Consider the following 279,231-nt stretch of genomic DNA (forward strand, 5'->3'; position numbering starts at 1 on the left):
CCAGTGTCATTTTTCCTTCTTGTGGCCCCTCTTGTCCTGAGTCCTTGTGTTGCCTAGATTGAGTACCCACAGTTATCTGTCAGGGGCAGTGTGCAATATCTGTATTTCTCTATCTCTCCTCTCCCTCTTGGGAGGGCTGTGGCTCCCAGGGATCTGCCTCCCTCCTCAGAGGTGGCTTGAATAATTAGTTGGGAGCAAAAGGAGCTCCAGAGTATCTTGCACAGTCAGGTGAGTTTGTTAAGCTGTGGTGTGGGGGCAGGACTCCTAATGGGAAGATGGCCAATGGCAATACAGAGGTTTCCTACTGTTTGGGCTTGGGTGCCCAACTTTTGGGTACCCTAAGTTCCTGAAAGCCTTCCTGTGGCCCCAAATTCACACATCCTCCCTGCCCTTCTCAGTGCATCCCTGTCCCAACACGTGGCAGTCCACATAACCCAGGAGAGCTCCAGGGGCCTTGTCTGTTCTGTTGTTCTGTGATCCTGCAGCAGCTCCGGTATTTCCTACAGGAGCAAAGAGGGATGAGGCCCTGGCCGGTTGGCTCAGCGGTAGAGCGTCGGCCTAGCGTGCGGAGGACCCGGGTTCGATTCCCGGCCAGGGCACACAGGAGAAGCGCCCATTTGCTTCTCCATCCCTCTGCCGCGCCTTCCTCTCTGTCTCTCTCTTCCCCTCCCGCAGCCAAGGCTCCACTGGAGCAAAGATGGCCCAGGCGCTGGGGTTGGCTCTGTGGCCTCTGCCTCAGGCGCTAGAGTGGCTCTGGTCACAACATGGCGATGCCCAGGATGGGCAGAGCATCGCCCCCTGGTGGGCAGAGCGTCGCCCCTGGTGGGCGTGCCGGGTGGATCCCGGTCGGGCGCATGCGGGAGTCTGTCTGACTATCTCTCCCTGTTTCCAGCTTCAGAAAAATGCAAAAAAAAAAAAAAAAAAAAAGAGGGATGAGAAAGAACAAAAGGGGTGACAGGAAAGCCTTTCTGAATAATCAGGCCATCGAGGCTGTTGTGAATGCCAGATAATGACAGCAGACTGGACAGAACTAAGTTTCTTTAAGGCCCAGCTTTGATGCCATCTCCTCCGGGAAGCTCTCTCCAGCAATCCCATCAGAAACTGACAGAGCACACAGCAGGACACTCTGCTGTGGGATTTTGCCTGGTGGTAGGATGAGCTTGGGTGTTAGCCTCAGAAAGACTCTCAGCTCTGTTGCCACTAAAAGCTGTGTGCCCAGGGCAAGTGCCTTCACTGTTCAAAGCCTGGCTTCCTTGTCTGGAAAGTGAGGCAGATACCTTGGCACACTGTCAGGAAGATTAAAGAGGGGACTCTATGTAAATCCCCTAACACAGGGCCCTTCCCTCACCCATAATGTCCTCCCTTCCCCTGTAGTGTGGCAATCCTACTCTACCTAACACACAAGTATAAGGTCCCTGACCACTGGTACCCACAGGACCTGCAGGCTCGTGCCCGTGTGGATGAGTACCTGGCATGGCAGCACACAACCCTGCGGCGAAACTGCCTCCGGGCCCTGTGGCATAAGGTGAGGCCCAGAGAGGGGGGTAGTGAGGGCATTACCCCCAAAGAGGCTCAGGTACCATCTCATTCTTCTTTCCAGTTTGGATAGTTTCTATTGACCCGACTTTGATTTCACTAATTCTTTCTTCTGTTGTGCTTAGTTTGTTGTTAAGCCCATCCAATACATTCTTTATTTGAGATACATAGTTTTTCATTTTTTTAAATTTCATTTGGTTTTTTCTTTTTAGAGTTTCCATTGCTCTGCTGAAATTCACCATCTGCTCACTTGTTTGGGCCATCTTCTAAATTCTTTTTTTTTTTTTTTACAGAGACAGAGAGAGTCAGAGAGAGGGATAGACAGAGACAGACAGACAGGAACGGAGAGAGATGAGAAGCATCAATCATCAGTTTTTCGTTGCAACGCCTTAGTTGTTCATTGATTGCTTTCTCATATGTGCCTTGACCATGGGGCTACAGCAGACCGAGTAACCCCTTGCTCGAGCCATCGACCTTGGGTCCAAACTGGTGAGCTTTGCTCAAACCAGATGAGCCCGTGCTCAAGCTGGCGACCTTGGGATCTTGAACCTGGGTCTTCCGCATCCCAGTCTGACGCTCTATCCACTGCGCCACTGCCTGGTCAGGCTCTTCTAAATTCTTAAACACATTTATAATAGTTATTTAAGTCTTTGCCAGCTAATTTCAACACCTGGGTTCTCTGTGGGTGTGTTTCTATTAGTTCTTTTTTACCTGTTTGATTATGGGTCACATTTTCCCCTTTCTCTGTATATTTTTATAATTTATTTTAATTTATAATTATATGCCAGATATTATGTATTAGAGTAGAGATGTTGAAGTACATAATAAGTACTCCTAGAATTCAGGAAGCCTGAGTGGAGGTTAATCTCAATCTCCTACAGCTAATCAGGAGTTGGGCTGGGTTGCAGCTTGTTTTAGTTTATCTCTGGTTTTAGGTATCTTCAGGATGAGATCAGATTCCATGATTGCGGCCCTGGCCGGTTGGCTCAGCGGTAGAGCGTCGGCCTGGCGTGCGGGGGACCTGGGTTCGATTCCCGGCCAGGGCACATAGGAGAAGCACCCACTTGCTTCTCTACCCCCTCCTCCCCTCCTTCCTCTCTGTCTCTCTCTTCCCCTCCCGCAGCCGAGGCTCCATTGGAGCAAAGATGGCCCGGGCGCTGGGGATGGCTCCTTGGCCTCTGCCCCAGGCGCTAGAGTGGCTCTGGTCGTGGCAGAGCAACGCCCCGGAGGGGCAGAGCATCGCCCCCTGGTGGGCAGAGCTTCGCCCCTGGTGGGCGTGCCGGGTGGATCCTGGTTGGGCGCATGTGGGAGTCTGTCTGACTGTCTCTCCCCGTTTCCAGCTTCAGAAAAAAAAAAAATACAGATTCCATGATTGCTCCAGTAGGGATTTCAAATCTAAGTACCAACTACAATGATGGCATCTCTCTACTTTTCAGTCCTACCCTCAATTACCCACATGGCTTCTTAGTTAGAAAAATCCTATGCCAATAGCAAGTTTGAATCCTGCCTGCTTAGTCCCCAGCGATAAAAGTGGTTTATCTAGGAAGGGCTCATGACCCTTTGGAATTTAGTTCATTTAGTTCAGTGCTACATAATGGAAGAATAAGGTGAGTCACATATGTAGTTTTAAAATTTTCTAGTAGAGGCCCTGGCCGGTTGGCTCAGCGGTAGAGCGTCGGCCTAGCGTGCGGAGGACCCGGGTTTGATTCCTGGCCAGGGCACACAGGAGAAGCGCCCATGTGCTTCTCCACCCCTCCGCCGCGCTTTCCTCTCTGTCTCTCTCTTCCCCTCCCGCAGCCAAGGCTCCATTGGAGCAAAGATGGCCCGGGCGCTGGGGATGGCTCTGTGGCCTCTTCCTCAGGCGCTAGAGTGGCTCTGGTCGCAACATGGCGACGCCCAGGATGGGCAGAGCATCGCCCCCTGGTGGGCAGAGCGTCGCCCCTGGTGGGCGTGCTGGGTGGATCCCGGTCGGGCGCATGCGGGAGTCTGTCTGACTGTCTCTCCCTGTTTCCAGCTTCAGAAAAGTAAAAAAAAAAAAAAAATTTTCTAGTAGAGACATTTAAAAAATAAAAAGAGCCTGACCTGCGATGGCACAGTGGATACGTTGTTGACCTGGAATGCTGAAGTCACTGGTTCGAAATCCTGGGCTTGTCTGGTCGAGGCACATACGAGAAGCAACTACTATAAGTTGATGCTTCCCATTCCCCCCTTTCTCTTTCTCCTTTCTAAAAATAATAAATAAGAGCTTAAAAAAAGATAAAAAGAAACAGGTGAAATGAATATATTTTACTTATAGGCACATGAAAAGATGCTCAGCATTTTACCAGTTATCAAGGAAATGAAAATTAGAACTACAATGAGATGCTACTTCATAACCATTAGGATGGCATGTGTGTGTATATCCATATATATATGAAAATAATAAGTGTTGGTGAGGATGTGAGGAATTTGGAACTCTTCTGCACTGTCTATAGAAATGTAAAATGATGCAGTTGTGGAAAACAATATGGCAGATCCTCAAAAAAAAAAATTAAAAGTTCATGCCTGACTTGCGGTGGTGCATGCAGTGGATAAGGTGTCAACCTGGAATACTGAGGTTGCCAGTTTGAAAACATTCGCTTGCCTGGTCAAGGCACATACTTGAGAAGCAACTGCTGTAAGTTGATGCTTTGCGCTCCTACCCCCTTTCTCTCTTTCAAATCAATAACAAACAAACAAACAAACAAACAAACAAAAAACCAGCCCTAGTTGATTGGCTCAGTGGATAGAGCCTTGGCTCGGAGTATGGATGTCCCAGGTTTGATTCCCAGTCAGGGCACACAAAAGAAGCGACCATCTGCTTCTCTCCCTCTCCCTCTTGTCTCTCTCTTCCCCTCCCGTAGCCAGTGGCTAGATTGGTTCAGGCATCAGCCCTCGGCGCTGAGGATAGCTTGGTTGGTCCAAGTGCATCAGCTTCAGGTGCTTAAAATAGCTTGGTTGATTCGAGCATTGGCCCCAGACAGAGGGTGCCAGGTGGATCCCGGTCTGGGTACATGCAGGAGTCTGTCTCACACTATCTTCCCTCCTCTTACTTAAAAAAAAAAAATGATATTGACACAGAGCCTGTGCACCCTTCTTGAAGGAGCAACTTCTCCCCACATCAGCCTTAGATGTTGAACAGGTAGCAATGGCGACCCCATGTGGCCAGCTCCCTTTACTTTAAAAAGAAGCTGGAAATCTGAACTTTGATGTGAAATATCTCCATTTTAAAATGTCAACAGCTGATCCATTATTTTTAAAAACTCTGTAGCCAAAGGAATGTCATCCCAGCACTAGCCTCCAGGCTGCCATTATGTGACCCCTGATCCTACCACGTTGTATGGTATGAGCCAGGGTTTGTGTATAGCCCTAGTCCTGTTTACCTTTCCTGAATCCTGAATCACAGGCTCCCCCAAGCAACTTTACTGCTGTCAAAATTAAACTCAGCATGAAGCCCCCTCCCATGCTTCTTATTCAGTCTGTCTCCCTGATAGCTGTCAAGCCTGAGGCTGCTGATGGCTTCCCCCTAAAACACCCTCCTCCCTAAATCCTGGACACCTTTCTCCCTTGACTCTCCTCCTTATACCCTCATAGTGTACTGGGTCAGAAGACGTTGGTTCTACACTTGGCTGGTGTTTTCTTGGCTGTGCCATCTCTGGAAACTGTCCCTTTCTGGGCCTATCTTATTATATACAATATGAGTCGTGTCCAGTTATCCCTATATGATAGATGAGGAAATTGAGGCTCAAGGGGTTTATGGATTTTGCTCTCGGTCACGCAGTTTATAAGTGACAGACTGGAAACGTTAAAAGCCCGTTGTCTTAATTACATATACTGTAAGAGGGACTGATTTTTTTGTGAGGAGGAGATTATAAATTAGATAGTTTCTAAGCTATCCCCCTTCCCTCTACCAAAGTTTGGGTTTCCTTTGAGTCATTCTTAAAGGGGTTTGAGTCCTTCAGAAGCCTCTGAGGCTCAGCCAGTCAGAGCTCATGGAAGCAAGAGTAGTTCAGAAAAAGGGTCCTTTGGAAATTTCCCTGCAATCCTACTCAGGACTTGGAAGAAAGATGTATGGAACCAGGAAGCAGCTCAAAGGCTGGGGGGTGGAGGTGCTTGCCTTCTTGCCCCCAACGCTGGACATGAAACCATGCTGAAGCCACTTTCCTGCCCACCTACTAGACAATGTTCCTTGTTTTCCTGGGCGAGGCAGTATCTCCTGAAATGCTGGCAGCCACACTGGCAGAATTGGATGTGACCCTGCAGATACTTGAAGATAAGTTCCTTCAGAACAAGGCCTTTCTCGTGGGGCCCCACATTTCCCTGGCTGACCTGGTGGCCATCACGGAGCTGATGCATGTGAGTGCTGTGGGCAGGGTGGGCCCACAAAGCAGGGTGGGTTGCTGAAATCCTGCTCATGCTGCCCCTTGTGGCCATGGGACTGTGCTTATTTGTGGTAACTTCTTCTGGATCTATGTGGTCCTCAAACCATGCAGATGCTGTTGTCATCCATCCTCCCCTATCTTGTCCTGTTCTCTTTTCCTTACAGCCCGTGGGTGCTGGCTGCCAAATCTTTGAAGGCCGACCCAAGCTGGCTGCATGGCGCCAGCGTGTGGAGGCAGCAGTGGGAGCAGACCTCTTCCAGGAGGCCCATGAGATCATCCTGAAGGCCAAGAACTTTTCACTTGCAGACCCTTCTGTAAAGCAGAAGGTGATGCCTAAGGTGCGGGCTATGATCCATTGAAGCTTCACCCGTGCTCTGCCCGTGGCAGTTCACAAAGCACCTTCATTGCAATGTCTCATGGGAGGCAGACCCAGAGTGCAGGAGTGACTTGCCCAGGTCCCATTGCTCCTCAGGCCAGATCCCTACCCCTGCCCAATCTTCCACAGCTGCCTGGAAGCCATGCTGAGAAGGGCACACCCAGACCTTGTCTCCTTTATTCATTACATTTAGTTTGTTTTTGTGAAATAAATCTGGGCTTAGCCTGAACCTCTACTTCTAAATCTGTTGTGTGATTTATTTGACCTTCCTTCTGCCCTGGCCTTGGTCTTGGTCTCTATCCAAAAGATAACCCCCTTCTCTAGGTTCTATCGGTTAGTTTCCCCCTAATGATTGCCAAAGGAGACATTAACAACAGTTCTCTAGCCTTCTGATTCTTGGAGAAAGTGATTTATGAGACAGCATAGGGGTCAGAAGGCATCCCCCAGTTGGCTGGGCTGGCCTTCCAAGACATGCCCCCTTGGCACCAAATACTCTAAGTCATGAGTCCTGCATCTGTTCTGGGGAATTGGTGAGAGGAAGGGAAAATCCGAACAGCAGCCCTCTTGGTTGTTACCTGTTCAAAGTTCGTGTTCCTGATGTTTTGAAGGCCAAAACTCAAAATGTCAGAGTTCAGATGGAGTAAGAAAAGGTGCCAACTGAGAAGGTGGGAGTCTCAGTGGTTCTTTGAATTCATCTTACCAAAGTACAGAACTCAGGCTTCTTTTATGCCAAGAAAAGGGGAAATGGGAGAGGCTGTCTCAAACCTCAAACAGAATTCCTCTAATAATAAGAATGTCTATATGGAAGATTGAGCAGAAGCCATTAGCCTGAAGGCCATGGAAACAAAGCAGGCTTGAACAAGATGGAGTCAAAGAGAGACCGAGCATTTCACTGTTTCATGGTCAGGACTCAGAGCCTTAGGAGCCATGCCTTGGATTGGCAAACCATGAACAGGAGTGGTGTGCTCAGATTGTTTTAGAATAAAATTCTGGCTGCTGATGGGGGTTGGACTGGAGCGCAGCCAGGTAGGAAGCAGGGATATTGCTGTAATCCAGTCAAAGGTGACTTGAGGAGAGCAAACCCCTGAAGGGGGTGGGGAATATGCTCCTCCCAGCCTGGAGAGGGCTGCAGAACTAGGCCAGGAAGGTACTCTCCTAGGAGGATAGGGTTTTCTTAAATGGGGAGAATGGGGGGGGGCACAGGGAGGCTAAGGTAGTCTCAGGTTTTCCAGTAACATCCTCTTGTCAGTGGCTTTCTCTAAATCTTGAGTTTGGGGGCAGAGTCTTCTTAACCCAGCACACTTTCTTAGAGAATGGGGCATTATAGCCCTAGGAGCTCCAGGGCCACAGTTGAAGGGAGTTGTCCCCGCTGAACAAGTAGGGAAGTTCTAGGCCCCCGGTGCAAACCTCTAGATGAGTCCCACTGGGCTTCTGCTTCCAGGGAGGGATTAACTGAAGTGTAATGAATATGGTTCCAGGGATTGGGGAGGAGCAGCTAATTCTTTCTTGGAATGTTCATTAGGCCTCTGCAGACAGCAAGTCCAGACACCCTTCCCAGCCTCCACCCTGGACACTGGGCACCAGGCCTAGGGGAGGCTGCTGCCCCTCCTTTCTCCTCCTCCATTGGTGTTCTCAGGGACTCCAATTTCCTTCCTTTCTCAACCTTTTACCAGAATGGCAGAGGCGGCCTAAATTCACTGAGGATGTGTGCTGAGAGCCCTTGGTATCCCATTTCCCATTCCCATTCCCTCTGTCCCACTTGACAAAGTGAACACTGAGATCCAGAGAAGGGGTGTGAACTGGCTGAGAGAATGCGCTCAGAGTACCAGGTCTCCCTTTGCCACCCCACCAAGAAAGAGCCTCGCAGCCAGAGCCCAAAAAAGAGAAGGAGGGAGATCTGCAACGCTGCTGATTGGTTCAAAGTTCTCCGGAGCTATCCAATAGGAGGGGAGGGCGTGATCGGGGCTCGGGCTGGGGTATGCGCGCGTCTGTAGGCTCGGGCGTCTGGAGACTGGGCGGTTCCTCCGCCGTTCCAGTTACGGTCATGATCCTTGGGTCTGCTCATCACTGCCTCCGCTCCCCTTCGGTCTGCCTGCCACCCGCATCATGGGCCTAGAGCTCTACCTGGACCTGTTGTCCCAGCCCTGCCGCGCCGTCTACATCTTCGCCAAGAAGAACGACATCCCCTTCGAGCTGCGCACCGTTGAGCTGCTCAAAGGTGAGCCCCCGCAGGCAGCCCTTTGGGGGTCTGGATCGCCTGAGTGCAAGACCGACCCCTCCCACCGGTGCCGCTTCACTGTCGGGCTGCGAGTACAGACAGATAGGAAGACAGACTCTCCAACGTGGAAACGTAGCATCCGTTTTCAGTTGTGTATTTTTAAAAAGTGTCGACCTTTGCCAAGTGAAAACTAAGCATTCTTTAAAATAGAGGTTAAGGGGGAGCGAGACAGATAGAGATTGTTAGGGTTTGGGGTGAGGATGGGGAAGTGGAGTGAGTGCCCCAGTATCTTCACATAGCCACTTAGGAGAACAAGGAAACTGCCTCCTCATTTACTAGTAGGAGTACTGCCATCTCTGAATTTCTGCATCTGCTGGGAGGAGAAGGTTGTTCCATCTAGATCTGGTTTCTTCTTTACTATTACCTACCCCTGCCTAGGTCCTCTCCATATTTACAGAATCTGGTAAGGGAGGCAGGACTATAACTGGATAATAGAGCAAGCTCCAGATCCAGAGCCCCTTAGGCAGGCCAGGAGGGAGGCCCCTGCCTGGCTGAGCCTGCCCACCTTCTGTCTTTGGTGCCCCCAGACTGGGCCTCCAGCTGCTACGCTGTCACCTTGCTCTGTCTTTCCAGCCCTCCCTGAGGTGGGGGTTGGGCATACAGGATGTTTGTGGAGGGAAACTGGGCAGGGGTAATTTTGTCCACTCAGTAGAAGGGCAAAGAGGCCCACAGTGAGCCCATGGCTAGACTGGAGCCTGATTCCACTGAGGTTGTCTGATTCCATGCACAGTAACTGGTATACCCTTAGCACTGGCTGGGGCTGGGGAGGTAGGTAGAATTGAGTCAAACATGGGAACCCCCTTTGGGGAAGGAGCCTTGAAGGTTTGGCACAGGAAAGAAAGAATAACTGAGCTGCTGGAGGCTGAGTGGCTGAATGGAGCAGGAGTTCCTAGTGAGACCAAGGATGGGCTGAGGGCTAGAGACAGGTATGGCTGGAGCTCTGGGGTGTGGACCAGTCTCTCAGCCAGCATAAGAAGACAGATTGCAGGAGGTGAGCTGTAGTGTCTGACATGGATTGAACTGGCTGGCTCTATGTATGTACAGAATAGCTTCAAGAAATCACCTTTTTCTCAGGCACAAGTTAGAATGCTGCTTGGCCCAGGTTTCAAGGGGATGGAAACAGGAATGGTGCCCCACCTGGATAGGGGCCTCAGAAAGGTCCTGGATGCTGAGTGGAGAAACACAGAGACCTTGGGGGGCTCAGGGTTCTCCTCACTGCCCCACTGGTCTCTTTCACAGGCCAGCACCACAGCGATGCCTTTGCCCAGGTGAACCCCCTGAGGAAGGTGCCAGCCTTGAAGGATGGGGATTTCACCTTGGCTGAGAGGTAATGGTGGGTCCCTGGACTGCTACATGGCCATGTGGGGATGGCCTGGATCATCAGTCAGTCATCAGTGTGTTCACTGTTGATGGCCTGGATCCTGGCTTATGTACCCTGAGCAACTGTGCTAGCCCCAGGGTGGAGAGTGCTGGAAGTGGGCAGAGGTGCCAGGGCTGGGAGGGCCATCTGGTGTTGCTCCTGTCATATTTATGCTTTGGCTGTGTTGGGGAATGGTAATCCAGTACCTCCAGATACATCCTTCAGTATCCATGCTTGGTCCCCCCATTTTTGTAGAAGCTTTCTCTGAGAATCCCCCCTTCTGAAATCCCATAACATTTTATTTTTGACTTGGTACCCTTACTTCAGATTGTAGGATGACTCAGTGTAGAGCTGTGTGACTCTGGGAAGTCACCTAACTTCTTTGACCCTCACATTTCTACTCTGCATGGTGGATGGAGATAGTGAAATGTGCCACCTACAGGAGTTGGTGAAAAACATGCCAGGAGAAGGGGCCTGTCCTACCCAGGGGTTGGCCCCTGTGGAGTAGCTGAAAAGTGACTGGGACATCTCATTCATTCCTGCCATGCCTTCCAGTGTGGCCATCCTGCTGTATCTTAGCCGAAAGTATAAGGCCCCCGACCACTGGTATCCGCAGGACCTGCAGGCTCGCGCCCGTGTGGATGAGTACTTGGCATGGCAGCACACAGCTCTGCGGAGTAGCTGCACTCGAGCCATGTGGCAAAAGGTGAGCCCTGGGGGTTGGTGAGGGGAGGGACCCTTCCCAGGATGCTCAGGGGGCTGTGATTTCTGTTTAAAACATTCTGTCCAGACCTGAAACCTTAGAACACTAAATTCTAGAGTGCCAGAGACAACAGCCAACTTGTTTCTCAGGGGGAAAACTGAGGCAGAGCCAGGGAGTGACTATCCAATGTGCCTTAATTACAGAACTGCTAGAAATTAATTCTATGCCCCTTTCCAGGCTGCCTGGGAATATTGCCTTTTGGGGGAGAAAAAAATCTCACTGTGCTTACACACATACTTTCCAGATAGAGAGGTGTTATGTGAAAAAAGTCAAACTAGGAAAAAATGAGGAGACATTTCAATAAAGATCAGGTTTCTGGGTATGCAAGGATTTTTAAGTCTAAGATCAGTGGAAGACTTAAAAGAAAAGCCCAGTTGACTTGACCCATAGAATGAAATTTTGTGCAAGGACAAAAAGGATTAAATTGAAAACAAGCAAAGAACTGGGGAAGATCTTGGCAAAGATATGTTAGAAAGAAGTAACATTATTTATTTATTTTTTACAGAGACAGAGAGTGAGTCAGAGAGAGGGATAGACAGGGACAGACAGACAGGAACAGAGAGAGATGAGAAGCATCAGTCATTAGTTTTTCATTGCGCGTTGCAACACCTTAGTTGTTCATTGATTGCTTTCTCATATGTGCCTTGGCCACGGGCCTTCAGCAGACCGAGTAACCCCTTGCTGGAGCCAGCGACCTTGGGTTCAAGCTGGTGGGCTTTTCCTCAAACCAGATGAGCCCGCACTCAAGCTGGCGACCTCAGGGTCTTGAACCCGGGTCCTCTGCATCCCAGTCGGACGCTCTTTCCACTGCGCCACTGCCTGGTCAGGCAGAAGTAACATTTTTAATATTTAAGATACTCTTAGAAATCCATCAGACAGACACAGGAGGAAAATAGGCAAAGCAAGCCAGCAGGGATTTAATGGAAAGAGAAAAATGGTTCATAAATGGATGGAAACATGTTTAACTTCAGTAAAACTCAAGCAAATGTATATTAAAACAGCACATGTGTACCATATTTACTCATCAAGTGTTTTTGAAATGTGTACCCTGAGTAATTATTTGTAGAGTGCTGGTACACAGTGGGTGCCTTTTGTATGTGAGGGAATGTGAAATGAGCAGGCTTATACTCTGCTGCAGGCAGGGTAGCACGGTTTTTTTGTTTTTCTTTTTGCATTTTTCTGAAGCTGGAAACAGGGAAAGACAGACTCCCGCATGCGCCCGACCGGGATCCACCCGGCACGCCCACCATGGGGCTACGCTCTGCCCACCAGGGGGCGATGCTCTGCCCATCCTGGGCATTGCCATGTTGCGACCAGAGGCCTGAGGCAGAGGCCACAGAGCCATCCCCAGCGCCCGGGCCATCTTTGCTCCAATGGAGCCTTGGCTGCGGGAGGGGAAGAGAGAGACAGAGAGGAAGGCGCGGCGGAGGGGTGGAGAAGCAAATGGGCGCTTCTCCTGTGTGCCCTGGCTGGGAATCGAACCCGGGTCCTCCGCACGCTAGGCCGACGCTCTACCGCTGAACCAACCGGCCAGGGCGGTAGCACGGTTTTGAAGGGCCATTTGGCAAAAGGTAGGTTTCCGTTGCCTTAAAAGTATCCTCATTGTGCTGGGGGAGGAGTCCCCTCAAGCTGGTGGGGGCAGACCTGGTGCATTTGAGTGCAGAGTGGAGAGAAGTCAAGTAGAGTGAGTGTAGACCTTTGCTCCTCAAAAGTGTGGTGGTCCACAGACCAGGAGCGTCAGCATAACCTGGGAGCTTGTTGGAAACACAGTCTCAGGCACCATCCAAACACACTGATTAGGAATGTGCACTTGAACCATATTCCACAGGGATCACCAGTACATTCCCATTTGAGAAGTCTAGGTGTGGTAGGAGGTGGAACGTGGGGGAGGATGGCAGCTACACTGGTGAGGGCCTGGTGGTGAGGCCTTTGTGGTGAGGGCAGTGGGAGCCATGGAAGGCTTTATGCAGGGAAAAGATATGGGCAGACTGAGATTGCAGAAAGGTCCTCCTGGCAGCTCTGTGTGAGGACCCAGGGAGAGGCGGAGGTTGTCCTTGTGTGAGTAGGAGATGAGGCCTGGACAGTTGGTGGCAATGGGTGGAAAGGGGTAGGCAGGAGCAAGGAGAAATCTGAAGAACTGATAATTAGATAAATTAGATGAGGAGAGAAACCAGGTTTGGCTTTGAGCAGAAACTCAGCCCTCTCCTGCCTGCCCACCCACCAGATGATGTGCCCTGTGATCTTGGGTGAACAGGTGGCACCCGAGACATTGGCATCTACTTTGGCCGAGCTTGACTGGTGCCTGCAGCTACTTGAGGACAAGTTCCTAAAGGATGAAGACTTCCTAGCTGGTCCCCACATCTCGATGGCTGACTTGGTGGCCATTACAGAGCTGATGCATGTGAGTGCCATTAGGTGGGGTGGCCCATTAGGGATTGGGGTGTCCTGGGAGGGAGCCAATGTACTAGTTCATGTTGCCCTTTCTAGCTGTGGCACCCTAGGTCAATCAATTCCTCCTCTGTGCTTCAGTGTCCTCATCTGTAAAATGGGATTTTAAAACCCCACCTTGCAGGGATATTAAGGAGCTTCTCAAATGTCTCCTGGGAGAGAACCCCTAGCCTCTCACACATGGGGCAGAGGACAGAAAATCCACCTGAGGGATCCCTAAACCATGTCATGTTTTTTGTGTTCAACCATGGCCAGCCCCTCCACCTGGCTCCCTCTTCCCATAGCCTGTCAGTGCCGGCTGCCAGGTCTTTGAAAGCCGACCCAAGCTGGCCGCCTGGCGCCAGCGCGTGGAGGCTGCGGTGGGGAAGGACCTCTTCCAGGAGGCCCACGAAGTTGTCATGAAGGCCAAGGACCTGCCTCCAGCAGACACTGCCATGAAAGAGAAGCTGAAGCCCTTGATACAGGTTTTGTTGCATTGAGTAGGGACGGGGCTTGCAGCAGATGATGGAGACTGTTGTCAAAATAAAGAGACAAGGCCCTGGCCGGTTGGCTGAGTGGTAGAGCGTCGGCCTGGCGTGCAGGAGTCCTGGGTTCGATTCCCGGCCAGGGCACATAGGAGAAGCGCCCATCTGCTTCTCCCCCCCTACCCCCCTCCTTCCTCTCTGTCTCTCTCTTCCCCTCCCGCAGCCAAGGCTCCATTGGAGGAAAGATGGCCCGGGCGCTGAGGATGGCTCTGTGGCCTCTGCCTCAGGTGCTAGAATGGCTCTGGTTGCAACAGAGCAACGGCCCAGAAGGGCAGAGCACCGCCCCCTGGTGGGCATGCCGGGTGGATCCTGGTCGGGTGCATGCAGGAGTCTGTCTGACTGCATCCCAATTTCCAACTTCGGAAAAATATACACACACACACACACACACAAATAATAATAAAAAAAATAAAGAGACAAAGCTGCCTCTTTCCCTGGCCGTGAGAAAAGACACCCTGCAACAGTCTTTGGTTCCCAAGTCCCTCCATACATCAGGCCTGTGTTTCTTCTTTTGTCTGTTTCCTTATTCCACTCTTGCCCCTTCCACTCCAACTTTCACTTGACCTCTGGAAAGCACTTTAGTAAATACATATTTGACCCTGTCCTTTCTCTGTTTGAAACTTTTTGCCTCTCTGCCTTGAGGTCAGTCAGGTCATTGAACTTTGCATCCAGGCTTTGCCCTTACACCTCCAGGCTTCCCCCTGCTGCTGGTTGCACACAGTAACCCATCATTTTCCAGGCTCCCTCTCCAAGCCTTAGCCTATTGGCCTTGGCTCATGTTGATTCTTCTGTTTACAGGACTCTTCCTCACCTTCTTTGCCTGGTACTCCCCTTAGGCTCCCTCCCCCATCTTTTGGCACTTGTCACCATGTTACTTTTCCAGGAAGACAATTTGACCTCTCCAGCCCAGTCTCTCCAGTCCTAGTGCTTGCTTCCTTTTTTCCTGGCAGGAAATTGATTCCATGCACCCTGGGCTGAGCACATGTCAGAGATTGGAGTTGACTCTGAAGAGATGTCAGAGGACTGGCCTCTTTCCTGGGTCTCTGGAGTGATGCTTTCACCCACTGTGGAATATAGGCTAGTGCATGAACCTCCTTGAAGGGAGGGAAGTCCCAGGTTATTTCCTGGTCCTCGAGGTGTTGCTGAGAGGCCTTGCTCCCCCAGGCCTACTTGTAACCCTGATCACAGTCCACCTGGTGGGCGTGCCGGGTGGATCCTGGTCGGGCGCATGCGGGAGTCTGTCTGACTGTCTCTCCACGTTTCCAGCTTCAGAAAAATACCAAAAAAAAAAAAAAAAAAAAAAAAAAAAAAGATAAAAGGTACTGTAAACATTGCTGGTTATTCTGGGACCTGGCTACCATCCCCTGGTGGGCAGTTCTTACTCTGAGGCCAAGTTGCTGTAGGCACAAGAGGACACCAAGTCAGATGTCTGGGCCAAGCAGGGATTCAGCGAATCTGAGCATCGCTGCCCAATCCCACATGTAACCCACACGTGATACTAGGTCTCCTGATCAAGAGTGCAGATTTGCATATCGAACATGAAGTTGCCTAAATTTGAAGTGGTGGCAACTCATTAAAATTTTTAGAAATTCTCTGTGACGATGTAACGGTATTAGGGGGGATCATAGGGAAAGCCCCTACAGGTATGTGTGTGTTTGGGGGTGTTCAGACCTGTGTTTAAATGCATTAGGCAGCCTGACTAGGCGGTGGCGCAGAGGATAGAGCGTCGGACTGGGATGCGGAGGACCCAGGTTCGAGATCCCGAGGTCTCCAGTTTGAGCAAAAAGCTCACCAGCTTGACCCCGGGTCGCTGGCTGGAGCAAGGGGTTACTCAGTCTGCTGAAGGCCCATGGTCAAGGCACATTTGAGAAGGCAACAAAAATGATGATTGATGCTTCTCATCTCTTTCCGTTCCTGTCTGTCTGTTTCTATCTATCACTCTCTCGGTCTCTGTAAAAAAAATAAAATAAATGCGTTAGGCAGGAGAAGATCGCGGCGCTTTGGAAAGCCACACGAGACGGAAAACCGCGGCCAGTGTGGCGGGGGCGGGGCGGGGCGGGGCGGGGGCGCGGGGGGCCTCCCATGGTTCTGCCAATGCCTACTTGCGAGAGAGGGTTACACCTGGCTAGCAGGCAATATGTCTTCCGGAAATTTGTGCCAGATCCCACGAAGGTTGTCAGCTGAGGCCGGTGCAGCCTAGGTAGCCAATCGGGAGGCGCTGTGTGCCTGCAGAGCCAATGAAGAGCCCGGTTTCCGTGGCGCCCCGCCCTGTTCCCCAGTCCGGAGTCTTGGGTACACCGTCTGGTTTCTGCAGTTTCTCCGAGGCTGCAGCTCGCACGCCTACCCACCCGACATGCCGTTCGTTGAGCTGGACACAAATTTGCCCGCTGGCCGCGTGCCTGCGGGGCTGGAGAAGCGGCTTTGCGCAGCCACTGCCGCCATCCTGGGCAAACCCGAGAACGTGAGCGTGGGCCGGGGAGCAGCGGGCTGGGCGTTTGATGGACCAGGGGTCGGGCTCTTTCCACTCTCCGACTTCCCCACGGTGACCCTGACCCCCCTTCCCAGGGACACTCACCAAGCTTTGACCTCTCGCGGTCCCATCCCCCGTGTCTGCTCAGTATCGTCTTCCCCAGCCATGACTCCGACGTGACCTCCCAGGACCCCGTCCCATACCCCTAGCCCTGACTCCGTGTGGCCCGCGTGTCTCCGTGTCTCCAATTCCGTGCTTCCCTGTCCTCAGCACCAGTCTGGCTTGCACTGACTTCAGGCGAAACTTTTTTGTGCCCTTCAGCGCGTGAACGTGACGGTGCGGTCCGGCCTTGCCATGGTGGTTGATGGCTCGGCCGAGCCCGGTGTGCAGCTTATAGTCTCTTCCATCGGTGTGGTGGGCACGGCGGAGGACAACCGTGGCCATAGCTCCCGTTTCTTCGAGTTCCTCACTAAAGAGCTGCAACTGAGCCAAGACCGGTGCGTAGGGGTAGGAAGAGGACACTCTTGGGAATGCTACGAGACCGGGGGACATAATTTCAAGTCAGGGCCCCTCCTAAGGGAAAAAAGTAAATTCCTCACTTTACTCTAGAAATGTCTAGTGTTCTGGGGGAGGGCCCCTGGTGGTGGGTTCACCTTTAGAGTTTTAGCAGAATTGAATGAAATTCTGGCCGAGTGTAGTTCTGGGTGAGCAAGGCTGATGTATAACCACCATCACGCCCTTGACATTCCCACTGCCCTGTTGGAGGGAGAACACTAATGGAGTGAGGCAGGCTTGCAAAATACCTGGTAGGCTAAGGCAGGCTGGTCTGGGAGCTCATGGTGCCTAAGGGTCTTGCAATACGAGGTGTTGGCCACATAGCTAATGACATCTTTTTCTCTGTCCCCCTAAGGATTGTTATCCGCTTTTTCCCCATCGAGCCCTGGCAGATTGGGAAGAAAGGGACGGTCATGACTTTTTTGTGATTGACACGGAGTACATCCAGGACATCTGTGAGCTGGCCACCTCTTCCAAAGAGGTCTCCTGGCAGAGGGCCTGGTAGATACCATCTTCTGGCACTCTCACATGCTGACATGCCTGTGACTTCACAATCCTCTTCTTCATGCTAAATAAATGAAGAGAGCTTCATCTTTCAAACATGACTTTTTTATCCCACCAAGGCATTCTGGTCCACCCTGGGCAGTGGGGTTGGTTTATGAGGTGGGGACCTTAGGGAACCTGGAAGATGGGATAGTTCCTGTCTTCAGGGTTTCTGTTTCATGTATTTAGGCTATTCAAATTGGAAGATGGAGGGCTCAGCCTGGAGGCCCAGTTCTACATGCCCATGTGCAGGCTGCTGGGGGGTAGGGGGTGTTGACAGCCTGGGGCTTCCTGTAGACTGTTGACCAGATGTTCCTGTCTTTATTCTGGGCTGGCCTAGGTAGTTCCCTGCCTATAGACTGTTGTGCCTGGCAGGGAAGACAGGCATTCCCAAACTCCCATCTTCTCACATGAGTCTTGCTCAGAATTCTCTAGCTGTCTGTGTACCTTGTACAACCTATATCCCAGAATGGCAAACTTAGAAAGTGTCTGCCATTAGAAACTGAATGAATGGGATCTCCTCCCCTCCCCTAATACCATATCATGCTTTCACATTTTAGAGCATAAACACAGTACAGACAACTGTTTCCAGACACAGTTAAACATTTGATCACCCTTGTCTTTCATGCACCAGTAAAATATCAAATTCAGATTTTCAGTCTCACTATTTAATATAGTCAGTTTCCATAGGGACATGTCTCCCTGCTGTGTTTGAACCAGACCTCTGCTAAGGACTCATTAAAAGGTAGAGCTTGGGCCCTGTCAGTGGCACAGTGGATAAAGCCTTGACCCAAAGAACTGGGGTTGTTGACTTGATCCCAAGGGTGCAATCAATACATGCACAACTAAGTTGATGCTTCTCTCCCTTCCCTTCTCTCCTCCCCCCTTTCCTCTCTCTCATGGAGTTCCTTCCCCTGGCAACCTATCCCAACTGTTTCTGGACTCATTCTTCTGCCAAGATAGGTGTCTTGCTTCCCATATTAATGAATGGGAGGGATCCAGGCCTAACCCTTGCCAGAACCATAAGGCAACAACAGCCTCCTATCTGGTCTTTCCACCTTAAACTCTTACCACCACTCTAGTGAGTGATGTCATCTGTTTGCTGTGGGACTGGCCCCTCTCCCTTCTCCAGCATTATCTCTCCACACTGAAACTGAGCTTTGCCCCATAGTAATACTGTGCTGCCTGTGGCTCGTGCTTGGCTGCACTGTTTCTCACCTCCAAACCCTTGCCACACAGCTCCCTACTGCTTGGGCCACCCTTCCCATCTTTTTTCAACTCATTCCAGATCATCTGTCAAGGTACAATTTAGGGGTGGGAGCTACATCCAAGCCTGCATGTTATCCATTGAAACCATCTATTTATGCTTCAGCTCACTGCCCCCTCCCAAGGCTAGATAAGTCAGAGAGACAGACTCCCACATGCGCCCCTACTGGGATCCACCTGGCAACTGCCCCCCCCACATGGGGCCGCTGCTCCATTGTTTGGCAACTGAGCTATTCTAGTGCCTGAGGTGAGGCCATGGAGCCACCCTCAGTGTCCAGGGCCAACTAGCTCATTCCAGCCATAGCGGGAGGGGAAGAATAAGGGGGAAAGGTAGATGGTCGTTTCTCCTGTGTGCCCTGACCAGGAATCGAACCCGGAAATTCTACACACCAGGCCAACACCCTACCTCTGAGCCAACGGGCCAGGGCCTATATATACTCTCAAGATCAATGTAGGTGAAGCATTTATTATTGTAACTCCTGGCATATCTAAAGGTTTACTGTACTGAACTGACTGAATTCTTCATTTTACTGTCTTTGAGGTTAAAGAGAAAGCCGTAACATTCAACCACAGTGTGAAACTGTTTCCTAAACTGCTTAGCTCCCAAGAGAGTAACCTCTCTCAGGCAGAGAATTTGTTAGAAATCTTTCCACACTGGACCCACTGTTGGGCTTTGAAATTGTCACTCCCTCCTTGGACATTCATTTGCCGGGTCTTGGTTTCTTTCTTTCTTTTCTGTTTCAATAGTTGATTGTTTTGGGGGCTTCCAATTCTTTTCAGAAGAGATGAGGTACAGGTAATATGAAAGAGAATATTGTTGTTCCTCTGGTTCTCTCTGAAGTGTTCCCCAACTTTCCGTTGCCTTCAGAGCACCTGCCAGGTAGTAACAATAACACCTGAGATCATTTAGCGACTGCTGGGGGGCAGGCACCGAGCTCAGCGCTTCCCAAGTATTACAAGTTGTGGAGCCCAAAGTCCGACTGCGAGCTGGCGCTCCAAGCCTCAGAAAAGCGAGGACTGAAGCCAAAATCCAGGATCGGTCACCACTAAGCGCCAACCCATTCCGAGCGGTTCCGAAGGTCGCCCGCTTCATTCTAGCTAGCAGGTCGGCAGCCGAGCGGCGCGTGCGCCCTCGTTGATTGGCTGGCGAAGCCGGCACTGGAGCCAATGGGAGCTCGCCTTGTTGTCAGGCGCGCAGCCGGCTGTAGCGGGGGGGTCTGGAGAACTGGCAGTTGCCGTGGAGACGCCTGGTGAATTCTTGGGCCGCGGGTTTAGAGGCGGCCCTCAGGGTTGAGGAGCGGGTCTGCTAAACTGGGGGCGGGACCGAGGCTGGTGCGGACGCAGTCGGTAAAGCAGAAGCGGGTGAAAGGGAGAGACGAGGTCGGGCTTTCCGGGTGCCCCACGGACCATTCTACGTCTCTTGCCGCCGCCCTGGGGTACCTAGAACGAGCTCCGGCCTCGGGAGTGGTTCACAGTAACAACGGCAAGAGCCACCATTGATTCGCCGTCTGCCAGGTGCAAAGCCTCGACCGGCGTCCTTTCACTTCACCTTCATTGCAGCCCCGCGAGGTGAGTGCTATTACCACCATTTACAGGGGTAAGGGAAACAGACCGAGAGGTGCAGTGAGTTGTTCAAAGTCACTCACCCAACCAGTGGGTCAGCTCGACTCCAGACTGAAAATTTTGACTACAGTGCCACCCTGGAGGAGGCGGACCAGGCTAGTTGAACTTACTTACTCTCTTAGGTGTCTGCACAAGTGGTTTTGGGAGCCACTTACCTCTTTGGGGCCAGGATTACTAAAGGTTGTAACCCAGATGGTGGGATTCCGTGCAGCTAAGGTTCCATGCCTTCTGTGTGCTTCATAACTGGTTTGAATTAAAATATCCTTAGAATGGTTTCGTTTGAGGTTGGCAAACTTTTATTGTAAATGTAAAACTATTTATATCAATCTAAATAGGTTTGCCTATCCTGGACATTTCATGTAAATGGAAACATACACGTGCTAGTCTGTGACTGGCTTCTTTTACTTAGCGTAACGTTTTCCTGGTTCATACAGGTTGTTAGTTCATACTTTTTATTGCTGAATAATATTCCATTGTTTGGGTATACCACATTTTATTTAGCCATTGATGGACATTTGGTTTGTTTCCATTTTTAGGTTATTATGAATAATGTTGCTGCGTGCATGCCCTTATTAATTTTTTACAGTGGCATATTACTTCCTCTTGTGGATGTACCATAGTTTATTTACCCACTCAAATATCTATGGCCATTTAGGTTGCTTGCAGTGTCTTGCAATTACAAACCGCTGTGATGAATGACCCTGTGTGTATGTAATTTCATATTGTTGGAGGTACATCTTCAGGGCAGATTCCTAGAAGTGGAATTGCTAGGTTGAAAGACAGATGGGTTTGTAATTGCCATGTTCCCCTCCAGAGGGATTATACCAAGTAGGATTCCCACCAGGAATGGATGAGAACATTGCCTGTTTCTCCATAGCCTCACCAACAGAGTGTGCTGTCATACCTTACAATTTTTGCCAGTGTGATGGGTGAGAAATGTTATCTCAGTACTGTTAAATTTTTATTTCTCAGCCCTGGCCAGTTAGCTCAGTCAGTTAAAGCATTGTCCGGAAACACCAAGGCTGGGTTGGATACCAGGTCAGGGCACATATGGGAAGCACCAGTGAATGCATAACTAAGTGGAACAACAAATGAATACATCTTTCTCTCCCTGCCTTCTTCCCTCTCTCCCCCCACATCTCTCCCTGCCACTCCCCTCCTGTTCTCTCTCTGTTCCCCTTCCATTCTGTCTCTAAAATCAATAAAAAAAAATAATTATTTTGTCTCTAATTATTTGTGAGTTTGAATTTTTTTTTTAAGTGAGAGGAGGGGAGATGGTGAGACAGACTCCCACATGCACCCCGACCCCAATCCACCTGGCCACCCCTGTCTGGGGCCGATGCTCAAATCATCTAAGTCAGGGGTCCCCAAACTACGGCCCGCATGCAGCCCCCTGAGGCCATTTATCCGGCCCCTGCCGCACTTCCAGAAGGGGCACCTCTTTCATTGGTGGTCAGTGAGAGGAGCATAGTTCCCATTGAAATACTGGTCAGTTTGTTGATTTAAATTTACTTGGTCTTTCTTTTAAATATTGTATTTGTTCCCGTTTTGTTTTTTTACTTTAAAATAAGATATATGCAGTGTGCATAGGGATTTGTTCATAGTTTTTTTTATAGTCCGGCCCTCCAACGGTCTGAGGGACAGTGAACTGGCCCCTGTGTAAAAAGTTTGGGGACCCCTGATCTAAGCTATCCTCAGTGCCTGCGGTCGACACTCTGACCAACCGAGCAACCCTCAGCGCCTGGAGCCGATGCTCGAACCAATCGAGCCGCTGGCTGTAAGAGGTGAAGGGGGAAAGGAGAGAGAAAGAGAAGTAGATGGTCGCTTCTCATGTGTGCCCTGACCAGGGATTGAACCAGAAACGTTTGCACGCTGGGCTGATGCTCTATTCACTGACCCAATCAGCCAAGGCCTCTGAACTTTATTTTTATGTTTGAAAGCTAGTTGTATGTCTTTTTTGAATTGTCTGTTCATATATATTCCCCATTTTTCTATCAGGCTTTTGTCCTCAGGGTTATTGAAAAATTGTGGTAAAGTATACTTTACATGAAATGTACCATTTTAACTATTTTTAAGTGTACAGTTCCGTGACATTAAGTACATCCATACTGTTGTGCAGTCATCACCACCATCCATCTCTAGAATGTTTTATCTTCCCAAACTAAAATTCTGTCTCATTAAAATTAACTTCCCATTATTCCCTCTCCCAGCCCTGGCAGCCACCATTCTACTTTCTATCTCTATGAATTTGCCTAATATAGGTACCTCATATGAATGGAATCATGTATTATCTGTCCTTTTGTGACTGGCTTATTTTATGTAGCATAATGTATGTTTTATCCATGTTGTAGCATGTGGCAGAATGTCTTTCCTTTTTAAGGCTGGATAATATTCCACTGTATGTATACACCACATTTTATTTATCCATTTATCTGTCAATGGACACTTGGGTTGCTTTCACCTTTTGACAGAGACTTTATTGGGAATAGCATTTTGTACCTTGCAAACACATTGAACTTTCTTTATTGGAAACTCTTTTATTATTTTTTGTTTTTGACAGACAGAGAGAGTCAGAGAGAGGGACAGATAGGGACAGACAGATAGGAAGAGAGATGAGAAGCATCAGTTCTTCGTTGCAGCTGCTTAGTTGTTCAGTGATTGCTTTTTCGTATATGCCTTGACCTGGGGCAGGGGGTATAGCAGAGTGAGTGACCTCTTGCTCAAGCCAGCGACCTTGGGCTCAAGCCAGTGACCATGGGGTCATGTGTATGACCACATTCAAGCCAATGACCCGTTACTTAAACTGGTGAGCCCATGCTCAAGCTGGCGACCTTAGGGTTTCAAACCTGGGTCCTTTGCATCCCAGTCTGATGCTCTATCCACTGGCCACCACATGGTCAGGCGGAAACTCTTATTCTATTGATTTGTTATCTGTAGGTTTTTTTAAATTGTGGTAAAATATACATAACAAAATTTCCTATTTTAACTATTTTAAGTTTATACAGTCAGTAGCATTAAGTGCATTTACATTATTGTGCAGCCATCACCACCATCTTCTCCAGAACTCTTTTCATTTTGCAAAACTAAACTCTTTCCCCATTAAACAATAGTTCCCTATTCCCCTCCCTCAGTCCCTGGTAACCACCTTTCCATTTCCATCTTTATGAATTTGCCTATTCTAAATACCTCATATAAATGGAATCATATAATATTTGTCTTTTTCTCTCTTTCTTTTTTTTTCTTTTACAGAGACAGAGAGAGAGTCAGGGATAGATAGGGACAGATAGACAGGGACGGAGAGAGATGAGAAGCATTAATCATCAGTTTTTCGTTGCGACACCTTAGTTGTTCATTGATTGCTTTCTCATATGTGCCTTGACTGTGGGCCTTCAGCAGGCCGAGTAACCCCTTGCTCGAGCCAGTGACCTTGGGTCCAAGCTGGTGAGCTTTGCTCAAACCAGGTGAGCCCGCGCTCAAACTGGTGACCTTGGGGGTCTCGAACCTGGGTCCTTGGCGTCCCAGTCTGACACTCTATCCACTGCGCCACTGCCTGGTCAGGCACAATATTTGTCTTTTTGTGACTGGCTTATTTCACTTAGCATAATATAAGTTTTACCAATGTTGTAGCATGAGTCAGAATGTCCTTTTTAAGTCTGAATAATATTCCATTATCGGAATACCATAATTTGTTTATTCTTTCATCTGTCTATGGATACTTGGGTTGCTTCTACTTTTTTTTTTTTTTTTCTGAAGCTGGAAATGGGGAGAGATAGTCAGACAGACTCCCGCATGCGCCCGACTGGGATCCACCCGGCACGCCCGCCAGGGGGCGATGCTCTGCCCCTCCGGGGTGTCGCTCTGTCGTGACCAGAGCCACTCTAGCTCCTGGGGCAGAGGCCAAGGAGCCATCCCCAGTGCCCGGGCCATCTTTGTTCCAGTGGAGCCTCGCTGCAGGAGGGGAAGAGAGAGACAGAGAGGAAGGAGAGGGGGAGGGGTGGAGAAGCAGATGGGTGCTTCTCCTGTGTGCCCTGGCGGGGAATCGAATCCGGGACTTCTGCACGCCAGGCCGACGCTCTACCACTGAGCCAACCGGCCAGGGGCTGCTTCTACTTTTTGACTCTTGTAAATAATGCTACCAAGAGCATGGGTGTGCAGATATCTTTTTGAGATTCTGCTTTCAATTTTGGGTATTATACACAGAAGTGGAATTACTGGGTCATATGGTAACTTGATGTTTAATTTTTTGAGGAACCACCATATTGTTTTCCACAGCAGCAATGCACAGAGTTCTGGTTTCTCTCTGTCCTTGCCAACACTTATTCTCTCTCTCTCTTTGTTAATAATAGCTAGATGCAGGGTTTTAATGCTATAGTTTCTACTTTTCTCTTATTATTTTTCACATTGTATTGTGTCACTGTGTCCATCATGGCATACCTTATGGTGAAACAGTTTTCAGACTTAATCAACAGCATTCGTTTTCTGAGTTTGAACCTAGGAGATAAAATAGCTATCAGCCTAGGAGAGGTTTGAGTCTTCCTGGTCTGTGAAAAAGGCTGCACTTCCTTTTTTGTAAGACCTTGGAGAGCTCAGCACCCATTGTGAAATCCCATGCTAGAAGTCATTGCTGTAAGCAGTGTTGGCAACAGTAGTGGGCATTTTATTTTATGGAAGTGGAGCATGTGTTCAGTCTGTCTGCTAACGTCCGTTCCCACTGCCTGTTGGGTCCTTCCAGGGCCTCTGCCAGCCTCTCAGATGGGACTTTTCTGGCTCCTCCTATCCTCCCTGGCTTGTTTATTGGTGCCCTCTCCTATCCAGCTCCTCAAGTAAGAATCACTGCTGCTCTTCCCAGCCTCCCAGGTGTCCAGTACTGTGAGTCTACCTCCTGGAATGTGTCCCCTCTATCCCTACTGCCACTGCTCCTCCAGGTTCCTAGCATCTCTGTTTAATAACAGCTTTATTGAGACATAATTTACATACCATGCAGTTCACATGCGTCAGATGTAGTTTTTAGTGTAGTCACAGAGAGTGTAATCATTACCACAGTTTTAGAACATTTTCATTATCCCAGAAAGAAACCTCATACCCACTAGTAGTCACTACCCATTTGCCCCTCTCCCCCACTCTCTACTCTCTGTTTCTATATATTTGCCTATTCTGGACATTTCATATAAATTAGACAATATGTGGCTTTTATGACTTGACTTCTTTCATTTAGTGTAAGGTTTTTTTTTTTTTTTTTTTCTTTTCATTTTTCTGAAGCTGGAAATAGGGAGAGACAGTCAGACAGACTCCCGCATGCGCCCGACCGGGATCCACCCGGCACGCCCACCAGGGGAGAAGCTCTGCCCACCAGGGGGCGATGCTCTGCCCATCCTGGGCGTCGCCATGTTGCGACCAGAGCCACTCTAGCGCCTGGGGCAGAGGCCACAGAGCCATCCCCAGCGCCCGGGCCATCTTTGCTCCTATGGAGCCTTGGCTGCGGGAGGGGACGAGAGAGACAGAGAGAAAAGCGCGGCGGAGGGGTGGAGAAGCAAATGGGCGCTTCTCCTGTGTGCCCTGGCCGGGAATCGAACCCGGGTCCTCCGCACGCTAGGTCAACGCTCTACCGCTGAGCCAACCGGCCAGGGCCTAGTGTAAGGTTTTCACAGTTCATCCATGTTGTAGTGTGAATCAGTCAGTTTAGTCTATTTTATGTTGAATGATAATCTATTGTATGGACGTACTTACATTTTATTTATTCACTCATCGTTTGATAGACATTTGGGATTTTCCACTTTTCAGCTGTTACGAATAATGCTGCTGTGAACACAGTGAACAAGTTTTAGTGTGGACATTTTTATTTTTCTTGTGTAGATACCAAATAGTGGAATTTCTGTCTGACATTTTGAGGAACCACTAGACGGATTTCCACAGTGGCTACACCACTTCATATTCCCATCTGGTGTATGAGGTTCTGATTTCTCCACATCTTCACCAATTCTGTCATTTTTGCAGATTTCAAACTTGTCTGTCAGCACTAATTTTTTTTCTTTATACAATATTTCTAAAGATGGTATATTCCTCCTGAAAACTCACAGTGGTTCCCCTATTCTCTACTACGGAATGAAGTTTTGGTTCCCTGGCACAGCACCCTCCCATCTTCCACACCCACCCCTGTTCTCAGGCCCCTTGTTGGCCCCTGTTTGTCTGCCACCCCGCTCTCCCTGCCTCTGCTTCACCGCAGTCCACTGCTGTGCTGTCCCTTTCTGGAGGCTGAAGCAAGGGCTTACTCTACTCCCTTACCTTTCTTGATCCCTTCTAATGAATTGTTCTTCTCCACCCTTAGATGTTGCTTTGCTTCTCTTTATTTTATGCAACTTTTGAAAAAAATAATTGTTTATAGATCCATTGTGTCTGCTGAGCAGTAAACCCTGGGGACAGGAGTTTGTCTCACTCTTCTGTGTCATGACACCTGGTGCCTTGCCTTGCAAGGGCACATGCTTAAGCTGAGGGACTGAAGGGCTCCCTGTGTGACAGACCACACAGCTGTCCCCAGTCAGTCACTCACCAACCTATGTGGCTAGAGCTGGGGAGGCCCATGGGTTTGGAGACTGGTTCCTGGTGGACCCCTGGCATTGTGACATTCTTCGCTCTTCATGGACCCTCCCTTGGTCTGTCTGTGTCCTCTCTAGGAGACTTGTGGACTGGTGCAGCCTCCACAGGAGATGGGAAGCTGTGCTGAGCGGTAGTGCTGAAGCTCTCGAGTATGGTAAGGACTGATGCTTGCCTATTTTGCTGATGTCACTGTTCTGTTACTTAACTCCTGGGGTGAGGGGCATTTTCCTGAGAGGACCCTGAAGACTCTCACTATGGGTAGCCTTCCTCCTGCCTGTTGGCACAACTTGACCTGTTGAAGTGGCTTGCAGGGCCTTGTCATGGTTGCTAGAAAGAGACAAAGTTAACTCATTTTGTTGGAATCTGTTATTCCACTTCCTGAGTCTTCCTCTATGTTGGGTCATTGCTGGGTAGCTCTAGCCTCTGTTCCTTTTGCAGTGGACAGTACCCAGGACATGCTCCCGGAATGGATTGGTATGATCTTCCCAGACATGTTCTGGTCCTTCCGTTACTAAACTCAAGGGGTTTGCCGCTTGGGGTGCTCTGTCCAAGAACAATGTTGTTCCAAGGTGGTTTTATTACTTGCAGCAAGTAAAGGACACAGGATTAATAGCTGAAGCTGTCTCATGAAGGGAGGCTTAGTCATTGCTTATATACACTATTTGGTCAGTTACTTGTTAATTTATTCTTTGCAGTTTGCTATATTATCAGTTGAGTTCCTGTCAAGCTCATCCTGTTTACTTCTGGTCTGCAAAATACTGTATTGCATTTAACATTTATCAGGGAATGGCCCAGACCTTGAGACCCTTTTAGTTAGTCCTATCTAACACTTTTTTTTTTACTAGATCATTTATTATTCATTCCCTATATTCTGAGAAGGCCACAGTTGTTCAAGGCAGAATAGACTATGGAGCAGAGTTGTATTAATTGTGTGTTGTTGAAGAGACAAGTGACATCTCATCTAAAAGCAAATCTTTTCTTTCCTCAAACCTCTGTTTCTAGATTCGAATTGCAGCTTTAAATGCCAGCTCCACGGTTGAGGATGATCATGAAGGAAGCTTTAAAAGTCACAAAACCCAGACGAAGGAGGCCCAGGTATATAATCCATGGTTTTCATCTGCAGGTAGACCTTGCTTCTCATTTCTATAAATGGCATCTCATTTTAAATGCATTCAGTTATATTTTTAATGAAATTTAAAGGATGAGATCGTGGGAGGTTGGAGTATTAGGATTGTTTCCACTACAGAGGGTACAGCTGACAGTTAACAGGGCCCTGACTACAGCCCCCATTATATACATTTTTCACTTAAAAAAGGCAAAGTTTTTACTGCATGAAAACTTACCCCATCTTTGTTTGCAGGAAGCAGAGGCTTTTGCCTTGTACCACAAGGCCCTGGATCTGCAAAAACATGACCAGTTTGAGGAGTCTGCCAAGGCCTATCATGAGCTGCTGGAGGCACGCCTGTTGCGAGAGGTGAGGCACCAGCAGGCCCTGAGGTAGGCCCTGGAGCCAGGTGACCTTGGACGTGTTATTTCCCCTGTCTGCCCTTAAGCTTCCCCACGTGTAGAGTGTGTCCCTCATTGGGTTGTTGTGAGGGTTGAGTGAATCCAGTGAAGCCTGGAGAATGGTTCTTGGTGTGTAGTAAGAGCTCTGGAAGTGTCAGCTGTCACTGTTACTTCATCTTCACAACTACTCTGCCAAGTGGGTGGTGGCTATTATCCCCATTTTGTAGTTTTGGAAACAGGCTTGTGAGGTGTTGATGGCTCAGAGCTACTCAACAACTAAAACTTTAGAGCTAGGATTATAGTTCATGGTTTTCTGATTCCTGTGTGCTACCTGTGGGTGGTAGATTTTGGCAAAATGCCATTGTTTTGATAGCCCTGAGCTCAGGGAATCTGTGTAGGTGTGCAATGGGGCTTTTGAAAAATGTAGTTAGAGGGGTTGGGAGACCAATACAGGTGCAGGCTGAGTGAGCAGAGCCACACTGAAGACATGGACATGATATAGAGGGGCAGGCAGGGCAGGACCTGGATCTGGCATGAGGACCATGCTGGTGGTGAGGTGAATTAGCTTGAATGAGTTAGCTGGGTCATGGAAATGTTATCAGGAGGTTTGAGAATTGTTCTCAATCTTAAATTGATTTAGGATGATGATGTTTATTTCATTAAGAGGAAAGGTTTTTACCTGGAGTCTATTCTAAGTGAAATAAGCCAGACAGAGAAAGAAAAATATCATATGACTTCACTCATATGAGGAATCCATTGAACAATGAGAACTGAGGAATAGAAGAGAGGCAGAGAAAGTGTCAAAGAGTCCAGAGGGAAAGGGGAAGAGAAGGGGGGATCAAAGAAGGGAAAGACATTGGTAAAAGTCTATAAACATGACACATGACACAGAGAGATAGAGGGCGGGATAGTAAATTATGGAGGAAAGGGGGAGTGTAGTGGGGGGAGGGGGAAAGGGGGGTATCAAGAAGAACAAGGGGGAGGGAGAGAAATGTATTCGGGGGTACACTTGTAACTAGGTAAACACAACAAATTAAAATCAATTAAAAAAAAGAGGAAAGGTTTTTGTTTTCAAGTACTCAAACACCAAACACAGAAATGATGTGTAGTAAGGAAGCAGACAGACTCCATCCATAGGCATTTTGGGGACCACCTAGTCCTTCAGTTGGGTAGAGTCTCCTATAGTCCCAGGAAGACAGACACTGGTGTCTCAAGCATAGCTTGTCAAGATTCTTTGGGACTAGTTTACTGTCTTGGAATTAGGGCTGTAGGAATTGTGACCCACCCCTCCCCTATTAGTAGGAAATGAGTGAGGGCCCAGAGAGGGAAAATGATTTTTATTCCACTTTTACTGAGCACCAGCTATGGGCCAGGTGCCGGGCACGTTTTAGGAGTGTGTCTTTCCTGTCAGGCCACAGTGAGTGGGCCTTGGAAACATGAGCGGGTAGAGCACAGCACTGAGCTGGCAGTCTAAGAACATAGCTGATTCTGGGTGCTGGCCCAGCACTTGACAGAGGCCAGGCATCGGGCCTTTGACTGAAGGGCACTGGCTGTGTGTCAGTCTTGTAGTTGTAGCTGTGTCCATCTCTTTTTTTTTTGGCAGAGACAGAGAGAGGGACAGACAGATAGGAAGGGAGAGAGATGAGAAACATCAATTCTTCGTTGCGGTTCCTTAGTTGTTCATTGATTGATTTCTCATATGTGCCTTGACCACTGGGGCTACAGCAGACCAAGTGACCCCTTGCTCGAGCCAGAGACCTTGGGCTCAAACTGGTGAGCCTTGCTCAAACCAGATGAGCCTGCACTCAAGCTGATGACCTCAGGGTCTCGAACCTGGGTCCTTTCGCATCCCAGTTCGACGCTCTATCTAATACGCCACTGCCTGGTCAGGCGGAAATTACTTCTTTGTGCCAGTCACAAAAATTACCATAATTTCTAACATACAAAATATTTTCTGTATTAGAATTATTTTACTCTGTGTCCTGTGGTTAGAACAATGGTTTTTCTAATTGGTGGTTTCTTAGAAATGATAATGTTTTCTAAGAGTTATCATAGCTTTAAAAAATTTTTTTTATTTATTGATTTTAGAGGGAGAGGAAAGGAGAGAGAGACAGAAATATTGATCTGTTCCTGTATGTGCACTGACTGGGGATTGAACTGGCAACTTTTGCATTTCAGGATGACACTACCCAACTGAGCCTCTTCAGTCAGGGTTATCATAACTTTTTTTAAAAAGCACGTTAACAATCTTTATACTCTTTGAGGGGGGAGGAGGGTCGGGATGACTTCCCAGCATAAGGCCTGGCCAAGCCGCCCTGACTGCAGCCGAGCATTGCCTTTGTTCCAGTAATAGCTGCATTACTGCCGACTGACCTTATAATCCTGTGCACCTTGTAAAAGTTATGATTTTGAATTGCTGCTTTTAATAACGTTATATTAAAGTTTTAATTAATGAAAAAAAACAATCTTTATACTCTTTGGGCTCACTTTCACTTTTGATATTTAGGGAAGGAGTTATTGTCCTTATATTACAGAGCTCCTTGGGACACTAACTTTGTAGTTAAATCAACTTGTCCATGGTCAAGTGGCAAGTTAGAAGGTCTAGGACTCAGCCTCCTAACTCCTGTTCCAGTGCCCTTCCTACTGAAGGATGTAGGATGTGTAGGGATGTTGGCTGCCTAGGCACTTGCTGCCTGCGTAAAGTTCCAGGCCCTGCCTGCTGTACCCAGGCGGTCTCCTCACACTCTGTTCCCCATCTTCTAACCTGATGTCTGGCTTACTTGATGCCATGTCACCCTCGGGCATAGCGGGAGTGATGGGAGGGTTCTTTCTGTGTTTTTGGTGCCCAGACTACCTGCAAACTGCCTCACGGTTGTCTGACCTTTCTTGTCTGTGTGCCCCAAGCTTGAGGGGTCCTCTAAGAACTGTGGTGCAACGCTTTTATCTTCCAATGGAGGATGTCACCAGAGTGGTCCAACGGCCTGCAGCCAGAGGCCAGCCTGGGAGCCAGGTGTCCTGCTGACTCTCTGCTGAGGTTCAGTACCTAATGTCACGTCTGCTCTTCTGTTTGTTTTTTCACAGGCAGTTTCATCTGGTGATGAGAAAGAAGGGTTGAAACACCCTGGGCTGATGCTGAAATATTCTACATATAAGAACCTGGCCCAGCTGGCAGCCCAGCGAGAGGAGCTGGAGACAGCCATGGAGTTCTACTTGGAGGTACAGCTTTGGCAGTGCTCAGTTCCCTGGTATTTTTGAAAGGTCTTGGTGGAAGGAGTGAGGTTGAGGTCTTATTGGCTGGAAAGAATTTGTAGTGGTACATCATCAAGCTGTAGTCCCCAAGGCTCTGGTCTGTAAGTGTTAACAGTGAGTTCAGAGAGGCCTGGAGAGCAGGGGCCTATGTGTGCATTCTTTCTGTGCCACTTAGGGCACTTGTACTATAGGTGAATAGTCAACATCAGTATAATGGGAATAATAACAAAAGATGTTGGTGCCTGACATGTGGTGGCACAGTGGATAAGATGTCAACCTAGAATGCTAAAGTTTTGAAACCCTGGGCTTGCCTGATTAAGGCATATATCAGAAGCAACTACTATTAGCTGATGCTTCCTGCTCCTCTTGTTTCTCTCTTTCAAAAAATCAATAAATAAAATCTTTAAAAAAATCATTGTGAAAATTAAATGAATTGGTATGTGTGCTAGTGCAAAGAACAGAGCCTGGCACCTGACATCCTGTACCTATTCATAATAGTAATGCCATTATTTCTATAATACTGTCACCATCTCTGTAGGCACCTCTGAAGTGCCAGACACTGAGCTACCTACTTTTTATGCACCTGCTGACCCTCTCATTATCTTGCAAGGAAGGTGTCTTTATTCTCATTTTAGTGGTGAGGATACTGAGGCTCAGGATCGTGCTGCTGGTCCAAGCAGCGGCAGAAATGTGAACCGAGTCTACCTCCAGAATTCAATCTTTTTAGAATTCCGCAGGACTCTTGTATCTTATTTTAATTCTACTTCTTTCATTTTCACTTCTGTCTATACTTGAGAAACACAGATGTTTAGATTGACAGAATATATCAAGAAAATGTTCTGAATGAGGTAAACTGGTTCTTGTAACTTTTATTTGCCACTTTCCTGGATAGTTTGAGTGACTGGGACAGTGTTGTGTCCCTCCTGTCATCATAGGCAGGCTCAGTGAGAGAGCTGACTGAGTGTGTATGTGTCCTCTGCTGCTTCCAGGCGGTCATGCTGGACTCCACGGATGTCAACCTTTGGTATAAAATCGGACACGTGGCCCTGAGGCTCATCCGGGTTCCGTTGGCTCGCCATGCTTTTGAGGAAGGGCTGCGGTGCAATCCTGACCATTGGCCCTGCTTGGACAACCTCATCACTGTCCTGTATACCCTCAGCGATTATACAAGTGAGTAAGGCTTTGATGCTTTCTTCCTTGTGCTTGTATTTTTGGGACAGAGGAGGGATGGTGGCTGGGATAAGCTAGAAACCAAGGTTAACACTGAAGGTCTTTTTGTCTGACTGTCAGGAAGAATGGAGATGTTTTTATATCCCTTCTTTATTCTGCTTGTCTTTCTTACTCAATTGAGATTTATTGAGTATGTTATAATAGTAAGTAGCATGAGAGGTTTTCCCTTTGGTTATCTCATTTCATCCCAGCATTGTGCTAGGACCTGTATCTTTTTTTTTTAAGTGAGAGGAGCGAAGGCAGAGAGACAGATTCTCACATGCTCCCCATCCACGATCCACCCAGCAAGCCCACTACAGGATGATGCTCTGCCCATCTGGTGCCGTTGCTCAATAACTGAGTCATTTTTTCAGAGCCTGAGGCAAAGGCCACAGAGCCATCCTCAGTGCCTGAGGCCAACTCGCTTGAACCAATGGAGTCGTGGCTGTGGGAGGGTAAGAGAGAGAGAAAGGGGATGGAGAGGGGTGGAGAAGCAGATGGTCGCCTCTCCTGTGTGCCCTGACTAGGAATTGAACCGCGACATCTGCACACTGGTCTGATGATCTACCAGTGAGCCAACTGGCCAGGGCCAGAACCTGTATCTTTAACTTGCTGACTGATGGCTTAACAACCGCAACTTGATTTTTTCTGGTGCCAGGGAGCTCACTACCTCTTGAAGCTGCCTGTTCCTTTGCAAAGCAGCAGTGCTACTGGGAAGATTGCTATTAGAGCCCCAGTCTGCCTTCCAGATGGTTCAGCTTCCTGGTCTCGTCCTTGCCCTCTGCTCTTGGCCTTGCCTTCTGCTCTGCAGTGAACATCTCTGCCTGTTAAACGGGCTGGTCCAGAGACAGGTACAGATCAAGTGTTCTGGCCTTGGGGGTTTTGGTCCTTCCATGGAGGTCAGCCTTCTCAGTGAATGCTCTGAGGCCAGAGTAGAGGGTGGGTCTCTGAGCCCAGGAGTGCTCTGAGCCCAGGAGCACTCTGAGCAGGGCTGACCACGTTTGCTGCAGGCTGGTCCCAGCAGAGCCCAATTATGTTTTTGATGACAGACATGCTGACCAGCGTTTGTTATCACTTCCAACATTTATGCCTGGAAAGCTGCCTTACAGAGTTTTCCTTTTCCTTTTTAAGGAAATGTCAAATAGCACTAGGATGGAGTTTGTTGAGAAGCATGGGCCTGCTCACCTGTTCCCACCTTCAGTTCTTGTTCTCTGCAACCACTTTATAAATCTTTTTGAGATAAAATATACACACAGTGAAGTGCACACCTGAGTTCCATCAGTTTATACAGTCATGGTGCACTTTTGACTGGTCACAGGACAGCAACAAAAGACGATAGAAATGTGAAATCTGCACCAAATAAAAGGAAAATCCTCCCAGTTTCTGTAGGATGATGTGGCAGCATATGTGCATGCGCAGATGATGATGTAACACCGTGTATACAGCGGAACAGCCCACGGCCATGCCAGTCGAGATGTGGACGGTACAGAGGAAAGTTCAGTGTGTTCTGTGGCTTGCTAAATTTGAATTTGTGACCAAAGTACAATGTGAATATTGGCGCATTTATAACGAAGTGCCACCACATAGGAATAACATTACTCGGTGGGATAAGCAGTTGAAGGAAACTGGCAGTTTGGTGGAGAAACCCCGTTCTGATAGGCCATCAGTCAGTGACAAGTCTGTAGAGGCTATACGGGATAGCTACCGAAGGAGCCCTAAAAAATCTGTGCGTGAGCCCACATCGAACTGCACTGAATAGGTATGAAACTGGGAGAGTTTTCCTTTTATTTGGTGCAGATTTCACATTTCTATTGTCTTTTGTTGCTTTCCTGTGACCTGTCAGAAGTGCACCATGACTTTAGGGACACACTGTATATATGAATACGTCAAGTTGTAAAACATATGCGGAGCCCTAGAAGCAGGCTGCTTTGGGTCTGTTTCCAGTCATTACTAGCCACTGAGGTGACCTGATTTCTCCCTTTTCACCAGAGATGAGCTCTGCTTATTGTTGAACTTCCTCTAGGGGGCGTCAGATGGCAACAGGTACTCTTTTCAACCTGGCTCCCTATGCGGTGGTTGTCCTGTCTGAGAGTGCCCCTAGGTAGGGTGTGGTGTTCACTAGGCTTTTTTATTATTGCTGTATATGTAGCCTATTATGTGCATTCACAGTTTGAGTGTCTGTGCTTGGACATTTGGATTATATCCAGATTTGGGTTTTTGCGTAAAGCTGCTGTGAACGTTCTTGTATACTTCCTTTGGTGGACATAGGTACTTGTTCTGTTCGTTGCTCAAGTTTTCACTCCTACCAGAAGAATATATTATTCCCTGTGGAACATTGTTTTGACTCTAGCAGTTTCTTCTTCCAGAGCCCTTTAATCTCCTCTGGGTGCTCTTCCTGCAGCTGGAGTCATTAGTGGTCAGCCTTTTGTCCCTGGCAACTTGGTTTAGTTCTTTGCATGCCGTCTCATTTTAGAAGTTTTGCTTGGTCAACTTAGGTCCTGCGGGAAAAATAGGTTTAAGAGACTGACCTGATGCATATATCTGTGAGAGCCCTGGTAGATTTGACACTCATCTAAGCCCCAAAGGGAAAGCAGCATGTTTAATTGACTCCCAGTGGCATTTATACATTTGAGGTGAGCAGGCAGGGGTGCTTGGGGTTAATGCCTACTGACCACTTCTTGTTGCCTTGAGACTTCTTAGGCCTTCCCTCTGCAGCTCATTTGGTTAGCTTTATTGCAGCTAAAATGCTTTCTGGGAACTGGCATCATTCAGATGCCCAGTGCCTCCATGGTTTTCTCTCTGGAAGTCACTAAAGGCCATCCCCTAGTCCTTCTGTGTTCCCGGAGAAGCCATGTCTTTGTGTACAAATGGAGTTGCACTGTGACTGATCCCCTGACTCTTCCCCAAGCTATCTTATGGCCTTCTTGTTGGTCAGTAAGTATACCCATCAACCCATCTGTGCAGTTGCTTCTCAGCAACTCAGTGTATGGATTGGGGAAACCTTCCTTAACCAGGTTTCCATGGTGGGGCACTGAGTGATTTCCTGCTGTTGAAGGCCGTTTTGCATTTAGCCAATAGCTAATCATTGTGGGCCTGTAAGTTTTTCTACAGCAATTCCTAGAAGTAGGATTGCTGGGTCAATTATGTGTAAGGCTGGTAGTTCTTCAGAAAGATCGTACAGTCTGCCCTGCCCTACAGTGGTTGGATTGCCCTCTCTGCTGTGGGTAAATTATTTTCAGAAATCTTTCCTGATTGAATCAGTTAAACTGGGATCTTGTTATTGTTTACTGAGCATTTCTTTGATTCTAGAGCAGGAGTATTTTCTGGATATTAACTGGCAAGGTTAGAGCTTCAGAACGCACACTCAGAAGTCAACTGTTTCTTCCCCTGCAGCATGTCTGTACTTCATCTGCAAAGCTTTGGAGAAGGATTGCCGGTACAGCAAAGGGCTGGTTCTCAAGGAGAAGATATTTGAGGAGCAGCCTTGTCTCCGGAAAGACTCCCTCCGAATGTTCCTTAAATGGTAGGTCCTGCCTCTTTCCTGCCTGGGTCTGCACCCTCTTGCTTCCTTCCCGAGTAGCTGGTGAATATCAGGAAGTGTATATACTTGGTTCTCTCACGTCCTGACCTCCTGGAGGATGAGCCCTTGCACTTCATCCCCTTCATCATCATCTGGTGAAATGGCTTTGACCTGCCTTATGTATTACTCAGCTGTGTGCCTAATCTCAGTGCTGCTGCCTTGACTGGCTGCTGCCCTCTTTCCCCACTGCCCTGTCGGCTTTTGGTGATTGTCAGCTCTTCTCTGGCTGCTTGCAGCAGCCTGATGTCCACCATGTCTCCTCCACATTTGCTCTTCCCCTTTTCAGGGTTTTCCTTCCAGTACTGCCCAAGTTCATTGTCCCACACACACTTCTGATTCTGTGCCATCCCTGCCTTGCCTCCAGGACAATGTACCCATAGCACTGTCCAGGAGCACTGTGCAGTTCTGCTTCTTCCTCCCCCATGAGGAGAACTGTCTCAGGTCCACCCCATTGTGCTCTGTCTTGCCCTGGTACCTGGCCCCCACTTCGCCCTTACCTGGAATGCCATGTTTCCACCTTTCCACGTGTCATGCCATTGCACCTCCTTCATGTGCCAGCTCTCAGGCCACCTCTCAGCAACTTTCCGAGCCCTGGCTGCCTTCCTTCCCTAGCGCTCCAGCTGAAACAACTCCTTCACCCTCTGGTGTTTCCTTGGCTCCTGGAACTCAGCTGGTGTGTGTGTGTGTGTGGGAGTATTTATCTCAGTATGTCCCATGTTAGACTGTCTCTTGTTCACATCTGTCCTGAGGGGACTGATCTTTGGAGCAAGTGGCTCTGTGGTGGAACTTTGATGGGAGGCATCAGGACACTGGGCAGGAGTGCAGGTACTATTGGGCCACCTCTGGCAGAGATGGGCCTGTTGAAGGGGATTTGAGGCCTCAGAGCCCCACCCTTCTGTAGTTTAGAAACACCATAGACTTTGCTGAGCTTGGCTGGTCTGATGATGTTTTGTTGTGATGGGCAGGATGGTCTAGGTAAATTCTTTAAAAGTTTTCTATAAATAGAGAGCAAGATTTTCTTTTCCCGTGGCTTTTCTGACTTACTCTGATACTGTTAATACATACGAAAACACTTTGCTCAATATTGAATTGCAAAAGGAACAAAGGGTATTAGTCATTTCTAGAGTATGTGGGTATTAAGAATGCTAATTACTGCCCTTCCAAGGCCAGACTCAAGTGGTATTTTATTTGTTGGAAGAATTAATGTAAATTAAAGGGTATTAATTTAACTGCATCCCTGTCTGTAAAATTTCAGCTTGGCTCTGATTTGTAACATTGTAATTTCTCTGTCTTACACACTATGCTCTTAGTGACATGTCAATCCATGATGTGTCGGTGAGTGCAGCTGAGACACAGGCCATCATAGATGAGGCCCTGGGGCTGCGGAAGAAGAGGCAGGCCCTGACCATGCGGGAGAAGGAGCCGGACCTGAAGCTGGTGCAGCCCATCCCCTTTTTCACGTAGGTTGTCTGGGTCTCTGGAGATGCTGGGTTGGCAGGTGGGTCATGTACAAGAGTGTGAAACTGATGCTAGGCTGGTGGTGTGGGTAGGAGTTGGGTGCACATTGATGTCTGAGGAGTGTGGCCTACTTTTAGACCACTAAGAAACAGCCAGGCCTCTCCCAAGTGGGCCCAGTCTTTGTCCTTCTTTGCTGTTGCTGTTCTTGACCCCAGCCATCTGCCACATTCCTATAAGCCCCCTCTCAGTTGCCTCCCCCAGGTGGGAAGAGGAAACTCACATTTGTCAAACACTTGACAGGAGGAAATCAGATTCAGAACAGTTAAATTGTGAATGGAGAGCCTAGAGTTGATTGTAGGTCTGGGTTTGCTGGCTCTCAAGCCCATGCTTGTCCTCCAGGGCCCTTGTGAGTGACACAGTGTATGAACCCCACCCCCAGCCTGGGTAGGACAAGCTGGTATTGGCCGCCCAATAGAATTGGGGTAATTTAGCCCCATAGTGAGATCTAGTGTGCAGTTTTTTTTATTTATCTTTTGGTAAGAGGAGGGGAGATAGTGAGGCAGACTCTTGCATGCACCCCAACCAGGATCCACCTGGCCACTCTGTTGGCCAGTGCTCGAGTACCCAGCTGTTTTTATCTCCTGAGGCTGACTCTTGGACCAACCGAGCCCAGGGCCATGCTTGAACTAATTGAGCCACTGGCTACAGGAGGGGAAGGGGGAGGGGGGGAGGGGAGAAACAGATGATCACTTTGCCTATGTGCCCTGACCAGGATCGAACCCAGGACGTCCATTCGCTGGACTGACGCTGTATCCACTGAGCCACCAGCCAAGGCCTAGTTTCTGTATTTAAAATTCTGACATCGAATCTTGAATCTTTAAATTTAGCATGCCTCGATAGCAACGTTCCTTCCCCCCCCTCCCCCGCCAATACTCAGAGGCTTTGTCACCTAGTGGTCCATAGCTCCTGTCCTGGATCAGACAGACCTGGGTCCAATCCCGGCACCCCTAGCTGGGTGGCCCTAAAGATGTTACATGCCACTCCCTGAAAATGGGGGAGGGCCACATCCCTTTCTTACAGGGTTGTGGTGACAATTAAATAGAACACCTAGTGGTGGCTAGCACAGAGATGGCACTTAGTACACAGAAAGGGCTGGCTCTGATCCATATTATTACTTCTGCTTGTCTGTTCCTGCATGTTGAGTTTCCTAGGAATATCTTCCCACACAGGTGCTGAGATGGTTAGGGAGAGAGGACTGTTCTTTGAGATGCTCTTGGATTCTGGTCAGGTAATCTTCCCCTTATTTCAATAGCTGGGTCAGGACACCATCTCATCTTGAGTGTTGGCTCCCCGACCAAGAGGGTTGGGGGTTTTGGAAGGGCCCTGGGTGCCTCCTTGTTAAAATGAGGGAGCAGAAGTCCTGAAGGAATGATGCTCTGAAGGATTGTGATGATGTCACTGGAAAAGAGAAGTTGTGAACTACTGTCCCAACGGCCCTCTGGGGTGCAGGGTGAAGGCCAAATGGAAGCATGAGGGGGATGGATTGGGCTGAAGGAGGTTATGCTTGTTACTAAAGTATAGGATTGGATTATTAAAAGAAGATTCTCTGGGAGCAAAAGGTGCGAGGCTTTAAAATAACCACTGTCTCTTCCAGGACTTGGCAGTTTTCCAGTAAAGAATCAGATGATAAATGCTTTAGACTTTGGGCAAGGTACCATCTTTGTTGTGTGTGTGTGTTTTAACAACACTTTAAAAATGTGAAAATCTCCTGACCAGGCAGTGGCGCAGTGGATAAAGCGTCGGACTCAGATGCTGAGGACCCGGGTTCGAAATCCCAGGGTCGCCGGCTTGAGCATGGGCTCATTCGGCTTGAGTGCAGGCTCACCAGCTTGAGCATGGGGCCGCTGGCTTGAGCGTGGGATCATAGATATGACCCCATGGTCACTGGCTTTAACCCAAAGGTCGTTGGCTTGAAGCCCAAGGTCTCTTGTTTAAGCCCAAGGTTGCTGGCTTGAGCAAGGGGTCACTCACTCTGCTCTAGTCCCCCAGTCAAGGCACATACGAGAAAGCAATCAATGAATAACTAAGGTGCCGCAATTAAGAATTGATGTTTCTCATCTCTTTCCCTTCCTGTCTGTCCCTGTCTGTTTTTATTTCTCTCTCTCTCTCTCTCTCTCTCTCTCTCTCTCTCTCTCACACACACACACACACACACAGTGAAAACCATTCTTAGCTGTATAAAAGGGACTGGGGGCCACAGTTTGCTGCCCCCTGGTCTATTCAATGCCTATGAGGCCTGAGTGAGGCCCAAGTGAATGAAATTGTGTCTTTAAGGCATCCAGCACAACAGCTGAGGAGTAGATTCTTCCCTGTCTGACTGTAACTCTTACTGAAGGCAGGAGAAGAATGGTAAGAAATCCCTAATATTCCTTGGAGCCTCCATTCTGGATTTTGAAGCACCATCCTTTTCATTTCTTCTACAGTATTTACTGGATGCCAGCTTCATGTTGGGCGCTGTGCTCTGTGCTGTGGGCTCAACATGGGGGGCTCCCAGGGGTAGTCAGTCATCAAAAGGAGCACATGCCCGAGCGGATGGGCACCCTGATGAGAGAAGTATAGCACTGGTGGAGTCCACACTGTTTTGGGGGCTGAGAAAGCTTAGGTGCCAGAGTAGGAGCCTGACAGAGGAGTGGACACTGACCAGAAAGGGCTTGGGGCCTGGTGAGAGCATTGTTTCTGGGCAGAAGGAAACTTATTTGAATTTCCTGTAGTATCCTGAGTGCGGTTTTGTTTGCAGAACTGAAAGAAAGCTAGCATAGTGGGTGTGGGGGCATGTTGTGAGATGAGATGGGGGCAGTTGGGTGGGCCAGGCTGAGGATTTGGTTTTAGCCTTAGAGCATGAGAAGAAGCCATTTGGGGGTGATTAATGGATGGACATATCATGCCATACCAACATATAACATAACATATACATAGCACAACACATACCACAACAGAAAACACAATAGACAGCACACAACATAACACACTATACCACAACATAATATGTCACACACAACAGAAAACATACCACATCATACTACAGCACACAATAAAACACAATGGTCTTAGTTTGCCAGGCAGCAACCATGGCCCACATGGGACTTACTAAGATGCTGCTCCCAAGAGACCCTGCCTGGGGACCCATTTAGTTCCTTTAGAACACATCCTTGTTAGCAGCCCTTCTCTTGCTCCCCTAAGAAAAAAACTAGATTAGTGACAGCAGAGAACCGTTACAGATATTTTAAAGATTTGACCTGTAGGGAGGAGCTTTTCAAGAGAGTCAGAGATTTTTCTGCTTGTCTGGTTAAGTCTGGAGGTGGCTGAGGCTGAGATGCTCCAGGGCTTCTGCCCTGGCTCCAGCTGCTCCACCTCAGCTGCGGTAGATGCAGGATTTTGTCAGTAAGGCAACGACAAAACTATGACATCCCCTCGTGGGGATGGCAGTCCTGGGCCAGCTGGCCCTGTGTTCAGAGCACCCTGTGATGGGGTGCTGACCAACTGTTGTGACTGTTTCCTTGCAGCTGGAAGTGCCTTGGAGAGAGTTTGCTGGCCATGTACAACCACCTCACTACCTGCGAGCCCCCACGGCCCAGCCTTGGCAAGAGGATTGACCTGTCTGACTACCAGGACCCCAGCCAGCCCCTGGTGTCCTCTGTGGTGGTGGCGCCTGTCAGCATGATCCAGCCAAGTCCTGTCAGTGCCAGCCCATCCGTGACCGTGGCAGAGCCTGTGCTTTCCTACTCCCCTCTGGCCACAGCCAGCTTCCCGCTGCACAGTCCCAGCCTGCTGGAGACAGGTGTCCCCATGGGTGAGCAGGCCTCTTGGGGTTGGCTTCTGGGGAGACCCAGGTTGCTGGACTGGGCAGGAATGAGTTTTGAGCTGGCCTAGTCCCCAGAGGAACAGGTCCTGTGATTCTCTTGGTCTGAGGTGTAAGCAAGAGCCCCTGGACCAGCAGTGGAGCCTCTTGGCCTGCTCCTGGGGCTGCTGCTCCTCAGGCCTTTGATCCCTAGGTGCCGCTTCAGTAATGAAGCCTACTCAGGGAGGAGTCAGGGCTCAGGGATGCAGCTCCTTCGGACCACTCAACACTTGCTGGCTGATAAGTCTTGGTGTAAAGATTATTCTTCCTGCTTGTGATAAGTGAGCTGGCAGGTCCATCTGCTGGTTCTGCTCAGTTGTTGGCCATACGCCATAGCACTCAGCACTGCTATGTCTGAGTTTTTTGGCCTTAAAAAATAACAAAGTTCTCACCACATGTGGTAGCATATTTTTTTTTTTTTTTTTTTTTTTTTTTTTCATTTTTCCGAAGCTGGAAACAGGGAGAGACAGTCAGACTGACAGACTCCCGCATGCGCCCGACCGGGATCCACCCGGCACGCCCACCATGGGGCGATGCTCTGCCCATCCTGGGCGTCGCCATGTTGCGACCAGAGCCACTCTAGCACCTGGGGCAGCGGCCAAGGAGCCATTCCCAGTGCCCGGGCCATCTTTGCTCCAATGGAGCCTTGGCTGTGGGAGGGGAAGAGAGAGACAGAGAGGAAAGCGCGGCGGAGGGGTGGAGAAGCAAATGGGCGCTTCTCCTGTGTGCCCTGGCCGGGAATCGAACCCGGGTCCTCCGCACGCTAGGCCGACGCTCTACCGCTGAGCCAACCGGCCAGGGCGGTAGCATATTTTTAATTGGTTTTATTATTATCATTAGAGTTGTAAAAAATTTCAGACAAAAACTCCCCAAGCTTTGCCCTGGCCGGTTGGCTCAGTGGTAGAGCGTCGGCCTGGTGTGCGGAAGTCCTGGGTTCGATTCCCGGCCAGGGAACACAGGAGAAGTGCCCATCTGCTTCTCCACCCCTTCCCCTCTCCTTCCTCTCTGTCTCTCTCTTCCCCTCCCGCAGCCAAGGCTCCATTGGAGCAAATCTGGCCTGGGCACTGGGGATGGTTCCTTGGCCTCTGCCTCAGGTGCTAGACTGGCTCTGGTCGCAACAGAGCAGCGCCCCGGATGGGCAGAGCATCGCCCCCTGTTGGGCATGCCAGGTGGATCCCGGTCAGGCACATGCGGGAGTCTGTCTGACTGCCTCCCCATTTCCAGCTTCAGAAAAACAACAACAACAACAACAACAAAAAACTCCCCAAGCTTTTTGATTTTCTGTGTCACTGAAAAATATCTGGCAGTTAAGTTTCTGAATGAACACATAAGCAATTTTTACTAATTTTTTAACTTAATCATACATGACTGTCCTCTGCTGTCTGTATAATTCATTTGATTCTTTAACCACATCACTTCTTTAGAATGGGGAGAGGTCACTGTTGCTACTCTAACCCATCCCAGGTTCATCCATGTGGCCACAGAGGTTCTTGCAGCCATCCAGCATGAAGGGCAGGGGACTGGGGATGTTTGACTTTGAGACCCTGGAGTTTTGTAGCCAATGAAAAGTAGTCTTGAGATCTGGCTGTGGACTCTGGATTCGAGAAAGGTGTGATGGTTACGCAGTTTGAAATTAACTTTACTCAGGATACTGGAGATTTATTGAATGTCAAAGAAGATAAAGATTAAACATGCTGGCAGAGATTGAAAGAGGGCACTGACATGCCTTGTGCTGTATTTTTGTACCTCCACCCCTTGAATGATTTCAATTTGCACTCTTTGTGAAGGCGAATTTTCTGGGGGAGATAAAGCCAAGAAGGGAGTAAAGCGGAAGAAAATTTTGGAAGAGAATGGGGAGACAGCAAAGCGGCGGTCTGCCCGAGTCCGAAACACCAAGTGCAAAAAGGAAGAGAAAGTAGACTTCCAGGAGCTTCTGATGAAGTTCTTGCCATCCAGGTATAGTGCACACTCTTCTGATTTGCAGATGCACAAACTTCCAGCGTGTACCACCAATGTTTCTCATTCCATCACCACCCTCTCTGGGCACCTCCTTTGTTTTCTCATCACTTCTGTGCAAATGACTGAAGCACAGATCTCTCTGGATTGGGATCTTGGGTGTTTCTTGCCTCTGAACTATGTGAGGTCAGGAACAATGATTTGTGCATCTTTTGGAAGATCAGGCACTTCCCGAGCCCTCAGGAGATAGTGGATTCCGGAGTTGGAGGCGACAGACGTCCACATGCACACACACTCATGTCCCTGTGCTCTCATACCCACTTTGGGGAGGCCTGGGCTGCTGTTCCTTGGATGCAGATACCAGGAAGCCCCCAGAAGGGGCACACCTGCTTTCAGGGATAGTCTTTGTCTGGTTTCTCCAAGCTCAGCAGTATTTTCTCACATCTGAGAAGGTAGGGACGGGCTGGTAAATCCTTCCTTGGTTTTCCTAGCTCAGAGTTCCTCTGAGAAGCCTGCAGGAGAACGGGCTAGGTTTCTGGAGCTGGGATTCCTGAGCCACAGTGCTTCTTCCACAGATTTTCACCAGCTCTCCTGCTTTTTGTATATGCTTTCTTGCCTCTGTCAGAGGCTCCAGGGCCCTTGATTCCAGGGTGTGTGGTGTCGAAGAGTGGGCTTGATGTTCCCCTCCTCACACCCTTAGTTGAATGGAGAAAACAATCCAGTTTCTGCTGGTCCGCCATCTTTCTACCTTCTAATGTTTGGTGGTCACAGTTCTTGTCTTGTGGGGCTTTCTCCCCCATCCCCTGTGTCTTTGTGAGTTTATGCCTTTTTATTTCTTCATGGGTCACTGGAGTGGGGTTTGGGAAGTAACTGTGTGTATTCAGTGTGCATCTTTACCAGGAGTCCTCAGCTGGGGTTTTGGCTCATGACAGTTTATTTCAGTGATGGCAACATCCAAGTGGAAGAGGCAGAGCTTCTTGGAGGACTGGGTTCTGGACTCTGCTGCTCACTTATTCTAGTTTTCTTCTGCCTAGTACAGACTTCATTTTGTTAATAATAAACATTTAGGTTTCCTAATATGTGGTGTGGCTTTTGTGATTTTGGTGTATTCATACAGGCTAAGAAAACTGGACCCTGAGGAGGAAGATGACCCCTTCAATAACTATGAGGTTCAGTCAGAAGCCAAACTGGAAAGCTTCCCAAGCATTGGATCTCATAGACTGTCATTTGACTCGGCCACATTCATGGAATCTGGTAGGAATTGAGCAATGTGATCATTCAATGTGGGGAATTTTATTTTTTAACTTTATTGATTTTAGAGAGAAGAAGAGAGACAGAAACATCTACTTGTTTCTGAATGTGAGAAATTCTCCCTCTTGTTATCTGGAACCTGCTTAGGTTTTATTCTGGGAGAATGGTTCTGAGTATGTTATAAAATGTGGTCAAGAGGCTGCCTGGATTTGTGTTAGGCCTGAGATCCGTGGCCAACTTGGAGGTCTGCTGAAATGTCCATGCTCATACTTGACTGTGCTCTCTGAAGGACATGTGCTTCAGGTCAAACCCAGGGGCATTTATTTGCAAGTCAAATGTATCTGATACAACAACTGTTGAGTGCATGAGTGTGCCAAACACCATGCTTTGTATTTTTTGTGCACAATCTCACTCAGTGCACATGGCAGCACTTTAATACCCATCTTAGACTGGGAGACTCAGAGAGGCTTGCTCACAGCCAGTGAGGGCTGGAGCCAGGATTGGGACCTGGCAGCCTGACCTCAGCACCACCATGTGGTAGGAGGACATGGGCTCTTCTGCTCTCACCCAGGCCTGCCGTCGCTCTATTCTCTTCCAAAGAAAATGAGAGACCCTGGCGCAGAAGGTTTTTTATTCAAGTTGGATTGTTTCTCCCTCCCCATGCAGAGAGGCAGGATGTGCACACATTCCTGCTGGAGAACTTGACCAATGGGGGCATCCTGGAGCTGATGATGCGCTACCTGAAGGGCATGGGCCACAAGTTCCTGCTGAGGTGGCCCCCGGGCCTGGCAGAGGTTGTGCTCAGCATCTACCACAGCTGGAGGAGGCACAGCACCAGCCTGCCCAACCCACTACTGAGGGACTGCAGCAACAAGCACATCAAGGTTAGGCGGGTGGAGGGCTCTCGAGAGCCAGTGTCAGACTGGGACCAGGGGATGGGCACAGGGACCTTCTAGGGGTGAGGGGCTGCTACTGTGTTGAGCCTGCTTAGCTGCATCCACTTCTAGGCTTAGAACCTGGGCCCCTGGAGGGTTTGAAGCAGGAAAACATGGAACGTGCTTTGTACCTAGAGAGATCTCTGGTGGCTGAGTGGAGGATACCCTTAGGGTTGGGAGTGGGCACAGGGTCCATGGCGGTGGCAGTGGGATGGGGGCTGTGGGAGCAGAGCTGACAGATGAACTGAACGTGGAGTTGGGGTGGACTTCTAAGGCTGGCTACAGGATGGTTTACTGAGATGGAGGAGAGCCAGCAGAGATGCTGGGCAGAGTGAGAATTTGGCTATGTTTGAGGTTCCAGAGATTATTACCGATTTTTAAGCAGGAGAGAAGCAAGTGCAGAGGCAAAGTAGGTTTGCTTAGGGGAGTGGTGGGGGCCTCCAGCAATAGGGATCTGAGCCATGCTCAGCCCACCTGCCCATAGCTCTCTGCTCCCCAGGCTCCTCTACTCGGTGATTCCCAGGGCTCAAAGTACCCGAGGTGCTCTGGTCCCCTTTTCCCAGTGAGAACAAGGCTGAATGCTGAGGAGGGAACACTGGGAGATTTCAGGGCTGGCCCCGGTATTTCTGGCTGGGTTCACTGAAGGTGAAAAAGCTTGGGGTTGGCAGGTGCTTAGGGCCTGTGGGTCAGTGTTCCTTGGTCATATAGCCTCCACTGAGACACCTCAGAAACTGCCTCCTGGCACTTTCAGCCTGCTGAGCCTGTTCCCGGGGGAAAATGTGAAGTGGCAGGAAAAGCTGAGGCTTTGGTCTCCAAACAGGTTGGTCATTTCCCAGCTTTGCTGGCACTTGGACAGCGCCTCATAACCGCCGCGCCTCTGCTTCATCGTGTGCCCTGGCAGCAGTGCGCTGGCCCTGGTACTTCTAAGGGTTGAGTGCTTTAGTGGGAATGCGTGTCTTGTCTGGTACTCTGCGGTCCCGCAGGACTGAAGACTGGTCTCTGGGCTCCTCCCAAGTGTTGTCACAGTGTAGATCCATATGCTTCTTTTTATGTCCTGACAAGTAGCCACTGGTTATCATTTATTAAATGGGAAGTAGGTAGAGGTGATATTTTTATCAAAGTAAATTTTAATTTTGCTCCATTCCTGACACATCATCATCATTATTATTATTATTATTATTATTAAGTGAGAGGTGGGGAGGCAAGGAGGCAGAGAGACAGACCCCGCATGCACCCCGACTGGGATCCACCTGGCAAGCCTACTAGGGAGTGGTGCTCTGCCCATCTGGGGTCTCTGCTCTGTTGCTGCGAACAGAGCTATTTCATTGCCTGAGGTGAGGCCATGGAGCCATCCTCAGAGCCCAGGGTCAGATTCCTTGAACCATTTGAGCCATGGCTGCAGGAAGGGGAGAGGGAGAGAGAGAGAGAGAGAAGAGGGAAGGGTGGAGAAACAGGTGATTGCTTCTCCTGTGTGCCCTGATCAGGAATTGAACCCGGGACTTCCACACACTGGGCTCAGCTCTACCGCTGAGCCAACCAGCTAGGGCCTTCATCCCTGACCCTTTGATAACAGTTTGTGACTCCTGACCTTTTGGTGTCTGTCATGCAGGACATGATGCTGATGTCTCTCTCCTGCATGGAGCTCCAGCTGGACCAGTGGCTGTTGACCAAGGGCAGAAGCTCTGCAGGTAGAAGGCATTTTGTTTTCTGTGGCAGGGGTAACTTTCTGAACGCTCAGCAGTTAAGAAGAAGAAGGCATGGGGAGGCTAAGTCATGGAATTCCTACTTGATTCTGCAGTGGGCGTATTTCCTGGGTCAGCTTGTCAGTCCTGGAAAAATCCAGGGTCTCAAAGAGAAGTTCCTTGGCAATTCTAGAAGTGGTTAGCAGCAGCTGATCCCCAGAGGGAGCCACCTACCTTGCTTTTCTGTTACTTAAGATTGAAGGAAGTGGGATCTTAGTTTTCTCAAGTTTTCATGTGACAATTTATGTGTCCCAATATAATTTTCCTATATAGGGAGCTGAGGGCAGTCTCTGGGAGCAGAAGGGCATCTGGACCCTGCACATGAATTTGACTCTTTCTGGCCTGTTTTCAGTGTCTCCTCGGAACTGTCCTGCCGGTGTGGTGAATGGCAGGTTTGGGCCTGATTTCCCAGGAACTCACTTCCTGGGTGACCTCCTGCAACTGTCATTTGCCTCGTCCCAGCGGGACCTGTTTGAGGATGGCTGGCTGGAATTTGTGGTCCGTGTGTATTGGTTGAAGGCTCGGTTCCTGGCGCTACAGGTTTGTTCTGTGATTGGCTGCTTGGGGAGCATGTCTTGGCACCCAATAGGGATGGAGGAGAGCGGGATGCCTTGTTGAGGATGTGTGTGTGCGTGTCACCTGCCTGAGCACTGGGCTCAGCTCAGGGAAGTGGGACATGGTGGGGAATTTTCAGCATCTCAGAAACCCCAGCATGGCCCTCAGTCTATAAAGCACAGCAGCACAACAGAGCTCTGAAAGGGGTCTCTCGTGCCCCCTATAGAATCCTCACTTGAGATTTCCTTGGGGTCTTACCCTTTGCTGTGTTTTCCTGAGAAAGCCTGAGCGAATATACGAATTGCCGCAGAGCTCTTTAAAAGGGAATTAACCACCTATCTTATATTAATCCTTGGAAAGCTTCCCTTTGGGGCCTGGTGTGGAAGGCCGGGTGGACTGCTGTTATCCAGCCCCTTCGCACATGTTGATATCTGGTGCTCTGTGGTGGAACGAGTAAGAGTACCATAGTCAGTTCTGGAATTAGGACAGGCCTGGCTTTTAATACTGGCTCTGCCATTTATCATCGTGATTCACGAACAAGATATTCAGCCTTGCCTAAGTGTCTTCAGTGCCCTCACCTATAACATGGGGTTAATGAAGCCTCCTCTCAGAGTATGGTGTAAATTCATTTATCTGTTTGTTCATGCATCCAACCAACAAATTGTTACTGAGCCCCATACAAACTATGTGTCAGGCTCCTTTTCAGGGAGTAGAGCAGTACTTGGATAAAATTGCCCTCATTGTGTCTGCATTCTAGTGGGATCAGGAAGATGAGTCACCTGGCGCAGCAGAGTGAGTTCCCTTCCTTCTGCCCCTGTCCCTTGACTGCTTTTACTTTGACCAGGGAGACATGGAGCAGGCCCTGGAGAACTATGACATCTGCACAGAAATGCTCCAGAGCTCCACTGCCATCCAGGCAGAGGCAGGGGCTGAGCAAAGAGACATTGTCATCCGACTCCCCAACCTCCACAATGACTCAGTCGTTTCCCTGGAGGAGGTGAGTGGGAATTTTCTTAATGGTTTTTTGATCAAGAAAACACTGTTAGACCAGGCCCCAGCTGTGTCTGAGGACCAGGAGAGCAGCCCACATGCTAAGTAGGGCTTCTTCCTCCCTGGGGAGGATGAGGGGGTCTAGGCAAGGCAGCTCTGGTGCATAAGGACACTTGGACTTATAGGCATACCCCTAATAGTAAGCTTGTCCGGGTGACGGGGGGCATGGTGGAGCTTTTTGCTGGCATGATTTAGAGTGATTACTGCTGAGCTCTCTGGGCTGTGCATGGCAGCAGTCTCTGGAATGAGAGGAAACTCCAGCAGAAGCTGGTCTTGCTGTGGGGTTGGGTCAGCATGCGTGGTATGTATGGTAGGCTGTCAGGTTCCAGTCCTGTTCTCACTGTGCAGCTTCAGGCCCTGTGCAGTTCCACATCTGTGACATGTCCACATTAGCTGGAAAAGGCCTTCACGCTCTTGCAGAGTTACTTCAGGGCCAGGCAAAGTGCTGTGCCCCTGCTGCCTATATCCCAGGGCCACAGCAGGCCTCCTGTGAGGAAAGGGTTTGTGTGTTAATAGCACAGGCCAGCCTCTGGCCTGGGGCTTGCTGAGACTGGCAGCCTGATGCCCCATGGTCCATGAGTCTGGTTCGTTGAACTCTGTGAGACTGTCCAATTATTTTGGCGGACAGTTTTCTGAACCTCTCTGCTTCTGGGTAGTCTTTTTTTTTTTTTATTGTTGTTGTTATATTTATTTTTGAAGAATTGAATACCTTGACCTTAATAGAAGTACTTTTCTTTTTTTTTCATTTTTCTGAAGCTGGAAACAGGGAGAGACAGTCAAACAGACTCCCGCATGCGCCCGACCGGGATCCACCCGGCTCGCCCACTAGGGGCGACGCTCTGCCCACCAGGGGGCGATGCTCTGCCCATCCTGGGCGTCGCCATGTTGCGACCAGAGCCACTCTAGCGCCTGAGGCAGAGGCCACAGAGCCATCCCCAGCGCCCGGGCCATCTTTGCTCCAATGGAGCCTTGGCTGCGGGAGGGGAAGAGAGAGACAGAGAGGGAAAGCGCGGCGGAGGGGTGGAGAAGCAAATGGGCGCTTCTCCTGTGTGCCCTGGCCGGGAATCAAACCCGGGTCCTCCGCACGCTAGGCCGACGCTCTACCGCTGAGCCAACCGGCCAGGGCAATAGAAGTACTTTTCATAAAGTATTTGCCTAATGCCCTGGCCGGTTGGCTCAGTGGTAGAGCATTGGCCCGGCATGCAGGAGTCTTGGGTTCGATTCCCGGCCAGGGCACACAGGAGAAGCGCCCATCTGCTTCTGCACTCCTCCCCCTTTCCTTCCTCTCTGTCTCTCTCTTTTTTTCCCACAGCCAAGGCTCCATTGGAGCAAAAGTTGACCCATGCACTGAGGATGGCTCTGTGGCCTCTGCTTCAGGTGCTAGAATGGCTCTGGTTACAACAGAGCGACGCCCCAGATGAGCAGAGCATCGCCCCCTGGTGGGCATGCTGGGTGGATCCCGGTCGGGCGCATGCGGGAGTCTGACTGCCTCCCTGTTTCCAACTTCAGGAAAATATAAAACAAACAAACAAACAAACAAAGAAACAACAACAAAAGTATTCGCCTAATGTCAATGCTGATACATTAAAGGGAAGTCTAATTTTGAGTCTGGTAAATGCAGACTGGCTGGATTCAGGGAGCCTGTGAGGGGTTTGTCATCGAGCAGCAATTCTGGGTTTTTTCCAGATCGATAAGAACCTGAAGTCACTGGAGCGGTGCCAGTCCCTGGAAGAGATTCAACGATTGTATGAGGCTGGCGACTATGAGGCTGTCGTGCACCTGCTCCACCCCACCTTGTGCACCAGTGGGTTTGACCGGGCCAAACACCTGGAATTTATGACATCCATTCCTGAGAGGCCAGCACAGCTGCTGCTGCTGCAGGTGCGTGCTGCTGTGTCCCCTCACCTACTTGTACCTTCTTTGTTTGGTGTGGGTTTATTCCCTGGAGGCTTTGAGGTGGTCCTTGAGAGCCTAGAAGAGAAAAGTGGGAGTAAAAACCACTAACTCAGCCCCAAGGAAGATGCCAGTCAGAAGACATGGGAGAAAGCTGGAACTTCGGAGTGCACGTTCTAGGGTTGTACATGCCTCAAGATGAGCCCACACTTAATTCGGGACTTTTTCATGGCAGAGGAGGAGAAAGAATAGTCAGGATGTTAGCTATCCATCCAATCCACCTGTTTGTTCCTTTGCCAGTCTTTTTATAAATTACTTTTAAAATTATTGAGTAGATTCAAAAATGGATAAAATATCTGTATACTATAAAGAATCAAGATAAAATAAATACCCATGTATGATCATATACTTGAAGGAAAGGAATACCAGTGTGATGTTTGAAGTCCGTGTGTCCTCTCGGCTTTCTCCATGCCTGTGCTCTTCAGAAAGTAAACACTTACTGAGAGCTCCAGGTACCAGGATCTTCTGGGTGCTGGACATTTACTCAGCCTCTCTGTGCCTCAGTTCCTCAGCTCTGGGATGGGAATCATCATTGTCCTTACCTCAGAGGCCTGTTGAGGGGATTTTAAGAGTTAGTGCCTATTGGCACCATGCCTGGAATGTAGCAAGTGCCATATGGGTGCCAGCTATTGCCACCATCCACAGGAAGCATTGAGTCATTTGCAGAGACTGACATGTAAGATGATAAAAATGATGTGCTTAGTATTGCATTGGGTGGTCTAGTGTCCTGTCCATTATGGTTCACACACTAACCATGTTATATTTATTATCTTACTGAGTCCTTCCCCTTCAGTTTGGAAAGAGAGCCTAGTCTTCTCTCAGGTTTTTTGCTCAGGTTACATGAGACATTATAGTTACTAACTTTATTGAACTGGGAAATAGTTAAGAGGTGCAATGGTGGAAATGAATGGAAGCATCTCTGCTCTGGTGAAAGGGGAGGAAAAGATTGGTTCTGGAAAGTCAATGAGGGAGGCAGAGAGGAGAGGCAGGAAGGAGGGTCTGGCTATGGAAGGCAGAGGAAGTTAGGTGGCCCAAGCTGAGGTCAAAGGATGAGATTTGTCTGACCTCAGTTACCATGGCAGGTAGGGGAAGGGTTCAGCATGGCTGTGTGTGGGAGGGACAGCTGGGTATACCCAGGGAGGCCTTTGGGTGGGGACGAAGGAAGAGACCAGTCCTCTCTGCCTTTTGTATGATGGCCCCAGTGGCTCAGGTGTTGTCTTGCTCCTGTAGTCTAACACTACTGGGTATGGCAGATACCCTGCAGATTGGGGAGCTGCTGTTTGGACAGGCACTGAGCAACACTATGGGCTGAGGCCAGACCTGGACCACGTGCCATGGAAGCTTCTGCTTTTTGCAAATAAGTGACTCCTGGATTTTGCTCAATTTCCTATTGGGGGGTTCTTATTGATCTGGAGTGCTTTTTACATATTAAAGATGTTAATCTTTTTCTCATCAGTGTTGCAAATACTTTATCCAGTTTATTTGCTTTTTAATTACAGTTTTTATTATCTTTTTTGACATACAGAAGTTTTGAATTATGTTGTCGAATCTTTTGATGTTTTCAGATGTTCGTGATTTTGTTTATTATGCTTAAACAGCCTTTCCAAGACGAAAATATTCATCCACTCATTCCACACACATGGATTGAGTTCCTACAGTGTACCTGGCCCTGGACAGGAGAGAAGCTGCCTCTAAGGGAACTGATATTCTACAAGGGAGGCAGACAAGAAACATGTCAGCAGATATACAGAAACCCTTGCCTTTGTTTTCTTCCAGAATGTCAGTGTTTCATATTTTGCATTTAGATTGCTTCATTGAGCTGTTATTGGGGGGACCTCTGCCTTGGAATCCTACTCTACTGAGTGTAATGGCTGTTTCTCCACCTTTTGTATTCTTCAGAATAATTGTATAGTTTTCTTATAGTTGAGCTAATTTCTAGTCCTTAGTATTTTTGGTTGCTATTTTGAGCAGGACCTTCCTGTTGGTCATTATTTTTCCTAATAGTACATTTCTGGTTTATAGGAACCCTATCGATTTTGCATGTTTATTTTGCATCTAGCCACTTTACTGATAGTGGTAATTTGGTCTCATTTGTTGGCAGTTCTCCTGCCTTTTAGCTCTTTCTGGCCTTGAACACTGGGAATTATATCACATTAGAGTGCTGCTGGCAGGTCCTTCTCCTATCTTTGACTTTCATGGCAACTCTGGCTGTAGTTTAAGGTCAATAGTCTTTATCCTGCTAGAAAATAGACCTCTGCCCCTTGCACGTTTGGCATTTGATCAGGAGGTGTCGGCTCAGGCCTTGGGGGCTCCACATCTGTACTTGGTAGTCTCCTTCACACTTCAGTGGCCTCCTGCTAGAGTGCTTGTTTTCTCTATAAAGAAGCATAGGCCTTGTGCCCCTGGAAGTTAGGGCTTTTAAATTGGGGGTGGTTTTGATCCATGCTCAGATGTTATAGCACATACCAAGGGCAGTTTTGGATGTTTCTGTATGCACACCTGTCGGTGTCACCTCAGTGTGTGGCAGCTGCACGTGTTGAAGCAGGGAGGAGCCACTGCTGGGCCTCAGCTGCAGCGAGGTCAGAGCCCAGCAGGGCGCCAGGCAGCAGGTGCTTCCTGTGGCTACAACAGGCTGCCCGCCAGATATGTGAATTCACAGCCAGGCTGAGTTTCTCCACAGCCAGCACGGTAATGAAGGAGGCTGATACCCGAGGGGTTTAAATGGGTTTGTTCTAGAGCAAAAGGAAAGGGAGTGTGACAAAAAGCGATGGCTCCCAAGGAGAAGATTTTAAAATAGTAGTCTGAGTGCAGTGTGGTATACCAAGAGCTCCTTCATATCAGGACACTGTGCTGACTACGTTATGGATATCATCCCTTTTTTTTAAAAGACTTTATTCGCTTTTTAGAGAGGAGAGAGAGAGAGAGAGAAAGAGAGAGAGAGAGAAGAGAGAAGGGGGGGAGGAGCAGGAAGCATCAACTCCTATATGTGCTTTGATCAGGCAAGCCCAGGTTTCAAACCGGCAACCTCAGCGTTCCAGGTCAGCACTTTATCCCATTGCGCCACTACAGGTCAGGCTGGATATCCTCTCTTTTTTTTTTTTTTTTTTTTTCATTTTTCATTTTTCTGAAGCTGGAAACAGGGAGAGACAGTCAGACAGACTCCCGCATGCGCCCGACTGGGATCCACCCGGCACGCCCACCAGGGGGCGACGCTCTGCCCACCAGGGGGCGATGCTCTGCCCATCCTGGGCGTCGCCATGTTGCGACCCTCCTGGGTGTCGCCATATTGCGACCAGAGCCACTCTAGCGCCTGGGGCAGAGGCCACAGAGCCATCCCCAGCGCCCGGGCCATCTTTTGCTCCAATGGAGCCTTGGCTGCGGGAGGGGAAGAGAGAGACAGAGAGGAAGGCGCGGCGGAGGGGTGGAGAAGCAAATGGGCGCTTCTCCTATGTGCCCTGGCCGGGAATCGAACCCGGGTCCTCCGCACGCTAGGCCGACGCTCTACCGCTGAGCCAACCGGCCAGGGCCTGGATATCATCTCTTTTAACATGTATAGCACCTCCTGAGAGGTGGTGAGATGGCTGGGGCCCAGAGGGGCTCAGTACCTTGTTTCATCTGGCACCTAGTTTCAGCACTGCCTGGCCAGTGCCCCTGCCCTGGTCTTGGCTCAGGCTCTCCTCTGCTACACATTCTATCCCAGTGCCCCCCCGCTCCTGCCCCGGGACTCTCCAGGCCATGGTGCTGGATGAGCACATGACTGGGTGGCCTGGGGCACAGTGAGAGCTAACAGAGGTAATGGAGTCACAGCCTCCTTTTGGCTGCTTGTTGGCTCTGTGGCCTTATCCAGTGTCCCAGCTTTATAAATGAGGAAACTGAGGCACAGATCAGAAAGATTTCCTTTCTGAAATCTCCCTGGCTGGTGGCCTGCCATGCTGTGATTGTACATAGGTCACCATGTGCCCTTGCAGATGCCCCAAGGCTCTGTATGCTTCCCCTTTCCTAGAGACTAGTTCTTGTGTGTTTGTCCCTGGCAACCTGACCTTCAGTCCTAAGGACCAGGTGTGGTGAGTGTTGTCATAGCCCTCTCACAGCCCTCCTCCTGTGCTCAGGACTCCTTGCTCCGGCTGAAGGACCACCGGCAGTGTTTTGAGTGCTCTGATGTGGCTCTGAATGAGGCAGTCCAACAGATGGTGAATGTGAACGAGGCTGCAGCCAAGGAGGAGTGGGTGGCCACAGTGACCCAGCTGCTGCTGGGCATCGAGCAGGCACTCTCGGCAGACAGCAGTGGCAGTATCCTGAAGGAATCAGCCTCATCCACTGGCCTCATCCGGCTCACCAACAACCTCATCCAGGTAACCCCTGCTCCTTCCTGCCCTGCCTTGCTGCAGCAGGTGTGGCTGTCTTGTGTCACCCTTCTTCAGATTTCACCAGCTTTTATTGTGAGTTAGGTACTCCAAGTGGATACGTTGACTTCTCTGGCTGAAGAAAGGCGGGTACCTAGGTCGTGAGTGGCTGTGAACTGGCTGCAGACTTCCCTGGGACTGCTAGAGTCTGGGGGTTAGAGACTGTGTGGCACTCGGCCCCACAGGGTTCTTCTTTTTTTTTTTTTTTCATTTTTCCGAAGCTGGAAACGGGAGGCAGTCAGACAGACTCCCGCATGCGCCCGACTGGGATCCACCCGGCATGCCCACCAGGGGGCGATGCTCTGCCCCTCCGGGGCGCCGCTCTGTTGCATCCAGAGCCATCCTAGCGCCTGAGGCAGAGGCCACAGAGCCATCCTCAGCGCCTGGGCCATCTTTGCTGCAATGGAGCCTCGGCTGCTGGAGGGGAAGAGAGAGACAGAGAGGAAGGTGGAGGGAGGGGTGGAGAAGCAGATGGGCACTTCTCCTGTGTGCCCTGGCCGGGAGTCAAACCCAGGACTCCTGCATGCCAGGCCGACGCTCTACCACTGAGCCAACCGGCCAGGGCTTCCACAGGGTTCTTCTAGACCACCCATCCAGAGGGGGGAAGCAAGATCAGAGCAGGAGGCCCTGGCCTGTGTACAGTGGGCCAAGGCAGAGCTGGAGCTGGAAATCCAGTCTCCTGTTTCCTGCTGGGCTCTCCACCACCCCTGTTGTCCTGGCACCTGTAGCTGAGGGGTGGTTGCAGCACTTTGCATTGTCCAGGCAGGCTTCGTGACAGGGAAACTTCCTCTGAGCCACTTTTGGCTCTCCCTGACAGTTTCCACTCAGGTTGTCAGCAAGCTCTGCCATATTCTTGTCCTTAACATTCCCATTCTTCATTTCTCCTTTTATCTTCACTGCACTGCTGTAGCCAGACCACCGCCATCTCTTGCTTGAACTGTGGCAGCATGCTCCCCACAACCCTCCCTGCCTCCTCTATCCTTCTAGTCCAGCCACCACGCTGCCACAGGTACCTTTCCACATGGAAATATGAATGTGCTCCTCCCTCACTTCACTCTTCACACTCCCTCCAGGGAGCCTGTTACCCAAGTGCACTGATCTACCGACCTCCCCTCCCACCCTCTTTTGTTTTCTTGGCTACCTCTGGGGCCTCTGCCTGCACGCCTCTCCTCTGCCCCCTCTCCCTGCCCTCTCTGGGGTTGGGCACACCACAGTGCGCTTACGTGGAAACCTTCTCTCAAGGGCTCTCCTTTATCTGTCCCCACCCTCCTCTGCAGAGCCCACTACAGCCCTCAATTGCTTTTGTTGCAGCAACCACACTGAGCCATGGCTCTTGTGTGGCTTGTCTCTGGCTCTGTTTCCCTGGGCCATCAACTCCCTCAGCAGTGAGGAGTCTGGCACAGGGCCCAGCACACAGTAGGAACTGCACATGGCATAAAAGAAGATGGTCAGGGCTGGCTCCTTGAAAGCCTGGGCACAGCTCTGTTGTTGGGGTCTGTGGCCCTATTTGATGTCCTGACGGGCTGCTGCTGTGCCAGTGTTACCACATTAAAACAGTGGGGGTGGGCCCCATTCCCCCACCCCTGCTGCTCTGAGTACTCATCCAGGGCTGGGGGGAGGTGGCCCTGCGGTGACATCCCTGTCCCCATAGATCATTGACTGCAGCATGGCTGTACAAGAGGAGCCCAAGGAGCCCCATGTCTCCTCAGTGCTGCCCTGGATCATTCTGCATCGGATTATCTGGCAAGAAGAGGACACCTTCCACTCCCTGTGCCACCAGCAGCAGCTTCAGAACCCAGCAGATGAAGGTGGTGGGAAGTGGGTCTGGGTGGGATGGGCCTTGACCTCTGTCAGTGGGCATGTGAAGTATTTCATGTCTGGTGCTCGTGGCAGTTCAGAGGGAATGGGTGAGTGCTTATGAGGGGCTCCTGTCCCTTCCTCTGCCCTTAGTGGGAGAACAGAGGGAAGATGATAAGCTGACAAAATCCTGGGAAATATTAATATCCTCATTTGTAGAGAATGGGCTGGTAGGGAGGACCCTCCATCCTTCCTGGGCCTGGCAGAGGCAGGAAGGGCTGCTGGCTCCTACCATCTTCCAGTGACTAAATGAGGTTAGGGGAAGGGACCCAGGACAACACACACTTCTGGCCGGGTGGTGAAGGGCCTGGTGTAGGACATTGTCACATACTGAGTTCTCTGGAAGCAGACACTGAGATGGTTTATTAGGAATCATTACTTGTGAAAGGAAGGGGGCGGAAGCAGGATGGGGCAAAGGGAGAAGTCCAACTGTGATGCAGGCCTGACAAAGACGTGGCCCAGAACAGGGAGCTCTGGAGCAGGATGTGCCCGTCCACCAGGTTAGACGGAAGTAGCCAGACCTTTATATTCCCATTTTGCTCAGTCACTGAATGTGGGCTCCCGCAGGAAGTTTGTAACCTTGGTGAGGGGAATCTCTGCAGCTGTAGCAGATCCTGAAGGAACTGACAGCTGAGAGGTATCTGGAGCTCAGAAAAGAAAACAAAACCTAAGTCCTCCAACAATGACTACATGCAGCCCTAGCCATGCAGTCTCCTTTCTTCTACCTCTGTAGACACAGGCTATGGAAAAGTGGATTGAGAACAACCTGCTTTACAATTATAGCTTTAAGGAAAGGTATTATATTATGTGGGATAGTGCCCCAAGAAATTTATTCATGGTGTATTAGAGCAGTTATACCACCTTCGTTGACTATATAAATGGGATAGGAAGAAATGACATGGTAAGTATTCTAACATTGAAGCCCACTCCTCACCCCATATAGGGGACAAGAAGGAATGAAAGCATATACCATGCTGCAAACAGATGAGCTTAGTCGGGAAGAAAACATACCAAGAGGCAGTGGCCCTGTAAATGATTTGCATGAAAATGATTTATGTAAAATTTGAACTGAAAAAATGGAATGAAAAGGAAAATTGCAGAAGGGAAACCACTACTAAATCTCACCATAAACTAATAAATGAGCCTCATTATTTTGTCCCATAAACTGCTTTTTCAGTTCAGAACTCTAAAAAATATATATATTTTTAAATCTTTATTCTTTATTTTTTATTTTTTATTATTATTAATTTTGAGAGAGGAAAGAGAGAGAGAAGGGGGGAGGGAGGAGCAGGAATAAATCTTTATTCTTAAAGCAGATCCCTAACCAGGATTTATCTTTTTTATTATTATTATTAAATTTAATACAGTGACATTGATAAATCAGGGTACATATGTTGAGAGAAAACATCTCCAGATTATTTTGACATTTGATTGTGCTGTATGCCCCTCTCCCAAAGTCAAATTGTCTTCTGTCACCTTCTATCTGGTTTTCTTTGTGCCCCTCCCCTCCCCCACCCCCTCTCTCCTTTCTCGCCCCATTCCCCCTCGCCCCACCCCCCACCCCCATTGCCATCACATTCTTGTTCATGTCTCTGAGTCTCATTTTTATGTCTCATCTATGTATGGATTCATATAGTTCTTAGTTTTCTTCTGATTTAGTTATTTCACTCCGTATAATGTTACCAAGGTCCATCCATGTTATTGTAAATGATCTGATGTAATCATTTCTTATGGCTGAGTAGTATTCCATAGTATATATGTACCAAAGCTTTTTAATCCACTCATCCTCTGACAGACACTTGGGCTGTTTCCAGATCTTCGCTATTGTGAACAATGCTGCCACAAACATGCGGGTGCATTTCTCCTTTTGGAGCCATTCTATGGTGTTCTTGGGGTATATTCCTAAAAGTGGGATAGCTGGGTCAAAAGGCAGTTTGATTTTCAGGTTTTTTTTTTTTTGTTTTTTTTAAATTTATTTTAGAGAGGAGAGAGAGTGAGACAGAGAGAGACAGAGAGAGAGAGAGAAAGGGGGGAGGAGCAGGAAACATCAACTCCCATATGTGCCTTGACCGGGCAAGCCCAGGATTTCGAACCAGCGACCTCAACATTCCAGGTTGACGCTTTATCCACTGCGCCACCAGATTTTCAGTTTTTTGAGGAATCTCCATACTGTTTTCCACAGTGGCTGCACCAGTCTGCATTCCCACCAGCAGTGCAGGAGGGTTCCCTTTTCTCCACATCCTTGCCAGCACTTATTCTGTGTTGTTTTGTTGATGAGCGCCATTCTGACTGGTGTGAGGTGGTATCTCATTGTGGTTTTAATTTGCATTTCTCTAATGATTAGTGATGTTGAGCATTTTTTCATATGCCTATTGGCCATCTGTATGTCCTCTTTGGAGAAGTGTCTATTCATCTCTTTTGCCCATTTTTGGATTGGGTTGTTTGTCTTCCTGGTGTTGAGTTTTACAAGTTCTTTATAAATTTTGGTTATTAACCCCTTATCAGACGTATTGTCAAATATGTTCTCCCATTGTGTAATTTGTCTTTTTATTCTGTTCTTATTGTCTTTAGCTATGCAAAAGCTTTTTAGTTTGATATAGTCCCTTTTGTTTATCCTGTCTTTTATTTCACTTCCCGTGGAGATAAATCACCAAATATATTGCTCCAAGAGATGTCGGAGAGCTTACTGCCTATGTTTTCTTCTAAGATGCTTATGGTTTCACGGCCTACATTTAAGACTTTTATCCATTTTGAGTTTATTTTTGTGAGTGGTGTAAGCTGGTGATCTAGTTTCATTTTTTTTGCAGGTAGCTGTCCAATTTTCCCAACACCATTTGTTAAAGAGGTTGTCTTTACTCCATTGTATTTCTTTACTTCCTTTATCAAATATCAGTTGTCCATAGAGCTGTGGGTTTATTTCTGGGTTCTCTGTTCTGTTCCATTGATCTATATGCCTGTTCTTATGCCAGTACCAGGCTGTTTTGAGAACAATGGCCTTGTAGTATAACTTGATATCAGGAAGTGTGATACCTCCCACTTTATTCTTCTTTTTTAAGATTGCAGAGGCTATTCGTGTTCTTTTTTGGTTCCATATAAATTTTTGGAATATGTGATCTATATCTTTGAAGTATGTCCTTGGTATTTTAATTGGTATTGCATTGAATTTATAGATTGCTTTTTTTTATTAATAAATTTTTATTTTAATGGGGTGACATCAATAAATCAGGGTACATATATTCAAAGAAAACATTTCCAGGTTATCTTGTCATTTAGTTCTGTTGCATACCCATCACTCAAAGAGAGATCGTCCTCTGTCACCCTCTATCCAGTTTTCATTGTACCCCTCCCCCTCCCCCTCTCCCTCCTTCCCTCCCCCCACCCCCCGAAACCACCACACTCCTGTCCATGTCTCTTAGTCTCGCTTTTATGTCCCACCAATGTATGGAATCCTGCAGTTCTTGTTTTTTTCTGATTCACTTATTTCTCTCCGCATAATGTTATCAAGATTCCACATTCTGCTGTAAGTGATCCAATGTCATCATTTCTTCTAGCTGAATAGTATACCATGGTGTATATGTGCCCCATCTTCATTATCCAGTCTTCTATTTTTTTTACAGTGATTAAATGCCTTTAAGCAAACTCTTGGCCAATACAGCAAGAATCCATAAAAGAGTAGTGTCCTTAACATGTTCACCAAGTCCAAGTTGGCCCCATCACCATGCCAAATCCCTGAAAAATGCAACCCAACCACAGTTCAGTCTGTTAGGAGCTGTCACAGGGAGCAGGAATCCAGGAAAAGTCCACATCCAGGAAAAGTCCGCATGGCATTGGAATTGTGGTCACCATTCTATACTTTGCAGCTCATGTCTAAGTCCCAATGACCGCTGCTTCTAGCTGGTAATGATTCAGGTAGACTGGAAAAGCCATTTGCAGCATGCATGGATATGGAGCTTCTGTTCTCCTCTGCCTGGAGAGATGAGAGCAGGTTGCTTTTCCCTGGAGCTCTGCAACTGTGTCATGGTAAAGAGAACCTTGGGATACACTAAGCTGGGTGGCAAAGGTAGATTCATAATAGAAGTTGGCACCATTTGTTAAAGAGGTTGTCTTTACTCCATTGTATTTCTTTACCTCCTTTGTCAAATATCAGTTGTCCATAGAACTGTGGGTTTATTTCTGGGTTCTCTGTTCTGTTCCATCGATCTATATATGCCTGTTTTTATGCCAGTACCAGGCTGTTTTGAGAACAATGGCCTTGTAGTATAACTTGATATCAGGAAGTGTGATACCTTCCACTTTATTCTTCTTTTTTAAGATTGCTGAGGCTATTCGTGTTCTTTTTTGGTTCCATATAAATTTTTGGAATATGTGGTCTATATCTTTGAAGTATGTCATTGATATTTTAATTGGTATTGCATTGAATTTATAGATCGCTTTGGGTAATATAGACATTTTAATGATGTTTATTCTTCCTAACCATGAGCATGGTATATGCTTCCACTTGTTTGTATCTTCCTTGATTTCTTTTTTTTTAATTTTTTAATTTATTAATTTTTTTTTAGAGAGGAGAGAGAAAGGGAGAGAGAGAGACAGAGAGGGAGAGCAAGAGGAGAGAGAGACAGAGAGAGAAGGTGGGGAGGAGCTGGAAGCATCAACTCCAATATGTGCCTTGACCAGGCAAGCCCAGGGTTTCGAACCGGTGACCTCAGCATTTCCTCAGGTCGACGCTTTATCCACTGTGCCACCACAGGTCAGTTCCTTGATTTCTTTTATCAATGCTTTGTAATTTTCCGAGTACAAGTCTTTAGTCTCCTTGGTTAAGTTTACTCCTAGGTACTTTATTTTTTTGGTTGTAATAGTGAAGGGGATTGTTTCCTTAATTTCTCTTTCTGACTGTCCATTGTTGGCGTATAAAAATGCCTCTGATTTCTGAGTATTGATTTTATATCCTGCCACTTTGCTGAATTCACTTATCAGGTCCAGTAGTTTTTTGACTGAGACTTTAGGGTTTTCTATATACAATATCATATCATCTGCAAATAATGATAGTTTTACTTCTTCTTTTCCAACTTGAATGCCTTTTATTTCTTCTTCTTGTCTGATTGCTGTGGCTAGGACTTCCAGGACTATGTTAAATAAGAGTGGTGAAAGGGGGCACCCCTGCCTTGTTCCTGATCTTAAGGGTATTGCTTTTAATTTTTTCCCATTGAGTATGATGTTGGCTGTGGGTTTCTCATAGATGGCTTTTATCATGTTGAGGTATGTTCCCTGTATTCCCACTTTGCTGAGAGTTTGATCATGAATGGGTGCTGGATTTTATCAAATGCTTTTTCTGCATCTATTGAAATTATCATATGGTTTTTCTCCTTTTTGTTTATGTGATGAATCACATTGATTGATTTACAAATATTGTACCAGCCTTGCCTCCCCAGAATAAATCCCACTTGATCATGGTGTATGATTTTGTCCATATATTGTTGGATCCGGTTTGCTAATATTTTGTTGAGGATTTTAGCATCTATATTCATCAGAGATATTGGCCTATAATTTTCTTTCTTTGTGTTGTCTTTGCCTGGTTTTGGAATCAGAATTATGCTCACCTCATAAAAGAAGCTTGGAAGTCTTCCTTCCTCTTGAATTTTTGAAATAATTTGAGAAGGATAGGAGTTAGTTCTTCTTTGAATATTTGGTAGAATTCAGTTGTGAAGCCATCAGGCCCCGGACTTTTCTTTGTTGAGAGTTTTTTGATAATTGTTTCGATCTCATTTGGTGTAATCGGTCTGTTTAGATTTTCTGATTCTTCAAGATTCATTTTTGGAAGATTGTATGTTTCAAGGAATTTGTCCATTTCATCTAGGTTGTCTAGTTTTTTCGCTTACGGTTTTTCATAGTATTTTCTTACAGTATTTTGTATTTCTGTTGTGTCAGTTGTTATTTCTCCACTCTCATTTCTAATTTTATTTATTTGAGTCCTCTCTCTCTTTTTCTTGGTGATTCTAGTTAAAGGTTCATCAATCTTGTTTACCTTTTCAAAGAACCAGCTCCTAGTTTCATTGATCCTCTGTATTGTTTCTTTAGCCTCTATGTCATTTATTTCTGCTATGATCTTTATTATTTCCTTCCTTCTACTACATTTGGGCTTTACTTGCTGTTCTTTTTTTAATTCTTTTAGATGTAGGGTTAAGTTGTTTATTTGAGCTTTTTCTGGCTTCTTAAAGTGTGCCTGTAGTGCTATGAACTTCCCTCTCAGTACTGCTTTTGCTGTGTCCCATAAATTTTGACTTGTTTTATGCTCATTGTCATTCGTTTCTAGGATTTTTTTTATTTCTTCTTTGATCTCATTCTTAATCCATTTGTTATTTAACAACCTGGTATTTAGTTTCCATGTGTTTGAGAATTTTTGAGCTTTTCTGTTGTGGTTCATTTCTAGTTTCATGCCGTTGTATCGGAGAAAGTGCTTGATATGATTTCAATCTTCTTAAATTTGTTGAGATCACTTTTTTGCCCTAACATGTGGTCTGTCCTAGAGAATGTACCATGAGCACTTGAAAAGAATGTATATTCTGCTGCTTTAGGGTGAAAGGTTCTGAAGATATCTATTAAATCGAGTTGATCTAGTGTGTCCAATAAGTCTGCTGTTTCTTTGTTAATTTTCTTTCTTGAGGATCTATCTAGTGATGTTAGTGGGGTATTGAAATCCCCTACTATTGTAGTATTGCTGTTGATCTCGCCTTTTAAATCCATCAAAGTCTGCTTTATATATTTGGGTGCTCCTATATTAGGTGCATAGACATTTATAATAGTTATATGTTCCTGTTGGATTACTCCCTTTATCATATGTAGTGGTCTTCTTTATCTCTTACTATATCCTTTGTTTTAAAGTCCAATTTGTCTGATATAAGTATTGCTACCCCAGCTTTTTTTTCATTTCCATTTGCATGAAATGTTTTTGTCCATCCTTTTACCTTCAATCTATGTGTATCTTTTGTTCTAAGGTGTGTCTCTCGTAGACAGCATATGTACAGGTCCTGTTTTCTTATCCACGCAGCTATCCTATGTCTTTTGATTGGATCATTTAATCCATTTACATTTAAGGTTATTATTGATATGTTGTTGTTTATTGCCTTTTTATTCTTTAAAGCTGTATTCCTTTTTTGCTATATTCTTTTCCCACTTTGATCTGTTTACAACAGGCCCCTTAACATTTCCTGCAGCATTGGTTTGGTTGTAATGAATTCCTTGAGTTGTTTTTTATCTGGGAAGCTTTTTATTTCTCCTTCTATTTTAAACGATAGCCTTGCTGGATAAAGTAGTCTTGGTTGTAGGTTCTTGTTCTGCATTACTTTGAATATTTCTTACCATTCCCTTCTGGCCTCAAGTGTTTCTGTTGAGAAGTTGGATGTCATCCTTATGGGGGCTCCTTTAGGTGATAGCTTTTTTTTCTCTTGCAGCTTTTAATATTTTCTCTTTATCGCTTAGCTTTGGTATTTTAATTATGATGTGTCTTGGTGTAGGTTTCTTTGGATTTCTCTTTAATGGAATCCTCTGTGCTTCTTGAACTTGTGAGCATTTCTCCTGCATTATTTTAGGGAAGTTTTCAGCTATGATATGATTGAACAAAGTCTCTATCCCTTGTTCTTTTTCTTCTTCTTCAGGAACCCCTATGATGCGGATGTTATTTCTCTTCATGTTGTCACAGAGCTCTCTTAAGAGTTTCCTCAGACTTTTTGAATCTCTTTTCTTTTTCCTTCTCTACTTTCATGCCTTCATTCCATTTGTCCTCCAACTCGCTGATTCGATCCTCAGCTTTATCTATCCTGTTTTTAATTCCTTCCATTGTGGTCTTTATTTCTGATATTGTATTTGTCATCTCCGACTGATTCTTTTTTATACTTGCTATTTCTTTATTTAGGTGTTCATAATGACCATCCATTGTTGTTCTAAGATCCCTAAGCATCCTTACAGTCATTATTTTGAACTCCGCATCTGGAAGTTTGATTATTTCCATATCATGCAGTTCATCCCCTGTAGATTTCTCTTGTGGTTTCATTTGGATTGCATTTTTTTGTCTTCTCATTATGTCTGTGTTTGGATGTTTTGTTTGTAGAGTTGGTTGAGTCTAGGCTTGATGTTATCTGCCTCCAGTTTTCAGTTGTGTTATTTCTAGGTCTTCTTGGGTTGGTATCAGTTGTAATACACTTTCGGATTTGGGCAGCTTAAAGTCTTGATTTGTTTGTTTTCTTAACAGGTGATAGTCTTGTTTACTGATCTCAGCAGGGGGCTTCCTTGAAACTGTATCCAGGAATCAGATGGGTATAACTTGAGACTCTGAAGGCCTCTTCCACCAACTAATCTCTCGGGGCAGGGTGTTTTCTCAACTTCAGTAGGGGGAAGTGTATCTCAGATCTCCATGGAGACCTGAGTTACTGCCCCTCCTCCCCACTTCTTGTTTTCAGTTGTGTCTTGTGCTGATTGGAGCTGGAGAGATGTCTGGAGATCTCTGATCCGGAAGCAATTCAGTACTGTTTTGTGGGGAAGGATCAGTCCCTCCCCCAGCTACGGCTGCCTCCAGCATGGATGAGTCAGCTTTTTTTTTTAGGTCGTCTCCTGCATTCCTTAGCCCCTCACAGTCTGTCCCTCTCTCTTTCCTTTCCACTTGGGAGATATGCTGATCTTTTCAACACACCTCGCTCCCTGGTCCCCAGGCAAGTGGCTGTGAGCAGTATTTTCTGCTCTTTTCCCTGGGGTGAGATCCCCTCTGTGCTCTCAGCCTCACCCCCCCCCCCCGTTTCTATAAGCAGGGGAGATTCAGGCGCCCACTACCAGGTTTGTTGTGGCTTCTTCTTTGCTCCTTGTTTTTTGAGAGCTGTTCTTGTAGTCCAGAGTTGGTTTTTCATGCTGATTTTTCCTAAATTGATTTGTATTCCAGTTTGGTGGTGAGAGCTGGGTGTCTGTACGTCTGCCTACTCTGCTGTCATCTTCAGGTCTCCAACCAGGATTTATCTTTTTTTTTTTTTTTTTTGTATTTTTCTGAAGCTGGAAACAGGGAGAGACAGTCAGACAGACTCCCGCATGCGCCTGACCGGGATCCACCTGGCACGCCCACCAGGGGCGATGCTCTGCCCACCAGGGGGCGATGCTCTGCCCCTCCGGGGCGTCGCTCTGCCGCGACCAGAGTCACTCTAGCGCCTGGGGCAGAGGCCAAGGAGCCATCCCCAGCGCCCGGGCCATCTTTGCTCCAATGGAGCCTTGGCTGCGGGAGGGGAAGAGAGAGACAAAGAGGAAGGAGGGGGTGGGGGTGGAGAAGCAAATGGGCGCTTCTCCTATGTGCCCTGGCTGGGAATCGAACCCGGGTCCCCTGCACGCCAGGCCGATGCTCTACCGCTGAGCCAACCGGCCAGGGCCCAGGATTTATCTTGATGTAGATTATTGTATATCAGTTTTTCTTGGTATTTACCATACACTTTGCATCTGAAGATTTAGTTTTTATTACAATTCAGAGAAATTTTTCCATATGAACACTGGGTTGGTTGCTTTTCCTGCTTCATTGTTGAAGTCTTGCCATCAGAGCACCATTTGTTCTCACACTGGACTATCTTTGTTTTCCATACTTGTCATCTCATCTTCTGTCCTATGTTCTTAGCTCTTCATCACATCCCCTCGTTTCAGTTTCAGCCATATTCATTCTGTTCCTTGCTGGGTTTTGTTTGTTTGTTTGTTTGTTTGTTTTTGTATTTTTCTGAAGCTGGAAACAGGGAGAGACAGTCAGACAGACTCCCGCATGCGCCCGACCGGGATCCACCCGGCTCGCCCACCAGGGGCGACGCTCTGCCCACCAGGGGGCGATGCTCTGCCCCTCTGGGGCATCGCTCTGCCGCGACCAGAGCCACCCTAGTGCCTGGGGCAGAGGCCAAGGAGCCATCCCCAGCGCCCGGGCCATCTTTTGCTCCAATGGAGCCTTGGCTGCGGGAGGGGAAGAGAGAGACAGAGAGGAAGGAGGGGGTGGGGTGGAGAAGCAAATGGGCGCTTCTCCTATGTGCCCTGGCCGGGAATCGAACCCGGGTCCCCCGCACGCCAGGCTGACACTCTACCGCTGAGCCAACCGGCCAGGGCCCCCTTGCTGTTTTGATTTATTAGTTTAGGAAAGGTATTATATTATGTGGGATAGTGCTCCAGGAAATTCATTCATGGTGTATCAGAGCAGTTACACTACCTTAGCTGACTATATAAATGGGATGCAAAGTGTATGATACATACCAAGGAAAACTGATATACAGTAATCTACATTAAGATAAATCCTAGTTGCCTGACCAGGCAGTGGCGCAGTGGATAGAGCGTCAGACTGGGATGCGGAGGACCCAGGTTTGAAACCCTGAGGTCGTCAGCTTGAGCGCGGGCTCATCTGGTTTGAGCAAAAGCTCACCAGCTTGGACCCAAGGTCGCTGGCTTGAGCAAGGGGTTACTCGGTCTGCTGTGGCCCCACAGTCAAGGCACATATGAGAAAACAATCAATGAACAACTAAGGTGCCACAACGAAAAACTAATGATTGATGCTTCTCATCTCTCTCCGTTCCTGTCTGTCTGTCCCTATCTATACTTCTCTCTGACTCTCTCTCTGTTTTGTTTTGGGGTTTTTTTGCATTTTTCTGAAGTTGGAAACGGGGAGGCAGTCAGACAGACTCCCGCATGCACCTGACCGGGATCCACCCGGCATGCCCACCAGGGGGCGATGCTCTGTCCATCTGGGGCGTCACTCTGTTGTAACCAGAGCCATTCTAGTGCCTGAGGTAGAGGCCATAGAGCCATCCTTAGCACCTGGGCCAACTTTGCTCCAGTGGAGCCTTGGCTGCGGGAGGGGAAGAGAGAGACAGAGAGGAAGGAGAGGGGGAGGGGTGCAGAAGCAGATGGGCGCTTCTCCTGTGTGCCCTGGCCGGGAATCAAACCCAGGACTCCTGCACGCCAGGCCGATGCTCTACCACTGAGCCAACCGGCCAGGGCCTCTCTCTGTCACTGTAAAAAAAAAAAAAAAAAGATAAATCCTAGTTAAGGATCTACTTTAAGAATAAAGATTTTTCAAAAAAATATATTTTTTAGCTTTCTGAACTGAAAAAGCAGTTTATGGGACAAAAAAATGAGGTTCATTTCAGGTTTCTCCATAGCAGTGTTCAGGGCAGTTGGGATGTTATCTGTCTGTTTACACAGTTCTCAAGGAAAGTGTGACTTATAGTGAGTGGTAACACACATTTATAAATGGATTCCAGCTCCTATGAGTGCTTCTTAACATTACTGGAGGATGAAATGAAGTCAGTAAACCAACACGAATCTGACTGAAAAGCTATGGGAAGGAGCTTGTGATGAGTACCAGAAAGCAATGGGGTAATTAAGGCTGCAGAACAGAATAAATGTTATAAACCTTGAAACACTGAGAATAATATGCATAACAAAATTGAGAGATGAGGGGGAAGAAGAAAGTGTTACAAAGCTATCACTCATTTTGTGGGATAGTCATTTGATGCTGTTGAAATGGAAACTAAGACCCATAAATAACCTAAAGGCTTAAACTTAATGATTTTCTGACATTTAAAAAAAATTTTTATGTATTGATTTTAGTGAGGAAGGGAGAGAGAGAGAGAAATGGGAACATTGATACGTTCCTATATGCGCCCTGACCAGGATCGAACCAGCAACCTTTGCGCTTCAGGCCAGTGCTCTAACCAACCATGCTATCTGGCCAAGGCCGATTTTCTGAAATTTTTATTTATTTTTATTTTTATTTTTTCAGAGACAGAGAGAGAGTCAGAGAGAGGGATAGACAGGGACAGAGAGATGAGAAGCATCAAACATTAGTTTTTCATTGCGCATTGCAACACCTTAGTTGTTCATTGATTGCTTTCTCATATGTGCCTTGACTGCGGGCCTTCAGCAGACCGAGTAACCCCTTGCTGGAGCCAGCGACCTTGGGTCCAAGCTGGTGAGCTTTTTGCTCAAACCAGATTGAGCCCGTGCTCAAGCTGGCGACCTCGGGGTCTTGAACCTGGGTCCTCGGCATCTCAGTCCAATGCTCTATCCACTGCGCCACCGCCTGGTCAGGCTTCTGACTTTTTTAAGCCAGTGCTTTTCATATCTTTTTGACTTGACTAACAGTAAAAAGAACAAAACAAGTTTCATGAAAGAATCCTTATTTTACTGGGTGTGATTCCCTCTAGTATTTTCTATTCTAACATATTCTATTCTAATCCTCTTTAAAGATGCTGGTTACTAGCTCACTTGTAACTAACAACTCTGGGTTATGGCTGTGCATTTAAAAAATATTGAGGAATCTTTGAAGAAACTAGTAATAGTTCTAATGGTGAACAAACATTTAACTGAAATTTGATAGTTCTTTTTTTCTTTTGTAATATTCAAGAACACCTAAAGATAAGAATTTTTTATTTGGCTTTGGCTGGGTAACTCAGTTGATTAGAGCGTTGTCCCAAAATACGTACCAAGGTTGCGCATTTGACCCTGGTTAGGGCACATACAAGAAATAACCAATGAATGCATAAGTAAGTGGAACAACAAATCAATGCTTCTTTCTTCCTTCTTCTCTCTTTAAGATCAGTAAAAAAATTAATAAATATTTTTGATTTAAGAAATGGTGTAAGTAACATAGGTTTTATTGTTATAAATTATCTCTTTCAAAATGTCTCATATATGCACAGAAAGATGTTTGCCAAATGTCTGCTTAGTAGATGAAACATTTCTTTATACTTTCCTGAATGATTTGAATTGCTCAGTAAAGCCAGTCAAGTCATTACTTACTTTACTGGGTGTGATTCCTATTTTAAAATACAAAAAGATAAAAAAGGAAAGGAAGAAAAATTTGTAGCTACTTTGGTAACAAAAGCAAAGCCCACAAAGGAGAGACTTTGCCTGCAGCTCCCTTACAGGTCCCTGTGCTAACTCAGTGTTGATCTGGTCTTTCTCCAGTGATGGCTGAGACACCCATGCTTCCGTCTTCCCTCATGCTGCTCAACACAGCCCACGAGTATTTGGGGAGGAGGTCCTGGTGCTGCAATTCAGATGGGGCTCTGCTGCGATTCTACGTAAGTGCTGCTGGGGTTTGTTTGGCCTGTCCCTGCAGTGGGGCCTACTGTGCTGCTTTGACTTGTTGTGCAGATGTGACTACTCAAAGTTGCTCGAAAGTCTGAACTTGGTATCCTGTGCCCCTGAGGCTCCAGGCGCTCTGGACCTGGCTTTGAACTGTAGGCAGACTTAGATCCACTAATCTCTACTGAGTCTATGTGTTAGGCACAGGGCCAGGCCTTTAATAGTAACTTTAAAAGCAAATACTGCTTTCACCACCTATTGAGTCCTGTTTGCCAAGTACCACTCATCATGCCAGGTAGTAGTTGCTCAATCAATAGCTATTGCATTCATTTAGTCAGTAACGACATGTTTAGTGAGTAAAAATTGACTTCCTCTCCCTTGCCAGATGTGATTGATAGCTTACTGGCAAAAGCAGCATGATCCCCATCCCCAAATCTTACTGTTGAGTTTTAGGCCAAGCAGCACTCAGACAAATTACAGAGCACAGGAGGGGCTTCTAACCCAGTCTATAATGTCTGTTAATAAATGGTTTAGTGGAACATAGCCACACCCATGTTTATATATTAATATTAAGTAGGGCTATTTTTGCAATACAATAGCAGGTTGATTAGCTCTATATGGTCTATATGGTCTGGGAAGCCTAAAATATTTACTGTCTGGCCCTTTAAGAAAAGGTTTGCCACCCTCTACTTTCTACCCTTTCAGTGAGCATACCCACTGCCCAGCTGCCATCTCCCTCCCCAGTCCTCCAGATCCTCCTTCACTGCCCTCTGCTTTCCTCATGGCTCTCATCACCTTCTAGCATGCCATATAATTTATTATGTTTATTGTATGTTTTTTCTCCATTGAGATGTAACTGCCACAAAGGTAGGGATTTTTGTTAGATTTGTTCATTGTTGGATCCAAGTATCTAGCATAGCACGTAGCCCATCATAGGTGCTTAATAAGTATGGGTTGAATGAATAAGACTAAGAATATGTATAGAGCTCTTGTATGCGTAAAGCATTTGTAGGAGGACCTGGAGACTTGCACAGGAGACCTGTCTGGCTAGCTCAGGGTCCTTGAGCTGGTTAGTGTTTGAGGCAGGTTCCAACCCCAGCTTCAGAAGCCTGAGTATCTTCCCTACCCTGTGAGCTTCAAGAGCCTCTGGGGTGCTCACTCTGGGTCAGCTTCATGCTCTAGGACCATTTTTGGAGAAATTGTGCTAGGCTGAGTCTCTAATGCTGCCCAGGACTCCCTTCTTCTGCCTTCCCTCTCCCAAACAGAGAGTGTAGAGGCACAGTTTACTTTCACAGGGTTGCCTCCACAAGGTCGGCTCCGCAAGGCAGTCACCCTTGTGCTGATTCAGGGGCACGTCAAGGATGAGCTAGCACCATTGCAAACTGGCATCCAGTAGAAGTGGCACTGAGAGGAAAGAGCAGACAGATAATGGGATGGTCCTACTGGTTTTTCTTAGTCTGTGTTTTTTTTTGGATGGAACATGAATTTTAGCTGCCAGGATCTGCCACTTGAATTCGGGGGAATAGAAGGGATATGAGCAATGCTGTATTTCATTTTATAGTTCCAAATTTTCCTGCCTAAGGTCCAGCCTTTAGATTCCTCTGACTCCTGCAGCAACTTCACCTTTGTGGATACTGCCCCTGCTTGTTAACTGTACCCTCTCTGCTCAGGGCCTGACCATCCCAGTGCCATCTGCCTGCCCCACTCTTCCCCAGGACCTGCACACCTGGCTCATCCTTCCTGCCGCGCAGGTCTCAGCTCAGAAGCCACCTTCTCAAAGAGGTCTTCCCTAGCCCCACCACTCTCTGTCCGCTAGACTGTTGGACAGTCTTGCTATTTGTTCCTGTATCATCTGCCCCTCCCCCAGCAGATGGCATTCTGGAGATCAGGGACCTTTTCTGTTTTGCTGTCTCAAGTATCCCTATGCCAGTAGGGTTTCCCTATGCCCTGAGCAGTGCTTGGCATAGATTATTATCCAGTTTATGTTTATTGAATGAATGAATGAACATAAAGACATTCATTCACTGACCCAGAAGCACTCATCATTCTGGCCACTGTAGAACTTAAAAAGGTGAATACTTTATCACTGCCTCCTTTTGTGGCCACAGATTCCTGGTCTGCAGGGAAAGGACTGTGTCTTGAGAATGCTTTGTGGCCAACATAGAGAGACTTTTGTGTGTATTGTTTTCCTGCATAGAGTGACAATCTTGAGGGGAAATCCTCTTGGATCTCATATTTTCTTGAGTTATATTTCTTTCCATATGTTGTGTTTGGATTGTTGAATGCTTATCCATTCATCCACATTCAACCCAAATGGCTCCTCTCCTGTGGAGCCTTTACTAACTTCTGGGCAGCCCCTCTTATGCTGTGTCCTGTGTATCCCTCCCCAGATTGTGCACACATTAACCATCTGCAGTATGTGCTGTCATTTTATCTTCTAATAGAAACAAAAACAAAGTTAATTAACATGCTCTTCATTACCCTCCTTTCCTAACTTTCTTGAAATGGTATTTATCTTTTTGGTCGTGTTTTTGTATCTAACTACTACATACTGTATATTAGGTAATAGTATATAATTGCATGGTTTAAATTTTACATACAAAGCCTGACCTGTGGTGGCGCAGTGGGTAAAACGTCGACCTGGAACCCTGAGGTTGCCGGTTCGAAACCCCGGGCTTACCTGGTCAAGGCACATATGGGAGTTGATGCTTCCTGCTCCTCCTCTGTTCTCTCTATCTCTTTCCTCTCTCTCTCTCTCTCCTCTCTCTCTAATAATAAAAATGAATAAATAAAATTAAAAAAAGAAAAGAAAAGCTCTTTTAAAAAAAATTTTACATACAAAACATCATATAGCATATAACCTCTTGCAGCTTTTTTTTTTTTTTTTTTTTACAGGGACAGAGAGTCAGAGAGTGGATAGATAGGGATAGACAGACAGGAATGGAGAGAGATGAGAAGCATCAATCATCAGTTTTTCGTTGCAACATCTTAGTTGTTCATTGATTGCTTTCTCATATGTGCCTTGACCGCGGGCCTTCAGCAGACCGAGTAACCCCTTGCTCGAGCCAGCGACCTTGGGTCCAAGGTGGTGAGCTTTTTTTTTTTTTGCTCAAGCCAGATAAGCCCGCGCTTAAGCTGGGAACCTCGGGGTCTTGAACCTGGGTTGTTTGCATCCCAGTCCGATGCTATATCCACTGTGTCACCACCTGGTCAGGCTTGCAGCTTATTTTTATTAATCAGTTTACTGAGATACTTTCACATTGATACGAGAAAGTCTGGCTCATTCATTTTAATTGTTTTATAGAATCCTATTGTGTGAGTATACCAAAATTTTAAACTTTTTATTATGGTAAATTCCAAACATATATAAGTGTGTGTGTGTGTGTGTGTGTATTTTTTTCTTTTTCTTTTCCAAATGAGAGGAGGGAAGATAGAGAGACAGATTCCTGCATGTACCCTGACCTGGATCCACCCAGCAATCCCCATCTGGGGCTGATGCTCTGCCCAGCTGGGGCCATGCTCACAACTGAGCTATTTTTAGCACCTGAGGTGGAGGCTCCAGGGAGCCATTCTCAGCGCCTAGGGCCAGTGTGCTTGAACCAATCAAGCCACAGCTACAGTAGAATAAGGGAGGGAGAGAGAGAGAGAGAAAAGGGAGGGGGAGGGGTGAATAAGCAGATAGTTGCTTCTCCTGTGTGCCCTGACTGGAAATCAAACCCAGGACATCTACACGCTGTGCTGATACTCTACCACTGAGCCAACCAGCCAGGGCCAGTGTTTACTCTTCTAATATATGCATTAAATTTATAATTGTTCCCAAAGTACATTTTTAGCTATGCCATAATTTTGACATTTGGTATTTGCTATTTTTATATAATTGATTTTTAATTTTATTGAATTATGTTCTGAGGATGGGGTCTGTATCATATCTAATCTTTGGTATTTGTTGAGACTTACTTTTTGTCTAGTTTTGGTCAAAACCTCATGGATGCTTGAAAAAAAATGTGTATTTTCTAATAGTTGGGCATAACAATAGCTATTAGGCCCTGGCCTGTTAGCTCGGTTGGTTAGAGCATTGTCCTGAAGCACAGAGGTTGCCAGTTCAATCCCTGGTCAGGGCACATACAGGAACAGCTTGATGTCCCTGTCTCTATCCCTCCCTCCTTTCCTTTCTCGTTAAAAAGTCAATAAAAAAAAAAGGGAAGAGCCTGACCAGGCGATGGCGCAGTGGATAGAGCATTGGATGGGATGTGGAGGACCCAGGTTCGAGACCTCAAGGTCACCAGCTTGAGCGTGGGCTCATCTGGTTTGAGCAAAGCTCACCAGCTTGGACCCAAGGTCGCTGGCTTGAGCAAGGGGTCACTCAGTCTGCTGAAAGCCCATGGTCAAGGCACATATGAGAAAGCAATCAATGAACAGCTAAGGTGTCGCAATGAAAAACTAATGATTGATGCTTCTCATCTCTCTCCATTCCTGTCTTTCTCTGTCTTTATCTATCCCTCTCTTTGACTCTTTCTCTGTCTCTGTAAAAAAAAAAAAGAAACAATACCTATTAGATCTGCTATTCATAAATATCAATTTTTAACTGTGTTGTTCACATCCTTTGTAATCCTCACTAATGTTTTAAGAGAGATTCCCTCAGCCCTAATGGGATTTGTCATCTACATTATAACTGTTTAACTGTCCTCCATTGGAATCTGAGCAAGGACTATGTTACACTGTGCTTAGGAAGATGCTCAGTAAATATTTGGGGAGCAAATGAATGGCTAACTAAACAAGTAGAAATTCTCAGAGGGCATTTAATATCTTCTAGCAGCTGGTAGAAGTTGACTGGGTGTGCTGAAAGGAAGGCCGCTTAGCAAGCTCCTTAATAGGGCACTGCTGGAGCGGGCCCAGAATGGCTCTTACAAGTGTGACAGCCTTTCCAGAAAATAGGCCTCAGACATGGCCTCCTCAGGTTAACAGTTGATAAGAGTAGCGGTCACCCTGGAGCCCTGCTGTGCCAGGGAGGTTTTGGGCTTTCTCCTCAAGCGTCTCTCCCCGCCCACCCACTGTAGGTACGAGTTCTCCAGAAGGAGCTTGCTGTATCCACCTCTGAAGACACACACCCCTACAAGGAGGAGCTGGAGACAGCTTTAGAGCAGTGCTTCTACTGCCTATACAGCTTCCCCAGCAAAAAGAGCAAGGCCAGGTACCTAGAGGAGCACTCAGCCCAGCAGGTAAGGCCCCACACCAGGCACACTGCCCCTAACCCTGCCAGGAAGAGTTGAACTCTGGGAAGCAAGTGCTGTGAGCACTCTTGGAGGATGTCATTTGCTGACATACAGCTCTGAAATTCCAGGTTGGAGTTGTATTAGGGGGACGAGAGGATATCCTGACATCTGATCCTTGTAAAAAGTTGCTTTATAAGTGGTGACTCATCATTCAAGAATGCAGCATGGCAATTTCTAATAGATTTTCTTTTAACAATTTGGATAAAACAAATAATTCCTTAGAGGTTTTTTGTTTTTTGTTTTGGGTTTCAGAGCACTATTGGGATTGTTATGACTTAGCAATACTGTCAGTTATTTCCTGGTCTTATGAATTCCATACCCTGACTGTAAGCCCCTTGGGCAGGGCCACTGTTGTGGCCTCTGCACAGAGTGTGGACCCACCCTATCCCAGAGGAAGTACTTGGTCAGTATTTGTAAACCAAATGACCAATGGGGTGACTAAGGCAAAGAGAGGGTCAGTGGCCCATGGTCCTCACCCTCTGGCTTGTCCACCTGGATTCACAAAGTTCAGTTTCCAGCTTTCTTAAAGACCAGGCTTATACTGGTTCACTTTTCTGCTCTTCAGACCCTTGGGTTTAGGGATTTCAACAGTGGGCATGCAGATTTTTCAAAGTGTATTAGATTTGTTTTAGGCCCTTTAATACTGTATATTGCAACCTAATTTCAGCACTGCGTTTCCTTAGAAGAACTTTCCCTTTGTGCTTTACCCTGACTCCACTGTGATTGGCCTTCTGTCTTTTTCAAGGTTGACCTTATATGGGAAGATGCTCTGTTCATGTTTGAGTATTTTAAACCCAAGACCCTTCCTGAATTTGATAGCTACAAGACCAGCACTGTTTCTGCTGACTTGGCTAACCTCCTTAAGAGAATTGCCACCATTGTGCCCCGCACAGAGAGGCCGGCGCTGAGCCTGGATAAAGTCTCCGCGTACATTGAGGGGACCTCAGCTGAGGTAGGGGCTGTCTTATCACCTTCTCCTCCAGCGCTTTGCTTATGTGCCTTGGCCCTGCTCCAGAAGTTAGGGCCATGAGAAACGAGGGTCTATCCTGTGCTGACATGAATGGTCCTGGGTTCGAAGAATTACTGGTCACATCTGAGTTCTTGGCTCTACCTTCCCTTATCCTTGCCCTCTCACCTGCCAGGTACCCTGCCTCCCAGAAGGAGCTGACCCCTCTCCTCCAGTGGTGAATGAGCTTTACTACCTGCTGGCTGATTACCATTTTAAAAACAAGGAGCAATCCAAGGCCATCAAGTTCTACATGCATGACATCTGCATCTGTCCTGACAGGTGAGTGGCTGGCCACTGAGGCTTGTGATCTTGGTGTGAGGCCAGACTGGTGGGGTGGCCACAGTGACTGCAGCTCAATAAGCTCTTACCTGCCTGAGGAGGAGGCCAGGGAATGAGGAATGACGAGGTGGCTTAGATTTTACAGTTATTAGGAAAGGCTCTCCATAAAAAGAAAAACAATGGGGAAAGCTTTTTTTCTGGAAGATCCCTGGGATGGGCTTTGGGATCAGAGACGGTATGAGGTGTCCATCTGGGTCCTGACCTGCAGACAGGGATGTGCAGTCTGGCTTCATCCTGTGGGCTGTGTGCTGTCCACTTTCCTAGCTCCTGCACTGGGAAGTTGTCCAATGCGTACTCCTGCTTATTCTAGTGTAGTGTCTTTAATTATGGTTAGTTTCTCACATGTGGAGTGGGGGAGTAATAGAAACACTAAAGTAGTTTTCTTTTTTTGCTGTGGCACGGTGCATTGTTGGCAGTAGCGATGGCCGCAGTAGTAAATGTAGAAGAACCCACTGTGTGTCAGGCTCGTGCTTTCTTCCCATTGTGCCCTAGTTGCTTTTTATCAAAATGTAGTGATTGGCCTGCTTGTCCTGAAGTCCCTGCTAAACTCATAAAGTCTGATTTTCTTGATTGAGCTGGCATATTTTATCATGGCTGTCACACCTAGGAGGTAAACCTTGGGTCAAGGTCAAAAGGAGGCCACTCTCTGTGTGACTCACATCTGAAGGATCCAGAGTAGCATCTGTAGACAGTCTTCTTGGAAGTAGCCAGGGTGCCAGCCCATGGTGGTTGTCCCCAAACCATGGGTAAACCACCTTTCTACCTGTCAGAATCCACCTGGCCATGGGGAAAAGGGACTGGTATCTGAGTGTTGAAGCCATTTTTCAGGACTTGTATAGCCTGTGGGAAAGATTGTGACTACATTTTGTTTGCTCAGCCTGTGGTTTCCTTCAGGTAGGGAGCCATGTGCTGGTGGCCTTCTCTGCTCCCAGGTTGCTCTGAATGGGGTTAGAATAGACCAACACTCAGGCTGGCAGAATGCTCACTATGTGAAAGAGTGAGGGGTCTTCTCCTCTGCATTGCTGCCTCCGTGTCTGAAAAGTGTGGGTGATCACACCCATCTGTCTATGGGGAGATGAGAGACTGCTGTGGCACCTCTCATATGACAGTCCCTTTATCAGCAACGTGAGGGTAACAATGGCTCACAACTGGGCCTTCCTCCAGCCTGCACAGCTTCAGGGGATATGAACTCATCAGGCCCAGCCCACCAAGAGCCCTGCCAGAGAAGGTTGGGTGTCCTGTGAGCACCTGGTCCTGGGCTTTAGCCCTTACAGGTACACGCCAGGGGAGATGAGCTCAGTCTCATCTTCTGCACTAGCCAGAATAGAAGTTTGGCAATAGAATTTTGGCAATAGAAGTTTACTCACACTTCTCTAAATCTGCTGAAACTGCTGGGTATAGATGAAGCCCACAGCAGACATCTGAGTGGATAGTGGAATATTCTGGCTTCAGTGTGTCTTGGGTGGTTCCTGTGGGAACACAGTCTGAGAATGCTAGTGAGGTTTTTTTTTTAAGATGTTATTTATTGATTTTTGAGAGAGGGGAGAGAGAGAGAAAGGGGGGGATGAGCAGGAAGCATAAACTGGTAGTTGCTTCTTGTATGTACCTTGACTGGACAAGCCAGGGATTCAGAACAGCAACAGGGACCCCAGCATTCCAGGTCCATGCTCTATCTACTGTGCCACCACAGGTCAGGCAACTCCACTGATTTTAGAACGCACCATTATTTTGTGCCAGTAATTTTTTTAAATTGATAACTAAACTGATTTCAGAGCTACTGAAAGGTACTTCTTTTTAAAAAAGATTTTATTTATCCATTTTTATTTTTATTTTTTGTATTTTTCCAAAGTTAGAAGCAGGGAGACGGTCCTGCTGAAGCCATTCTAGCAGCTGAGGCAGAGACCACGGAGCTATCCTCAGCGCCTGGGCCAACTTTGCTTCAATGGAGCCTCTGCTGCGGGAGGGGAAGAGAGAGATAGAGAGGAAGTAGAGGGGGAGGGGTGGAGAAGCAGATGGGCGCATCTCCTGTGTGCCCTGGCCAGGAATCGGACCTGGGACTTCCACACACCAGGCCGATGCTCCACCACTGAGCCAACTGGCCAGGGCCTACTAGTGAGGTTTTTTGTTTGTTTGTTTGTTTTTCAACTCGTGTTCACCATTCCTTCTCTTGTTGAGCTATAAGTGGCCCAACTTGGCCAAGCATTTTGTTGAGTGGCATTTGGGAAGGGGAAGGCTGGGAATAGTCTCCAGTATAGTTCATCCTCACTACCAAATAAACAACTCTGAGCCCAGTGCCAGGACCACACCTGACCTGCATAAGAGCCCAGCACATGGGCTCTGGACACTTCCTCCTCAAACCTGTCACCACCCCTCAGTGTCCCAATGTCCCCTTAGGTCAGCACTCTCTGAGTGTTGGCTTTGCACTTCTGCTAGAATCAGAGGCCCACATCAGAACAAGGCTCTTGGTAGTACCCAGAGGAGCATTTTAAGTTTTTGTGGCAATGTGTCTGTGTTCTCGGTTACTTGTATTTGTTAAAGGAGATAGCAATTTTCACTTTGGTATTCTCGCAGGCACAGGGGCGCATGCCCTGATGAGGGTAAAGGGAGTGGCTGAAAGAGTTCTGGAAATTGGGAAGAAACTCCCCAGTGTGACAGAAGCTGGCCTGGTAGACAGTTCCTAACTGAATTCCCAGCATCTGAAGGGGCAGTTGACATACCTACCCCCTTGCTCCCTTCCCCAGGGTGGGGGAAGGGAGAGCTGGGGAGACTTGGTAGCCTTGGATCCCCAAGCTTCTGAGGAGAAAGAGTACACTCAACACCACCCACATGAAGGGTAAGGCCTGCGTTTTTGCTGCCATTAAGCCTTTAAGTCTCCTTTGCTCACACTTGCTCATCTTTGGCCGCCTGAAGTGCAGCAAGAGTACATGTGAGCTTCACAAGTTTCTTCTGTCCTTACCACATCTTGGGGACTGTCAGTTCTGGAAGCCAGTTAGCCAGTTTTAAAATTAGTTTTGCAATGGGTTAAGAATTATTGACATGTGATTGCTACCTTTTCTGTTTTCTGTACTAGCTCTTAGAAAATTCCAAACTCTTTCAAGTGCCCAGAAATCATCTTGGTATTGGTGTCTCTGACCATTCACCCTTTCAGAGAGGTTCTGCATTCTCAACATCAGTTTCTTTTATGTGATTTCTGAATGGTAGGCTCAGCCATCATGTGGTCCACTCACACTCCATCTTGCTGCTGGGAACTACACTGGAGAGGGTCCAGAGGGAGAATGGGATAGAAGCTGGGTGGCTGTGGTCTCAGGGGTCCTGGCTGTCCTGTGCTTTTGGTCAGGGCATGTACTGACAGCAGGCTCTGCCAGTGCAGGTTAGTTAAGGTTATAGCTGAATGGGAGCTTTTCTGTCACCTGGGGCCATTATTTCAATGCCTTATAGAACATCACTTTTCCTTACCATCAGAAACATTCTGTGGGTAACCCCTCAAAGCAGGGGAGCGAAGTCCAGGAGCCTATTCGTGTTGAACACAATTTGGGCTCCAGTTGGTACTGATTCTCTTAGAGCAGTTACTGAGTGTCTGTAAGATGCTGATGAACTTAAAATACATGTCTTGTGGTGCCCCAACTGCTCTTCTTTTAAGGTAGGTCTTTTAAGCCATATTTCACAGGTTAGGAACTGAGGCTCAGAGACACAATTGGTCAGGTCATAGTCGTGAAGTTAGTGAACACTGCCCTGGTTTGGGAGGTGAGCTCCCAGGGTGGCTGTCTGCCTTGCCTGCCATGCTGTTGTGTTTGCAGTGCTATAAGGGCAACAGTGTGTTTACAGGAGCTTTTGTCATGACCACAGGTTCGATTCCTGGGCAGGCATGGCCCTGGCCCGGGCCAGTCGCATTCAGGACAAGCTGAATTCCAATGAGCTGAAGAGTGATGGGCCTATCTGGAAGCATGCCACGCCTGTCCTAAACTGCTTCCGGCGGGCCCTGGATATTGACAGCTCCAACCTGTCCCTGTGGATTGAGTATGGCACCATGTCCTATGCCTTGCACTCCTTTGCCTCTCGCCAGCTGAAGCAGTGGAGAGGTGAGCTACCCTCCGAGCTTGTGCAGCAGGTAAGGAGGAGCACTGTGGAAGGGCGGCTATTCCGCTGTCTGACCAGAGTGCCCTTGGGTCAGCAAAGTTCTGTCCTAGCCATTCTTTGCTCTTGTCCTTACAGCCATGCTGGGAGCTCATGGTTGATTCTCCCTGTAAATCTCAAGCCTTGGTCAGGGCTGCATGGCCCCTGGTCTTTGGACACCCAGTCTGGTCTGGGAAAATTCAGGGCCAGCATTTTTAATTTTTTAAAATTTTTTGTGACAGAGTCAGACAGAGGGGACAGATAGGGACAGCCAGCCAGGAAGGGAGAGAGATGAGAAGCATCAATTCTTCGATGGGGCACCGTAGTTGTTCATTGATTGTTTTCTCATATGTACCTTGACTGGGGGACTACAGCAGACTGAGTAACCCCTTGCTCGAGCCAGCGACCTTAGGCTCAAGCCGGTGAGCCTTGCTCAAACCAGATGAACCCGTGCTCAAGCTGGCGACCTTGGGGTCTTGAACCTGGGTCCTCCACATCCCATTCCGATGCTCTATCCACTGCGCCACTGCCTGGTCGTGCAGGGCCAGCTTTGTGTTCTGAGGGAAGACTTGACATTCTTGTGGTTTTGGCTGTAATTGGGCTGACCATTCCTTTTTTGTGGCAATATTTTGACAGTCAACATTCCCTGAGACCCTGTGACTGGTTGGCCCTAGGCCGGGCACCCTGGCCCCGAGAAGAATGAGGTGCCACAGAGTGTGTACCTCTTGCTCTGAGGATGGAGAGTGGTGTGAGGGTGTCTAGCAGAGCTTCTGGAACAGGGCTGACCTTCAGTGGCTGTTCCTTTTTTTCCTGTTTAAGGTGTTCTGACTGCCACATCTACCAAAGATAGGGACAGTGGCAGTGTGTCCTTGAGGTGAGGCTCTGCCTCTTGGTAGGGATTAGATGGTGCCAAGTGGGAGGCCTTTCACAGTCACCCTTTCTTAGTAGGTGACCATATGAGCCCCAGCAGGAGAGCTGGGTGGGTAGAGGGCTAGTGACTTGGTCAAAGTCACACAGCTACAGAGCAGTCAGAATAGAAGGACTCCAGCCTTACCTGTGGTGGCACAGTGGATAAAGCATCAACCTGGAAATGCTGAGGTCGCTGGTTCGAAACTCTGGGCTTGCCTGGTCAAGGCACATATGGGAGTTGATGCTTCCAGCCCCTGCCCCCCTTTTCTCTTTCTGTCCTCTCTCTCTGTCTCTCCCTCTCCTCTCTAAAATGAATTAAAAAAAAAAAAAAGAATAGAAGGACTCCATATAAATGACTACCTTTTACTTACACAGATTTGTTGCAGAATCCCACTTGGGCAGGTTTATGATGTAGTCACTTGGGTTCTGCCATGTTCTGGACCTATGCCGTGATGCTTTCTACCGTATTTCACCTAGTGCTGGTTTCTTGATTCCTAGGTGGTAATATTCTTTCCCCAGAAATGCCTGGCAGAGTACTAGAGGTAGCACTAGGCTCCTTTGTGTTGGTCCCAGGGCCATTGCTACAGGAGAGTCACAGACATAAGCATCCACTGGACAGATGTTCATAGGGCAGCCTCCCCGTGCACAGTGGAGCAGAGGCACTGCTCTCCCAGCTATGAGCAGCACCCTTACCAGAGCTGAGTGTCCAAAGCCTCTCCCTTCCTCTGGCCCTTGAGATGAGATGAGAAGAGGCTGCAGCCTCCCTGCCATCAAGCCAGGACCATGAAGATATGAAGCTAAGACCTACGGTGCTTGGAACAACTGCCTCTGTGCCCCAAATAGGCAGTATTCACTCTTGGGATGAAGGGGTGTGGGTGCACTGATAGCTGACAGCCTGCATGAATAGCACCCAGGATGCTGGCCTGGAGTCTCATACAGGGACTGGAAAAGTGGTTCTCTGAGTTGGAAAACCTCTTAGAAGCTGGCTTCTTCTCTTAACCGTTTCCACTGATAGTGCCTGAGAAGGTGGCTGAAGGTGCTTCTATAGACGCAGAGGCTCCAAGTGAGCAAGGCTTGGATGGGGTTCAGGAATCTGCCCTTTTTTAAGCACACTAGATCCCTGGAAGGGTGTGGAGAAAGGTTGGGAAATCCTATTGGACCCCAGGGGTGTGTACATCCTCTCTAGTGCTGTGGAGCATGGCACCGGGCGTCCCCCACTCCAGGCTCTGTGGAACTGGGTGCTGGATACACGCCCCCCCCCCCGCACTGTGGAGCTGGGTGCTGGATACACGCCCCCCCCCCCCCCCGCACTGTGGAGCTGGGTGCGCCCACCCCACCCCTGCACTGTGGAGCTGGGTGCTGTGTACACGCCCCCCCCCCCCCCCGCACTGTGGAGCCAGGTGCGCCCCCCCCCCCCCGCACTGTGGAGCTGGGTGCTGGGTACACCCCCCGGCACTGGAGCTGGGTGCCGGGTGCGCCCCCCCAGGCACTGTGGAGCTGGGAGCTGGGTGCAGGGTGCGCCCCCCCAGGCACTGTGGAGCTGGGTGCTGGGTGCGCCCCACCCCCCACCCCCAGGCACTGTGCGCTGTGGAGCTGGATGCTGGTTGCACATCTTCTTCAGCTCTGCTTGCCCTCCTCCCCCCAGTGAGAGGGTGAGAGAACAAGGAGCTCGCTGCCTGCAGTGGAGGCTCTTCTCAGAATGTCAGCTCTGCTTACAGTCTGGCCTCCTCAGACTGATGTGGTGGAGCTACTGATGGCGTGGTCCTGCTGGCAGTGAAGGCTGGCAGCCCCTACAGCCCCCAGCACTATGCTGTCTTCCTTTCTGAGGCCCAGAGCCTCGCTGCAGCCACATGGTTATAGTTGGGACCTTTAGAAAGGAGTCGTTGAGTACTTCATAAACACATAAATACATACTGATGGGGAAGGTAGAAAAAAGAACATGGAGTTGGATGAGGTGACTGGCTTCAGTCCAGCTTTGTGACTTACTTAATGTGGGCTTCTGAGGAATCCCCAGGAATCTCTCCACACTGTTCCCAGCTGTGAAATGGTGATGGCACTTCTGTGTCTCAGGGCTGTTGAGAGGATACCAATTTGCAAAGAAGGCAGCAGGCTTCCTGCAGGTTAAGGCATGATCCTGTGCAGTTCTGGTTGTGCGCCTAAGGCTGGCCTGGTCTCATGGTGTCGTTACAGATGGAGGGCCGGCGTGATAGCATGCTGGAGACAGCCAGGCACTGTTTCACGTCAGCAGCCCACTGCGAGGGTGACGGTGATGAGGAGGAGTGGCTCATCCACTACATGCTGGGCAAGGTGGCTGAGAAGCAGCAGCAGCCGCCCACCGTTTACCTGCTGCACTACAGGCAGGCTGGCCACTACCTGCATGAGGAGGCGGCCCACTACCCCAAGAAGATCCACTACCACAACCCACCTGAGCTGGCCATGGAGGCCCTGGAGGTGACACCGTGCTGGCCCCGGGTGGGGAAGCAGGGCAGGGGCAGGCTGCTCTCTTTGTCTCCCTGTGGATGGGGCAAGCAGTCCCAGTAACTCCCCTGCAATCTACTGGAAATTTCTTTGTGTTTAGCAGCTTTGTGCAGAATTAAATTAAAGCAGCCTGTTCTCTCTCTTTCTAAGGGGTGCTTATCATCCTTTCTGGGAGAATGAAATGAGTGTTTTGTTCTTACCTCCCAAGGAGAAAATGGTCTTTTCCCATTAGCATACACAGGTTCTGAGAAAACCTGGCTTGCTCACACAGGACAGTGCAGCATTCACTCCCTGCAGCCTGGTAGGAGGGGGCAGGCACCCATGTTCTCCAGGTGCAAATGAGACATCTGAGGTCTCGCTTGGTAGGACTGAGCCAGGGGAGCAGCCTGTTCTCTTGACCCCAGATTTGGGGTCTTCTATTTTTACCAAAAAACAGAGAGCACTTGTTTACTGCTTGGATTTGCTGTTTTCTAGACCATTTTACATGATGCTCTTACTCATGCTTACGACAGTCCTGTGAGGTGGGTTGGGTGGCTGTGACCAGCACATTCTGTAGGGAGGAAGCTGAGGACACATGTGCAGGTCCAGATATGCTTGGCCTGGCTCAGGACTCTCCACTTCCCGAGGCCCAGAGCATCTTAGCTTTGCCCTTTCTGAGGCTTCAAGCCCAACCTCACCACCAGGTCTCATATGCCCAGCTATTTGGAGTTTGGGGCAGAATCTGCTTGCTTATGTCTCTTCTGCCTTTATGTATCTTTTTCTGATTATAAAATTAACACATAATTCATGGTTAAAAAATATATAAGAATCAAACAGTTCAGAAGTGTTTAAAACAAAAAGTTAAAGTCCCCAGTGATTCTAGTCCCCCACACCCTAGTTATATTTATGTACTGTTTGGCATATCCTTAGCTTTCTAGAATTTGTTCCTATTAACATATAGATACATTATCATTTTGCAACTTGCCTTTTTCACTGGACAAGATGTAGTAGAAGGAGTTGTGGGCTTCCTTCCATGTCCTGTGCCCCCTAGTCTGGCTGGGCATCTGTGTATTTGCCTGGCCTCTTCTTCTGGGTTTGGACTTCTCTTCCACTTCTTCCTTGACAAGGTACAGGCTGAACACATATCAGGGAGCACTCAACTGAGTACAGTTGACTCTTGAACAGGGTTTAAGGGCACTGGCTGCCCACTGCAATAGAAGATTCCACCTAAACTGAGAGTTGGCCTTCCACATGCTTGGATTCCGAACCACTAGTTGACCTTTGAACAGTGCAGGTTCGAACTGTGCAGGTGAGTTGAAAAAAATATCCACATATACGTGGATATTTCAACATGCATTGTTCAAGGATCAACTATATTTCCAAGGGTCATTTAACATTGAATCAAATATGTCTCATTGCCCTAAAAGGTTTTACTGATCTATAAACTTTTGTTTCCTCAACCTAGTTTGTATCCTCTTTTTAATATTTGATAATCTTGTGAACAAAAAAAGTCTCATTTTAAAAAATATGCTTTAGCCCTGGCCGGTTGGCTCAGCGGTAGAGCGTCGGCCTAGCGTGCGGAGGACCCGGGTTCGATTCCCGGCCAGGGCACACAGGAGAAGCGCCCATTTGCTTCTCCACCCCTCCGCCGCGCTTTCCTCTCTGTCTCTCTCTTCCCCTCCCGCAGCCAGGGCTCCATTGGAGCAGAGATGGCCCGGGCGCTGGGCATGGCTCTGTGGCCTCTGCCTCAGGCGCTAGAGTGGCTCTGGTCGCAATATGGCGACGCCCAGGATGGGCAGAGCATCGCCCCCTGGGGGGCAGAGCACCGCCCCTGGTGGGCGTGCCGGGTGGATCCCGGTCGGGCGCATGCGGGAGTCTGTCTGACTGTCTCTCCCTGTTTCCAGCTTCAGAAAAATGAAAAAAGAAAAAAAAAATAAGTAAAAAATATGCTTTAAAAAAAAATATATATATATGCTTTTTTAGCCCTGGCTGGGTGGCTCAATGGATAAAGCATTGACCTGGTGCGCCAGAAGTCACAGGTTCGACCCCTGGTCAGGGCATGTACGAGAAGCAGCTGATGAGTGCACAACTAGATGGCACAACTAAGTGAAACGAGTTAATGCTTGTCTCTTTTTCTCTCTCCATCTCTCTCGTTCTCTCTCCACCTCTCTTGCTCTCTCTCTCTCTACTTCTCTGCCTTTCTCTCTACTTCTCTCCCTTTCTCTCTCCCTCTCTCCCTCTCTCCCCCTCTCCCCCACTCTCCCCCTTCTTCACTCTCCCTGTCCTCACTCGCCCCCTCTCTCCCTCACTCCCCCTCTCTCCCTCACTCCCCCCTCTCCCTCACTCCCCCCCCTCCCTCACTCCCCCCCTTACTTGCCCCCTTTCCCTCTCCCCCATCTCTCTATTTTTCCTCTTCCTTTCTCAAATCAATGTAAAAATTTTTTGAATTTATCTTTTTAAAATGATTCATATTGAGCGGTTATAGAAGCTGTTTTAGGCCTATATTCATGGAGGGAGGGGTATCTGCAAAACTTCCTATTGGGCGTGTTTTCAGCAGTTTCCTAGTTGCTATCATACATAGCCCCAGGTCCATATCCTTCCCCATCACAGTGTTTTCATGCTTTCTACTCAGGCTTCATGTGCCTGTCCTTGGAGGGACTTCCACTTTGGGGATGAGAAGCTGAGGCCCAGAGGACTGGCATGACTTGCCCTTAGTCTGCAGTAGGAGAGAAGGGTGGCTGGGGCTAGGTGCCACTGAGCCCAGGGCTCTCAGGAAGCAACTCTGGGCGGCACTGAACCTCTTGTGGTGGGAGGTGGCCCGGCACTTGGGAAAATGACAACAATTTTTTTTCCATGGGCTTTGACTTTTTCTTTGACTTTTGACCTCTGCTGCTACCTCACAGAACCAATGAGCGAGCAGGATGGTGGCCCCGTGGGACCTAAGGACTTCCAGATGAGGAACTAAGGCCTCAACTGTGCTGACTGCCCTCCCAGAGCATACCACACTGGCTCTCAGGAGGGCGGGCACTCAGTTGGAACATCATATGTATATTTTGCTTTAAAAATGACATATTTCTTATGAGCTGAACCTTGCCCTTGTGAATATCCCCTTTTGCTGTTGAGCTCTCATTCAAGCTATTTTACTTGCTACTAGAATAAACATTGCCAGTTAGACACTTTGCCCTCCACCTCCACCCGGGCATGTGTGGTGCCTCAGAGGTTTCCTGCATCTGAAAATGGAGTTGCTGGGCCAATTCCTCTGTAGTTCAGAGGGCTAGAGCTCTGGGTGGAGTCCTTCTGTCTGGGATGTCCCCTTGAGAGTACTGCCAGGGCCAGACCTCCAGGCATCTCACTTGGGTGGGTCCTTGGCGACGTCTCTTAAGAACCATGTCACGGTGAGGGGAGGCTGGTTAATCAGGGCCTGTAGCCACAGTGGTTCTCAACCCTGTGGCACGCATTATGCCATCCGAAGGAGCGTGTACCACAGGTGGAAATCTGCATTCCGTCACACCTAGGTGGGAAAGTCAGGCCAAGTTGCCTGTGGAGGTGCCTATGTGTGGTGTGGCATTTGCTTGGAAGCAGTAAAGGGCAGGAGACAGGATGGACCTGGGTTTAACCTGACCCTGGGCTTTCTTGCTGTAAGCTCTTGGTCAATTTGCTTCACACATTTGTACATGGATTTGAAGAAGTGAAGGCAGGAACAGGACCTGACTGACTCAGCAAGCCTCCTGCTCACCCTGCACCTACTGGGTGGAGCTTCTTGAGGCCTGTAGTACCTGGCTTTCCCAGGTACTGGGACACAAACAAATCCAGCATGCTTCTTGCCTCAGGAGTCCACGGTCCAGTGAGGAGACAGGTGTGGAAGCTTCCTTTCTTTGCTGCTAGGAGAGGGGCACAAAGAGGGCAGTACGTGCCTTGGTGGGAGGAGGGCCCAGTGAGTAAAACTCATTGTCTTCTCACCACTTGCCTGGGATACTGAGTAAATGTTTAGGCTGAATGTTGATTGTTTGTGTCCATATGAATTGTCAGACTTGCTCTGAATGAGTGGTAGGTTGGCTGGCTTAAAAACTAATGAGAAAAGGGAGTGTGTGGTGGCACGTCTCCCCTGTCAGGTCCCATTTCCTGGGTGGCTGACTGGCCTGCGGAATGAACCTGAGCATCTGGGAGGGCGGCTCACACCCGAGTGTCGTCCCCACAGGTGTACTTCCGGCTCCATGCTTCCATCCTGAAGCTCCTGGGGAAGCCCGACTCCGGGATCGATGCAGAGGTCCTGGTCACCTTCATGAAGGAGGCTGCAGAAGGACCCTTTGCCAGGGGTGAGGAGAAGAACACACCCAAAGCTTCAGAGAAGTGAGTAGCACATCTCACCCAGCAGTGTATCTCCTGTGTACTGTGATGGTTTGTTTATGGCAAGGTGGTGTTCAGTGGATACTGCTGAGTAAACCGGAGTTCATGGAGTTTCTGGGTCTCATCTGGAGATTCCTGATGGCTGTGCTGAAGCATTTCTGTTGAACTTGAGAAGGAGAGACTGAGAGTGTATTTTATCGTCTCATCCTGTGGCCATTCCTGGTCCATCCTATCCTCCAGGGCAGGTCCTGTAGAGAAGCTGACTCCTTCCCCCTTCCCACTGGAGCACGGCTCAGCCCTGTGCAAAACACTGGGAGAACAGTTTTCACATTGCCAACGCTTGCTTCTGGGTCCTCTTCCAGGCCCACTCCCAAGCATGGGGGCCCTCTGAGGGACTGGTCTACTGCCCATTCTTCCAAGAAGCCCGGAGGGGTGTGGCAGGCACAGGCTCTTTCTGTAGTACCAGAGGGCTTGAGGACACTGGGGCCCTGGTGTAGCCCCCTCATTGGGTCTGGGACAGACCCCCAGGCCTCCCCTTGACTGTGAGTTGTATCTGTGGGTGTCCATATCTTGGAGCTTTGGCTTAGCTCGCCCCAACTCTGGACCCCTGCCTGGCTGGGCACCATGCAGGGCTCAACTGAGTGCCAGAAGGTCCAGCACCCAGCCCTGTCCTTGAGGACAGGTTTATGGGGAGATGGGCACACATGTGGCAGGTCACACAGGTAGACTCAGTACGCCTGGAAGTTTTCAGTTACAAAGGGCCCCCAACTTAGTGATGGTGTCTTTTATTGATCATAATTCTTTTTCAAAATATTTAAAAGTAGATCCCTGCCAGTTAGCTCAGTAGGTTAAGAGCATTGTCCTGAAACAGCAAGGTTGTTGCAGGTTTGATCCCTGGTCAGGGCATACACAGAAAGCAGCCAATGAGTATACACCTGAATGGAACAACAAATGAATGCTTCCCTTCCCCATTCTCCCCCCCTTCCTCTCTCTGTCTCTCTAAAAATCAATCAATAAAAAAAAAAATTAAGCCTGACCAGGCAGTGGCGCAGTGGATAGAGCATCGGACTGGGATGTGGAAGGACCCAGCTTCGAGACCCCGAGGTCGCCAGCTTGAGCAAAAAGCCCACCAGCTTGAACCCAAGGTCGCTGGCTCCAGCAAGGGGTTACTCGGTCTGCTGAAGGCCCACGGTCAAGGCACATATGAGAAAGCAATCAATGAAGAACTAAGGTGTCACAACGAAAGCTGATGATTGATGCTTCTCATCTCTCTCAGTTCCTGTCTGTCCATCCCTATCTATCCCTCTCTCTGACTCTCTCTCTGTCTCTGTAAAAAAAAAAAAAAGGCCCTGGCCGGTTGGCTCAGCGGTAGAGCGTCAGCCTGGCATGCGGGGGACCCGGGTTCAATTCCCGGCCAGGGCACATAGGAGAAGCGCCCATTTGCTTCTCCACCCCCCCCCCCTTCCTCTCTGTCTCTCTCTTCCCCTCCCACAGCCAAGGCTCCATTGGAGCAAAGATGGCCCGGGCGCTGGAGATGGCTCCTTGGCCTCTGCCCCAGGCGCTAGAGTGGCTCTGGTCGCAGCAGAGCGACGCCCCGGAGGGGCAGAGCATCGCCTCCTGGTGGGCAGAGCGTCGCCCCTGGTGGGCGTGCCAGGTGGATCCCGGTCGGGCGCATGCGGGAGTCTGTCTGACTGTCTCTCCCCGTTTCCAGCTTCAGAAAAAAAAAAAAATAAGCCCTGGCCAAATAGCTCAGTTGGTTGGAGCATTGTCCTGAAGTACAGAGGTTGCAAGTTTGATTCCCAGTCAGGGCACATGCCGGAACAGCTTGATGTTCCTGTCACTTTGCCTGTCTTTTCCTGCCTCTCTCAGAAGGAAGGAAAGAAGGAAGAAAGGGAGGAAGGGAGGGAGGGAAGGAAGGAATGGAAGGAAGGAAAGGAAGGAGGGAGAGAGAAAGAGAAAGAAAGAAAGAGAGAGAGAAAGAGAAAACAGAGAAAGAACTACTACTGAAGGTGTTGTTCTAGAGGGGTTTTTTTGTTGTTGTTTTTTTTGGACAATGGACCTGGAACCTAGTCCAGAGATAGTACCCCATTTACCTCATTCTTTCTAGTAACTGCCAGTGGCCTGTGACTCCTAATTCCACAGTGTGGCTACACCTTGTTTCTGTAACCATTTCGACATTTCAGGTGTTTCTAGTTCTTTTGCCCAGCAGCGTTGTAGCAGATATCCTTATGCACATGTGAGCGTGTAGCAGACCCAGTTGTTTTTCTCTGTGCACAGGTCGGGGATTAATCTGTCAGCCTTGGGCATCCCACAGAAGGGTGCTGACTTGGTATGAAAGGTGCTGGGGTGGCCATTTCTGAGGTGGGTCTCATCAGATTCCCCGGGGCCTGAGACCTGAGACCCTGCAGAGCTCAGCCATAGTTGGGGCTAAGCCTGAGTGGGTGACATGCAGGCAGCTCCTTCAGTGCCCTGGAACACCAGCCAGAGGGGTAGGGGGAAGTACATGGGAGCATTAGGCCCCAGGAAGGGTGGTTTGTGGATTTGACAGCTGGGAAGGGCACTGTCCCAGACCTGCATGTCCTTCAGTGCCATGTGGAGATTCTGACCACACCCCAACCCTTTGTCCTACAGGGAGAAGGCCTGCCTGGTGGATGAGGACTCCCACTCTTCAGCTGGGACACTGCCGGGCCCCGGAGCCTCCCTCCCCTCCTCCTCTGGCCCAGGTCTGACATCCCCACCTTACACAGCCACTCCGATTGACCACGATTACGTCAAATGTAAAAAACCCCACCAGCAGGCGACGCCGGACGGTACAGTCCCTGTTCTCCCTACTGCCAGCCCAGGGCGGCACGCCAATCGGGGGCGGGAGCTTTGGGCAATGAGTCGCTTTGTTTTGGTGAGGGGGGTGCTGGGTCTGGGGTGACACGGGCAATGTTGTGGCTGTTCATTAACCTCATGGACTCACGGTGATTCTGTGCTTCCAAGACATGCTCAAGGTCGCCACCTGCCAGCTCGCCCACCTGGGAGCGGAGGTGGGGCGGGGCAGGCGAAAGCACCTTTCCTCTCTGAGCCTGCATTTTCCTACCTGCAAAATGGGGATGTTGAAGGGCAGTTGGAAGACTCTGGGCTTTCTGTCAGAGTCTGCAAGCTGCCTCGAGTGGCTCTTGTGCAGTCATCTGCGTTATAATAGCATGCCCTTCTGATGGTCATGTGAAGGCTGTCACTGGTGCTGAGTCTGTCATCCCTGGGAATCCACACAGGTTGGGGTGGGGGTGTCAGCTGGGACTGTACAAGGCCATCCCATGTGGGATGCGGCAGGTGGCGACTGTTCAACCACATCCCTTGCTAACATTAGGAGGCATGCATGCTGACCTCGTAGCTTGACTTCTTCATGTTCTCCTCACATTTACAGTGATAAGCTGGTGACAGAATATTTGCTGGAATGAGCCAAATTGGTGGACTTAGAGGGGCCATTAAAGTGGAGCCTTATGGAGGTAGTGACAATGCTGATACTCAGGTCCTTACATGTCACTCATCTTATTGGGGCTGTGGGGAAATGGGCCTTGTTCTGCCTTCCCCAGGGTGATGGGGCCCACTAGTGGCCCAGGGCATGGGTTCCTGGGAAGTACAGGCATCATCGAGTGAGCAAGGTTGAGAGCAGGTTTAGAGAAGCGCTGGCCAAGGATGACAAGGTGGCAGTGCTTAGCTGCCCATGGCCAGCGGAAATTTGGTGATCTGAGAGGCAAGGAGCCTTGCAAGTGTCCCCGCCTGGGTTCCGTTTGGCCCACAGTGTGTATGTTGAGAGAGAGGCTGCGGATCTAAGTGTTTGCTCTGTGGATCCATCACCTCTCTCCACACCGATCTGGCTGTTGGACCCTCCCTGACCTCCCCAGAGGGTTGAGCAGAGATGGGAGTAACTGGCCTGCTTGCTCCTCTATGCTTCAGTCTTGCAGCTGTTCCCAAAGCAAGGTTCTTTCCCGTTCTTATTTAACTCAAGTTAAATAGGAAAACTACCCTACTCCCAATCTTTCACACATGAAAGTATTGAGAAAACATTGGAAATAAATCCCTGCTCTGGGGATTTGTTTCTGCCTGGTACCTCCTGTGAGGCTTTAGTACCCTGCCGGTTTTCAAGAGAGGACTGCTTCTCTAGGCTGTCCATGAATTGCAGGTGGCCCCTCCTCAGCCCTGCATGCTTGAGCTAGATTGGCAGCAGGAATTGTGCTTGGCTCTGTTGGCCCACAGAGCTGGGTATGCTTCCCCTGATGTGGGCACCCCTGGAGCAGAGAAGGTGAGAGGCTGGACTGCTTTAGAAATGGGAAGTTATGCCACCTGGCACTGCTACCTAGCCATCCGGTGTTGGTGCACATGTGTCACAGCTGTGGGGGAGCAGGAATGCTGAGGCCTGATGCTGTTGTGACATGTTCTGGATGCCAACATAATGGTAATTTGTTGTGGAAGTTTGCAGAGGGAGCCATACAAATGGGTTTTAAGTTGTAAAAAAATTTTTTTTCCCCGAAGTGATTCCTGTTAATGCTATGGAGCCATTGGAATCTTGTGGCCCACTTTTGTGCAGTCCCAGCCCAGTGTGCCAGAAAGCCCTGCATTGGTCACACTGTGCTCTGCCTAGGCCTGGCTGCATGGTGCTTCCGAACTCTCACTTTCCTCACCTTGGAGAGAAAGCAGTGACTGCAACGTGAAAATGTTTTGGGCCCTAATATAGCCATGATCTTAGAATGTTAAAGTGGTTCTTTTAGCAGCTGTGCTAGATGCTAGGGAAAGGCCCTGGCTCAGACAGACGCAGCAGATTTGCTGGAGTCAGGCGATATGTTGATATCCCCCAGGGTTCACACTACCCACCTCTATTTCTGCCTCTTGTGACTGACCCCTGGGAAAACACGTGGCCTGAGACCAACCTCGGGTCTCCTGTTAAGGACGAGGCATCAGAGTGGAGCCCTGGGTACAGAGGAAGAGAAGCAGTTTAGGGACCCACTTGACGTCAGACAGGGAGACCATGGCAGAATGGGCCTTAAAGTCAGGGGTATCTGAGTTCCATGCCCAGCTCTATTGCCTACTTACTTGGCAATCTTGGGCAAGGGATTTTACTTCTCTGAGCCTCAGTTTCTTCACCTGTATGGGATAATGTTTTCTTCTGGGGTATTAAACAAAGATGCTTACTCATCATAGCTGTTTCTTAGGTGTAGTCATCCCCAGGTCATCAGAGCTGACACAAGGAGCAGGCAGCGTGGGAGGAACACGGGCTGTGGTGCCAGTCACCCTCAGTTTGTACCCCAGCTCTCTCTAGCACTGATATGGCATCAGAAGAGGGGCAGGCTGTGTTCTCTGAAGCAACAGCCTCTGAGTTAGTCTGGGCCGTGGGCCTTCTGTGCCAACATCCTGTCAGAGGCTAATTTACCAACTGGACAGGGAGTCAAACCTGGGTATGGTTAGGAGACCCTGTCTTAGAGCTGCCTCTTTACTTTCATGTGCCTTTGCTGCAAAACCAGAAATCAGCTCTGTCAATTCTTATTTGGTGTAAGGTTTAGAAAAATAGCTACAGGTACATGTAGGCAGCTTGACATTTGATAGTGCCTTCTCAATAGGACTCAGATTCACCCTCTGAACCTGCCGCATATGCACCCAGTGCCACCCGTGGTAGGGTTGAAAGCTTCTTGCAGCTTGTCTACAACTTTGGTTAAAACCCTTTGGAACTGGCCCTCAGATGCCTCCGACACTCCCATGCAGGGTGCCCACAGCTGGCCTAAGGAGGAGCCCTATAGTCAAGCTGAGAGGCAGAGACAGAACAAATTAAGCCATGAGCTGCTGGTCCTGGTGGCCCTGCCTGATTAATTTCTCTGCCTTTCACCTATCTTGGAATTTTCCCCTAGTACTGAAATCCTTAGCATTGAAGCTTCCTGACCAGGAAAAGAACATTATGTGGGGAATGCATTTTGACCTCCAAGGGGCTTCCAATGATTGCTGTTGACATATGTTCAAACACAGCATGAGATTTCTGAACAAAATCTGTTCTCCTTCATATGCCGTGTGTGCAACACGCATGTTTAAGTGCGTAAGTAATTGGACCTTGCCACATAGCAGCACTTGCTTGTTCTGTGCTGGACTCTAGGCCGGGTGCTTGCATTATATAGTGTATGTTCCCATCCTCACAGTTGCCCTATATAGGCTTGGCCATGTGTTCTATGCCCTACAAGGGAGTCCAGCTGAGGGCAGGTGGGTGTTCATCCAGAGCCACGTGGCTAGTTAGGGCGGAGCCAAGGAGAGTTGGGGTCTTAGTCTCCTAACCCAGGCTGGGGTGAGGCTACCACAAGGAGGGTCCCTGTGCCTGCTGACCTGAACAGAAACTGGGTCTGTGTGCGCATTCTTTTTGTTGGAGTTCTGGTGGCAAGGCTGTTATAGAGCATGTTTCATAACTTGACCTGGCTCATCCAGTCTTTGGGATGTATCCTTAGTGGCTCTGTTGGACTGGCCAAGACCTTTGATATCTGCCTGACAGGATTCATGTCACCTCAGAGTGCTGGAGCCAGAAGAGGCCTCAGTGGTCTGAGCCCAAGCTTTTCTTGGGGTTCCGTCAGTACTGTGCCAGGTAGGTGCACATGAAAGCCCTGGTCCCTGTAGCAGGCTCTCAGCAGGGATGAATCAGTGAATTATATAGCTCAAGGTTAGGGTGCAACTGAAACTGTCCCAAAGAGACTTGGCCTGGCCTCTTGGTGGGGTGGGAGGCCTTCTTGAGAAGGCAAAGCTTAACCAAGATCTGAGGGGTATGTCCTGTTTCCCATGAAGGATGGGGTAAGAGTGACCAAGCACGGGTCAGAAGAGTGGGGGCTATAGTGGCTGGTGTCCATGGTTGTAGGATGCCCATCAGGCCCCGTTTATAGCATGAACAGAGGCTGCCCTAGGCCCCAAGTTGTAGGGTGTGGGCTAGGTGGACCTTCCAGGGGAGCCCAGGGTATTTTGTGCTAACCCCCCTATGTGATATTCATCCTCACCTACCATGCTGTCACCATCTGTGTTGTGTCCTGTCTGTGCTCATTCTCACCTGCTCGCCCACACTGCCTCTGTCAATATTGCCCGTGCTGCCCCTAACCCTGTCCACACTCTGTCTCCAGGCTTTGTCTTTCCGCTTGCACTGTCACGGCTCGCTTCAGGGGACAGCGCAGACCGCATGCTTTGCCCTCAGTCCGGCTCCCTGCTCCCCCTGTGACCAGGAGCCCCTCCACATCTGCTGGTCCTGTGACTTGAAGTGTCTGTGTTTGATGTGCTTGGCTTCTGCCCACAGCCCATCTTCCCAGTTCTGAACAGATGCAGAGGCAGCAGTGGCCTCCCTGCCTGGCAGGTGTCTCAGTCCTGTATTCCCATTGCTTTGCTCTTTCTTGCTTTAAAAAAATAACCAAGGCAACAGACTCTAAGATACCAAGTTATCTTTATAAGGACAAGTGTGTAAAAATACAAATTGTGCACAGTAGCCAAGATGCTACGAGGGAGGAGCTGCAGATGGCAGTCAGTGCTGGAGGGCAGGCCTGTCCTGGTCTCTGCTCACTGACCTCCCTTCCAGGGCAAAGGGAAGTTAGCTTATGGTGGGCAAGCTGTGTTCTTGTGAACAGACCTTCTCAAAGTAGGAGGGACTCTGTATGTAGCTCAGTTTGTCGTGCATGTCCCCCATAGAGTGGGGACTGGTTTGGGGGCAGGGAAGGAGGCTGTTGGAGGAACCAGTCACCTCCTTTGTTCTTCTCTCCTTCATTCTTACCTTTTATAAAACCTGTTCAGGCTATAGTTGGTCATGGCATTTATTGAGTGCCTACTATGTGCTAGGCATGGAAGAGGGTGCCATGAGGAAGGCCAAGATGAGGGCACCCCAATACCTGCTGCCTGTTGTATCTGTGTGTCCCTAGGCAGTGTCATGGGACAGTGGTCAGTGCCAAGAGGGAGTGCTGTGACCTGGCTCTGGGGTTTGGTGGATTGGAGGGCTTATTGGAGGGGGTGGGCCTCCAGAAATGTCTTTGGGGTGTTTTGGGTAATGGGCAATGGGAACAAAGACATGGAAGTTGGAGAGTCCTATAGCTTTTGAATACCGAGATGACTTGGGTGGGCAGAAGGAGACCTTGAGAAGAGAGAGCTTGGGAAACCAGCTAGGCCCAAAGGGGCGTTTTTTCTATAGAAAGTAGGGATAGTGACGTGGTCATGGCATCTGTCTCTCTCTTTGGCTCTAAACAAGGCAGATTCTCCTACTCATCTTTTGTTTGAAGAGTCTTCCTGGAAACCTCACCAGATAACTGGGAGGGACCTGGCCTCTCACCCAGGAGCTGCTCCTCTTTCCCTAGCATTTGTGTTATGAGGCAGGTGGATAGGAAAATACTTAAATTTCCCCCAAGGCCTCCCTAGTCAGTGCATTGCCTGGCTTAAGGGGGCAGAGTAATGTGTGGTGAGGGGCACAAGACAAGGGGCACACCGTGAGAGATGCACAGTGAGGTCAAGTCTTCTTCCCACTCTGAGCATCAGGGTCTTGGTAGGGCGGCGCCACAGTCTGCATGCACTGGGGCTGCAAGGTGCCCGGTGCTGCTTGGTCAGCCCTTGCTGGTGAACACCAGCAAAGAAGGGGCAGGGTGGTAATATGGTTCCTGCAGTGATGCCCTGGTTCTTGCCTGCTTGTGTGTCTGCCTTTTGGGGGGAGCTCCCTGTGTTTTGGGTGTTTCTCTTGGGCATCTGTGTAGTCTCCTAAGCCTTAATAAGAGGGTTTCCCCATCATCCCACACAGCCAGGGGACATATCCTTCCCCAGTGGTCATCAGGGACCAACTGGGGCAGTTTTTGTTCAGTAGAAAGATTTCTCAAAATATTGATTTCACACATTTACTGTTGTTAGAAACCATTGCTTTCTAGTTGGCAGAACATTTATGACTTAGTCAGAGTTGCTACAGTTTTTGATAACACAGCTATATTTTTTTCTCAAACTATCATTGTACTTAGTTGATGGAATAAGTGGCCATGAACTGTTTCTAGTGTTACTCCTGGACAAATGGAGAGAACTCATGTCAGGAAACTGGTAACTGGCCTGGAACTCCTGAGAGTGACCAAAGGATTTGAACTGAGTCAAACTTGAACAAAAAATCCTTGGAATACTGTCACACCAAATGGGACGAGAAGCCTCTCTGTTACCAAGCCTCTCCATACCCTTTCCTTCTGTGTCCCGGCTCTCATTGCTTTGCTGTTGGCCCTACAGGCCCCACTCTGGAAGTGGAGAGTGCCAGGGCTTAGAAGCAGGTGGCGTCATCAACATTTGGTTGGCAGATGCGAATCCCTCTAAGGATTGCGCAGAGGGGCTGGACTGGTCCAAAGGCATAGAAGTGAAATGTTCCAATGATTATCAGTAAGAGAACGAAGTATTTATAATTTTGCCACAAATATTAATTAGTGTGACCAGGCTTTGTGTGGGCAGACTTATTATTATTATTATTATTTTTTACTAAAGTGGTTTTTTTAAGTCTTGATTTGTTTTTTAGAGAGGAGAGAGGGAGAGAGACAGAGAGAGAGAGAGAGAAGGGGGAGGAGCAGGAAGCATCAACTCCCATATGTGCCTTGACCAGGCAAGCCCAGGGATTTGAACCAGCGACCTCAGTGTTCCAGGTCAATGCTTTATCCACTGTGCCACCACAGGCCAGGCACTGCGTGAGCAGACTTATAAAAGAACATTCTGAAAGAAGGGCAGGGTCCCCTATGTAGCCTGCTTGCTAGTGTCAGTCTTCTTTTTTGTTGGCCTATAGGCACCTCCTTGGAGAAAATCAGGAGCCTGGGCTGTTGGCAGTCCCTAGGGTCCCGTTCAGTGTGTGTGTTTCCCCACCCAGCTCTGTGGGGAGTCTGGCCCTTTAGCTGAAGCTGGCTGTCCTACACAGAAGTGTTCTTCTATCTCCTGCTCTGCCTCAGGACCAAGGGGCCACAAGAAGCCCAGCCTAGGTCCCTCCGCAGAACCTGCAGGTGGTGACTGTGACAGGACAGACCGCTTCTGTTGGCCCTTGCCTTCCCCCTTTGGCCTTTCTTCACTGGGCAGGCAGGAGAACAGAGGATGCAGCCACTTGGTTTAGCCTGCTTTGCCTGCAGAGCATCAGCAGACCCACCTGGTTCTTCTCTGAGGACTGGCCAGCATGCTGGGGTGTCCCACTGTGCCCAGCCTATGTCTGGGCCTCTGGGATGTTGAGGAAGCGCCATAATCCAGGCCATTAGTGCACGGTTACATAAAGCCATATGTCAGCCTATTTAGATCCATGGCCCATAGGGTCCCAAATAAGGACTGTGACACCCAGGGATGGCTTTGTGGAGGAAGGGAGACTAGAGCAAGGCCTGGAAGCTTGGCCAACCGATGGAAGCTGGTGTTCCCCAGGTCAGAACTGCCCCACCCCACACACACATACTGGCTCCCTATGTGCCTTTATCGAGGTATACTGGTGGAGTGAGGGCTATTTGCCATGGTGCTTGAGCCTGTGCCAAATTCAGCTGTCCTGGAGGCAAGTGGAGTGTGGCTCAGGGAAGGCTAGTCCTTGACTAGAGGCACATAGCTTTGGGGTGGACTTGGGGGGGGGGGCTTTGTCCAGGGCTGTCTGCTTACTTACCCCAGAGGAATCTTCACCCCTGCTCTTCCAGAAGAGTGCCCATTTGTGGCTTTCCCTGGGTGCACTGGCCTTTCCTTGGCAGTGGGCCTATTGACCTAAGAGTTGACACACTACAGAGGGGCCTTCTGGGAATGGAGAGGAGAGGGGTTAGTGGCATCCTTCCCTCTCTTTCTGCCCTACTACAGAAGTCTCTGGGGTAGGAGTTTCCTGTCTCGGGCTGCTATGGGTTGCACACCCCAGTCCAGGCCCTCCTCTGATCTCCGTGTCACTCCCTGCTCCCCTGCTGCCACCTGCCCAGCCAGCTCCTCCAGCTCAGGGTTCTAAGGCTGGCCCTGTGTTCTCTGAGAGCTGCTTCCCAGCACTGTGAGCTTGTCTGATTTAGGAGGAGAGGAGGAGGGAAAGGGTGAGGTGCCAGATACCAGGTCTGTAGAGTGATTTTTTTAAAGAGCTTTTTCATTCTTTCACCCTGTTGATGTAAAAGAAATGAAACTTGGTTTTTGTTTTTATCTAACTTGCTTCTTGGTGTGAAATCTTGGGTTGTTTCTTAGTATTTAAAATCAGGAGCATTTTAAATAGCCTTGTGCCAACCTTCTCAAACACACAAGACCCAAAGGATTAGAGAAAAACTGTGGGCCTTCTGAGTCCCTGTTGATGGCTTATTTGCAGTGATGCTCTTGTCCTCTGTTTCCCAGGTATGCACATCCCCCAGCAGGAACCTTGGCAAGCACCCCTCCCCCACCTCCCTACTTCACAGGCCTGGGAAGGAAAGGTTGAAGCTCCAGCCAGGGCACCTCAAAGCACACAACCCCATCTCTCCAGATCTGACCCAGTAGCCCACTGGGAGTGCCTCTAGGCGCCGCACAACTGGTTGCTCTTGGGGGCCTCCAGACTCTTTCCCTTCCCTTCTGAGCACTGGCCTTTCTCAGGGCTTATTAGATACCCTTAATCACCCTTGGACAAAGGCTTGTCCAGAATCACCACAGAGCAACCCAGGGCCAACACCGACCTCTGCTCTTCATCCTTTTAGAGGGTCAGCCATGCTAGGTTCTTATGCATGTGTCTGTGAGGGTCTAGGAACATGCGGTCACAGTGCCTATCCCTGCCAAGTCCCTCAGCTTACCCGGGTCCTGCTCCTCTGCTGTGGCTGTTGTTGCTGTGGCTGTTATTTTACCAGAGGCTCAGCAGAGGCTCTACCCCCCAGAGGAGCAGACACCGTGAAGCACAGCGCCTCCTTTAGTTGCCCACACCTTTCTTGGTGCGGTCTGCTGCCTTTGCTGCATGCTCTGGTGCATGAGAGGTTCCCTTGCCAAGCAGCATTGAGAAGGCATTAGCAGTTTTAGAGTAAATATTCGTTTGCTTAAGCCAACCCCTGGATTTCATAATGATCACACTGGATTCTACCAAATTAGCAATTCTTTCAGGACTAAAGCCCAACAGCTTGTGAGCACATGAACTCATCGGGCAGCTTGCCAGTTCTCATGAGATCCTCCCAGCTAGGCTTGCTTTTTGGATGCTTGCCATACAGTGTGCTGCTCAGCCATGCAGTGACTTCTCCTGGTGCGATGTTGCCTAAGGAGCGCCTGCCCTGCCCTGGCTTTCAGAAGGACTTCTTAAACACGTGGGCCATTACTCCTATGTGCTAGGCATGAGGCCAAGCCCCTTTGGAGGTCCCATGTGTGTGTCAGGGACAGAGGCAGGGAGAACAGCAACAAATGTTAAAAAGTGTCTAGTGAAAGCTCTGGCTAGTTGGGTGGCTCAGTGGTAGAGCGTTGGCCCAGCATGTGAAAGTCCCGGGTTCGATTTCCGGCCAGCGCACACAGGAGAAGCACCCATCTGCTTTTCCACCCTTCCCCCTCTCCTTTCTCTCTGTCTCTCTCTTCCCTTCCTGCAGACAAGGCTCCACTGGAGCAAAGTTGGCCTAGGTGCTGAGGCTGGCTCCATGGCTTCTACTTCAGGCACTAGAAGGGCTCCGGTTGCAATGGTCAATGCACCAGATGGGCTGAGCGTCGCCCCCTAGTGGGCAAGTGGGGTGGATCCCTGTCGGGTGCATGTGGGAGTCTGTCTCTCTGCGTCCCCACTTCTCACTTCAGAAAACAAAACAAAAACAAACAAAAAGAAAAACTGTCTAGTAAAGGCCTGGAGCAGCCCAAGTGGCAGATCTGGGATTGGAATGCAGGTCTGGGACTGCTGAATCCCAAGTTCCTGCAGTGACTCTGTGTGGCCTCTGGAGCCAGGATATCTGTTACCAGCCTTCCCTTTCCACATAAAGAATAGGCGGCGCCTGCCACTTATCTGGGAGAAGTGATCCCCTTTCACTAGGGACTTGAGTTTGGGACTTCTCATGATGGCTATAGGCCTTCCTGTAATCCCCATTCAGTGCTTATGGAGCCTTGGGGGTCTGGCCTTGCAAGTCAGGGAAGAGGCCCTTATGAGTGTGAGGCAGAGAGGTGTCCAGCTAGGTCCCTGCTCCCCTGTTAGTGGGACACAGAGCTTCTGTGTGGGTCACTCAGGGGTCTCCCCTGGACCCCACATTGCACTGATCACTCAGTTGCTAGGCAGTGACATTGCAAAGGCCGCTGTGGAAGAGGCAGTATGGGACTTCTTGAGAGGTCGCTATTTCCAAACCCTGCTCTTTAACCAGATGTGGAAGAAGAGGACAGAGCAGTGGGCTACCTTTGGAAGCATGGGTCTAATTCTCAGTGTTCTTCTGGGCAGGACCACTTTGGATGTCTTATCATATCAGTGTAAGAAGTGGTCACCACTCCATTGGCAGGGTACTGCTCAGCCGTTGTCTCCAGTATGGCATAAGCAAAGCCCTCTGTCCATTCAGAACTCAGTCTCTGTAATGTCAAGTTTGAGACATCAGAGATAAAATAGGTCAGGTTCTTTGAAGTAATAATAGGGATGATTGAGCTGATATTTCGTGAACATTTACTATGTATTAGACCCTGTTTCAAGCACTTTACATGTTTTTAATTCTCATAACAATTTTATGAAATGGGCATTTGTTTTATCACAATTTTACATGTGAGGAAACTGAAGTGTAAACAAAGTATAGCAATTGCATATCTCCTGCCTAATCAGCAACAGAGCAGCCTGGACCTCCCAGAGAATAGGCTTTTGACTTTGTTGAAATGGCTTTACATTTTGTTGTTTTTTTTTGCCCATCAACCTGCTTCCTTCTGCCCTCCCAGTGGACCCTGGGTAATTGCCTGCAAGGTACTAATTCATCATCCAACACCAGGTTTTCAAGGTAGCCAAGCAAATGTCTGGAGGACCCTTGGGTCAATGTTTGACTTTCTCCCAGAAGCTGCTGTGGTATGGACCTCTCTGAGAAGAGACGTGGTTGCACGTCATGGGTGAGGGAGGGATTTACCTGCTCCAGGCCTTTACTAGATTATGCAACTATTAAGTGGCACAAGAGAAACATGAGCTTAGCTATCTTTTTTTATTTTTCCGAAGCTGGAAACGGAGAGGCAGTCAGACTCCTGCATGCGCCCGACCGGGATCCACCCGGCATACCCACCAGGGGGCGATGCTCTGCCCATCTGAGGCATTGCTCTGTTGCAACCAGAGCCATTCTAGTGCCTGAGGCAGAGGCCATGGAGCCATCCTCAGCGCCCAGGCCAACTTTTTGCTCCAATGGAGCCTTGGCTGCGGAAAGAGAAGAGAGAGACAGAGAGGAAGGCAAGGGGGAAGGATGGAGAAGCAGATGGGCACTTCTCCTGTGTGCCCTGGCTAGGAATCGAACCTGGGACTCCTGCACACCAGGCCGACGCTCTACCACTGAGCCAACCGGCCAGGGCCGAGCTTAACTATCTTGATTCCTATTTTTTTGAGCTTCACCTTCAGATACATTAGAGTTCAAGACAAAACCATGTTTTATTTTTAATGATTGCATTTTATCTCAACTATTATTTTATTGTTTATACCTCTTTTTTAATGTAGTGACTTTCTTAGAATTAACAAAAAGTGCATTTTTAAGTAATCACAGTCTGCCTTCAAATGGTATTACACTACTTCATGTGCAGTATAAGAACCTCTCATCACTGTACTCTTGACTTTATTCATTTCACTTTTTTTTTTTTTTTTTTACAGGGACACAGAGAGAGTCAGAGAGAGGGATAGATGGGGACAGACAGACAGGAACAGAGAGATGAGAAGCATTAGTCATTAGTTTTTCGTTGTGCATTGTGATACCTTAGTTGTTCATTGATTGCTTTCTCATATGTGCCTTGACTGCGGGCCTTCAGCAGACTGAGTAACCTCTTGCTCAGCCAGCGACCTTGGGTCCAAGCTGATGAGCTTTTGTTCAAACCAGAAGAACCTGCGCTCAAGCTGGCAACCTCAGGGTCTCGAACCTGGGTCCTCCACATCCCAGTTCAACACTCTATCCACTGTGCTATCGCCCGGTCAGGCTTTATTTCTTTATGTACATCAACATTTCTGTCTGGTTTCAATTCATTCTCCCTGAAGAACTTTCTTTAACATTTCTTGTAACTAACTCAGACCTAATGGTAAGGAACCCTCTGTTTTTGTTTATCTAAAAAGTTTTTATTTCTTATTTTTGAGCAAGGTTTTCACTGGATATAGAGTTCTGGGTTGACTTTTTTCTTTCAGCACTTTAATGGTTTCTGACTTGAATGGTTTCTGATGAGAAGTATGCTGTAATTCTTAACTTTGCTCCTCTATATGTGATGTGTTTTTCTCTGCCTTCAAGATTTTCTCTCTGGCCCTGGCCGGTTGGCTCAGCGGTAGAGCGTCGGCCTAGCGTGCGGAGGACCCGGGTTCGATTCCCGGCCAGGGCACACAGGAGAAGCGCCCATTTGCTTCTCCACCCCTCTGCCGTGCTTTCCTCTCTGTCTCTCTCTTCCCCTCCCGCAGCCAAGGCTCCATTGGAGCAAAGATGGCCCGGGCGCTGGGGATGGCTCTGTGGCCTCTGCCTCAGGCGCTAGAGTGGCTCTGGTCGCAACATGGCGACACCCAGGATGGGCAGAGCATCGCCCCCTGGTGGGCAGAGCGTCGCCCCATGGTGGGCGTGCCGGGTGGATCCCGGTCGGGCGCATGCGGGAGTCTGTCTGACTGTCTCTCCCTGTTTCCAGCTTCAAAAAAAAAAAAAAAAAAAAAAAAAAGATTTTCTCTCTGTCTGACCAGGTGATGGCGCAGTGGATAGAACATCGACCTGGGATACTGAGGACCCAGGTTCAAAACCCTGAGGTTGCCAGCTTGAGTGCGGCCTCATTCAGCTTGAGCACGGGCTCACCAGCTTGAACATGGGGTTGCCAGCTTGAGTGTGGGATCATAGACATGGCCCCATGGTTGCTAGCTTGAGCCCAGAGGTTGCTGGCACAAGGTTGCTGGCTTGATCAATGGGTCACTGGCTCAGCTGGAGCCCCCCTTCCCTTGTCGGTCAAGGCACATATGAGAAAGCAATCAATGAACAACTAAGGTGCCGCAATTACCAGTTGATGCTTGTCATCTCTCTCCCTTCCTGTCTGTCTCTCTCTTTTGTCGCTCTTGGAAAAAATGAAGAAAAAAGATTTTCTCTATGTCTTTGGTTTTCAGCAGTTTGAATATGATGCAATGGTATGATTTTTTTTTTTTTAATATGTTTGAAGAAGTCCTTGAACTGCTTGGTGGTCTCTGAGATTCTTGGTGATTTGATATCTTTCATTAGTTTTAGAAAATTCTCAGTCATTATCTCTTAAAATATTTCTTGTTTCTGTCTCATTTTCTTCTGGGATCCCACTTAGTATGTTAGATCATTTGTATGTTCTGTTCTGATTTCTCCCCACTGTTTCTCTCACAGTTTAGATTATTTCTACTGACCTATCTTCAGATTATTATTATTTTCCCTTCATTTATGTCAGATCTACTGAGGAGTCTGACAAAGGCATTTTTTATTTCTTTTACTCTCTGGGTGTCTTTTTTTTATTTTTATTTTAATGATTTTAGAGAGAAAGGAAAGGAGAGTCAGAGACAGGGACATCAATCTGTTCCTGTATGTGCCCTGACCAGGGATCAAACCAGCAACCTCCGTACTTCAGGACAGTGCTCTCTAACCAGCTGAGCTATCTGGCCAGAGTCACTATGTGTTTTTATTTATTTCTACCATCTCTATTTGATTCTTGGTTATAGTTTCAAATTCACTCCTGAAATTTTTCATCTGTTTTTGTATCTCTTCACCTTTCCACTAGAGCTTTTTAGCATATTTATCATATTTATGAATCATATTAACCTTAGTTATTTTAAGTTCCCCATCAGGTAGTTTAGACATATGTTCATCTCTGAGTCTGGTTCTGTTGATTATTTTATCTCTTGATGTTGTTCTTTTCGTGTGTGTTATAATTTTTTTTTTTTAACAGAGGCAGAGAGAGAGTCAGAGGGATAGACAGACAGGAACGGAGAGATGAGAAACATCAATCATTAGTTTTTCATTGCGCGTTGCAACACTTTAATTGTTCATTGATTGCTTTCTCATATGTGCCTTGACTGTGGGCCTTCAGCAGACCAAGTAACCCCTTGCTCGAGCCAGCGACCTTGGGTCCAAGCTGGTGAGCCTTGCTCAAAGCAGATGAGCCCGCGCTCAAGCTGGAGACCTCAGGGTCTCGAACCTGGGTCTTCCGCATCCCAGTCTGATGCTCTGTCCACTACGCCACCGCCCAGTCAGGCTGTGTTATAATTTTTAAAGTGAATACCAGAGAGCTCATTTCAGCAGAACACGTCTTGAATACCAGGTATGTGTAATGGGCTTTCCTCTTCTGTTTCTAGGCCACGGGAGGAGGAGAGAGTTGAGTTAGGCTAGCAAGAAGGTGACCTGGGGGCCTGACCTGTGGTGGCGCAGTGGATAAAGCATCGACCTGGAAATGCTGAGGTCGCAGGTTCGAAACCCTGGGCTTGCCTGGTCAAGGCACATATGGGAGTTGATGCTTCCAGCTCCTCCCCCCTTCTCTCTCTCTGTTTCTCTCTCTCCCTCTCTCTCTCCTCTCTAAAAATGAATAAATAAAATTTAAAAAAAATTGGAAAAAAAAAAGACTGACCTGTGGTGGTGCAGTGGATAAAGCGTCAACCTGGAAACGCTGAGGTTGCCGGTTCAAAACCCTGGGCTTGCCTGGTCAAGGCACATATGGGAGTTGATGCTTCTTGCTCCTCCTTCTCTCTCTCTCTCTCCCCACACACACCTCTCTATAATGAATAAATAAAATCTTAAAAAATAATAATAATATTTTTGCCAGAAATGGGCTTTCCTCTTCTGTTTCTAGGCCACGGGAGGAGGGGAGAGTTGAGTTAGGCTAGTCAAGAAGGTGACCTGGGGGCCTGACCTGTGGTGGCGCAGTGGATAAAGTGTTGACCTGGAAATGCTGAGGTTGCTGGTTCGAAACCCTGGGCTTGCCTGGTCAAGGCACATATGGGAGTTGATGCTTCCAGCTCCTCCCCTCCTTCTCTCTCTCTGTCTCTCCTCTCTCTCTCTCTCTCTCTCTCTGTCTCTCCCTTTCCTCTCTAAAATGAATAAATAAAAATAAATAAATAAAAATTAAAAAAAAAAAAAAAGGTGACCTGGGGTTGGGTTTTATTGGTACTGTGATTTACCCTCAGTGCACCACCAGCTTCAATATTCCTCTGATGTTATTTTAGGCTTAGAGTGGGGGCTGGTTTGTTAGAAGGTTTTTTTAGAGTTCCATTTCCAACTTCTCCTCTCCGTGTTCTTTCCCTTCTTCCTACGTATTACTCATGCTTGGTAGCCTGGAGTAGGGGGCAGGGCTGGTCCTCTGTTGTCTTGGTCCAGACTCAGACTTAGGCAGGCTGTGTTCCAGCATCTCAGGAGTGGGTCTCTCAGTGATTGAGTTACTGCCCCAGTGGTCTGTGACCTGAATGTCTGGGCCTTGGATGGTTTCCTGGCCCTCCCTCAGGGTAGGTACTTTCTGTTCCTCTCCTCTAGCTGCAGTGGGTCTTCACCCGTACCTTGGAGGCAGCACGGTTTGCTGCCCTTGCCCCAGTGGCTTAAGGCTTTGTTCCTTAAGGAAGAAGGGTCCAGCCAGGGCTTCATGCCTTCTCATGGTAGTGGCCACTCCTTTCCTCTAGGCCTGCACCCCAGTAAGGATTTTCCCAATCTCCCTCCCTGACCTGACCCTGCTCTTTCTCATAAGCACCTATGCAGGTCCAAGGAGAAGAGTTAACAAGTAGGTACCAACCTCCGTTGTGTCTATGATTCCAAGGGATCTATACTCTTGTGCTAGACCATACTTGGCTTTTAGCAACTGGTTAAAAGTTATTACTGAATTCTTACCCACTTCAGTTATTTATGCTATTATATCTATATGGTAGAAATACTATTTAATAATGTACCACTGTGCATCTCTTAGAAACTCCATGTTCAGCAACATCACATTGGAAGCTTGAAGCCAGCCATGATGGGAGTATTTACACCACAGAAACAATACATGCTACAAATGAGGGGTTTTTTAAATCCCCTGAGTGCCGGTTGTTAAACATTTACCAGACCACCATTGTTTGGGAAAATTCCCAGAAGGTTGACCATGGAGATTGGTGCCTTTGGTGAGTGGCCTGGTGGCCTCTAAGACATGTCAGGCTCGGCAGTGTCAGAGTGACTGTATTTAGGCTGTCTCCTCTTCAGGGCAGTCACCAGGCCTCTGGCATGGAGACTCGCCTTGTGGAGGCCCCACCATGTTGGAGGTGGTGGGTTCATGCTACTGCCCTCCCTCCCTCCCTTTTTCTCCTCAGAGCGCAGCCAGGACAGCACAGCCGTGGCACTCTCAGACTCCAGCTCGACACAGGACTTCTTTAACGAGCCTGCCAGCTCGCTGGAGGGTTCCCGGAAACCCTACGTTGAGAAGAGGCTGCCTGTTCCCAGTTCCCAACCAGGACCAACCAGTAAAGACCTTCCAGGGGCCACAGAGGAAAGAGGTATGAAGACTTAACTCGGTGAATTAGAACTGCTTTGATGTCCTATGGCAGTCTGAGTCAGTGCTGCAAAAAGCGGGCTCTGGAGTGCCTAGACCCAGTCTGGCTTCTGTCCTCGGGCCTCCACCTGCTGCCCTGGGACCTTGATGGCCAAGTTTGTCACCTCTCTGGGTCTCTGTTGTTCTTCCTGTGGACGGGAGTGATCCCAGGGCCACTCCACAGTGGTAAGGATTAAACGAGGCAGCTCAGAAAGTGCCGCATGGTATCTGACACATAGTTTGCACTCAGTGACACTTATCGTTGTTGTGATGACTCCTCTATGGCCCAGAGGAGAAAAAGCCATGTCCACAACATGAGTGCCCTATTTTTTTCCCTTGATAAAAGGTTATTTTAAAAGCATTTGGATCCTAAATGTCACAAATGTGTTTTCTTGTTAGTCTAAATTATATCATCCCTTTGGGGAAAAATAATCTCCCTTTTTGGTAGAGGGTAGGGTTGATTTTACCCTCGGATATGCCCTGCTCTTTTGGGGTCCCTAAGTCACTTTTGTGGAAATCAGTGGCCAGAGATTGCTGGGAGATTGAATACAGACTGGACATTCCTAGTGCTACTCTGGGGCTGTGACTGGTCAGCCAGCTGTGGATTTTGAAATCTTTCCCACTCAGGTCAGAGCCAGGGCAACAGGTGCTTGCCAGACACTAACAATAACCCAGACTTACACTTGGGGGTCCTGTGCCAGGTACTGTTTTAACTCATAACCACCCTAGGGAAAAAAACAACACTTTGATGATTGCCATTTTACAGGTGACGAACCTGAGATTTAGAGTGGGGCAGGAATTTGCCCATGGTTGTTCTGCACCCTTAACTACTACTTCGTGCTACCTGTCCAGGTGGACTGCATGGGGCAGGTGGGATGCACGGGGCAGGTGAAATTGATCATAACCTGGCATCCTAGTGTCCAAGGCCTAGCCATAAGAAGTCACTGCATCGGCCCTGGATGGGGGAATCAAGGTTCAGGAGCTCACTTGTAGGTGTGGCAGTGGGGCCTGAGCCATTTGTGCTAGGGAAGACCTCTCCCAATTCTCTGCTCCTTGTCAGCCTCCCCTAGGTGGTCTTAGAAGGGGCCACGTGTCCTGTAGGTTGAAAAAACTATCCCCATTAGGATCAAGGTTTGTGAAACAGGCCATGGATTTATCTGCCCTGAGCCACCAGTGAGAGATGAGGCCAGTGCCCCACTTTCTCACTAGGCAGTCATTATACCATCCCAAACTAATGTTGACATTCTGTAGCTGCCAGAAACACACTATAGAGAGTTTGGAAGGGGAAGGAAGAAGTAACCTATACTCCCAACACTCTAATATAGCAACTATTGTTCACATCAGTCTTAAAAACAAGTTTATTTTTACTAATGGATGTGAGACCTTTTGTCTGTGCTCTGTGGCCCATCAAGCAGCAAACTGCTGTGGTTGCTATTGTGTTAGCACAGGCCTCTCTTCATGATGCTTGGGGAAATAGGGAGCCTGGGGGTGTTGCTGAGCTGAGAGGTCAGCTTTGGTCCAGCCCAGCTTGTGCAGGTCTTTGTGGACACACGAGGAGCATGCTGCCTTTTCCCTCCTTCCATTCAGAGCCAATGGGTTAAGCATATAGTGTGTGGGGCTGGCCGTTGGTAAAGAAAGTTAGGATAGAGCCAAAGTCACTGTAGTAGCTGGTGAGCTTGCAAGGAAGCACCGTGCTTCCATGGACTCATTCCTTCCTGGGTGGTAAAGTTGCTGAACTTCCTGTTGGGAGAGTAGATACATTCTGAATCACAGCCAGCAGAGAGCACGGGGAGCTGAGTGCCCTCCAGGCCAGACCCTGCTCAATGGCAGTTGCTGACCTACACTCTTTTGAGCTCCCAGTGGGCAGCAGCCATAGCCATCAGGGCCTCAGAGCTCTAGCAGCTTTTGGCCCCTTGCAGAAAGCCAGGATGTGCTACTAGGCCAGCGCTGAGTAAGTGACCATGTGCGCTAAGTGTGCTCCTTACCTCTAACCCTCCAGGCACACTCAAGGGCAGCCCTGCCACTGGCCTGTGACTGCTTCCACAGTCAGTGTTATAGGGCACAGGCCCTGACTCACACATTTCGCATCTATCGAGTAGCAAGATGTAGAGGAGCTCAGACCTTCTCCAGGCAGCAGATCTAACAACCATGCCACGCCTGCACCAGGATTCACTCAGTCCCATGCTGTCCAGCAGGCCCAAGCTGTTCCACTTCCCAAAGGCTCACCTTCCTTATTTAATTCTCTACTCTGATGTGTGCTCGGGTGCCTTGCAAAAAAATGGTTCTCCATATGTGACTATTGCGGCTAGCTGAACTCACCTTTCCAGGAGTCAGAGCTTCAAAAACTGTCTAAAATGTGAATGTAGCAATGATACATCTCACGATTTCACCACCTAGACACAAACCCACTCTATTATATCACTGTAAGGGCAGTAGAGTTGTCAACAACCTGTGAAGTCCAGGCAGTGAACACCAGTGCCTGACCTGGCTCTCCTTGCCAATTGGGCTGAGGATGCTGGTATAGAGCTACCATACATGTCATTCAAGGACTGCCATCCTGTGCCTGTGCCTACCCCTTCTGGTCAAATAGAAGCCTGTTGACTGCCTGAGCACCTAGTTCAGGGCTGTATGAGGTGAGGAGAATCAGATGGTGCCTGTGTTCGGCTTGCCTGGCATATGCACCATGGACATTCCAAGCCGGTCCTCATTGCTAGTGGCAGGCGGTGGCCTAGGCCAGAATGACCACAGGATGCACTTACTTGCTTTCTCTTAGTAAGAGGAAGTCCCTGTCTTTATGCTGCCAGGGTTAGAATTAGACAGCCTGGCTGGGAAGAATTGTGGGGGCTTGTTGACCTTTCTGACCCTCTTCTTTCCACTAAAGTGACCTGTGAGGCCCATTCAGCAGTAGGAGTGGATGTTGTGGGTAAAGCATTTCACTCATGTCTCCTGTGCCTCCTCAAGCCACCCAGAACCCAGAGCAGCTTGGGTTTTTAATGTAGTTTGGCATCGCTGTTTTGCCATTGTTCTTTTTTGGAGGGGGGGGAGATTTTTCCGAAGTAAGAAACGGGGAGGCAGTCAGATAGACTCCCACATGCGCCTGACCGGGATCCACCTGGCATGCCCACCAGGGAGTGATGCTCTGCCCATCTGGGTTGTTGCTCCATTGTGGTCGGAGCCATTCTAGTGCCTGAGGCGAAGGCCATGGAGCCATCCTCAGCACCGAGGCCAACTTTTGCTCCAGTGGAGCCTTGGCTACGGGAGGGGAAGAGAGAGATAGAGAGAAAGGAGAGGGGGAGGGGTGGAGAAGCAGATGGGCGCTTCTCCTGTGTGCCCTGGCCGGGAATCAAACCCGGGACTTCCACACGCCAGGCTGATGCTCTACCGCTGAGCCAACCAGCCAGGGCCTGCTATTGTTCTTTGTGTGTCTTCAGATATGCGTTCTGAGCTCTCTTTGAATTAATTCTTGACCCTCTATTCAATTTTTATAAGCAGTGTTTTCCTGTATGTCTTTGTGTTCAAGTACTTAGCTCCTCATCTGAACCCCTGGGAGCCCTGCATCTTCATCTGATTCCCGTTTCCCCTGTGCCTACCCCAGGGCTGGCTGGGTCTAGACTCATGGCCCAGACTTTGTTTTTTGAGCTATATTTGAAATGTGTTTTTTGAATTGAACACACTAGAAACTGGCACGTTTTTTAGAAAGGTGGTAGTATTCTCTGTCAGATGGGTGCCAACCCTAAGCAGGATCGCTGTGTTGTCATTGGGCTGTGAGTAGATGCCTGTGGGACCTAAATGGTTTCCTGAGCTCCCATGAAAGGAGAGCATAGTGTCCACATCAGATACGACCTATCCCTCAGTCATTGCATCAGCTTCAAAGATCTCCCAGGCTCTGTGCTAGGCTCTGGGTGATAGGGGAAGGGAAGACACTCGTACATAAATCCAGGGGATCAGTGACATCAGGCAGGTGAGCACAGGTGGTGCTCTGCACATACCACCCTGGGGCTGGGAAGGCCTGAAAGAGGAGCGGGCACTGAGCAGAGTCCTGAGGGCAAAGCAGGGAAGTGGGAAGGGCAGTGAGTGTGTCTAGGATATGGAAGACAGTGGGGAGGCAGCAGCAGGGAGTGAGATGTTCCCTGTGGCTGGCCACAGGGTATGAGGCCAGGAGGGGAGCTGGGAGGGGTGGCAGGGCCAATAGCAGCTGGCCTTGCATGTCCTGGGACGATCCTGGCTTTGTCTTGGTGGCCGAAGAGGACAGGAGGTGACTGCTCAGATTCTTTACTTAGCAAGAAGGACAATGATGGGCAAGCTTGACGTGCACCTGGTATTTGCATGGATATGCTTAGACTTGGTGTGAGGGGTACCTGGGGCGTTCGACCTTGACCAGTCTGCATTGCACTGTCCCAGTCTTCTCCTGGCTGCTGCTGCAGTAGGGAAAGGGCTCTTGGGCTGAGGGCAGTCAGGGGCTCAGCACACAGGATGGACAATCTTCAGAGTTGGTGCCAGCCTGCTTCTCTGGCCACCTCCAGGCAATGTGTGCCAGAGTCCTGGGTGTGTGGGTGCCATTTCCCCCTTGACACTTGCTCCCACTGCCTTCCTTTCATCCCTTCCTCCTGGGCCAGGCAGTTCTCTTCTGCAGCCACTGCCGCCCAGCGCAGGCTCTCCTGTGCTGCCTGCCCTGCCATCCTGGTAGAGCAGTCCTGGGTGTCCAGGTGCTGTGCTCATGGTTCACACACAGCAGCAGCCACAACCGCCCTGGAGAGGCATGTCGGGTGGGCTGTGGGCTGAGGCTTTAACTGGTGGAGCAGGTGCAGCCCTTTGTGTGCCTTTCCTGGCTGTTTGGTTCTGTGGTGGTGGCAGCCATGCCTGCCCTCTGTAGGCTGTTTCCACGTGCACCTGCACAACTCAGAGGTGGCACCGCCCTGTGCTGCCGTACTGAGCCCTACTCTAACCCCTGTCTCTGCAACCTCGAGGCCTGCCAGTTTAGGATATCCTGTTTCACAGAGGAAGAGACTGGGAGTGCACAGGTCAGGTCACCTCACTGAGGTGACTCCATTGCTGGTGGTGGACCATGCAGGGCTGAGCCTAGAACTTAAATGACTTTCTTTTTCTTCTTACTTGTAGGAAAAACTGAGGAGTCCTTGGAGAGCACAGAAGGCTTCCGAGCCACAGAGCAAGGCAGCCAAAAGCTTGCTGCAGACCCCCCAGCCTCTGCCTGCATCCCTGTCAAGAGCTCAGCATCTGCATCCACCCTGTGGGACGGGAGGAAGAGAGGGGACCCACTGGGGGAGGCAGCAGCCTTCCCGCAGGGGCTGCCAGCAGGGGCTGAGGAGCAGCGCCAGTTCCTCACGGAGCAGTGCATCGCCTCTTTCCACCTGTGCCTCAGCCGCTTTCCCCAGCACTACAAGAGCCTCTACCGGCTGGCCTTCCTCTACACCTACAGCAAGACTCACCACGTGAGTGGATGCGTGCTGAGCAGTTCAGGAGAGGGGTTGGGTCTTCCAGGGTTCACAGACATCTTCGAGGGCTGGTGAGCAGAACAAAGACAGATGGAGCTGCTAAAGGTTTTGGGTGGCATTGCTGATAGGGATGGGGGAGACAAATGCAGGAGGTGGGGTCAGTCCAAGTGTGGTCAGCATTCCTGGTGAGAGGTGGTGAGGATTGTAGGTTGTAGTGAGGGATCAAATGGGGAGTGGGCATGGAAGCTGCCTCCACAGTGAGGCCACAGGCTTGGGTACTTGCTGAGGGTGAAGGATGAGGGCCAACAGGCTCATTTCTTCTGACCTGTGAGGGCCTGTGACGCTCACTCTGCTGTTGCAATCCCTCACCATGCCATTCTCCTGTCATCCTGAGTGTGGCCCACCATGCACATCCGCCAGATGCCGGAGAGGCCTCCCTGTGTCTTGGGCCTTGCTTGCCCTGAGCCCCTTCTCCTCCAGCTGCATCTTGCCATCTCCCTGCCCTCTGGTGTGGCTGCCAGAGCCATCTTTACAGCCTCTGCTGCACAGGGGTTGGGTGCTGACAGACTCCTCCATTTCTTTTTGGAAAGCAGATGATGTAGCAATTCTTAACAGCTGTACCCCAGGCTTAAGAGCTCCTAAGGGCTTCCCAGCCAGACCTTTAAGCTGGCATTTGGCATTTGTGGAGGGATTGTGGCATGTTATGCATTCCTTCACTCTCTCCTCACTTACCAGGAGGCAGTGTGGAAACAGTGTCCTGGTTGTGGTCTCTATTCCCTATTGAGCTACATTCAGAGGGGCAGACAGATATAAAACATGCAATTGAGCAAATAAAACAAATACATTGTAATAAATACAGAGAAGATAATGGGGTGGCACATGGGTGGGGTGCCATTGTGGCTCCTCAAAGGTACTTGTTATCCTGAGACCTTAGGGTTGCCATGGGCAGAGAGGGGCAGTTGTGGGCTGCAGGAGAGGGCAAGCAGCCTTGGCGCATGGCAGGCCTGAGTGAGCACCTGGGGTGAGGGCGATGGCCATTGAGGACCAGGGTGGCAGGAGCAAGTAGGGGCAGCTGTGATCTTCGCTTTGTCTAACCACCTCCTCAGCAAGTTCCAGGCTTAAAAGCGCCTCTTCATCAAGGCCCCTGCCAGCCCCTTTGCCAACTTTTCTGTGGGAAGGGCTGTTGGCCGGAGAGTCAGATACTGGCTTGGCACTAGTTATATGACAGGAAGCTATTTCTTGGCAGAATTCTGTTTGGAGGCTAGGCACAGGTAAGTACCCTGTTGCAGTAGTGACTGCCCAGCACTCAGGTAGACTGGTGTCATCAGGCCTGGGCCTGCTGGGTTGATCTCTGGGGCTCCATCTCTGCTGCAGAGCATTTGCCTTCCCCAGCTGCCACTGCCCATCACTGCTGCTGGTGCCACACATGAGCCCAGCTTGCTCACTGCCCGCCCTGCAATTCACAGTGGTATCCTGGGCTTTCTGGACCCAGGCAGAGCTGGGTTTTAATAAAAGCCCCTCAGTAGCAGTCTGCGGGGTCCTGATTGCTGATGCTTCCTTCTTGTTCCCAGCATGCTTTAGTGCTTCTTTGGGAACTTTCTCCCATCCCTCTTTTGGGACTAACAGAGCCCAGTGCAGGAGCTATCGTGAGTCCTGGGTTTAAGGAATGCAAGCAGCTGTCATCAGGCCTTTCCTGCCTTGGGTATCCCCCTCTTCAGATGCTCCCCCAGGCAGCCATGCAGCCCCTTCCAGGTTGTTCACTTTGAGTAGGACGTGGAACTTCCTGTGCTAAACCGCACCTTCCCCCACTATGGCAGGTTGCCGTCTCCAGAAGCTGAGAATTTGGGGTACAAGATGCCTATTAGGGATTAGCTCTTGTGGAAGGGAAGGGGCAAATGCAGGGTTGGGTGGAGGAGAGCTGAGCTGTGATATGGACCCTACAGAGTCCTGAGTGGCCAGCCAGCACCCCCACAGACACCCACTTTCATCTGAGCAAGCAGGAGCCTTTGCAGTCAGATGGGCTCCCCACAGTGCCGTACACCGGTTGCTGTTATCACAGCCTGTCCCCTCGCTGGGTGAGTTTTTTCTAAGTAGAGAACAGTATTTATTTAAAAAAATAGAGGAGAATTGGGGAGGGGACATTCACAGTTCTGCCACCCTAAAACAGAAGCATTTTGTATGTATATTTCTTCCCAGCTCTTGCCTACACATATTTTTGACTGCCACTTCTGAGGCTCCAGGTGCTTCAAGTCCAGGAAGTGTGAGGATCATGTTCTTTCTGCTTTACATCTGGGCACCTGGCTCAGGGTCGGTCACACAGGGATGAGTGACAGCGTGGCATCGGCCCATCAGCCACACCCAGGCCCAGTAGCCACACCCAGGCCCAGCCACTCCGCTGGCCCCTGCACACCATTAAGAGCATCTGTGCCCACAGTTTGCTATTTTCCTCTTTCCATGAATGTCCCCCAGGTCATTATTCCCCCCCTCCAGGTCATTTTGATCAGCCTATAATGGACCCCAGCTGACCCAGCCATCCCTAGTAGTGGGGACAGAGGCTGGCTTGGATGTCTGCCTCGTGAATATCAGTGTTCCTGACAACCCTTTACAGACGTCACATTCTGTTTCAGTGCCTCTTCTGTTCACTCTGTTCCCAGGTTGGGATCCTTGGTTTTCCAAAATGAATGCTGGTCTTGATGCTGAAAAATAGCCTCTTTCTGCATGGGTGCCAGGTGTGTTAGGCACTCAGGAAGCCACCACATACCCTAGGTCCTGACTATACCCCTGGTGGCACCACTGGCTCCTTGGTTTGCCTTCATTCAGACCTTTGCTGAGCAGTACTTGCCACCCCAACTTTAAGGGCAGATTCCTGGCTCCACTGAGACCCTGAGGTAGGGCTGACCCTGCCTGGGGCATGCTGCCATCCTGGGGCTGGCTGTGGTTCTGCCCAGGCCTATGTGTCAGCCTGGCCACAGTTCTGGGGACAAACCAGTGCTCTTAATGACTAATGTAGAACCATTAACTGACAAGCAGCTACGGTTTTCCAAACACAGCTGTTTCATAACAAACACTTCCCACTGAGTGTATTTAACAGCAGCACGTTGCTTCATAAAGTCTCGCCTGTGGGCTTGGCAGTGGCACTTTCTTGTTGCCATCTCATGGCTCAGTTGCTGCCAGAGCATCCATCCCTATGACTTCAGAGAGGCCCCAGGGGCTGTACGGGGTCTTTTATAAGTGCCCCCAGGTGAGGATCTGCTCAGTTCAGAGCTCCCAAGCCTCTGCAAAGGAAGTGCCTTCAGGGCACAGAGCACTAGTTGCTTAGCTGCTGGCAGCAGTATTTTGGGGGGATGGGAGAGAATGTGGGCTTTGAAGCCTGTTTCTCCAAGTTCAGATCCTGACTCTATGTGGGAACTCTTAGAACCTGGGGCTCTTGTGTCATGATGCTGCCACAGAATTACTTAACAACAAGGTGAGGGGTGAGGTCCTGGGCAGTACCTTCACTATAGGTTTTGTTGTGAGGTTCATGTAAGTTATGCTGCCTCACCAGGCAGGGAACATGTGTCCTGATAATGAACAACCTGCCTTGCAAGGCTATTCACTCTGAGCAAAGCTATAGGCCCACCACAGGCCCCCTGGCCCCATCCAGAGTACTCCTGGCAGCAGCTCAAGTGTTGTGACCCAGCCCATACTCTGGCACATCCTTCTGATGATAGGGCAAGGGCCTGTCCATGTGGCAGTATAGCGGCCTGGCTGCTCCAGCCCAGTAAGATCAACTTTTTGTGGAATGAGCCTGGGCCCCATGTCTGTTTAGGACTTGTTTAGTTAGAGACTGCCTCCGGCCAGGAGAGCCTATAGTGCTGTGCTGTCTCTGGGGGAAGCTGCTGGTCTTTCACTTCAGAAGAAACTTGTATGCTGCTGTGAGCCTAGCTGGAGGATCATCAGCTGGGCTGTAAACCCCTGCCCCTCACCTGTCTGATGTGGTTCCCCACATCCCTGTGCCATCAGCTCATTTGTGGAACCTGTAGAACCAGGTTAAATGAGAGGGTCCTGCACCATCTGATTGGGTGGATGTGAAAAGATCAATCTTCCAGGGTGTGATGCAGTCATCCCCTTCTGGCACAGGCTGGGAGACCCTGCTGCATACATGCAGGTGAGTATACAGGGGCAGGTGGTGACCACATTCCTACCAGACAGTGAGACCAGACATCACGAGGGTATGTTGGCCACAGAGCAGGGCATTTCCACCTTCCTTCAGCCCCTACTCCCTTTCTGTATACACAAAAGTGGCCCCAGTGCAGAGGATGCCATGCCCCAGCCCCCATGCAGAAACCCAGGGTTGTTGCAGGTCCTAGCCAGCCTTATATGGTTTACACAATGAAAACTCAGTATTTTTCTCAACTAGGAATCTTGACTATGCATTTCAAAATCTGTTTGCCACATTGTTTGAAGGTTCTGTTGTGCCTTTGTGGGTTAGAAGAGGTGGGACAGATGGCCTTCATATGGGCCAGCTGCTTTCCTGGTCCTCTTTCCACAGAGAGATTCATATCCAGTAGTAAGGCTGGGTTTGGCATTGTTGGCAGCATCCATTACAAATATACTGTTTAAGTTTGGAAAGAAGAATGAAACTACCACCACCTCATTATCCCACAACCCACGACATGGCAGACCTGCTGGTGTTTTAGTGTATTCCCTCCTGTGTGGTTCCTGTGCATTTCTGTGGGTTCATTCATTCATTCAGCAGCTGGCCACAGAAGTGTGGTTGTGTGTGAGGCCTTTTGAGGTGCAGGGGATACAGAGGTGTGCACAGATAGCAAAGCCCTGCCCTCAAGTGCACACAGTGGGGATGCAGACTAGAAACACAACTGATGGCAGTGTATATACTCTTTGCCCCTGTGGGGAACTGCACAGCACACCCAAGGCTTCTGAGTACTATTCTGGAGACTAGTAAAGGGTGTTTTTAAAAAGATAGATCTTGCCCTGGCCAGATAGCTCAGTTGGTTAGAGCATCGTCCTGAAGCACAGAGCTTGCCAGTTTAATCCCGTTAGGGCACAGACAGGAACAGCTTGATGTTCCTGTCTGTCTGTGTGTCTGACCCTCTCTTGCTAAAATCTTAAAAAAAAAAAAAAAAGACAGACCTTATGCTCCGGTCTCCCCCAGCACACGAGCTCCCAAGCAGTCTCTTTTTCCCTATAGCCCCCTTGAGTACAGGAACCTCAGGGTAGCAGCTCTGCTCCCAGCCCTCCCACCTTCAGTGACCTGGCTCCTCCCCACTCCTCCATATACTGTGGCACCTTGCTGCCTCTGGGCCTCACACTATCCCCTTGGCCTGTCAGCTCATCATTTTCTGCAAGCTCAAACCCTGTCCATCTTCCTTCCATTCATTCCCCAAATACCCATCTCATTCCTCTGTGGACCTCATACTGGTCTTGCCCCTGAGGAGCTGTCAGTAAAGAAGTCAGACCATGTGCTTACCCTCATGGGGCTGACAGATAAGTAGGAGCAGACAGCAAAGCTGTTGCTGAGTCAGTGAAAGCAGCTTAGCCCTGGCTGGTTGCCTCAGTGGAGCCCTGGCTGGTTGGCTCAGTGGTAGAGTGTTGGCCTGGCGTGCAGGAGTCCCGGGTTCGATTCCCGGCCAGGGCACACAGGAGAAGCGCCCATCTGCTTCTCCACCCCTCCCCCTCTCCTTCCTCTCTGTCTCTCTCTTCCCCTCCCGCAGCAAGGCTTCATTGGAGCAAAGATGGCCTGGGCGCTGGGGATGGCTCCTTGGCCTCTGCCCCAGGCGCTAGAATGGCTCTGGATGCAACAGAGCGATGCCCCAGAGAGGCAGAGCATCGTCCCCTGGTGGGCATGCCAGGTGGATCCTGGTCGGGCGCATGCGGGAGTCTGTCTGACTGCCTCCCCGTTTCTAGCTTCGGAAAGATGCAAAAAAAAGAAAAAGAAAAAAAAAAAAGAAAGAAGCTTAAGATGGCTGTGGGGGTGGGGTGAGTTGGTACCAGGCTGAAAGACCTATGGGGTTAAGATGGGGGCAGAGGCAAGTGTGGGTAGGGGGCTGAACACAGGGAAGGTGGAGGGGACAAGCGGGCGTGTCGTGGTTAGACTGAAGTACAGAGCTGGCCCTCCACTTTGAGGAAGGCAAGGCCTTCAAGCAGAGGAGTGCCTCTCATCAGGACCCCTTTGCCTTGTCTGCCCCTCTCTAGGGCATTTAGTGTGTTCTTCTCTGTCAGAGTAGGTGCTATGCACAAGCCTTAGGGGACTAATGTATCCCAGGAAGAACCGCACCGTTTTCTGGCATGCGTGTTCCTTTTTTTTTTTTTTTTTTTTTTTTTTTTTGCATTTTTCTGAAGCTGGAAACAGGGAGAGACAGTCAGACAGACTCCCGCATGCGCCCGACCGGGATCCACCCGGCACGCCCACCAGGGGGCGACGCTCTGCCCACCAGGGGGCGATGCTCTGCCCATCCTGGGCGTCGCCATGTTGCGACCCTCCTGGGTGTCGCCATGTTGCGACCAGAGCCACTCTAGCGCCTGGGGCAGAGGCCACAGAGCCATCCCCAGCGCCCGGGCCATCTTTGCTCCAATGGAGCCTTGGCTGCGGGAGGGGAAGAGAGAGACAGAGAGGAAGGCGCGGCGGAGGGGTGGAGAAGCAAATGGGCGCTTCTCCTATGTGCCCTGGCCGGGAATCGAACCCGGGTCCTCCGCACGCTAGGCTGACGCTCTACCGCTGAGCCAACCGGCCAGGGCTGGCATGCGTGTTCCTTCTATTCCCAGAGATGTTGGTCAACTGGAGGCTCTGGGCGAGTGGTCTTGGTGGCAGGGCCTGAGAGAGTGCTGCCATGAGGGTTACCCCTGGTGGCTGGCTCTGTGTCAGGCATGCACCTGACCAGGCAGTCTTGCCCACCCTGTAGGGGGCAGGGCAAGAGCCGAGGTCTCTTGAACCCCTCTGGCCTGACCACATGGCAAACCTGGCTCTACCTCTTCCTGTCTCTGAGGCCTTGGGCTAGCTCTTTAACCTGTCTGAGCCTCAGTTTCCTCATCGCTGAAAGGGCAGGAACATGGAATGAGGCGTTATAGGTCTGCTTAGTCCAGGTGGCATCAAGTCTGACCTTGCCACAGTGCAAAGCCATGGGCCAGGTGCTGTGGTACAGGTGCAAGATGCAGGTAGCTCTCCCTGCCCCTCACCTCGCCCTGTGGCCTGGTCCCTGTCAGCTCCCATCTGGGGCCTCAGAAATGAAGGTCTGACCAGACACTTTGTGCCTTAGCTATTGACTGGCTCTTTGGTGGGTCTGAGATGGCTGGGCAACCACACTCCCTGTTGGTGTGTGCACCAGCCAAGTCTGCAGGAGGCTAATTGCTGATCCTAGTTGGGTTGGGCAGGACAATCTTTCCTTTTTTTTTTTTTTTTTTAAGATTTTGTTTATTGAGAGAGGAGAGAGAGCGCAAGGTAGGGGTAGGGGGGTCGAATGCATCGTAGCTTCTCACATGTGCCTTGACTGGGAAAGCCAGGGGTTTCAAAATGGTGACCTTAGCATTCCAGGTCAGTGCTTTATCCATTGCACCACCACAGGTCAGACTGGCAGGGCAGTCTGGAGCTCTCTTCGAGTGCCTGGTTTTCAGGTCTCTGAGAGCCCTGGCCTTCTCCCTCCTCCCTCTGCCCCTCCCTTCCTAATCCTCCACGCTCTGCCTGACTGTCGGGCATGCAGTCTTGGTGCTGGTGTCCTGGGAGAAGCTGCAGAGTGGCGGCAGAAACAGAAGCCACAGGATGTTCCATCCTGTCCCACAACCTTGAGTCCCCAGCCAAGGTCCCCCCGCCGAGCCCTCTCTTCCCCCAGCCTCAGTACTGTGATACCGCATTTTCCCAGCCAGAAGAAAGTCCTTGTTGGGTTCTATTTTTTCAGTATTCTTAAGAAAATAATGGCTACTGTGGAGATGCTTTTTCAAGCCTTGTTACCCCATCAGCCCCCCCCCAAAAAAAACTGCTGCTACTTAAAGGGGTTACCCAGGTACTTCCCACAAGTCCCCAAGAAGCCCCAGAAGAAATTTTGGGGGAATAGCACTGGAGTAACTTCTCTCAAGCCTCCTGTGCAGTGCCGGCCAGGCCTATGCCCTGGGTCTCCTGGGGGCACTTGGCTGGAGGAGAAGTTGGCCTGGGCCCTGAGAGAGGGGAAGAGCAAGCAAAGCTCAGGTCCATGGTGGTCCCGGGGCCCATATCCTCTGCCTTGCAGCTTCCTGCCTCCCTACTGGCCCTGTGGTCAGCCACATCTGGTCTCTGCCTCAGCAGGGCCCTGGCCACCCTGCCTGTCTTGGCTTTTGCTTCAGTGAGCCCTTCAGTCCCATGATAACCATGTGCAAACTACAACTCACAGTCACATCCTCCAGAAGCCTCCTCAGCCAACTCAGGCTGAACCTTGGGTGGGCTCACCTGTCATATTCAAGTGCAGGTAGTGGTCTCCTGTCCCTTGCCCCATTCTGGGAGGGTTCATCCATGGCTGATGAGACTGGCAGTCGATCCCTGCCTAGGCCAAGCCTCTCAGATCTCCCTTGGAAGAGACTTTGAACCAAGTGGCAGTGAGGCTAAGGGGTCCTGATTGAGCACTAATGTGGGTCATGAGCCTCTCTCCTGGGCTCCCTGAGCAGCCTAGGCCTGAGGCTTTACTTTCTCTTTGGATTCCTGGGATCCTGAGAAGCCAGCTTGAGCTAGTCTGAGTTGGATGTTATTCCCTATAATGAAGCACGCCTGACCCACCCTGTTTCCCCACTCTGCACTGTTTTTCCAAGGTCAGTGGGGCAGGGCTGCAAGCATGGGGCCAGGACTTGTTACTGTCCACAGAAGCTTAATAGACTGGTCTGGGAGATAGGTTCTCTGAGCCAGACTGCAGGGCACTGCCAGGGGCATTGGAATGTCAACTGCAAGTTGATCCTTCTGGTGTAGCAGAGCTCAGAAGTTGAAGGTGGAGGCCCTGGCCAGTTGGCTCAGTGGTAGAGCGTCGGCCTGGCGTGCGGGGGACCGGGGTTCGATTCCCAGCCAGGGCACATGGGAGAGGCGCCCATTTGCTTCTCCACCCCCCCCCCCCGGTCTCTCTCTTCCCCTCCCGCAGCCAAGGCTCCATTGGAGCAAAGATGGCCCGGGCGCTGGGGATGGCTCCTTGGCCTCTGCCCCAGGCGCTAGAGTGGCTCTGGTCGTGGCAGAGCGAAGCCCCGGAGGGGCAGAGCATCTCCCCCTGGTGAACAGAGCGTCGCCCCTGGTGGGCGTGCCAGGTGGATCCCGGTCGGGCGCATGCGGGAGTCTGTCTGACTGTCTCTCCCCGTTTCCAGCTTCGGAAAAATACAAAAAAAAAAAAAAAGTTGAAGGTGGAAACTCGGTAGTTTACTCTAATTCCCGAGTATGGAGCGGAGTGGCCCTATGCTCCTGATTGGGGGCCTAGACTCTTGCTTCCCAGTAGCCCCTCTGCCCACTTTCCCCTCCCTCAAGTGAGGACAGAGAACGGGTGCCTCAGTGGGCAGGAAGTCCCGTCGCTTACTGTGAATGGCTGCAGCACTGGTTCTTATGGCCCTGGAAAGGACTGTGAGTCCTGGAGAAAAAATGTCTCAGCAAACCCAGCTGCTGCTCCCTGTCAGCCGCTGAGTCTCAATGTGAGGGACCCCCACATGGCCCTTGGTGTGACTTCTGCTCAGGGCTTCCCTCTGGGATCAGGCTCTGAGCAAGAGAGCAATCCATCTGAGTGCCAGGCTTGAGAGGCCAGCAGTGCAGAGGGCTGTGGGCAGCACATTCCCTTTTTTTTTTTTTCCAGAGAGAGAGAGTCAGAGAGAGGGATAGATAGGGACAGACAGACAGGAATGGAGAGAGATGAGAAGCATCAATCATTAGTTTTTCCTTGTGACACCTTAGTTGTTCATTGATTGCTTTCTCATATGTGCTTTGACCGTGAGGCTACAGCAGACCAAGTACCCCTTGCTCAAGCCAGCGACCTTGGGTCCAAGCTGGTGAGCTTTGCTCAAACCAGATGAGCTCACGCTCAAGCTGGCGACCTTGGAGTCTCGAAACTGGGTCCCCTGCTTCCCATTTCGATGCTCTATCCACTGCGCCACCACCTGGTCAGGCCAGCACATTCCCTCTTGTCGAGCTGGGCTACTCTTGCTCTCCTGGTGCAGTAGGATGTCCCTGTCCTTCTGGATTCAGCCCCACATTGAGCATGCTTTGTTAGACCAGGCCGGCTACAGCACTGCTGGGCCAGAGCAGCCTTGCCTCTATGGTGGCTGAGCCTTCAGCTGCCCTCAGCGCCCGGCCATGTTCCTATAGTCGATACTGGGCTAATCCAGACTTCCCTGGGACAGCGCTTTTCAACCTTTTTCACCTTATGGCATATATAACTAATTACTAAAATCCTGAAGCACACCAAAAAACATTCTTTGTCTGATCTGACCCCCCAAAAAAGGTATAACTTTTGATTCATTCACACCGGATGGCTATTGTTGTGTTAGCTGTTTTCTTTTTTTTCTTTTTTCTTTTTTTTTTTTTTTACAGAGACAGAGAGTCAGAGAGAGGGATGGACAGGGACAGACAGACAGGAATGGAGAGAGATGAGAAGCATCAATCATTAGTTTTTCCTTGCAACACCTTAGTTGTTCATTGATTGCTTTCTCATATGTGCCTTGACCGCGGGCCTTCAGCAGACTGAGTAACCCCTTGCTTGAGCCAGTGACCTTGGGTCCAAGCTGGTGAGCTTTGCTCAAACCAGATGAGCCCACACTCAAGCTAGCGACATTGGGGTCTTGAACCTGGGTCCTCTGCATCCCAATCCGACGCTCTGTCCACTGCACCGCTGCCAGTGGCCCTGACTGAATAGTCACGTGTTGCATGTTTTAAGAATTCTCACTGCACACCAATGTGCACAGCATACCAGTTGAAAATCACTGGTGTAGGAGATCCGGCTTCCATAGAAGAGCCAGCTCTGTTTCCTGTGTGTTATCCAGGAGAGGTGTGAATGAAACCACCTATCCCCATCTTAGAGGGACCCTCATTTGTGTGCCACACCCCCAATCAGTTGCAGGGTTCTGTCCTGTGCTGGGCATGGAGCAGCCCTCAGCCCCATAGCAGCCTGTGAGGCTTGTCCCTATGTACAGAGGTGGGAGCAGAGACTCAGAAGCAGACCAGTGGGGGCCCCTAGCTAGCCCGCCAGGGAACTGGGTTTGCACTTTTGTCTGAGTTGTGACAAAAGGAACTCTTTTATAAGTTCTGTCTGACCAGTAGTGAACAGAGTGGGAGCACGTGGGATAGGCTCATGGGCTGAGAAGTGAGAGGGTGCTCACAATAGTTGGGACATGAGATGATAAAGGCTGGGCCCCAGGGTGCAAAGACAAGGAAGGGATCTGGCCAAGGGATGGGAAGGTTGGGAGAGGACTGATTGGCTGGGGATGGGGCGGGGGTGGCGCTGTGGAAAAAACAAGGGTCCAGCGTTGTGCAGTACTGGGTTTTAGTCCCAGGTCTCCCCTGTAGGACAGCATTGTTCTGAGCTGGGATGAAATGCTGTATACAGGGTGCTTAGCACTGGTTTTGGCCATGGGAGCCACAGTGGTAAAGACCTTAGAGGGAAGGTGGTTGGCCAGGAGGTTGGTGGGGAAGGGCTGCTCTCTGGGGTCAGTGAAAGGCCAAGGCAGCCAGACGCATGCCCAATCTCACTCTGTCCCGCAGTACCACCTAGGCCAGCGGGCCCTGTTCTCACCCTTCCATGTTCCACCAAGAGGCATCATTTTTTATAAAAAGATTGTATTTATTGATTTTATGGAGTGGGGAAAGTGAGAAGTATCAACTTATAGTTGCTTCACTTGAGTTGTTCGTTGTTTGCTTGTTATAGGTGTCTTGACCAGGCAAACCAATGATTTCAAACTGGTGACCTCAGGTTCTAGCACAACACTGTATCCACTGCGTCACCACAGGCCAGGCAAGAGGCACCATTGCCCAGAAAGCACAGGTCTGAGCACTTGGACAGAACTCCCTCCTCTGTAAGCATGTAGGCCCTTGGCATCCTGCAGAGCCCCAGCCATCTTCAGCCTGAATCTAAGGTAGCTGTGTTGCTGGCCATGATAAGAAGCACTGCTGATGTCCTGACAAGTCAGGACTGACCATTTGGGCCAGTGGGGGTCTCCCTACAGAAGGTGAGGCACTGGGTCCATGCAGCAGCTTTACAAGGTTGGTCAGAGTGAGGGGGCCCTATCTGGCCCTTCTTGGGCAGTCTGAGGCCACAGTCACCTGAATCAATTGTGCTAGGCAAGAAATCAGTTCCTGAAACGCCCCGCAGCCAGAGCTGCCTGGAGTTGCAGGATCAATGTCAGCAGGAGCTGCTGCTCATTACCGCTTTGCCAATGCAGCCAGGAAGGAGGGGACTGCCTCCCTTCCCCGTGGGTGCCGTGAGCTGCCCACACACTCACTTCCAACCTACTTCTTGTTTCCCTAGAACCTCCAGTGGGCCCGCGATGTGTTGCTAGGCAGCAGTATCCCGTGGCAACAACTGCAGCACATGCCGGCACAGGGGCTCTTCTGTGAGAGGAACAAGACCAATTTCTTCAACGTGAGTACTTTGCCTTGTTGATTTCCAAGGCTGCTTGCTGCCACTGCTTTTCACCAAAGGCGTGCGAATGGACCCCTGAGTGGGCGTTCCCAGGACAACAGGTTTGCGGCATCCTCAGAGGGCAGGCAGGGCGGTGCAGTTGAGAGTGCGCCAGACTCGGGAGTGGGGCCATGCTTGTTGAGGGACTTCTGGCATATCACTGCCCTCTTTGGGCACCAGTTTGCCCATCGTTGCAGAGAGACATGGATGAGCTTGGTGTATTCTCTGGAGCCCCAGGTATTCTGAGGCCATGGCAGGCAGTGGTGAGAGGGGCTCCATGCCTATGGCCCTGCTTTCTCTAGAGCAGCTCCATGTGCCCCTGTGAGGTCTGGGGCACCTGAAGATTTGATTGAAGCTGAGTCTACTGCTTAAAAACAAGTGTGGCCACTCAGGCAGGACATGGCACAGCTCCAAGGCCTATCTACCTCCCATCCTCAAGGACCCCTGGGACCTGCATCTACTCCTTCCTTATTTACTCTGTCCTGCACAAGGACAGGCGACCCTTCAGCCTGCTCTGCTTCAGAGTCCTCTCTGTCTTCCATCATCTCCTTCAGCACAGCCAGCTCCCAGCTGGGTGGTCTGGCAAGTCATGCAGAACTTCTCAGTGTTGCTTTCTTCTGTATTTTCCCTGATTCCTTATTACATGTAGAGAAATTAAAGGGCAGGATTGGCCAGGACAGGAGCCAAGGAGGGCAGGTCTCAGGTCTAGAAGGGTTATGACAGAGGCTTGTTCTGGAAGCATCTAGGCAGGGTGAGGTCCCCATTGAGATGCAGGTGGTGGAGTGTCTAGGTCCATGGCTCTTTTCTCCCAGGCTGTGAGCTTCTAGGGGCAGGTTGGGGCTCTGGAGCTAGGAGCTGTGTCTACCAGCCCTCTCTTTCTGTGGGTACTTTATAGACAAGTGGTAGATATAATCTCTAGTTAATCTTCAGGGGACCAAAGTTTGCAGTGAAAGAGAAGCTCCCTCCCACACAGATGCCCAGGCCATAGCCACTGCCCCATAGCGGCTTGTTCTTTGTCCTGCATGTGTCCTTCCAGAGGGTGTCTGCTCATTTATAAGCCAGTGCACAGATATACACAAAGGACAAAAAGTACACATGCTTCTACCCCTTGTTTGTTTTCTTTTCTCATTTAAGGGTATATCTGGGAAAGTGTTTTAGAACTTACTCTTTTTTTTTTTTTTTTTGTATTTTTCCGAAGCTGGAAACGGGGAGAGACAGTCAGACAGACTCCCGCATGCGCCCGACCGGGATCCACCCGGCACGCCCACCAGGGGGCGATGCTCTGCCCCTCCGGGGCGTCGCTCTGCCGCCACCAGAGTCACTCCAGCGCCTGGGGCAGAGGCCACAGAGCCATCCCCAGCGCCCGGGCCATCTTTGCTCCAATGGAGCCTTGGCTGCGGGAGGGGAAGAGAGAGACAGAGAGGAAGGGTGGGGGTGGAGAAGCAAATGGGCGCTTCTCCTATGTTCCCTGGCCGGGAATCGAACCCGGGTCCACCGCACGCCAGGCCGACGCTCTACCGCTGAGCCAACCGGCCAGGGCCAACTTACTCTTTTTAATAGCTGTATAGTGCTCCCAATGTGTGGATATCTTACAGTTTACTTATCCATCTTCTATTGACGTGCATTTATTTGTTTCCAGTCTTTAGTTATTAGGAACAGTGCTCTTTGCAAATACGTGGGTGTCTATTCATAGGATAAATCGCTAGAAACAATTCTTGGGTCAAAGAGTTTGTGTTGCTCTTAAAGATTTAGTTGATACTAAAGATCTAACCCATGCTCCCAATCTTACACTCATTTTTTCATATTTCCTCAATACTTTGTTGTTGAACTACCTCATATTTGCTCTTCAGCAGGTGAAAAATGCTATTGTGTTTCATTCATTGTCAGTGGGATTAACCATGATATCATGTTAATTAGCTGTTTTAATTTCTTCTGTGCAGTTTATACTTGTGTTCATTTTCCTATTGGATTATTGGTCCTTTTCTTTTCTTTTCTTTTCTTTTTTTTCTGAAGTTAGAAGCAGGGAAGCAGTCAGACAGATTCCCACATGCACCCAACTGGGATCCACCTGGCATGCCCACCAGGGGGCGATGCTCTGCCCATCTGGGGCGTTGGTCCGTTTCAATTGGAGCCACTGAGGAGGAGGCCATAGAGCCATCCTCAGTGCCCAGGCCAACTTTGCTCCAGTGGAGCCTTGGCTGTGGGAGGGGAAGAGAGAGAGAGAGAGAGAAAGGAGAGGGGGAACGGTGGAGAAGCAGATGGGCGCTTCTCCTGTGTGCCCTGACTAGGAATCGAACCTGGAACTTCCACACGCCGGGCCAATGCTCTACCGCTGAGCCAACTGGCCAGAGCAGTCCTTTTCTTATTGATGTATAAGAATCTTTAGCCTGACCAGGCAGTGGCGCAGTGGATAGAGCATCAGACTGGGATGCGGAAGACCCAGGTTCAAGACCCCAAGGTCGCCAGCTTGAGCCCAAGGTCACCAGCTTGAGCAAGGGGTTACTTGGTCTGCTGAAGGCCTGCGGTCAAGGCACATATGAGGAAGCAATCAATGAACAACTAAGGTGTCGCAACACGCAACGAAAAACTAATGATCAATGCTTCTCATCTCTCCGTTCCTATCTGTCTGTCCCTGTCTATCCCTCTCTCTCTCTCTCTCTCTGTCTCTAAAAAAAAAAAAAAAAAAAAAAAAATCTTTATATATTAATGAAATGGTCTCCCTTTGTCAATGTCTTGCAGATTTTTTTTTTCCATTGCTAAACCAAAGTTAGAGCCAGAAAAGTATCTTAATTTTTTGTGAGCTCCTGGGCTACTCCCCTTATAAAATGGGCTCCCATTACCTGCCTTGAAGAATAATTATAGGGATTAAATTAGATAATGGGGTAATGTCCCTAACTTGGGACCTGGCACTTGGTACGTACTCAAGAAGACAGCTTGCCTCCCTTCCCCCTCCCCCATTGTTGGTGCTTTGCCCTCTAAGACTAGGCAGTGATGTTGGAAGGAGAAACCCAGTGCTCTGTCTTTCCTCACAGGGAAGCACTCAGCCTTCCTAAAGGTGGAGTTTAGGAGGCCGGCACCTCAGATACCAGCTCCACTGGAGCACATCTGAGCTGGTGGCCAGGTTCTGCAGGCCCCTTCCCCATTGTGCTCCCTCTTATGGTTTCCAGACCCTTCTAAGAAATGAGTTCTGCAGAAAGGCAGTCAGGCTGTGCCAGTGGGAGGGAAGGCCTGGTGGGCCTGGCACATGAGCAACACCTCCCTCAGAGCCGGAAGCCCTTACAGATATAGGGCACCCAACTTGGGCTGGTGTTTTGGGTATTTTCCTCCTCTGGGTCAGCTGTTTGTCCCCCTTGCTTCCCAGAGACTGCTGCTTGTGTCACCCTTGAGCCCTCTCCTTACCTGAGTGCTGGACACTCTGCTTTCCTAGCTCTTCTCTTTGGAGGTGGGTTGGGGCTCCTTGTGCTTGGGCCTGAAAGGTTAACCTGAACAGAGGCCAGACAGACCTTCATTTATGAAGTGCCCGAGAGACAGATACTCCCAGCTGGTTGGTGGCAGGATGGCCCTTGCCAAACCCACCCCACCCCGTCCTTGCTGCTGCTGCAGGGGGACCTTCAGGGTGTACACCTCTAGCCAGACCTCACACTCAGAACATCAGAAAGTGTGACCCTGCACCCTCCCAGCACATGAGTTTGTCCAGTAGATGTTACCAAGTGTGACGAAACTGCTGCCACACTTCAGGAGCACTGAGGGCAGCCATTGCTGCCTGCTGTGATAGGGCCGTGTCTCTGCCAGCTGGGGCTGTAGGTCAGGATTAGCAGACTGGTTCTTCCTCCTGCTAATGTGCACTGGAGAATACCACCAGGGGCGGGGACAGAGGCTGGTGAGAGTGGGCAGTCCTAGTGAGGAGATGTAGAACGGGTGAGGGCAGGGTCATCTGGTACCCTGACCTGCTATCCCCCTAAGCACCCACCTTCCTGGTTCCCAGCCTTGGTGTCACTCACCAAAGGGGCTGTCTGGGTGCCCCCCTCCATCCTTAGGGCCCAGGCTAGGGAACCCTCCTATTATTTTTCAGTGACACAGCTCAGGTACACACCCCTGGCCTGCCCATGCCGAGGCTCCATGCCCTTCTCAGAGGGCCTTCCATGAGTAGCCGGGCTGTGTTTTTCTTTTCAGGTGTATGTGTGCAAAATCAGACAAGTTTGTCATTGCAGCTTTAATGAAATACGCATGTGTGTATATGTGTGTGGAGGGGATGCTGTTTGGCAACTTGCTTTTTTTCACTAAGTCTTGGGGGATTTCTCTGTAAGGAGTGCAGCCTTCTCACTCTTTGCAGCTGTCACCAATACTGCATCGTGTATGGGCCATGGTCTCCTTGGGTGGGCACATAAGTGGGGCTAGCCTTTGTGCTCACAAGCAGGCTGCAGCGGGCCTCACTACACAAATGTCTTGGTGCTGTCCCTGTATTCCTTGTAGAGTCTGTGGCTGTCATGGCCTGGCCAGGGAAAAGGTGCTCACTGAGCATTGTACATTATTTCCATTCATGTCTCTGCCTTAACAGATGGTCTCCAGGCCTGTTGTCCTGGTCTAGCCAGTGTTGGCCGATGTCAGGCCCCTGCCATAGGATGCTTGAAGGCTTGCAGTAGAGCCCCACATGCATGTCCCTTCATGCAGTGCTCCTGTAGAATGCTGCGGGGCATGGGGGAGAGACAGAGAGCCCTCAAAGAGTCTGGGTGGACAGGAGGCAGGGCTCCCACTGGTAGGGTCCTCAACGAGGAATGGGCAGGAGAAAGGAGGTCAGGGTTAAAAGCACCTTAGAGGAACTCCTCAAGGCTGGATGATGCCCGGGGCAGTGCTGGCCCAGCCTTCATGTTGAGTGTAAGGATGGGTGTGGAAGGACAGGTGAGTGTAACCTGGGGCTTTGGTCAGCTTTCTTGACAGGAGCTCCTCACAAACAGGACCCCGCAGCAGCAGAGACATGGCATGTAGTAGGCCTCAGCAGTATGGCTGGATGAGCATTTGAGAGAGGGAGGTATGAACTTGGTGCATCTGCAGTCCCACCGTTCCCAACTTGACTGAGAGGGAACAGCTCCCAACCACCCTTTTCCTCTGCCATGGAAAATCGCTGCTTGTGGGCTGTCTGCTGAGCAGATTGAGCTTTGGGCCTGGGCTCATGCTCCAGGGCAGGCCAGAGCCTCATCTGAAGGCCCCATTACCCCAGCCCTCTCCCACCAATCAGAATAGTCTGGTCTTTGCCAAAACGGAGGCATAGTTGTCAGATATTATTGGTTGAGGTCCTACAGTCCTCCTTGCCCCAGCAGAGCCTGGCCTAGACCCTGGTGCCTGTCCTTTCACAGGTTCACAGCATGGTGGGAGAGAGGGGGGAAGACATGGAAGCTGGGCAGGTGGGCCTGTGAAGCAGGGCTGCTCTGGCCAGGATAAACTTTTCTCCCTCTTGTAGTTGATGCAGAAACGTTCCCATAGTAACCAAGCTAGAGATGGCTCTTCCTCCTTCCCAAAATGTTTACTTATTTTAGCAACTAGGGTTTTTCTTGTTTTGACCCAGTTTTCCAGCCACTGTGAGGGAAGCACGAGGAGCCGAGGGCCCGGCTAGCACTGCTTCCTGTTTGCGAGGCTGTGCAGGCTGGCACGCTGTGGCCCAAGTATGAGGGAGTGGAGGGGAGGTGCTGCCAGCTGCAGCTCGGCTGCCCTGCCTCAGTGCCTCCTCCACAGCCACTCCTGCCCTGCCCACATGAGGGGCTGTGCTCAGCACAGGCAAGTAGCCTGTGTCCTACAGCCCCTGGGAACAGGTCCCTGGGCCCTATGATCACCGAGAAGAGCACAGATTTGGGGCTTAGGCAGGCTCAGCTCTTACCCACTCTACCTCTTACTCGGCCCCACACAGTGCACAAGTGGGCAGGAATCCTCAGCACATACTTGTCACATCACACAGCTTATCCTTGGGACCAAAATCAGCCTGCACAGAGCCTTCGAAGCTTGTCTCAGATCACAGTGGTGCATCAGGACAGTGCTGATATCAGAAGGGTTGTGACTGGAGTGGGGGTGATGGGAGCCCCAACTTTTGCCTGGCAAGGGCCCTCCAGGCTCCAGGGTTGCCCTTTTTCAAGTGGGCCCACCTGAGATGAAGATGTGGCCTTCCCTGCTCGCCACCTGGACCCATTTCTGTGTGGCCTGACTTGGCTGTTGGGGCCTATGGATGTGCTCATTGCTTCTTGGTCACCGCTGTGTAGCATTCCACTCTGTCTGTTATTCCATAACTTACCTGCCTGCCCTCTTCCTAGGGGGTAGGTAGCTTCCAGTTCTCTACCAGTGCAAACTGCTACCTCCCTAGGTCACCTTCTTCTCATGTGCAAGTGTCCAGGACCAGTGCAAGTGGAGGCTGGGTCACAGGCCCTCTGACCGAGTGCCTCTACACATTGGTAGATGGTTCTGCAGAGCTGAGCTGGCTTCCCTCTCACCAGCCACTGCTGCCCCCTTCTGGCACTCAGAACCACAGACCACTTTCACTTTGGCCCATCTGTGTGGTAACCCAAGAGGCTGAACCCCTTCCCACACCTGGGGCCAGTCCTTTTGTTTACCTGGGCTCTAACAAGAGTGCCTACATGCCAGCCACCACATAGCCTGGCACTTCTCAATGTTGACTCTGTTGCTTATACTGATGAGAGTTATAGTTGTCACAAGCCATCTTTGTTTCCTTAAGCATTGTGCTGTGCCACCCTGGAGCCGGGGGCCTTACTGAGGTCCCTGATATGAAAGGAAGGGCCCCTACTGGACAGCAAACTGGAAGGAAGGACAGAAGGTCTCTAAAGGCCCTTGGCACGTATCCTTCATGGCAAGTATCAGTCACACCCATTCTACTCTGACTTGCCACCAGTTGTTTCTGTGACCTCAGGGGAATTCTCCAACCCTGACCCTGTGAGCAGATGCCAGGTGTTAAGGAGAGGCATTTGGCAGACAGCACAGCCTCTGACCCTACTGTATGGCCCAACCTGAGACGGTGCTTATTGTATAGACCAGGCCTCAGCCAGTGCCCCTCTGCCTTTGGAAGGAGAGAGCTAGTGGTCCAGATGGAGGCCAGTGGTGCCAGGCAGGGTACAGCCTCTGCTGTATGCAGTGTACCCAGGCACCCCTAGGCTGGGACCTCATCTAGAACAGCATTGCCATTGCCCTCCTGACACATTCTCTGGCATGGTGCCCAGCAGGCAGGGCATGTCTAGTGACCATGAGTTCCTTTCACCCTCCAGAGGTACCTGGGAGAAGGAACTTCAGGAAGCAGCAGCTGCAGAGCAAGCGGAACAGGCACCATCCTGGCTTGGGTACCCAGGAACCCTGCCATGGCCAGGCCCTGGGGTATGTGTCTGAGATAGCCACCTCCTGTTACAGAGCCAGATTTGGCCCTTCCTTCCTAACCCGTTCCAGCCACCAAAAGGCACTGTGCTGGTGAGACTGTGGGGGCCTCTGCCTCACAACCACCCCAAAGTTGAGTCACTAACACCCACCCCCAGATATCTGCCCCAAGTTCAGTGCTTTTGCCGGCAGACATCATCAAAGACCAAGGCACCTTCCAGGAATGAGGCGTGGGTGTCCACCCAGTTAGTTATACCCCACACTGCCTTAGACTGTGGCAGATTTGTGCTGCCTCCCAGCAATAAACAAGCCCCAGGAGCATCAGTGAGGGGCACTCCATCTGGCCCATGGGGCCCCAGTGTGCAGCTCCTCCCGTTCTCAGCCCCGCCCTCCCTCTCTGGTCAAGGCTAGGGAATGTCTGGGTACGAAGTGCCCCATTGGCAACAGATCCACACCTTTCTTGAAGTTGGTTCCACCTACATCACCTTCTTTCCACTCAGGACCAGTTTTAACCAGTTCACTGTCCAGCTCTGTATGTCCATGTGCCCATACCTCAAGGAGGGTGTTGCCCTACTGTTAAACCCGCTTGGGCCAGCTGCCTGTCAACAAGGTCCAGGGTCCACAGAATGATCTGAAAGGCTGGATTATTAGTCCCATTTCATGGAGGAGCCAAGAGGTAAGGTGCCTTGGCTGAGGCCCCACAAACAGGTTGTGCTGGAGGAGCTTCACTCTGTCTAGGGTGGTGGCTGAGAGCCACATGTGAGGGAGGAGGTGAAAAGCCAAGGACCCACTGGCTCCTACCCTGGGATTGGCCCAGTTGTTCCCAAGTAGGAGTGTTACCCAAACAACCCATTGGGAGGATAGGGCGGCAGTGAGCAGGGGACATGGGCATTTAGCCTTGCCCTAGGAGGTAAGGCTGGGATCCCAGCTTTATGGATGGTGGGGTCAGTAGCTGGACCAGGTGTATACCAGAGCCCTTCTTGGGGGCCATGCTGAACTGTCAGCTGGCGTGGGCACCTGGCCTGTGTGGGCATGGCCTTGAGTGACTGTCTGGCAGGGTTGGGCTATCTTTCACTGGTAGACTCTCCCTACCCCCACCCCAGGCCCATCCATGGACTAGGGCTCCTGAGGTCAAGTGCAGCAACAGTGGAGGCTGCCACCCTGCCCGAAGTGTCACACCATCGGTGTCTTGCCTTGCCCAGCTTCAAGGGGTTTGAGGAAGAGGCAGCTCACAGCAGCAATGGCAGCACTGGCTCTATTTATGGCACTTACTGGGGACTTTACTTGGGTGCCTCCTCTGGTCTTCCTCAGCATGTCTGTGAGGCTAGGGTACTGTGTTATCCCCATTGTGCAGATGGGGAGGTTGATACCAACAAGTGCCTGCAAAAGCCTTTTCTACTCTCACCCTCCAGGCTGACCGGAGAACTGGCCCCTCCCCTTGGATCCTGTTTTCAGGCCCTGCTCGCAGGCCACTTCCCAGCTGACTTGGTTGCTCTGGGTTCTGGGAGAGGAGTGGAGAGGTGCTTGCCAAGTGTGCTTTTGCAGCAGCAGCTGCCAGTAGTCATGACACAGCCACCAGGGCCCTAGGGGAGGCTGGTTCTGCCAGACCCCTTTGAACAAGATGCAGAAGCAGAGGGAACAGCCCAGGATCACACAGCCAGCAAGTGGCCGGCTGGGGCTCAAATCCAGGTCTGTCTCACTCCAAGGCTCATGCCCTTACCTGCTGTCAGTGGGAATTCAGGGGTCATGTCAGGACTCCCTCTGTCCATTAGTGATGTCTGCTATGGGTACACAGGGAGGGATGTTGAGAGTGGCAAATTGTGTCCTCATCTCTTTATTCTCCGCCTTCAGAGGGTAGAGTCCCTTGCCCCTTCTAGTGGTGAAGCATTCTCTGCTTGGCCCTTGGTCACCTTTGGCCCGATTTTTCATCTTCCATTGAGCCATGAGAGAGGCCCACTCCTGAGGGATGAGGGACACCCAGGTCTCCGAGGGAGGTGATCAGGTGAGCAGCCACTGTGGAAGCCCAAGGTGGGTTTGGGGTAGGGCTTGGTAGATGAGGAAGGTTGTTGGTGGGGACATGGAGACTGGGTAGGTTTGTTGAAGCCACAGGTAAAGTCCCTGTAAGTCCCTCTATGCTTGAAACTACCTTTTGGAACCTTGCCTGGCTGTCGTTGGCCCTTCTGCCCACAGGCCTTTGGCCTCCCTCAGTACCTTCCTCAGCCTTTTAAAGCATGCAGGTTGGGGGCCATTTGTGTAGTAAGGACTTCCTGTCCTTCCTGTCCATCAATCTGTTCCTGTGTGTGCCCTGACCCCAGGGATCAAACCGACAACCTCTGCGCTTCAGGACAGTGCTCTAACCAGCCAAGCTATCTGGCCAGGACCACATGTTTTGTTTTCACACACACAATATCATTGCATAGCTTAGCCTTCCCAAGCTCATGCCACCTCCTTTTGACCCTTCTAGCTCTGCCCATGGCTGGCCTCCTTAATGCTGAACCCCACCATTGCAGTCACTTTTGCATACGTACATGCTCTTTAAGACTGCCAAGCCTGACTAAGCCCCCACCCCTCCTGGAGCTTGGACCCTATAACGTGTAGGTGAGCAGAGAGTGTGAGAAAGGCAGAGGAAGTGACATTGGAGGAGGTGCCTGCACGACAGAACAGAGATGGGCTTCCAAGCACAGGGAGCAGTGTGAGCACAGAGCTGGGTGCTGTGAGCATGCAAGGCCAGCTGGCAGACACCATGGCACCCTGCCCACGAGGGCCGGGCACAGAGTGTGGACTTCCCCAGGGCAGAGGGGCCGAGATGGAGGAGATCTTCCAGATGTCACACATGACGCAGATGTACTGGAGGGGCCTGGCTTGGGTTCAGTCAGGGATTATTGCTGACCCGCTCGCCACTTCTCAGAGCTGCACTAAATCCAAAAGCTCATTGAATCCTCATGACCCATGGATGTAGGTGGTTTCTTTCCCTGCCTTACAGATGAGGAAATGGAGGCTGGGGCATACCACAAGTAGCCCCTGGGCCAGGATCTAGACTCAGCAGCAATGTCAGCTTCTAAGGCGGAATCAGCCTTAGAACCAAGTCAGAGGCAATGGAAATGTCAGCCAGTGGTCAGGCCCCAAAGACAGGCGGAGGAAGGACCAGAATACCCTTAGAGTGATGAACACGGCTGTAAGGACAGGGAATATGGAGGAGGGAGGTGGAGGTGGACCCAAGGAGCCTGGCCTTGTGCTCAGCTTTGCTCTGGCTCATGAGGTCCACCATCCCATGTATCTGTGCCCAGTGTGCACCCAGGGTCTGTGTGTGTGCCTATGAACCACTGAAGGGCGACTACACATCCTCCCACTGTTTTCCCTGCCGTGGCCGCAGCTCCTATGCAGGGTCTTCTTTTATTTATTTATTTTTATATTTATTCATTTTAGAGAGAGGAGACAGAGAGAGAGAGAGAGAGAGAGAGAGAAGGAGGGAGGAGCAGGAAGCATCAACTCCCATATGTGCCTTGACTAGGGAAGCCTGGGGTTTCGAACTGGTGACCTCAGCGTTCCAGGTTGATGTTTTTACCCACTGCACCACCACAGGTCAGACTTTTTTTTTTTAATTTTAAGACTTTATTATTAAAGAGAAGAAGAAAGAGAGAGAGAGAGAGAGAGAGAGAGAGAGAGAGAGAGAAGGTGGGGGAGGGAGCAGGAAGCATCACCTCCCATATGTGCCTTGATCAAGCAAGCCCAGGGTTTTGAACCAACAACCTCAGCATTCCATGTCAACGCTTTATCTACTGCGCCACCATAGGTCAGGCTCAGTACCTGACCTATGGCCTGGGGTTTGTTGTGGCTTTCCTCTTCCCCTAGGGTACCTAGACACCAAAGACAGCCAGGGACATCCCACCACTGGCCAGTGAGGAAAGGGGCTCAGCCTCTGCTCCTAGACCCACCCTTGATGGTGACTGAGGCAGGTGACCCAGACTCCCCCTTCTCCTCAGTAAGATCAGAGCCTTGCAGCAGTGAGGTCAAAGAAAATCCATTTACATTACAGTGGGAATCAGGACAGAAAAGAGGCAAAAAAGTTTAAATTGAGGAAATACGAGCTCGTTGGCTGTAGTAGGAATTGCTGCACTAGTGCTATTTTTAGCCTTGTTGAGATGATCTATGGGCCGATTGCAAAAGCAGAGTAAACAAAAAGAATAATTTCAAGTTCTCCAGGGGAAAAATGGTCCAGTTTTTAAGTCTTAAAAAGGTTAGCAAACTTGTGTGGCTTTATACCTTATCCTCAAACTCTCCTTCCTTCCTCTGTCCTGGGCTCTGCAAGCTTCGCTGAACCCCAGATTCTAGCTTGCTAGACCCAAGTCTAGCCTGAAGCAGGTGTCTAAGGCCTTCCCTTCTATGTCCCTGCCTCCCTTGTCTGTGGGGATGCTGTGAGCCCAAGAGGCAGAAGATGGGCAGGGCTGATTCCTGCCTTAGAAGCTGTGGTGTGTCCTCACCCAAGGGGCTGGCAGGAAGCATGCAGCGAGACAGTGGGACAAGGCCACAGGATGCCCAGCCCCTGCCCTTGACAGAATCACAGCACAGTCAGAAATCCCTGCCCAAGCCAAGCCACCCTCATTCACAGCTAGAATTAAACAATGACATAAGCAACCTTTAGATGGTCTTCTGGGTTTACATTCTCCTCTGGCCATAGAAGATGTGTCCATCTCCAGGTGTGATTCACAGTGTGGTAGCACCAGGATGCTTGGGCAGAGGGAAAAGGGGAAAAGACGAAAAGACGTGCTGAAGCCTTTAGTAGTCAAAATCGCACCATACAGGCCTGACCTGTGGTGGCGCAGTGGATAAAGCGTCGACCTGGAAATGCTGAGGTCGCCGGTTCAAAACACCATATGGTCAAGGCACATATGGGAGTTGATGCTTCCAGCTCCTCCCCCCTTCTCTCTCTCTCTCTGTCTCTCTCTCTGTCTCTCCCTCTCCTCTCTAAAATGAATAAAAAAAAAAAAATCGCACCATACAGTCCTTTAAGGAGTGCGGAAACCTCTGCAGCCTGCCCAGCAGGACTTGCCCTGGGTCACGCAGCCCATAAATGGCAGAACCCAGCCTGGAACCTAGGCCTGAGACCCCACATCCTGTGAGTGGCCTCCACGCCAGAGTTTCTGGCCAGCCCAGGGGGCCCCTGGCCGTGTTTGTGTACACTAGGGTGCTCAGTCAGGAGCTTGCTGTTTAACATTCCTGAAGAGAGAACATTTTTCAGGGTGGACTGCTTTTCCCACTGCAAGTTATTTTTGAGGTTTGCTCTTGGAATAAGTGTCCCTGCCATGTCTTTCTGAGCACACACCTGACAGCTCAGCTTGGACAGAGCACTCTGAACTTTGTCTTCCGGGGATACTACTCCAAGCGTCCCCCACTTCACACTTACTTTCAGTCTGGAGGGGCAGCGCCCTGGTCCTCAGGGCACACGGGGGAGGCTCACTTCCCGGAGGAGGGAGGAGGCATGGGATCTTCCATGAAGCTTTGGACAGTGGAGTTGAGCAGGCAGCCAACTCAGACCAAGAGCCTGAGGACAGCTGGGAGCCAGGGGAGAGAGAGAGAGAGCGAGGGAGGGCTGTGGCTGCTGAGGTAGCAGGACCTTGGGTGGGGTCCACTGCTGCAGGTTCCCCATTTCAGGGCCAGGAGTAAAAGGGGCTCTGTGGTAGGGCCTCACTCTGGCAGACTCACTGTAAAATGTGCCTTTGGAAAAGAGAAGGCTTGGTGGTGCCAGCCTCTGCTCTGTTCATTTGGCCCAGTGTGGGTGCTCCAGATTCAGGTCCTCCCTGTACCCCTATTTCTGCCCTGTGGGAGGTGGAGGCCGCAGGGTTTGTTTCTCAAGTGCAGAAGGTCACAGGGATGGCAGGCACCTTCCAATTACTCTCTCATTTACTCTTCCCCATGGGCCGGTGATGCCCAAACCATGATGAGCAAACTGAGGCTGACAGTGAGGGCAGCACACGCCCAGGGTCACTCAGCCCGTGAGGAGCAGAGCTAGAATTCCAACCCACAGAGCCTGGCTGTGGAGAGTTCTGGCCTCTACCTGCCCCCACACCCATCTACACCAACCTGCACCCAGCCTACAGGATTCAAAGTTAAACCCCAAGCAGAGCTCACATTGCATGGCCATGGTGCCTAGGGCAGAGAGGAGGGAGCCTGCAGATGCTGCTGTGAGTGCGCACCTCTGCCCAGGGCTGTGTCCTGCTTACCTGCCTTTGACCTAGTCACCCCATCCAAACCCGCAGGAAGGAGGGGCATTACATTATCCAGTTTGCAGAGGAGGGAACTGAAGTGGCGAGTCTGGTCCACTGAGCCAGGGTGTGAAAATGACCACTTGACCACTCAGACTGTCTGATGTGGCATCCAGTACTGGGAACTCAAGAGCCCTATGGTCCCAACACTTGTTGAGGTGGCCACGAGCCACACATATAAGCCCCAAGGAGCAGCCTGGTGCAGTGAGGACATGGCCTGTTGTGGGTGCACCCCAAACAGTGAGTGACTGCCCTGTCCTGGGAAAGCAGACAGGGGCCCCAGGTCATTCAGGAGAGACTATCCTGCCCTACCTGACACTTGCCACAGCACTAGTGACTGGTGGGCTATTGTTCCCTTTTTAACATTCCTATTGTGCCTCCAAAAACCCCTTCAGGACAATAAAAACAGCTGCATCCCCTACCAGGGAGGATTCTGGGTGTGGGCGGTGGCAGGGGTAAGAGCAGCTAAAGGTCCCAAAAGGGTCTGGCAGCAGAGGGAGAGGCAAAGGGGAGGGAAAGTGTGTTGGGTCACCTTTGTTAGCTATTGCCCCTGTGGCTGCTGTCCCTTGGTGTTCACCCCTGCATATTCTCCCCTTCCTTGTCAAGTCTTCCTGGATGTCCCACTGACGGGTCATTGGTGCCCTCAGGTGCTCATGGAGGTGGCCCTTAGCCACCCTGAAGCACCCTAAGCTAGCGTGAATCCCACAAGGGAGGATGGGTTTCCTGACGTGATGGGTATGACCCTGGGAGCCTGCGCAAGGGGCCCAGGCAGTACCTCTCATGGCCCAGAGACAGGCATTGTTGCAGTTGTTCCAAGAATGTCTCCAATGGCAGGGCCAGCAGAGTTTAGTCCTGTTGACTTCCTGGTCCCAGCCCCATCTGACCTCAGTTTTCTCATCTCCAAAGGTGGGCCAGTGGTTTTCCAGCCTTTTTTCCAAAAGAACCCTTCCTCACCGCCCACTGGGAAACATGAAAGGACAGCCACTCCAGCAGACAGGAAGGGCTGGGCCCCAGCTGCTCTGGCTGTACCCCCACCCACCCAGGCTCCCTGGAAAGAGGCATGAGCCCTGGAGAGGCTGGAAGAGTCTCTGCTCTGCCCCCACTTTGCTACACAGACAAGGCTTCCTGAGCTCAGCGGCCAGGCCTCCTTTCTGGAATGGCTTCCATCTGGGAATTTGCCTGTCTCCCTCTCTTTTTCCACTTTTCCTATTTGGAAAGTTTGACCAAGTTGCTTTGAGAGAACAGCATTAGGTTTGAAATCCAAACCAGAACTTTGTGCTCCTGCCTGGTTTCCATAGTGATGGGTGGTGGACTCCCTCACACACATGGGTCTCCCATGCTCTGCCTTGCTCTGCTGGAGCTTGTTGTCCCCATGCTCACCTTCACCTGCCTGTGAGCCTCAGGAGGTGGTCCTGGCCACCCCAGGCCCTGTTTCATGCCTGGCTCCACCCCTACAGCTGGGTGACTTGGGCAAGCCATTCAGTATATGTAAGGCTCAGTTTCATCTGTAAAGTGGCGCTGACCAGACCTAGTTCATGCAGTTATTGGGTACCACAGGAGATGTTAATGCCATATGTCCTGGGGCCATTGTGTCCAGGAGAGGGTAGAAAGATCCCTGCAGAAGGAGGAGGGAAAGGGCAGCTCTGGGCTGCAAGGGAAGGGACCTTGTGAATAAGGGCGCATGAGTGAGGGGGCTTACGGGGTCAGTGGAGGAGCAGGTGAGATGGATCGGGGTCAATTGGGAAGGCCCTTTGAAGGAGGTGCAGGAATTTGGTTGATTAAAAACACAAATTTTGAAATGTTATTCTCTAAATATGTAAAAGAATTCTAAAATTAGGGTATGTCAGAACAGGTGGCACTTCCCCGTGAGCCCCAGGCCATCACTGATGGTAGCACAGACTCCAGCTCTGTCCAGCAGGAGGAGCATCTGATAGGAATTGGTGGCCCCAGCCCCATCAACTCACTGCTGAGCTTTATTCCCAGAGAGGGACCTACCTGACCCTACTCAGAGGAGGGGTTGTGAGCCTTGGGCTGCAGGCCATGCAGCTGCTCAGGCCCAGCCACCTTTAGGCCCCTCGTGTAGAGAACGAACCTGGCCCTGCCTCGGGGGCTAGAAACCCAGTAAAGCAGTGCTGTGGAGGCCTTTAAAATGGAAGGCTGGCCTCAAGAGCTGCAGATTAGGAGCCCTCTCCTAGGAGACAGATGTAGGTGTGCTCAGGGCCCAGTGAGTGCTCGGAGGTAGCGCTTAGAGTCCACTGGTCTCAGCTTCGCTTCCTTGTGAGGTGGACTGTGAACACCCACCCCCAGCACTAGGCCCACATACCCTGAGTATATCATTGTGTGAGTCTCAGGCACTGCAGGTGCAGGGAAGGGTTGTCTACCAGCCTCAGCAATTGGAAGCTGGGAGGTGGTTAGGAACACTCCTGGAGGTCTGGACTGACCTTGAAAACTGGCCAGATTGTAAACGTACAAGGGAGGCAGTGGTTAAGAAGGTGGGTTGAGGCCCGTCCCAAGGGCCACCTGCATCCATGGTCAGCAGGCTGGATCTGTCCTATGGCAGTGGGGCCGCACCAGGGATCCAAGTTCGAGTGTGTGGTCAAGCTGGGAGCTCTCAGAGCAGTGGGCTACATAGTATGAAGATCAGACCTTGGGAAGGGCCTCGGGGGTATACAGGTTGTGGATTTTTTTTGTTTAGAACCAAGAAGATCTGTGCCTAAAGGTGTGTCAGAGGGAAGTCTCAGGGAGGGTATGTTTTGGCCATGGAGTAATCAAATACTGCAGCTCACTCTGCTTATGGAAGGGCTCTGCGTTTGGAGTTAGGCCTGTGCCTAGTTCTGCTAGGGGCCAGCTTGAGCATCCTGTGGATGTGGGAGCCTCTCTGAACAGGTAATCCCACTCCTAGGGGATGGAGCTCTGTCCTGTTCCCTCACAGCATGGCTGGGGCCCCGTACTGTAAGGGAGGCTGCATATCACTAGATAGGAGAGCAGAGCTGTGTAGGTCACGTCTTCTGGTTAACATCTCAAATTTTCTCTGGTTTGGGATTGGATCCTGCTCTTCTGGGCAAGCCTGGATGAGTTTGTTCCTCTTCTGATGCTATACACCAAATCTGAAGGGTTTGTCCCTGTGGCTGTCATGTGGCAGGAGGAGGTGGTTGATGTGGGCCTGCATGGGAGCCTGACACCCTACTGGAGGACCCTGTGTGAGCCATCCAGGGCCATGGACCCTGCTGCCCTCCCTCCCCCCGCTGCTTCCAGCCTGAGTCCTGGTCTGATCCTATCACTCCCCCCACTACTTAGCAGCCCAGCAGGAGAGACCAGAGCCCTCTCCCCAATCCCTGAGGCCATTCATTAGAGACCAGGGGTCAGGCAACAGATGGACTGTCCTAGTTTTCTCAATGTGCGTATCAGACCTGGCTTTTCTAGGATGTGGGCTCCCCTCCTGAGATGAAATGGAAGCCTCTCAGCTCTCCTGCAGAGTGGGCTATTCTAGAAGCCTAGATGGCAGCTCTCATTTCCAACCCTGATGTGGAGGCGGGCTTAGAGAACCCAGTGTCAGCGTCCTCTTATTCTAGGGAGGCTCTCATGGGCCCATCAGATCACACCCAGAGTGCTAGCTCAGCCTGAGAGGCCTCAGAGTGTGCTAGTCTCCTTTCTCTGCCCTGCCTGTTCCCTAGGCCCCCTGCAGCCCCCTCTCCACAGAGGTCACATGTAACACCCTCACATAAGTACCCATCGCCATCCACATAATCTTGTTGGCTCTCCCTGGTTTATCCCAGCTGCCCCCCACCTGTCTCTCCTTCTCCACTCTGTCTCCCTGTGTGGGGAAATCCCAGCCCATCAGTATCTAGCCTAGACACCTGTTGCTGCTTCCCTAGGAAGCTGCCCTGTCCCCCGTCCCTATTCATCTGTGGCCAGCTCTGTACCTGAACTCTAAGCTGCGCTGGAAGTGCCAGGGAAGCTGAGCTGGCATGGGATGAGGCTACATCAGTGCCTGCCCACAAGAGCCCCAGCCTCCATGACCCAGACCCCCTGTCTGCCTTGGGATATGGGGACGTGGGCACAACCCTCTCAGGGAATCCCTGTCCCTCTCAGGCACTGGTGGGGATGTATGCACACCAGTGACTCATGTGCTGGTCCTGTGGAGCCAAATGTGGCATGGGCACAGCTGCCTACTGCTGTAAATGCTGTCCTAAACCGAGGGACAGGGATCCTTGCATCAAGCCTGGCTGTTTCCTTGGCAGTTCATATCTCTGTTCCACCGGTGTCCTCACTCTTGGGTTAAACAGACAAGAATGGCTGGACTCAGTGACTTCAAAGGCACTGTGCAGCTGTAGAGCAGTCTGAACAGTTTCTGAGTACCAGAGTTAGTGTGTGAGAATGAGGTGGGTCTGTAGCCAGTGGTCCGTGTGCCTGGCAAGAAGAGGCATGTTTAACTCTTAGCCATCAGGGAAGGAGAGAAGCCGTGTCCCATGGCAGGCAAGGAGTGGCAAGGTCTGTGCCTCCAAATTAAATGACAGCTCAGAGTGCCACGGCTGAGAATTCAGACTATTAACTGCAAGAAGTATTCTTATCATCTAAAAGGCAGCATTAGGCCCAACCCTAAAGAAGACTGGGGTTAGGACAAGTGGGAAAGTGAGGTAACAGCTGGCAGGAAGAATCAGGAGCAACCTGTAGGTCTGAGTTGGCTCAAGTCATGAGAGAGATGGTTACAGGAGGTCACTGGGGTTGGGTGATCCTCTGGCCAGCTCAGCCAACAGCACTATAGGCAGAAGCCCAGCTCTGGGATCTGGGCCTTGGTTTCACCTTTGTTTGGGGTGGTGGACTGTGGGGTGCTTACCCTCACCAGCCATGTGAGCCAAAGGCCAAGGGCATATTTCCAAGGAGAGCTGTGGCTACTCAAGGGGGCTATGCTGTCACGTGGCCAGGAGAGGTGTGAGCAAGGTCCCTTCAGCCCTCTCTGCTGGCCCACCTCAGGATGAGGATATGCTGGCCTCAGGCAAAGGCTTGGGGACTTATACACAATCACCCTATTAACCTGGGTTCCACACCCAAGTGTACAGCATGCCTCTTGACTTTGGAGTCTTCCTTTCCACTCGGTAGGTAGCACTGGATGACAGCATCTGTCCCAAGAGCCATTGTTCATCCTTCTCTGCCATTCCTCTTTTGATACCAACACCTTGAGACAGTTCAGACTTTGCTCTCTGACCCCACTCACCCTCCAAGCCCAGTCTGCCCCTGCCAGGGGCTAGTCACATAAACAAGGCCATAGTCTTCCGGTCTTGTTTTCTTTGTTTTTTTCTGGCTTTGGCGACCATCCCTGGGCTGCTGGATTGCCATCTCACATCTCCCTCCCTGCAGCGACCCATAGGAGCATATGTGCATGGGGGTAGGGGGCTGGCCTTTATCCAGCAGGCAGTATGCATTTCAGAAGTGGCTGCAATGTCAAGAATAAACAGGGCAGCCAGGTGGGGGCTGCAAAAGGAATGCTGGCTGCCCAACCTCCCAACATGGAGATGGGTGAAGCCCTGGCTGATCTGCTTCCCTGCTTGCTTTCAGGCAGCCCTGGGTGGACACTAGCTGAGGACATGAAGGGTCAGGACTTCTCAGGGCTGGCCCTCTCCCTTGAGGCTGAGGAGGAGGGCAAGGAGAAGAGTGAACAGAGCCCTGCAGGTAGTGAGAACTGCGTGGAGTGAAGGCAGTGGGAGGCCTGGAGTTAGGGCAGAGGGCCGGTAGAAGGGCCGTTTATTCCCTAGCTCAGCCCTGGCCACCTCACCTCCTGGCCCCCAGCACTCCTCCCATCCAGAAGAGGTCAGCAAGCAAAACCCTGGGAGTAGGACTTTTTGGGGGCCAACAACTGCCCTTGCCACCATCTTTCCTATCTCCGTGGTAACCCACCTCTTCTAGAGCTGGAGAAGGAGGAGGAGTCTGCCAGGGAAAACCCCTGTGGTGACCAGGTGACATCCTCAGGACATTTGTTTTCTTATAAGTGATTGTAGAAGTTTGCTCTGGGAAGTTGAAGGTCTGATGACCCTTGGAAGCAGTGGACACTCCTCGATAATGTGGGGCTCATCCTGCCCTGAGGGTAAGGGGGCCTCTCAGAGGCCCAGGCCTGTCTGAGCCCAGGGCTGAGCCCTATCTCTAACATCAGTCCTCCCAGGGCCATGCCCAGGCACAGGGAGTCCCTCGGCTCTTATTGTGACTAGGCCAGTGAGCAAGAGCAATGCTCCAGGGATGGGCTGGAACAGGTAGCCAGGGGTACTCCAACCCTAGGATTGACCCAGAGCAGCCAGCTCACAGGTTAGACCAGTCCCTCCCCGCTCACTGGGGCTCCTTCTGGCCTAGGAGTGTGGTCAGGATGGCCTGGCCTCCTGGGGCCCCAGGGCTTTAGTGCACTGCAGGAACTTCTAACCCCTTAGGCCTTCAGGGGTGGCCCTGAGGTGAGTGAGTGGCTGTCTCTTCCTGGCAGCATCAGAGGCCTGTGTCTTCTATGTGGAGGTGCTCTGTGGGCGATTAAGACCCATGGGGCTCTCTGGCAGAGGGTGCTGACAAGTCCCAGGAGAGGCACAAGGATCTTTCCTGGCCTAAGAACTTCTGAGGATCTGCTACAGTCATGCCCACCAGGTCTCCACTGTCACTGCACTCTTACGTGACCCTCTCCACGGGCTCCCAGTGTGCTCAGGAATGTTACCCCTTGAGATTGGGAGTCAGGGAGCGTGAACCTCCCCTCCCTGTCCTGGGCTAGTCATCTAGAGATAGAGATGCCCATTTCCTAGGGCTCTGGAGGGGGCTGGCCCAAACAGGGCTCAGGGTACAAGGTATCCTGTGGCACCAGGAGCAGGACTGAGGAGGCTGGAGACTGGTAGGGTCAGACCTTTTTTTTTTTTTTTTTAAATACTACTTTATTATTATCATTATTATTTATTTATTTATTTATTTATTTATTTATTTTTACAGAGACAGAGAGAGAGTCAGAGTGAGGGATAGTCAGGGACAGACAGACAGGAACGGAGAGATGAGAAGCATCAATCACTAGTTTTTCATTGGGCATTGCGACACCTTAGTTGTTCATTGATTGCTTTCTCATATGTGCTTTGACCGTGGGCCTTCAGTAGACCGAATAACCCCTTGCTTGAGCCAGCGACCTTGGGTTCAGCTGGTGAGCTTTTTGCTCAAGCCAGATGAGCCTGTGCTCAAACTGGCAACCTCGGGATCTCGAACCTGGGTCTTCCGCATCCCAGTCTGACGCTCTATCCACTGCACCACAGCCTGGTCAGGCAAGGGTCAGACCTTTATGTAGCAAGTTCCCCACAGGCTTGGCTCAGCAAGGCCCTGGCACATAGCCTCTGAGCTCCCCTCACTCACCATGGGCCTCCCTCCTGCTATGACAGCCAAGACCCAGGACCCTGGGCTGCCCCAACTCAACCTAGGCCTCAGTGTGCTCATGAGAGCACTGCTGCCCCCAAGCTCTGGGTGGGAGGGCTCATGTGCTGAGGGCTGCCAATGATCAGACCTGGAAGCCTCTTGAATGCAGGGACTGGTTTCTAGAACCACACCTTAACACAGACCATTTCTTCCTGGCCTAGGTGTGATGAGATGTTCTCAGCCTCCTTTGGTGTGACTCTGTCTTACAGGAAGTGGATATGATATGAAGTGAAGTCATGAGTTGTACAAGGCACAAGTTTTACATGTCTGCTTCAGCCCTGGGGAGAGCCAGAGAATTGCCAGCTCTGGAGCTGTCCAGGCATGGGGCTGGGTCCTGGCCATAGTAAACTTACTGCTGTGTGACTCTGAACCCATCCCCACATGTGGGTATCGTGACAATACAAGTGTAGATGATGAGAGGCTGTTGTGACTTGAGTGATATGCGGATTTGGAACTCCTTGCCTGAGACCCAACCAGTAGTGAGCACTTAGTTGGGAGCCCCTTGTTTTCCTTACACAGCCTTGGGGTGGCTTGTTCCTTATGTTTGTCTCCTATAGGTGCATGACCTCTTAGAGCCCAGTCCTGCTACTTCCAGTACCTGGCAGAGAGTAGTAGCCCTCCAGGGAGTGCTGAGATACTACCTCTGTGGCCATGGAGGTAGGGCAGAGGGCAGAGTGCAACATCATGAGCTGGCTAAAGGGGTAGAGTGGACCTAGCCCACAGGGAGTGAGTGCACCTGGCAAGGATGCGTGGGAAACCTGTGAATGCTAGTGGGTTAGAGCCGGCCTGGGTGTAGGACAGGTGGAAACTAGCCATCTTGGGGAGATATACCTAGACAAGTGTCACCAGGATAGGGGCCAGGTGGATATGATGCTTCTGATTGTGTGGGTAAGAAGCTAGGAGCTTGCAGTGCTGAGGTGGTGAGAGAAACAGGTGTGAGGGCTTGATGCCAGGCCAGGGCTTGGGACAGCACCTCTCCATCCAGCCCTGTTCTTGCCTTTGCTTGGACTTTCTTGAGCTGGGATGGGAGGAGCAACTAGCAGTTACTGGGCAGTTCTGGGGCTGCCTGCCCCACAGGAAATTGGGGAGGAAAGTGCTGTGCGCACCCTGGGGCTGTGGGTGCGAGGAGATGGACCTTATGCTCCTGGGTGAAGTTCTTCCCTTCTGAGCCTATTCCTCATCTGTGGAATGGGCACTATACCCCCTTTTTGGGCATCAGCAGAGCAAATGTTCAGGAGAGCAGCCCTCCCAACACTGTACAAGAAGCTGTCCCTGCTGAGAGGGAGGGGTGCTTCTCCTATTCTTGGAATAGAGCCACAGGGGGAAACCCTGAGCCTACCTGGCTTTTGCCCAGCCCCACCACTCTCACTCCTTGGCTCAATGCCTTCTCCTCCCTGGGCCTCAGAACCAGATAGAAAATGAAGCCACTGTAAAACCTACTGGGGGTCTGCTATGGCATCTCTGTTCTGCCCTACCCCCTGAGGTTGTTACTTGAAAAGTCTTCACTCCAGCACCCACTGCCCTACTGTATCAGCAAGGACAGCTCGTTGTGGCTGCATGCCTCCTCCACAGAGCTCTCGTGGCACAACTAAAGGGGGCGCCATTCACATATCTAACCGCGTGCAGGGTGAGGACAGCCCCGGCCAGCGCGTGGTTGGCCGCTGCCAGCCCAGCCCTCTATACTCCTGACCGCCCCTACACCGCTCTGGCTGGCCCCGCAGGTCAGCAGCCCACCACCGTGGCGCCGGCAGCCAGGCTACGGAGCCCGCGAGGATTGGCCAACAAAAGTCAGTTGTGCTGCCGGGCCCGTTTCCAGGCCGAGCGAGAGCCCGCGCCTCGTCCGGCTCTGCCCGCCCCGCCCCGGCCCGCCGCGAGTGAGCCTCCGCGGCCATGGCCCAGCGCCCGCACTAGCTCCGCTGCACAGATGCCACGGCGGAGCCAGCGGGTAGGAACTTGCCCGGGGGCGGGGGCCTGGGCCGCGACTGCCTCTCCCCTCTGCCCTCTGGGCTTTTGCTTTTCAGAGCTCCCCAGGTCGGCCCGGGCGCCTGGCCCCCCGGCCCGCCTGGCGCAGCAGGAAGCCCGCGGGCCGTGGTTTCCCGGGCGCTGCTGCGGAGGAAGTCGGCCGGTGGTGGGCCTCGGCACCCCATGCCCGGGGCCGGCACCCTGCACAGCGTCAGGTGGGCGGAAGGGCGGGTTGGGCGGCGTCGCGCGGGGGCGGGTGGCGGGCACCTGCGGAGCCGCACACACCCGCGCCGCCGGGGAAGAAGCCGTGCCGCGAGCCCCGAGCGAGCTCTGCCCAAACCATCCTGGGGCCGCGAGCGGGCGCGCGGGGGTGTGCGCTGCGCCGCGCGAAAGCGAAAGCTGCTCGCCGGGCCTTGGGCCTTAGCAACTTCGCTGCGGGTGGCGTGACAAGGAGCTGCTCCGGGCGCTCCTGGGGATGGTGAGCGGACCCACCGGGTGGGCAGTGGCGCCCCGCGAGGTGCTTCCCCAGCTATAAATAGCTCTGTGCGGGGGCGGGAAGATGGTGCCAGCGCTTCGCGGGCGCCCAGCCTACTTGGAGCCCTGAGGCTGGCCAGGACTTTGCCCTGTGCCAGAATGGGAAGGAAGGGGGCAGAGGGACTCAGGTCCCGGGCGCAGCGTGGGGTGCGGCATGTGCAGGCGGGGCCACCAAAGAGTTGCCATTGGTCCCCTAAACATACACACCGCACCCCCCCACCCCCGACGTACTTAGTTGGTTATGGTTTCAGCTTTACCCCGGGAGGGGGAGGGGAAGGACAGCCCGGCAGTTGGGACCCAGTGTGTAACGTCTCATTTGGCAGAAAAGGCTGAAAACGGCGGGCACTTACTGCAGGCAAACTGCAGGCTTCCCCAGCTCCTGCCTGCGCTGAGGACTCGTTACCTGTGGATGGCGCGGGGAATCCCTTGCCCTCGGCAGCTCGGCCTGAACCGCTGTGTATGGAGGGCAATGGCGCCCCCGGTGGTCTCTGTACACCCCTACGGCCAGAGAGGCCAGCCCCAAGGGGTTTATGGTACAAACTACAGGACATCCTGCCCCCAGGGTTTTTTAGCATAGCCTGCCCCTGGTGGCACCCTCAACGTTAGGCCTGGAGCAGGTCGGTGACTAAGAGCGCTGTAGGATTGGTAAGATGGTTAGCTCCAGAACATCAGGAAGATGTGGAGCTGACTCCCAGAAACTGAGTCCTGACTTCAGAGGCCTGAGGTTCCTGAGCAGGGTGGCTCCTGAAGGAGATGGAGCCATCTGGGCTAGCATTGGAAGAGGCATCCTGCCTATTTGCTCTCTCTGTGATGTTCGTCTTAACTTGGGGGCAAGCAGGTTGGAGTGGGAAGGCAGAGTTCTGCTGTAGGCTTAGCTCCCTGCTGGCTCTGTGTCTGAAACAGGTCTCTCTGTGAGGTGTAAGTGAAGTCATGTGTTGTAGAAGCTGGGCAGGCATCCTGTGAGTACCATTGGCCCTGGGGGCTCATGGGCACCAAGTGCAGCCCTACACATCCCTCTCCTTCCCCTCTCCATGTGGCCTTGCTGTTTGGAAGGTTCATGTTGAGTTTGCAGGTGACAGGTTTCTCCCCAAGGCTGCTCCTAACCTCAGGGCCTACAGTTCAGATTTCATCCATTCTTGGTTGTCCTAGAAACAGTGGAAATTTTTTTGTGCTTCCCTGGGGAAGAGAGGCTACCCCAGCATCCCTTCGTGCTAAGGGGCTCCCTCACTCTCTCCAGGGCCAGCCGCCTCCATGGCAGCTGGTCCTTAGCTAGCAGCAGCCTGATCCTACAGCCCTACGCCTGCTGCTCCTGGGAACGGGATGCCAGCAGGCTCTCGCCCTCGCCTGTTTGGAGCTGAGTCACCACTGTCCCCATGCCAAGGGGGAGGACTATAGGATTTCCTTTGCTGGGGGGCAATGGGCTCTCCCTTGGGTGCTCACAGCACTGTATTCTCTGTAAACAGGGATCTTGAAGCTGAAGGGCCCCAGGAAGCTTTGCTCACCTGTCATACCTTGGCACTTGGGCCTGGGTTGGGGGTGGAAGGCATAGACCCTGCCTCCAGGAGTGCATGTGCTGCTGCGTACCCATCCTCTTGGTCCCCTCTAGGATCCATCCTGAAGAGAGGGCAAAAAGCTATGTAGAGCCTGACCAGGCGGTGGCGCAGTGGATAGAGCATTGGACTGGGATGCGGAGGACTGAGGTTCGAGACCCCGAGGTTGCCAGCTTGAACGCAGGCTCATCTGGTTTGAGCAAAGCTCCCCAACTTAGACCCAAGATCTCTGGCTTGAGCAAGGGGTTACTCGGTCTGCTGAAGGCACACGGTCAAGGCACATATGAGAAAGCAATCAATGAACAACTAAGGTGTCGCAACGAAAAACTGATAATTGATGCTGCTCATCTCTCTCCATTCCTGTCTGTCCCTATCTATCCCTCTCTCTGACTCTCTCTGTCTCTGTAAAAAAAAAAAAAAAAAAAAAAAAAAAAAAAAAAAGCAAGCTTTCTAGAGAAGGCTGTTCAGTGGCATTCTTCATAGTAAACCTGAGGACTCAGACCCAGATAACCACTAGTAGGAGGCTTGATGAGTAAAGGTATACCCATGGGGTGATGTGCCATGGCCGTTTTAAATGATGAGGAGTTTTTGATGTTGCAAGAAGGTATATGTGCTGTGTTTGCTGAGTTAAAAATTCAGATGCCTCTTTGTTTCTTCTGCTCAGGACACCCAGGTGACAGGGTCAACCCTACGGTCTGCCCATGTCCTCTTCACTTGCAAGAGGCTCCCATCCGGTACCTATTCCTTCTTGGTTTCTCTCTGGCTCCCTTGGTAACCCCTCCCCAAATTCCTGCTCTCTTGGTCTGTTACCCCTTCTAACTGCCTTTTCCATTCCTAACCTGGAGATGGCAACCACATGTGTCTCTCTGGCCCACTAGTAGGGACCTTCATTGGGCGGAGGGACGTGTCTGACCCATCCACGTGACCCTGGGTCCCTGGGGTGCACTTAGCTTTCTGTGCAGTTGCCAGGCTGGAGAGGGGAGGGCACACCAGGCTGACCTGCCCTGGGGGACCCAGAACACTCCTGAATTGGGCTTTCCCAGAACCAGAAGGACACTCATCTGGCCATAAACTCCCCAGAGCCTGCATAGACCTCAGATGCCACACTGGGGACTCACTGAGAGCTACCTAGAGTGGCATCATGGTTGAGCAGATTTGAAGGCCAGAGTTTGTGACTGTCCTTTGCTGGGGTGGGGTGGGGTCCCAATGGGCCTGCCTTACTCTGCCTGGCCTGACTCTCATGTGAGCGGGTTCCCCTGGGGGTGGGGAGGCTGCGGGAGCTTCCTGAGACTCATCCCAGAGGTTGTAAGCACACTAGGAAGCCAGGCTTCATTCAGAGGCTGGAGATGCTGGTGAGCGGAAGAGATGCAGCCCTTCCTGCCCACCCACCCTGCCCTAGGCAGCTCCGAGTCCAGGGCACTGGGGTTGGGCATGCCAGGATTCAGGCCCTTTGGACGGGCTGCTCACCTCGAGAGCTAGGTCAGCCGTGGCATCAGCCTGTGGGCAGAAGGCCCCAAGCAGACATGGGCTTGGATTGGGCAGCCTAGAGAGGGCAAGGGTTCGCAGCAGACCACCACCTGCCAGCTGCCCGCCTGCTGCGTGGTCAAGCCGAATGCCCTGGCTCTCTCCAGAGCGCTGTTGTTGCCTCACTGCCCTTTCCTCCTGGTTCCTGCATGAGGCACCTAGGCCTGGCTCCTTCAAGGCCTTGCTGACTGTGCCCAGGAGTGGTTACTCCCTCCTGCCTGAGCCTCACATGGTGCCCCTGCTGGGCATGCCCCCAGGCATAGCATAGTGGGAAAGTGGCCACATTTGATTCCATGGGTGTAGCAACAGGGGACTGCAGGAGAAGTCCAGTGAAGTCCTGGAGACTGAGGCTAGAGGCCATTCTCACAAAAAGGGCCCAAGGGACTTGATTCTGAAACCTCTGAGGTACTCAGTTGCTGGCAGAGGCTGATGGTTTTCCATTCCTCCATAGGCCAGCATTCCAGTCCCAGCCTGCCCCTATGAAAGGGTATCCTCAGGTCTTCCCTGGCTCAACAATGAAGGGGTTTGGTATCCCTGCCTAGTTCTCCATGTCCCCATTTCAGCATCTGTAAATCACAGATCACACTGCTGACTTCCTGTTCCTTTATAAGCATTCAGGGAGGGCATAGGGAGAGACCCAAGGAGGGTGAGTCTGGCCTCTGTGTCCTGGTCCCACCCAGGGTCACTACAGCAACCTTGAACAGGTCATCTGAACTCATTTTTCCCTTCTGGAAAATGAAAGCTAGGTTGATCACACCATTATCCGTGCCAGGTCAGTGTGGGATGAGTCTATCCCCACCCAGGCCCCATGGTGCGAGCCTCGTTCTCTCTTTGATAAGCCCGCACCTTGGGTCTGAGTGTGGTCCAGATGGAACAGAGCCTGACTTCCTGACTTGGCCATACCTCTTACCTGCCTTCTTTCCTGCTCTGACATTTCCAGGCTACCAGGGGTGGGGGTGGGGTGTCTTCTGTGCCCTTGGAGTGGAGGTGGCTCCAGGAGGAGTTGTGACTGAAACATGGAATCCACAAGGGTGACAAGTGGGACTAGGAGCCCCAGAATAACCTTGGGATGTGCTATCAAGATTTGCCCAAGCAGTAGCCCAGCAGACAGCAGTGGGTCTACTAGTGAGGACCAGAATTGTGCCTTGATCTGGGGCTTCAGTCTGCCAAGCTTCGAGTTGGCCCTGGGTCTGGTGAAGAGGCTGTGGCCACAGCCTCACTGGTGTGCCAGGCACCGGGGCTCCAGAGTATGAGCGGGTGAGGTCTTCTGGTTCACACTGAGGCAGTCAGGGAGGTGTGGACTGGCCAGTTGATCAGGAATCTGGGGAGGGGGGAGCCTCTGCCTCTCCAGGAAGAAGCTCTCCTCAGACCACAGTGTTCTGGAGATGCTGTAAGCTGTGGGCCTGAGCATGGCCTTGGCCCAGCCACCAAAAGCAGTGCTCTGTGTCAGGAGACATCTACTGTCCTCACCTCCCTATGGTGCCACCTGCCAAGATTATGGTGACCAGATGCCGAGCCTCATGGCCCTCCTGCCCAGATACCAGCCCTGTCAAGGTCTCCCCATTGTGGGGCTCAGCTTTTGAAGCTATTTCCTCAAGAGCAGCAGGAGGATGGCTGAGACTCAAAGCTGCAGGAAGAGTTTGGTAACTTGTATCAGTCTGAGGCCCCATGAATTATTCAGGTGTTTGTAGTCTGTCTTGGTGACCTCATCTGCCAGCCAGGAGCCCGGAACCACTCTGCTGGGCGGATTGCTGAGATGCTTCCACTGAGACACTTGGCACATAGGCAGAGCTTTGAGAACAGTCCCAGTGCCTCTAAGTGCCCTGAGGCTGCTGCTCTGTGCCCCCCCACTGCCCACAGCTCTCCACGCCAGCATCTTCTCAGCGAGGAATTGAGTTTCTCCCCCTGCGGACCTGGGAGAGGGGCCTTGAAAGAGGAGGGCAGCCAGGAAAGGGTGCTGGGGGAGAACTGGGAGGGGCCTGAGTCATAGCCCCCAGGCCCTGCCTGGTACCAGTACTGCCTTCTCTCGTCCCTGACACTCTTCCTGGAGTCCCCTGGCTCCCACATGTGGCTGGCCCCCACCTTGTACCTTCTTCCTCCCTGGGAGCCCCCTTGTTCCCTCTGGGGAAACAGGACCAGCATGAGAGGGCTGTCTTTTCCTGAGAGGTAGTAGGGGGAGGGGGCATTGAGGAGTGGGATGTGTTCCATCTATCTTGGGGCTGCTGGTATCGAGGCTTTGGCTATAAACACGGAAGCCAGCACTGCCCACTTGGGCACTGACTTGCTTGCCACTCTGCCAGCTTGTGACTGTTGGGTGGCTGCACGCCCTCAGGCCTACCTGATGCTGCAGGAACCTCCTCAGGGCTTATGTTATCTGTGGTGCCCTTCTGATTTTCTGTGGACACATTGCCTGATTTGTTCTGTCTTCCGTACACTTGGAGGTAGGTGCTTTTATGTTACATCTGTGTGCATGTATCTGGAAAGGAAATGTATTGATAGGGAGCCAGCCCTTCTGTGAAGGGATCCAAACCATGTCCTGAAACATGTGATGCAAACTAGACCTGACCTTGCAGGGTGCGTCCTGGCGCTGCTCCTTTTTGGGAATTAGCTGAAAGCCCCTCAAGAGTCTGAATCCTGAGCATGGGGACCCTGTGCCTACCTAAAGAGGGATGACTGCAGATGTGCCTGGTCCATGGAGAGGCTGCTCAGCCAGGCCCACCAGCCCAGACATGAGGAGGGAACCCACATGTGGTCTGGGCTCAGCTGCAGTCCAGCAGTGTGGCGGGGGGCAGGCCCCTCCTCACTAGGCCTCGGGTTCCCACCTACACAATGAGCTGGTTCAGCCAACTCAATGTGCATGATGCTGTAACTCGGATGCCACCAGATTCCTCAGTGGGCAGCATCCTGGAAATTGGGAAGGGTGTGCAGGAAGCAGGGCGGGGGCGGGAAGGCAATCCCAGAGGGTGAGATGGGTAGGCGAGTGGTGCCATGGTGTGATGGGGAGTGGGTGGGTGGCAGGCAGGCCTGCCTCAGTGTGCATCCAGCAAACATCTTAAATGAGGCCTTGCCTTGCTTCGTGACAGATGGCAGTCCCTGCCTCCTTCTGATTCCTGGTGAGGCTGACAGTGTCAGGCTACCCTGCACAGTCCAGGTTAGCCCACTTCAGGGCATGTCATGGTGGGCCGTCCAGGAGTTTATTTTAGCATACTGATTTAGCATACTGATTGGCTCATTTTGGCACACCACCACCCCTCCCCAAGGGAAAAAACAAGGGAACAAGAGCAGGTGTTTGGAGTCCCTCTCCACAGGGACTACCCATGCTCCCCACCATCTGCCATGGCCACTGTGCCCACCTGTCCTGGCTTGCACAGGGCCAAATGGGTTTTACCTCTGGCAGTGCCTTCTTGGCCCCCTTTTCCAGGGAAGAGAGGAGAGCCAGTCTTCACGTGACCAGGCACCTGGCCTGCACCACCCCGGCCTAGCCGAGGTCCTGCCAGCCCTAGTGGGTATGTTGCTCGCTACTCTGGTGCTGTTGACTGGCTGTTACTACCCTTTCGGTATGGAGGATGCCACACCCCCAGTGTAGGGCTGTGTGCATAGGGCCCTGAAGAACATTTGTTGTGCTGTCTGAGGGTTGTCTTCCACTTAACCTGTAAGTCTCCAGGGTAAGGGGCCAGCAGGGAGATGGCAGAGCTAGCCTTTCAAGCTGGGCACCCTGCCTGTTCTGCCAGGTTTTTTGTGTCAGGGCACCAGGGACCCAGAGCTAAAGAAGACCCACTCCTATTTAGGACACATTTTCAGCCACAAACTCACCCCCTGATCATCTAAGGGTCTGGTCTTGAGTAGTCCTGGTAGAGTCTTAGGAAGGCAACAAGCCAGGAGGGCTTCAGAGAGGAAGTGATGTCACAGCTGGGCCTGGGAGGACACAGGAGAGCTGGCTGGGCAGAGGAGGTAGGAGGGAATCCAAAAAGGCAAGAAGCATGAAATTCATGGCTATGCCAAGGGACGGTGAGTGTACCGAGTTGAGGCAAGAGAGGTATGAGAGTCTGGCCTGTGGTGGCGCAGTGGATAAAGCGTTGTCTTGGAATGCTGAGGTCGCTGGTTTGAAAACCTGGGTTTGCTCAGTCAAGGCACATACAACAAGCAGCTGATGAACAGCTATTGTGAAGCAGCTGTTTCTCACCCCCACATTCTCCTTTTTCTGTAAAATCAATAAATAAAATCTTAAGAGGCCCTGGCCGGTTGGTAGAGCGTCGGCCTGGTGTGCCCGGAAGTCCCAGGTTCGATTCCCAGCCAGGGCACTCAGGAGAGGCGCCCATCTGCTTCTCCACCCCTCCCCCTCTCCTTCCTCTCTGTCTCTCTCTTCCCCTCCCGCAGCCGAGGCTCCATTGGAGCAAAAGATGGCCCAGGCGCTGGGGATGGCTCCTTGGCCTCTGCCCCAGGCACTAGAGTGGCTCTGGTCGTGACAGAGCAGCGCCCCGGATGGGCAGAGCATCGCCCCCTGGTGGGCATGCCGGGTGGATCCCGGTCGGGTACATGTGGGAGTCTGTCCGACTGTCTCTCCCCGTTTCCAGCTTCAGAAAAATACAAAAAAAAAAAAAAAATCTTAAGGAAAAAAGTTACAGAAAATTTAAAAAAATAAAGAAGTGTGAGAGCCAGCCTAGCTCAGACTTCAGCTGAAGTAGGTGGAGGGAGCTGTCTGTTGAGGTTGTTAAGCAGGGAGGGACTTAGCTGGGCTTGCCAGGCCCAGACTGGGCAGATGGATTTGTGGGGCAAGAGTAGAAGGAAGAGGCAAGATGAGGCCTGGGCTGGAGCAGGGATGTTAGGGGGATACAGTCAGGCTTGGATGCCAGGGAGGGGCAGCAGCATGGGAACATTTCTTGGGTTCCAGCTCAGTGTGAAGAAGGGGCCTTTTCTAGTAATTAACCAAATTGAAACAGGTCACTTCCAGTGGTGGTGAGCTCCCCAGATGTGCAGACTGAGGTAGGCACCACCTTGCAGGTGTAGAGGACAGGCATTGGGCCTAGGCTCCCCAGGTACCTGGAGCCTCCCAAGGCAGTGGCACTATAGCTGAGCCCCCTCCTTCCATGACCCCTGCATCTGCCCACCTCTCAGCCAGGCTGACTTCACACTTCCTGCCTCCCCGCCCCTCTTCCTGTGCCGTGGCTCCATTGGTATAGAGAGCAGGGGTGACATAGGAGGACCAGGGCCACTTCCCAGGGGAGGCCCCAGAGAAGTCGCCACCGCTCTCCTACGCACCCACTCCTGAACACAACCTTGGGCGCAAATGTGATCATTTATCCTTCCTGATGGTTCTCCCAAGGAGGGCGAGGGACCCTCAACCCAGTTGCTTATAAGGGGCAGCTGGGAGAGACCTTCTGACCCCAGATCAGAGCCACCAGAAGTGGCCTCTGCCTGTCCTTGAGTCTTGGGAGGCTCTGTGGGGAAGTCGGGAGGGGGGAGTGTAAGTGAATGCCACTGTTGTTTGGATCCTGTGGTTCAGAGAGCACTGCTCTGTGCCTGAGGAGGTGTGAGATCCAGGAACAGTGGGGTCACACCCACATCCCCAACTGGGCTGTGGCCCTGGCCCAGCCCCAGCATGTGCCTGTGGTGTCTCCCACAAGGCTGGGCAGGGTTTCTGGCTTTTCTCCCCTTCCTGTGAGATGCAGAGAGGAACTGTGGCCAGCAGTAGAGGCTTCTTTCTCTGCTTGTTCTCCTTATCCTCAGGGTGGTGAGGGGCCAACCCTGGGGGCTGCCTCTTATGCTGTGTGACTTGATGGACTTTCTCTGAGCTCTTCCCTCCCTGGTGTCACTGCAAAGCTGTGGTGAGGACCACAGTGATGCCGTAGTGCCTCAGTAGGGCCAAGCCCTTATGGCTGGGCCTGGCAGGTGATAGAGGTGGCACCTTCCTGGTCACTGCCGTCACACCTGAGGGTGGGATCTAGGGCCACACTGGTGGGGGACAGCTGCTCAAGGCCGTCCATCATCCTCTCAAGAGGCATCTTTTCCCGAGCTGCTCTAGAAGCTACTTCTGCTGGGTAGAAAGATGCAGCATTGGTCTTAGTATCCTGGACAAGGTTGGCCTCTGCCCCCTGGTTTTGTCCAGGTGGGGTTTAGGGGGCAGCTAGAGCTTTCTCTGGCAGTGCCAGGCAAGGAGAGTGGCTGCCAGCTGCACATGGCCCCCCAGCCTGCCCATGTCCAGTGTGAGCCAGTGACCCAGTGTAGAGTCTGCAGGGACACAGAGCTAAGGACTTCAGATCTTCTCTTGCTCAAATAGCTCAGGTCAGGAGGATCCTGGCTTCCTTCCCTTGTTGCTGGAGAGGGTGGGTGCCATGAACAGTCATTGAGCATCCAGAGAATGGCCGGGGAGGGGCACTGCCTGAACACCTTGCCATGCGCTGCAGTCAGAGGAGGTGACGTTGCTCACAGTACTGGTCCACTCTGGGCAGGAATTTCTCTAGTGTGCTGGCTACAGCTACCTCTTTGGGAGCCTGCCAGCTTCTTTCAGGCCCCAAGGTCCTGCCTCAGAGACGTTATTCTTAACGTCCAAGCACCAGGGCCTAACTTAGGCTTGCTCAGGAGCTGTGAGCTGCTGTTCACCTGTCATTCATTTTCCAGTTCATCCTTTCCTTCAGCACACCTTGACTGGACCAACTGTGTGTCAGAGGCCAGGCTGTGTATGGGGACATGGCAGGGAACCAGACTGTGGGGCTGGCAATGGACTGGATGCCCAATACAGCAGCAGCCTAGGCTTGGCAGAGGGAGGTGGAGGGTGAGTTCCTGGAGCCAGCCCTGCCCAACTCAGCCTTCAGACAGTGGATTGGATGGGCAAGAAGTGGCGGGCGTCCTGGGCAGAGCAAACTACAGATAAGTGAGCTGGTGGGAACCAAAAATCCTAGGAGCTGTAGTTCATTTGCTATCTGGACCTGGAATCTATTAGTGATGCTGGAGGAGTGCACGTGGGGGATAGGGTCCCATGCCTGAACCTGTCTGGCTGGCAACGCCCGCCAGAAGTTCATGGTGGCCACCTTTTTGACTCTCCATTTTCCTCTAGGAATTGGGTTTATGTCAGATCTGCGTCTCTGCGGACAAGTAGGCATTGAGCTTCTAGTTATTCCGTTTGATCAGTCGCAACCTGTGTGCTTCTGGTAGGGGACAGATCAAGTGAACATGTGCCATGTTGTCACTCAAAAGAGGGCGGGTGCACAGCAGCATGTATATCCTTTCATGCAATTTTTGGGAGGAAGCAAGGTAGGGATGGCTACGCCCCTGTTCCCTTTGGGGCAGCAAGGGGTCTGAGGAGGTCTTGGTTGGACAGAGTACCCTCTGGCACCATGGCAGCTCCAGTTGCAGGAGCCCTTCTCACATTTCCTTACCATGTGCCCTACAGGGCATCTGGCGGATCCCTGTGGACGAGATTGACCGGCCGGGCAGCTTCGCCTGGCACATGAACCGCTCTATCGTGCTGCTGCTCAAGGTGCTGGCCCAGCTCCGGGACCACAGCACCCTGCTGAAGGTGTCCTCCATGCTGCAGCGGACCCCGGACCAGGGCAAGTGAGTACAGCACACGCACTGGCTGGAGCCCCTTGGCCCCACCTACTCAGGGTGTCTCTGTTCCAGAGTCTAGAACCCAAACAGCACCATCTCTGCCCTGGACACCTGGGGGTGAACACGGGCTCTCCCCACTGTGTTGATTTATCCCATTGAGACTCTGGACAGGCCAGTCTTTCCTTTTTTCCTGCTTTCCCCAACTTGGGCTCTCAGGGATGCTGTCAGGTCATGGGGAAACAGGTGGCCAGATGGTAGCTGTGGTATCCCAGGTGAAGGCAAGTAACAACAGGCCAGGCAACAGGAGGGCCTAGGCCTCAGAGGTAACCAGGGATTTCTCTGCCAGAAAGGGTGAGACAGACAGGACCAAGGGACATCCGTTGCAGCTGCCACTTGCAGAGGGTGTGGCCTTCCCAGGAGAGAGACAGCCTAGACACGGTCTGTCCCAGCCGTGAGTCCTCACACTGCCAGCTGGGCCAGCAGCTGTCCTCCATGTCTGTGCCTCCTCTCCTCCCTGCTGTCTCATTCACCAGCCCTGTGCCAGGAGCTGAGGAGGGGCCTTCAGCTGGGGCCCGGAGCACTCTGGAGACAGGCTTGTGGGAGAGAAGCCAGAGGCCCCCGGCTCTCACTGAGCCTGGCCCTGCCCACCCTTCCCTTAGGGCAGGCTTCTGGAGAGCAGACCCTGGGCAGGGGGCATGCTGAGGGACTAGCCAGTGTTCTCGGGGCAGGGAAGGGCTTGGGCTACCATCCAGCAGCACTGTGTGGCTCTGATTCTTTGCCCTGGTCACCCTCGTGTGCCTGCAGGAAGTATCTGCGAGATGCTGACCGCCAGGTCCTGGCACAGCGGGCCTTCATCCTCACTGTGAAGGTGCTGGAGGACACACTGAGCGAGCTGGCAGAGGTATGCCACCGCAACCCCTCTGCTCTCCCAGGTGGGGGCCCCAGTTCCACCAGTCACACACTAGTCCCCTTTGGCAGTTCCCCATGTGAAGTGTCACCCTCCTAACTCCCCAGATGGGGAAGGTCAACCATAATAATGAATGCACGGGCACTTAGTGAGATGGTGACATGCTGGATAGACATGGACTTATCAAGGGGGATCACAGTGACATTCCTCACGTTCCTCTCCCGCTCACAACTCCCTGACCCAGACCTGAGCTGGGGTAGCAGCAGCTGTAATGACAAAGCAGATGGCAGAGCTGGCTGTCCCCTACCTAGCCAGGTTCCCATGGCTGAGCAAGGCCTCTGAGAGCACCGTGGCACACAATCCCTTCTCAGCCTCCTCGCCCCATTTCACAGCTGAGCACCTGGAGACCCAGGGAGTCAGGTCACTGGCTTAGCAAGTGGGGCCTTTGGGACCTGAGCCAGAGCAGTCTGCCTGCAGCCCCCTGCCCAGTAGGACTGATGGCCTGTGGTTCAGGGGCCCAGGGCAGCGCCTCCTGAGGCCCTCACACTGGTCTCTGTGCACTGAGGAGGCCCAGACAGAACTTGGCTCTGCAGCAAGCCTGGCAGGTCAGCTGCCCATCAGATGCCCAGTGTGCCCGGAGGCTCCCATTGAGAGGAAGGCTGACCCAGCCGGCCAGGGCTATTCTTCTGCAGCAGTGCCTCCTCCAGAGCCCCACTGGCCGCTCTCGAGGCTAGAGGTCCAGTGCAGGAAGGGCCTTCCTCAGGTAGGGCTTCAGGGCCAGCCCTTGTTCATGAGCCGGTGGGCAGAGCCAGAGTGGCTTTGTTGTGGAGGCACAAAAGACACGGAGTCTTTTACCTGTGGTTTTCTTGTAGGGATCAGAACACCCAGGACCCAAGCCCTGTGGCCTCCCCGGAGCCAAGATGACCACCGATGTTTCCCACAAGGCCAGTCCTGAAGAGAGCCAGGAAGGCCTCCCCCACCCTAAGAAGCCTCCTCTGGCTGATGGCTCAGGGCCAGGGGCTGAGCCAGGGGGCAAAGTGTGTCCCCTCAACCACCGACCTGTGACCATGGATGCAGCAGACAGTGCAGACCAAGGTGGGGAGCGGAAGGACAAGGACAGTCCCCGAGTGGGATCCACTGAGCCCATGGACACAGGTGAGGGTGCTGCTCGCCGCTTGGACTCAGAGCAGGCACTGCCCCTGCCACCAGGTCGCTCTCCTCGGGATCGGGCCCCTGAGAGCCGGCCCACCGAGCTGTCCCTGGAGGAACTGAGTATCAGTGCCCGGCAGCAACCCAACTTGCTCACAACAGCCCTGCCAGCCCCTGCCATTGCCACCACCACAGCCACCACTGCCCCAACCCCGAGGGCAGGAGGTCACCCTGAGGAGCCGCCTCCACGGCCCAGTCGCAAGAGGAAACTCCTGGAGGACACAGAGTCAGGCAAAACACTCCTGCTGGACGCCTACCGAGTATGGCAGCAGGGCCAGAAGGGCATGGCCTATGACCTGGGCCGCATCGAGAGGATCATGTCTGAGACCTACATGCTCATCAAGCAGGTAGGTGCTAGGGACAGGTCTGGGGTTCTGTTCTCATAGAGGGCCTTGGCTGGTCCACCCAGGTGCTGCAGGGCCTGACCTTTGGGGTGGATATGAGGTATCATTCCCACCCCACCCCTGCTGTTCACTTTCCTATGTTTGAGGTTTCCTGCAGTTGTACATACAATAGGTTTAGGTCCAGAGAAACCATGAGCATGTCACGGCATCCTGTTGTGTGCTCTAAATATGTTACAATTTCATTTGTCATACTTCAACGAAAAACTGGGTAAAATACACCAAAAACAAATGAACAAACAGCCAAGCTTTAAAAAGTTTATATTCATTTCAAAAGAAAATGAAACCACTTTGCAGAAATCTTATCAAATCCAGGACAGGGAGACAAGACCCTTGAGCCCGGCAGTGGGCTCTGAGGCACTTCCTCCGTCCTTCGTGGCTGTCGTCAGCCGCTTTGTGGCTGTGCCTTGAGTATATGAGGCCGTTCTGGTGCCCTTCTGAGTTTGCCTTTTTTTATTCAGTGCATTAGGCATGTAGTTTTTTCTCTATTTAAAATTATTTCGCCTGACCTGTGGTGGTGCAGTGGGATAAAGCGTCGACCTGGGACGCTGAGGTTGCCTGTTCGATACCCTGGGCTTGCCTGGTCAAGGCACATATGGGAGTTGATGCTTCCTGCTCCTCCCCCCTTCTCTCTCTGTCTCTCTCTCTCTGTCTCTCTCTCTCTCTCTCTCTCTCTCTCTCTTTCTCTCTCCTCTCTGAAAATTGAATAAATAAAATCTTAAAAAAACTCAGGTTAAAATTATTTCCACTCTGGCCGGATAGCTCAGTTGGTTAAAGCACCATCCTAAAGTGCAGAAGTTGCCGGTTCAGACCCTGGGCGGGGCACATACAGGAACAGATTGATGTTTTTGTCTCTGTCTTTGTCTCACTCCCTTTCTCTCTCACTAAAGTCAGTATGTAAAACTTTAAAAATAAATCATTTCCACAGGAAGAATCCCAAGAACTATAATGATTGGCTCAAATGGGGTGACCATCTTCACACAATTTCTTCTTAAACTGTGGCAATTTGCAGTGCCACTTTTGAGAGTGCCTGTTTATCACCACCTCACCAGCCTCCAATATTAACTTTTTTGAAGTGTTTTTTTATATTTTTATTGTCTGCCCTGGCCTGGCTACTCCCAACTCCCATGCCATCTTATCGACACCCTGCCGCTTCTCCAAGGTGGCCCCTATGTCTCCCCAGCCTTGTTCCTACCACCCTGTGTCTTGGCTCTTGGGCTCTGAGTCACATCAGACCTACCCACCATTTGGACCTCGGATTCTGAAAGGCACTAAATCCTGTCAGCCTCAGTTCCTTAGGATGAAATAATATGGTCACAGAAATTAACCTGGCATGGCCAGATAAGCCAGAGCTTCAGTCCTAGGGCACAGATCTGGGAGATGGATGTGCTCCTGCCCAGGTCTCCCAGGTAGGGTTGAGGCCCGGGTGCTCAGAGGCGGGAGGGCTCTTCATGGGAGCTGGAGCCAGGCCTTCTGACTTCGGGTACGTCTTTGCTCAGGTGGACGAGGAGGCTGCGCTGGAGCAGGCTGTGAAGTTCTGCCAGGTGCACCTTGGGGCCGCTGCCCAGAGACAGGTAAGCCTGTGCCAGCCTTGTTGTACAGGGCCCACCCCACACCAAGGCCCCAGCTGCAGGTCAGGAAGCAGACAGGATAGTTTCTGTGTTCAGAGAAAGCTGAGCCTCAGGCCCATAGGGAGCCCCTGACCACTGGCCTGGGCGGGGCACCACATGATGGTGGCTGGGGCCTTAGCAGTCCCAAACCCTACCTCTGAGTGTGTGACCTCAGCTTTACCTCAGCTACCTGTTCTGCAAACAAGGAGGATGACCTCACCTGGAAGGGTTGACCCATTTTGGGACAGAGGCGGGGAAGTGCTGTTGAAGCCAGGGTATGCCAGCAGATTTGGAGCAGAGTGGATTGGAGTCCTGGTGTTTATTCAGCAGAGGGAGCAGGATGATGACATGATCTCATTGTGTTTCTGACTATTGGGTGGAGAGAATGGGCTCATGCAGGGGCCAGGTAATTGATAGGTGGGTTCAAGAGATGTGAGAAGGTGGACTGTGAGACTTGGTGACAAGGAGGAGGGAGGGGTAAGGCCTTCTTGGGCTCTGGCAGAGGGATCTTCTTCTGAGAAACCCCATCCAAGGTCAAGATAAGGTTTGTGTTGAGTCTGAGACTGCCAAAGCAGAAGTTAAGTAGGCAGAAAGGTTGGGGGCTCACGCTCAGAGTGAGGATCCAGGCTAGAGCCCCTGGTCTAGGTGTCCCAGAAGCCACTGATGTGGAGCCAGCAGAGAACATGGTCAGGGCTGAGGTCCGAGGCCAGGCGGCCAGCACAGGGAGAATCCAGACAGAACCAAGCAGTGTTCAGGAGAGCATGCCAGGGCCGTGGGATGGGGCCCACTGGATTTGGGGCTCAGAGACCAGCTGTTTTTTTTCCCCCCATTTTTTTTTTCTGAAGCTGGAAACAGAGAGGCAGTCAGACAGACTCCCACATGCGCTCGACCGAGATCCACCCAGCATGCCCACCAGGGGGCGATGCTCTGCCCATCCGGGGGGGTCGCTCTGTTGCATCCAGAGCCATCCTAGCACCTGAGGCAGAGGCCACAGAGCCATCCTCAGCGCCCAGGCCAACTTTTGCTCCAATGGAGCCTTGGCTGCGGGAGGAGAAGAGAAAGAGAGGAAGGAGAGAGGGAGGGGTGGAGAAGCAGATGGGCGCTTCTCCTGTGTGCCCTGGCTGGGAATCGAACCTGGGACTCCTGCACGCCAGGCTGATGCTCTACCACTGAGCCAACTGGCCAGGGCCGAGACCAGCTGTTTTTGAGGAGTGGTTGGGCTGGGGTCGAAGGAGAGGAGTTTCCCTTGGGAAGGGAAGGCCCTTTGGGCAGGGGCAGGGCAGCAGAGAAAGGGAGTACCCTGTCTAAAGTTGGGTAGAGGGTACAGCCGCTCCCTTTTTCAACATTGCTGAGGGACATCTTTTTGTACCACACGTGAGTGTTTCTGTAAGAATGATTCCCAAGCCAGGGTCACTGGGTCAAAGAGCAGGTATTGCCATTTGAATAGGTACAGCCTTTGTCCCCAGGGTTGGCCTGACTGCCCCTGCCCCAGTTGTACAAGTGAGTGGGCCCTGCCCTCCCACCTCTGGCATACCGGGCTCTCCCTTAGTGTTTCCCCCTGGAGAAGCGTGTCACGAGGGTGTCCTGAGGCAGGAGCTCAGGGCAGTGAGCATTCAGGTACAGCCTAGGGGCTTTCTCTCAGTTGATGGGGCAACAGGCCACCACCCCTGCAGGGGCTCTAGGTCTGAGGAAACTCAGGGATTCAACCTTGACCAAGCAGGCTATGGGCCACACAGGTGGGCCGATCTGCCAGCCAAGGGCCAGACTCCCTGGAGAGACATGCCTGCCTGCTGATGGTCCACACTACTGTTATTACAAAAGTAACCAGAGGGGTCGCGTTTCTTAGATGAGACAATTGAGGCCCACAGAGGACCAGCACCCAGCTGGGGCCTGGCCTGTCATAGGAGCTCAGGAAGGGATTTCAAGGAAGAGGGGTGGGACAATCACAGCTGTCCTGGGCTCACCTCTGTCTAGTGCTGGGAAGGAGATGGCCATGACCTTCAGAGTGTACTGTTCTTGCCCCTCAGGGAGTGCTCATTTTGCTGGAGGCATGTCCCAGTTGCCATGGCACCTGGCACAAACCTGGAGTTCACCCTGGATGTAGAGGCTCATAGCCATCACCTTCCTGAGGCCCCGTCTTTAAGGACAGGGACATAGTTCTCACCTTCCCCCTGCTATGTCTCTACCCATGAGAGACAGAGCTGTCCTACCCACCCTTTGACTGGAGGCCTAGGTTCATCCTAGACTCCCACCTCACTGAAAGGTCTCAGGGCAGCCACACCACATGGAGCTGGGGCTGGGGCATCTCAAGTAGAACAAGTATTGAAAGAAGCAGAGTCCTCAGGGGGACTGACCTGACCAAGGTGCACCCACCAGGCATGAACTTACAGCCTTGGGGAGGGGTCCTACCAGTCTAGTCCAGGGCGTCCAGGGCTAGGGTCTGCTCACCTGCTGCTACCCCAGCCCTTTGGCACTACTCTGGGGGTCTGTACGGGCACCAGGCCCCACCTTGCAGCATTTCCTAGTCCTTGAGGAGCTGCAGTCACACCAGTCCCAGGAGGGTGGGCTTTCAGTGCAGAATAGAAGGGGTATGGTGGCATAGGGAAGAAACCATGTGGACAAAGGCCCCAAAGGGATAGGAAACTAAAGGCCTGTGGTGGAATGCTGCAGGGCCGCCAAGGCCCGGCCTCCTGAGGCCGCATTGGATACTGTGGCTTTGGGGCTGTAGTCTTGAGCCCAGGAAACTGACTTGCGGTATCACTCCAGGTCCCTCACGGACTGACCTTCGTTATTGCAGTCTCCACATTGACCACTACAACCCCATTCCCCAAGTCATGGCGGACATGCTCCTCTCAGACCGGCACCCAGAAGTGGGAGGGTGAAGCCTGCTGGAGGTCCTGGCCAGCCTGTGACCTCTCCGCTGAGTGCCTCCCATCACAGCCTGGACAGCCGCCCAGAGAATGATTCTGGGTCCTCATCAGTGTCCTAGCATTAGCAGTGTCCTAAAGGGTTGCCTGTGAGCCTCATTGACAGCACTGGGGACCTAGAGTGTGGTACCATGCGTGAGGGCTGTGTCGGCTGTCCCAGGTGCAGACAGCTGTCCTGTGGGACAGGACAGTCTCAAGGCTGCCTAGCCTGCCTTCCTCACCTCCGTTTTGTCTTCACAGGCTGCAGGGGACACACCCACCACCCCAAAGCACCCCAAGGACAGTCGAGAGAACTTCTTCCCTGCGGCTGTTGCCCCCACAGCCCCTGACCCTGTGCCAGCAGACGCTCTCCAACGGCCCAGTGACACCCACATCAAGCCCCGTCCTGCGCTGGCTGCCACCACAGCTCTCACCTGCCCTCCCTCGGTGTCAGTCTCCACCCCAGACCTATCCAAGGACCTCAGGCCCCCCCAGCCACACAGGCCCGAGTCCACCCCCAGCATGGCTTCTCTGGGCCTAGGTGAGTCTTGTCTCGTCTGTCTAGGATATAAGGCCTGGCTGAGCCCGAGCTGGGCCCAGGCCCCTGCCCTCAGCTGGCAGCAGGTCCTGCTCCTTGTCTAAAGAGTGGGGGGGGGGGAATAAAATTAAAAAAAATAAAAAAATAAAGAGTGGGGGAAGTGAGGCAGGGCCACCTCCAGCCTGGTGAGCCCTGAGCAGGGAGTTGGGGTGGGCAAGCCCTCTTAGTCTGCCTATCAGTTACTGACCGTGGTGGGCACATCCTGCACCAACACTCTCTTTTTTTTTTTGGCAAGCTTTTTTTGTTTTTTGGGGGTTTTTTTATTTTAGGGTTGGGGGGAGAGAGAAAGGGGAGGAGCAGGAAGCATCAATTCCCATATGTGCCTTGACCAGGCAAGCCAGGGTTTTGAACCGGCAACCTCAGTGTTTCTAGGTTGACGCTTTATCCACTGCACCACCACAGGTCAGGCACCAACACTCTCTTAACCTAACCATCTGGTGCCTCAGTCTCCCCGTCTGTAAAAGGGGGGTGATGACAGCAGCCCTGTCACCGGGTGTGGTAAGAATGGAAGGAAGGAGCACTGACCTCACTGGTTTGCCTAGACTTTGTTTTCTCCTCCCACAAAAGCTTGGGATAAATAGATTAGTAGATAGAAGACTCCAGACAGGGAGGAGGTCCTGACCCTGAGCACACACATGAGCTCACAGGCCTTTTGAGTGGGGGGCAGGGGCAAGTAGATTGAGTTATGAAGGAAAAGGGACAGGGTGAGGTGGCTCGTCAGTAGGAGGTAAAGACCCTTGTTCCTTCTAAACCTAGGGACGCCACTGGGAATGGCAGCTATGGGCAGGGGCAGCCAGCAGACCAGGGAGGGGCAGGCAGGCCTGAGGCTTTCTGAGTAGGGGGCACTGAGGTGGCACCTTGAAGGCCCGTGGACAAGAGGGGAGTGGGCAAGGTGCTGTCCTGACCCTCCGTTTCAGGTCCTCCCCTGCCTCCCGCCTCTCCCACCCTGCTGTGCAGACCTGGCCTGCCCCCTTGCCTGCCTGCCTGCACACCAGCTCATCCCTGCGGGTGCTGTCCTCCCAGTCACAGTCCCATGTGAGGGCCACGTCTGGGCTGCTGCTTTCAGCCCCGCTACCTTGGCTGTGTCATTTCCTGAAGGAAGGGACGGCCAGCCATGACCCAGGAGCACTGCCCCGCAAGTTATTCTGCCTAAATGGAGGCAGAGGGTGGCAGTCCTTCTTCTAAGCTCTTTCCTACTCTTTCACGTGTCAGGCACTGATGTTCTCATCCGATGCCATCCCGTTTGCTTTGAGGGTCGTAGGAGAGTAAGGACCCTCCACCCAGTCATTTACAGTTGTGCTGGCCACGGCCTGTGGGATGGAGAACCACTCCCCTTGGGTCAGCTCCTGCAGCCGTTTGTTCTGAGAGGAGTCTCCAAAGGCTACAGCACAGGGTCAAAAGTAAGAAACATCCAAACCTGCGAGAATTTTTTTTTTTTAAAGATTTTATTTATTCATTATAGAGAGGGGGGAGAGAGAGAGAGAGAGAGAAGGGGGGAGGATCAGAAAGCATCAACTCCCATATGTACCTTGACCAGGCAAGCCCAGGGTTTTGAACCGGCAACCTCAGCGTTTCCAGGTTGACACTTTATCCACTGCACCACCACAGGTCAGGCCTTTTTTTTTTTTTTTTTTTTTGGTATTTTTCTGAAGCTGGAAACGGGGAGAGACAGTCAGACAGACTCCAGCATGCGCCCGACCGGGATCCACCCGGCACGCCCACCAGGGGCGATGCTCTGCCCACCAGGGGGGCGACGCTCTGCCGTGACCAGAGCCACTCTAGCGCCTGGGGCAGAGGCCTAGGAGCCATCCTCAGCACCTGGGCCATCTTTGCTCCAATGGAGCCTTGGCTGCGGGAGGGGAAGAGAGAGGCAGAGAGGAAGGAGGGGAGGGGGGTGGAGAAGCAAATGGGCGCTTCTCCTATGTGCCCTGGCCGGGAATCAAACCCAGGTCCCCCGCACGCCAGGCCGACGCTCTACCGCTGAGCCAACCGGCCAGGGCCCTGCGAGAATTTTTATCAGTTTATTTGAGCCAAACTGTCAACAGTTGCCTGGAAGCAAAATCTCAACGGATTGAGAAAGTGCTCTGGAAAACGGTGGCTTTACCTCTTATTTTATACATTAGAATCCATGGGGAAGCCTGACTAGGCGGTGGCACAGTGGATAGAGCATCGGACTGGGATGCAGAAGGACCCAGGTTCGAGACCCCGAGGTCGCCAGCTTGAGTGTGGGCTCATCTGGTTTGAGCAGAGGCTCACCAGCTTGGACCCAAGGTCTCTGACTCAAGCAAGGGGTTACTCGGTCTGCTGAAGGCCCGCCGTCAAGGCACATATGAGAAAGCAATCAATGAACAACTAAGGTCTCGCAATGAAAAACTGATGATTGATGCTTCATATCTCTTTCTGTCCCTGTCTATCCCTCTCTCTGACTCTCTCTCTCTGTACCTGTTAAAAAAAAAAAAAAAAAAAGAATCCATGAGGAAGATGTAAGGCTGGAGCCCATGATGGTAGATTAGGGAGATGGGAGAAAACAAAAAGCGGGAAGTCTCTGGGATTGTATAAAAAGTAAAACGGAGACACATACTTCTTTTACATAGGCAGGTATAGGATAGTTAACAGTTACTGTGATAAGGTAACAAGGGGATTTGTGGTCTCAGATCTAGTGTGTGGGTGGTGGTTGGGTGTGCCTTGAAGGGTCTAGAAAAGAAGATGACTCATTTTTAAAGTCCTGTTTTCAGGTATTTTATTGTAGATGCAAAAAGACAACAGATAGGCTCAGAAAACATTGACCTTTGTTAAGGAAAAATATTGCCCAAAGCCCTGACTACCAGCCATTAACTGCTTTACTTAGAAAGTTTGTTTTCTTTTTTAAGACTTTTAAAAAATGTATTCATTTTTAGAGAGGGGAGAGAGAATGAGAAAAGGGGGAGGAGCAGGAAGCATCAATTCCCTTATGTGTCTTGACCAGACAAGCCCAGGGTTTTGAACCAGCGATCTCACCCCAGGTTGACGCTTTATCCCACTGCACCACCACAGGTCAGGCTGGTTAGAAAGTTTTCATTTCAGACCATCCTATGTTGTTGCGTTAGGTCTCTTAAGTTTGTAAGGCTGCTTTGTAGGAGCTCATCAGGCAGGGGTTGGCTCGGGATGAGCTGCCACTGCCCTTTGCTCCCCTGGGTCCAAGTCTTGTGGATACCCTCAGAGTTTAGGAGATATACACCTGTAGATGAAGAAGAGGAGGAGAGGGGGTCAGAAAGACAAGGGCGTCCTCCCCCCCCCAGGAGGAAGAGCACCCTGGGCCCTTTGTTTTGAGGGTCTTTAAAGACTAGGAGTTTAGGGAGGATTTCAGTAGAATATTCATCAGCTTTTGCAGGTGAGCCTTTTCAGGGTTGTGGTCTGGAGTCATTGTGGTGGTGGTGGGGGTGGGGGTCATTGGCTATTGTAGCTGGTCCTGGCATCCCCCACCTGATTTTGCTGTTTTTCTGAGCCTAGAGCTAAAATACAACTGAGGCCTAGATGTTATCCCTAGGGAGGTGACCTGTATCTCGCTGTAAATTGCGCTGTAACTTGCTCAGCTAATTTGTCTCAATTTTCTCATTCTACTTGCCAAGGAATTTTCTTAGCTTTTTACTGTCTTGCCTCAGTTCCACCACCAGGTGATTGAGGCTGCACCTGTTTCTCGCTGTCTGATTAAATCAGTTTCCAGCACACAGGGTATAGGGTAGCACTCCAGGACTCAGAACTGTGCTGGGCAGATAGTAAGTGAGGCCATGGTGTAGATTTTGGCATGGTGGCAGTGACTTCAAAGGCCAGTCGGCAATGAGAGTCCACTGCAAAGGGAAGCCATTCACTCCTACTAAGACCCAGCTCCTGTTCCTCCATTGTTTCTGCACCTCAGAAACTGTCTTGCCTTCCATCTGACTTTTGCTCCTATGATCTTATAGTCCCTAAGGATCAAGAATTGGGAGGCATCCTGCTTCAGCTGCTCATCCAAGTTCGCTCAGATTGTGAGTGGCTTCGGGTCCTCCTTGGCTGTTGGCTGGAGGCCTCGGTTCCTCCACAGTGGGCCACTCCACAGGCTTGAGTGTCACTGAGTCATGGCTACTGGTTTCCCCCAGAGCCTGGAATCTGAAAGAGACAGACACGTATAAAGAGTGCGTGAAGGAAGCATCAGCATCTTTTAAAAACTGATCTCAGAAGTGATTGAACCTCACTGGCGCTGGCCACACACATGATATGAAGAGGGAGGGTTCTCCAAGGAGTGAAAGCAGTGGCCATCAGGGCCCGCCTGGGACCCGCTTGTCTGCTTTTCTCTCCTGCTCACTTGGGCCCACCCCCAAGCCGGCCAAAAACTATAATGTGAACCTTTTTTTCCTCTTAATGGTTAGATGTGTGGAAGAATGTGCTTCCTGGTATATGCTCTTCAGTCTGGACAGTTGATTCTTTTCTATTTTCTACTCTAAATCTAAATTAAATGGCCTTTTGCTAGGATGGAACTCTTACATGACATTGGGCATGGGGAGTGAACTGGCCTCAGAATATGTGTTGCTTGAACCAGGCAGTGAGGTGGCCCCAGATGGACCAGGTGCTTGGCACTCTCCCTCCCTCCCCCCTCCCCGGACCAGCCACTAATCAAGCAGTCCTTCCTGCACATCCACACCTGCCTCGTGGAGTAACCTCTCTGTCTTTGGAGGCTGCTGCAGGTCCATGGTGTTTGGCTGGCCATGTTGGGGTAGGTGTCCCCAGTGGTTCCCAGAGCTTTCAGGTCAAGGCTGGGGCAGACATCTCCCCAGAACCCACCTCCCACAACCTCCAGAACAGAGAAAGCGCCAGGAAGGAGCTGTTCAGCAGGGTTCTGGTTTGCTACATGGGGCAGGATGGCCTGGCATTGCGATCCCTGCCACTCCTGGTAACCAGGGGGTAGCTGAGAACTGTGTAGACACAGAGGGTGAGGCCTGCTGTGTAAGTGCCCAGCATAGACAATGTGTCTGCCTAGAGCTGAAGTTGGGGACGGCAGCACACGAGGCTCACATGTGGATGTCCTCACAGTTGCTTTGGGGAAGGGAGGGAACCCCCTGGCCTGGGAAGAACTACCCCTGCTTCAAGTGTCCCTCCTCCTGGCCACCCACCAAAAAGAAAGGGCCTGGGAAGGGCGGACAGTACCCCCGGTCAGGGCAGCCTCCAGCCACAGGCTCTGCTGTGGCTGTGCCAGGTGCTCCCTCATCACAACCCTGTGTGTAGATTTCTTCCTCCCCTCCCCCTGCCATCCCACAGAGCAGCCCCTCCAGGCCACTCAGCCAGGCCCTCAGGGAGGAGAGCAGCTATGTGAGGAGAGGCAGGCCAGGCATTCCATCTGTGAAGGGCCTGGACCAGACACCCAACCTTGCCTGCCTGTGGCTATGTGCCTGGCTAGCTACTGGAGTCCTGCCACCGTGACGGGAGTCCGGCTGCTCTCCCTGCTCCCCGGGTCCAGCAGGGCAACAGGAGGAGCCTTCCAGGGCTCACCCCTGCCCACCGCTACATGTGGGGCTGGACAGATTGTGTAGAGAATGGAGTCTGTTACCACGATTGCCAGACAGTGAGGCCTGAGGCCCAAGGAACGGAGTGGCTCAAGGCTCAGGCAGGAAAGGCTTTGTCCTGGAGAACCTGGAAGCCAACAGTTAGGAAGCCAAGACTGTTCCACGGCCTGTCTATCCCAGTACTAGCTAGGAGCTGTCATTCCTGCCTGGCAGTGGGGGCGGGGGGCACTTCACCTGCTAGAGAATGGGGGGGTGCTCCTGGCAGAAGGAACTTGATGGGCCAGCTGAGTGAATGGAAGGGTAGCAGGGCAGTGGTCAGCATGGCAAGAGGTTCTGGGCCAAATAAGAAGGAAGAGGAGAGCAGCAAAAGGACCGGACTGTGAAGAGGCCTGGAGGCAGCTGCGAGCAGAGGCGGGGCGGGAGGCAGGGCCGGGGGGGCCTGAGAGTGAGCAGACTGCTGCTGACTAATGGCCTGGCTGGTGGCCATAGTGCAGTCTTCGTCCCCTGCCTCATGCCAGGGGAGGTGTGGCATGGCAGGAGGACACTGTGCCAGGATACCATCCCATCAGCTTTGGTCTTAGCTGGTTTGTCTGGTTTTGGGTGCTGACCATGTTTCTGAGTGCCGCTCCTGGAAGCGGGGCAGTAGGGGGTATGCAGGTTGCCCCCACTTGATGTTGCCCCACTGTGTCAGGTACACAACGGTCAGGGTGAGAGGTTTCCTGCCAGAACCAGCCTGGCCCCACCCATGAGATAGTTCCAGAAGAGCCCCTGCTGGGTGTCCCAGGGCATAGGAGGGGGGCTCTGTCCCTTGGACTGGGTGGAGATGTAACCACAGCCACCCTGTGTCCCCACAGAAGAAGAGCTGGCAGGAGGGGCAGAGAGCCCCAGCTGCCCATCCCAGGAGCCTCAGTGCAGCGAACAGGTGAAGATGACCCCCGAGGGTCTCCCAGCAGAGCCACACTGCTGGCAGGCGGAGACTACCCCCCCTACGGGCACTGAGCCCACCTGCAGCCAGGGTAAGGCAGTTGGGAGCAGCCCATGGCTGGCAGCTAGGGTGGGCTTCCCAGCAGAGGCACCTCCCTCCCCTGGAAGGATGGAAGGGGCTGGGGGGTAGGAGAGGAGCCCCTGAGAAGCCCTCATTCCACCCTCAGCTCCAAAGAGGGAAATAGCTAGGGCAGGCGGAGCCCGGGTCCAGGCTGCTTATCAAGTGGAAGGGGTGCCCATGTTCAGATGAGGCCGGGGGAGAGGCAGGCATGTGCGGGGAGGAGTCGGGCAGACAGAGAGTGGTGGCCAGTAGGGCTGGGTCAGACAGGCATTCATGTCCCAGTCATACCCCATTCCCATCAGCCGCTCCACTAAGCCAGGCCCCTTGGGGACTCCTCAGGGCCAGAGCCTCTCACAGACCCCACTCAGGATGACAGGACCTGGCGCCAGGCCTGAGCTCAGAGTAAGCCCTGCTCCTTTTAAAGCCATGGGGATGAGGAGGAATGTGGAGACCAGCCAGGCTCATGCAGCTCCCCAGAGGCTTCTGGCCTGAAACTGCGGCCTCCAGGCTCCACGCACACCGAGCCCCATACACATCCTGGAACAGGGGAAAGTGGATACCCTGTGGCTCTGGGCCTCAGCGTGTGTGCTCCCTGTGGCATGGACACTAACAAGATGTGTCCTAGGATAGCTGCAGAGATGTGAGAGTTAATGCATACACAATACCCGGAGGGCCTGTGAAATCCCTTGCCCTCGGCCCAGGCCCTGAGCTCCCAGAGTGCACCATGCTCCTGGGAGTGTCCCAACCCCCACACCTTACAACTAGAGCCAGAGCCCCGTGGTCAGGGAGGTAGAGAGAGAAGAAGGTCTGAATTCTGCCAGCCAGCATGGGCAGAAAGGCCAAGAGAATGCGCCCACAGTGTGATGTAGACAGAGGAGGCAGTCTTAGTGCCTCTGTCTTCCAGAAGGGAAACTGAGGCCCAAGCTGGGGAGGGGCAGGTAGGCCCAGGAGACTGTAACAAGGCTCAGAGCCCGTGGTCTATCCCACAGTTGCCAGCTCCAAGGTGCCCAGCAGTGGGAGTACCCAGCCACCTGAGGGCCACCCGGGCAAGGCAGAGCCCGGCCGGGCGAAGTCTCGCCTCCTGCCCAACATGCCAAAGCTGGTCATCCCTTCAGTTGCCACCAAGTTCCCCCCTGAGATCACTGTCACACCGCCCACCCCGACCCTGCTTTCACCCAAAGGCAGCATCTCAGAGGAGACCAAGCAGAAGCTGAAGGTGACCAAGGGTGCTGGGCCGGGGCGTGGGTGGGGGCTCGGGCTACGGGGTTCTGGGGCCACACCAGGCCACCCTGACCAGTGCCCTGCCGGTCTGCAGTCAGCCATCCTGTCTGCCCAGTCGGCTGCCAATGTGAGGAAGGAGAGCCTGTGCCAGCCGGCGCTGGAGGTCCTGGAGACATCGAGCCAGGAGTCCTCACTGGAGAGCGACACGGATGAGGATGACGACTACATGGACATCTGAGGGGCTAGAGCCCTCAGCCATGCCCCGGGGCCCGTAAAGCCCTCCAGCTGCCCAACTTCCCTGCAACATGGCACCCTCCCTGCCTGCCTGGTCGGGGGCTGTCCCCACCAAGTGGGGCCCAGAGGAGGCCGAGCTTAGCCACGTGCATATGGATGGATGGATCAAAGCTTGCACAGGCCAGCATCCTTTTCTATGAAATGTGGACTTTGTAAATGTGCCCGAGCCTAGGCCAGGGGGCTTTGTCCACGCCTTGATGCCTAGACAAGCTGGGCTCTACCTGTGTCACAGTGGAGGGGTCATTTAGGGTCAGGCCCACCCCACTCGCTTTTTTTGGTTTCTTTTCTAATAAAGATGGAACAGTTCCTTTTGCCTCTTTGTCACCACCACCACCCCCTTTCCAGGCCTCTCTCAGCCAATTGCTGCCCAGAGTTTCTGGGCTTCTCCCATAAGTCTGGGTGCAGCCTCAGGTACCCCAGGGAGCAGGTGAGGGTGCTCGGTTGGGGTGAGGTAAGCGCAGGCCAGGGAGCCAAGCCGGGGAGATCCTTCTGGGTGAGGCTGTCTGGAGTGTCCCCTGAAGGACACAGGTATCAGGTATGAGGGCTAGTCTCTAGAGTGGGGGTGGGGGGAGGGCTACAGGGGGCAGGCAGGGTCCAGGCTGTGCTGAGGAGCTGGCTTGTATCCCAATGTGAAGGGAGCCCTAGTGGGACAGGGTGGGTATCAGGAAGGGTGACCTGGGGTAAGGGCGATGGGGGCTGGAGGGGAGGGCGTTTACCTCACACCACACTTGCCCTCTAACAGGACCAGCCACATAAGCTGTGGGACTCAGTGCAAGATACAAAAGTGGGACCCCTTGTTGAAAAATTAAGATTTTTTTATTTTTTTTACAGAGACAGAGAGTGAGTCAGAGAGGGACAGACAGACAGGAACAAAGTGAGATGAGAAGCATCAATCATTAGTTTTCATTGCACGTTGCAACACCTTAGTTGTTCATAGATTGCTTTCTCATATGTGCCTTGACCGCGGGCCTTACAGCGGACCGAGTAATCGCTTGCTGGAGCCAGTGACCTTGGGTTCAAGCTGGTGGGATTTTGCTCAAACCAGATGAGCCCGCACTCAAGCTGGTGACCTCGGGGTCTCGAACCTGGGTCCTCTGCATCCCAGTCTGATGCTTGATCCACTGCGCCACTGCGTGGTCAGGCAAAAAATTAAGAATTTTTATGAGTAAACCCAATTGATAAGAGCCAGGAAACATAATCTCAGTGGATTGGGAAATGTTCCCAAGTGATTTTTTTTTTTTTTTAGAGTCAGAGAGAGGGATAGATAGGGACAGACAGACAGGAATGGAGAGAGATGAGAAACATCAATCATTAGTTTTTCATTGTGGCACCTTAGTTCATTGATTGCTTTCTCATATGTGCCTTGACCGTGGGCCTTCAGCAGACCGAGTAACCCCTTGCTCAAGTCAGTGACCTTGGGTCCAAGCTGGTGAGCTTTGCTCAAACCAGATGAGGCTGTGCTCAAGCTGGTGACCTCGTGGTCTCAAACTTGGGTCCTCCGCATCCCAGTCCAATGCTCTATCCACTGCGCCACCGCCTGGTCAGGCCACGAGTGATTTTTTAAAGGTGACGGCAGAGTGCTAAGCCAGCCTGATGCTGGCCGTGCCCTCCCAGGCTTCAAACCCATCTGTTTTGAGGCACAGGTCTAAGGGGCCCAAGCAGCCCTTCTCCACTTTGTCTACCCCCACTGGGGTCCTAGGTGCTCCCACAGCTGTGGGCTGGTTCTGCCCCCAGTCCTCCCTGAAAGGCTCTGTCCAGGATGAAGACATGGACCCTCCTTGATGCTCTGTGCCCCTCATGGGCTGGACATCTTGAGCCCCCTGCCCAAGAAGAAAGGCCCAGGCCCTGACCGGTTGGCTCAGTGGTAGAGTGTTGGCTTGGCGTGCTGGGTTCGATTCCTGGCCAGGGCACACAGGAGAAGCGCCCATTTGCTTTTCCAACCCCCCCCCCTCCTTCCTCTCTGTCTCTCTCTTCCCCTCCCGCAGCCAAGGCTCCATTGGAGCAAAGATGGCCCGGGCGCTGGGGATGGCTCCTTGGCCTCTGCCCCAGGCGCTAGAGTGGCTCTGGTCGCAAAAGAGCGACGCCCCAGAGGGGCAGAGCATCGCCCCCTGGTGGGCAGAGTGTCGCCCCCTGGTGGGCGTGCCGGGTGGATCCCGGTCGGGCGCATGCGGGAGTCTGTCTGACTCTCTCTCCCCGTTTCCAGCTTCAGAAAAATACAAAAAGAAAGAAAGGCCCAAGAGACTGGGCACTGCCAGGGGCTCCTGCCCAGGCCTGGCAGAGCCACCACAGGACACACAGGTACAGCAGCCTTCAATGAGTCCTCCCTGAACCTGCTGTGGTTCAGGCTCTTTGCAAGGCCACCTGGGGCTGAGGGGGCCAGCACTTACTCAGCTGACCGCCCCCCCCCCCATCTCCATCCCGCAGGCCCAGGGTGTGGAGGCCCCCACACTGCACTTAGAGCATCTCCAGCTCTCATCCTTCTCTCCGAATATATTCAGCAAGAGGGCCCAGGCAAGAAAGAATAAATGGCAGCCTTTCTCCTGGTCCGCAGACCCCAATTCTGGGGAACAACCTAGTTGCTCCAGGGCCTTTCCTGGCTGTGCAACACCTCAGACCGCCCCCACAGCATTTCCACCATCTTCCTTTCCTAACCTGAGGAGGCATCCTCCTTGGCCCTGGGCCTGGGATAAGTCCCAGCACCAGTCCCCAGAGTGGGTGTCTGGGCTGCTCCCAGCTCAGGACCTCAGTGCCACCCCCCATTGCCTATAAGAAGTGCCTCAGGCACCCAGCAACCAAGTTGGGAGTTCAGTTCCCAACTTCCTATCTGGCTTCCCTGATGCTTGTAGGTGCCACCTCCTAGAGCAACTGCAAGCGTGCCCGTCATTTCAGGGGCGATGCCCAGGGAACAAGCTGGTCAGACCCCAGAAGCTGAAGCAAGTCATGGCCAGATGGCCCAAGCTCCTGCCCCAGGCTAGCTTCAGCTCCCTGTGAGATCATGCCCCTTTTGGACACCTTGAGAAGATGCCACTGGGGAGAACTATCTGCCTATTGGGACACTCAGCCAAGGTGACAGGGCCCAAGTGAGTCCCAGGCCTGGACCCTCCCTAACTACCCTGGCTTTGGGGGCTTCCAGAAGCTGCCAGGGGCCTCCTAGTGCTGCATCTCCCAGTGACCTTGGCCCCACCTTTCTTGTCTGGGCCTCAGTTTTCCTACCTACACAGTGAGAAGGGAGGGGAACACAGAAGAGATTATGCAAACTCCAGGAGTGACAGCACAGGAGGGTGGGGCTGGCGGCTTCTTTCCAAAACCCTGGGTTCTGGTCTTAGTTCCCCACCCTGGGCCCTCCCTCACCATTCACCACCTCCCTCCAAAAGAAGATCTCATCGAAACTCTATCAGACCAGATAACTTCCACCCATCTACCCTCACTCCCAGAGGGGCCTCCTTCAGTGCCCGCAGGCCTCCCTACAGGAAAATTTAGGACTAGAGATAGGACATCTTTGGCAGATTATCACAAAGACTGGAATCCTGGGATTGCAAACGCAATCCCGCTTTACCCACCCCGAAGCTCGGCCCCTTTCGGGAGCCCCGCCCTGGCCACCCAGCCAAGGGCCAGGGTTGAGATCCAGCTGTCAGAGCCGCAGCCTCTGGACATCCGGCTCCTTTAGTGCCTGAAGTTCGGCAGCTGGTGGCCCTACCCTGCGACCCAGGCAAGCTGGGCAGGAATGTGCTAACGGGGCAGGTTGGGCCCTCCTGGCCCACACTAGCACCTGTGGACTTTGAGAAGGCACCCGCGCGGGGCGGGGCGGGGCATTGGTGCTAAACGCGGGAAGGGCGGGGCCAGCCTCTGGGAGTAAACCGGCCGGCAGCCTCCCTCCCAGCCACTGCTGCACCACCAGCTGCAGACACAGGCCACACAATGAAGATGCTCTTCCTGCCCTGGGTCCTGCTGCTGCTGGCAACAGCCCCCAGCCCAGGCCCCTGGCCTGTAGCAGGTATGTCTCTTACCCTGCCCTTCCGTCCCCCTGTCTGTTGCAGCCAGGTCCGGGGCAGACATTCCTCTGAACTTAGCCTCTGACCATCTGTCAGGCCAGTTGTGACTATGCCTAGGGAAAGTGGAAGAAAATTAAGGGGTTCCAGGGTCAAGGGTCCACTCAGCCAGAATGGGCTTGGGGTCTGGGTGGAAACCTGCTGGGAGCCAGGAGGCATTGGCCAGCCGGAGGGAAGTGGCTAGGTGAGTGACAGGCTCAGAAGAGCCCTTGGCTTGTACCCTGAGCCCTGATGGAGGGTGTGCTTGCCCGTGGAGGAACCCCCCAGTTCCGCTGGCCCCCTGCCTGGCCAGAGGCAGGATGTGGGTCCTTGTTGGGGTCTGAACCCTGGAAACTTTACCAGAAGAACCCTGCCCCACCCCTAACCCCTGCTGGGCAGGGCTGTTTGTCACAGGCCTCCCAGCCCCCTACCTTCCCTAATCCCTAATAGGGAGGTGCCATCTCCCTCCAGCCGTTTAACTCACTTACTGGCATCACTCAGCTCCCTCCCCCACCCCCTTGAGCCATCACATCCTCAGTCAATAAATGTTTACTGATGCTTTTGAGTGCCAGGCCCTGCGCTGGGTGAGGTGGACCTCCAGCTGGCTCAGGCCCTGGCCTGGCACTTGACTGGTTCTCTATAAAAGGTGGCAGGGAAGAACCAGGTGGCACGTGTGATCCCGGACTCACTGCAAGTCTCCACCCTACAACCTGCCCAGCTACACCAGCACAAGGGACCAATTCCCTGAAACATGGCCCTGGCACGGGTCCCCAACAGCTGGAGGAAAAGCTGGGGTCTCATTCCTCAGCCCCCACCAGACCTCTCCCCTATGCTGGCCATGCTGGACCTTCTGCTGGAAATGGCCCTCTCCCTTAAGAGGAGGAATACACCCCTCACCTTCTCAAAGGGTGGAGTTCCCTTTGGAGCAAGAATCAGTGAATCAGCACTGCCCTGCAGAGTGAGATGGGCCAGCTCAGCTCACACATCTGCCCCTACCTGGCCTCCCATGGGACTCACAGTAGCCATGTATTTAGACCCCATTTCAGCTAGCCAGAAGGGGGTCCTCTTTAGGCTGCTGGTCCACAGATTCTCAGGCAGGGGAGTCAGGTTCTCAGCCCATGTTAAGGGCTCAGCCATCAGCTACAGACTTGGTGGCTGAGGCTGAGGATCAGTCTTGCTGTGGCAGCTCCTTCTGACACTGCAAAGTGTCTGGAGGCACTTACCCCTTTCTCCCCTCATTCTAGCCAGTCACTCAAATGAACCGCTAGATGATCTGTACTAAGAACTACCCCAGCCCACAGGCCCTGTTCCATTGTGTCCACGTACAATTCCCGGCTGCGTTCTCCTAAGCATGCTCCTCTCTAATGGACTCAGCAAATAGACATGGGCACTGCGCATGGGGTAGCCGGTCCAGCACCTGCCAGGGACACTGAAAGCCCTCTTCTCCAGGTGCCCAGGAGAGCTGCTCCAACCGTTGTGGGAACATGACTGGGCTGTGTTCTTGCCACCCGACCTGCTCTGGCCTGGGCAACTGCTGCTCAGACTTGCGGGACTTCTGCCTGGAGATCAAGCCCTACTCAGGCTCCATGATGGGAGGCAAGGACTTCGTGGTGCAGCACCTCCGGTGGCCAAGCCCCACCGACAGCGTGATCTGCAGGTGAGAGCCTGAGCGGCCCTGCACACTGGGGGCCCAGACACCCTGGCTGGCTGGGTGGAGCCCTGCGTCCAAGGACAGGCAGCTGGCTGAATGGGTTCTCCAGAGAGATCGAGGCCCAGACCTCAGAGAGGGTGAGCCGTCCCTGGCCCAACCTCTGACACCTCCACCCTCCACAGGTTTAAGGAGAGCATCCAGACCCTCGGCCACGTGGACTCCCTCGGACGTGTGCACTGTGTGTCACCCTTGCTCTACGAGACTGGCCGCATCCCCTTCACACTCTCCATGGATAATGGCCGCTCCTTCCCGCGCTCAGGCACCTGGCTGGCTGGTGAGCCCCACCTTCCTGGCCCAGGCCCTGGCACCTCCATGGGACTTTGCCCACTGCTAACCTATGCACATCTGACCCTCCCATTGGATCCTGCCACTCTGGCTGAACCAGTCCCTTGAGAGGCCCGCCCAGCCACAGGGGTTTGGGTTCCTGCAGCAACGTTCCCCACCCCATGGCACCCAGACAGGAGTCTTAGCCCGGAGGGAATGGGGGCTGCAGGTATCCCCCAACAAGGTGGGCCAGGCCAGGGGAGAGAAGGAGGCAGGGCCTGCCCTCCCAGCCTCTGTCCTTTCTTACCACCGTGGGGTTGGGGAACACTTTGGCTCCAATGGGACTGCCATACTTTGTCCTTGGGAGGCCCCCCTGGCTTTCAGAGGTCCAGGCCCCAGGCTTTTCCTCACCTTCCCTCCCCCTGCCCAGTGCACCCTAGCAAAGTGTCGGACTCAGAGAAGAGCCAGCTGGTGAACGAGACCCGCTGGCAATACTATGGCACCGCTGGCACCAGAGGCAACCTCTCCCTTACCTGGAACACCTGGGCTCTGCCCACGAGCTCCGTCTCCATTGAGCTGTGGGGCTATGAGGAGACAGGTAGGCCCTCTGCAGGCTGCTCCTCTGCAGGACCTGGCTGGGTCAGAGGTTTTGGGCGTGCAGAGAGAAGAGAAAGGGAATCCCAGGCAGCGGAAGTCCCCTGGAGAGGGGGAAGTCCCGGGGGGTTGAGGTGAGGAAAGTGCAGACAAGGAAGGCGAACTGGCAGGGGCACGAGGGGTGGAGAACAGTGCAGGGTTCTGGGGTCCACTCGGCGGGATATGGATGGGTGCTCAGCCCCTGGGTACAAGGCTCACCCTGGAAACAAAAGACTTGTTTCCCCTACCTCTCTGAGTCCCTGGATGGATGGATGGCCTTGGACCTGTCCCCAGGCAGGGACAGTGACCCTGGAGTGTAGAAGGAGCAAATGGTGGTCACTCGAGACAGGGTTCTTATGGGAGCAACAGGGAAGGTTTTTTTTATGGGGATCATCTGTCCATCTAATAGCCTTCTCTTAGCACCAAAGGTGTGCCCACGTCTCTGTCCCAGGGTCCTTAGACAGGCAGCAGGGCTGATTGGGGCCTTCTCTCCCTCAGGAAAGCCATACTCAGGGGAATGGACAGCAAAGTGGTCATACTTGTACTCCCTGGTCACAAACATCCCCAACTCCGGCTCCTTCACCTTCATTCCAAACCCCGCGGCTCCGAACTACCAGAGATGGGAAGTGGGTGCGCTTAGAATCATCAACAGCCAACACTATGCAGGGGAGAAGTAAGGACCACACAGAGGATGGGCAGGGGGGTGGCTGCCTGCTACCCACCACACCTGGTGGGGATGCCGGGCAGCAGAGGGAAGGTAGCTCTTGTTATGCACGCATCCCCACAGGGATGTGCACGCGCTCTGGAGCAACGAGCATGCCCTGGCCTGGCACCTGGGTGATGACTTCCGGTCGGACCCTGTGGCCTGGGCCCGTACTCGGTGCCTGGCCTGGGAGGAGCTGGAGGACCAACTGCCCAACTTCCTGGAGGAAGTACCTGACTGCCCCTGCACCCTGGCCCAGGCCCGGGCTGACTCTGGCCGGTTCCATGTGAGTCCCTACCCAGATCAGGGCCCAGCGGACCCCACCATGGACACAGCTGCGCCTGCCCAGAGCAAAACAGGGTCCTCTGGGAGGTGGAGCTGGGGTCTGAGGGTCCTTGTGGGGGAGGAGAAGGAAATGGCAGAACCTGACACTGGGACAGGTGACAGCAACCTGCTGCTCTACAGACGGACTATGGCTGTGACATCGAGCATGGCAGCGTGTGCACCTACCACCCAGGCGCTGGGCACTGCGTGCGTTCTGTGCAAGCCAGGTGAGACCCCAGACGGGGCTTGGGGTGCAGCGTGGGGCCTGAGGGCAGGGTCTCTGACGCTGGGCCTGACCTATCCGTGCCTCCAGCCCTCAGTATGCCTCTGGCCAGCAGTGCTGCTACACAAAAGCAGGCACACAGATCCTGACAGCCGACTCCACCAGTGGCAGCACCCCCGACCGCGGCCATGACTGGGGCGCACCCCCGTTCCGCACACCGCCCCGCGTGCCCGGCCTCTCCCACTGGCTCTACGATGTCATCAGCTTCTACCACTGCTGCCTTTGGGCACCTGAGTGTCCCCGCTACATGCACCGGCGGCCCTCCAGTGACTGCCGCAACTACCGGCCTCCTCGGCTCGGTGGGTGCCAGCCTGAGCGGGACCCTGGGCTGGGCCAGGCCAGGGCAGGACACCTGACCCTCTACTCTCCCCAGCCTCTGCTTTCGGGGACCCGCACTTTGTCACCTTCGATGGTGCCAACTTCACATTCAATGGGCGCGGCGAGTACGTGCTGCTGGAGTCGGTGCTGACCAACCTGAGGGTGCAGGCTCGGGCCCAGCCCAGTGAAACGCCTGAAGGTGAGGCCAGGACCTGGGGACTTGGTGGCTCAGGGTCACCCCAGGTAGGATGCTGGAGTTGAGTGGACCCCATTCTGCACCCACCACCCCAGGCGTGCAGGGCCGAGGCACAGGGCTGACTGCTGTAGCCGTCCAGGAGGACGACTCTGACGTGGTGGAGGTCCGGCTAGCCAGTGGGACGGGGGCCCTGCAGGTGCTGCTGAACCAGGAGGTGCTCAGCTTTGATGAGCAGACCTGGATGGACCTGAAGGGTGAGTGGGACAGCCAGACCAGGTCGGCGCACTGCCTTACTCCCTTTCCCTTCCCCCGGGGCTCCCACACTTCTCACCAGCCCTGGCAGGCGACACGGATGGTGTCCTGGTCACAGGTGTGGGAACGGAAGTCTCAGGGCTGGCTGCAGAGCGCCAGTCAGCCCCTCTGCCCTGCACCCCACTGCAGAAGGACCTGGCACAGTGGGTGTGCACCTAGGGCTTGCTGTGTGCAGACAGGATTCTAGGCTCCAGACAGTGAAGTCCTGGCGAACCCGGTCTGAATTCAAGCCTTCACAACCTTGAAGTCTCGAGTCACACCCTGGTCAGAGGCCTGAGACGCTGGGACGGTGGAATGAGTCCTCACTGGAATCCAGAGGAGTTGGGAGTTGCAGTGCATCAAGGAACCTGGCCTGGGGGTTAAGGGCGCAGCTCCCTGTCCACCCCCTTCCCTCAGTGGCACTGCCTCAGGGAACTGAATGAATGAAATGACTCTTAGTTGGGATGGGTGGGGACCTGGGATGGGCCTGTTGGCACCCAGACTGCAAGGAGCCCTGGAAAGGTCAGAGGCTGCTCCCAGTTAGGGATGGAGGGCCAACAGCCAACCCCCATGCATGGCCTCGGTTTGGGGGCGGGGTCTCTTCTGGGCCTAGGCACCTCTGATCAGCACCGGGCTGGGGGGGGGGGGGGTCTTGGCACAGTTGCCTGGAGTGGTGGAGTGTCACAGTCAGCAGGGTTGGTCCTGGGGACACCCTGCCCTTCTGAAGCTCAAGGGTACAGGCGTACCCATCTTGGGGTATGGGGTCACCACGTGTTACACCCAGGAGGCGACCTTGATCCCATTTCTACCTCTGCTTAGGGATGTTCCTGTCAGTAGCTACTGGTAACAACGTATCAATCATGCTGTCATCGGGGGCAGGCCTGGAGGTCAGCGCCCAGGGTTCCTTCCTGAGTGTGGCTGTCTTGTTGCCTGAGAAGTTCCTTACCCATACTCAAGGCCTCCTTGGGACACTCAATAACAACCCCACAGATGACTTCACCCTGCGCAATGGGAAGGTCCTGCCCCCCACCGCAAGTTCCCGAGATCTGGTCCAGTTTGGGGCTGACTGTGAGTGACCATGAAACCCATAGTGGAGGAAGGGACATACCGGGTAGGATCAGTGCAGTGAGGAGGGGACCCCAGGCACTCCACCACCAGTCAGGCCTGCTGCATATCTCCCCAGGGGCTGTGGAGAATGCTACCTCCCTGCTCACCTATGACTCTCGGCTCCTGGTCAACAATTTCCTCTATGGGCCCAAGCATGACCCCACCTTCCAGCCCCTCTTCCCCGAGGAGATCACTCCCAGCCCTGGCCAGGAGACTGAGGCAGCCAAGTTATGTGGGGACAACCATTTCTGCAGCTTCGACGTGGCAGCCACTGGGAGCCTGAGCGTGGGCAATGCCACACGAATGGCCTACCAGCTGCACCAACATCGTGTGCAGAGTCTGAAGCCTGGTGAGAGTGTCAGGGGACCTGGGTGAGGAGGCAGGCACCTTGCACTGGAACAGGGCCCCCTTGGCGGGTGGCTGCAGGAAGTAGCCAGTGACGCATAGTTGTCATCTGCACCCTGTCCCTACTCCAGTGGTGTCCTGCGGCTGGCTGGCCCCACCTCCCAATGGGCAGAAGGATACCGTGAACTACCTGGTGGGCTCCACTGTCTTCTTCTACTGCAACAACGGCTACAGCCTCGTTGGGGCAAAGACCAGCATCTGCCGGGATGATGGCAGCTGGTCCCAGCCTACCCCGATGTGCCAGCCAGGTGAGGGTACCTGGCCCACTTGTCCTTGGCCCCCTGCTGCCCGGTTCCGCCTGGCCCCACCCACACGCCTGCCCCCACGCCCTCCACACTCCCCGCCGCGGCCTGCCCTCACCTCTGGCCCTCTCCAGGACGCAACCACACTGTGCTGCTGAGCGTCATCTTTGGGGGCCTGGCGCTGGTGGCTCTGGTCGTGCTGGTCTACGTGCTGCTGTGCCGCAGGAAAAGCAACATGTGAGATCCACCCACACGGACCCAGAGGCCTGCCCCTCCTCAGCTCCCCTAGACCCTAGACCCTGGGGCGCTGGTGAGGCCACCGCGCCTGCTCTAGACCGCACCTCTCTTGCAGGGCCGGCTGGACTTCGCGGCCGTGAGGGGAGCCCTGTTGGTCAGTGACTCAGTGCACCGGGCCACCCTGGGGCCAAAGACCAGCCTCCGCGGAGAAAGCCCCGAACTCCCAGAGTGTGAACCCTAGTACCTCAATCCCCACATCCCTAGCACCTGGACCTGGACACCTGGTAACTGAGCCTTTAATGCCTGTGGACCTGAAGCCTGGTGCGCTGCTCTGTCACCCCGGACCCGGACCCTGACCTCTAACTGCAGTTTCTGAGGCCCTATTCCCCAAGTACTTGCTGCCCTAATTCCCAAGACTCAGGACTCCAGACCCGTGAATTCTAACACCTGTCCCCCAGCCCTAGTAATCCAGTATCTGTACTCAATTGCCAATACCTCAGATCTGGTATCCAATGCCCGTGCCCGTGGTCCCTGATGTACTGAGACCTGGTACCCCAGCACTGGAACCCAGCACCCAGCTGCCTTGATTCCCAGACCCTGGGGGCCCAGCTGAGACTGCAGGTGGCACAGTCCAGGGCGTGCAGAGGCCATGGGACCCCCAAGCAAAGAATCACCCTCTGAGCTTTCAGGCTTATAATTGTAATTCTTCTGGAATGTCACTTGAAACACCCTTCCCTGCCTACATGAAGAGAAAACAAGCCTGTGGTGCTCCCTCCTTGGTGTCCTGGTGCTCGTGCTGCCTCAGTTCTAGAGCATTCCACAGTTGCCCTTTGGGGTCCAGAGCGACCTGGGTCTGAGTCCTTCATCCACTGCCAGGAACAGATCCCTCAGCTTCTGTCTTCATCTGAAATGTGAGGTTGAGCACAGTGATCACTTCATGGTGTGAGGAGGAAGAGCATAGTGTTTGGGATGCCACATAAGCTGAGTCAGAGCCAGCCTGTCCCCCGAGTGCCGGCACCTGACCCATCACCCAGCAAACGGCTGGCCCAGCCTGGCCCTGGACCCCCATCCCGGCCCTGCCCTGAAGCCAGTGGCATGCCCAAGTCCTCTGACTGGGGTCCACGTTCTGGGTCCCTGGGCCCTTCATCCAGGAGTATCCAGAAGCTAAGAACAGAATGCAGACCTCCTGCCACTGCTGCCTACCTGAGCCCCTGCTCCTTTGCCAGGGCCAGGCAGCTGGCATGGAAACCCAGGCTAGGAGGTGATCTGAGGACATGTGGAGCCCGCAAAGCTCCCCTTTGTAATGAGGGAGTTAAAAGGATCATGGGGGGCCTAGACAAGGTAGGATTTGCATTGTAGGTGTCAAACAGCACGGAGGAGGGTGGGGTTGAAGGTTAGTGACCCCCGGGCCAAGCAGGCAGCTCAGTCTGAGACGGGCAAGGGCACCAGGAGCAGTGTGCCTACAGGATGACGAGCCTGGGTGGGAGGAGATGAGTGGAGGCCCTCTTCACTATGTCCTGCAGCACCAAGAATCGCCACGTGGGGGGAGCAGAGGGTAAGAACAGCGAGCAAAGGTGGAGGCTGCAACCAGGACCCAGGCCGTGGTAAGAGCAGCCTCAGCCCTGCAGTTGGGCCAGAAAGCTTGTGGCCACAACCTCAGCTAAAGTTCACGCAGGCCCAACTCTGCATCACCTCTCGGCTGGCAGAGCTTCGGGTCATCCCCCAGTCTCAGGTGCTCAGAAGTCTCAGAGAGGTTGCACTTAAGGTTGGAGCCCAGACCTCCCCCACCTTCAGCTTCACCTTTGGTGAAGGGTCCCGGGCAGAGGTGGGAAGCTGGGTGGCAGTAGATGAGGATGCACAATGGGCAGGGACATTTGAAGGAACAGCTGAGACAGGGATTTGGGGGACTCCCACAGATGATGCCCAGAAGACTAAGGGACGGGGATAGGTTGGAGCTTCCTGCCTTCCAAGCCCCAGATACTTCCCTACCTCCAGCTCCCAGCTCAGGACAGGCTGGGGCCAAGGGACAGCCCCCTGGCTGCGGGGCAGGTGCTTTCCTCTCCAGATGAGGTAAGGCAGGGCTGGCCTACCGGCCTGAGTCTCCAGAGCCTCCCTGTGCCGAGCGGTCCCAGCTGGGCACTTGTCAGTGGGTGAAAGGTCAGTTTCATGGGGCAAGACAGTCTGGACACGTGGGAATAGACACAAGGGCCTAGGAGTTTTGAGGTGCTTTGCAGCTCCCATAACAAACCTTAAAGGACCATTAGAATTCTTAGAAATGATGCATCAGGGGGGCATTCCAGGGGCAAAGGCTCAGAGGAAGAGAAGTGCAGCTGGGCCTGAGGAGCAGGGGGAGGGGTGGGCATGCCCCGTCAGATCACGGCAGTCAGGCTCCCTTGGCTTCCCCTACCCCCACCCTTGCTCTCCTGGACAGGCCTCAGTGCTGCCCTTGCTCCGCCCCGCAGGAGAAGGCAGGCATTGTCTGTGGCCCTGGACCCAGACATCAGACAGACATTCTCCATGCCAGGGGCAGGCCAGACTGGGAAGCCCCAACACCTGACGGCTTTCTCAGGGGCCCCTAGGGAGTCGGGTTCTGTTAGGGCCTGTGTGAGAGTAGAAAGTCCCAGAGCCCGCCATGGCCTCCTTAGGGACATCAAAGGCAGGGACCCCAATTTCAGGGAGGGAGTCATTTCAGCACCACTCCTGGGAATCATGACATTGAAACCCAATGGCCAATCCTCTACCTCTTGTACCAGTTAGGGTTTGGGAGGCAGTGATCCAGGGACTTAGAAACACAGCTGATGGGAGAGCTGGGAAGTCAAAGGAAGGTGAGACAGCCACGGGATCCCTCGGCTGAGGGACAGAGGAGGACAGTGCTACCCAGCCAGGCTCAGGTCCCACACAGCAGAAGGCATACAGGCTCTTGGGGATCTAGCAGGAGCCCCACCTACCACAGACTCCCCACAGGCCTGAGATGGGGAAAGCCCCCCTCTCCTGCCTCTGGCTTCCCTCTAGAGCTCTGTTTGGCTGAACACAGCGGAGAGTGCTGACACAGGTGAGGGACCCCTCCTCAGCCCGGCTGGTTCCTTCTGCATGTCCCAGGATGGCTGAGTGCCTGTCCTGGGCTAACCCTGTCCTCATGGGGCTTGTAGCCCAACTGCCTGTGGAGGAGGAGATGGTCAGTGCCGTGCATTGAGGGCGTGGGAGGCCAAGGGATGCTTCCTGGAAGAGCCCTGCTCTAGCCTAACCTCAAGGGATAAGAACCATTAAGGAAGTGGGGCTGAGTGGGTGCCTGCAGCTGCCCAGCAGCCCGCACTGCCCAAACTCCCTGGTGGCACGCTGGACTCCCTTGTGGTTGGAGGGTCACGTGACAGTTCCAATCAGTGGGATGTGGTAAGAAGGCAGGGCACTTTTAGACCTGGCCTGAAACCTCAAACACCCCTCCAACCCCTCTTCTCTGCTCTGGTTGATGCAAGGATGATTTGGAAAGCTATGTCGACCTGGATCCTCTTGTGTGGGAGGACCCCCCTAACACACACACCGTGAACTGTTTACCCATCTAGTACTGCTATAGGAACAAGAAATAAACTTCCCTTGTGATTAAGCCATAATCATTTTGGGGTCTATATGTTGCAGCAGTTGGTCCCTCTAACTATACACCAGAGTCAGAGAAGCAAAAAGATGACCTCGCAGTTTTCATTAGTGTTGGAAACATTAAAAGAACAAAAACCTAAAATAGATACTGTGTGCACAAGGTTTCCAAAATTCAAACAGATACACCAGTGTTCACGCTACACTATTTACAGTAGCCAAAGGTGGAAGTTGCCCAAGTGTCCATTCATAGATGAGTGGATCAACCAATGTGATCCATCCATCCAACAGAATAATACTCTGCTTAAAAAGGGATTTCTGACACATGCTACAAATGTGGCTAGACCTTAAGGTTATTTTTCTAATTGAAGCAAACCAGTCACAAAAGGACAAAAACTATGTGATCCCACTTATATGAGGTTTCTAGAGCAGTCAGATTCACAAAGACAGAATGGTGGATGCCGGGGTCTGGGGAGTTACTGCTTTGTGAGGACAGTTTCAGTTTGGGAAGGTGAAAAAGTTCTGGAGAAGATGCTAGCGATGGTTGCTCAACAACGAACACACTTAATGCCACTGAACCATACAGTTAACAATAGTTAAGGTGGTAAGTGTTATGTATTTTGCTACCATTAAAAACTAAAAAATGGCCTGACCAGGCGGTGGCGCAGTGGATAGAGCGTTGGACTGGGATGTGGAAGGACCCAGGTTCGAGACCCCAAGGTCGCCAGCTTGAGCGTGGGCTCATCTGGCTTGAGCAAAAAGCTCATCAGCTTGGACCCAGGGTCACTGGCTCCAGCAAGGGGTTACTTGGTCTGCTGAAGGCCCGCAGTCAAGGCACATATGAGAAAGCAATCAATGAACAACTAAGAAGTCGCAATGCGCAACGAAAAACTAATGATTAATGCTTCTCATCTGTCTCCATTCCTGTCTGTCTGTCCCTGTCTATCCCTCTGACTCTCTCTCTGTCTCTGTAAAAAAAAAAAAAACTTAAAAAAAAAAAACTAAACTAAAAAATGTGCCTGACCAGGCAGTGGCACAGTAGATAGAGCATTGGACTGGGATGCAGAGGACTCAGGTTCGAGACCCTGAGGTCACCAGCTCGAGTGCGGGCTCATCTCGTTTGAGGAAAAGCCCACCAGCTTGAACCCAAGATCGCTGGTTCCAGCAAGGGGTTACTGGGTCTGCTGAAGGCCCGCGGTCAAGGCACATATGAGAAAGCAATCAATGAACAACTAAGGTGTTGCCTGACCTGTGGTGGTGCAGTGGATAAAGCGTTAACCTGGAAACGCTGAGGTTGCCAGTTCAAAGCCCTGGGCTTGCCTGGTCAAGGCACATATGGGAGTTGATGCTTCCAGCTCCTCCCCCTTCTCTCTCTCTCTCTCTCTCTCTCTCTCTCTCTCTCTCTCTCCTTTCTATAATGAATAAATAAAATCTTTAAAAATAAAATAAAATAAACAACTAAGGTGTTGCAGCGCGCAATGAAAAACTAATGATTGATGCTTCTCATCTCTCTCTGTTCCTGTCTGTCTGTCCCTGTCTATCCCTCTCTCTGACTTACTCTCTGTCTCTGTAAATAAATAATTTTTTAAAATGTAAAAAAAACCCCTCAAAAATGTGAAGCAAGACAATTTATTTAATGCTCTGTCTACTGACATTAAGTTACACTCTGTCTTTTGCTTCAAACACTATTGTGCTGTGTAAATAAGTTCAAGTTTACCTGTAGGAGAAATTCAAACAAAGAATTGGCTTGTTAAACAACACAAGGAGCCTGACCTGTGGTGACGCAGTGGGTAAAGCATTGACCTAGAATGCTGAGGTCGCTGGTTCCAAACCCTGGGCTTGCCTGGTCAAGGCACATATGACAAGCAACAAGTTGATGCTTCCTGCTCTTCCCTTCTTTCTGTCTCTCTCTCCTCCCTCCAAAATCAAGAAATAAAATCTTTTTTAAAAATAAATGGAAAAAAAAAAATACTCATGTGTTTTCCTCCTGGAGTTGTACTGATTGACATTTATCACCACCCTATGAGAGAGCCTGGTCCCCTACCCCTTCATCAACATAAGGAGCCTTCAAATATTTTGCTCTTTGCAAGATAGATAAAACGTGGTACAGGGCCTGTGCTAACTTGACTAAGATAAATAAAATTCCCAGAATTCCCTCACCTGTGTGTTTGGGTTAAGATGGGCCACAAGAGAGATTTTTTTTTTTTTAAGTGAAAGGGAGGAGATGGTGAGACAGACTCCCGAATGCTCCCTAACCGGGATCTATCCAGCAAATCCCCCTGCCCATCTAAGACAGTTGTTCGAGTGCCAAGCTATTTTCAGTGCCAGAGGCTGACATGATAGAACCAACTGAGCTATCCTTACCACCTGGGGCCATGCTCAAACCAATGGAGCCACGATTGCAAGAGGGGAAGAAGAAGAGAAGGGGAGGGGGAGAGAAGCAGATGATTGCTCTTCTTTTAAGATTATTTATTTATTTATTTGAGAGAGAGAGAGAGAGAGAGAGAGAGAAGCAGGGAGGAGGAGCAGGAAGCATCAACTCCCATATGTGCCTTGACCAGGCAAACCTAGGGTTTCGAACCAGCGACCTCAGCATTCTAGGTTGATGCTTTATCCACCACGCCACCACAAGTAGGTGCAGATGATTGCTCTTCTTATGTGCCTTGACCAGAAATCGAACCTGGAACATCCATAAGCAGGCTGAGGCTCTATCCAGTGAGCGAAACAACCAGGGCCCGCAAGAGTTCTGTGCAAGATTGGGAGGGTGGAAGTGAATCTGGAGCCTTTTTTGCAGCTCACACTCATTGTGACATGTCTGCCAACTCAGCTGTTCTGTAGGGACAGAGGCCAGACGGGCAAACTGCTGCACCTGCCTCTACCCCACCACCTCCATCTACTTTCAGCTTCCCAGACTCCTGGGCCAGTGTGTGATAAAGGGTTCCAGCTTCTGCAAGAAACCTTGTTGCCCATGGCAACAAGAAGAGACCTGGGTTTGGCCTATCCTCTTGGACCCAGCCCACACTTGGGTTTCTAGGCAGCTCTGGATCCTTCCTTTCACTTACAACCATTTTCCTTCCTGATACTCTGCCACGTGGACCTCAAGCTCCAGCATCAGATCAAAACAGTAGTATTGACCAGCTACCAGAGCAGGGAGTCTTGCTTATCAGGTTAAACCCAGACTGAGCCTGACCAGGCGATGGCGCAGTGGATAGAGCGTCGGACTGGGATGCAGAGGACCCAGGTTTGAGACCCCGAGGTCGCCAGCTTGAGCGCTGGCTCTTCTGGTTTGAGCAAAAAGCTCATCAGCTTGGACCCAAGGTTGCTGGCTCGAGCAAGGGGTTACTCGGTCTGCTGAAGGCCCGCGGTCAAGGCACATATGAGAAAGCAATCAATGAACAACTAAGGTGTCGCAACACGCAACGAAAAATTAATGATTGATGCTTCTCATCTCTTCGTTCCTGTCTGTCTATCCCTCTCTCTGACTCTCCCTCTGTCTCTGTAAAAATAATAATAATAATAATAATAATAAAAATTTAAAAACCTTTAAAAAAACCCAGACTGATATAAATGTGGTATCTTTAACTTTTCTTTAGTATGAGTTGTGTGTGAGCATGTAAATTGGTACAGCCACTATGAATAACAGTATAAAGATCTCTCAAAAATTAAAAACAGCCTGACCAGGCGGTGGCGCAGTGGATAGAGCGTCGGACTGGGATGCAGAGGACCCAGGTTCAAGACCCCAAGGTCGCCAGCTTGAGCGTGGGCTCATCTGGTTTGAGCAAAGCTCACCAGCTTGGACCCAAGGCCGCTGGCTTGAGCAAGAGGTCACTCGGTCTGCTGAAGGCCCATGATCAAGGCACATATGAGAAAACAATCAATGAACAACTAAGGTGTCACAATGAAAAACTGATGATTGATGCTTCTCATCTCTCTCCGGTCCTGTCTGTCTGTCCCTATCTATCCTTCTCTCTGACTATCTCTCTGTCCTGTAAAAAAAAAAAAAATTAAAAAAGGGATTACTATATAATACAACAAGTCCACTTCTGGGTGTGTATCCAAAGGAAATGAAAGCAGGGTATCAAAAGATATCTACACTCTCATGTTTATTGCAGCATTATTCACAATATTTAAGATATGAAAATAATCTTGCCCTGGCCAAGTGGCTCAGTAGATAAAGTGTCGTCTTGCTGAGGTGGCGGGTTCTATCCCCAGTCAGGGCATGGACAAGAAACAAACAATGAGTTCACAACTAAATGGGACAAATGAGTGGAACAAGAAGTTGATGCTTCTCTCTCTCTCCCTGCCCCCTCTCTCTCTCTCAAATCAATGGAAAATTGAATATATATATATATATATATATATATATGGAAATAATCTAACTGTCAATGGATAAATAGAGAAGAAATCATTTACATATACAATAAAATATTATTTTCTCATTCATGAGCAAAAAGGGTATCCTGCCACCTATAAAATCATGAATGGACCTTGATGACAATATACTAAGTGAGGTAAGTCACAGAGAAATACAAATACTGTGTGATCTCATTTATATGTGGGAATCTAAAAAAGCGAAACTCAGAAACAGGGAGTAGTAGAATGGTGGCTACTAGTGGCTGGAGGATGAAGGGAAAGGAGGAATATTGATAAGAATACAAACTTCTATCTATAAAAAAATTAAAAATAAAAATAGTATAAGTTATATGACTGAAAGTGTACCCCTCAAGATACAGCCCCATGAATTAATCCAAAGTGAACACACAATTAACCACCACCCAGGTCAAGAAATTGAGTAGTACTCAGTGGCCTGTGATGGCACAGTGGATAGTGTCGACCTGAAATGCTAAGGTCACCAGTTCGAAACCCTGGGCTTGCTTGGTCAAGGCACATATGACAAGCAATCAATGAATAACTAAAGTGAAGCAGCTATGAGTTGATACTTCTTGCTCTCCTCCCCCTCTTTTCTCTCTAAAATCAGTACAATCTTTTTTTTTTTTTTTTGTATTTTTCTGAAGTTGGAAATGGTGAGGCAGTCAGACTCTCACATGCGCCTGACCGGGATCCACCCGGCATGCCCACCAGGGGTCGATGTTCTGCCCATCTGAGGTGTCGCTCTGTTGCAACCAGAGCCATTCTAGAGCCTGAGGCAGAGGCCACAAAGCCATCCTCAGCGCCCGGGCCAACTTTGCTCCAATGGAGCCTTGGCTGCGGGAGGGGAAGAGAGAGACAGAGAGGAAGGAGAGGGGGAGGGGTGGAGAAGCAGATGGGCACTTCTCCTGTGTGCCCTGGCTGGGAATCGAACCTGGGACTCCTGCATGCCAGGCCGATGCTCTACCACTGAGCCAACTGGCCAGGGCCTCAGTACAATCTCTAAAAAACAAAAAAAGAAACAAAAAAATTGAACAGTACTAATCCCACCTCACTGCCCATCATTTTCTCTGTAAATCACCACCCACTTCCTCCTCCCAGGTTAACCACTAATTTCTCAATACAAAGATTATGTTTGCCTAATTTTGTACTCTAGATGTGCCCGTAGAGTCAGTGCTCCGTTGTGCCTAGTTTCTTGATGTTTCCACATGGCTTTTAAAATCAGCTTGCCAATTTCCACCAAAATAAAACTTGTTAGGATTTTTTTTTTATTTTATTTATTTATTTAAATAATTTTTTTTTTACAGAGAGAGAGAGTCAGAGAGAGGGACAGATAGGGACTGACAGGCAGGAATGGAAAGGGATGAGAAGCATCAATCATCAGTTTTTCATTGTGACACCTTTAGTTGTTCATTGATTGCTTTCTCATATGTGCCTTGACCGTGAGCCTTCAACAGACTGAGTGACCCCTTGCTCAAGCCAGTGACCTTGGGTCCAAGCTGGTGAGCTTTGCTCAAACCAGATGAACCCGCACTCAAGCTGGCGACCTCGGGGTCTTGAACCTGGGTCCTCCGCATCCCAGTCCGATGCTTTATCCACTGCACCACCGCCTGGTCAGGCTACTGTAGGATTTTGTAGCCACAAACTTACCAGAATAAGAAAGTTTCTTTTCATTCTAATTACTGAGAGTTAAAAAAAAATATATATTTTTTTATTATTGTCTAACCAGTGATGGTGCAGTGGATAGAGCATCGACCTATAATGCTGAGGTCGCCAGTTTGAAACCTGGGGCTTGCCTGGTCAGGACACGTACAACAAGCAACAAGCAAGCAGTGAACAACTAAAGTGAAGCAACTATGAGTTGATACTTCCTCCCCTCCCTCTCCTCTCTCTGTAAAATCTAAAAAACAAACCCTTAAGACAAAGGACCAAGTGTGTGCTCGTGCCCATGCCTTCTTTCTTCAGGCATGTATCTCAGCTTTCTTTCTCCTAAGCTCTAGGGACTTGTAACCAGAGGAGCAGTGGAAGCTTGTCCTGGGTAACCCGCTCAACCTGTCTCCAAGGTCCCTTCTTTAGTCTCTGTAACTTGTGCCCTGAGCCCACGCAGCCCAGCTGGCTCACTTCTTCTGCTTCTGTGACTTTCTTTCTAAAAGGCAAGACAGTTTTCTGAGCAGCCTGCTTGGTTCTTCCTTACAAGTGTACTTTTGCTTTGCTTGCTACATCAACTTTTTCCTGAGCTAGAGTTCTTGGCTCTGAATTTTTTCTTTGCCAAGCTCAAGAACCAAGAGCTGACATTGTCATTGAAACATTGGTTAATAAAATTATATGGGTTTCAAGTGTACAATTCTATAATATATCATCAGTATATTGTATGTGTGTTCACCACCCAAAGTCAAGTTGTCTTCTCCTGAAAGTTTTTATTGTGAGTGGAGATTGGAAAATTTTATCAAGTGCTTTTCTGCATTTACTGAGATGATCAATGATTTTTCTTCTTTATTCTGTTAGTGTGTTAACGTAGTGAATTGTGTTGTTTGATTTTCTTTTTCCTTTTCCCCACATCCTCCTCCATCATCCTTTACTCCCTCTCCCCCTGACAATCACCACACTGTTGTTCATGTCCATGAGTGTTTCTCTCTTCTTTTCCTTTTTTTTTTTTTTTTCATTTTTCTGAAGCTGGAAACAGGGAGAGACAGTCAGACAGACTCCTGCATGCGCCCGACCAGGATCCACCCGGCACGCCTACCATGGGGCGACGCTCTGCCCACCAGGGGGCGATGCTCTGCCCATCCTGGGCATCGCCATGTTGCGACCAGAGCCACTCTAGCGCCTGAGGCAGAGGCCACAGAGCCATGCCCAGCGCCCGGGCCATCTTTTGCTCCAATGGAGCCTTGGCTGCGGGAGTGGAGGAGAGAGACAGAGAGGAAAGCGCGGCGGAGGGATGGAGAAGCAAATGGGCGCTTCTCCTGTGTGCCCTGGCCGGGAATCGAACCCGGGTCCTCCGCACGCTAGGCCGACGCTCTACCGCTGAGCCAACCGGCCAGGGCTCTCTTCTTTTCCTTTTTTGCTCAGTTTTTCTACCCTCCTCTCTCAGCCTGCATTGTTTGATTTTCTAATGTTCTACCCATCTTGCATTCATAGAATAAACCCAAATTGGTAGTGATGTTCTCTTTTTATATAGTGAATTTGGCTTGTTTATATTTCATTTGGGAGTTTTGCATTCCTGTGCATGAATAAAATCATCCTCTCCTGTTCCTTTATGAAACTGATCAGGCAAGGGATTAATGGATGGAGCGTCAGCCTGGGACACTGAGAACCCAGGTTCGAAACCCCAAGGTTGCTGGCTTGAGCACAGGCTCATCCAGCTTGAGTGCGGGCTCACCACTTTGAGCTAGGGGTTGCTGGCTTGAGTGTGGGATCATAGTTATGATCCCATGTTTGATGGCTTGAACACAAGGTCACTGGCTTGAACATGGGATCACAGGCTTGGCTGGAGCCCCTGTCAAGGCACATATGAGAAAGCAATAAACAAACTAAGGTGTCGCAACTATGAGTTGATGCTTCTCATCTCTCTCTTTCTGTTTGTCTTTCTCTTGCTAAAAAAGGAAGAAAGAAAGAAAGAAAGAAAGAAAGAAAGAAAGAAAGAAAGAAAGAAAGAAAGAAAGAAGAGAGGGAGGGAGGGAGGGAGGGAAATAAAGAAAGAAGGAAGAGCCTGACCAGGCAGTGGCGCAATGGATAGAGCGTCGGACTGGGATGTGGAGGACCCAGGTTCGAGACCCTGAAGTCGCCAGCTTGAGCGCAGGCTCATCTGGTTTGAGCAAAGCTCACCAGCTTGGACCCAAGGTCGCTGGCTCAAGCAAGGGGTTACTTGGTCTGCTGAAGGCCCGCGGTCAAGGCACATATGAGAAAGCAATCAATGAACAACTAAGGTGTCACAACGAAAAACTGATGATTGATGCTTTTCATCTCTCTGCATTTCTGTCTGTCAGTCCCTATCTATCCAAAAAAAAAAGAAAAGAAAAGAAAAGAAAAGAAAAGAAAAGAAAAGAAAAAAGGAAGGGAGGGAGGGAAAGAAAGAAAGAAAGAAAGAAAGAAAGAAAGAAAGAAAGAAAGAAAGAAAGAAAGAAAGAAAGAAAGAAAGAAAATGCTTTGTTGGATTTTCTTCTCTAGATTATCTTATGCTGGTCTCATTAAACTCATTAAAAGAGTTGGGCAATGTTGCCTTGGCTGGATGCTCGGTTCGGTTAGAGCATCATCCCAAAGCACAGAGGTTGCTGGTTTGATCTTTTCAGGGCATATTACAGGAACAGATCTATGTTCCTGTCTGTCTCTCTCTCTCCCTTCCTTTCTCTCTAAAATCAATAAAACAAACACTAAAAAAAAAGGTTGGGCAATGTTTCCTCCTCTGTGTTTAGTGGAAGAGTTTGTGTAAGACTGGTGGTTTTTCTTTCTTTGGTATTTGGAAGAATTCACTGAGGAAGCCTCTGGGCCTGGAGTTATTATTTTTGTCTCTATGGGATCTCTTGTTGTTTTAATTGGCAAGGCTTACTTATGAGTGAGGTCAGGCAACCTTTTAATATGTTGAAACAGCCATTTGTAACTGATGAGTCATATTCTTGGCTAAGAATATCAATAAGGTCTTGGCTGCTTGGCTCAGTGGATAGAGTTTACCTGGCACGCAGACGTCCCAGGTTCAATCCTCAGTCAGGGCACACATGAGAAGTGGCCATCTGCTTCTCTTCCCCTCCTTCTCTCCCTTCTCTCTCTCTTCTCCTCTTGCAGCCAGTGGCTCCTTTGGTTTGAGCATCGGTCCTGGACGCTGAGGATAGCTCAGTTGATTCAAGCATTGGCCACAGATGGAAATTGCCAAGTGGATCCTGGTCAGGACACATGCAGGAGTCTGTCTCACTATCTCCCCTCCTCTCAGTTAAAAAAAAAAAAAAAAGGAAATAATAAATATATATATGAATAACATTTTTCTAGTGAATACTTGGTCTTTCATTATAAATATTTACAAATTCAGCCCCATATCATATTATATATTGAAACCATTCCCCCTCCCATGTTTTTCTTTAGTCTTTTAAGGTATTTTCCACATCAAAAATTTTATTTTATTTTTTATTTTTGTATTTTTCCGAAGCTTTTATGTCCCACCAATGTATGGAATCCTGCAGTTCCTGTTTATTTCTGATTCACTTATTTCACCCCGCACAATGCTACCAAGACTCTACCATTCCGCTGTAAGTGATCCGATGTCATCATTTCTCCTAGCTGAATAGTATACCATGGTGTATATGTGCCCCATCTTCTTCATCCAGTCCTCTATTTTTTTTTACAGTGATTAAAAGCCTTTAAGCAAACTCTTGGCCAATACAGCAAGAATCCATAAAAGAATAGTGTCCTTAACATGTTCACCAAGTCCAAGTTGGCCCCATCACCATGCCAAATCCCTGAAAAATGCAACCCAACCACAGTTCAGTCTGTTAGGAGCTGTCACAGGGAGCAGGAGTCCAGGAAAGTTCCCCACAGGAGAAGTCCGCATGGCACTGGAATTGTTGTCGCCATTCTATACTTTGCAGCTCATGTTAAATGGAGCCATTTTAAAATGGAGTCAGAGCTGCCATCCCAGAGGAATTATCTTGCATATCTCCTCCTCAATGAATGGTAAAACTGGACAAAATAACCTTTGGACTGGGCTTACGGCAGCTTTCTATTCCAAACAACTCTTTGCAAAGACAATAGGAAAGCAGACATTATATTATCCCTGTCCCTTCTTCATAAATACCCCTTTGCTTTCATCTCCTAATCAGAACACTATTTGAGTTTCTGCCTGAATCAGTGCTTCCCAGAACTGCAATTCTTTTTGGATCATAAAAAATGCTTGTTGCCTCTTACCTTGACTCTTTTATTTTTAGGTTAACACAATTAAGGGAATATCCCCCATTTATTCCCACTTTATTGTGGAGGTTTTTTTTAGGGGGGGTTTTGTTTGTTTGTTTTTAATCAAAATTGGGTGGTGAATTTTGTCAAATGCCTCTTTAGTCCCTATAGAGATCACCTTGTGACTTTTCTCCTCTGGCAAAATATAAGAGAGAAGAGTACCACACATGGACACTCTAAGAGAAGACCTTCCTTGCAGTACAGAGCGTTTTCAGGTTACAACACAGTTCTATTCTTATGACAGTGATGTAACCCAAATTTTGATATAAGTTGAAACACACCCTAGCCTAACACAAACGAAATATTTGTGCTTTTCACAGTCCAAAATGGTGTAGGTAAGCCTACAAGGGGACACCAAGTTCCTCACTCAGATTCTGTGTTAATTAATGCGCATTCTTACACTGCGCACAAGCAAACGAAACTAGTTCGCCCATGTAGTCTGTAAGTCAGATGCTAATGGCGTAAGCCAAATGCTCACATCTCAATTTTTTAATGTTTTCATGGGAGTGAGCATTGTAAACTCAAAACGTTGTATGTTGTCGAGACCGTCATAACCTGTGGATCCCTTGTATTGGTGTCGTCTTCACTAGGGTAGACGAGACTTCTTTTTACTATGTTGCTGGATTCTCCCTGTTAATATTTTGTTTGGGAATTTTGTGTTGAGTTTCAAAAACAAAATTGATCTGTGGTTTGTTTTGCGAGACAGGGTCAGTGCTACTCTGGCTTCATAAAGTGAAGGCGGATATTTTCTTTCTTGCTCTTAACTGTGAGAACTTAACTGGCAGGAGAGGTCTCTGGTCCTAATGGCAGGACACACTTTACCTGTGAAACTTTCTTTCCTTTTTTTAATTTTTTATTAATTTTACTAGGGTGACATCAATAAATCAGGTACATATGTTCAAAGAAAACATGTCCAGGTTATCTTTTTAAATTTTTTATTTTTATTTTATTTATTCATTTTAGAGAGGAGAGAGGGAGAGAGAGAGACAGAGAGAGAGAGAGAGAGAAAGAGAGAGAGGAGAGAGAAACAGTGGGGAGGAGCTGGAAGCATCAACTCCCATATGTGCCTTGACCAGGCAAGCCTAGGGTTTTAAACCGGCGACCTCAGCATTTCCAGGTCGACGCTTTATCCACTGCGCCACCACAGGTCAGGCTGTCCAGGTTATCTTGTCAATCAATTATGTTGCATACCCATCACCCAAAGTCAGATTGTCCATCGTCACCTTCTATCTAGTTTTCTTTGTGCCCCTCCCCCTCCCCCTTTTCCTCCCCCCCCATAACCACCACACTCTTATCAATGTCTCTTAGTCTTGTTTTTATGTCCCACCTACATATGGAATAATGCAGTTCTTGTTTTTTTCTGATTTACTTATTTCACTTTGTATAATGTTATCAAGATCCCACCATTTTGTTGTAAATGATCCGATGTCATCATTTCTTATGGCTGAGTAGTATTCCATAGTGTATATGTGCCACATCTTCTTTATCCAGTCTTCTATTGAAGGGCTTTTTGGTTGTTTCCATGTCTTGGCCACTGTGAACAATGCTGCAATGAACATGGGGCTGCATGTGTCTTTACGTATCAATGTTTCTGAGTTTTGGGGGTATATACCCAGTAGAGGGATTGCTGGGTCATAAGGTAGTTCTATTTTCAGTTTTTTGAGGAACCACCATACTTTCTTCCATAATGGTTGTATTACTTTACATTCCCACCAACAGTGAATGAGGATTCCTTTTTCTCCACAGCCTCTCCAACATTTGCTATTACCTGTCTTATTTTTTTTTTTTTTTTTTCATTTTTTCTGAAGCTGGAAATGGGGAGAGACAGTCAGACAGACTCCCGCATGCGCCCGACCGGGATCCACCCGGCACGCCCACCAGGGGCGACGCTCTGCCCACCAGGGGGCGATAATCTGCCCATCCTGGGCGTCGCCATGTTGCGACCAGAGCCACTCTAGCGCCTGGGGCAGAGGCCACAGAGCCATCCCCAGCGCCCGGGCCATCTTTGCTCCAATGGAGCCTTGGCTGCGGGAGGGGAAGAGAGAGACAGAGAGGAAAGCGCGGCGGAGGGGTGGAGAAGCAAATGGGCGCTTCTCCTGTGTGCCCTGGTCGGGAATCGAACCCGGGTCCTCTGCACGCTAGGCCGATGCTCTACCGCTGAGCCAACCGGCCAGGGCCCTGTCTTATTAATAATAGCTAATCTAATAGGTGTGAGGTGGTATCTCATTGCAGTTTTGATTTGCATTTCTCTAATAACTAATGAAGATGAACATCTTTTCATATATCTGTTGGCCATTTATATTTCTTCCTGAGAGAAGTGTCTGTTCATGTCCTCTTCCCATTTTTTTTTTTTTTTTTTTTTTTTTTGTATTTTTCTGAAGCTGGAAACTGGGAGAGACAGTCAGACAGACTCCTACATGAGCCCGACCGGGATCCACCCGGCACGTCCACCAGGGTCGATGCTCTGCTCACCAGGGGGCGATGCTCTGCCCCTCCAGGGGCCACAGCCACTCTAGCACCTGGGGCAGAGGCCAAGGAGCCATCCCCAGCACCCGGGCAATCTTTGCTCCAATGTAGCCTTGGCTGCGGGAGGGGAAGAGAGAGACAGAGAGGAAGGAGAGGGGGGGTGGAGAAGCAAATGGGCGCTTCTCCTATGTGCCCTGGCCGGGAATCGAACCCGGGTCCCCCGCACGCCAGGCTGACGCTCTACCACTGAGCCAACCAGCCAGGGCCCTCTTCCCATTTTTTTATTGGATTGTTTATTTGTTTGTTGTTGAGTTTTATGAGTTCTTTGTATATTTTGGATATTAGGCCCTTATCTAAGCAGTTGTTTGAAAATATCATTTCCCATTTAGTTGACTGTCTATTTTGTTGTCAGTTTCTCTTGCTGAGCAAAAACTTCTTAGTCTGATGTAGACCCATTCATTTATTTTTGCCTTCACTTCCCTTGCCTTTGGAGTCAAATTCATAAAATGCTCTTTAAAACCAAGGTCCAGGCCTGACCTGTGGTGGCGCAGTGGATAAAGCGTGGACCTGGAAATGCTGAGGTTGCCGATTCGAAACCCTGGGCTTGCCTGGTCAAGGCACATATGGGAGTTGATGCTTCCAGCTCCTCCCCCCTTCTCTCTCTCTGTCTCTCCTCTCTCTGTCTCTCCCTCTCCTCTGTAAAAAAAAAACAAAAACAAAAAAAAATAACCAAGGTCCATGAGTTTAGAACCTATGTTTTCTTCTATGTACTTTATTGTTTCAGGTCTTATATTTAGGTGTTTGATCCATTTTGAATTAATTTTAGTACAAGAGGACAAGCTGTAGTCGAGTTTCATTCTTTTGCATGTGGCTTTCTAGTTTTCCCAGCACCATTTGTTGAAGAGGCTTTCTTTTCTCCATTGTGTGTTGTTGGCCCCTTTATCAAAAATTATTTGATCATATATATGTGGTTTTATTTCTGGACTTTCTATTCTGTTCCATTAGTCTGAGTGTCTATTTTTCTGCCAATACCATGCTGTTTTGATTGTCATGGCTTTATAATATAGTTTGAAGTCAGGTATTGTAATGCCCCCAGCTTCATTCTTTTTCTTTAGGATTGCTTTGGCTATTCGGGTTTTTTTTTTATTTTTTATTTTTTATTCATTTTAGAGAGGAAAGGGAGAGACTGAGGAGAGACAGAAGGGGGGGAGGAGCTGGAAGCATCAACTCCCATATGTGCCTTGACCAGGTAAGCCCAGGGTTTCGAACCGGTAACCTCAGCATTTCCAGGTCAACACTTTATCCACTGTGCCACCACAGGTCAGGCTATTCAGGATTTTTTATAGTTCCATATAAATCTGATGATTTTTTGTTCCATTTCTTTAAAAAATGTCATTGGAATTTTGATGGGAATTGCATTAAATTTGTATATTGCTTTGGGTAATATGGCCATCTTGATTATATTTATTCTTCCTATCCAAGAACAAGGAATATTCTTCCATCTCATTGTATCTTTTTTGATTTCCCTTAACAGTGGTTTGTAGTTTTCATTATATAAGTCCTTTACATTCTTTGTTATGTTTATTCCTAGGTATTTTGTTGTTGTTGTTGCAATCGTGAAGGGGATTATTTTTTTGAGTTCGTTCTCAAATGTTTCATTGTTGGCATATAGAAAGGCTATGGACTTTTGTATGTTAATTTTGTATCCTGCGACCTTACTGTATTGCTTATTGTTTCTAGTAGTCTTTTTGTAGATTCTTTGGGGTTTTCGATGTATAGGATCATATCATCTGCAAAAAGTGATACCTTTACTTCTTCTTTTCCAATATGGATGCCTTTTATTTCTTTGTCTTGTCTGATTGCTCTGGCTAGAACCTCTAGCACCACATTAAATAAGAGTGGAGAGAGTGGACAACCCTGTCTTGTTCCTGATTTAAGGGGGAAAGCCTTCAGTTTTGTGCCATTTAATATGATGTTAGCTGATGGTTTATCATATATGGCCTTTATCATGTTAAGATATTTTCCTTCTATACCCATTTTGTTGAGAGTCTTAAACATAAAATTGTGTTGTATTTTATCAAATGCCTTTTCTGCATCTATTGATAAGATCATGTGGTTTTTGTTCTTTGTTTTGTTGATATGGTGTATTACGTTAACCGTTTTACGTATGTTGAACCATCCTTGAGATTCTGGGATGAATCCCACTTGATCGTGATGTATTATTTTTTTAATATGTTGTATTCGATTTGCTACTATTTTGTTTAGTATTTTAGCATCTGTATTCATTAGAGATACTGGTCTGTATTCATTAGAGATACCGGGCTGTCCTTGCCCGGTTTTGGTATGAGGGTTATGTTGGCCTCGTAAAATGTGTTTGGAAGTATTGCTTCTTCTTCAATTTTTTGGAAGACTTTGAGTAGAATAGGAACCAAGTCTTCTTTGAATGTTTGATAGAATTCGCTAGTATAACCGTCTGGGCCCGGACTTTTATTTTAGGGGAGGTTTTTAATAGTTTTTTCTATTTCTTCCCTACTAATTGGTCTGTTTAGGCTTTCTGCTTCTTCTTGACTCAGTCTAGGAAGGTTGTTTGTTCTAGGAATTTATCCATTTCTTCTAGATTGTTGAATTTAGTGGCATAAAGTTTTTCATAGTATTCTACAACAATTCCTTGTATATCTATGATATCCGAGGTGATTTCTCCTCTTTCATTTTGGATTTTGTTTATATGAGTTCTTTCTCTTTTTTCCTTGGTAAGTCTTGCCAAGGGTTTGTCAATTTTGTTGATCTTTTCAAAGAACCAGCTCCTGTTCTATTAATTTTTTCTATAGTTTTTCTGTTCTCTATTTCATTTATTTCTGCTCTGATTTTTATTATCTCCTTTCTTCAGCTGGTTTTGGGTTGTCTTTGTTCTTCTTTTTCCAGTTCCTTAAGGTGTGAAGTTAAGTGGTTCACTTGGGCTCTCTCTTGTTTGTGCATATATGCCTGAAGTGATATGAACTTCCCTCTTATCACTGCTTTTGCTGCATCCCATAGATTCTGATAATGTTGTATTGTCATTTTCGTTTGTCTGTATATATCTTTTGATCTCTGCACTTATTTCTTCTTTGACCCATTCATTTTTTAAAAGTATGTTGTTTAGTTTCCACATTTTTGTGGGGTTTTTTCCTCTTTTTTGCAGTTGAATTCTAGTTTCAAGGCTTTATGATCAGAAAATATGCTTGGTACAACTTTGATTTTTCTGAATTTGCTGATGTTGTTTTTGTGGCCCAACATATGGTCAATTCTTGAGAATGACCCATGTACACTGGAGAAAAATGTATACTCTGTCACTTTGGGATGAAATGTCCTGTAGATGTCTATCATATCCAGGTGCTCTAGTGTTTTGTTTAAGGCCAATATATCTTTATTGATTCTCTGTTTGGATGACCGATCTAGAGCCGTCAGCATTATAATGAGGTCTCCAAATGTGATTGTATTTTTGTTAGTTTTTGTTTTAAGGTCAATAAGTAGCTGTCTTATGTATTTTGGTGCTCCTTGGTTTGGTGCATATACATTAAGAATTGTTGTTGCCTGACCAGGTGGTGGTGCAGTGGATAGAGCGTCAGACTGGGATGCAGAGGACCCAGGTTCGAGACCTCGAGGTTAGAGCAAAAAGCCCACCAGCTTGAACCCAAGGTTTCTGGCTCCAGCAAGGGGTTACTCGGTCTGATGAAGGCCTGTGGTCAAGGCACATATGAGAAAGCAGTCAATGAACAACTAAGGTGTTGCAACGTGCAATGAAAAACTAATGATTGATGCTTCTCATCTCTCTCCATTCTTGTCTGTCTGTCCCTGTCTATTCCTCTCTCTGACTCACTCTCTGTCTCTGTAAAAAAGAGAAAAAAAAAAGAATTGTTATGTCTTCTTGATTCAGCGTCCCCTTAATCATTATGAAATGACCATTTTTGTCTTTGAGTACTTTTGCTGTCTTGTAATCAGCATTATCCAATATGAGTATTGCTACGCCTGCTTTTTTTTTTAATTTTTTTTTATTTATTCCTTTTTTTTTTTAGAGAGGAGAGACAGAGAGAGAGAGGAGAGAGAGACGGGGGGAGGAGCTGGAAGCATCAACTCCCATATGTGCCTTGACCAGGCAAGCCCAGGGTTTCGAACCGGCGACCTCAGCATTTCCAGGTCGACGCTTTATCCACTGCGCCACCACAGGTCAGGCCTGCTTTTTTTTTTTTTTTTGGATGTTATTTGGTTGGAGTATTATTTTCCAGCCTTTCATTTTGAATTTGTTTTTATCCTTGTTGCTTAGATGAGTTTCTTGTAGGCAGCATACAGTTGGATTTTCTTTTTTAATCCATTTTGCTACTCTGTGCCTTTTTATTGGTGAGTTTAATCCATTTACATTTAGTGTAATTATTGACACTTGTGAGTTCCCTATTGCCATTTTATACATTGCTTTCTGTTAGTTTTGTGTCTTGTTTGATTCTTCTCTTTTGTTTTTCTATCTTTTGTTTTTGTTTGGTTGTATTCCATACATCTTTCCTCTATTGCTATCTTTTTTTAAATCATGTGCTTCTGTGGTGGTTTTTCAATGGTGGTTACCATTAAGTAATGAAAAGGGTTCCTACCCTGTTCATTGTAGTGCATTATCTTGTGAGTACTTTTGCACTCCGTCGTCCTTTGCTACTGTTAATCTCCATCTTCTCCCCCCCCCCCCTTTTTTTGTTGTTGTCACAGTTTAAATTTGGTTTTATTGTGTTCTTGGTGGAGCTTTTACTTGTGGTTTTGTTTTGTTTTGTTCTTTGTATCTGGTTGGAAAACCCCCTCTAGTAATTCCTGGAATGGGGGTTTTCTGATGATAAATTTCCTCATTTTTTCTGTCTGTGAATGTTTTTATTTCTCCTTCGTATTTGAAGGATAGCTTTGATGGGTATAGTATTCTTGGCTGAAAGTTTCTCTCTTTCAGGACTTTAAATATTGGGGTCCAACTCTTCCAGCTTGTAGAGTGTCTATTGAGAAATCTGATGATAATCTAATGGGCCTTTTTTTAAATGTTGTATTCTTCTTTTCCCTGGCTGCCTTGAGAATTTTTTCTTTGTCGTTGGTTTGTGCCAATTTCATTATGATGTGCCTTGGAGTAGGTTTGTTGGGGTTAAGAAAACTCAGAGTTCTGTTTGCTTCTTGAATTTGAGGCTTTAGTTCTTTCCACAGGCTTGGGAAATTCTCATCTATTATTTGTTTGAATATGTTCTTCATTCCATTTTCTCTCTCTTCTCCCTCTGATATACCTATTATTCTTATGTTATTCTTTTTGATGGAGTCAGACAATTCCTGTAGGGCTTTCTCATTTTTTTAAATTTTTGAGTCTCTTTCTTCTTCTCTCTGTTGTGCCTCAAGTTGCTTGTCTTCTATTTCACTAATCCTACCTTCTATCTGGCCTGTTCTATTAGCTAAGCTTGTTACCTCGTTTTTCAGCTCATGAATTGAGTTTTTCATCTCTGTTTGATTTGTTTTTTTGTTTTTTTTTAATTTTTTTTTTATTCATTTTTAGAGAGGAGAGAGAGAGAGAGAGATGGGGGAGGAGCTGGAAGCATCAACTCCCATATGTGCCTTGACCAGGCAAGCCCAGGGTTTCGAACCGGCGACCTCAGCATTTCCAGGTCAAAGCTTTATCCACTGTGCCACCACAGGTCAGGCCTGATTTGTTTTTATAGTTTCAATTTCCTTGGTAATATATTCTTTGTGTTCATTGAGTTGTTTTCTGAGCTACCTAAATTGTCTTTCTGTGTTTTCTTGTATATCTCTGAGTATTTTTAGGATTTCTATTTTAAATTCTGTGTCATTTAGCTCCAAGTTTTCCAATGTATTAAATTTTTTCTCCATAGATTTTTCCTCATCTATCTGTGCTACCTCTCTGTCTTTTGATATTTATTTTTGTTTGTTTGTTTGTTTTGTATTTTTCTGAAGTTGGAAACGGGGAGGCAGTCAGACTCCCGCATGCACCCGACTGGGATCCACCTGGCACGACCACCAGGGGGCGATGCTCTGCCCATCTGGGGCGTTACTCTGCTGCAATCAGAGCCATTCTAGCGCCTGAGGCAGAGGCCTCAGAGCCATCCTCAGTGCCCAGGCCAACTTTGCTCCTATGGAGCCTTGGCTGCAGGAGGGGAAGAGAGAGACAGAGAGGAAGGAGAGGGAGAGGGATAGAGAAGCAGATGGGCACTTCTCCTGTGTGCCCTGGCCGGGAATCAAACCTGGGACTCCTGCATGCCAGGCCGACGCTCTACCACTGAGCCAACCGGCCAGGGCCCTCTCTCTCATTTGTATCCATGATATTCGATTTCTTTTTCCTTAATGGCATCTGAGGGTGGTTTTGTTGATAGTATTAATGAGAATTAATAAAGAATAAAAAGTTAAAAAATTAAAATAAAAAAAGAATAAATAAAAAAATTATTATCCCCCCCTTTTTTTCCTCTCCTCTCCTCTCCCCTCCTTCTTGAGAAAATCTTGTGGTGAACTGTGAATTATATTGTGCTAAATAGAACAAAAACTACCTATAATAAAGGGCCTGAGTTGGGGAGAAGTGATAAAGGGCCAAAAAAGGGGGGTATGGACCCACAAAATGCAAAAAAGGAAAAATTTGGGTCAAGAATAAAATGATTTGCTTTTAGGTGATAGTTGACTAAGAGATATGATGAGAGGAATAAGAGGGAAACAGGAAAAAGGGGAAAAATTTTAAAAATTACTATTGTATTTAGTGGAGCAAGAACTATATAAAATGGAGATCCAGGGTTGCGAGCACTGCTAGTGAGTTTAAAAAGCGAAGTAAAAAAACCCCAAAGTGCCACAAAGAAAAATTTGAGTCCCAGATAAAGTAACTTGTTCGTGATTGAGGATTAAATGAAGGAAAAGTAAAGGAGAAAAGAAGAAACTAATATAGAGGGAGAAAAAAGAAAAAGAAAGAGGAAAGCACAAAAAGAAGAAAAAAGAATAAAAGGAAAGAGAGGAGAGAGAGTTAAGGGTTTTGGAGCACAACCCTCATAGAGAGAAAGAAAGAAGAAAGAAAAGATAATGGGAGATGTAACACTTATGGGTAGTGTAGTTCAAGGAGAGGAGAGAGTAAGACCAGCAGAGAATTAAACGACCAAATTGGAAGAGGAAGAAAATAAGCCAAGAAGATAAGAGAAACAAACGAACAAATATAATAAAATGGGATAGGTTATAAAGTCTGTGGATTATTCTTGATTTTGAGAGGTTATCTTCTTGCTTTTTCTTTTCTCTCCCTCTTCCTGGTCAGTGACTCTGTACCCCGGGTTCTGCCCCTGTGGCACGCTTAGGTAGAGGTTTGCAGTTGATAAGTCTCTATGGTGATGTCATATATTGGGCTTCAGTCTTGTTGGGAGTCAAGGCTCATTAGCATTTGCAGGCTCCGCCAATGAGAGAGTCCATATTCCCAGAGCCTCTCTCCTAGTCTTTCCTTCCTGAATTAGTAGCCTGATGATCCAGCTATGGGGTTGCTGCTGCCTCTGCCTGGAGAGTAAGAGGCTCAAAGAGCTGGCAAATCCCCACTCTATTCCCACTCAGCGCAGGGCTCTGGGTAAGGCTCAATCAGATAGAGCCGCTAGTATAATCAGGTGGGGCTTCGGCCCACACAAAGACCTCTGACTCTGATCCTCTCTCCGGGAATAGGGGTGCCCACTCCTGGGGGAATCTCTCACCCACTATCTGCGCTTGCCGACCAGGATATCCAGCCAGCTGCCTCTCACTCCAGGTGAGGCGCCCTGCCCGCATGGAAAAGTTCCAGCGTAGGAAATTTTGCTGCTTTACCGGGCACAGGGGCGACCTCAAGACTCTGGTTTCAGCCCACAGAAAGGCCTCCGACTCTGCCCCTCTGTCCAGGAACACGGGCGCCCACTCCTGGGGGAATCTCTTGCCCACTCTTTGTGCTTGCCGACCAGGATATCCGGCCAGCCGCCTCTCACTCTGGGTGAGGTGCCCTACACACACGGAAAAGTTCGAGCGTAGGAAATTTTGCTCCCACTCACTCCCCCTGCGCCACTTTTTCAGGGCACAGGGGCGACCCGAGATTCCACTTTTGGCCCACACAAAGGCCTCTGACTCTGGCCCTCTCTCCAGGAACAGGGGCGCCCACTCCCGGGGGAATCTCTCGCCCACGATCCGCACTCGCCAACCAGGAGATCAGGCCGGTTGCCTCTCACTCCGAGGTGCCCCGCCAGCACGGAAAAGTTCGAGCAAAGGGAATTTCACTCACACTCACTCCCCATGCGTTGCTTTTTGGGGCGCAGGGGCGACCCAAGACTCCGGTTTTGGCCCTGACCCTGCCCCTCTGTCTGGTAACACGGGTACCCACTCCCAGGGCTCTAGGAGGAATCTCTCACCCACTATCTGTACTCGCTGACCAGGAGATCGGGCAGATGGCTGTCCCAAGTGCCTTTCTTTGTCTGGATTTGGCGCGAGTGTTAGCTTGTGTTGACTGGGTTGCCACAAGCACAGCTTTTTCTCGGTTTGTATCTCCATGCCACAGCCTGGTTCGGATGTTTGTGCTGCAGTCTGGTTCTATTCACACCCTATGCCCGCCTTAGTTCCTATACTCTCAGTTCCCAGTGAAAGCAGCCCTTATTTAGGTTAGTGAAGAAGGCGGAGTGTTTCTTCCTCCTTATTTTCTTCTGGGTTGATTATATATTTAGTCAATTTTTCACTCAATCATACCTTCGTGTTTAGTGTGAAACTCCTGGAGGCTCCAAGGATAGATTTTTCTGTCTCTGGTTGAAGATCTTGTTGAATTTTTGGGGAGATTTATTGGTATCGCTCCTTACGGCGCCATATCTCTGACATCATTCCACCTGTGAAACTTTCTAGAAAGGCATTTGAAGAAGGCTAGTGTCCCCATAATGTTCTCAACTTTTTGAATGATAATTGACGTGTCGAGGCATTTGCTCCTTCTTGAATCCATTTTTCACTTATATTTAAGGTTGCCAGACTTAACAAATAAAAATATAGGATGCCTGCCTTGACCAGATGGCTTGGTTGGTTGGAGCATCATCATGAAGCACAGAGGTTGCCGGTTCAATCCCGGATCAGGGCACACACAGGAACAGCTTGATGACCAGGCTGTGGCGTAGTGGATAGAGCCTCAGACTGGGATGTAGAGGACCCAGGTTCAAGACTCCAAGTGCGGGCTCATCGGGTTTGAGCAAAGCTCACCAGCTTGGACCCAAGGTCACTGGCTTGAGCAAGGGGTTACTCAGTCTGCTATAGCCCCATGGTCAAGGTACATATGAGAAATCAATCAATGAACACCTAAGGAACTGCAACGAAGAATTGATGTTTCTCATCTCTCTCCCTTTCTGTCTGTCTGTCCCTATCTGTTCCTCTCTCTGACTCTCTCTCTGCCACACACACACACACACACACACACAAAAAAAATATATATATATATATACACACACACATATATATATGATGCCTGACTGATGGATGATGGCGCAATGGAAAGAGCGTCAACCTGGAATGCCGAGGTCGCAGCTTCAAAACCAAAGGCTGCCAGCTCAAGCCTGGGGTTGCTGGCTTGATCTTGGGATTGCTGGCTTGAGCCTAGGATCACCAGCTTGAGCATGGGGTAACCAATATGATCCCAAGGTCACTGGTTTGATCCCTGATCAAGGCATAAATGAGAAGCAATCATTGCACAACTAGATGGAACAATGAGTTGATACTTCTCTCCCTCTCTCTCTCTAAATATATAAATATCAATAAACAAAAAATAAAATTAAAAAAGTAATTTGTCTACATTTCCTATTTCTTTGAACAAAGGTTAGTAATCTTTGCCTTTGTAATATTTTTTACTTCCTCTATATTTTAGGTGATTTTCCCATTCTCATTTCTCCTTTTGTGTATTCATACTTCCTTCATTTTTTTTTTTTTTTTATAGAATGACAGTGAGAGAGAGAGAGAACAGAGAAAGGGACAGACAGGGACAGACAGACAGGAAAGGAAAGAGCAGAGAAGCATCAATTCTTTGTTGTACTTCAGTTGTTCATTGATTGCTTTCCCATATGTGCCTTGACTGGGGGGCTCCAGCAGAATGAGTGACCCTTTGCTCAAGCCAGCGACCTTGGACTCAAGCCAGTGACCTTGGGCTTTAAGCCAGCGACCTTTGAGCTCAAGCCAGCCACCATGGGATCATATCTATGATCCCACAGTCAAGATACTGACCCCACACTGAAGCTGGTGAGCCCACGCTCAAGCTGGATAAGTCCATGCTCAAGCCAGCACCTCAGTGTTTTGAACCTGGGTCCTCAGCATCCCAGGTTATGTTCTACCTACTGCACAACCACCTGGTCAGGCATATCTATTTTTTTTTAAGATTTTATGTATTTATTTTTAGAGAAAGAGAGAGAGAGAGAGAGAGAGAAGCATCAACTTGTAGTTGATTCACTTTCAGTTGTTCATTGATTTTTTTTCTCATATGTGCCTTCACCGGGCAAGCCTGGGGTTTTGAACCAGCGACCCACATCGATGCTCTATCCACTGCACTACCACAGGTCAGACCACACTTCCTTCATTTTTACTGATTGGCTAGCTAATAGCTTATTATATATTTTTAAAAGACCTATTATTTGTGATTTCAAATTTATCAACTTTTACTTCTAAGTTTACTGAGTCCTTGCTCTTGCTTTCCTGATTGTTCTGATTTCTCCTTTACTAAGTTCTTAAGTAGGCCTGACCTGTGGTGGCGCAGTGGATAAAGCATCAACCTGGAAACGCTGAGGTTGCCGGTTCAAAAACCCTGGGCTTGCCTGGTCAAGGCACATATGGGAGTTGATGCTTCCTGCTCCTCCCCCCTTCTCTCTCTCTCTCTCTCCTCTCTATAATGAATAAATAAAAAAAAAAAAATCTTTAAAAAAAAAAAAAAAAAAAAAGTTCTTAAGTTAGCTACTTTATTTATTTTGATTCTTATTATTAATGTAACTAAGGCCATAAATCTTCATCTGAGCCCTGAGTTAGCTATATTCTAAGAGGACTGAGCTGTACTGATGTCAGTATTATTTTGAAGATTCCACAGTCTTGGTTTTGATTTCCTCTGTGTAACACATTTAAAGAGTGGCTTTAAGATGATCTGGCTGAGCTGGGAATGCATTGCTGGAGGTCCAGGTGGGGTGTGGACAGGGGCCAGGCAAGTCCATGCTGCCTTGTGACAGGATCAGATGTCTCTTTTCCAGGGCTCATCATTGCACTGAGTGGGGAATGCATCAGACGTAGGTGGTGGCAATAGTGAGGAGGTTGAGAGGGATAAGGAGATGGAGCCAGGGCAGAGCCTTGCAGATGGAGAGAGAGCACAGTGTAACGTGAGAAGGGCAGAGGCAGACACTAGAGGGCTTCCTGCTGCCAGTTTGGTGTGTTGAGTCCGAGATACCTGTGGACCCCACATGCTCTGAGGGTGGGTGTGTGGGTCTGATGCTCCAGAAACCTGGGCCAAAGCCTTGGTTGGAGGGTACTCATCAACTTACAAGTGGTTACTGAACCTCCAGGCGGGCCCCAGGGACGGCTGAGCCCCCTGGACCCAGGCTGGGTGCAGGTCTGGTCTGGGAACACACAAGCAGGCTCCAGCCGCAGGACTGCCAGGCTTGTGCTGAGCAGCCTCCTCTCCACGGGGTTTGGGACAGCTCTCAGGGTTCATCCCATTAACCGAATCTAACCAGCCCTCCCCAGCTGGACCTGGAACTTTTTTTTTTTATTTATCTTTATTTTATTTATTTATTTACAGGGACAGAGAGAGAGAGTCAGAGAGAGGGACAGACAGACAGGAACAGAGAGAGATGAGAAGCATCAATCATCAGTTTTTCGTTGCGACACCTTAGTTGTTCATTGATTGCTTTCTCATATGTGCCTTGACTGTGGGCCTTCAGCAGACTGAGGAACCCCTTGCTGGAGCCAGTGACCTTGGGTCCAAGCTGGTGAGCTTTGCTCAAGCCAGATGAGCCCGTGCTCAAGCTGGCGCGACCTCTGGGTCCTTCCGCATCCCAGTCTGAGGCTCTATCCACTGCGCCACCGCCTGGTCAGGCTGGACCTGGAACTTTTATTAAACTAAAAGGATCTGGCCTGGCCTGACCTGTGGTGGCGCAGTGGATAAGGGTGTCGACCTGCAATGCTGAGGTTGCTAGTTTGAAACCCTGGGCTTGCCTGGTCAAGGCGCATATGGGGGTTGATGCTCTCTGCTCCTCTCCCTCTCTCTCCTCTCTCTCTGAAAATGAATAAATAAAATATTTTTAAAAATAAATAAATATGCCTGACCAGTGGTGGCGCAGTGGATAAAGCGTCAACCTGGAAACGCTGAGGTCACAGGTTCGAAACCCTGGGCTTGCCTGGTCAAGGCACATATGGGAGTTGATGCTTCCAGCTACTCCCCCCTGTGTCTCTCCCCCCCCCTCTCTATCTCTCTCTCTCCCTCTCTCTCTCCTCTCTAAAATGAATAAATAAAATAAAATAAAATAAAATGGGCTGGCCTGGCCTGTGGCGGCACAGTGGAGCACCAACCTGGAATGCTGAGGTTGTTGGTTTGAAGCCCCAGGCTTGCCCAGTCAAAGCACGTATGAGAGTTGATACTTCTTGCTCCTTCCCCCTTCTCTCTCTCTGTCTTTCTCTCCTCTCTAAAATGAATAAATAAAATCTTTTTAAAAAATAAAATAAAGAACTGAAAGGGGCTGGAGCCCAAGGGAGAAGTTCTGTCACTCCTGCTGACTGTGAAGTCAGTGGATGTGCTAGAGCCGTTGGGACGGTGGCTAGGGAGCCTGCCTAGAGTGGGACCACCCGGTGGAGGGTCCTGATGTTCAGGGCCAGCCTCTGGATCCCCCCAGGGCTGAATCCTCTCCACTCTACTTCTGTCTAGGTCCATCATTTCTGCACCTCTGACCCCTGAACCAGACCCGCCTTTTCAGAAAGTTTGCTCCTCCCACTCCCTCCCAAAGCCAGACCCTGAGAGGGGCTGGTGGCTATAAGCCGGCCTGAGTGCGTCTGACGGTGTGCCTGTGCTCCCCAGACAGACCTCGCTCCTGGAGTCTGTCAGAATACCCCTCTACCCTCCTAGTCAAGCCCAGATCAGGGATTCAGACCCCTCTCTCCATATGCAGTCAACTAAAATAACAGTCCACAGATATGCCTACATCCTTATCCCTGGAACCTGTGAATGACTTAGTGATTAAGGTAAGGATATTGAGATGGGGATGTTATCAGACAGGGGACCTGGCTCATTGGGTCTGCTTAGGGCCAGCTGGTAATGTGTGGGTTCTTGACTTTGTGCAGAAAAAATTTCACAGTGATCTTTAGAGTAAGTTTATTAAAGCTGAGGACAGTGAAACAAAGAAGGGTCTAGAATAGAAGAAGCAACTGGAGAGCCTGGGCAGAGCTGCTCTGGCTCTCTAGAAACCTTATGGGAAAGAAATTAGCGGAGAAAAGGGGTCCTGGGAGACAGGTTCAGAGGGTTAGCCCAGGACAAACTGCTGCTTCCCACTGCTCCCTGGTTGCAAGTCTCATGAGAATCCTTGGAATTTAGAAGATGCATGCCTGTGAGGTGAAGGAGGGGGCGAGGAGAGAGACGCAGAGATGTGCTCCTGGAGGGGGCAGAGAGCAAGCTGGATCCTTCCTTTGTTTTGAGGGTTTTTTAAGACTGGGAGTTTAACCTGACCAAGTGGTGGTACAGTTGAAAAAGCATCGGACTGGGATGTGGAGGACCCAGGTTTGAGACCCCGAGGTCGCCAGCTTGAGCACGGGCTCATCTGGGTTGAGCAAGGCTCACCAGCTTGAGCCCAAGGTCACTGGCTGGAGCAAGGAGTCACTCGGTCTGCTGTAGCCCCACGGTCAAGGCACATATGAGAAATCATTCAATGAACAACTAAGGAACCACAACGAAGAATTGATGTTTCTCATCTCCCTCCTTTCCCGTCTGTCTGTCCCTCTCTCTGACTCTCTCTGTCTTTCTCTCTCTCTCTCTCTCTCTCTCTCTCTCTCACACACACACACACACACACACACACACACACACACACACACACAAGACTGGGAGTTCAGAAGTGGTCTTCAGGGAGGAACCCAAGAATATTCATCAGCTTTATGCTGATGCATCAAAATGTGACTTATTCCCTTAACTTCATCTGTACATGGGTGTGGTTGGTACAAATGATACCAATCAGATTTCTGCTATCTATCTCCCTGAGTAGAGTGGTTAAAGCTATTTACCCTTTGGTTGGGAGGAGAAGGGTAAACCATTTGCACTTGATTACAAAAGATAGGATTTTGTGATTTACTAGATGGCTATAAATTGCTTGGTTATTTAACTATCTGTCCCAGTTTCCTTATTCTGCTTGTCCTGGCTTACTGGCCTGAATCTGGGAGATTATCCTGATCTGGCTGGGTGGGTCCTCTATGTCCTCAAGATCTTTTTTGCACTTTCTGAGAGCACTTTCTCCACCCAGACCTGCCCAAAGCAGAGAGGAATTTCACACACACACAGGAGGAGGCCACCAGACCCCGAGGGAGGGATTGGAGCGATGTGGCCACAAGCCCAGGAACACTGGAAGTCCCCAGAAGAGGGCAGAGGCAGCAAGGATTCTCCCCCAGAGCGGTGGGGGAGCGGTCCTGCCCATATCATGACTTCTGCACAGTGATACTGATTTCAGACTCCTAGCTAGATTTCTGTTGTCTGAGGCACTCAGTTTGTGGTATTTCAGTAGGCACAGGGAACTAATACCTGCCCCCCTCCTGGCCTGGCTCAACTGCAGGGCAGAGTGGGAGGTGATTACTCAGTGGTGATAAGGCAGGAGAGTAAGAAGCCAGGGAAATTCCTTGACAAGTGGCATAAGGGAAACTGAAACAAAGTCCTTAAACAAGGCCAAACAATCTGAGCGACTTACAGCCAGCTAGTGAATCACAGGTGTTATCTTCCCTAACCAAGGACACTTAGGAGCAAGTGATTTACACATTCCAGACCATTGGGACATTCCATCTTGGTCCATCTTCAATAACATTCTTTTCTTTTCTTTTTTCAAGAGAGACAGACAGGAAGAGAGAGAGATGAGAAGTTGTGGCACTTTTTATACATGTCTTGACTTGACCGGAGGACTCCAGCCGAGCCAGTGACCCCTTGCTCAAGCCAATGATCTTGGGCTTCAAGCCAGCGACCTTTTAGCTCATGACAGTGACCATTGGGTCATACCTATGATCCCACACTCAAGCCAGCAACCTTGTGTTGGAATCTATCCAAGAAGACCAGAGTAACAGGCTTTATTGAATGGAAGAAAGGAAACCTGACTAGGGGCGAATTATATAGTGTTTGGGAAAGCCTGAGGGGATACTGAGTCAAAGGTTCTGGTATGTTCCCTTTTACAGTTTTGGGATTTCAGCCTACTGGAATGCTCCTTCTTGGGGCAGGTTGATCAGCTTTCTAGAATTCCTGTCTCAGGGGCGATAGTCCAGTAAGGGTGAGGTCTGACAGATAAGCGGAACATCAAGAGGGCAGTTTGGAATTCACGTATCTTTCACCTTGGAGTTTCGAACCTGGGATCTCAACATCCCAGGTCAATGCTCTACCCACTGTGCCACCACCAGTCAGTCTGATAAAATTCTTTTTTTTTGGCCTGACCTGTAGTGGCGCAGTGGATAAAGCGTCAACCTGGAAATGCAAATGCTGAGATCGCCGGTTCGAAACCCTGGGCTTGCCTGGTCAAGGCACATATGGGAGTTGATGCTTCCAGCTCCTCCCCCCCTTCTCTCTCTCTGTCTCTCCCTCTCCTCTCTAAAATGGATAAATAAATTAATTAATTTTTTTTAATTCTTTTTTTTTTTTTTTTTTTACAGAAACAGAGAGAGGGATAGACAGGGACGGACAGACAGACAGGAACGGCGAAGAGAGATGAGAAGCATCAATCATCAGTTTTTTGTTGCGACATCTTAGTTGTTCATTGATTGCTTTCTCATATGTGCCTTGACCGTGGGCCTTCAGCAGACCGAGTAACCCCTTGCTCGAGCCAGCGACCTTGGGTCCAAGCTGGTGAGCTTTGCTCAAATCAGATGAGCCTGTGCTCAAGCAGGTGACCTTGGTGTCTCGAACCTGGGTCCTTCCGCATCTCAGTCCGATGCTCTATCCACAGAGCCACAGCCTGGTCAGGTTGATAACATTCTTTATTTTTATTTATTTATTTATTTATAGTAAATTTTTATTAATGTTAATGGGGTGACATTAATAAATCAGGGTACATATATTCAAAGAAAACATGTCCAGGTTATCTTGTCATTCAATTATGTTGCATACCCATCACCCAAAGTCAGATTGTCTTCCGTCACCCTCTATCTAGTTTTCTTTGTGCCCCTCCCCCCCTTTCCCTCTCCCTCCTTCCCTCCCGCATCTTCCCTCCCCCCACCCCTGGTAACCACCACACTCTTGTCCATGTCTCTTAGTCTGATTTTTAGATAACATTCCTTAAATAAAACTAACCAGAAAATAATTCTGACACCTCCTTACACACAGTTTAATAAAACAGCATATGGAAGAACACACCTGGAAAGCTAATGAATATTCTATTAAAACCCTTCCCTGAGCTGCCGCTAGGATTCCCAGCGGCTAAACAAAGATAAAAAGCCTCAAGAACCTGACCAGGTGGTAGAGCAGTGGATAGAGTGTTGAACTGGGATACAGAGGACCCAGGTTCGAGACTCCGAACTCGCCAACTTAAGCATGGGCTCATCTGGTTTAAGCAAAAGCCCACCAGCTTGAACCCAAGGCCGCTGACTTGAGCAAGGGACTACTCGGTCTGCTGAAGGCCTGCGGTCAATTCACATATGAGAAAGCAATCAATGAACAACTAAGGTGTTGCAACACACAACAAAAAACTACATCTCTCGGTTTCTGTATGTCTGTCCCTGTCTATCCCTCTCTCTGACTCACTCTCTGTCTCTGTAAAAAATAAATAAATAAATAAATAAATAAATAAATAAATAAATAAATACATCAAGACTCTCTCTAGAGCATGCCCAAGGCTTTCTTTTGCAAGGGGAGCAGCGAGCAGCAGCAGCTCATCCTGGGCTAATCCTCCCAAACTTGCCTCCAGGGTCCCCTTTTTCTCTGAATTTCCTGTAAGCCAAAGCAGCCCCGTGTTCTCTCCGGTTGCTTCTCCTCTCCTAAGCCCCTCCTTCATTACCGTCCCCAGCTGTAATAAACATACTCTCAAAATCACCTGGATTTCTGTTGTGAAATCCTTCTTGCACAATGTCAAGAGCCCACACACTACCAGCTGGCCGGCCTGAGGCAGACCTGCTCCAGGCCTGATTCCCTGATAACATTGATGCTGCTCTTCCGCCCTGCCAGGTGGACGCATGCCCCCAAGGGACGTTTGGGGTGAAAAGGGAAAGCACGATGCTCTCTGGAACGAGTGTGTGTCCGGCGCCCAGGTCAGTCTAGCGAGGCCCCCCAGTGAGGGCGCACACCCAGCAGCTGCACACCCATTCATGGTGGTTGGGGGCTGATCAGTTCAGAGCAGCGCTTCTCAGTCAAGGGCAATTTGGTGACTGGTTGGCAGGGGTGAGGGGTGGGAGGATGTTGCAACTAGCCAGTAGCAGCCAGGGATGCTGCTCAATATCTTACAATGTGGGGACAGCCTCCCAACAAAGAACACATTGCCCAAAATGTCAGCAGTGCCAGGGGTGAGAACATGGGCTGCTGGAGCTGTGGGCTGGGCTGGGGTCTTAGGTGTTCCTGCAGCCAACATTTTCCTGGCACAGAAGGCAAGATTCAGAGACAGGCCTTGGCCAAGGACCCCCAGGCCATACTCCTCTGTGCCCCAAAGTGGCCCCAGGCAGTCACATTTTGGAGCCCAAACAAGTGGTGGGGGTGGGGTGTTGTTTCTGTCCAAGGGTGACCAATATGGGTCCAGCTGCCTCCGTTTCCCCATTTCTATGATGATGCATTGCAAAAGGCTACAGGAACAAGAACAAATGCTTTCTTTTTTTAAAAAAATTTATTGATTGATTTTAGGGAGAGGAAGGGAGACAGAAAGACAAAAATATCATATTGTTGTTCCACTTATCTATGCATTCATTGGTTGATTCTTTTTTTTTTTTAATTTTTTTTTTTTTTTTTTTTTACAGAGGCAGAGATAGACAGGGACAGACAGACAGGAATGGAGAGAGATGAGAAGCATCAATCATCAGTTCTTTGTTGCGCGTTGAGACTTCTTAGTTGTTCATTGATTGCCTTCTCACACGCGCCTTGACCGCGGGCCTTCAGCAGACCGAGTAACCCCTCGCTGGAGCCAGCAACCTTGGGTCCAAGCTGGTGAGCTTTTTGCTCAAGCCAGATGAGCCCGCGCTCAAGCTGGCGACCACGGGATCTCGAACCTGGGTCCTTCCGCATCCCAGTCCGACGCTCTATCCACTGCGCCACCACCTGGTCAGGCTCATTGGTTGATTCTTATATGTGCCCTGACCAGGTATTGAACCTGCAACTTTGGTGTATCAGAATGATGCTCTAACCAACTGAGCTACCTGGCTAGGGCTTCGTTTGCATTCTGAGGGTTCCCTCCCTCACTTCAATCCTGAATGAGGCTCTTTAATCTTAAACTGGCCTGGCCTGGCCTGTGGTGGCACAGTGGATAGAGCATTGACCTGGAATGCTGAGTTTGCTGGTTCAAAACCCTAGTTTTGCCCAATCAAGGCACATATGGGAAGCAACTACTTCCTGCTTCTCCCCCCAACCCCTCTCTTAAAAATCAATTAAAAAATATTCAAGTGGAGGAAATACAGATGAAGAATAAGGTCAGAGGGGGAGGATGGGCCACATCCTGGGTGAGAGGCTGAAGAAGGATAGAGGGGCCAGGGCAGGACCACCAGAAGCTCTGAGGAGGGCTCAGCCCCCATCTGCCGTGCTGTCCACACCTCTTGCAACCCCAGGCTGACTCCCCAGCCAAAGGGTCCAGATCCTGCCAGAACGCTCAGTCTCACAGTCACAGCCACGGCCAGCCTGGGCCACACACTGACGCTGGGCCAGATCCCAGCTCTCAGGAGCAGCCTCCTCAGTAGCCTGTGGCCTCCCCACCCTTCCTTGGGTCCGCGGCAGCATACACACAGGCCCCGTCCTGGGACACAGCCTGGACCACGTTCAGGAAGAAAAGCCTCCTGGTCTGGCTCTGGCCCCGGTGCTGGAGCCCCTCCTGCACCTCCTAGAGAGGAGAGAAGACCAGCTCATAGGTGAGGGCAGCTGAGATCTGTCTCCACAGGGGACAAGGTGCAGACAGGAACCTGAGAAGCCCGACGGAGGAGGCAGGACTGGGTGGGCTAGGGGATGACGGGAGGTCACTGGGTGAAGTCTCATCTGCAGGGCATGGAGCCTACACTTCCCACTCAAAAGGCCCTAAAGGAGAATCATGGTGGGGAGACATCACCCAGGTCACAAGGAGCTTAAGATGGATGCTCATTTCTGTCCTGAATCTGAGGATACCGGGACCCTCAGACATAAAGCTTCAAACGCCATCTGCTCTGCAATCTTTTCCCACAAGTCCAAGGACACTGACCCCCAGGCTAAAGGCACCAGTGGTCCCTGAGGGTGAGGTTGCTTGGAGCACTGGGTCCTCAGACACTCAGGTCTGAGACGCTGAGCATGTGGAATGTGAGGGTAGCAGGGACCTGGGTACTGATTCGAAGACACTGAGGGCCTTGCCTCAGGGTTACAGTCCCCATACATTCATCAGTCTGTAAAGGGGCATAAATCCTGGAGTGGAGGGACCTGTGCTACTCAAGCCACACATTTCCAGTTATTATTTTGGACCGAGAGTCCAAGGACCTTAGCTGACCAAGACCCTAGATTCTAGACCTCCAGATACCTTTACGTTCTCTACAATCCTCAGGACCAGGGCCTTCGACCTGAGGTCCCGGTGAGACCATGGCACCCTGAGCTGCTGGCAGGGTGAGGTCTTCGGAGTGCTTCATGCTTCCCCTGCCCAACACACTAATTTTCCAATGTCCTTACACTTGAGGGCCAACATCCAATGGCCATGGCCACAGCAGGCCTTGCAGTTCTCAGAAATTCTATTCCTTATGGTCGACACACCAAACTCCAAGGCCCTGAAGAACAAAGACTCTCTTGGCTTCAGCCTCAGAGACTTTGCGTGGAGGACCTTGGAGACTCAGGGTTTCCACTCAGAGTCTAAGAATTTTTCCACGGAAGGACCTAGATCTGCAAGGCCAACACCCTGACCCTTCAAGGGAGCTGAGGATCTTGGATTCCAGGCTCTCATCTCTGAATTCTCAGAATTCAAGATCCTCAGAGAATTGTGTTCACAGAGTAAGGATCTCCAGTCAAGGTCAAGGAGAAGGGCCTAAAAGGATGAGCCCTGAGAGAACACCCCATGTACTTACATGGGAAGAACCCTAAACAGGGTGGAAAGGCCTTGGACTCAGAGTTTGAGCCTGATGGGCTGAGGTCTAATCTCCAGGGCAACAGACCAAGGTTCTCAGGGATGACACATCCTTTTGGGCTCAATGCCTCTCCCTCCATGATTACTAGAGAGTTCTAAGGGCCATGAGAGGCTCATAACAGGAAAGGCCACTTTGAGGATCCTGCTGGTTGAACTGACCCCAAGCATGAAGCTTAGAGCATTGAAAAACTGCCAGTGTTTTGAATTAGGCCCTAGCAAAAGGCACCTGCCAGCCCAGGGAAACGTTGAGAAATCTGACCCTCGGCTGGGGTGGGGAGTGGAGGTGAGGTAGAATTCAGTTCCGGGACCTGCTTGTGTAGGGGAACCGAGAAATGTTTGTAAGAACCAGCACCAATGTGGCCTCTGATGTCTCAATTCCTCTGCAACTCTCAAGGGACTAATAAACTTACAAATAAACTTGCACAGAAAAGCTGCAAATCACATGAGTAAACAGATCATCATGAGAGAGAATCCAAGAGGCCACGGCCAGGAAAACTGGCTCTGGAGAGAAATGCACAGACCGAGCAGGGACCAAGGTGCTAAGGTGCTCGGCCTGGAAGAAGCATGGACAACACCCTGTTGTCTGCCTTGGAGGCCATGAGACTAGCCTTGTGCCTCCTCCACTGGACTTCTCAACTCCTGATGGCGCCCAAAGCTGAAGTGTGTCAGGCCTAAGACACTCAGTAGCAGACACCCATCGGGGCTTTGAGTGGTATTAACTGAGCCATCCTGCCTAGAGGTGGCACAGACCACGGCCTCACCTGGCTGAAACTGGGTTCGTACTCCACCTGACCCTTGTCATTCACATGCAAGATGGGGGCTGCAATGGCTGCTCCCAGGTCAAAGCCAAGCCATAGTTTGTTCATGATGGCCTGAGAAGAGAAGGAGGACATAGGGAGGGAGGGAGGGGGCACCAGCCACCCCCACCAACCCCTCTGTGCCCGCAGGAGAGCAGGACAACAGGGCTGCCGAGAGAGATGGATGTTCCTGCCAGGAGCCCCAGACTCACCTGGACCACAGCAGAGATGATGAGCTCCCCACCAGCACCCCCGATCACCAACTTTGATCCCTGGGCTGTGTTGACCAAGATGGAGGGGACCATGGATGATGGGGGCCGCTCACCTGGAACTGGAGGCCAGATGGGGTCACCAGCAGCCTGGCTTCTGAGCCAGTGCCCTGCAGGACGCCCCCCTCCAGCTCTGTCTCCATTCACCACCTCACAAACTGTGGCTGGGCGAGTTGGGGTGGCTGCTCCCGGGGTCACCAGGCAGCACCCACTCAGCCTGCCTTCCTCTTGCTGGGGGGGCCCCACGCTCACCAGGTGGAAGGGTGACACGGGAGCCAGGCTGGCGCCTCCAGCAGAGGTCTAGGAGTTCATTGTTGAGGATGACACCTGTGCGCGGTGAGTATACCATCGCTCCAAAGCTGCAGGTGGGCGGGCAGGCGGGGCCTCAGCTCAGGCCACAAGCTCCCTGGCATACAGGCCCACTCCCCAGCCTTCCGGGAGCCTCTCGTTTTAGTGGCTGCTCTCCAGCACGCTGGAGCCGCTATTTATCCCTGGCACCACCCCTGAAGATCTACCCATGCGCCCCATCAGGGTGTCCTTCTGGGTAAGGCCCATCCCTGGGTGAGTCCTGGCTCAGGGTCACCCAGCGGCAGCTTTTTCAGCCAGAGATATCAGGGGTGTAGAACCCCTCTTGACAGAGAGGAAGAAAAACTAGGAAAAGCAAGGTGCTGCCCCATGGAGCCAACCAAGGAGAGGCCAGGGTGTTGGGAGACCGGGGTGGGCAGGGATGGCGGGGAAGACTCAGGTCTAGGGGACAAATGAGTGGGGCCTGCCTGCCTGCCTCCAGGGCACACGCACGGAGTGTTGATGGTGCTGGTGGCAGCCACGGCGCTGCCATCCTCCCCCAGCACGGACACGTGGGCTGTGCCCATCCTATGGCCCCAGGGCCCGGCCAGGTTATAGTGGCTGAGCTGGTGGTCACCCCGGGAGTCAATCTGCCGGCGGATGTTCTGGGCCAGAGCTTCCCCCAGCAGGTCCTGGGTGGCATTCTGGGGTGGGCAGTCAGTTGACGGGGTAAGTGAGAGACCAGGTGGGGCTCACAGAGCAGAGGGCCCCCTTGTGGGGACCTCTCCAGTCTGTCCTCACTTGAACTCAGGCTACCCCATGCTCACCCTCCAGGTCATCTGAGATTTGGTGGCACCCGTACTCTCCTGTCCCTGCCACTCTAGGGCCTCTTCCAGTGCCCTGACCTGCTGCACCCTCCCTGCCTTGGGCAGCCCTGCTCTAGAACCAACCACATACACATCCCTCCAGCCTCACCTGGACAGTCAAACAGTCCTCTGCCCCAACCCTCCCTCCATGCTGAGCCCTGGGCTAGCCCAGGCCACCTCACCTGGACTTCTGGGTGGCTTCGAGGGTCCCACAGCCGCCACCTCAACCCTCCAGCAAACTTGAATGTTTCCACGAGGTGATGGTACAAGTTCACACGCCCCTCAGGCCTGGCTACCGACTCTGCTGAAAAGTTGAACCCTGCAGAGGGCGTGGGCAGAAGTGGGGGTCACCCTGTGGAGTGGGTTGAATGTTGGACCTCCCAAAAAAGATCTGTCCATGTCTTAATCCCCAGAACCTGTGACTGCTACCATATATGGCAGAAGAGTGAATATTACCTTATATGGCAAAATGTGTGATTACATTAAGGATCTTGAGAGAAGCAGATTATCCTGGATTATCCGGATGGGCTCTAAATGTAATCACATGTAACCTTATAAAACAGACACAAAGGAGAGGAGGCCATATAACCACAGAGATGGAGACAGGGGTGATGCAGCCACAAGCCTGAGAATGCTGGCAGGTACCAGGAGCCAGGGGGAGCAAAGAATGGATTCTCCCCCTGAGTCCCCAAAGCCCACAGAGAAAACATGAACTGGCCGACAATCTTGATTTTGAACATCTGGCTTCCAGGACTATGAGAGAATAAATACCTGTTTATTTAAACCGCTGAGTTTGTGGTCATTTGTTCAAGCATCCCAGGGTACAAATACAATCAGCCTTGGGCGGCCCAGCCCAGGACACGGCCAGGATCCCCCTCACCACCCTGTAGGCTTCAACAGGCCAGGCCTGGCCTCACAGGGTGTGTACACTAGATGGGCAGCTCACCAGCTGTGGAGCCTACCTGCTCCAGTACTCTGGGACTAGAAGGCGGGGAAGGCTCAGTACTGGATGATGTCAGACCCTTCAGCAAAGCCCCTAGGCCAGCTCTAGAACACACTGTCTCGACCCATTTCCACAACCCCTGTCTTCCATGTCTTAGCTGGAAAAGGCAATGGCTGCCCAAGGGCACAGCTGACTTTGGGGTTCAGGTTCCCAGCAGGGCCTCACCTTTGAGCACATTGAGGATGAAGCTGAGAATAGCACCCCCTGCAGGTGGCGGCGGTGAGTACAGGGTGTAGTCCCCCAGGGGCATCTCCAGGGCGTCCACCACCTCGGGCTGGAACGATGCCAGGTCCTGCATGGTCAGCTGGCTGCCTGCAGTGAGACCGAGAAGGCTCCATTTACAGATGGGGAAACAGGTGGAGAGTGACAGCCACTGGTCCCTGATCACACAGTGGGACTCCCCTTGTCCTCTAGCCTTCTAGACCCAGAGGGGTGAGGGTGCCTCTGCGGGCAGTGGTGTCAGGGCAGGGCCCTAGAGCCGGACGGGATGGTGGACAGGGACCCCAGGCAGGCAGGTTGGGGGAAGGGGGGGAGGAGGGGAAGATGGGAGAGGCAGCTGGCCTCTGGGAAACTGTGAGGGTGGCCGACTCCAGGCCCACCATGGCCACCAATAACTTTCCTCTGGTGGCCTTAACCCACAGGGCCTCTGCTCCTTGAGGGCCTTGACGGCAGGTTCACTGAGGCTGGCAGTGGGCGAGACAGGGCACACAGCCTCTCCACGCCCTGGGAGCAGTTGGCACTTCCTCGGGGTCTGGAGAAGAGCCTGTCCTCAGACGCCGTGTCCAGAACCTGGCCCTTTGTCTGGCAGGGTGTGGGAGGGGTGCTGTGGGACCTCCGTGTGGCTCACCTTCCTTGGCAATGTCCTCCAGCAATGTCTGGCCCAGCCTCCCTGTGTAGAAGACCTCTGCGCCTTCGCTGGCCACGGTCTCCAGGGTGGCAGCCAACGCAGGCCAGGGGAATGGGTCCTGAGGCCTCAGGGGTTCTGTCCCATTGAAGAAGAGCTGCCTGGGAATGGCGGACAGCCTCAGGGTGGGCCCAGGCCCCGAGGGCAGCCACACACTTGCAAGGGCTGTCTCAGCGTCCTTGGGACCCTATAGGGAGGCAGTTTTGGTCTGGACCCCCGAGAGGTTGAGGTAGATATTGAGGGATCAGATTCTCTAGGATAGAGTGAGGCTGATTCCTTTCACCTCATTCATCACCCTGCCCAAGGAGGACACTCTCCCTGGTCAGGCTTGTGTCCACCCAAGGCCTGTCCTCCCTGTGCCCCTGGGAGAGCTTGGTCAGTGGGCTGGCAGGTTGGGCACGGGGGTGGCCAAAGCCCTTCTGCCAGCCCAGACAGAGTGAGAGGAGGGCAAAGCCCAAATCCACACCCTTGTTCCATCACTTGGGCACAAAATCCCTCTGGCCTGAGCCTGTCCATTAGGTTTTGCCACATGGAGCCCAGAGGTCTGAAATGAGACAGCGAAGTGCCAGCCATGCAAGGCCCCCAGCACCCACACAGGGCCAGACATCAGGGGCTCAGGTGGAGCCTGCATGGGGGCCGGGCTTAGACAGATCACAACCTGAACCCGGGAGCTGAGAAGGGGTCCTTGCAGCACGCCCAACCCGGGCAGCAGCAGCACTCACCTCAGGGAGGAGGCTGTCAAGAAAGGGAGGAGGAGGCTGTTGTTCAGGAACTGATTGAGGACGAGAGGCATGCGGTAGCCCCCGCGGAGCAGCTTGATGGTGGGCTGGAAGAGCTGCGCCCAGGGTAGGCGGCCATGGCGGTGGTGGGCCTCGGCATAGCCGCGGAGCTCCCCAGGCACGCCTATCCACTGGGCCCCTGCAGGGCATGGCAGTGTTTTGCTCCAGCCCGCATGCTACCCTACTCTGCCCTCAGCCCTGGGACTTCCAGGCCTGCCCCAGGGTTCTCCAGCACCCCCACACTTGGCCCCACCAGCCTTGCTCCCTAGCCATGGCAGCCAGAGGGAGCTGACTCAAGCCCCCCGTGGTTGCCCACTGCCCTCTGCACACAGTTCCCAGCCAGGAGCATGGAGCCCAGCACAAACTGGTCCCAGCACCTCCCATCTCCACAACCCATCTCCACTGAATCCTCCAACCTTTGCCCAGTCTGGTTTTTCTGCTTAGATCATCCCTCCCTACTCAGAGAGCTCTTCCCCTCAGAATACTCTCCCAACTCCAGCAGGTCAGGACTTCTGTGGGGGCTCCCCACCCCCAGCTGCTGTCCCCCAGTGCCAAGGTGTCTCAGCCTGTCCATGAGGCATGTTGCCTATTCAGGGGTGTTCTGGTCAGCCCTAGTGGCCCCTCCTGAGGCCTCACCTGTGCCCAATGGTTGGGCCTGCTCACAGCGGTCCAGCAGACCCTGGATGTGGCTGGCGGGCACCGTCTCCCTGGCATTGATGACCTCCACCTTCCCTGGAGTCAGGGCAGGGCACGCAAATGATCAAGGGCACTTTTGTGGCTGCCCGGCCTTGGCCCACACCATGGTATTTCTCAGACATCCCTAGCCCTGTTCTGGGTGCCCTAAGTTCCCTATCTGTATTATGTTACTTAGGGATAGGACCTGCTATGAAGGTGGGGGGGGCAGTAGGAGGCACCAAGAAAACCAGGGAAGGGGCATGGGCAGGCAGAACAAGCTTGGCTGGACCCTTGGGCCAAGCACCTTGATGTCCATGCTTGTGCACAGCCCGTCCTCCCCATGGGGGTCCCATATGGATGCACCTGTGGTTGCATTGTAGATGGTGAAGATGACCCCTCCGCCCAAGCCCATGCTCTGGGGGTTGACAATGCTGGTACAGATGAGGGCTGCGATGGTGGCATCCACGGGTGAGCCCTGCTGCTGTAGGATGCCTCTAGAAGACATGGCACAGAGTAAGGAGCCAAGCTCCCTTGCTCCGACTTCCCTACCTGGACTTGCTCAGCTGGCAATCACTGGGGAATGGTGATGGGCAGGTGGCCCATCTGTTGCCATCAAACCATCAGAGACCAGACCAGGCTGTCCTGTCAAGTCCAGCCACTCACAGGTTGCTCCTCATGTGTGCCCTGACAGGAGATAGAACCCAGGACATCTGCACACTTGGTCAATGCTCTATCCACTGAGCAACCGGCCAGGGCCTCTTAAAGATTTTATTTATTGATTTTAAAAGGCAGAGGATGCCTGAACAGGTGGTGGCACAGTGGATAGAGTGTCGGACTGGGATGCCAAGGACCCAGGTTCAAGACCCCGAGGTCGCCAGTTTGAGCATGGGCTCATCTGGTTTGAGCAGAGCTCACCAGCTTGGACCCAAGGTCGCTGGCTTGAGCAAAGGGTTGCTCAGTCTGCTGAAGGCCCACGGTCAAGGCACATATGAGAAAGCAATCAATGAACAACTAAGGTGTCACAATGAAAAATTGATGATTGGCCTGACCTGTGGTGGCGCAGTGGGATAAAGCGTCAACCTGGAACACTGAGATTTCCGATTTGAAACCTTGGGCTTGCCTGGTCAAGGTACATATAGGAGGTGATGCTTCCTGCTCCTCCCCCTTCTCTCTCTCTCTCTCTCTCTCTCTCTCTCTCTCTCTCCCCTTTCTCTAAAAATCAATAAATAAAATATAAAAAAAAGAAAAAGAAAAACTGATAATTGATGTTTCTCGTCTCTCTTCGTTCCTGTCTGTCCCTATCTTTCTCTCTCTCTCTCTCTCTGACTCTCTATCTGTCTCTGTAAAATAAATAAATAAATAAATAAATAAATAAATAAATAAATAAATAAATAAAGGGCATGGGAGCAAGTATCTACTTATAGTTGCTTCACTTTAGTTGTTCATTGATTGCTTTTTGTATGTGCCTTGACCAGGCAAGCCCAGGGTTTCAAACCCATGACCTCAGTGCTCCAGGTTAAAGCTTTATCTACTGTGTCACCACAGGTTAGACCAATTTGTACTCTTTTTTTTTTTTAAAGAGACAGAGAGGGAATCAGAAAGAGGGATAGATAGGGACAGACAGATAGGAACGAAGAGAGATGAGAAGCATCAATCATTAGCTTTTCATTGTGGCACCTTAGTTCATTGATTGCTTTCTCATATGTGCCTTGACCAGGGGGCTACAGCAGATCGAGTAACCCCTTGCTTGAGCCAGCGACCTTGGGTCCAAGCTGGTGAGCTTTTGCTCAAACCAGATGAGCCCACGCTCAAGCTGGCAACCTCGGGGTCTCAAACCTGGGTCCTCCACATCCCAGTCCAAACCTCTATCCACTGCACCACCGCCTGGTCAGGCCCAATTTGTACTCTTAATCTCTTCATCTTTCTCACCCATCCCCATAACTCCCTTCCCCTCTGGCAACCATCAAAATGTTCTCTGTATCTATGAGTCTGCTTCTGTTCTTTGTTTATTTTGGGGGTTTTTTTAGACTTATTTGTTAATAGATATGTACTTGTTGCCATTTTATTGTTTATATATTTTAATCTTTTTTATCAGACCCTTTAATATTTCATGTAATAATACTACTGGCTTGATGGTGATAAACTCCTTCAGCTTTTCCTTGTCCAGGAAGCTCTTTTATGTCCTTCAATTCTAAATGATAGTTTTGCTGGGTAGAATAATCTTGATTGAAGGTTCTTGCTTTTTATCATTTTGAATATTTCTTGCCAATCCCTTCTAGACTGCAAACTTTCTTTGGAAAAATCAGCTGACAGTCTTATGGGAGGTCCTTTGTGTGTAACTAACTGCTTTTCTCTTGCTGTTTTTTTTTTTTAATTTTTTATTTTATTTTATTTATTCATTTTTACAAAGGAGAGAGACAGAGGGAGGAGCTGGAAGCATCAACTCCCATATGTGCCTTGACCAGGCAAGCCCAGGGTTTCGAACTGGCGACCTCAGCATTTCCAGGTCGACGCTTTATCCACTGCGCCACCACAGGTCAGGCTTCTCTTGCTGTTTTTAAGATTCTCTCGTTATCTTTAACCTTTTGCACTTAACTATGATGTGTCTTGGTGTGGGCCTCTTTGGGTTCTTCTTGTTTGGGACTCTATACTTCCTGGATTTGTATGTCTATTTCTTTCACCATGTTAAGGAAGTTTTCTTTCCTTTTTCTAAATTTTTTTTTTTTTTTAGAGACAGAGAGAGAGTCAGAGAGAGGGATAGACAGGAACAGAGAGATGAGAAGCATCAATCATTAGTTTTTTGTTGTGACACCTTAGTTGTTCACTGATTGCTTTCTCATATGTGCCTTGACCGCGGGCCTTCAGTAGACCGAGTAACCCCTTGCTTGAGCCAGTGACCTTGGGTCCAAGCTGGTGAACTTTTACTCAAACCGGATGAGCCTGCACTCAAGCTGCAACCTCAGGGTCTCGAACCTGGGTCCTCGGCATCCCAGTCTGACACTCTATCCACTGTGCCACTGCCTGGTCAGGCTCCTTTTTCTAAAATTTTATCTATTCACTTTTGAGAGAGGAGAGAGAGAGAGTAGGGGGGAAGAGCAGGAAGCATCAACTCCTATATGTGCCTTGACTAGGCAAGCTCAGGCTTTCAAACTGGTGACCTCAGCTTTCCAGGTTGACGCTTTATCCACTGCACCACCACAGGTCAGGCAAGGAAGTTTTCTGTTATTATTTTTTTAAGTAGATCTTCAATTTTTTGTTCTCTCTCACCTTCTGGCACTCCTTGATGCTAATGTTGGTATGCTTGAAGTTATCTCACAGGCTCCTTATAGTATCTTCATTTTTTGGATTTTTTTTTCTTTTTGCTGTTCTGATTGGGTTTCTGGGCTTTTTTGTTGTTGTTGTTGTTTTTAAAATATTACTGATCGATTTTAGCAAGAGAGAAAGGGAGAGAGTGAGAAAGAGATAGGAACATCGATCTACCTGTTCCTGTATGTGTCCTCACCGGAGGTCAAACCTGCAGCCTCTGTGCTTTAGGATGATGCTCTAACCAACTGAGCTATTGGTCAGGGCCCCCGTAAATTATTCTTTATTTCAGTTAGTGTATCCTTTACTTCTGACTGGTTCTTTTTTATGTTGTTGAAGTTGTAAGTTCAACTTCTCTTCCCCTAAGTTCATTGAACATCTTTATGACCAATGTGTTTTTTTGTTTTGTTTTGTTTTGTTTGTTTGTATTTTTCTGAAGTGAGAACTGGGGAGGCAGAGAGACAGACTCCTGCATGCGCCCGACCAGGATTCACCTGGCAAGCATATCAGGGGGTGATGCTCTGCCCACCTGAGGCATTGCTCCATTGCAACTGGAGCCATTCTAGTGCCTGAGGTGGAGGCCATCCTCAGCACACAGGCCAACTTTGCTCCAATGGAGCCTTGGCTGCGGGAGGGGAAGAGAGATATAGAGAGAAAGGAGAAGGGGAAAGGGTGGAGAAGCAAGTGGGTGCTTCTCCTGTGTGCCCTGACTGGGAATCGAACCCAGGACTTTCACATGCCAGGCTGATGCTCTACCACTGAGCCAACTGGCCAGGGCCTATAACCAATGTTTTGAACTCTGTATCTAGTAGATTGGTTGTCTTAGTTTTGTTTAGTCTTTTTTATGGAGTATGGTTTTGTTCTTTCATTTGGGACATGGTTTCTTTGTCTCCTCATTTTGGCAGCCTTTCTGTGTGTTTTTTCTATGTATTAAATAGAGCTGCTATGTCTCCCAGGCTTGGTAGAATTGCCTAATATAGTAGGTGTCCTGTAGGGTCCAGTGGCACAGCCTTCCCAATCACCGAAGCTGGGCGTTCTAGGTGCACCTCCCTCATCCCCATGCCATGTGGGCTGTGTACACTCTCCTGTTGTAATTGAACCTTGACTGCTGTTGGCCCATCAAAGGGAGGGGTATACCCCCAGCCTGATCTGCTGCAAGAACTGGCTGCAACACACTGACCACCATGAAAGATCAGCTGTGCAGGGACCCACCTCACACAGCAAGACTTACTTAGCAGGGCTCTGGTGCCTGCTGAGTCCACCCCTTGAGTGTGTCACTGTGGAAGTGGTTGGGTGGTGCTTCGATGTGGTCTGAAGCTGTCTACCAGGTGCGCTGGCTCAGGGGCCTCCTGGGGGTGCAGGCCAGGTCAGCCATTGCTTGTGTTCTGCCCAGGACCACCTGGCATGAGCTACAAAGCAATTTGCAGATGGCTGCTACTGGTATGGGGCTTAGAGGTGTCCAGGAGAGGTCAAATTGTGAACCATGGTCAGCTGCTGCTAGAGCCAGGCCTGGGGCCACTTAGCAAGAGGTACGAGGCACCTGAGGCCAGATGTTGCTTGTTTGAAATGTTTCAGGAAAGTCTGAAGCACAAGCCAAGATAGGTCGTTCATATGGAAAAGCCACTGGAGACAGCTTGGGTGGGCCCATAAGATTGGTGGGGCAGAGTCTCAGGAAATCACCAGGGTGGGGCAAACAGTGTGAGCCAGGTTGATGGAGTCTCAGATATGGCACCTATCTTCCAGCTCTGTGGGGGAGGGCTCATCAAAGGAACAAAGGTCACTGACAGCACTTTTCTCTGGGAGAAAGCTGCCGCCTCAGCTCTCACCATGACGCCAGACAATTGAGTTCCTGCCTATAAGTCTCTGTGCCTTTCAAGCTGCTATCCCAGGGCTGGAGCAGAGCAAGTGAGTCAGAGTAAGTTTGTACATGGGCCCTTTAAGAGGAATGCTTGGGACTCCAGAGCCCTCCGTCTTCCTCAGCCTCAGCCAGAGGTTATGGAGACTTCTTTCTGGCACTGGAACCCTAGGCTGGGGAGCCTGGGATGAAGCTAAGACTCCTTGCTCCTCAGGGGGAACTTTGCAGCCAATAAACTTCCCAATTTTTATTTGCCACACATGGGTGTGGGGTCAGCACATCCTGTATCTCTATCCCTCCTACCAGTCTTGATGTGGCTTCTTCTTTAAATCCCTAGTTGTAGGACTTCTATTTGGCTAGATTTCAGGTGGTTGTGAAATAGTTGTTTGTAGTTTAGTTGTAATTCTGATATGGTTGTGGGAGGATGCAAGTATTGCATTTAGCTACACCACATCTTTTTTTTTTTACAGAGACAGAGAGAGAGTCAGAGAGAGGGATAGATAGGGACAGACAGACAGGAACAGAGAGAGATGAGAAGCATCAATCATTAGTTTTTTGTTGCAACACCTTAGTTGTTCATTGATTGCTTTCTCATATGTGCCTTGACCGGGAGGCTACAGCAGACCGAGTGACCCCTTGCTTGAGCCAGTGACCTTGGTTCCAAGCTGGTGAGTTTTTGCTCAAACCAGATGAGCCCACGCTCAAGCTGGCGACCTCAGGGCATCGAACCTGGGTCCTTGGCATCCCAGTTCGACGCTCTATCCACTGTGCCACCACCTGGTCAGGCACCTATACCACATCTTGACTGGATGTCAATCACAACTTTCTAACATGCCTGTCCTCAAGGATCCAGGAGGCTGCTGCCACACATCCACTCCAACACACACACTCACCCCTGCGGTGCACAGTGCCCAGGTACACAGGTCATTTCCTCTTGAGCCCCAGAGGGGAGGAAATGCAATAATTTCCTGGTGACTTGGCCAGGAGTACAGAGAGCCACGAGGGTCATAGGGGCTGGGAGGGGAGGAAGAGGTGGGACCACACCCTAATTCCCTCTGAGCCTTCCCCACAGTAGGGTCATCTGCTCTAACCCTGGGCCCTAACCCCATGAGATCCAACCCATGTTCAGTCCAAGCCACTCTAACAGTTAGTGGTCAGAATGGCTACCATCAAGACACCACTTCCTGTGGGCCAGGCAGGCTCCACGTCCCCTCATTAAGGGAAGTACTGGCATGATTCCCATTTCCCAGATAGGAAAACTGAGGCTCAGAGGTTGCAGCAGCGTGTCTAGAGTCCCTGCTCTCCTTTGCATTGAGAATGTAACACACAGACCCCTGCATTGATTTGGAGCAGCTGACAAGGCCCAACTCTCAGGACTGTAATCATCCCACCCACCCCCAACCCAGTGCAGGCCCACACTCCAATACCCCAAAGGGTGAGCACTCTGAGCCCCCTCAGCCTCCTCTACAACTACTCACTTGACTAGGAAAGCTCTGGCCTTTACAGGCCAAGCTTGGAGGCCAGGCAGGCATTGAGGTTCATCGTGTGGGGTGAAGGCTCCAGGAAGGCCCCAACCCTCCAGCCTCCCTGGAGAGTTTCAACTCCTGCAGGGCATCAGAGAATGGCGGTCCCCACTGGGCCAGCTTGCTCTGTGACATGTGGCAGGTCCCTTCTCTGCAGGCCTACTTTCCTCACAAATCAAGCAGAGTAATGAATCCCACTGGATCTAGGGAGGAACAGTGAATCCTCCCTCTGAGGATCTGGTGGGAAGGCAGGCATTTCTGAATGCCCATGGCGGACAGACATCACAAAGCCTAAGAGACACCAATAACCCTGAAGCTCACCATTCCCCTATGTAAAGCCAGGAGCTACGGCCAGGGTCATTATCACAGCAGCCGTCTGGCCTATGCAAGTTCGCATTGGATTCGGACAGTCGGTAAAGAAACCATGGAGCCAAAAACTGGTGGGCCATAGTCTTTAATCTAGCTTGCACCCGGCGGGCAAGTAAAAATACACACTGGGCTCCAAAACCCCAGTCACATTCAGTGCTCACAAAGCTACTGATTTATCCGAGTTTCCTAGAATCAAAGGTTTCTAGCTCAACAGCCTTATTCTCCTCAGTTCCCCATTTCCTTCCTTATCCCAGATACAAACTCTGTACAAACTGGCATCTCACTCAGTACTCCGCCATCTTGGCTGCTTTTCCTGGCCTTCTCCACGTGGCCTCCTCCCGCTGCTGGCTCTATTCTCTCTGCTCTCTCATGCTAACCTCAGGAACCAAGAGCCAACTCTCGTTCCGCCCTCATTTTATATTGTAGCTTCACAACCTCTAATCCAATATACAAAGTAGGGAAGTCCCTAATACAAAGTCACTTCTCTGAGGCATGATTGGATTGTACCACCCCACATCAAAAAGGGTGGGAAAGGCTTAATCCCAAAACCAAGCCCCAGGCTACAAGGATTTTCAACACACATTAATATCACCTGGGCAATGGCCTCCTTGTGTTATCTTTAACAAAGTGAGCATAATATACTTTATCCGCCCAACACCCTAGAAGACGCTTACTCAGAGCTCCAGGACACCCAGTGTGCACACAAGCCTGACACACTGGGACATAACACTGGGAAATGACAGGCCAGAGAAGCAGAGACCTCATTGTCACTGTGCATCTATTGTATGTCCATGAGGTATGGTACCGGGTCCTCACTCATATAAACTGTAACAGCCCTCTCCTAGGTTCCTAGCCAGGTAGCTCAGTTAGTTAGAACATCGTTCCAATATGCTAAGATTGTGGGTTTGATCCCTGGTCAGGGCGCATGTAAGAATCAACCAATGAATGCATAAATAAGAACAACAAATGGATGTTTCTCTCTCAAATAAAAAAAAAATTTTTAATATATATTTTTAAATAAATAATTTAAAAAGAAAAGACCCCTCCCCCAGGGGCTCCGGCTACAGCAGAAGGCCCAGCCCAAAAGGAAAAAACCTGGTGCTAATAGGGTAGAAGGAGATGGGGTTTGGGAGGCCCTGCTGGTAAGAGGAGAGGGCGGTGGGGCAGCGGGGACAGGCGGGAGGGGGAGGACGGGTGCGGGCTGTGGGCTGCGCCCAGACCAGCCCCTGAGGAGGCAGTGCATGACCCCCTCCCTGTTCCACAGCAGCTGGCGGCAGTTCCAGGATCCCTCCCACTCCTGGCTTCTTAAAACAAGAACAGGAAGCGGTGAGTGCTGTTTGATAAGTACACAAACACTGGGGAGAAACCACATTGCCCTCCTCATTGAGGGAGAGAGCCCCAACACCCGACTCTCATGTGCACAGTGGGGCACGTCATGGAGACCCCCAGACAAGACTCAGGGAGACACAGCAGGCCCAAACACCCTCAGAGACAAGTGGCAGCAGCCCCCAGTCCTGGGGGCTGTGTTCCCATCAGTGGTCTCTGGGGCCTGAGGCCCCTGGTTGGGTTTGCATCTTGACAACTGTGGGTTCAGGTGGGCGTGGCACCTCTATATGTTCTTATGAGCATGGGGGGCCCACTCCTCCGTGGAAGCCCCTGGGGAGACAGAGCAGCCTGCTCCCCACTTGTCCCTGAGCAGCTACCCTCCACCATTGTCACCCTGTAAGGAGCCCCGAGAGAGGGGACAGGAAGCCCAGAGAAGAGCTCAGAAGACCAGGTCAGGATGGGGAGGACAGGGACAGACAGACAGATGAGGGGAAGAAGGAATGAATGAAAAGGCGAATGAATGAAGCAGAAGAAGGAAGCATGCAGGAAGGGTGAAGCTGAGACAAAGTGGGAATGGATACCATTGGGCAGAGACATGGCCAACTCCCCCTGGCTCTGTGACAGTCCCTTTTGGTTTATAAAGCTTGCTTGATCCTGACAATGGCCATGAGACATATTCCAGGAAGCCCACCCAACCAGCAGGGGTGGGGAGGCAGGCAGGAGGGGCATCCTGCCATGTCCCGCCCCGGTGGGTAGCAGAAGCCTCCATGGGCTGGGCTTCCTGGAAAAGGGTCACAAAAGCCAGCTGTGGTCCCTCTCCACTGTCCCCCTGGACCCATCCTGCCATCATCAGAAAATTACTCCACCCACTCCTGGCCCAGCTCCAGGCCCTAACACAGGGAGGGGGCTGTGGGGGACGAGGTGCCTGCAGCGAGGGTTCCCCGGGTCCCAGGCCAACGTGGGAGACAGGCCCTGGACAGCACTGAGTGCACCCCGTCTGGCCACTATTCATATACAAAACCCCCCAAACCCCTCGCTCACGCCCTTGGGAGAAGGCCCAGTCTTGTAGAACTGGCATGACCTCTCTGAAGAGCCAGCACTGGTCATTAGGATCAGCCTGGGCCAGACCAGTGACACTGTGGCAGTGCCTTCTCTGAGCCTCCTGAGCCCTGGAACTAGGAGTAGACTCACATACTATCTCTTCTCTTCCCACACAGTCACTGTCCCCAAACCCACATCCATCCCACGCACATGCCCGCTGCCTGCTCTGTGCCAGGGCCCTGAGGCTGCTTCCCAGCTGGAGCCCAAAGCCACCCGGTGCCCATGCGACACACGCATCTTCACACTCACTACTGGCCACAAAATCTCTGGGAGGGGCCGGCACTGCCCACCTTGTACTTACCGTCCAATGTCCGAGCAGACCTTGGAGTCAGTGGCGACTGCAGCATGGGCAAAGGCCTGGGGGCCACAAGGGGCATGGCGGCGAGAGAGGAGCACAGCAGACACGACGATGGCCAGGGCCAGCCCCAACCCCAGCAGCACCATGACGAATGTAGCCCCACGGCCCTGGGCCATGGCTCTGCAGCCCTGGGGGGAAGAGGGAGAGGGGATGCAGGTGGTCAGACAGGCCAGTGGACAGACAGATGCACAGATGGTTGCGTGGCTGAATGGACAAGACAATTTGCAGATGGACTCACGTATGATTGGACAGATAGACAAAAAGATGGGAGCAGAGACAGACAAATAGATTGACAGACAGGCTAGACAGCTAGAGAGAGGAGAGCAAGAGAGGGACTGTCAGACAGACAATTGGACAGAGGTGGAATTACATATGGACAGACAGAAAGGTTTAGAGACAAACAGCAGGCAACCAAGCGGACAGGAGGGTGTATGGACAGACGGGTGTACGGACAGACAGACAGAAGGCTTGTGGCAGTGGGGCTACTGCCCTCCGCAAGTGCTTGCTACGGCGGGAAGAGCTGGCCACACGCCTTAACTTCCAGTTTTCAGCTCCTGCTCTTGGTCCTGGCATGAGGCCAGGAGGCAGGGTATTTGTGGAGAATTTTTTTCTAGAGGAGCAAGGAGGGGGGGTTAACTCCTTTGCTGCCACTCCCACGGCCTGCCCCAGCAAGCCTTGCTGATACAACTGTCCCTCTCAACTGCCCGCTGGGGCCCCGGCTCCCCCATCACGTGTACTTGAAGACTTGGTGCCTGCTGGCCTCAGGAAGTTGGGGTGCAGGGCCCCACGACTGCTTCCTGGCTCCCAGCGAAGCCAGGACAGCAGGGATCAGAGCAGCAAAGGGGACAGGAGGGAGCCCTGACTCCCCCCCTTTTGGGGTGGCACTGCCCTGTGGCAGCTCCTCTCAGCATCCCCGGAGCAAGAAGACACTGTGGGTGTCCGGGGCACAGAGGTGAGGCTGAAGGGGGCCAGGGACATACAGAGAGGAAACTCTAGGCCATATCTCTCAGGACCTGGGTTCAAGTCTCAGCTTAGCCACAGCCTGGAGGGAGTGGGGTGTGGAGGGAGCGGGTTGTAGGGGTGGTGACCAGGATGGCGCTTGGCTTCTGGACCTTCTCAAGGAGCAGGCCAACTCGAGAGCAATAAATGCCAGGGACTCTGAGATGTCCGTCTGGTGAGTGCAGACAGCCTGTGTCCAGCATGTGCACAGTGCAGCGCAGTGCCTGTCGGACCCCTCGCCCGAGGGCCCGCTGTCCTGACAATGCCACTGTGGGCCTCTGGGGAGTAAGGCTGCCCTTCCATCTATCCTGTCTGTTTCCCTGTGTCCATCTATGCTCCAGGCTATTCCTGTGCCAGCAGTGTCTCCTCTCCTAGGGACAGTGGCCTGGGCCCTGCCCTGCCCAGGCTTCAGGGTACCCGGATGGGAGGTAGCTGGAGGAATAGGGGCCTACTGAGGTGCTCCCTTGACCAGGCTCAGCAGGAGCACAGGGTACGTAGCTGTGGGCTAGACTCCCATCCACAGTTCCCCCACAGCCCCGGCACATTCTTCCCACTCCCTTCCCAGGTCTTTACGCCTCCAGGTACAGCAGAGACACTGAGGCGCAGAGAGCCTGTACCGACACAGCCACACAACTTGCCAGGCCCCCAGTCCAGTGCCCCTGCACAGCCTGCGTTAGAAAGGCTACTGGGGCAGGCTTTCCCATAGGCCTGTTCCCACGGCTGCCTCACGGAGTGGGGAGGGCTGTGGGCGCCTCCTCCCACCCCTCCTCCACCCCCACGCTGCACTGACATTGCTCAACCAAGAACAAAAGTGCATTCCTGGGCCAGGGCCAGCCCACCCGCTGGGAGGCAGGGACAGCGGGGGGTCGGCAGGGTCAGGGGTGGGACATCCCCCTTCCTCTCCCTAGCCGTCCTGGTCAGGCAGAGGCCAGGGTGCAGTGACCACAAAGCAAAGGCCTAGGGCAGGAACTGACGTCATACTGGCCTGGCTAGAGGTGCAGCCAGGAAGAGCCCTGAATGTCTTTGTCCAGGTGGTGAGCATCAGGAGACAATGGAAAAGATAGAAAGGGGAAACAGTCCTCCAGCCCCCAAAGGGCCCTCTGCTGAGCCCCATGGGGCCTGGGGAATTGGGGTGCACTCTGTCCTCATGTCAGGGCCCAGCCCCTACTTCTGCGGGGACCAAAGCCCACCCTGCAGGCCTCAGTCTTCTCCCCCTGCGCCACGGTCTTTTCCCCGGGATCAAAATGAAGGCTAAGGAATGACTTGAAGATTCCACCAGCCTAGGCTCCATCCCATCCTGGGGCTCAGACTCTGCAGGCATAATACCTGTTTCCCTGGACCAGCTGTTCCCGCCTCAGGAAGAAGGCCCAGACGGGGTCTCTGCTGGCTTCTGTGCCCATTTGATGTCAGAGGCCCAACTTGTGCTCACCGGCAGGCCTTATCTGAGTGTAGGGCTGTGACCCCCTCTCTCCTGCCCACCTCCACCAGCCTTTCCCACACCTCACTTTCAGTGCTGTAACTGTGTGTAAAGGATGAGTTACCAGACCGAGGAAGAGCGAGGGGCTGGCCCATGGTGGGGGAGACGGGGTACTGTGTCCCCCTCCCAGGCCCACCTTCCCAGGGCTGTGTTCCCCAGCCACCCGCTGGTTCAAGTCGTGACCCTTGGGGATCTAGGGACCTCTTCCAGTTCTCTGTTCCCTGAGAACTGAGCCTCTTGGAACTGATCACAGCTTGGGTTTTACTCTGGATTTGTGCTTGGAAAGCACCCCCTTGACCTGGCTCTGACCAGCATGTTTTTGCTCCAGCTTCTTGCCCAATCCCACTCCTCAGACCTCAGCTTCACCTCTGAGTGTCCTCAGTAGGGTGAATCTGGACACCCGCCAGGCTGAGGTACTGGGTTCCCAGCAAGAGTAGGCTGCTTCTGTCCAAGTAAAACCAGGGCTATGGCTCCCCCTGGTGTCCAACACTGGAAGCGCAGTTGCCCAGCCCAGGGAACAGAGGGCCTGGCGGGTGGTGCTGGGGTTCAGGGTGAGGAAGAACAAGGTTTGGCATGGGCCTGCCCCGTGCTTCTCTCCCACCTGAAGGGCTCCCCAGCCTTCCCCACCATACAGCTCTATTTGACACAGGATGCTGAGGCCCAGGGAATTGGGAGCCAGCCAGCACCTGGTGCTGTGGTCCCCATTTATTGCACTACTTTGCCATTCACTGGAGAAGCCCAGCCCCCAAAGTCTCGTTCCTATGTAGGCCTCTTATCCCTGGGTTGCTGGTGAGCCTTGCTCGCCTGGCACACTCAGTAGCCAGCAGGCTCCCCGCCTTTCCTGGAGTCTGAGGCGGCCGCCCAGCCGTCAGCCGTGCGGACGACAGCCTGCACCACGGCGATGAAGGTGGAAGTAAACTGGGTGTGGTGGTGCCGTGTCTTCAGAGCTGTGGTCACTGCCTGGGGACAGGAGGGGAGAGAGAAGTCCAGCGGGGCCCAAGACTCCCTCTGTACCACCCTGTGTGGTCATGGGTTTCATAGACCCAGATGATGCCACATCTGGCCAAGTAGTCAGGAAGAGCAAGTTGTGGGCAGCTGGGCCTATTCAAGCACGTGGCCTGGACTTCTTTGCAGGGGGGCTCAAGGTGGCCCAGATGGTGTGTGTGCAGGTCATCTCATCTGCTCTCAGCAGAGGACACCAACCATCATCCAACCCATGATGACCAAGGAGAGATCCAGACCTCCATCTGAGGATACACAGGGGCCCCCCTACTGTGACTCAGTTTCCCCACCCCCCACCCTACCTGGTCAATGTCTCTCTCCAGTGTTGTGGTGTTGGGCAGAAGCTGGTTGTGTAGCCGGGGCTCCTCCACTGCCCGCTTCACGTCGTAGCCGAACCATAGGCTATGGATAATGGCCTTGGGGGGGAATGATGAGGTCAGCGTGGCCTAGGAGCAGGGGCTGAGGGGACAGGTAAGTGGCACATACCAATGCAGTGGCTGTGGTGATCTGTGTGCCCCCAGAGGCTCCCACTACCATGGAGACCCGGCCATCCTGGTCCACAATGATCACCGGGCACATGGATGAGAGTGGCTGCTTCCCTGAGGTCAGTGGGCAATAGGGGACAGAGATGTTGGTCAGCTGCCTACCTGGGACACCAGACCCTTTCCCACCCAAGCTCCCCACCCCAGACCTGGCTTGATGAAGTTGGCTGGTGAGGGGGGCACCCCAAACTGGTTGGTGATGTTAGGGGAACTGAAGTCATCCATCTCATCGTTGAACAGGATCCCACTGACCTGTGATAGTACCTTGGAACCAAAGCTGCAGAACAGCTGAGTCAAATAGCTGTGCCTGCCCAGCCCTGCCTGGCCCCGCCTGGCCCCCACCCACCCACCAAAGCTCCAGCTTGTACCCTGTGAGGTCCAGGGCAAGGGCTCTACCAAGGTGGGGTCTTAGTTTCCCACATGGAAGGAGTTGTTGGAGCCCCACTTCTGGGACCTGGGGGCAGCTCCTGGCCCACCCAGACTGCTTGGAAGCCCCTACTAGAGGTTGATGGTGCTGGTAGCTGACACGGCGCTGCCATCCTCTGCGACCACAGACAGGTGGGCGGTGCCCCCATCATCCGGTGTGTAGAACTCAGGCTCATAGTAGGAGGCTGGGTGAGTGGTGTCATCAGAGATCCTGCGCCGGAGCTGGTCAGCAAAGAACTCGGAACTCATGTTTCGGACCACCTGCCGAGACCCCAGAGCTGTCCTGAGGAGGTGGAGGGGTAGGGAGGGGGCACTGGCTTGTGCAGGCAGCTCGCAGGAAGCCCCTGACCATGGCTCTGACCACAAGCCTCCTGTACCCTCAACCTCACGTGGCCCATCTGACCCCCTCTCTCCAGCCTCTGTCTCTGTTGTAGTCCAGCAACTCTGAATGTCTGTCTGTCTGCCCACCAAGCCCCCACTCCAGCCACATTTGTTTATTCATTCATAGAGCTTGTACTGAATGCCTGGTACTGGGAGATCAGCAGGGAACAGACAACAGAACTTCCACCCTCATGTTAGGGAAGACAAAGGCAGGCAGGGACATGCTGGGAAGAACAAGCTGGGTAACAAGGGTGGTGGGGACAGATGGAGTGGGGGCAGAGTGGTCAGGGAGGGCTTCACAGAGGTGACATCTGAAAAGAGCCTGAATGAGGCCTGGACGACAAATGAAAAGGCTTTGAGGCAGGCCTATGAGTGACAAGCAGGTAGTGAGTTGAGTTGGGAAGACAGAGGTTGAAGATGCCGGCAGGAGCCAACCCCTAGCCTAGGTCTTCATAGGCCTCCTAAAGACTTTGGTGTTTTCTCTCAGCCACTAGGGATTAGAAGAAAGGAGTGATCATTGCCAAGGGTGTTTTCTCAGGATCCTTCCGGGGGCCATGTGGGGAAAAAGGGTGGAATCCAACAGGGAGGCTATGACATTATCCGGGGAGACATGAGGTGGCTCACTCAGGTGGGAGAGAAGAAGGGATTGAAAATGGCTCCAAAGTCTTTAGTCCCGAGTGGCCCTTCCCTGAGGAGGTGAAGGTGAACACTGTGGAAGGGACAGGTTGGGGGACAGTGGGGAGCTTGATTTTGAACAGCTGCCCATTGGACACTGAGGAACCTGTCTGGGGTGAGTGGTGAACCTATGTGTCAAGTTCATGGGCAAGCCTGACCAGGCGGTGGTGCAGTGGATAAAGTATCAGCCCGGGACCCTGGGTACCCAGGTTCGACACCCAGAGGTCGCCAGCTTGAGCGCAGGCCCATCAGCTTGAGCATGGGGTCACCAACTTGAGTGTGGGATCATAAACATGACCCTATGGTCACTGGCTTGAATCCAAAGGTTGCTGGCTTGAGTCTAAGGTCACTGGCTTGAGCAAGGGGTCATTGGCTTAGCTGGAGCCCCTACCAGTCAAGACAGAAAGCAATCAATGAATAACTAAGGTGCCGCAACTATGAGTTAATGCTTCTCATCTCTCTCCCTTCCTGTCTGTCTGTCCCTGTCTGTCCCAACGTCCTCCTCTCTCTCTCCTCTTTTTTGCAAAAAAATAAAAATAAAAAGTTCACAGGCAAGATTGGGATGAGGGATAAATGTGGAGACAGCTGCTTAGAGCCATGAGTCTGGATGGGCAGACAGAGAAGAAGGACAGACACAGAACAGAGGAGGAGAGGAGGGAGGAGCGAGGACAACAACGGGGGCCCGGCAGAGGAAAGGCCTCCAGAAGGTTCCAGCAACACTCCTTGGATTAACTGACTAATCCAAGCGGAAAATTTACAGCCCGAATCTACTCCCAAGGAAACAAAGTCAAATCCGGGCTGTGGGATATTCTGTAAGACATCTGCCCTGGGTTTTATAAATCAGCAGGAAAGCTACGGGGGCCATTGTAGGTTAGGAGACTGGAGCCAGGGTTGGCCCCAGGGGCCCTGGGCCTAAAACCACTGGGACACTCAGGAAATCCTGACACAAGCATCCAACAGGTCATGTGGCTTGATATTGGTGTATAGAAGTCCTCACTCAGGAGATATAACCTGAAGGGTGATATCCCCACTGACTCAGACAAAAACATGGATATTGTTGGTGGAGGCCAACAGGAGAGAGCTCTAGAGAGGACAGAGCTGGCCATATCACTCTGAGGGGAGCAGAGGAACAGAGCAGTAGAAAAGGGTTCTGGAGTGGCAATGGCATGCCTTTGTCAAGAATGACCAGAAAGGGCCCTGGCCGATTGGCTCAATGGTAGAGCGTCGGCCTGGCGTGCGGAAGTCCCGGGTTCGATTCCCAGCCAGGGCACACAGGAGAGGCGCCCATCTGCTTCTCCACCCCCCTCTCCTTCCTCTCTGTCTCTCTCTTCCCCTCCCGCAGCCAAAGCTCCATTGAAGCAGGGATGGCCCGGGCGCTGGGGATGGCTCCTTGGCCTCTGCCCCAGGCGCTAGAGTGGCTCTGGTCTCGGCAGAGCGACGCCCTGGAGGGGCAGAGCATCACCCCTGGTGGGCGTGCCGAGTGGATCCCAGTCGGGTGCATGCGGGAGTCTGTCTGACTGTCTCTCCCCGTTTCCAGCTTCAGAAAAAAAAAAAAGTCTAAAAAGAATGACCAGAAAGTGCAGAATAGTAGCACAAGAGGCAGAGCCGTGCTATAGGAAGGGCGCTCTCTGCCAGGAGGGAGGGCAGAGCGGGCTGCGATGCAGTGGCCTCTGTCACCTTAGGGATACAAGAGACCACGTCACGGGCTGGGGTGGGTAATGGAGGTACAAAACGGTCACCAGGAAAGAGAAAACATCCAGGAAACCAGGGGTGCTTCTGGGCAGCTGAGGCCCCTCCTGGGAAGCACAGGTCAATGTGAAGGGTCTGCAGGTTTACTCCAGAATGGGGGGGGAGGATAGGTGAGGAGGGATGTGTCAGGGTCACAGTGGAGGCCCAGCCCGGGCCCCTGGTGGTGAGTAGGTTGGGCAGTGCAGGAACTGGAAGGGGGGGATCTGGGAAGCGGTAGCTCCTGGGTGTGACCCCTGACAGCTGCAAAACCCCCATGCATTCCTCACCTCAGCACTGACACTCCAGAACCTTCCAGGCTGAGAGCACAGCACATGCAAATGCCTCGAGGTGGGAGTGTGGGAAGACAGGAGGACACTAATTACTCATTGTCAGGTCAGCTACACTGCGAGCCGCGAGGGGCAGAGGCCCAGATTCAGTCACCAGTCCAGGCCATCACATAGTAGGCCTGCCACCAAAGTTGGCAAAATGGATTTAATAAAGCAGGCATGAGGCTTTATTAACCCATAAAGGATGCCAGGCCCTCCCATCAAAGACCAACCTCTGCCCCTTACCTCAGTCACATTGACAAACTTGGGGTCCCCCAGCAGGGTCCTTTTGGCATAAGCAAACCGGAAGGCCTCCACGATGCGGTGGTAGGTCAGGCCCTTCTGCCCAGGCGTCTCCACACTTGCTGGGGAGAAGTTGTACCCTGGGAAGGCAGAGCCAGCAAACGTTGGCACCACCAGGGCCCTCGGGACATCCTGGCTCAGCCTAGACAGCTGGGTGCTCAGGGTGCACTCACACCTCCCTGAACCATCTGGCCCATCTTAAGAAGGGCAACATTTAATAACTAGCAGCAGTCACTGCTTCAAGAGGACAGGGGACACCTGGGCCTGGGCCTAGGTCCCACACATCTAGCCTGAGGGCTACCCAGTCTGCTCGGTCACAGAGGAACTTCTGGCCTTGGTGCCTGGGGTAAACCAGACCTTGTTGCCCTTCAGCCCACTCCTGGGACACTGCTCCACACCTCTCTCCCTCCCAATACTCCTCCTCCAGCCCCTGAGAGTGTCCCCTCAGGGCCTGCCTGGCGCCTCAGCACTGACCCCTGCAGGGCTGTGGTGGGAGGCTCACCCTTGAGGATGTTGAGGATGAGGGCCAGCACAGGCCCGCTGAGTGGGGCGCTGGGCGCATAGAGCCGGGCATCCCCAAGGCTGATACTCAGTGGGTGCTCGATCAGCTCGGCGCGGTAGTTGTTCAGGTCCTTGGCAGTCACAATGCCCCCTGCAATGAGACAGCAGGTCCGTCGGGGGTGTGGACACAGGATCAGGCCCATTTGAGGAGGATAGGGCCACACCATCAGGGGAGGCTCCGGGCCCTCCACCTCCCCACGGCCAGGACCTGCTTCTCCCACTGGCCTCCAGGTTGGCCTTTTCTCCTCTTGGTAGCCAGATAGTCTTCTCTAAGAGGAAAATATCTGCCCCACGCCCCCAACTCCCTCCTCCCATGACTAATGGTAGGTAGAGGGAGGCTCTTAATTCTCCAGGGGGCAGCTCCAGACAATCTCCAGCCACGTGCCAATCACTGTCCTCCGTGACACATTAACAAAATAACATGAAGAAGGCAACAGCTCAGGGAGGGAGAGGCTGCTTTGGGCTCCATCAGAACCTACCCCACAAGGTTCCAACCACAGGACCCTGCAGCTGCATTTCAAATGCCTCTCACCAAGCCCATCCTAATCCCCTGTGGCCCTCCCAGAGAATTAAAACACTCCTCTCCAGGCCTTAGCCTATTCCCTCTGCCAGGACACCCTTCCTCTCTTTGCCTATAAAAGGCAATCTCATCTGTTGCTCAGGCACTCCTCCTCCAGGAAGGCCTCCCAGGTCTGCACTTTAGTGCTTCCTCAGCCCTGGCTCATGCCTACACCTGTTTACCCCTTCACACCCCAGTCAGAAAGCCTGAGAAGCTTTCTCTTCTGAAATGTGCCATCCCTCTCAGTCTTGACCTAAGTGGGAGGTGTGGATCCATGGCCTGTCACTAACTAAGCACATCTGTTATCCTCTCCTTGTGTTCCTTAAGGGCCAAGTGCCCAGCCCAAGCAGGACCAAAGACTCTAGACATCTGGGCCCCAGCTCAAGGTTCCCTCTCCGAAGTTCTTCGCCTCTGGTTCCTGAGGTCACCCACTCACCAGCCGCTTGGATATCCTTGACAATCTGGGCTGTGAGGCTCCCATTGTAGAAAGCCTGGGCGCCCTCGGAGGCCAGCGTCTCGTACGTGTCAGCCAGCCGTGGCATGGTCACTCTGTCCCCCTCCTGCAGCACCTTCCCGTTCCGGCAGAACACCTCACTGGGGCAGAGCGGGCTCCGGTCAGGTGGGCAGGTGTGGTGGGTATGGCCAGACTATCCCCACAGCCACCCAACACAGCCAGACAAGGACAAAGGACAGTCGGCTCCTGTCCTCAGGTATCCAGCCCAGGCCTTGTAGAGTCCCCTGCCACTCAGGATGCACAGGCCAGAACCCCAAGCACCAGGCTCAGAATGTGTCCCCACACATGATGGGGAGGGGTTTACATCTCTTGGACTCTGTCCCTCTATCAGCGCAGGATCCTGAAAGTGCTCCATCAGCCAGCCGTGCCCAGCCCGCAGGGGCCTGAGGCCACGCCTGCCCCACCTGTGCCCCGGGCAGGCCAGCGCCTGCAGACATACCACAGGGCAGGTTGCTGCTCGACGACAGCCCGGCTCCTCTGCAGGGCCGCCGCCAAGCCCTTTCCCACAGGGAAGCCCTGGCGGGCCAGCTGGATGCTGGGCTGGAAGAGGCGAGCCCAGGGCAGCCGTCCGTGTCGCTGGTGCGCCAGCTCATAGCCACGGATCTCACCAGGAACTGCCACTGACAGCCCCCCTGCAAAGGGAGACGGACAGTTAGTAGTTCTAGACAAGGGACATCAGAGCCTGTCAGGCATCATTCCAGCCACTGTCCCCAGATGGGACCAGAGAGGTTTTGGAAGGAAATGGATTTTTTTTTTAATTTATTTTTTATTTATTTATTTTAGAGAGGAGAGGGAGAGACAGAGAAAGAGAGAGAGAGGAGAGACAGAGAGAGAGAAGGGGGGGGGAGGAGCTGGAAGCATCAACTCCCATATGTGCCTTGACCAGGCAAGCCCAGGGTTTCGAACTGGCGACCTCAGTGTTTCCAGATCTATGCTTTATCCACTGCGCCACCACAGGTCAGGCAGGAAATGGATTTCTGAAGTCCTATCTGGACTTGGCAGGCAAGCGTGTAGAGCAGCTAGGGATGTCTAAGGGGGCACAGGAGGGTGAGGTGGTAGCGTATGTGCTGGGTTTTGCTGTCCCAGGCCTAGACATCTATCTCCGCAGGTGCCACCATGTCTGAAATCCTGTGCCAGCTCATGGTGGCATACTGAGACTGTGGGAAAGTCAGACGAATACCATCTCTCAGTCTGAGCCTCCCAAACCACAAGGCTTTTAATCCCATGAGACTCAGGGGTTCCACCAGAGCCTGCCAAAGCCCCAACACAAGCCCAGGCCACCCTCAAGCCTGGCCAGTCCCAAAGCAGGGGCCTCTCTTTTATTGTTTCAACTAGGACCTGAACCCAAACATCTGCCCTGGTCCCTTTCTGGGCCTCAGTTTCCCCATCTGACTACAAAGAGTTTTATCTTCCAGTTCTGACCTTCAAGGGGCCCATGATTGTACTGGAAACAGACCCCTGGAAGCCCCCGGACTCACTGCCCACCCTGCCCTAAGCTGGACACTGACACAGAGAGGGGCAGGTACAGTCCTCACTTCAGGCATCCCCCTGCTTTCATCCCTGAGACCCCAGGCTAATTTCAGCTACTCCCAGGCTTGGTTCCAAGGACTGGGTCGTTAAGACAGCTGCATATCTCAGGTCTGATATCCAGCACATAATTCCTCCCACCCGAAATAAATGTTGCCAGCTCCTGGGGCCAGTGAGGTTCTCACACCACTCTGCTCACCAAGGTCATCTGTGACTCCCCACTGCCAGACTGGGGCCCCACCCAGCCTCACCCTACCTGGCCCAGCATCCTCCCCTCTTATGCCACCACTACATCACACCAATCTGGCTCTCCTCACATCTCCCCATCTTCTCCTCTGTCTACACTCACTGGTGACTTCCCCAGATCAGGGCTCAGGTTCCATTTACAGGCTGACAACTCCCAAGTTTACTCCCTGGCCTGGCCTGGCCTGGCCTGCTCCCTGAGGACCAGATCTGATGAGGATGCACTTGCCCATTCAAAAAGGCATCTCACACTTAACACACCCAAAACCAAACTCTTGACTGTCACCCTTGACGATGTCTGTCAGGGCCTCTCTGTCCTTCCAGATGCAGACTGAAGGCCCTGGGTCATCTGGACTCCCAGCATGCCTGTCACACCCAACTGGTCCGCAAACCCACGGGCTCCACTTTCCACACGTGTTCAGCACCGGTCACCACCAACCAGCACTCTCATCTCTCCCTGACAGGATCAGCAAGACCTCCTGACAAATCACCTGCTGGGCAGGTTTGTTTCCTGTCCCTTCCTCAGAGCTCAAGGAGTCCATCAGACATAGGCCAGATTCACCGAAACTACTGCACACTCAAACACTCCAGGGACACCTCTACTTCCTTCAGATAAGAAGCATGGTCTTGCCCTGACCAGGGAGTGGCACAGTGGATAGAACATCAACCTGGGATGCTGAGGACCCAGGTTTGAAACCCCAAGGTTGCCACCTTGAGTGCAGGCTCATCTGGCTTGAGTGTGGGGTCATCAGTTTGAGCGGAAGTTCGCCGGCCTGACTGTGAGATCATTGACATGACCTCATGGTTGCTGGCTTGAGCCCAAAGTCGCTAGCTTGAGCAAGGGGTCACTGGCTCGGCTGGAGCCCGTTGGTCAAGGCATATATGAGAAAGCAATCAATGAACAACTAAAGTGCCACAACTATGAGTTGATGCTTCTCATCTCTCTCCCTTCCTGGGTCTGTCCCTCCCTCCATCCCTCCCTCTCAAAAAAAAAAAAAAAGCCTGACATGTGGTGGTGCAGTGGAAAAAACGTTGACCTAGAATTCTGAAGTCGCCAGTTCAAAACCCTAGGCTTGCCTGACCAGGCGGTGGCACAGTGGATAGAGCTTCGGACTGGGATGTGGAGGACCCAGGTTCAAGACCCTGAGGTCACCAGCTTGAGCACGGGTTCATCTGGTTTGAGCAAAGCTCACCAGCTTGGACCTGAGGTCGCTGGCTCGAGCAAGGGGTTACTCGGTCCGCTGAAGGCCCACAGTCAAGGCACATATGAGAAAGCAATCAATGAACAACTAAGGTGTCACAACGAAAAACTGATGATTGATGCTTCTGCGTTTCTGTCTGTCTGTCCCTATCTGTCCCTCTCTCTGACTCTCTGTCTCTTAAAAAACAAACAAACAAAGAAAAAAATCCTGGGCTTGCCTGGTCAAGGCATATATAGGAGTTGATGCTTCCTGTTCCACCTTCTCTCTCTCTTTCTCTCTCTCCTCATGAAAATAAAATAAAATAAAATAAAATAAAACAAAAAATAAGCACAGTCTTCACGATGACCCACAAGGTCTGACGCAACCTGGGCTGTTCTGTCTAACATCATATCCTCTTCTCCCCAGACACCCGTGCAGCTCCTCCCACCCCATCCCAGCCTTTGGGTCTCTGCTCAGATGCTATCTCTCTGACCAGGCCACCCTTGGTGAACCTGTATCCTCCTATGCCTCTGCTTTCCTGGCAGCACGTGGCACACCCCTATCTGCTCAGTCTCCTTTCTGCACCTGTAATGTAGGCCTGACCAGGTCATAGGTTTCATCTGTTGCCTTTGTTTCAGACCCCAACTTGAGTAACAGCCACTGACACTCTAGGGATACCCAATATGTCCTAGTTAATATATGAATTCCAAGTGTCCACAAGATGCTAGGTCTATAAGATGATAGCAATCTCACACTGATTTCATTTCTGTACATTTTTAATTTTTCAGTGGGTAAAAACTCAAAGATTCTGGACATGTGAGAGGACACCAAAGGGGCTGCTCATAGCCAGCCCTAGGGAGTCAGACCCACTATGGCCCGTGTGCCTTGTTCCTCTTTTTCCACCTCTTTTCTTGCAATCCATGGGCATGGGGCGGGTTCAGAGCAGCACCCCCTGGTGGCCACTGGCTTCCCCTTAGCTGCCTGGGTAGTTGGAGGGGTCTCCACTTCATTTATAGCCAGATTAGAAAAGAGAATCTCCATCCCATACTCATCTTCACAAGCGAACAAAGGAATGACTTGGATATCAGTTGAAAGTGCAGGGTTTAGACAGCCTGCTTCATCACCATAGAGCTGTGTGACCTCAGCTGGTTTGCATGACCTCTCTGGGACTCAGCGTTTCCCACTTCTGAAATGGGAATCCAACACAGTGCTCCCACCGCCAAGCGTGGGGGGGGGGGGGATTCAAAGGCCTCCTCAGAGAAAAGGGCTGAGGAGAGCACTGGACCCACCCGCCCCTAGGATAGCAAACTGTTGTAATGATAACTATTCTCTGTGTGTTCTACCACAGGGGGCGCCCGAGAGGCCTGAGGAGACAGAACAGAAGCTCTGTCCCTCCACTCTCCATGAGCAGGGTCTGGACCATTCAATATGGAGGAGGTTATGGGGCTGGGAAGGGATAGGAGGGGTGGGCATCAGTGACTGCCAGAGTCGTCCCTAGCCTGACAAGGGTGTGCGAAGCCTTCCTTCCGGCCCGCACCCTGAGCCTGTGCCTCACCTGCCTGTGACTGCTCCGAACTGTTGAACATGCTGCTGGAGGCCAGCTCAGGGGCCACCTCTCGGGCATTGATGACCTCAGCTTTTCCTGGAAGGAGAAGCAGGTGGGCAGCCCGGACCAACCCTGACCCCTCTCCCCCCGCCCACGTCCAATCTGAGGCGGCCACCCAGCTGCTCACCTCCTGCTCCCGTGGGTACTCACCTGTCTTGCTGTTGTAGATGGTGAGGAACAGGCCACCCCCGATGCCCATGCTGTGGGCATTCATGAGCCCCACGCACAGCAGGGAGGCAATGGCGGCGTCCACCGCTGAGCCGCCGTCCTGCAGCACGTCCCTGCCCGCGGCACGTGGAGGGGCGTGAGAACCTGCGGCCTCCCGCAGCCTCGCTCACCCCGCCGCCCACCTCCACCCCGCCGGGGTCCTGCTCAACAAACGTGAAGTCTGCAGGAGTTTCTGTTTTTCAAATGTAACTCTAAAACGTACGCGTTTATATTTTCCTCTTTTTTGTTTCTTTTTTATTGAATGTATTGGGGTGACACTGGTCAACAAAATTATACAGATTTTGGGGTATTTTCCTCTTTTTCAAGCAAACAAATGTACATAACTTTTATAATTTAAAAAATTGTTACTTTTTATTAATAACATATTTATCTATTCAAGTCTTTAAGTGGGAACTGATATATAACTTGAGATAGGAGTTGGACATAGCGTCAACCAGTAGAGTTGATCCAAAGAGAGAGACACCCTTAGAACTGAGGAAAGGGCCCCACCAGGCATTGGGAGACCTGTGTCCCACCCTTGGGGTCAGAGTCTCCTTCTTCTCTGACCAGAGGTTGCTGAGAAAGTCCAAGAAAAGAATGCCCCTTGCCCATGTGAGTCTCAGAGAGACAAGGGTCTTCCCCAGGTCCACTTAAAGAGGTCATCCTTCAAACTTTTTACACAGGGGGCCAGCTCACTGTCCCTCAGACCGTTGGAGGGCCGGACTATAAAAAAATATGAGCCTGACCAGGCAGTGGCGCAGTGGATAGAGTCGGACTGGGATGCCGAGGACCCAGGTTCGAGACCCCGAGGTCGCCAGCTTAAGCGCGGGCTCACCTGGTTTGAGCAAAAGCTCACCAGCTTGGACCCAAGGTCGCTGGCTTGAGCAAGGTGTTACTTGGTCTGCTGAAGGCCCGCGGTCAAGGCACATTTGAGAAAACAATCAATGAACAACCTAAGGTGTCGCAATGCGCAACGAAAAACTAATGATTGATGCTTCTCATCTCTCCGTTCCTGTCTGTCCCTGTCTATCCCTCTGAAAATAAGAAATAAAAAAACAAAAACAAACAAAAAAAACTATGAACAAATCCCTATGCACACTGCACATATCTTATTTTAAAGTAAAAAAACAAAACGGGAACAAATACAATATTTAAAATAAAGAAAAAGTAAATTTAAATCAACAAACTGACCAGTATTTCAATGGGAACTATGCTCCTCTCACTGACCACCAGTGAAAGAGGTGCCCCTTCCGGAAGTGCGGCGGAGGCCAGATAAATGGCCTCAGGGGGGCCACATGTGGCCTGCAGGTCGTTGTTTGGGGACCCCTGCTTTAGGGCCTGTGTCTCCATACCCTACCCCGCTCACCTCCCGATCTCTGAGCAGTGCTTGGCATCCGTGGCCACGGCCGCCCGGGGGTACACACGGTAGGGCAGCCCGGAGGTGAAGGGCAGCCAGAGGCAGAGGCCAATGATGACGAGGACCAGGACGATAGCCACCAAGGCCACCACCACGTGACGCTTCTTCATGGATCTGTGGGCATGTGAAGGGGGCGGGGAGCAGGGTCAGAGGACCGTGCCAGCCTGGCCTTGAGCACATCCTGATCCTGACCCCCACAAGGCACAGACTAAAGTCAAGCCTCAGAAGAGTCCCTGTGTCTCCTTCCTGCCTGTCACCCAGAACACCTGGAGATGAGGTAATTCTCTCTTCTGGAAGCACCTGGGCCCTTCCAAATCCTCCCTGCTTATTTGCAAGGCCCCCTTCCAGTTAGGACCACTCTTGGGACCCTCCAACTTTCTCATGCCCCTGCTTCTGTAGGGCTTTGTCTGTCTCTTCCCAGTGACCAGGGCCTCCACTGCCAGTAGGGTGTTCTAGAAGGGACAAGTCTGTCCTACTTTTTTTCATGTCCCCCACCTCACCCCAGAGCCCTGCACTGTCCATGGATCTCCCCATGGAGTCTGGGGTTGCCCTCGAAGGTTGCCCTCCATCTTGCCCTCGAGAGGAGGCAAGTGTAGTCTCCTCCTGAAATGATCAGGTCAGCCAACATAAAGCTGGGGCCAACTACCCTTAGTGGACGGGAGCCATAAAAGCTGGGAGAGTTTGCCTGACCAGGCGGTGGCGCAGTGGACAGAGCGTCGGACTAGGATGCCGATGACCCAGGTTCGAGACTCCGAGGTAGCCAGCTTGAGCACGGGCTCATCTGGTTTCAGCAAAGCTCACCAGCTTGGACCCAAGGTCGCTGGCTCGAGCAAGGGGTTACTCAGTCTGCTGAAGGCCCGCGGTCAAGGTACATATGAGAAAGCAATCAATGAACAACTAAGGTATTGCAATGAAAAACTAATGATTGATGCTTCTCATCTCTCTCCGTTCCTGTCTGTCTGTCCCTATCTATCCCTCTCTCTGACTCTCTCTCTGTAAAAAAAAAAAAAAAAAAGCCTGACCAGGCGGTGGCGCAGTGGATAGAGCATCGACCTAGAGGTCGCGGCCCTAGCCGGTTGGCTCAGTGGTAGAGGCCTGGCGTGCAGGAGTCCCGGGTTCAATTCCCTGCCAGGACACACAGGAAAAGCACCCATCTTCTTCTTCACCCCTCCCCTTCTCCTTCCTCTCTGTCTCTCTCTTCCCCTCCCGCAGCCAAGGCTCCATTGGAACAAAGTTGGCCGGGAGCTGAGGATGGCTCTATGGCCTCTGCCTCAGGTGCTAGAATGGCTCTGGTTGCAACAGAGCAATGCCCCAGATGGGCAGAGCTTCACCCCCTGGTGGGCGTGCTGGGTGTATCCTGGTTGGGCGCATGCGGGAGTCTGTCTGACTACCTCCCCATTTCCAACTTCAGAAAAGTACAAAAAAAAGGAAAAATGAAACACTGAGGTCACCAGTTTGAAATCCTGGGCTTGCCTGGTCAAGGCACATGTGGGAATTGATGCTTCCTGCTCCTCCTCCCTTCTCTCTCTCTCTCTCTCCTCTCTAAAATGAATAAATAAAAAATATTAAAAAAAAAAAAAAGCTGGGAGAGTTTGGCTAAAACAGCTGGTGAAATAAGTGGGGGGTGGAGAAGGGTCTCTCTCACTCGCTGCAGGAGGCTGTCACAGAATCTGTGCCAGACAGATGCCCAACCATGTAGTCTTCTCATTCACCTACGGAGGATATGCCTGAAGCAGGCCCAGTTCTTCCTAGGGAGCTCTGTGAGGTTTTTCTTCCTCCAGATGAGCTCTGGAGTAAAAAAGGAGGCTGTCAGCCTGACTAGGTGAGGTGGTGGCATAGTGGATAGAGTGTCAACCTGAAATGCTGAGGACCCAGGTTCGAAACCTTGAAGTTGCTGGCTGGAGCACAAGCTCATCTGGCTTGAGCGTGGGGTCACCAGCTTGAGTGAGGGATCATAGACATGGCCCCATGGTCACTGGCTTGAGCCCAAGGTCGCTGGCTTGAGTAAGGGGTCACTGGCTCAGCTGGAGTCCCCGGTCAAGGCATGTATGAGAAACAATCAATGAACAACTGAAGTGCTGCAACAACAAGTTGATGCTTCTCATCTCTCTCTCTTCCTCCCTTCCTGTCTGTCTGTCTGTCTATTTCTCTTGCTAAAAGAAGAAGAAAAGAGGATGCTGTCAGCTGCACACATGTTGGCATAAATTCTCCCAGCTTTTCTTCCCCTGAGAGAGGGTTTGCACAGAGAAAGGCAGCGAGCGGTCCAAGCGGCGAAGCTGAGCTGGGGAGGTGGGCATTAGTGGAATGGGTCCTGAAGCCAACCTGCTCCATCTGAGCCTGGACTCACTCCTTACTGGCTGGCTGTGAGGCCCTGGGCAAGTCACTGACAATCCATTCTATAGGAATGACAGAGGCATCCTGTTTGGAGACGTTGTGAAGATTAAGAGGTTTGGCCTGACCAGGCGGTGGCGCAGTGGATAGAGTGTTGGACTGGGATGCAGAGGACCCAGGTTCGAGACCTCAAGGTCGCCAGCTTGAGCACAGGCTCATCTGGTTTGAGCAAAAAGCCCACCAGCTTGAACCCAAGGTCACTGGCTCCAGTAAAGGGTTACTCAGTCTGCTGAAGGCCCGCGGTCAAGGCACATATAAGAAAGCAATCAATGAACAACTAAGGTGTTGCAACGCGCAATGAAAAACTAATGATTGATGCTTCTCATCTCTCTCCATTCCTGTCTGTCTGTCCCTGTCTATCCCTCTCTCTGACTCGCTCTCTGTCTCTGAAATAAATAAATAAATAAATAAAAATTTAAAAAAAAATAAAAGATTAAGAGGTTTGTAAAGTGTGAAATGTTAGGTAAGTCTTGGCTACACTGGGCTTTGCTGGGGGTACCAATTATTTCCTTTTTGATTTACAGGCTGTGCTGAGTGACAGCAGTTACCCTTGGGGTCCCCCTGGTGGTAGTAGTAGGTGAGGAGCATGACTCCAACAGGCAAGGAGAGGTATGGTGACAGAGGCAGGGGGTTTCCCTCTCCCAGATTCAGTTCCCTCCAAAAGGTAGGTATCTGTCAATGAGCCCCAGGCTGGGTCCTCTCTGGCTCACCCTGTCCTTATTAGGAAGGTCTGAACACCAGGGATAAAGGTGGTGTCCCAGAGAGAGTCTAGAATGGAGCCCCAAACCCTTGGGCATCCAGACACCAGCATGGAAGGGCTTTCTTCTCCCCAGGCCCACGGGGTCATCACACAGCAGACCACTACGCCAGGAGGATTCCAGCCAGCTCATCCTTTCCACCATGACAGAATCCAGGCACCACCGTTTCTGGCTGGGCTCCACAGCGCCCCCTCCCTGCTCTCCCTTCTGCCCGCATCTCCAGTTCTTCAGTCCTTGGAGAAGCTGTCATAGGGCTCTCTGCAAAGTGCCAACCAGGCCCTGCCCCTTGCTAATGTCCTCAGGATCAGTCCACACTTTCTTCCCTCTGCCTCTGCCAGGCCTGACAGCCCTCAGGACACACCCTGGGCCCTGGCAGGGAGCCAGCTGTGCTGGGATGTCTGCAGGACCTCAGGAGCTGGGGTCAGCAACAGGCAGCGTCTATTCAGGACACAGAACTTTGCCATCACATGTGGTAGGGCAGGATTGGGTAGGACAGAGGTCCATCCACTGGGGCATGGCCCCATTTCTCAAGTTGATGGCTTGGGGCCATCAACTCAAACTCTCCTCAGAGCCTTCTCTACCCCCCCAGGCCTCTGAGGTGAGCTAGCCATGACTTCCTAAGGCAGGGGTTGGGAAACTTTTTGGCTGAGAGAGCCATGAACGCCACATATTTTAAAATGTAATTCCATTAGGCCCTGGACGGATGGCTCAGTGATGGAGCATCAGCCTGGCATGCAGGAGTCCCGGGTTTGATTCCCTGCCAGGGCACACAGGAGGAGCGCCCATCTGCTTCTCCACTCCTCCCCCTCTCCTTCCTCTCTGTCTCTCTCTTCCCCTCCCGCAGCCAAGGCTCCATTGGAGCAAAGTTGGCCGGGAGCTGAGGATGGCTCTATGGCCTCTGCCTCAGGCGCTAGAATGGCTCTGGTTGCAACAGAGCAATGCCCCAGATGGGCAGAGCTTCGCCCCCTGGTGGGCATGCCGGTGGATCCCGGTTGGGCGCATGCAGGAGTCTGTCTGACTGCCTCCCCGTTTCCAACTTCAGAAAAATACAAAAAAAAAAAAATGTAATTCCATGAGAGCCATACAAGCCATAGCCGTACGCTATGCATTATCCAATAAAAATTTGGTGTTGTCCCGGAGGACAGCTGTGATTGGCTCCAGCCACCCGCAACCATGAACATGAGCGGTAGGAAATGAATGGATAATGGATTATAATACATGAGAATGTTTTATATTTTTAACGTTATTATTTTTTTTATTAAAGATTTGTCTGCAAGCCAGATGCAGCCATCAAAAGAGCCACATCTGGCTCACAAGTCATAGGTTCCTGACCCCTGTCCTAAGGTCCACATTCCAGCCTCCCTATCCATCTATCTGTCCATCCACATACTCAAAAAAACCAAAGTGGGCTCCCTGAAGGCCGGGGCGCCCAGCAAGGCTCAGACTGCCAGAGTGTGTGTGTGGAGGGTGTGGGCAGCACTGACCTGCATCCCCCTTCCCTGGGCAGGGAAGCAGGGAGGCTTGGCTCAGCCCCCCCACAGAGAGACACATCCAGCCTTCCGGAAGCCACCCTGCTGGGGGCCTGGGCTTCGTTTCCCACTCCCCCACCGCATGTTTTTCTGGAAGACTCACTAAACCAGTGCTTTTCAGCCACCGATCCATGGACCAGTCCTCCAGAAGTTTTATGCCGGATCACAAAGAGTTAACCACTCTGATATTGTGTGAAGATTATAGACCCAATGATCTTAGTGGAATTCACTTACACTGAGAGTGATTTCTGTCTTAGCAGTCCCCTAAATAATTCTATTTCCACTGGTCCCCAAAGGTTGAAAACTACTGCACTAAACAATGTCCAAGTCCAGAGGGCTGGCTCCCAACCAAATCAGTATCAGGAGAAACCAAGGCCAGAGAGTCGGTCAGGCACAGTGCCTGGTCTCAAACCCCAGCCCCGCTCCTCATAACCCTGGTGGACTTACCTGAGGCCCAGGGGCATCAGGGGTCCAGAAAAACCCTTGCTCCTCAGAAGACAGCTCTGGGTTGGGCACGGCAGGGGAGGAAGAGACAGATTTGTCTGCCTGGGAAAGTCTAAGCCACAGCGCTGCTGGTTTCCCACCCCCTGGGGAGGCAGCGGTGCTGGGAGGTCTGAGGGACCTCAGGAGCCAGAGCCACGCCTGCAGCCCCTGCAGAGCTGTTCAGGGGGGCCTCTGAACGGGGACTGAGATCTGGGGACAGGCATCCCTAAGGGGGAGCAGGGGCAGGAGGGACTGGAGTAACTCACATGCTCACTTAGTCCCAGAGCGGCCAAGAGGCCAACCAGGGAGTGCCCAGCAACCCTGCAGGGCAGCTGAAGGCCTCTGAGTAGGGAGGAGAGCAGGCGGTCCTTTAGGGAGGTCTGGCCTGGCAGGGAGGATTGTTGAAGGCTGACAGATGGGCAGCAAGGCGGTGCAGTGACTTGGCCTGTGGCCAAGTGACTAAAGTTCGGAAGACCTAGCCTGCCTTCCAGCCTCTCACTTAATAATAATTAAAAAAAAAAAAGTTCATAAATCCTGAAAGGTGCTGTAACAGCAGTGATTTGGAGTCCCAGTGATGGTGGCAGTAGGCAAGAATGTGACCCCAACAAGAAAGGACAGGTGAAATGACAGAGGAAGGGGGTCCTCCCCTCCAGGACTCAGATCCTTCCAAAGGGCAGAGTCTACCAAAAGCCCCTCTAGGGAGCCCCGGGCGGGTCCCCCACTGGCAAACCCTGTTTCTGTTCAGAGCCATTAAACTCACAGGGCTGGCTCCTGAGGCAGTGTGGTAGGGGTGCCACCAGCACCAGACCACAACCCAGACCAGGGAGGCCTCACCACCACCCACAGCCCTCTGTCAGATGCCAACGGAGCCTCTCAGAAACATGGCCTGGGGCCTGGAGTCAGGACCAGTTCCACCACCTATCCAGGAATATTACAGCCTCGGGCTCAGGAACCACCTGGACAGCCTGGAAGGGCAGGGTCCTGAGAGGGCCGGGGCTGGTCCAAAGTCACAGAGCCCAGCAGTACAGGCCTGGCCACCCCTTACATGCCCCTAAGTTGCTGAGTGTCCCTGACCAGCCTACCAAGGAGGTCCTGAGTCAGGAGCTGCTCCAGCCCAGCCCAGGGGATCTTGGACACTACCCTCCATTCCCCCATGACTTTATCTGCTAAGGACAGGGACAGGACTAGCCACTTCCCGAGCCATGGCTCCCACCGGGCTCCCTGGGCTGCCTGGGAGCCCTCAAACTCCCCATCTCTAACCCTGAATCTACAACCACCTAGCATGGCTGTACCATTGAGAAGACAGGAGATAGAGAGGCTGAGTAGGAACCGCTGCCTGCCTTGGACCACGCAGCCAAAGCGGACCTTCTATCACCTGCTGCCCTTGAGCAGGCTAGAGATGCTCTAACTGAACAGTTTGCCTGGGCATCACCCTAACTACAGACCAGAGTGACTGGGAAGATGAACAGAAAAGGAGCCAAGGACCATGGCCCAAGACCTAGCCCCAAGGGCTGGGCACCAGCCAGGCCCATCAGGGGATCTGGCCCTACCTGAGTGGCTGCACAGCCAGGCAGTCAGCTGGGAGGAGTCTGCAGTGGGGAGCCACAGGGCTCTGTCCCCAGCATGAGCTTGCTCAGCAGTTTCCTCCCTGCCTGGTATGGCATAAGACACGGTGGCAGCAGGAGGATAAGAAGAATGTCTGAGTGGGCAGAGAGTAGTCCAGCCTCCATAGGTAACTCCAAGAGGAAAATGCTGGCCTCAGTCACCTGTGCTTAGAAGTAGCTGCAGGTTCCAGGGAACGAGGATAGGAAGGAAGGTAGCACATCAAAGGTCATGTTAACAGAAGCATGTCATACAGAACAAAGAAGGCCCTTCACATATGTTGAGTGTGTCACATTCTGTCCTGGTCAGCCTCCTACTTCCTACATGCAGAGAGGGAAGCTGGGGGGAGTGGATCTGGGGAAACCATGTCATCTCAGGTAAGATTGCATGGACTGAGCTAAAGTTCTCCGCCAGACCCTATACCTCCTGTCCTAGGCACAAAGAGTGGTAAGCTCCTCATCCCCATGAATGTGCAAGCCTCCTTCACCCACCCAAAGATAGTTACCCTGCCATTAGTGCCACCCCCTCGCCCGCCACCCCACCCCCCCAAGCTGAATCTAGGCTGAGCCGAGCAAGTTTCCAGGTCGCAGCAGAAAGGAGCATAAGGAAGAAGACAAAGCAGCCAGTTTAGAGCTGCTCTGTTAATCCTCCAACCCAGCCCAAAGGCTGGGTCATCGCAACCCTGGAGACACAGGTTTGAAAACAGGACACAGCCACAAACCCGTCCATAGACAGGAAACCGAGGCTGAGGTAGAAGCAACCTGGCCAAGGTCAGATCACCCACAAAGCCACATGGGCCAGGAGGCAGAGCCAGGGCCCCCTGCCCCCTCCCTCCGTGCCCGCCCACAGTGAGGAGTCACCTACCTCAGGTATAAGAACACAGCGCTCAGCGGTTTCCTCGTCCTGTCCACACCCCTGGACAGGACGCTTATCAGAGCTGAGATCTTCCCTCGCTGCCCACCCTGGTGGTACAAGGTTGAGAATTAGGTAAAGGCCTCTTCCCCAGGACTTACTTAATAACCACTATCTACTGAAAACCTGTTGAAACACACTTGAGATAACCAAAAAGTGGTGAGCACCCCCTAGAGTTGTGCGATGACCCTGGCACAAACGACCCTGCCTTACCTCCACCACAGCCACACACCAGAACCCTATGGTGGGGCATGCATGGCCCGAGAATACAGCAGCATAGCCCCCTCACAGCTCTGGCTCCACTCCAGACCTGACCCACCAGTGACTCCCTCACCCCAGGCTGCCAGATCCTTCTAGGCCTCAGTTTCTCCATGGTGAACTCCTCCCTCTTAATTCTGAGAAGTCCACTTCCTGGGTGCCATGGCTTCTTCAATGCCTCCTTCTTTAGAGAAGTCAGGCGGCTCCACCTGGCCCTCCTCCACCCACACTTGGGGTAGAGTGATCCAGAAAGCCTGGACGGCTGTCTCAAACCCACTTACCAGTCAAGGAACAGAGGCTCCCAGCCCAGACCTTGTTAGACAAGGAGCCTAGGGATCTGCCCACCTGTGTGACCCCTCTGCTGATTGGTCCACATGAGCCCTGCCCCTGTCACTCTACCACACAGAAGCTCGAGGAGGAAGAGGGTCTCACAGAGCACCACCGGCACCTGGCAGAGCTGGGGCTGAAACCCAGGCCTCAAATGTTCCCTGTAATGCCCAGTAGCTCAGAGAGGGGGAGCTCTGCTTTGGGGTAACACAGCACTAGGTACAGCCAGAGCCCATTCCATCCCAGCTCACCTGGCTCTGGGGCTGGCCTTCCTGCTGCACTCCAATACAGAACTGAGTGCCTAGAGCCTAGCTGTGACCAGCTCCTCCCCTCCTCCCCATGCTGGCCTGTGGTGGGGGAAGGCTTTAAAGGCATAGGAACCTTTCCAGGTGAGAAAAGGGCTGGCCCCGGTCCTATCCCTGCGGCTATGTAACCTGGGAAGGCTGCTGGCCTCTTTGAGCCCAGTGGGTTCCTAAACCCTGAATGAGAGACCTGAGCTTTGAGGACCTCAGCGGGGCTGAGTGAGATGGCTTTCAAGAAGAAACAGATCAGGCCTGATCAAGGGTGGCGCAGTGGATAGAGCGTCGGACTGGGATGCAGAGGCCCTAGGTTCGAGACCCCGAGGTCGCCAGCTTGAGTGCAGGCTCATCTGGTCTGAGCAAAGCTCACCAGCTTGGACCCAAGGTCACTGGCTCGAGCAAGGGGTTACTCGGTCTGCTGTAGCCCCGCGGTTAAGGCACATATGAGAAAGCAATCAATGAACAACTAAGGTGTCACAACGAAAAACTAATGATTGATGCTTCTCATTTCTCCCCATTCCCTATCTATTCCTCTCTCTGACTCTCTCTCCGTCTCTGTAAAAAAAAAAGAAGAAGCAGGTCAGACCAAAGGACGCCTGAAAACAGGTGAGCTCCCCTCAGCTTACGATGTCCAGAGAGGGGTTACATAGCCAGATAGGGATTGGGGCTATAAGCATCTGATATCCCATCAGGCCTTAGGAGTCTAAGATTCTCTCTACAACCCCGGAGTAGTGGCTGTATTATTATTTTTTTTTTTTTTTTTGCATTTTTCTGAAGCTGGAAACAGGGAGAGACAGTCAGACAGACTCCCGCATGCGCCCGACCAGGATCCACCTGGCACGCCCACCATGGGGCGACGCTCTGCCCACCATGGGGCGACACTCTGCCCACCAGGGGGCGATGCTCTGCCCATCCTGGGCGTCGCCATGTTGCGACCAGAGCCACTCTAGCGCCTGAGGCAGAGGCTACAGAGCCATCCCCAGCGCCCAGGCCATCCCCGCTCCAATGGAGCCTTGACTGCGGGAGGGGAAGAGAGAGACAGAGAGGAAGGCGCGGTGGAGGGGTGGAGAAGCAAATGGGCGCTTCTCCTGTGTGCCCTGGCCGGAATCGAACCCGGGTCCTCCGCACGCTAGGCCGACGCTCTACCGCTGAACCAACCGGCCAGGGCGTGGCTGTATTTTTAATCATGCCCTCTTCCTGAAACTTGGTCTGCAGGTAGAGTGTCTAGATGCTGTCACTCCAAAGACTGGAGTCACAAGACCCAGGGGAGCCTTTTCTCATCCCTCAAATTTCTGGGGTCATGAGCATGCAGACTGATGGGGCACACAAGGCAGTGGAGGTGAGAGATGGGTCACCCCTGCTCCTGCCTATCCAATGACATGGGGTGGGTGCTCAAGCCTGCCCATGCCTCTGAGGTCCACACATGGCCTGTGGCCTGCTGCCATTGGCACAGCTTTGGCTTAAGTTAATTTCTTCTTTATTCATTCAGCTACCCATCTGATCCTGTCACATCTAGATTCTTCTCTCAGAGAGCCCCCAGCCAGACTAGATGAAAAAGTATGGTCAGCCTGACCTGTGGTGGCGCAGTGGATAAAGCGTCGACCAGTGGAAATGCTGAAGTCGCCGGTTTGAAACCCTGGGCTTGCCTGGTCAAGGCACATATGGGAGTTGATGCTTCCAGTTCCTCCCCCCTTCTCTCTGTCTCTCTCTCGCCCTCTCTCTCTCCTCTCTAAAAATGAATAAATAAATAAATAAATAAATAAATAAATAAATAAATAAATAAAAGTATGGTCAGCCTCGAAGGAGGAAGACTTCGGGGCCCCGAGGAAGGGGCAGACATCATGCAGGTAGGCGGGAATGTGGGCAGAGCTGGGATTGGACTGAGGAGGACCTGCCAGGTGGAGAATGACTTGAGCCTCGTGGCCAGTCATTGGAGGCATCTGCAGGAGCAGTGAGGGTGTAAGGGAGATTCTTGACCTCCATGGCCCTTCTGAGCTCTGAGGTGTCAAGGCTGGAAAGGGAAGTGGCTGAGCTCAGACCTCGAAAGACACATCTGGACTTTGAGAGCCCAGGGAGGCTAGTGAATGTGTCACCGGGCTGGGTAACCCATTAACCCTAGCTCACTCATTAGGACCTTGGTGGGTGACTACTAGCCCCTCAGCCTGCCATGCGGTGAGCAGGGGCTGTGGGAAGCAGGAAGTGCTGAAGGGGGCGTTGGAGCTAGGCTCTCTGTGTCCTTGTTCCTTGAAGAGATTTCCTGGGCCAAGCTGGCCTCCAGTCTGCGGCAGTTGTCAAGACAGGAGCATGGGGGGTGCCACCCTACCATCCTGGTGCCTTTCATCTTCTAATCACCCTCCTGTGCTGGCACCAGCAACCTAGGGTGCCTCAGGGGCTTTGGCCAGACAGGAGGTTCATGGCACTGTTCCAGTGGGCAGGGATGGCTGGGCACCTTGCCCATCTCCTACTCTGAGAAATGGGCCCACAGTGACCTTGAAGGCCCTTTCTGTTCTTTCTTTTTTTTTCTTTTCTAGCAAGTCAGACAGACAGACAGACAGGAAGGGAAAGACATGAGAAGCATCAACTCATAGTTGCAGCACCTTAGTTATTTATTGATTGCTTTCTCATATGTGCCCTGACCAAGAGGCTCTAGCCAAGCTGGTGACCCCTTGCTCAAACCAGTGACCTTGGGCTCAAGCAAGCGACCTTGGGCTTCAAGTCAGCAATCATGTCTATGATCCCACGTTCAAGCCGAATGAGCCCATGCTCAAGCCAGCAACCTCAGGGTTTCAAACCTGGGTCCTTAATGTCCCAGGCTGATGCTCTATCCACTGTGCCACCGCTTGGTCAGGCGGCCCTTCTTATTCTGACAGACTTGGATCTGCCTCACCTCTTTGCCTGGGAAAACAAGACACTGGTGGAAGAAGAAGCGTGCTCCCAGCACAAGGAAACTGCAGCTTGAGAAGACAAAGGATTTGCCCAAAATTACTCAACAGGGCAGTGACCCATGACAGGAGGAAGGACCTGAAATCCATTTTACAAGTGGTGTCTTATTGCAGACTTTGTCATGCCCCACCCTATGGTCAGGTCCTGGGAGTGGCTATGCCTGAGATCCAGGAAGTGCCAGGTGAGCCCAGGTTGACACCAGCTGGTAGAGACGCAACATCCCAAAATGTGGTTGTGAGCCTCTCAGGCAGGCAGGTCAGATCAAGATGCAAACTGTGCCTGATTCAGCCTCCAGAACCGCTGGGACAGGCTTTCAGAACCTGCTGGGAGCCAGGAAACCTGATATCGTCCAGTCCATTTTGGTCTGCTGGTATCTGCACCAAGGAGAGGTTTGGAAAACTCACTGAATAAAAGTGACTGCAAACCCAAGCATCATAACATCTTCACCTGAGGATCAGAGTCTCAAACATTTCATCTCTGATCTCCCGTCTCCAGCACTCCTGTCATTCACATGTGCCCTGACAAGGAACTCACTGTCTCGAAAGAACTTGCCGGTTGGCCGGCAAGTTCTTCCCAGTGTCAAGCTCCAGTTTGCCTTCTTATAATTCTTTCTTCAGTTATTGCAAGTCATTCTGCTTCCGATGGGCCTGCCTGCTACTGTCTGAGGCTACGGAACAAAGGAGCAAGGACCACCCTGTGGCTCCTTGGCCACAGCCTCTCAGAGCCACATCGACCACATTGAAAGAATGGAAGGAAGACTATAGCATGGTGAAGGGGCCAGAGTTGCCCAGTGGTGGCAGGGAGGTGAGCTCTGTCCAACCTCAGGCATGGGCAGAGCCTCTTTTCCCCCGAGCCTGGCCCCCACCCCTGGCGCCGTTTCCAGCGTTTTCCATGTCACCACCCACCTTTGATGTGAGGCCAAGTGCATGGGCCTCCAGAGATGTCAGCCTGTTAACACCTGGGAACGTCCAGCAAAAGGTCTGGCACTTGGTGAACCAAGTCCAACTCCCAGACTCAGAGGCAGGATGACAAGGCGACCATGAGCGTAGGTTTGAAAATGCCTATGCTCAAATCTGATCCCAGCTACTGATGGCCCAGGGTCTCTTCCTCCTGACTCAGTTTTATACCCGCAGAGCAGGGATAATCAAAACAGTTGTTGGGTGGATTTGTGGAAGGCAGTTAGACAGACATGGGCAGAGCAAGGACAATGGGCCAGGTACAGAAGGTCACTGGGCAGAAAGCCTGGGTGCCTAGCAAAGGGCAAAACTGGGAAAACAAGGACCTCGTCCCCAGGGTGACCTTCCCTCCCCTAGCATATTGCTTGCCATGGGGTTCAGACCCCCTGACCTTGCAGGTCATGTGATTTGGACCCTCCCTTGACCTTTCCTCCCCTGGATTGTCATGAGTCATGCAGTAGACCCCCCTGGAGGAGGAACAAGGGGGTGAAGAGTGGAGTCATGAGCTTCCATGTGGGTCCTTGCATAACTACTCCCTTAAGCATTAACCCCCTAGGGATAATATTTAGGCCTCAATTGTGTTTTAGCTCTGGGCCAAGAAAAGCAGCAAAATCAGACAAGTGAAGTCAGGTCTGCTGTCCATAGCCCACGTCAGAACCAGCTGCACTGACTAATAGTAACACCCTGCCCTGGCACCCACCAAACAGTGGAGACCATGACCCTGAGAGGGCACACCTAGAAAGCTGATGAATATCCCCCCAAGACTTCCAGATAAATACACTCAAGACCCAGGACCCAGCACAGCTCTCGAGGGCGCGCACCTAAGCCTCTCCCCACACTCCTCCCCAGGCACGTTTCTTTGCCTCTTTCTCCTAAGCTCCAAGCACCTTTCTTTTGTCTCTGTAACTTGTTTCCTGAGCCCATTTCTTCTATGACCCACTTTTACCATTGTGATTTTCTAAACAAACAATCTCTTATAGTTTGAGTCTTGGTTCTGAATTCTTTCTGAGCCAGGGCTCAAGTATCGAGGTTGCTGACCCAAAGTCTGGTCTGACTCTACTGGTCTATTACCTGGTGCTGTTTAACTGCCAACAGATTCACTGAGAAAGTGCACAGTAAGTGCCTGCTCCCTCCACTGCAGCCACCTCTGTCCCAGCCTGAGGAGCAGCTCAGAGCTTAGAGGTCATAAGTACGCACTCCTGGCCGCCTGGTTCTTCCTGCCCACAGCACCCTGTGCAGGTAGCATTTATCACATCATCTTGTAATTATCTGCGGTGTCTGGGAGCTCCAGGGGGTGGAGGAGGAAGGCTGGGTCTCTCCCACTCTCCAGACCCCACCCCTGCTCATGGCCTGGACTCTCTGAGAGCCAGACATGCTTGCCATGACCTCCGGGTTCACATGCCCAAGTCTACTTGTCACCCCTCCAGAGTCCCTACCTTCCCTGACGTTGCACACGCTAAGAGGATGTGTGGTTTCACTGATGACAAAACTACTCCACACACACCCTGTTGGCCTGCCTGGACTTCCAGGAGCCCTGCCCCCACCCCCTTGTGAATGAAAAAGGGGCCAATTACTAAACAAGCTCAGGGAGGGCGTTACAAACTCAGAGACCTAAAGAAACCACACAGGGTGGTCTAAAAGGAGTAGGCAGATAATCATGGCCCAGGGCATCCTTCTTAACAAAGGTCATCAGTCTTTACCCTGACTGAGCAGGTCTATTGTCTTTTTGCAACTACAATAACATACTTTTGGTTTGTCAAGGTAATTTCCTTTTTCCAGACACCGCAGGGCACAATCTCCAACCAGAGCGGGAGACTGCAGAGCCTCTCATCACTGTTATTACTGTCATTGTTAGTACCCTGTTAGTCATTTACTGTTAACTACCCTATACCCACCTATGTAAAAGAAGTAGGTGTCTAATTGTTTTATTTTTTTTTATCTAATCCCAGAAATTTTCCCTGCTTTGCTTCCTCTAATCAATCACCAATGAATTTCTTGTAACCACCCTGAGCGCATCAATTGGATAGAGCATTGCCCTGGTCAGGGCACATACGAGAAGCAACCAATGCAGGCACAACTAATAAAACAGCTAAGTGAACCAACAAGTGAATGCTTCTCTCTCTCTCTCTCTATCTCAAATCAATGAAAAAATAAATAAATAAACAAACAAATAAAAATTAAGTGGTAAAACTGCCATTTATCGGAGCATTTTCTCAATCCATTGAGATTTTGCTTCCTAGCAATTGTCATCTGATTGGCTCAAATAAACTCATAAAAATTCTTACAGGTTTGGGCGTTTCTTACCCTCTGTCTCCTTTCATCGCTGAAAGCTGGACTCGGTTATTCTCTAGCTAAATCCTGATCAAACATCCTGTCACCTTGTATTCCAGAGGCCTCAGATTGACATGCCCAAGCCTCGGCTAAACAACTAACCTCCCCAGACCTCTCCGGTTACGTTAGCCAGAGTCTAGCCCAGGATACCCCGCATCCTCACTGGCCCCGTCCAGTGGCCTCTCCTCTACATACCCTCCAAGCCACATCTGACCCCTCCTCTTCTCCCCTTGGGCCACCCCCTCTCACCTGGCAACTCCTCCTCAGGGTCCCAGTCCTTCCTGCAGCGCAGGATGGTTTCCCTACTACAACCCCAGCGCTCAGCCTGCTCTGCCGCGCCGGCCCCTCCCCCACTGAAAACCATTCAAAGGCACCCTTTGCCCTCCGGATGAATTCTTGCGTGGCTGGGCTCCACCCCTTCCTCTGTGTGGTTTACCCACAGCTTTCTTGCTGGGACTTCAAGCGAGCACTCTTACTTTCAGACCCCAATTTCAGTGTCACCTCTTCAGGAAGCCTTCCTCTACCTCCTGGTCAGGTGCCTTTCTGGGCTCCTGCAGTGTGGGACAACTCCCCATCTCTGTGGGGTGGCTGTTCCTGTGTTTGTCTTAGTCTCTGAAGTGTCCACAGTGCTCAATGATCATCACTGAATGGAAGAATGATGGCTGTCAGGTGACAGGATGGATTCAGGTTAGAGCCACGGAAGATTCATTAGTGAAAAGAGCTTTCACAGGCCGTTGCCAACTAGCTCGGTTGGTTAGAGCATCACCCTGATACACCAAGGTTGCAGGTTCGGTCCCCAGTCAGGGCACATACAAAGAATTAACCAGTGAATGCATTAGATAGATGGAACAACAAATTGATGTTTCTCTCCCCCCCCCCTAAAATCAATAAAATAAAAATTAAAAAGAAATAGAGTCTTCGTAGCTATCATTACTTAAAATGAGGTCACACTGAATTAGGGTGGGCTCTGAATCCAATGATTAGGGTCTTTATAAGAAGGCCATGTGGCCTGACCAGGCGGTGGCGCAGTGGATAGAGCTTCGGACTGGGATACGGAGGACCCAGGTTCGAGACCCTGAGGTTGCCAGCTTGAGCGCAGGCTCATCTGGTTTGAGCAAAAGCTCACCAGCTTGGACCCAAGGTCGCTGGCTTGAGCAAGGGGTTAAGGCCTTCGGTCTGCTGAAGGCCCCACGGTCAAGGCACATATGAGAAAGCAATCAATGAACAACTAAAGTATCGCAATGCACAACGAAAAACTAATGATTGATGCTTCTCATCTCTCCATCCCTGTTTATCTGACTCTCTCTGTCTCTGTAAGAAAAAAAAAAAGAAGGCCATGTGAAAAGAGACATACAGAGGGAAGGCCATGTGATGATTATGGAAGCAGTGATGTAGCTGCCAACAAGGAAAGCCAAGAACTGCTGGCAACACCAGATTCTGGGAAAACACAAAGAGATTCTTTCCTGGCGCCTTCAGAGAGAGCATGGCCCTGCCGACGCCTTGATTTCAGACTTCTAACCTCCAGAACTGGGAGAGAATCAGTTTCTGTTGTTTTAAGCCACCAAATGTGATAATTTATTATGACAGCCACAGAAAACTAGTACAGCTACCTACTTTGCCTATGTTTTCACACCCCAAAGGGAGGACAGGTCTAGTTCTATCCACAGCCACAGCCCTTCACCCCACTTGCTGAGTCATCTGAACCTTGGCTCCCTTGTAACTCCATTTGGGCCACCAAATGAGTGTCCACCAGCTTGGGAAGTCAAAGGTGTGGCTGTCGCTGCTCCTTATTTCCTGGTTGTCCCAGAAGGGCCTGGGGTCTGGTTGTCTCCCTCCCTGACACTCTAGCTCCCAATGAATAAAGTTACCCTGAGAGAACTGTTACAAGCTGCCCCCTACCCCAACCTCAACACCAGCCCTGGGGGCTAAGAGGGCAAATTCACAGCTCCCTACCCCATGGGGTCTCCACAAACACAGGACAATCAGAATGAGATCACTGTCCTACCCAGGACAATCCAGCAAGTGGGGCCAGCAGCCTTTAGTTAAATACACACGAAGGCTAGTGACTGATGCCTCTACTTCCAACCTTAGGGCTCTGGCTCTGGGGGCTTCTGCCCAAATCAGGTGAGGCCAGAAAGAGTCCCCAAGGGCCAGCTCAACTCAACCACCCCCAATAGGAGGCTGAGGAAAACCCACCTAGGGATTGGGCCCAGATGACACCTGTCCTCCTGTCCTAGAAAAATGTCCTCTAGGAATCTCCCAGCAAGGGACACAGGGGGTGGGGGTGGGGGTGAAGGGTAGGCTCCAGAGGAATCTCAGCTCTGGGCATCCCCCTATGCCACTGCCTGGTTTGCCCCCTTCATGACACGAGGCTCACCCCTCCTTCCCCTCACCTTGCACCCCCCCCCATCTCAGTCTTCTCACAATCTAGGTGACAATGTCCAGGCCTGGCTCAACATCTGGAAGGATATGGTCAGGATCTGGAAGTCATCCCAGCTCTGGCTTCAGTCCTGAGTGTGTGGGGGAGGGGAGGAGTGTCTTACCAGGCTGCCAGCTCTGGACAGGGGGTCTGAGAGGTCCCTGGGGCTCTGGGGCTGCTGCTTAAGTCTCTGGCCCTGTCACCACCACGTCAGTTTAGAGACAGCCCTAAGGGCAGGCAGGCCAGGCAGGCATGCAGGTTTGCCAAAGAGGAAACCTGTGGTGCCAGGGTGGCCCCAGGAAAGTGTTGGCTATAGAGGCGGAAGGGGGGAGGGGAGGCCTCTGGGTCCAGCCAGCAGTCGAGGGGAAAGAAGAGAGCCCAGGATAAAAAAGTCCTGGGAACAGGTCCAAAGGGGGTGCCCAACCAGGCAACAACAGGGGTGGGGGTTCAGTGGGTGGTCAGGGGATGAGGACACTGGTTTTTCTCAGGGGCTCAGCCCAACACCCCATCTCCAGACACACTCCTGGGCAGGCAGTGCTGAACGCAGTGGAAAGAGCCTGACTCTGCCTCATCTCACCACGTACCCTTGGACAGTCTCCGCTCACCTCCCCACCACCCTTTCTGCACCTGTGCCCAGGCACAGCAACCGGTCATCAGTCTGGACATGCCCTCTTTGTTGTGCCAGTTGGGAGCTGGAGCCTAGTACCCCAAATGCCTTCTTCCAGGAACGTGAGGAGCCCAGAGCTGGGTGGGAGCTGCAGGCCTCCAACGGAGGCCCCAGATTAGATTCCTGCTGAGGAAACCCCAGCAAGTGGGGACATTCCTTGAGCTGCAGAGGTCTCTAGCTCAAGCCTGGTCCTGGGAAGAGCCAGGGCTCACCCTTCTCCCACGCCCCCCCCCCCCACGCCCCTGTCAGGCAGGAAAACCTGAAGTCAGGGGCAGGTGCAGCTGGCTTCATGCCAGTCTGTCCAGTGCGGAGCTTAACCATTAACCAGCATTCCTCATCCCGTTTATCTTCTAGGCCTGAAATCAGAGGCCTGGGTCAAGGGGGCCGGCTCCACCCTGCCTGCCCAGGGCAGTCCTCAGCCAAGCAGGGAGGGGCAGTAAATAATTGTCGTTGTAGGACTGTCCAAGCAGGGTGTATGGGTCAGATACTACAACTGCTCTCTGCCGGGGTGATTCCTGAAAGCAGGTCCTGTTACTGCCTAAGGCGGGCAAACGGGAACACCCATCCACCGCGCCCTGACTCAAGTCCAGTGCGCCGTGCACCGCCAACGCGACAGTTCCACAGACAGCCCTGGGGCCAGAAGGGTTTAGAGGCGCCAAGAGCCACCTCGTCCTGGCCGGGCTCAGCGACTCCCCCTGCGAGCGACAGAGTTCCAGAGCGTGGTCTAGCGCTGGCGGGAACCTCTGTTCCAGTGAGATCCCCCAAACCAAGTGCTGGCAGCTCCACAGCCCCAGCAGATTCTCCATTTCCTTCACCAGCTCTAGCCCGCCAGGGATGCGCAGCCTCGGCCCCGGGCGCTCCCTACTCTGCGCGTCGCCAGGGGCGGGGCGGGGCCGGGGGCGGGGCTCAGACGGTCTGGCCTCCCGCCCTCCGAGCTCCCGCCGCGCCGCGACCATGGGGGCGCGGCTGGGCAGGCGGTACGGACCCGAGGCAGACTCCGAGGCCGGGGCCGCGGCGGGGTGCGGGCCCGCGCCCTATGAGCGCCGGGTGCGCTGGCTCCGCGAGATCCAGTCCACGCTTCGCGAGCGGCAGCCCGAGCGCGCCCGGCAGCTGCTGCGCCTCCTGCGCCAGGCGAGAGAAGGAGCGGGCCCGCCGGAGCTGGAGGCCAGGGAGGGGCCCGGGGCTGCGGGCAGCGGTCCTAGAAGGGGCCGGGAGGCAGGGCTGGCCCCGGACGGGCATGCAGGCCGGGCGGGTTCCCAGAGGAGGGTACGACTGGATGCAGGAGTGGGAAATCTGGTCTATGCGAGAGACAAAGCGAGGGAGGGAAGGAGGGCAGGAAGCTAGAGTGAGGGCCACTGAGGCCGGGAGGACTGTGAGTGTGGAGGAGAGGGCAGGTGAGTGTCCCGTGCCTCTGGGGTTTGGGGTCAGTTGTGTGTTGAGGGTGCTCCAAGCCAGGAGCTAAGAGCCCAGATTCAGGCCTTGGCAGGAAAGGAGGGGGTGCTGGGAGGAGTGGCAAGTGTAGGCATCATGTATTGAGAAGCAATGGGAAACCCTCAGCTCTCCCTTCCTCCAGGGTGAGACCCTGGGAAGCAACAGCCCAGCTGGTCAGCAGGTGCAATCTCACCCTGATACCCTGGCAGCCCAGACTGAGCTCCAGCACCCATCACCCATCCTTCTAAAGGGCAGTTTACACCCACCGAGTACACACCCCTGGCATCTGTACATCACACCACATCTGGACAGGTCGGGGCTCTGGTCCTACACACACCATATACCTGAGTCCCAGATCCCAAGGTTGCCCTAGCCCTGGGTTCTGGTCCCAGCATCACACTAGGTAGGCCACTTGCCTCTCTGCTCACATCCTCAACCCCTGAAGCAGCTGCCACCATGTCATGCCCCAGCCTGTAAGCTGAAATCAGTCGTGCATGTCTGTCCTGCAGGTGGATGACTAGAGATGGAAACTGAGGCTTGGAGAAAAGTGGTGAGCCACAGAGCAGATTGGGGAACAGCCAAGGCCACAGCCCAACCTCCAGCCTCCTGCTTCTTCTGCTGTACTCTCTGGGCCCAGCAGACTGGAAAGGTGGGGCTGGCCCTTTAAGAGGAGCTGTCCAGACCAGCAGAAAGCAGGCTGCAGTCTGAGGCCCTGTCTGGGTCAGCCCAGGCTCACCAGCCACCCCTCCCTTCTGGATCCCCCCTAGCTGGCATTTATGACATGAACATGAATGATGTTTAAAATGCAAATGACAGAGCAGCAGTGAATCAGTCAGACTGTCTAGAGGCCCAGATCTCTATCTGGGATGGCACCCTGGAGCCCAAGGCACTAGCTGGGCACTGTGGCTGGGCACTGTGGCACCAGCTTGATTGCCCCATTATGTCCCAGAGGTTGGGATTCGAGGCTCAGTGGAAGGCCTGTCCTTTCCCATAACCCACAGGGACTCTGCAGTTATGGCCTTTGTACATTTTCCCCTGGCCTGTCTTCCTGTGTCTACGGGGTGTTGGGCACCGAACACGTCACCCTTTGGCTTGGGGGGGTCCACATATGTTCTGAAGGTCCCTGCCAGCTGTGCCTGTCCCATCAGCTTGTCAGTATATCCTCTAACTGGAACCTCTAAAAGGTTGTTTAGTGTCAAACCAGGTCTGTGCGAGAAACAGGGTGTCAAGGACTGAAGGCAGAACGGCCAGGGACCTGACGGTGGGATCTATGCAAGGGATGAGAGACTTGGAAGCTAGACAGGAACAGGAGGTTGGTGGGCCAGGGAGGGCAGATGCCAGGCTTCACAGAGTTCGAAGACTGCAGATTTTGCTTGAATCTGATACCACACTTCAAGAGCATTTGGTCTCCACCAAAGGGATTAAGGGAAAAGCTCACTCTGCGTTTCATAGAGCCACTCTGGCAGCCTAAGGGCGGAACTGGAAGGGTGTTGGAAGGCCAGGTGCCCTGTGAGTAAGCTGTTGGAGGATGAGACTTGACCCTCCTTGAGCAGAGGGATGGGAGAGCTGGGCGGGGAGGGGCGAGAGAGTGCAAGGTGATTCATGGTCTCTGGGAAGTTGGGGATGGTGATACGCTTTACTGAGCTGAGGCACAGCGAGGCCAGCTTCAGGGCAGGAGATGAACACACTCAGTCTGAGCTGGGAGAGAGGTCCACCCCTAAAGGAAGGGTCTGGACCTGTGGGCAAATAGATGGTGGCCAAAGCTTGAAGGTACACGGGAATAGGCGGAAGACACAAAGGGGCAAAGGGAATCCTGGAGGACAGCAGCCTTGGGGGTCATCCGAGGAGCCCCAAAGAATACCCTCAAGCCTGACCAGGCGGTAGCGCAGTGGATAGAGCGGCGGACTGGGATGCAGAGGACTCAGGTTTGAGACCCTGAGGTTGCCAGCTTGAGCGCAGGCTCATCTGGTTTGAGCAAAAGCTCACCAGCTTGGACCCAAGGTCACTGGCTCGAGCAAGGGGTTACTCGGTCTGCTGAAGGTCCATGGTCCAGGCACATATGAGAAAGCAATCAATGAACAACTAAGGTCTCGCAACGAAAAACTGATAATTGATTCTTCTCATCTTTCTCTGTTCCTGTCTGTCTGTCCCTGTCTATCCTTTTCTCTGACTCTCTCTATCCCTGTAAAAACAAAAAAAGAATACCCTTGACAAACCCAACCCCAGAGCAGGCAAAATGTCACAGCATGGTGTCTCACCTCCAAGAAACCAGTCTAAGGGCTCCAGGGCCTGCTTATTGCCTCTCTGAGGCCCCTGCTGGGCCGACTCTCTCCTCATCTGAAAGATCCACTTGCCTCTGGACAGTTGGTCCATTGCCACCTGTGGGGAGACTCCAGCAAGCCTTAAGGAGAGAGATGGATAGGGAGCAATGGACGTGAGGGGCTTTGGCTGGCTGGGAGGGGCCTGAAGAAGGATAGCCCAACTCCTGGTTTACTCAACTCTTCACTACCCACAGGACCTGGGCCTCGAGGGGACCCTGCTCACTGACATCCTCTACAGGAACGTGACCTTCCTCAATCTGGTGGACCCCATCTCCCATGACCTGCTTGTGAACCTGGCCCGGGACCTGCAGTGCCCCAAGTCGGTGAGGCTAATAGGCAAGGACCTCAGGCTAGACAGTTTGGCTGATAGGGCTCTGGAGAGCCCAGGGCTGGCAGCTAGGAGCCTGGGTCCTCATTTGGCGTGCTGCAAGTCCATTGGCAGGTCACTGCCCCTCTGTGTGACGTGATGCCAGTTTCAGTGGTTTAGGTTGGCCAGCAGCTGGGGCAAGTGTGAGCTGTGTTTTCCCAACCCTGAAAAGTTGTGTGTTAGGTAGATGTTTCCTGAATAACAGCACTATGCACCAGGCCCTGAGACTCAGGCAGGAAGTGGTATGGGGACACTGTGGGACACAAAATGTTCTAACTAATGTGCTGGTAGACCCAAACCCTCAAGCCAGAGGAGAGCCACCCTCCCCCCTCCAAATATCACCATGTTATATGGATACTCATGGAGACAAGTGTTCACTGCTTCCCACAGCACCAAGAGCCACAGCAAGCCCCTTCTTCTGTTGAGTGGCATCTGCCATCTGCCACCAGCAGCCTACAGCCTCTTCCCTACATGCACCTCGTCTGCCCAGAACCCTGCTCTGATGGCATCTGTAGACATCCTGCCATGATCCTTGAAGGTGCTGTGCTCCTGACACAGCCTGTGGCCAGCCCCCAGCCCCCATTCCTTAGGTTCGGAGAGTCCTGTGTGAAACAAGGTTGCCCGCTACAAGCCCTGCCAGCTCCAGACCTCCAACATCTCTCTGCAGTTGTCACAGGGTTCTGAGGTGGCCTAAAGCCTTCACAGTGACCAGGGCGGCTGCCGCCACTGTGTGCACATGGATTGGATGAAGAACACGTGCTTGGTGCCAGCCTGTGGAAAGCAGGGCGCCCTGTGTTCTGCCCCAGCTGGGCTCTAAAAGGGCCTACTTAGGACCGGAGAGAGGCAGGTGGTGGTGCTGTGGCATGTTAACCCTCCCAGCCCCACAGGCAGGGTCTAGATTGGTGAGTGAGAGGAAGAAGAGCATGCTGACCTGGCTTGTTCCTATTCTCTGGGGGTGGCGTCAGTGGAGCAAGGCTCCCTGGAGGGGCCTGGTCCGGCCTCCCCTGTGGCGAGTCCCTGGGGAGCGCTGAGGTGGGCAGAGAGCCGGCTGATAGCCTAAGATGCTGGCCCTGGGCCCGAGGACAGGGAACAAGGGCCCATTGTCTGGGCTTCCTCCCGCCGGGCACTGCGGGCCTCAGACCAGCCTGTCTAGCTCCCAGCAGGCAGCCTCTCCTGGCTCTGTGCCAGGCCATGGCTGGGTGGGGGTGGGCAGGGGAGACCAGTGGGCAGCTCAGTGATCCATGGTGAATGACGCTGCTCTACCACACACTTGGATCCCCAGGGCCCAGAGGGGGGGGTGGCCTCATCCTGACAGCACTGTCCCCCTACAGGACTATGAGCTCTGGAAGTCCTCGGACAAGATCTGCCGACAGCTCATCTACCACCTCACGCCTCACTCCAAGCGGCAGCGAGGGCCCACCCTGCCCCGGAAGAAGACCCAGAACTGGTAAGGGGAATCCAGCTCCAGCCTCACTTCACGCCCGAGGGTCCCTTCCCATGCCTTTCTCAGAAAGAGGCTGGTGCGAAAGCCCTACCCTGTGGCGGCTCACCCTTGTCGGCATCATGCCCCAACCCTGGCGGCCAGTGTGGCCAGTGACAGCAGATACTCCCAAGCCAGGCCGCACTCTCTGTGTGACCCACCTCCTGCTAGTCACTCTTCAAGGCTTTGGTCTCTGCCTGCCACTGGGCCTGGCCCCCTGGACCAAGGCAGCCTCAGCAGCTGACAGGCTGTGAGGGAGACAGGTTCTGGGTTAGGGGTCCCATTTTACTGGGAAGGAAACTGAGGCTGGGAGAGGCACAGTGGCCTGCCCAAGGCCAGCCTGCCCTGATTTTCCTGCATCCCTTTGGGAATTCTGCCCCAGGCTGCCTGAGGCTTAGGTGTCCACCGCCAGCCTAAGGCTCACGGTGCTCCTCTCATCACTCCATCATCGCCTCACGGCCACACAGCCCAGGGACCGGCCACAGGCCCCTCACCCCAGAGGCCCAGAACCACAGCCCTGGTGTTCTCCCTGTCCCCCCAGCCTGGCGGCTCATGCTGAGCCTGGAGCCCATAGCGGTGCTCCCTGTCATGGCAGGTGCTCTCAGCCCCTAGGCAGGTCTATCTGCCTACTAGGCCATGTTCAAATGACAGAAGAGACCTAGAGGGGGTTCCAGGGTCAGCAGGGGACCTTCTCAGTCTCTAAACTTGCTTTT

General features: G+C 51.4%; 8 protein-coding genes across 14 annotated transcripts in view; 6 read left to right on the forward strand and 2 right to left on the reverse strand.

Annotated features, from left to right (window-relative positions):
• LOC136325507 (glutathione S-transferase theta-1-like) overlaps positions 1-6,555 on the forward strand; it is a 19,964-nt gene extending 13,409 nt beyond the window's left edge. For 2 of the 3 annotated variants that reach the window (XM_066260003.1, XM_066260004.1), the window contains exons 2-3: positions 5,734-5,910; positions 6,101-6,555. In XM_066260003.1, coding sequence (XP_066116100.1) covers positions 5,737-5,910; positions 6,101-6,295 — 369 coding nt within the window. In that variant the 5' untranslated portion in view covers positions 5,734-5,736 and the 3' untranslated portion in view covers positions 6,296-6,555. Of the gene's footprint in view, positions 1-1,374; positions 1,526-5,733; positions 5,911-6,100 lie in introns of all 3 variants that reach the window. The other variant, XM_066260002.1, reaches the window with a different exon arrangement.
• Positions 6,556-8,271: 1,716 nt separating this feature from the next.
• LOC136325508 (glutathione S-transferase theta-3-like) lies at positions 8,272-14,055 on the forward strand. 3 transcript variants are annotated; one of them, XM_066260009.1, is made up of 5 exons: positions 8,272-8,530; positions 9,830-9,917; positions 10,506-10,656; positions 12,938-13,114; positions 13,417-14,055. In XM_066260009.1, the coding sequence occupies exons 1-5, from the start codon at positions 8,419-8,421 to the stop codon at positions 13,561-13,563; spliced, it is 675 nt and encodes a 224-aa protein (XP_066116106.1). In that variant the 5' UTR covers positions 8,272-8,418; the 3' UTR covers positions 13,564-14,055. The 3 variants fall into 3 exon arrangements, with proteins under 3 accessions (XP_066116106.1, XP_066116105.1, XP_066116104.1); XM_066260008.1 differs by having other exon boundaries at positions 12,968-13,114; positions 13,446-14,055; XM_066260007.1 differs by having other exon boundaries at positions 8,273-8,530; positions 13,446-14,055.
• A 1,900-nt stretch (positions 14,056-15,955) lies between these two features.
• Positions 15,956-17,310, forward strand: LOC136323197 (D-dopachrome decarboxylase). Its single transcript, XM_066255017.1, has 3 exons — positions 15,956-16,146; positions 16,477-16,652; positions 17,066-17,310. Exons 1-3 carry the CDS (start codon positions 16,039-16,041, stop codon positions 17,136-17,138), a joined length of 357 nt encoding a protein of 118 aa, XP_066111114.1. The 5' UTR covers positions 15,956-16,038; the 3' UTR covers positions 17,139-17,310.
• Positions 17,311-19,734: 2,424 nt separating this feature from the next.
• Positions 19,735-176,688, forward strand: CABIN1 (calcineurin binding protein 1). Of its 2 annotated transcripts, none has more exons than XM_066260010.1 (37): positions 19,735-20,088; positions 26,814-26,890; positions 27,739-27,831; positions 28,097-28,210; positions 31,324-31,458; positions 32,481-32,661; positions 36,094-36,223; positions 37,591-37,740; positions 41,302-41,588; positions 43,424-43,592; positions 44,710-44,846; positions 45,510-45,727; positions 47,388-47,466; positions 47,873-48,060; positions 48,920-49,072; positions 50,812-51,006; positions 55,188-55,430; positions 57,133-57,289; positions 70,305-70,420; positions 75,482-75,643; positions 76,443-76,649; positions 76,840-76,985; positions 80,892-81,153; positions 84,258-84,518; positions 88,723-88,874; positions 91,503-91,681; positions 108,235-108,417; positions 113,571-113,902; positions 126,355-126,468; positions 160,518-160,681; positions 161,480-161,576; positions 162,455-163,138; positions 164,692-164,766; positions 167,970-168,249; positions 174,677-174,838; positions 175,857-176,083; positions 176,183-176,688. In XM_066260010.1, exons 2-37 carry the CDS (start codon positions 26,888-26,890, stop codon positions 176,324-176,326), a joined length of 6,579 nt encoding a protein of 2,192 aa, XP_066116107.1. In that variant the 5' UTR covers positions 19,735-20,088; positions 26,814-26,887; the 3' UTR covers positions 176,327-176,688. The 2 variants fall into 2 exon arrangements, with proteins under 2 accessions (XP_066116107.1, XP_066116108.1); XM_066260011.1 differs by having other exon boundaries at positions 91,503-91,594.
• A 3,537-nt stretch (positions 176,689-180,225) lies between these two features.
• SUSD2 (sushi domain containing 2) lies at positions 180,226-190,721 on the forward strand. Its single transcript, XM_066260012.1, has 15 exons — positions 180,226-180,376; positions 181,860-182,067; positions 182,244-182,395; positions 182,816-182,983; positions 183,517-183,691; positions 183,806-184,007; positions 184,187-184,272; positions 184,359-184,627; positions 184,702-184,845; positions 184,938-185,096; positions 185,953-186,201; positions 186,317-186,589; positions 186,717-186,893; positions 187,022-187,124; positions 187,240-190,721. Exons 1-15 carry the CDS (start codon positions 180,301-180,303, stop codon positions 187,262-187,264), a joined length of 2,466 nt encoding a protein of 821 aa, XP_066116109.1. The 5' UTR covers positions 180,226-180,300; the 3' UTR covers positions 187,265-190,721.
• Positions 190,722-221,496: 30,775 nt separating this feature from the next.
• On the reverse strand, positions 221,497-239,916 carry GGT5 (gamma-glutamyltransferase 5). Its single transcript, XM_066260025.1, has 13 exons — positions 239,824-239,916; positions 239,314-239,498; positions 229,899-230,029; positions 229,497-229,592; positions 228,804-228,999; positions 228,025-228,182; positions 227,343-227,489; positions 226,357-226,493; positions 225,822-226,012; positions 225,276-225,382; positions 224,967-225,085; positions 224,719-224,829; positions 221,497-222,703 (listed from the first exon to the last, which is right to left on the reverse strand). Exons 2-13 carry the CDS (start codon positions 239,484-239,486, stop codon positions 222,557-222,559), a joined length of 1,713 nt encoding a protein of 570 aa, XP_066116122.1. The 5' UTR covers positions 239,487-239,498; positions 239,824-239,916; the 3' UTR covers positions 221,497-222,556.
• Positions 239,917-242,505: 2,589 nt separating this feature from the next.
• On the reverse strand, positions 242,506-262,769 carry GGT1 (gamma-glutamyltransferase 1). The gene is made up of 14 exons (XM_066260024.1): positions 262,672-262,769; positions 260,170-260,225; positions 254,994-255,158; positions 253,571-253,701; positions 253,370-253,456; positions 249,303-249,495; positions 248,786-248,943; positions 247,732-247,881; positions 247,173-247,309; positions 243,890-244,077; positions 243,540-243,667; positions 243,335-243,447; positions 243,151-243,264; positions 242,506-242,806 (listed from the first exon to the last, which is right to left on the reverse strand). Exons 2-14 carry the CDS (start codon positions 260,184-260,186, stop codon positions 242,660-242,662), a joined length of 1,728 nt encoding a protein of 575 aa, XP_066116121.1. The 5' UTR covers positions 260,187-260,225; positions 262,672-262,769; the 3' UTR covers positions 242,506-242,659.
• An 11,104-nt stretch (positions 262,770-273,873) lies between these two features.
• Positions 273,874-279,231, forward strand: part of LRRC75B (leucine rich repeat containing 75B) — a 6,746-nt gene continuing 1,388 nt past the window's right edge. Inside the window, exons 1-3 of one of the 2 annotated variants that reach the window (XM_066260032.1) lie at positions 273,874-274,050; positions 276,866-276,994; positions 278,370-278,485. In XM_066260032.1, coding sequence (XP_066116129.1) covers positions 273,874-274,050; positions 276,866-276,994; positions 278,370-278,485 — 422 coding nt within the window. Of the gene's footprint in view, positions 274,051-274,688; positions 274,901-276,865; positions 276,995-278,369; positions 278,486-279,231 lie in introns of those variants that run through there. The other variant, XM_066260033.1, reaches the window with a different exon arrangement.

Source organism: Saccopteryx bilineata, chromosome 2 (assembly GCF_036850765.1).
Source record: "Saccopteryx bilineata isolate mSacBil1 chromosome 2, mSacBil1_pri_phased_curated, whole genome shotgun sequence".
Classification (NCBI taxonomy): Eukaryota; Metazoa; Chordata; class Mammalia; order Chiroptera; family Emballonuridae; genus Saccopteryx; species Saccopteryx bilineata.

What these genes read in the sequence shown, in the direction of transcription:
- LOC136325508 (XM_066260007.1), top strand. Translation starts at nt 8,419, where the DNA reads ATGGGCCTAGAGCTCTACCTGGACCTGTTGTCCCAGCCCTGCCGCGCC. An exon ending in CACCGTTGAGCTGCTCAAAG is followed by an intron (nt 8,531 to 9,829) that starts GTGAGCCCCCGC and finishes TCTCTTTCACAG; the next exon opens with GCCAGCACCACAGCGATGCC. An exon ending in CTCGAGCCATGTGGCAAAAG is followed by an intron (nt 10,657 to 12,937) that starts GTGAGCCCTGGG and finishes CCCACCCACCAG; the next exon opens with ATGATGTGCCCTGTGATCTT.
- LOC136323197 (XM_066255017.1), top strand. Translation starts at nt 16,039, where the DNA reads ATGCCGTTCGTTGAGCTGGACACAAATTTGCCCGCTGGCCGCGTGCCT. An exon ending in TCCTGGGCAAACCCGAGAAC is followed by an intron (nt 16,147 to 16,476) that starts GTGAGCGTGGGC and finishes TGTGCCCTTCAG; the next exon opens with CGCGTGAACGTGACGGTGCG. An exon ending in CTGCAACTGAGCCAAGACCG is followed by an intron (nt 16,653 to 17,065) that starts GTGCGTAGGGGT and finishes TGTCCCCCTAAG; the next exon opens with GATTGTTATCCGCTTTTTCC.
- CABIN1 (XM_066260010.1), top strand. An exon ending in ACACCCAAAGCTTCAGAGAA is followed by an intron (nt 88,875 to 91,502) that starts GTGAGTAGCACA and finishes TTTGTCCTACAG; the next exon opens with GGAGAAGGCCTGCCTGGTGG. An exon ending in AGACCAAGCAGAAGCTGAAG is followed by an intron (nt 176,084 to 176,182) that starts GTGACCAAGGGT and finishes GCCGGTCTGCAG; the next exon opens with TCAGCCATCCTGTCTGCCCA.
- SUSD2 (XM_066260012.1), top strand. Translation starts at nt 180,301, where the DNA reads ATGAAGATGCTCTTCCTGCCCTGGGTCCTGCTGCTGCTGGCAACAGCC. An exon ending in AGGCCCCTGGCCTGTAGCAG is followed by an intron (nt 180,377 to 181,859) that starts GTATGTCTCTTA and finishes CCTCTTCTCCAG; the next exon opens with GTGCCCAGGAGAGCTGCTCC. An exon ending in GTGGGGCTATGAGGAGACAG is followed by an intron (nt 182,984 to 183,516) that starts GTAGGCCCTCTG and finishes TCTCTCCCTCAG; the next exon opens with GAAAGCCATACTCAGGGGAA.
- GGT5 (XM_066260025.1), bottom strand. Translation starts at nt 239,486, where the DNA reads ATGGCCCAGGGCCGTGGGGCTACATTCGTCATGGTGCTGCTGGGGTTG. An exon ending in CATCCTCAATGTGCTCAAAG is followed by an intron (nt 226,494 to 227,342) that starts GTGAGGCCCTGC and finishes CGCCCTCTGCAG; the next exon opens with GGTTCAACTTTTCAGCAGAG. An exon ending in TCATCTCTGCTGTGGTCCAG is followed by an intron (nt 224,830 to 224,966) that starts GTGAGTCTGGGG and finishes TTCTCTTCTCAG; the next exon opens with GCCATCATGAACAAACTATG.
- GGT1 (XM_066260024.1), bottom strand. An exon ending in CATCCTCAACATCCTCAAGG is followed by an intron (nt 247,310 to 247,731) that starts GTGAGCCTCCCA and finishes CTGCCTTCCCAG; the next exon opens with GGTACAACTTCTCCCCAGCA. An exon ending in AGTTTGTCAATGTGACTGAG is followed by an intron (nt 244,078 to 247,172) that starts GTAAGGGGCAGA and finishes GGGTCTCGGCAG; the next exon opens with GTGGTCCGAAACATGAGTTC.